The following is a 288358-nucleotide window of genomic DNA, read 5'->3' on the forward strand; positions in this document are numbered from 1 at the left end:
TTCTCTGGAAGTTGTGTTCACACGGAAAAGGTCACTACATTGCCACCGGACCATTATTTCACTTACTTTACACAGTAGTTAAAATGTATATTTTCTGCCTTTCCCTGACCGTTCATCTTCTATTGTCCAGGCAGCCAAAAAGGCAGAATAAATGAGGATTAACAGAAAGTTGTACAGTTTAAGACTTTCTATCTTTATGCAAAATCTATATCTTCATTAATCATGTTTTTTCTTAATGAATTTGGGGACTAGTGTTTCTGCTGCTAAGTACTCAAAGGAGTTATTAAATTTCTGGCTGTCTGGTTCCCCCATCTGTTTCCATAAAAATTTACTGCAATTAGTATTACAGCAAAATTTCTACAACCTGCCAGACTTCTTAAGAACCAGGAGCACTACTGGAAGTGTGAGAGGGAGCTTATCGTGTCCGAGTGGCAAAAAAATGATCTAAAATCCACATTAAACCAGTCTTTCTTGTAGTCTGCAGAGGGTTAAGACAGCAAAAGGGAGATTGACAAAATAAGGCTGGAAAAACTTCTGCCCAACCAGGTCCAGCTGTCCACTGCTGTCTAGATATTAGGATGATATTTAATTAATTTTATTTTTTCTGAAGGAGGCAGCTCCAGAAGCACATGCAGCAGCCAGGGAAGTGGGCAGAGACCTGCAAAACAGCTACTGAGTGTGCAGAGGGGCTACAGGGCACCAGGCAATGGGGTGAGTGCTGGGGGTACGTACTAGTCCTGGGGGGTATGTAGAGGCCATGGGACTCTGCCTCCTTGCGCAGGAGCCCCTGGCCACTTGGTGCCCTCTCAGATTTCACTGCGCTGAAGCTGTGGCCAAGAGGCATTGCTGCCCCATCCCTGGCAGAAATTAACTGCGCAATGTAAGCCCGTGCTTCTGCAAGGGTATGGCAAGAGCCCTCGCCTTAGCGTGTGCACGTTGGGTGTTTAAGGAGGCTGGTGACAACGCTGTCTCCTGCAGAAGGACCAGCGTCGCACCTTCCCGGTGCACAGAGCCACGCTGCTCTCCTATGCAGACGTGATCTCAGGGAAGGGATTTTGCTCGGCGCCGATTTCACAGTTCTGCAGCTGTTGGTCATAAAATGGGACAAACAAGATTTTGATGGCCAAAGGGTTATATTTTGTTCCTAATCTTTCAATTAACAGGCCCCCTCTGCCACGATGTGCTCCTGTGGTGCATTACAGCCTCTTGGGTGCCGTATGTGGCCATATCATTAAAATTCCCCCTTTAGATGGCCTCCCTGGCCCCGCTATATACCCTCTCAGTATCAAATTAAAAGAATCCCTGAGTCTTTATTCTCAGTATACTTATGCCAGGATAAATTTTTGCAGCTGATAAATTTCCATGTGCTGTTAAGAACAGTGGGACAGTCCTGGTTCCTCAGGAATGAAGAGTTGCAGGGTGTTGTCCAAGCTGAAGTAAAAAGGATGATCCAAGAAGGGCTGACTGACTGGAAGGGGTTGGCTCTGATGTGCCTGAATTGCCCAGGAGAAAGATAATAAACAGAATGAAGAGAGCAATTGCTTTAATAAATAAACTGGAACATGTGTGTGACTGATACCGCCAGGGGCTGATATACGCCAAGAATTCTGTTTTTAACATCTGCTCTTCAGCAGCCTTAATATGTTATGACCAGATCAATATATCTTCTGCTGCTGGTGTTAGACATCCTATAGCAGCTAGAGACTAGGGGAGGAAATACATGCAAATGAGTGTATAGACATACATACAGGCGTTTTTGTACGTGTGAATTGTTGTACCAGTGGAAGGGTTAAAAATGTGAAATCGATTCAAAATGGTGGGTTTTGTCAGTAGCCCTGACAAAGGACCCATCAGTGGCCGATACTTGTTCCCTATGATCTCTTTTTTTTTGCAGAATATAAGCTAGAGGATTGCTATGTTGTTGGCAGCAAATATCCCACTCAGTGCATCCATAGGTGCAATATGTTCTTTATTATACTGTAATTAAAAGTCTTTTCATCTCTTGCCAAGGCTTTTACATGCTGCAAAGGCTGAGGGAGGCCGGTGAGGTGTATAGGCATAATGGTTATTTTAAAAAGCACTCTTACTAGCCTGCAGCCATGGACAGGGAAGGGCAGAGAAAGAGGAGCAGGGAATGAAAAAGGAGATGAAAGGAGGGGCTGAGCAAAAACCTGGTGGCCACCAAGCTGCTCTGGCGCTGTCAGAGTCAGCGCAGGCACAACTGTCTATTCTTTCCTCTGCTACAGGGTATTGCAGCCGCATTGCCCAGGAAAAGCACCATGTGGTTGCTCCCCAGCCTCCCCAGCTTGCCTTCCAGCCCCCGAGCTCCAGCCACAGCTGAAATCACGCTTAGGAGAAGGTACAGGGCCATGAACGAGCTGAAAACAGCATTAAGCAAAGGTATGAGACCACAAATATCCATCATTTCGGTGTACTCAGGCACTTCCTTTGCCTGGGTGAGGTTTTTCTGCTCAGCCCATCTTCTTCACTTGAAGTGGAGATGCTGGGGAGCACCTGTGGCGTTTTTCCGCAAGGAAGAAAGGACACAAGAAAACAAATCTCTTTCTTCACTCAATTTACTCTGCAAGCTCAGGGGGAGTCCACTGAAGGACTTAGCACAAAGATTAATGTTTGGCCTGCGGCATTAAGCAGAACTTGTTCATTTAAGACAGACAGTGGGTTGGAAGAATAGAAGGTTGTGACCTCTCTGATGCAGCAGCAGTTCTTCTGACAGAAGGTGATAAATAAAAGAGTCACTGCCACAGAATGTATCTGAAAACTTTGCACTGAACAATGTGAAAAATTCTTGCTATGACCTCAAGAACATTTATATCAAGAGACCTCCTGGGCACCTGTGGGGAATAAGGTCTCGTTTTAAGTGCTGCCATCAGTGGGTTGTATGGGGCAGTAACTCTAAAAGCATGCTTCATTTACTGCAGATGTCTGATTTTTCCCTCAATATCGCTCCAAAGTACCTAATTTAATGACAGACGTAGACTTGGAAATTGAGGAACTTTCAGCTTTTGTGTTTATTTAGCCACTGAGCAGAACACCAGCTGGAAATGGTAGATTTCACATCATTTTTATTTCTGTCTAAATAGCAGGGTTCTTTCAGAAAGCCAGGTACTCTGCTGGGTGTTACTATAATAACTGTTCACAGTCCAGTCTTCGCTATATTACAGCTGAAATATGTAACTAGCTCTTGCTTCTTCCAGGAATTAGAATCAAAATTTTCAGGAATTAATTCCTGTGACAGCAAACTGGCCTGCCTTAGGCTTCATGCACATCCCGGGCTTTGAAGGAAGTGTGGTCACCAGCCATCCTGGGGACAGATGTGCTAGAAATGTGAAAGAAGTCCACTTATTTGATCATGTCCTGATATGAAACCAAGAAGTGATCCTCGATAAACACAACAAAATCTAAACTAAAACAAAGTACTGATAACCCACCAGATTATTGTAAAAATATTAAGTTAGGGCCAGAAAACCAAGGAGCTGCCTTAAAAATGAGAGGAGGTTGAGAAATATAATACATTCAGGTTTTTTTTTCTTTTTATTTTTTTTTTCTTTTTCCTGCAGAGCTTTGAGCTCTTCACTCAAATGAAAGTGAAGACTCAATGAAATGAGCACTAGTCTAACATCACCTGTCTCTGGGGACTGAGGCAGTTCATAAAAAAATCACAGCATTGCAGGAGAGCTGTAATAAATTTGCTGGAGTTGCCACCCCCACTTCGATGTCAATCTGCTGTGGTCAGATGTTACAGGACAGGACAGCATGGTGCTTTCCACATGCAAACACCCTCAGCAGTTTGATGAAGAGGAGCTGAGCTGCCTCAAGGTGGTTAAAGATCCTGAGAATGTGAGGCATCGTCACATCCTTGGCTGCTATGGCCAAGTCACCCCAAGCGATGTGCTTTGTACAAGGAAATGCTGAATTGAAGCCTGCTGATTTTCTGGTTCTGCATGAACTACAGTGCTCTCCAACATTTACCCCTTCCCCCTCCCATAGAATTTTATTTCCTGTAATTTCAAGCGTGGTTTCTTGCTGGGGGAGGATTATCTGAGGACTGTGTGCCAAAATCCTCTTTGAAACCTCTGAAACCATTGCAGATTTGAATGCCCTTTGTGGAGCAGGGGAAAGGCCTCTGCGAGACACAAAGGCAAAATACAAAACTGTTTCTGATGGGATGATGGGAGTCAAAACTGTCATTTTCCCTTCCAAGGAAAGTCAACAAACCTTCTGGGACCAGGCAGGAGAGATGACCCAGGCCAGGAGGCTTTAATTTCCCTGTGCATTGCTCAACCATCTGTCTGCAGGAACAACCCACAGAAAGCCTGTGCAGGATGGTGTCAGTAGGATCACACCTCAGGTATGAATTGAGGAAAAGCCCCAAGCAACTTCAGAAGCGTTTTACCCTCAAAATGCATTTTTTTTTATCTCTCCTGTGCGTCTAGGTTCGCTTTCTGACCGGATCCCAGCCCCAGCTGGATGGAACCATGGCTGCCACCAGCACCTCAGGAGCAAGGACACCAGGAAGCGCCTCTTTCCCTCCTTTTCTGGACCGGCACGGCTGCTGGCGCACAGGAAATCACCATTCACTAATAACTAATTAACGCCTAGTAATAACTGACGGGTGCTTTCGCCCTCACAGCGCGTACATGCCCACGGCCGGCGCAGGGCCGAGCGCCGCCCCCCGCCGCCTCCGCGCAGAGTTGAGGGCAGTGGCGTCGTTTCCCGCTGTGCGCATGCGCGGCGCCCGGACGCAGACGCAGTGGTGCCGCGATGCCGCCTGACCGCGTGTCGGGGGCAGCAAGATGGCTGCGCCCGTGTGAAGGCTCGGGGCACGGTTAGAGCGGGGGGTTTAGTCCCGTCCCGCGGTGCGGGGAGCCGGTCTGTGCCGCGCCCTGTCGCCACCCCGTGTCGCCACCCCTGGCATGGAGCCCCGGGAGTCCTGGGCGGCCTTGGCGGTGAGTTCGCGGGGCCGGGCCTGCCCGTTGCCACGGCGACGCGGTGGCCTGGGCTGCCGGCGCCGCGCTGAGGCGCGTTTCCTCCATGGCGTCGGGAATATCCAGTTCTCGCCCTGGGTTCTGTGGGGAAAGTCATGGACGTGGTGCCCAGGGCTAGCGTGAGGGGAGCTGCCGGCCTGCGCCTGCGGGGAGGGTTCAGTTCCCGGCCCCAAATTCTCCGGGGACAGTCCCGTTGCTACATCGCGGTTCAAAGCCATTCAATTATGGCCTGATTTGGTTTAGTCGTTTCGATGGAGTTAAGTTTAATGGCTATGTCCGACTCCTAGTAAAGGTTTTTTAGCTGTTCGACTTCTGTTACTGAAAGGTGGGGGAGAAGGTGCGTTTTAGTTGTGTTAATATCTGAAAATGATTACTGTTTTCTGCAGATAGCATAAGCACCTAGGTATCGTCACCCTCTGGCAGCTGCTATATCGGCTGCTTCATGAATTTAAATGATGTTTAAGATACAGAACTTTGAAAACTAAAGAAGCAATTGGTAGCTTCTGATTCATGTTCTAACAGATGGCTGGATTAGATCTGATTAAATCTCATCAATGCTACTTTGAGTAAATAAGGATTTTGATGAAAAAGAGTGAAGAAAGAATCAATGCATGCAAAATAGCCAGCTAGATTAAAAGAGTGATTAATTTATTGATTAAAACTTCAGTAGTAGATAGTGAACACCTCTCTGAATCCTCTCTTGGCCCTGAAAAAAAAAAATCAGAGTAACACCTGATTTATTTGCAGGCAGAGATAAAATCTGTGCATCTGTTTTTTGTGTACTGTTCTGCTCTATATGAGGTAGACTTCAAACTACGTTTTCTGTTCTGAATAACAGTGCATATAAATAATGTCTCGTATTGATATTTGTTCTATTTTCTTTTGAAATTAGTTTTTCTATTTATTTCAGTCTCCCGTTTTTCACAAGTAATTATTTTCTATAGATCAGCCATGTTCTGGGGAAGTTAAAAAAAAAAAAGTCATTTAGAAACACAGATAATGGGAAAAGATTGAGCTTTAGTTGAAACTGTTCTATTAGGGTTTGATTTTTAAGAATTGTTTTCGATAAAAATCTTCCCCTTTTCCTTATGACTTTGAAAACATCTTTATTATTTAATATGATTTTTTTTTTTCCTATAGGCTTTTGTCAGCCAAAGAAAATAGTTTTACTTTAAGCTTCCTTCAACAAAGGAAATAGGGGGGTAACACTTTAAATAAAGAAGTTTGCTAGACAAATATCAGTGTGCTTTCTATATATGACTGCAGGGGGAAGCAAAATTGCTTCTGTCTTTCCATGATTTTATCACATAACTTCCTAGAGGTGTTTGTCATTCTTTTGATGTGTTGTTTTGATAAGCTTTTATGTGTAGTGGGTAATTGTTGCATTGCTTTGCTTGTACTATTCAAAACATTGAGATTGTTTTGCAAATACCTTAAAAGTGGTTTACAAGTTAATAATATCTGTTTCTCTCTTTTGTTGAAGCTTTCTTGTTATAGCTATAGAAGCTACTGAGTTCTGTGTAGGACTGTCAGTTTATAATTTGACCTCAGAAAGGACATGGTCAGTAGTGCTTTGGTTTAGGCATGCCTCAGTTACAGAAGCACTACAGCTTCACCCCTATGAATAATAATGCACTTTATTCCATGGTTTTGTCTCAAAGGCTGGTGGAGTTGCTGGTGTCTGTGTTGACTTGATCCTTTTTCCACTGGATACTGTGAAAACAAGACTGCAGAGTCCTCAAGGATTTAGGAAGGCTGGTGGTTTTCGTGGTATTTATGCTGGTGTTCCTTCCACTGCTATAGGATCCTTTCCAAATGGTAAATTTTATTTGGATTATGCTTTGTCATCTTTAAGTGGAAATTTACATAGTATAGGACATTTGTGTCTGTAGCTTCCTCTCCTGCAAGTGACTGGATTCTGTGAGTCCGTGTCTAGCTGTGAAGAGCAGATTCTAGAGTTGTACAGTATTACTCAAACTCTTTGAGCAAGTCTGGAATGAAGGTTGTTGCATGTTTACCCTGAAAAGCCCAACCCTTACTCATTGGAAGCATTTCTGGATATGTTTTATAAGCCTGTCCTTACTTATAGGGGAACCCTACAACATTTTCAGATGCCAAAGAGGGCTAGAGTCTTGCTTGTCCTGGGCATTTCTGTCATGACCCACTATTTTGTGGCATTGAAAATGAATCAAAATTCAATGTGCTTGAGCACTGGAGATCTTTGAGCTAATTGCCCTGGGGATGCTATGTTGGTCTTTTTCTCCCTGGAAACAACTACAACACTTACGATGAGAACACATCATGAATACTTTTAAAATTGAAGACTTTAAAAAGTAAATGCTTGTAGTCCCTGCAGAGAAAAGGCATCTAAAATTCCTAATGCCTTTGTCCATTTTGTCTTTGTAGGGAGGGATGAAAAAAGCAGGGAGCTATGCTGTCAGTAGTAAATGTTAGAAGAACTTTGCTGACAAATCCACTGACACCTTCAGATGTTTGATGTCCTTCATAAGATGATATAAAAAAAAATTCAGTTCTTTATCTTGTCTGCGCTGTTATCTCCTTTTGAGGTGATAAGCATCTTTTGATTAGCAGAAGGCAATTCACATAGCCCTTCTTTACAATTAAAATCTGTTCCCCGGCAAGACATGTCAGTTTTCTCAGGATTTACATCTTCAAAATCTGAACTGTGGTTTTATCTTTCCAACATATGACTGAGAACTGAAATTATCTTTTGGAGAAGGAGTAACCCTTAAGGTGCAAGTGCCTTTGTAGTTGACTGTTGCAGCAAATAAACACAACTTATGTTACTACGCTCAGTTTAGTTTTGAATGTTTCTTGTTCACTGGACAGGACTTTTACAAGTGCTTCAGAAACTTGGAAGAATTTTTTTTATGGAGCTAAAGTGCAAAAATAGTACACTGATTATAGCTAGGAAGAAGTTATTAATAACTGCTCCTGAAATAGTTTTACACATTGCAGGGTAGAAGGCTTGTATTGAATACTCTGACTTTTAGGTTGTGTTGTGTTTTTTTTTTTTTCTTTTCTCTTCAGTTAATCAACTGATTTGTTTATTTGAGTTGTCTTGGTCTTTTTTTCCAAAAAATAAAGACCATCCATTCAGTTCAATCAAATTACCTCCGCTCTACCCTTCCTATCTATAAATATGGAAGATGCTCTTTTTTTCAAAACCTAATGGACATTCATGACTAATTAATACATCTTTCCTTATCTCATTACTAAATATGGTCTTAAGTCCCGACACCTTTTGATATTAATGTGAGGTATGCCAGTGATAGGCAAGAGCATGAATTTCTGAAGGATTGTGTTGATACTGTAGTATTTGTTTTGGGCAAAAATAACCTGTTTTGGGCAAAAATAGCCTATTTTCAACTTCAGTTGCAGAATAATGTGACAAAATCCACCTCAATGTTTTTGTGTTAATTCTGTGATGGAAGAACAGTTAAATGACTGCATGTATTTTTTAATTTCAGCTGCTGCATTTTTTATCACCTATGAGAATGTGAAATCCATGCTGCATCATGGCTCTTCATCTTACTTGACTCCAGCAACACACATGGTGGCTGCCTCCCTTGGGGAAGTGGTAAGAAAGAAGTTTGTATAGTTTTTGTCTGTAGGAGGAGAGGAAACTGTTCAATTATGAAAACTCAGATTTGGTGTTTTATCTTTTTTGAGTGATGACTGTCTTTATATTTGTGACAGTAAGCAAGGTTACTTTGGCTTAGCTGAATCAAATTTATTCTAGGTTCAGCAAAATCCTCTTTTCCCCAGATACTCCTCTTGTTTTTAACTGCAGAGTTGGCGCAGTGCCTGGTCAGTGTTCAGGTCTGGGTGTTCAGCTGTAAACAGTCCACTGCTGTTCCTGCCAGTGCTGCCCACCTCCTTTCTATTGCTTTTGTCACGCTTGGGTGTTTCCTGGCACTGCAGTGGTGAGATGGGGTGTGAATTACTGTGTCCACAAGTTTGGGGGAGGAAAATGGACTGTATAAAACTAGCTTTTCTGGCTCTTTTGCAACTTAAACTTAGCCCATGATATGGGACAGAAAAATATGTCATGTTTGTGGTTTCATATTCTGCTTTTATTACCTGAATTTTTAAATTTCTTGTGACACTGGCCTCTTTCTCTCCATTACAGGCAGCTGTGTGTTTATACTCCCCGTAGTGGCTTAGCTTACTCGTAGGTTGGTCCCAAGCTACCAGGAGTGCAGAGGGATCTGTGGTGTTTTGGTTTAGCATCACATGCCTTGCTATTACAGCAGCATAGCCTAGCTACTTCCCATGGGAAGCAGTTCAGCTCATCCAGCTCTCTGTGGGTTCAGCTTTTATTCCCAAGTAATTTATATTCTTCGATGGAAATGGCACTGATTAGATTGAATGGGACTTAGCCAGGGAACTTAATTTAACACACCAAGCCCATAAAGGTGGGTGAATGCAGCACCTACAATCGCTCTGGTAGTGGTTATAGGCAGGAGTTAGATGGAAGGTGATAGATTTGGGGCTGGGTGGGATATGTTTGTGTTGCTGCCTCTGGATTCTTTTTGGTCTTGACTACAGCCTGTGCTGTCAGGTTATGACTTCTGACTTCAGGCAATGCACTAATTTCCATGAAAATTCTATAAAGGCTGTTAGACATCAGCAAGAGGTTGTTCACCACTATGGCAATGCATAACCCTTAAGTTCCTTGTTTGCCTGATATCTCATGGAACAGCAGGTGCAAGAGGTGTTTTAAACTTCTAAGTGCTGTTTCAGAATCAAGCAAAATGACAGTTGGGCTCAGGAAGAGGTGCCAGTGTTGTGCCATAAAATCCACTGGAAAAAGTCTCCTCTTTCGCGAGTGGATTATTTATAGTATACTTCCTCTGCCTGTGAGGATTCTGTGAGGAAACTCTATCTGAGTAGTTTAGTCATCAGCAGCTCAAAAAGTTGGCTACAGATGACTCCTTGCATGACTACAGAACCTGTTGCCTGTTTTTTCCAAGGTGGTCTGTAGTCTTGTGACCCTTACAACTCAGGCACTTACTGCTTTAATTTTCAGGCTGACAAATGGAAATGCACCATAGTTAAGTGAGTTGCTCAGGGCTATCTCATGTGCTTGGCTCTTGCTACTCTAAGACCAGAGAAATATATAGTGATAGCCATTGAAATGGCAATCTGACCTTATGGTGTAGAAATGGCGATGTTGTAACAACTATTTTTCAGCTTACAAGATTCTGCTTTTTGCTAGCTTTTCTCCTCTTGGTGTGATGGGAGAACTAAGCTGTAAAATAATTGAGATAGGGATTTAGAGATTTGCTACAACAAACCTGTAATAAAAATAACACAAAGCAAGATCTTCTCACATTTGTTTTATATAAAGACTTAGCCGATCAATAGAAATATATAAACTATTCCAAATTGCATCAGGGTGAAAGTTATAATTATTGTTTTATTGATTAGACGTTAAGTTTTAATCAGGGCATAACCACTGGGACTATTATTTTGTCAGTAGGGTGTTTTTTTTAATATATACTTTTCTTCCTTTGTACACTTTAATAATTACTAAGATATAAATTGCTTTTAAATATGAAATAATAAGCCAAAGACTTGGTCATGTTAGGATTCCCAGGGTACCTCTTTGCCTTTCCAAACTGTTTTTTTACAAAACAAAGAAATTAAGATTGAGAGCAAGAAACTGATGTTGGATTTCTACGTTTGCTGCTCTTTCACTGGTGAGCATAAATGAGTCATCTACCTTCTTGTGACTCAATAAATCAGCTGCTTTTCTGTGTTGTTTACAGCCTGTGTAGGTTCATGGGAAATACAGTTGCCTGGAACTGGTTTGGTCCAATTTCCCAGTTCCAGTCTAGGAGGCACAAAACCAAGTAGTAAAAAGGCAATGGCTGTGGTGTGGATGGTTGGTTGTTTTGTTTTGTGGGTTTTGTTTGTTTGTTTGGTGGGGTTTTTGGTTGGTTGGTTGGTTGTTTTGGTTTTTTTCCCCTTTTAGACAGGAGAAATATAGACAGCTAATCTCATCTCCCAGAGTGAGATAAAGAAAATTACATATAAAATCTGACCCTGTTAAACATAATTATTTTTTTTATAACCGAATCTTGCTATATAGGGACTCTGAATATCCCATAATAAATGAAGAATTATTTGAAGACACAGCCAAAACTCTAGAGGGCAGATACATGGTATATCATCTCATCTCTTCAAGGAAGAAGAAGGTTGAAGAACACATGAGTTACAAAGGTGGGGAAAACCCTTATTATACCCCTTGTGTAACTGAAATTTGGAGATAGGAAACACGCTTACTGCATCCAGGGCTTTGGAATTTTTCATCTTGACTCTACATTGCCCTGTATGTTTAGTCTGCCTGTATCTTTACAGTGAGCTGCCAAATGCGCTTGGAAAACATGATGTCATAGGGAGTGGAAAGGAAAACCAGATGTTCTAAAATTTTACTTTTAATATTCTAAGGCAGTGTAAGTAAATTTGAGAAGGAGCAGTATTTTTAACCTCCTAGTGCCCATTTTAAATAGTAACCAGGTATATCTTGCAGATCCAGGGTTAATTGTACAGCTCCAGTTGGATTTGTACAGAATTTTTTATACCAGTTTAATACAACAGTGTATGCTGTTCATTGCAAGAAACTTTGATAAAGAGAAGGCTCCCTTTGGGCCTCCCCCACCAGCCTCCTGCGAACATGATTTTATGGGATGAGTTTAAGATTGTCCCAGTTTGACCGATGAGGTTTCCTTCGTGAGTGCCAAAGTAGTTGGATTCAGCACAGTTAATTTTACATCCTGCTGGCTTTTCCGTGGAGGTGAGAATAAAGTCGTTTGGATCATGTTCTAGAGAAGCTAGCTGACAACAGGCTTTTCCATCTAATATTTAGATATTGTTATGGTTACAATCTGAGCTTTGCAAGATATTTAGTGAAAGTGTGGGACTGTTCTTTGGAAATATCAGGTTTGCTTTTATCTTTCTGACCTTTTATTTTCGATTGGCTATGTTTGGTGACATCTCTTTGTTTTGTTTTTTCCCCCTACTCTGTAGGAAAGCAAGCTACCTTGACTTTAAATTCACGTGTGAGAGGACTGAGGACAGGGATGGGAGGTAGATGTCCTGTTCTCTTGGCAGCTGGGAGTAATGACCATGCTCTGGAAGTAGATTACCAGCTGAAATTACTGAGCTGGTTTGGTCCATGTGTATGTTTCCAGAGTACTTTAGGAGTACAGGGCTGGAGATGTGTTGACACTGTGCAGTGCGTCCCCAGGGCTACCAGACCTCAGGTTACTTGCACTGAAGTGGTGCATCTACAGAGCATGACGTAGCACCAAAGTAACTTAGATTCTGAAAGCTGCCTAGTCATGTTGGTGACGCTGTGCTTGCATTCATTTGTCCTGTTAAATTTTTAAGCTGATGTAGCCATGATACTTTAGGTTCCTCATCTGGCTTGTTTTCATTCTGCTTAAGTGTCTCTGCACTGTGGTCCCTTGAGTTGTGTAAATGCTGGACAAGGTCACGGGTCTAGAAAGGTGTTTCTGGTCTGGTTGCAAGAATGCTAAAACTTTGGCCAGCTACTAGGTGTTGGTGGAGCATGAACCTCATAGGAAAAGATGGAAACCTTGGCTGTGTTCTGAGACAGCTCTGAATGGTTGGGTAGGGACTGCTGTCTTCAGAGATGATAGGCTTCGCTCTTCTCAGCAAGAAGGATTTTGGCATAGCCTCACACTTAACTTTTTTTCCAAAATTTGAGAAAGTAGGGATGTTGAATCAATTTGAATTGAAACATCCAAGTTTGCCACTTCACTGGGGAAAGGGGATCATGTGGCTCCACAGGGCAAGGTGAGGACAGGTATTTCAAGGTGAAATTCCAAGCTCACTTGTGTATTTCAGTGTGTTGCCACTTAAGATACTTTTGTGATAAAAGCAAAGTGTGTGGTTCATATGTGATTAGCATCTGACCCTCAGTATTAATAACTTGGGAATTTTTTAATCTGCTGTTGGGATGTTTCAAATAGGAAAGCTTAATGCAGGAATTATCTTTCTGGGGAATTCAGCTAGCTATCTCTACTAGTCCTAACTTGTTTCTTAGAAGAAGCAAGTGCAAATGCAAGCAGTTTTACAGTTTACAAATCACGATTCTGTAGAATGACATTTTGAGTATGTTTTTAATTCAAATAAAGAAAGAAATTGAATGTTTTATATTAATCTAGGCTTGCTTTTTTTTTTTTTCCCGTGGGGGTGGGGAAGAGGGTGGAAAGGCATTTTAGACATGGTAGACAAAATGATGTTGTCTATCTCTGTCCACAAATCAGTCCTTTCTCTCTGCCCTGGCAGTATCTTTTGACACAGTTAACTAGTTTCAGTTTAATAGAAGAGCAGGAATCTATAAAAGTGTATTGGTATGAATTTCATGACAGTAACTGGCTAGGTCTGAGAAGAAAGTTGCTGTTAATGCCTGTTCTGGGGAGAGGGCAGAAGCATGAGTCAGACAAATCCATAGAGTAATATGAAAGCATCTCCAGCAGGATAATCGGTCAGGGCTTTACAGCATTGTAAGCCCTAGAAGATAAGTTTGCAGAAGCCCAATCTAACAGAGATGGAACAGCTGCTTACATCAGACACAGAGTTAAGGTTTTAGCTATTTGAAACTCCCATAACTTGCATGTTGGTAGATGTGGCTTTTCAGTTCAAGTTTGGATGCTCTAGGGAGAGGTGCCTCTAAATCAGCAGTCGTCTGCTGCAACAAACAAGTGATTTATTACTTATTGTGTCCAGGCTTTAGGCTAATTGCTTCCAATTTTTAACTGTCCCTTTTCTAAGAACTGAACTAATAAATGGACAAAACTGTTTAAAAACAAAAAGTCGTATTTTCTGCTTTGCATCCTACCTCCTCACAACCAGTGTAGTATGTGCTGGCAGAACATAGTATTTAAAAGAAGTATTCAAAGTCTAACAGCAGCTGAAGTTTGATGGGACCTCTTCCACAGTACTTAAGCTTTTTTTTGTTATTTTCATTGATCAGTGCCTGTCATTTTAGGTGTGACTCTGTCTTTTGTGCCATGCATATCTGGATGCACACAGGCATTGAGAAGGGGAATGTGCCGACCCTGGCAAGATGAGCAGTGGTGGGGAGTACAGCAATGTAGGTGGTCTTTTGAATTAATCATGGTGGATTTTGAAATATTCATAAATTTATCTAGGGGGGGTCAGGTCTTCAATACAGATGCTGCAGGATTTTGCCACACACAGGTGGTGTTTGGAAGATGGTTGTGAAGGTGAGACTGCTGCCATTAAGAGCTCATGTTGAAGGAGCATAGTTAGAGCAGATGGAAACTCAAATTAGAGCTGCAGCTGAAAATCAATTCTATATAAAGATGAATGGAGGCATGAATCCACAAATGCTGGCAACAAATTCATCATACAATTAAAGGCTGAAACAGCAAATTAAGAATTGTCAAACACCTAATGAGCCACCCACACTGATCTTCTCTTGTATCTTATCTTCTATGTTAACTGCATGTATTGCCTCTTTCTTCATCAGCCGCCCTTTCTAGATTGCTTTGTGTTACCTACTCAATTCATGGCTCTGAGGGCATGCTACTTTGCAGTAAAGAGTAGAAGCTGGATGGTTGTCATCTCTTTTCTTTCAATCCTAAGGCTAATACTTAGCTGATTTAGAAATATTTGTAGCTCAGAGTGTCCATAGAGGAAAGGTAATTTGGGATAAAGAGTGTAAGTGAGAAATAAATAATTTTAAAATATTTCCTGATGGATATCCTGGCTTGCAACGTATTTTGCCAGACAGCTTTGGAAATGTCTGAGATACTTTGGAGTAAACTTAGCTTAAACTAAGATTCTCTACAGGGTTTGTTGGGAATAACTATTTCTGAATAGCTCCATATGTGGACAAGCCTGTAATTTTTTTAAGTGAAAAGGCTGTAGGAAAGAGTAAGGAATCAGTTAAAGGAAAATACTTGATAAAATACAATGTAGTTGAAATTTCCGTGTTCTGGGCCAATGTAACCCCAAGAGACTGAGCAAATTGTAAAATACTAGTCATCTTTCAACAGGAGACTTAATGTGTTTTCAGAAAATATTGCCTGTGTTCTCTTGCCTGGAATCTCATTAACATTTGTCCTCCTGTAACACAGTCTGACCCCACTTGGCTCACTGGAAACAGTTTTATGCTGGATGGGATGCACCATGCTACTTTAGCTGAAAGAACAGTTTGGCTGGTGGATGTGATTAGCTTCTTAAGCCTTTTAAAATAAGTTTAACAGACTCTTAGTGGTGAAAGAGTTGCTGGGATAGATTGGATCACGCAGACAATTCTATAGGTTGAATAGAGGGTCTACTCTTCTTTGGCTTTAAGGCTTTCTGTGTTTAAATGTGGTAGCAATTTATGAATCAAGCATCAACCAGGTTGAGGAAGATTATTTTTTTAAAAAAAAAGCTATTCAGCTGTCTGATTTTTGCCACTTGAATTTAAACCAGTAGCTTGTGACTATACTCAGGAACTTCAAAATCTGTGGGACACTTCATTTGTGCTGGAGTGCGAAAAGATGTGCATAACAGCAGGCCACTTACATAAGTATTAGGTTCAGTTTTAAAAAGGAAACAAAACTCTACATTGATTAAACTTTGGAAGACCAATTTAGTTATTTTTGAAAGTTTCTATGATTTTGCATATCTGCTGTGAGAAGTATTTCTGTAAAGAAGTGTTCAGCATCAGACTTGCCAGCTTCACAAACTTTTCCAGTTCTTTGCCCATTAACTGATATAATTGGGGTAACAGTTCCTCCTTGCTGAGAAGAGAGCTCAGCACAAATTTCCACTGTTTGAGGACAAAAGTTTTCTGAAGAGTATCTGACATGGCTGAGGGAGAGGTGGGCAGGGAACCCACAGCAAGAGTTACAGGGCGTTTAGCTGTGCAATTGAAGAGCCACATGTAGGGAAGGAAATATGAGAAAGGGGCAGAAGCCCATGTTGAGAGGGCTACTGTGATGAACAAGGAGACAGCTGAGGATTTCAGAGGACTTCAGGCAGTTGGTGTGAAAAGGCCCAATCAGGACAGCCATTATGAAGGAAGAAGTGTGTGGTGGTGCAGATGATGCTCCGGAGCAGGAAGAAGGGAGCTCTGGAAAGCAATAATAAGGAGCTGACTTAGGTTTGACTGACAGGATGAAATAACATTCTGCAAAACAGCTCTGCAGATTCCAGGTGAAGTCATCTAAGGTGGAAACTTGGAGGAAGTTGAAAATGTTTGTACAGAAGCTCTGGTCTTCCAAATGCTTGTGACATTTGATCCCTGTGAATGGTCTCATCTTGAAATATAGTATGTTTTTAAGCTCTGGGAAGTGCTGAGATCTGAGGGATCTTGCTGGGTGAGATTGCTCTTTGAAGAAATGTTTCCTGCCAGCATACAGAGGAGCTGCAGTTAAATTAATGAAGGCTCTATTGTGTCAGTCAGAAGAAAAGATGGGACAAAGAGTTTGGCATTGTCTAAACTTTCCCATCCAGAGCCCATTAGTCAAAACTTGTTCTCTCTGTGGGGTTTAAATTAGGAGTGGAGTCACCTGTTCATGACCCCAGCAGCTTTGCACAGGTCTGAATTTAACTATGCTGGAAGGGCACAATCATGCTGTGCATGAGTGTGGAAGAGGAAAATAAGATTAGCATATTCTGAGGTTTTCTTTTGAAGATGAACGCTTTTTCTCTAAGGCTAGCACTTAAAGAAGAAACTGATAGTGGACAGTACATACATTGAGCAGTTTGTCATCTGTGGAGACAATTTCTTCATTAAAATGGGTGTTAATGCTTCAATTCCTCATTTCAATTGTGCCCTGGCAGGTAGCACAGCCTGCCGACAAGCACCTGTGGAAGGACTTCTTCACAACTTGAGTTCTGACCTACATCAAATTACAGACCATAAACACTTCATTTTTATTCTGTCTTGGTCAAAAGGGCAGCAGTTGTTTAGAAGAAGGTTTATTGGTGTTTTTGAACTATTATGGGTCTATGATAGCAACAGTTCAGGCTTCTCTGTTCAAAGAAAACATAAAACCAAATAACAAAATGCTTATTTCAGGTTTCTCTGCTTTTCTGTTAATTTTCCTGGTGGTGGAAAGGGTGAGGCAGTTCATCTTTTGTCTACAGATACCACTCATGCTCCTCACCTCCCCTGCTTTCAAACATGCCTAATCCAAGAATTGTGACCAGAGTTTAGAAACAGTTATTTGGAGGATGAAATACTTTTGCTAATCTCATAATATTGCATTGAAGAAGTTAATTTTTTCCCTTCTGTCAGAGAGGGGAATCCCAGTGAGATCTGAAGAGCCAAACATAAACTTAGAGTTTGGAGAGGCACTGAAAGCTGCAGAACTGAATTCAAGGTTTGTTGAGAGCCTCTGACCTGAACCAAGAAGGAAGTTTCTCCTTCTTTTTCAGGATCCAAAGGAAATCAGTGCAATTTAAGATCCCTTAATTTTAGCCTTATCAATTTTAATCATTCAATTATCTGAGGAATGAAAAAGGACATTTTTCATGTTTCAGATTAAAAATAGTAACCTCCTACTTAGAAGGGAGCATCTGACATAGAAATTGAGATGCCCAGATTGTCATATTTATTAACCTATTTCGGGTAGCAGCAGTTTTTTTATATAAAAAAAAAACCAAACAATAAACTATCAACAAGACAAACCTGAGCTATAAGGTGGCTTTTGTCTACAGGAATATGACGAGGGCTAATGCAAAGTACACTTCGAAAAAAAAAAAAAAAAAGGCAATAAACCAAACCCCAGTACACCAAAAACATCTTTATTGCTGCTTTTCTTTGAACAGGGTTTTAGAGTTGCTCTGTTTTTCTTGCTCTTTCTACATTATGTTGGAGCAGGCAATCCTTCTGACCTTCAAGAATGGGGTTAGAGATTAGGATTTTGTTACCAGATTGGCTACAGCCTAAGCATATGTACTTTGATAAGTCTTAGCCTCTTTGTTGTCATTTTTGTGCAGCAGCTTTTTCTCCCAAACAGGTTAGTGATTATCTTGCACAGGTATTGAGAGGTTTAGTTTAAAGCCTCTGCTCTCTGGACACAAAATTGTATGGTGTCATAAATTAGAGTTTTATTTGATTAAGAATAAATTTATGCAAATGACATTGAAATGTAACTCTACCTAGGTATGTTCCTTTAGTTCTGTGTTAAGTATTGTATGGTGAACATCAGTTAAAGCTTCCCAGTCTACTCAGATAAAGTCATTAAAACTAATCCCCTACTTGGAAAGTTGAAAATGAAAATCCTTTAGAAAGTGTTCTAAAGGGTTTAAAGCTGCAACACAGAAAAGTTTTTTTGGAGTTTACTGCGTGTTTCTGTACCTAATTTTCAAAGCAGGCTTAGCTATGCAAGCCAGAGATTTGCTCAGAGTCCCTGAGTGCAAGTTCCTAAATCACCAGCCACTAACATATTCCAGAACAGTTTTCTGGCCTCAGACTGCTCTTCTCCTGCCTTGCAGCAGAATGGCTGGCTAATTACTAAGTGGAAAAAATTTGGTCTTGATTCTCACCCAAGCCTGGGTAAGTGCAGGAGAGAGATCAACTTGTTAGCCAGGAGCACGTCAGGTGCCAGCATCTTAACAGAATGGGCTCTTAGTCTTTGTCCTTCAGTATCCTGTCTAAAGAGCATTGGTAATACCTGTCTGTTACTAAAGATAAGTGCTCAGACCGTATGGTTATGGGAGCTTTTAAGTGTGAGTCAGGTCATCAGTTGTGCAAGGTACATGCCAGGCTGCATAAGGAAATGCTTTCTCAAGCTGCAATCCTTAGAGGTACAAAGCTGATAATAGCATTGTACCAGCTGTGTCCCTGGTTCTGAGAAAAACCTGATGTGCATCAACCCAATTTAAATACCCAGCATAAGCCCTTAGTAGCAAGTGTGACACCTGCTCTGTCCAGTTTGGAATGTTTTTAGATACATCTCATGCACAGATCACATCTGCAAGGTTGGTTGTCATACTGTAGTACAGGTGCCCATAAACAAATGCACGTTACCAATGATTCTCTACTAAGTCCTACAAGCCAGTAATGTAGAGAATGGTTAGCCTGGAGCACGAAGGACGAAAGCAAAAGGCTGTTCATCTAAATGGGGTATGTTAATATTTGGATAATAATATAGCTCTGAAGACCAGGAGGAGTTATGCTCTTTTCTAAAAATGTTGTTACTGTTTTATGTTTGGGTTTGCTTAAAGAACATACTGGATAGAGGAGCAAGAACCTGCTAGTGAACTAGAAGTGGCGTCATGGTGGTTTGCCGATAAGTGCTTACTCTAGAATTTACAGTGGGAATGCGATGGGTCCTTTCTAGTCCAACCAGCTACTTGAGATGCTTTGTCATGTTAACCACAATCATTAAAAAAAACACTAATAAAAATCTTCTTTTGGTTGGGGGTTTTCTTGAGCCGTTTTCACAGCAGGCTGCGTTTGCTGCTGGTTTCCCTGAATGAGCAGTGAGCTGTGTATGTCTGGCAACTTTCACAGTTCTCTGGCTAGGTCTGGATGGCCTACTTGCACTGAACCCCCTTGTAAGCAGGGCTATTCCCTCTGTTCTTTCTTATTATGCGTCTTGTTTTACTATCTAGAGAAAAATGCTTGGTAGCCTTGTGCTGATGAGTTAGATGAGTACTGCCTAACTCTGAACGGCTACTCCAGCTCTGAGTAGGATTGGCCCCTATGCAGAAGTTAGTGCTTTAAGATAAGGTTTTCCCAATGAACCCAGGTGAGCCCATGCATAAGGCTTTGTGCAGGTTCCAGGTTATATTTGCAGCAGATCTTATTTTCTGTTAGCTACAGCCACATAGGAACAGGTTTTTGCCATACTGAATCAAACTTTTTAAATCGGTGTATTTATAAAGAGGCTTTGTGTTCTTCAAGGCACCTCTGAGACTTCAATTGCACTGGTCATTCTTCATCGGTCAGAACAAGCAGGAAAGTCTGGTTCCACCCAGGAGATGGCAGCATTGATGCATGCAAGGAGTGTCCAAAAGTTAAAATGCTTTTCCCTGAGCTGACAGTGGGAAAAAAATTACCTTCGTTTAATTGGAATATATGCTGTTCTAGCAATGCACAGGTAAATGTTAACAAAATAGACCTAATTTTAGGTTTTCCCTAACTAGCTAATTAAAAATGCACTTAGGTTTGCATCTAATTACTGGATTCACCCTTTGACCTGGTAATGATGTAAGACAAGGATTTTGAAATTCAGTGCTCTTTTGTTCAGAAGTGGTTATAGTATTAAAAGGTTAGAAAGATAATAGGTACTAATATTGTCATTTCTGCATACCTGCTTTGTAAACTAATAATAGCTTTGCTTGTAACTGTAAAATCGGGTTTTGTTAAAGCTTAAATCTAAATATCCTTGAGCCTTTTGTTTCAGTGTTATTGTCTTCCTGCCCTTATAGTATGTATACATCTGCACTGATATGGGGAAGAGAGTCTGAAGACTGGAAAACAGTATTACATGACCTGGTAAACAAGTAAGGAGCTTATAGGGCAGCATCCATTTTTCCCCTGAACTTGATCTGTAGGAGCTTGATTCTGTCTTTCTGCTTCTGTCAAAAGATGGGAATAACTCCTGGCTCCAGAGCTTGCTTGGAAAAATGAGCATGGTCCTATCAACAGTGTGTTGTTGTCTGATGCCTTAATGTTGGCAGGGGTAGCTGAAGGCCCACTGCTGTACCCTCTCCATCGCTGGCTATGCAGATGTTTGACAGAGAGCTAATTTGTCACAAAGTCATCCCCCAAATTAGCAGGATGCACCAGGAATGGTTTGGCAGGCTGTATTGTGCTCTTCTGTGACAAGCAACAGGCTACATCTGTGTGAACAGCCAAGAGATTAAAAAGCAATTTCTTCCTGGGATCCTGGTGATTAGGGAGGTGAATGGGCTCCCACTGTGAGAGGTGACATTATTGTCTGTCTTCCAAATCTATTTATCTAGGAGTCAATGCAGGTAACAGCACATACGTGGACAGTTACTGTGGAGCAGCTGCACAGCTTTATCTTTCACCATTGCTTTTGCCATTTGTATATAGCTTTCAGATGTCTGAAAATTTAAGTATGAATTCTCTTGGTGCAGTGTTATTATACTGGTGCTGCTTGAACATATTTAGCTAAGAAGGCAAATCATGGAGGTGTGTGCTGTGTTCTTTTAACTTTGGCAGTATTACCTGGAAGGTGCTGCAGTGATTGAGATCTGAGCATAATAGACTTGAGATCTTTCTGCACCTATCCCAGGTTGTTACTTTTTTTTTTTTTAACCTCGTGGGCTAATAAGATATGTGTGAACTTAATCTTGCATACTTCCCTTTAGAGACCCACGTTTGACATCAAAAGAGTGCTTGGATTTACTGGTTGTAAGGTACACATATAGGAATAAATAAGGTAACACATTGTAAGTTCAGGTGCACAGTGAAAATGTCACCATTCAGTGGGATGTTGGCAGTTGCAGATTGTGGCTTTTTTAGCAGCAGAAGTGCCCTATGGAGCCAATCTGACAGTGCAGCCTGGGTGACATGAGCCTTTATTTCCTTTCATAACAGCACAATGTAATCACTGTTTTTGTTCTTGTGCAGCCACGGACTCCCTTGTAAGTGCAAATTCAAATGGGAGAAACATCAAAGTTAATTTGAAATGAAATGCACCCCAAGTAGTCTGGGGGAAATGGAGACATTACTTTGTAGCCACCCTTCTCCTGCCAAAACTGCAGCACCCCAGATGTCAGGAAGCCACGCTGTGTTCTTTGTCTGGTCTTGATTGACTAGATTGTTTTCATCCGAGCCTTTTTGCAGCTTTCCTCCTGCTTCCATGTTTTTAAGGAATAAAAAGCTAATATAAGGACATGGAGTGTTATGAAGCATGAAGTTCTATAAATATTTATGCTGAACTATCAAAAAACTTGACAGTTCTTATTTTCTTGACAGATTGGGGTCACTTGTTATTTTTGACCCTGAGAATTGAAGAGCACATGGAGTTAGATCTGTTTGTAATGACTTTTGGATATTGTTGTCTGGTAAACTTGTAGGAATGCAACAGGATAACGCACTTTTTCTTGGTCTCTTTGTGAAAATGGAACTTAAACCTTGTACCGTGTGATCCACAACTGACCATTCAGGTTATTGTCTCTGTGCAGTGGGGCAGTGAATTCCGAAACTTTCTTTGGCACTTGCGGGTTTCTGAGTCAGCAGCTCGGTTGCTCTTGACTTGAAGTACTCAGCGATCGCCTTTATTCTAGCAACCGCAGTGTGTTCCTGAGTCTGGCACGTGATGGCACAGAGGAAGGCTTAAAATCTGGCAAAGGCCCATGGTGTCTCCAGTGTTTTGCCACCAGTCCCAGCACTGCATTAAGTATCCCTGGGGCCAACTGAAGACAAACGCTTCTTAAAAGTTTTAAGTGCTGATCAAGGGGCATTTTCTAGAGAGATGAGAGGTTAGTAACTCTCCGATGCTGTGGGATCCTCGTTCTTCAAAATTATGTGCACACCAGCTTAACTCCTACCTGAAGTTGAAATGGCAGATGAATGTTTTAAAGTCAGGTCTGGTTTTTGCTGAAATCTGGGGCTTTGTGGCAGCAGCCACACTATTACATTCAGCTGCAGGGGCTTTTCTTGCTTAGTAAATTAATTGTGTAGGAAAGAGTCAATCCAACGCTTCTCCCTGAATGAAATCCAGTGTAAGTTTTAAGGTAAACCGTGAGTGTATTTGGTGTATCTAAAGCTAACTGGAGTGTCTCTTGCTGTCAGTCACTAGAGGGCACAAAGGAACTACCTAGGAAAGAAGTTTGTTGTTCTTTAAGACCTGAATTTCCAGTTTAGATCTGTGAAAGTGGGGGGAGAAATTCCTGTGGCTGCCAAAAGACAGGATGGCTTCAAAATTTTGGTTTCATTGGTGATTTTTGCCACTCAAATCTACTTCTGTTTTGGAAGTTAAAAATTTCAAGGGTAATTCCATTTTTCTAGTAATACAATTTTGTGTTCAGAAAGTACATAGCTGTCAGACCAAATATATAACAGCTTTTAAGTTCAACTCACATAATTACTAAAATTATTTCCTCATTTCTCAGGTTTCTGTGCTTGGAACAATCTCCAAATGTGTCTGCTACATGGTGAGTAAGGCAGCAAAAGGAATTGCTCTCTGAATGTATGTTTCTTTTGCAGGTGGCATGCCTCATACGGGTTCCATCTGAGGTTGTCAAGCAAAGGGCCCAGGTTTCTCCTTCCTCGAGTACTCTCCGAATTCTCTCCCACACCTTGTATCAGGAGGTGAGTTCAGAGCAAAATTTCAAAGCCTTTGCTTCATTCTTCCCACTCAATACCATACAAGTCCAGAAGCATTTCTACAATTTCATTCCAGTTCTGTGCTTTCCCAGCACTTTTCCTAACTATCTTATGTTGTTAAAAGCAATGTTCATGTTATGTTTAAGGAAACCAAAGCCTTGCCTCTCCCCCATATGCATACACTTACATGCACACTCTGAACAACTCTCTTTCCTCCTCTTTTTATATGGGATACCTACATGTTAATAAAAAAAGGGAGGGGGGCGGGGATTTAACTTTACAATTTCCAAAGTTCTGCTTGTATTTATGCAAATAGTCCTTCCCTGGAACAACAGAAATCAAGTCTGTGTATCTAGAGTTTGCTGAATGGTTTCCAATTTTTGAAGCAGGCTCTGGAGGGGATGTTCTAAAGGCACAATTTCAGAGAGGATCTGTGGGAACACTGGAAGTGAGTGCTTATCCAGTATTGGTAACTTGTGAAAAATAAGGGCTTTTGTCATCTTTTCAGTAGTGACTCTGTTCCTTCCTATAAAAGCCTGTTTGCTACTGTTTTTACTGAGTCTCACAAGGGGTGTTTTTCAAGTTGTATTCCATAAGAGAAAGTGGCTCCTGAAAACACTGTGGGGAAAAACATCGTATGCATTTTGGTGTGTAAAAGCCAGGAAAAGGAAGACATAAATATGACCTTTAAATGATCCACTTGATTTTTATTTGCTGGTAAAGGAAAATTATTTTGATAACCCTGCACAAGAGTGTTGCTGGGACTTCATTCTGTGACTTGGTCATTCTGCTCTAAAAGCTGGTGCTCTCAAAACTATGTTTTTCCCCTTCTTTGTAGCTGGCCGGAGAGCCCTAAGACTTGCCAAACACTGGAATAAAGCATCCTGTAAGATATTAAACACAGTTTTATGTACACTTAAAAAAAAATTGTAATTGTTTTGAATGTTATCAGCTGGTTAAAAATACAAAATACTTGTCTTCATAAAAGATTGGAATCGAGACTTAAAGGTGGCCGTAAGAAGCTGTCACCCTATTGGTTCATTTTGCCTGGGCTATTTAAACAGAAGAGTAGTAGTATCCACCACCTCATAAATACTTTGAAACTTTTAGACCAAAATACTGGTCGAGTAGATTTTGAAGTAATGTGTTTCTGTGCCTTCTTGCCCTTTTAATTTTAACTGTATTTCCTTCTGTATAACTCAGTATTCTGAACAATGGTTAAGCGATCTTTGGAATGAACAGAAAACCCTCCGGCATTGTAAATCATGGAATACAGTATACAATTTTATAATCAATATAGTCAATTTGCAAGAAGTTCAGGTCTGACACTCAGTAAGGCTGCAATGCTTGCCTCATAATCACTGATAAATTGTGGTCTTTGGCAAACTAATTCCCTATAGCTGATGTGTTTTTTTTGTTGGTTTACAGGGTATTCAAGGACTTTATCGGGGTTATAAAAGCACGGTATTAAGAGAGGTAAAACACTTGTCTTTCTATTTTTTTTTTTAATTGATTTCTTTGCCTCACTTTGTTTTCTAGCAAGAGATACTAGTACAATTGAGATCAACTGTTCTAATCATAAGCTCTAAATTCCAGCATATTTCATTCTAGATAAGTCACTAGGCTGTAATTTAAATGGAGTGCTGATAATGTGCACTTAGAAAACCTGTGATACATGCAAAAAGTCATCTGCTGTCCTGTCTCAGTTCTGTTGCTGCTAAATCATAAAAGGATGGAAATGTATGTTAACATGATGAAAACTATAAAACTAAAGTACTGGAAATTTCCTCAAGTCTTGTGATTGCATCATGTGAAGTATGTATGCCAGCAATGGTGAACTAGTGACATTAGCCCAAGTTTGGCACAGACAGATTTAGGCTTTCTTTAAATATATTTGTCAGCAAATGCCAAGAGATTATCTGTCATCTGTATATAGGGAGGATTGTGCTTTTTTTTTTTTTTTTAAATGTGTGAAAGAAATGCATTTAGTCATCCAGTCTGTAGATGTGATATGGCATTACTTAAGTCTAAATCAGAAATACTTCACTGTTGGAAAAAAACTGGAACTAAAAATATTTTGGCCTGCTTGGCAGAAAATAGTTCCTAAACTAAAATCTCTTCATAATCGTATTTTGAATTACAGGATTAGTGTCATGGAAGTGTTTGATATGATGTGTGAACTGAAGGCAGATTATAAAGAAGTAGGAAAATATACTAATGAACCCCCAGTCTAAAACTGTTTTGAATCAGATCCCCAGAGGTCATCTTTTGACAAAGAAGTTGTACCATGGGTACCTCAAATAAAAAGATGAGGCTTGACTCCTACGAAAACATAACTGCTATTGTCCAGGAAGAGTTCTTTACTTACTGTGTTCAATGTGATATGTGTGCTTGTCTTTTTCTTATATAACTCAACTGAGTAAGCTAGGTGTGGATCTTTGCTTCTTTTGGTTTTTAAACACAGGATCAGATCTGTTGGCTGTGTTGCCATTGATAGTAAAGCCATATGCAGAGGCTTTTTTTAAGCCTTCATTCAATAGCTCCTCTTCTAAAAGCCTTTCTTCATACTGGAAACTGTTTTTAGGACACTTATGTTAGCCAGCTCTTGTTACAATTACAGAATAAAGATGGATATTACCTAAAATAAGAAATACCCAATTCAGTGTTCCTTAAATTGCTGGCAAATATTAAGGTACTGCAGTCTATTTTAGCAGTTTTTGAGTGTTTAAAAAATTAGTTATTTGTGCAGAGATGACACCTGCTTTTCTGAAATGTAACTCCCACCATAGCTTCATCCTGTACTTATTTTCTGGCTCAATAAACACATGTTATTCACTCAGATTTCATTTGGAGACGGGCAAAAAAGGCCAACGAATCATTTTGATTTCTCTAAGGGGTTCTGAATAAATGAATAAATTTAAATCCCATTGAATATAGATTTTGCATACTAACAGATAGCTAAAACACATGGTTACTACTGGATGCTATTCTCCTTAAAATTTGTTTTGACATATGTCAGGGTGGTAATTAATTTGCAGACCATATTCATGGCATAGTGTGTGACCCTGCTGAGATAACTTTGTTTACTCAAAATGGCAGCACTTTGTTGGAAATTTAATGGGGGTCCTCTCCATTATGTATATTCATAAAAGATCCTTCAGAACTGATTTCAGTTGAAGTATTGCTATTTGGGAGAATCTGTCCAATAGAATAAGAAATAAATGATTACCAAATGAAATGTGCTTTCTCTTCAAAGTGAAACAAATCATAGGTGATGTTTAAAAAAAAAATAAAAAATAACGTTGTATTTAACACTGTTAAGACCATTGCACTTTCCTGACACTAAATAGTGTAAAGCCATGTTCACTTGAGGAAGAATATCATATTGAACCTTTAGCTGGAACTGTTGTAAGCCTGACGTTTAATCCTGGTATTTTCCCTTCTCTTTAAGTACACTTCTTCCTTTAGGGAAAGTTTTTGTTTTCAGATAAAAATCTGTATTAATTCATTATTGGACACATCCAGGTAGCTGCATAGCATGTATAGACTGATATTTAATTCGAGCAGACTTGTATACTTACAGTGCTTGTTTATATGCTTTGGTTCTTGACTTACACAAAACCTTTTGTTTAGTTACAGTGGAGTGGGATTTTTGGATAGAGGGGCTTCAGTGCATGATTTTTCATTTAAAGAAAATAATTGGAAGAGGCTGGGAATATTGATGCTTTTCAGATGCTGATATTCTGGCACTGGCAAAATTCTTGAACCAGACTTTAAGAATTCAATTTAATTTTAGTTGTTGCATCGGGATAAAATTATGCATATTACATAAAGCAGATTTCAGTGCCTGGACAGAGATCTGCTTGCCAATTGCTTGGACTTAAGTGAAAATGAGTCTGGTTATAAAGGGTGTGCAATGTTGAAACCATGTCTTTTTGCTGTACCATAGTAGATCATTTCAAGGCAGCCTTATTCTGCTCCATGTAATCTGCATTAGCTGCTGTGCTGCTTCTATTCTGGTGTGAGGTAGTTGTTTCATCCTTCATTTTTGATTCTCTTTCATTTATCCCCTTTATTTTCTCATCAGAATAATTTCTGTAGAGATGCATATTAGAAGAGAGAGAAGGTGGCTAAATATGTAATGCTTTTGGAAATAAGTTTCTCTGAGTGAACCTCAATGCTTGGAAGTTTTGGCTATGACTCCTTCACTTGCCTCCTTTTTCGTGCCTCTTCTCTCACATCTCCATTACATTTCGGTCTTTACATCTTCCTTTGATGTAGTTACACTGAACTAATCTTAAAACCAAAAGGGAAATGAGGTACAGTGCATCATTCTGTTGGCAGTAGTAGCCTGAAAGACATCCGTGCACCGAGAGGAAAGCTTTTGTGATAAAGCATAAAGTGGGAGTATGGTTACTGGGTTGCTGAATGAGACTTTGAATAAATAGCAGAAATCGGAGGCTGCGAAACGATGTGGAATTCCCATGATGTCATTTCCAAAGGAAATCCAAGTGAGAATTGTCCTTTCCTATGGTTGTAGTGTACCAGTGTGCATTGGTGTGGAAAGTCAATCATGCTACTAAGAACAATCAATGAACAGGTAAATTTATTCATGTTTTCCACAACAGAGACAAGTTAATTTGTAAAATCTCCAAGCCATCTTATAACAAGGCAGGAGCAGACTATAAATCCACTGTAAATCCTCTAGAATTTCTTAATGGGAATGTAGTTCTGCTGCTGAGATTTTATACAAGCAAACAGAGCCAGATTTTTAATTCCTGCATAATTCATTTTATTAACTATGACCAAGTAGAACATCTGTTAAAATTCCATAATGTTCAGTTCATGGGAAAAAGAGAGAAACCCCTGAGTTCCTGTTGGAGCTTTTCCATTTCCATTAATGTTACAGGACTCTAGCAGATGTCTTAAAAGACATTATTATGAATGAGTGGACAACACAAAAGAAAAGGAGGTGCCTTATCCAGTTTCCATGTACAATAGCTCACTGTATAATGAGTTACTTCACCCTTTGTATGTCTGTGTGCAGGTTGCAGCTTTGCACAAGCAGTGCCACGGTTAACTGTAGTGTCCCTTCTGTCATGAGTTACCATCGTTTGAAAGAACTGAGTCCTGAGTGGGTGTTCTGTGTGTTTTTAATCTATTTTGTCACTTATAAAAATATTGCAGATGGACTGGGCCCTAGCCCAGAAGTAGATTCAAAAGGAGCTAAAATTAATATTAAGCTCTTCCTTAAAGACAAAGGGGATGGAGGATGACTGACTCTTTATAATTCACAGATGTCTTGAGACTGAGAATTGCTTTCAAATGTCGGTCTTTGCTGTGCAGGTAGCCCTGAGGAAGTGTGTCCTCTGTGTTGCTTCGTAGGCTTTTCGGAGACAACTCAGGCTCTCTGCTTGTGGAGGCCTTCATTCAGGTGAAGGTGGTAATGATGCTTTACTTCACAATGTTGTTTCAGAACTCATCTCAGAGCTCTGAATTTGAAAGAAATCTATCGATAAATCTGTACTCACTCTTGTGCAGCATGCTATTGATCTTGCTCACAGTGAGATAGCCTAGCCATCACTTCTGGGAGTCATAGCTTTTTAAGTTAGTACAGTTGTGGGTTGGTTTGATATGGTTTTGTTTGTCTTTTTTTCTCATCAGTGTATGCAAGTCAGAGCCCTAAGTGAATAAAAGCAGCTACTGCTGTCTTGGGAGGGAGAGAGTACTCCATGCTACATTAATTTTGGGGAGGAGCAGGACAGCTAGTTCAAAGTATGCTGTTGCATTAATGAGTGGCAGCAATGTGACAAACAGGCAACAAATTCAGGCTCTTCTCAACCTCGGAAAGTCAAGAAGTAATAATGTCTCCTGAGGAGGTACCGTTTGTTGTATGTATGCTACAGAACTATGTTCCATTATAATGTGTTTATCAGAAATGATATGGAGGATATACAGTGCAGCCAATGCAGATGAAGAAGGAGCTAACAGAAAAAAGATGGACAAAACTCCCCTTCTTCCGACCTGGGAGAGGGAATCTAAAGCAACTAGCAGCAAAATAGACCTTAAAGGCACACCTGCTGCATTTTCCAAAATTTAAAGGGTCAGTGAACAAAAGATGTTGAGAAGAGTTTGTATAAAAATGTGAAACCCAGCTGAGATATGTTGGCCCTGTTGACTGAGGGAGGGAGGGGATCTCTGAGGCCTGAGCTCGATAGGGAACAGTCTGCAAACAGGGAGCCTAGTTTGTTTATCCACAAAGGGCAGTTTTGCATGCTTTTCTTTTGTTAGGACATCTTTATATAAATATCCTGTTCTCCTAGCTGTTAGAGGCTTTTTTAAGTTTATCTCTGTTGCTGTAGGACAAAAAGAATGTTATTAATACATTCTTTTACTTCCACAATTAAAACTTCGATCTTCTATCATTATGTATTACAGAGCAGATGCCGATAGAAATAGGCAAACAGGACACTATCTTAGTACAATATTTGGGAAAAATAAACATTCTCCTTAATGAAATATGTGCAGTATCTGTCTTTTGTTACCTTCTGGAAAGTTGATCTGGTTTTATTTTATTTTGCGATACTAGATAGGATAGATTTAACCAGGAATTTGTCAGGCAGGATCTGTAACATTGGGTTTTTGACTTTTAGTGAGCAACCAGCATTTCTTTGACTTGAGTGTTTCCATATAGAACAACAGTCTCACGAAAGGGATAGGAGCTGTAAAATGGATTAACTAGCTAGTCTCTGCCATATGCAGAATTTGTGACATGATTAATGGGGAAAAAAGTTGAAAAATAAGTCCCTACTTTCCCCTCCCCGCCCTTAGCACTACTCTGTCTTGGAAAGCCGATCACTGGTGTTGTATCAGTTCTTGTATCACTTGCACACTTGTTTCTTTCTAGATATCTATATTCAAGGGATTTTCATTTTGAAAGGTGTATAAGGGTTAAAGGTAATTCTTGTGGAGTAAAAGCAGGCGACAAGTCTATGTTCTGGGATAAGAGCTCAGACACATCGTAGCTCGTGACCTGGAAAACTGATAAATGGACAAAAAGAATACCTGGGCTTCACTGTTGTAGGTTATGCTCATTATCTTCTCCCTGCAAGTGCTGGAATAGTACTTGGAAATGAAAACAAAGATCTCAAAAAGCACTTACAAATTACTTTAACAGAACAACAAAATAACCCTGTTTTTTCTAATTTACCAGTTTTGGGAAATAGGTTTTGTGACATGCCTGAGTATCAAACAAACTGGTCTGGGTGGACAGAGACCTCAGGCAAATTCCTTGAAGTTTTGAAGTTTGGGGGTGGAGCTGTCTTTTTTTTTTTTTGTTAGGCATGTGCACTGATCTCAGATTTTCCAGTTGAGTGCTTTCTCAGGCTAGGTGCAGTATCCATATATACTGGTTAGAAGCAGAATGCAGACATCCTTGCTGCCATCGATTTGCAGTTTACCAGTGGAGCATACAATTATTACATCTGTTCGACATCAGTGGGTATCTTCAGATTAAAAGAATATACGTAGAGTGTTTCTGTATTCTGAAAAATACAGCCCTGCATCTGATGTCTTTGAACAGAAAAAACACTTTGAAAATTGTGTGCTCTAAAAATGGCTTATGTGATTTGATGATGCAGATTCTTTCCATATGAATGTGTATGCAAGCAGCATCTTACAGGAAGTATATTCTACTGCATGCTTGAAACAGAGATACTATTTCCATACATTCTCTAAGCAGCTTACTAAAGCATTTTTGCAAGTGATGTTTTCTGCAGCATTCATGGTGTAGGAATGTGTTTTGTGGGTCAGTAGCAACACTGTGGGCAAGACCAAGTTGGGAAGAAGAAAATGCTTAGCTTTGTTCTGGTTTTCTTCATGTTGTGGTATTTTTGTTTTTGTTTGGGTTTTTGTTGTTGTTGGTTTTGTTTTTTTTTCTTTTTTAATAACCAAAGAACTGTATTCTTTACATTGGCTGCTTTTAATTTTTACATGTTTCACAATGGTTTGAAGGCCACACTTCACATGCTATCTCCAGTGGAGAATGTGAATTTCCCCAGTTTCCCCTCTAAACAAAATTATCTGTGACAAAGGATCGGGAAGTGGTTGCAAATCTCTCATGAAGGAAAACACATAAAAAGCATCGTAACAAGAGGGAGGGCAGGCACCAAGAGGTACGGTCCTTATTGTAAAAGGAAGAGAAAAGTCTTGAAATAGTAAAAGCAGTAAGTAGCAAATAAAAGTGATTATAAGGGGCATTTACAAAAAAAAAAAAAAAAAAATCTATCTGATGGTGTCATTGGATGAATATCATCTTTAACGCTTTCCAGGGAAAACTAAGGATATTAGAGTTACTGGAATAACTTTGACTCTTCTGTCATTGTAGCCTGATGGCATGACACTGAAGTCAGGGGAAGCCACTACACGTCTAGTGGGACTAGACAGTTGTGCCTACTTTGGCACAATTCAACTGGCCTTCACACTTGTGACTTTTTAAAAGCAAAAAAGAAAGTATCAAACAAATTGGTAAAATTCTTTGGCTGAGTGGTGGCTTTTAGTTTTAATTCCACAGTGACATTCCTGTGTGGGCAACTGTGTTTTGTCTGTCTAAATTCTTTCTGTAGTTCTCAGTAGGAGACAAGACTACTTCTTTTACTAAGTTGTAAAGTAATCCTGCCAATGGCTGAAGAGTTGCTGGGCTGTGTCTGATGAAGACGGCATTTCATTTGTGGATGGAGGAATTTCTGTATGTGCTGAATTGGTTAATTCTCTAACCCTAAAAAGATGTGTGTGTGTGGTGTATCTATTCATATAAAAATCTTTACAAAGAGACATGGATGCATGTACATGTAAAATACGGTATTGTTTTTAATAATACCTTGTCAAGGGTCTTGGACTCTCTGAAGCAACTAGTCCTATAAATGTGTGTGATTGGTCTGGAACAACAAGCAATTTAGCAATTTTTTAAATGTACAGGATTGTTTTTCAGGGGTGAAATACTTGCCTGAAGTAGACCAAAACATGATTTTTACAGTAGAAGACTTCCATCAGCAGAATCACGCTGCTGTCAGTATTAATAGCAATTACCTGGTTTTCATACTTGGGCTGCTATTGCCTAGTTTCTCTACATCTGCTAGAAATCAGAAGCACAGTTAAAAGAATCAGCAGTCCAAGATCAAAAGCTTTTTCCCCAGATTCCTTGTATGTTGTTACCTCAACCAGCCATTCTGTTTTAACACAAAGACCCCAGTGTCTGCTCTGGTCAAGAGAAGATGCACTTCAGGACCTGAGGGCATAGTGAGAGTTCTGGGGAGCAGTGCCGGTGTGGCACCAGGAGCTTGGGCTGTCTGCTTTCTGCTTGCCTTTGGACTTGGCAGTGACTGAGAGCCTTTAACACTTGCAAGTCTCCAGCCACTAATTGAGTGGTGGCTGATCTTGCTTCCTCTTTTATCAGAAAGATGTTTTGTTGCTTTCTCACTTTTGGAAAGGCAATGTTTTCATGTTCTGTAGCTTGTTGAAATAGTTCAGCAAGAGGAGGGTCTGAGGGTATTGACACACAAGCTCTAGTGATTTGTTTGGGAGGATCCCCTCCTTTCTGTTTAGGGGTTAGCACCTCTGTAGTTTAAGGTAGCAGGAAGCGTAGTGGGCTTTGAGCTGGAGGTCGAAGGGAGGGCTGGACATGTATACTAGCTGCTTTTAGTTCTGGTACAAGGTAAGGAACCTCTGGCAGTGGGGTGAGGCAGGCAGCTGCGGAAAATAACCCAGCACTGATGGTAAGATTCTGTCATCCATACCCTCAATATGAAAATTCAGATCTGCGTGTATCCATAATAACATGCTTGTAAGTGGTGCTGGTTTTGGTGGGAGCCTTAGAGTTTGAATTGCCGTTTGTGCAGATTTTTGAAGATGGCAGTGATCATGATCTTTCATCTATAGCTAAAACAGGAGATTTGAACAGATGTAGCTAAAGCATGCAGGAGAGAGAAGACTGAATTCAATCAACATTGCTGCTGCTGAAGCTATGCCTTCATTTGGCCATAAATAATTCCACCCAACCCTGACATATGCAAATATTAGGCATCTACTGAGAAATATGAACCTGAAAACTTGAATCTGAAACCCAAAGGTTGTGGTGAAGGTGTGAAAAAGAAACCAGATCTGTGGCAGAGAGCTTATGTAATTTATCACAGTTATGATAATAAGCATGGCGGGAGAGGCCCTTGTGAGAGTCTGCTATGAGAGCAGTTCTTCCAAGTGCTTAATACAGATCATACATCAGTTTTTTTGAGACTATCATATTATCTTGCAGGAAATAAGAATTGATTCCACTATTTCAAGTGAAGGAGAAGAGACCCCCAGAAAACAGAATACAGAAAGTCATAAATAGCTTCAGAATATTTTAAGGGCCAGATTTAGTTAGTTTTAGTGGATGGAATAGATGAAACAATTTTCTGAGCTTGTTAAAGGGGAATCTTGGGAGTGCACTAGTAATCAATCCATATAGTAAATATTTTGGACAGTTAAGGGAAATTAAGTTAATTTTGGGCATGGAAATTTTTGCTTCTTTTTAATTAAAAAAAAAAAAAATGGGAGCACAGTGACCTTCCTTGCTATGGGCATATTGACTTCAGTGCTACAAGCTGTCATGCACTAGAGGGCACACAATGCCTGTGCTTGCTGCAATACCAGCCCAAGGAAATGCCTATCGCAAGGGATCTAATCTAAGGGTGACCTGTGGATCTTGGAATTGACTTTGCTTTAATCTTGCCTCTCAACCCAGTTGCAAAGGAAACATAAAATTTGAAATGTTATTAATTTTATTTGACTCTGGGGACTAGTCCCATTGAATTTCCCGGGGCTAACTCATGTGAGTAAACGGAGTGAGATTTAGTTTGGAAATGATTTTATGGATTCCTATTTTTTACCTTTGACTAGGTTTTCATTTGATATAAAGTGATTGTGTAAGGTCTGTAGGTCTGTTGCTTTCCCCTTGTATTCTTGCTCAGTGGAATAACACCTATGTGATCATAAAGAAGAGAGAGGAGGTTGTACAATCATGACACATGGAAGCGTCCATGCTGAAACTTCATAGTTTATGTAGTAAGCTATTTTAAATTTTATTTTAGCATCAGTTTCTGCCAAGATTCTGCATTTCTTTAGCTTATCTGTTTTTAAGAAAAATACAATAATCTTTATAATATTTAGGGCAGTCCCCATGTGGTATGCACCTTATTTTGAGAATCCCTTGTCACGTCATATGTAGTTGGAAATGCACATCGGGGATGGAACAGGAGAGACGGGCGGCAACATGATTTTCATTATTTTTATAGAAATGTAGGCAAAGCAGGCCTGGTGTGTATACTGCAGATGGAAATAGTGTTATTAAATCAGGCTCTTATCTCACTTTTATTTTTCTGTTAATTTTATAGAAGCTAATAAAGTGTAAGCTCTGCAAATTTTCTTTTTATGCTGGTTCAATATGTGAAAATTGTATTCTTGCTTTTCAAAGCCAGCAGGTCGAGCTACAATAAAGTAGAGCTTGGCCTGAATGTTTTGGCATCAGGCTGCAGATACAGCAATGCTTGGGTCACTGTGCCAGATCTGGCTATCCCAGACTCAAGCGCTTCCCAGTTAAAGGCTGCTGGTGATGCACAATATGTGACATGGATGACCTTCTGTCATGAGTAAACTGAGGCATCCCAATGCTCTTTCAGGCACAATAACCCCCCCCCAAAGCCATAAATGTAGGCCAGGATACTACCCCTGCTTTCCCATGGGACAATATCTAGTACATTGTATTCTGTTTGCATTTGATGTTGTGCAGTCTCATAATGTAAAAGAGAAGAGCAAATAACAAAGTATCCATGCATATCAAAATAAATAATATGCTTGCACCTCAGTGGGAGGTTATCTGCATCATTCTTGCTTTTGCTGATATGAAATCCTGAAGTGCAATAAAACATTTTAGGAGTCTCATGAAATGCAAGATCATAAGGCACTTAACTGAATCTTGTCTTGCTCACTTTAATGTGCTGAATGCCAATTAAAGCAAAATTTGGCCCAGTATTAATTTTGCCACTGGCTACATACCTCACAGGTTTTGGGTGGATACTTTTTTCCCCTTTTTCTCCAACTCTCCCAGCATTTTGCCTTCTGGCCTGTACAGCTGTGCTGCTAGTATACTTTCTATTTCTGGAAATGACCCATGCAGTTAGGTCAGTTTGTTTTAGCCTTGCTCCTTGTTGCTGAAGTAGAATAGCACATTTCCCCTAACTGCATGAAAGCCAGGGTAGACAATCTTGATAAATATGATTAATGGGCCTCTTTGCTTTGCTCTGCAGCTGAAGGCTTCCTGAGATTCTGTGTCAGAGGGACTACAGCTCCCCAAACCAACCTTTATATAGGAAGTGTGTCTCAGGTTCAGTTAGGTTGTTGATGATATTTTTATTCACAGCTTCTGCTATAGGAAAGTCTTTGCAATTGAAATACGGTAATAAGAGTCAGAAGAGGTAGTATTGGCAGGAAAAATAATTCATAAATATTGGTGAGTTTGTATTTTTTCCCTCTGTCTTGTTACCTAGAAGTTTGCTGGTTATGTTTCCAGTGACTGAAGTTAAGTCTGGGGTTAGTGAGATGTTGAATCCCTTGCCCTGATCAGTAGGATAGTAACTATGATAGGAGATAGTAGCAAGTGATAGTAGCTTTGAGTCAGCTATAACTTGTCAGTACAGGGAATATATTTGTAGGTTACTGTTATGTTTATCTCCAGTAATATGACTTAAATAAATTAATGAAACTTGACAGAAAATATCTTTTTTGTTGTCACTTTTGTTAGAAGGAAAAACAAACGAGTATCTCATTATCTTGATGAAAAAATGTTATCTAGATACTCCAGCAGTTATGTGACTGCTCCTTCAGAAATGGAATTAAGGAATATAAAGGAAAAAATTCCCACACTGATGTGAGTGAGAATAAAATAAAATGTGAGATTGGCATCAAGGAACATTCCGCTTGCACCTCTATTAATTAGCAAACATTCAAATTCATGAGGGTACTCTGAACTGTCCTTAAAATTCAGAGGCCAGACTTTGGCCCTGCAGTGGGAATTGCTGGCTGCAGCACAGGCTGAATCCATCTAGCTTTCCTGGTGACTGCTATGCAATTGTAATTGCAGGAGCCCATCAGCATTCTCAATAATTGAGTACAAGTCTTAATAGCAAATAATCCTCTTGAAGTTGTTCCCCCCTCCACTGCAATCAAAGGAGAGCTTTGTTAAGGCATTAACTAACAAATTAGCTCCTAAATACTGGTAATAACCTATTTCCCATAGATTGCTTTTTAATTATAGCCTAAACTGCGTGATTCCTGAAATCACTTCTTTGGCAAACCAATGTTTGTGGTCATTTCCAGCCACTGTAACTAATTGGCAAACCAGTAATTTTTAAAGTCTTTACTGATATCAGAACACACTTTGCTTATATGTTCCTGCCTGCAGAAATATTTCATCAGTGTTTTTTTTCACTGTTATTAGTATTTTAATTTAAACATATTGGGCTGTGCTGTGAAATTGCTGTTTTAGTTTTACTTTCATGTACAATATATGTCCTTATTAGATTTTTAGATAGCATAGATATTTTTCCATTTAACTGTTACAAGAAACTATTCCTAGGAGGGAAGAGGAATTAACTACTTTATTTTTATATGTATTGGTTAATGCAGACTATTTATTTTGCTAATCTGTGTCGCAGCAACCATTTAGAAAACTAAATTATGTTTGTTTTTTGGAGGGATGGGGTATTTTTTGTATATTCATTGCTTTTCATCTTCAGATCTTAATAAAGGCCGAACGTCTTCCAATATATCATTCTGCTTCCCTTGAAACCTGACTTTTTTATAAGGGAGTACAGCCATCAAAATTGGCAAGCGTTAAGCCTGATAATTAGTTCAATATAGTGACCATTTCTGTGAATTACAAGTTCAAAGCAACATATGGACATGGATGAAATCAGATTTTGGCATTTCTCACTTAGATTGTTTCAGGACACTGCTGGAGCTTCTTTGATCTGTAAATAACAACTGCAGTTCAGTGCCTTACTTAAAATACATCAAACGCATTCATGACTTTTGCTTTTACATATAGACCTCACTTCCAGTTACAGTTTTGAAACAGACTAATAATGCTGTTAATGTTTTGAGATTGGTAGCTTTCTCTATGAAGGGCTAACTCTTTTTCCTTCATGTTTTAAGAGAAGCAGCAACCCTATCGCTGTCTTAATGTGCACCCCAGACTATATCAACAGATGCTTTATGAAGTCAAAAGCAGCTCTCTCCTGTCTTGCAGATCCTCTACAACCTGATGGCAATCGGCGTTTTCCTTTACTTGTTCAACAGTATAAAACCAGTGAACCAAAAGTTTATTTTCACTACACTGTGCAGTAACTTACTTCAGCAACTCCTTTCCCTGCTGTAGCCTGCACACAGCAGCCTTTTTCCTAGTTTTGAACTTCATGGTGTTTTTAACTGTGATGTGCCATCTAGCAGACAGTCCCTGGAGATAATCAGACAGGCTCTATTTGTTACTCCTTAAAGACACGCACAGGTGCTGACCTAGTTCAATAAGCAACACTGCCTTTCAATAGTTTGTTAAATTCACTACCTCTGGGCTTATCAGTTATGAAAGGGCCATATGATTTCTTGGTAGCACAGGAATGTGGGGAATTATGGCTTCTCAGTGTTTTACCATCAGCTTTCCAGCTGGGTAACTCCATTGCTTCTAATTTAATTCCCAGTGTTTTGCTTAGAAAAGTTCAGCATACAGCACTAGTGCGATGGGGTTTGTTCTGCTGCATAGTTAGTGTAATTACCTGAGTTCTACATAAACACTTATGAGTTGTTTTCACAGTGCTTTGGAGTCTGCTGAGATAAAGTTCTTGTTTTATACAACCCCTAATGTACAACTTTGTACTCAGTGAAAATTCACTGCAACCCTCTACCCCCCCAAAAAAAAACCCATAAGATTGGAACTTAGCTGAAAGACAAGCTTCTTTTCTAAGCAACCCTGTCCCTTTTCTGTTTATAGAGACTTGATAAGATGCCAGATACCTCACACTTGGAGCATTTAGTTCTGTGGGTGGCAGATGAGAAAACCCAGGAGGCCTGTTAGACTTTGCCTGATGGGATCAGACCCATGTTCTGTCCAGTCCAGTATCTTGTGTCTCCTTGGGGCCAGATGTGAAATCCTCAGGGAAGTTGGGAGGTAGGAGAGGTGCCCTGCTGTGTTTCAGGCTCACAGCTGGCAGTTGTTAAAAGTCAAGCATTCAACCTCCCTTCTGTGAGTCCTTGTTCCTACCAGCACCCCCAACACAAATGACTGTAGAAGTAGGTATTACAAATCCCAAACTTTTACATTAACCCTTTTAAATGGATGCAGCTGATCAGAGATTTCTTACCCCAATGATTGATATTTTTTTGGGGGGGGAGGGGGAACACAGCTTATATTTATTATCTGGGAAAACAAATGATCCTTTCTACTTATTCCTCATTGATCTTTCCCTTCAAGACTCTCCTTTAAAACGCCCTTATTTATTTCTGTATCCTGTCTTACAAAACATTATCTTAGAGAGGTAAACTTAATCTTTGTGGACCAAATAATGCTTCCATCAGTATTTCCCTGCTGACTTCCCTCTCGGCAGAATTGTGAGCCAACAAGTTGGGGCAAAGCCCAAGACCCCATGTCTCCCAGACCTGTGTGGCAGAAGCTTCTCCAGGGTGACTACGCGGTGGTCCCTCACCTTTGTTGCGAAGGTTTTTTTTTTAACGTTTCAGGTCATTGTCTGAAAAGTAATAACCCAGAAGAACAGCTAACAAAGCTCTGGACAGAGAAGATGTTTCAGAAAGAGAGATTCTCACTGTGAGAATTCTTGGCAGGTTTGGAACAACTTCACCCCACACCTGCTGTGCTTGACAGAGGATCCCACTTTGGTGTTGGGTGGGGGGAAAAAAGTTACACACACCTAAAGAACCCTGGAGTATGTATATATAGTGTGGTATGAAAGAGTTGGCATAAAAATTTACCTGGAGCTGTCACAAAAAAGGAAACAACAGCAGAGGAGAAGGAAAATCTGAGTAGCAGCGACAGAGAATATTGAGGTGCAGTGAGAATAATTGATGCTCTAAGTGTTGTGTAAGTTCTTGTGTTTAATTACAGACGTGGTCAAAACCTGACAATAGGAGGAAGAGTTTTCAACTGATTTTGTGCTTTATCTCCATTGATTTCCCTTTGGGAGCAATGCACTTGCTTATGGATGCCTCAGGGTTCTTGTCATGTGCTCTGGCTAGCTGTAAGGCCTCGTATTTTGCAGAGAGAATGCCCTGCAGAAAGGAAATGGGTTGCACACGTAATTTTCAACATGAGAAATATCTGTGGGTGCTTTCAGTGTGGTGTTCTTTCCCTTACCAGTTCTAAAGGTCTTTGGTTTCTGTACTGGCTTTTAAAAATGAAGAGAGAATGTCACTGTAGGTAGCGTCTGTGGTTTTAGTTCTTTCAGAAGTTTTGATAGACTCTGCATTTTCTAAGATAAATGATTCAGTGAAATTTTACTCTTTAGCTTGAGTGGTCTGTATCATTGAGCTACTTAATTTTTGGTTTGCTCAGCTAATTGTTCAAGCTGAAGATTCTGGCTTGACCAGTTGGGAAGAGAATGGGCTCACTGGTCTTGTAATTGATGAAGAGCAAAAGGGCAATGAGGGCTGTTCTGAGAGGGTAAAAAGGGTGCCTCAGTGAGGGCTTTGGGATTGAATCTCAGAAGGATTTATTTTGTAAATTAATAGCTGAAGCTTCTGGGATTTGGTAGAATTAGATTCTGTTGTCTGTAGTATTTGTATCAAAACTGTATCCCACAAGATTATATTTTATGCATTTTTTAGTTATGCTCTTTTTTCCCCAATTTATTTACCCTCTTTGGGGCTCTGAAATATATGCTTGTTTTTTATGAGTGCTAACACTTCATCTTAAAGTAATGAACGGGAATTTCATTTTGGATTCACAGCTCTGTCCCCAGTGCTCTCTATTGTTCTTTCACTTTGGTTGTAAGTCTAGATGTGTGTTTAATCTGTTCATTTTGAATTTTAGATGGTTGAGAGATGCTTATTCTGAATAGTTAATGGTACTAATCATTATTTTCAGGACATGTAGTTTCTGAAAGAATGCAATTATAAACTAAGCCCAGGAATTTTTGTATCGGGTCAGGCACTTCTGGACTCAACTGTTATTGACTGGAAGAAGAATAAAGCTCATGGTGCCTCTACAAATCACTGAAGTATTCCCTTTCCTGATGTTATGATACGTCATACACTCTGTTGAGAGACAATATGGATGTGCCTGGAGGATAAATGTTCTCTGCATAAACTTGGATGTTATTGTGTCTTCTCACTGTGCCTTTTATGATCCACATCTCTCAGGCTGATATGAATACAAAAATATGAACTGCTTTTAAAAAACAAAAGTGTGTGTATATATCTAACGACAGTAGAAAAAAATGTCTGAGAAGTCAACTAGATGCTATGGTGAAGTTTCAAACACCGGCTAACAAAAAGTCCCCAGTGTGTTTGTTTTCATTCCTGTACTTCTTTAGAGCGTATTTCATGATTGTTGATGCTTGATTCAGAATTTTAGGAGGGTGCTTGAAGAAGGCAGTGTGACTGTGTGTGATTTAATAGGCTGGTGAACTCCTGTTGCCTCCGTGCATGGTGAGTGAGAGTAAACTCACCCTGCCTAGATATTCCAGATGCCTGTGAGAGAAAATAAATGGGGGAGAAAGCAACAACAATTTGGGCAAGGAAGGAATACTTAAAAATAAATGTTTGGGGCTGGCAGACCATGGGGAGAGAATTCTGTGTGAAATCCTACAGGGCCATGGCTTGTTCAGAAAGGCAAGATGCAAAAGATCTTTAGTCCTTTGTTTTACTCTGAGTCAATATGTTGCACAGATCCACAGGTCAGGTGAACATAAATTGTGCTGTTGGAATTTATCCGGCCAGTAACTTAACCTCTGACTCACTCCGACAATGGTACAGCATTACAAATGTAGTCTTCAAGGAAGGATGAACAAATTTCTTAAGCCATTGGGCACAAACAAAACCTTTAAAATCAGTCAAGAATACCTCCTTGTTCCACTGCTCCATCACCCCTCATGCCCTGGAATGGATTTATTGCGGCTAATGCTAGGAAAATTCAATCTGTCCATTTGTGTTCTGTGCTCAGAGTGACTAAAAGTACCTTTCCTCATTTTGTCCAGCTCATGTTTAGTTCTGTGTCCTCTTAAAAACTTCCAGACCACCAAGTGTGATGACTCTCATCACAGACATGAATATCCATGGTTTGACAAACTAACCTCTTTTGATAATTTACTTCAACAGAAGGGAATGCAAAAGCAGAGTTTTCTTGAGAGTCCCCGCAGTTTAGGAATTAACTAATTCAGGCCACAGGAATCCTGTGTATTACTAAGGGACCTGGAAAGAATGTCTTCTCTCACCTGTGATGTCATTTTACCTTCATGCTCTCCCAAAAATCACCAGACATGCAGAGCTCCCACTGACAGTGGGGAAGGAGCTTAGTACTTCCAGAAACAAATAAGGCTGTTTAAGTGCTTAATTCTGGTTTAGCTCTCTAACTGTTAAGTATATGAGCTGGAAATGTCTCTTGTGTGTGTAAGGGAACTATTTCCATTGCTAAATTTCCTTTCTCTGGAATTTCCCCCCATTTTTAATTAAAAAAGGGAGCAGAGCTGGGTAATATTGGTAGGAAGAAACCGACACAAGGATCCAATATGAATTTTGTTCTAAGTAGGTAGCTGGAAGTTCCTTCCTGGGTTATGAGGCAGGTACTGAAACATAGGACCACTTGCTAAGATTGATACTTGATCTTTCAGTCCCCATGGAAATGATGATCTTGAAATGGGATGGCCTAGAACAATTTAAAGTATTTATTCCCAAGGCCTGTGAATTGCCAACACAGGGAGTACTTTTACTGTAACAAAATACTGTGTACTTAAAGAGAATTCCTTCTTTCTGAGGAGAAATGTGACCTTGATTAAATTATTTCTATTTTTAATCAACTTTAAGGTCCCTGGAACTTCTAAAGTTCTCAGCAGCTGTTCCTCAGATGTCTGCTGGCCTGTTGGCCTCACAGATTTCCCCATCTCCTCGGGAGGACTAAGGGCTCTGAACACATCCTAAACAGCCAGAGATAACATTTTGTGGCCAAGAAAGACTAAGTGGTGCTCTGAGCTTGGGAAAGGGCTCTGCAAATGGTCTCCAGAGCTTCCCCACAGAGGCTGTATGTTGGAGAACCCTGTTAAAGAGCACTTTGGCTTTAATAGTTGTACACTGATCCCCAAACACTAGATCTTCTTTCTGCTGCCAATCTTTCTTTTGTTCATTATGTTTCCTTTGAGAGCAGAATATAGGCAGAATCTCTTAGGCTCTTGCTTTACTCTAATCCAGCACCACAAACCAGAAATCCTTGGGGTTTAAGCAGCTTCACCATTTATTTACACAGGTCTGCAGTGGCTTTTTGTTTTCTTTCTTGTTTCGTCTGTGGTTTTCCCCCCGCTGTGTTTTGGATGGTTCTGTTTTGTGTAGGAAATTCTGAAAGGCTGTTTAGCTGCGTGCATACTGCATTCATGGTATGTTCACCTAGTCATCTCTGCACATGGTGCAACACATGACCAGCACATCCTGTTCTCAAGGCTACATAATACCTTTTCTTCACTGAAGTAGTTCTGTAAACAGCAGAACCACATTTTCCTATGGACCTCTAATCTACAGTGCCCCTGCTTTCCCTATTGTGATGACTCAAGCTCTCCTTTCAGGATCTCAAAACTTCCTCCTACAGCCCTGAGCAGTTGGTTGAGCAGGTGATAACAGATGCTGGGATGCTTCCCCAGGTCGCTGCGTGCTGGTTGCCAGCCTGCGTGTACCCACCGATTGCCTGGCCAGCAACCACAGATAACTACTGAGCTCCTTCTGCAGCCTTTTCTGCAAGGTGGGGTTACCGGATGGAGTCTCTGGGCTCAACCGAGATGCTTACAGTTGTGTTTGAAATGTTTATTTGATGTTCACAGAAGTTTTAGGAGCTTTGTCCTTACTTCTGTCTTCTTTGCCTAAAATCAGGTGATGAGTTCAAAAGGTAAGGAGAGGGACAAAGAGGGCAATTTCATGCACCACATCAATACTGAAGCAGTCTAAAAATGCACCTCTATACAGTCAGAGACAAGATGTCAGTAAATATCCTATTGAATGGCTCATGTTCTCTTACTTACTAGTGTAGCAGTGAAATAATTTTTTGGAGCCAGATGATAAACATATGGTGGAGATGGTAACCTTAGTACCGATTAAGTATTATTATCCAAGTGATTAACTGGAATTTTACCATCCAGAGATTGTGTAGTTGGAGCTGGTGTAAGGCAAAATCTAACAATGCCAGTGAAATTTGGACCAGGACTGTGTTATGGTATTAATAATTGTCCAATACACTGAGTTTTACTGGACTAACCAAATTTTGTCATTTATTATGTCTTGAGTACCATTGAAAATACACGGGCTAGAGGCTAAATATCTGTGGAGATTAACAAGTTGAAGGTTTAGTTCAGGACACTCCTGAAACCAGTCAGGTATTAAAAATGAGGAATATGTCTTGGTGCAAAACGTCCTCGAACTTCATCAGCTCACATGGCCTTTCAGTAGTTGTTATGGGTAGTCTGCAAGTAACCACACCATGACGTGGGTCTGAGGTACTACTTTCCTTTTCCTGGTAGCTTTGAGAGTGTTTAATTGAAGATTTAGTTATGGAATTTTCTCTCTATGAGTAGAATTCCATAGTTTATTATAGTGAAATTCCTGAAATAGCAAAAAAAAAGCTTATAAAGGAGGATCAGGGAGTTTTTAAAGCCAAGATATTAGAATTGCATGGTGGTGTATGTGCAATGGGTTGTAATGGCTCTTACTCATCATGAATCAGGCTTGCAAACATACAGCATTTGCAGAGGTGGAGTTTTGCTGTTGTTGGCTTATTTTCAATTAATTGTATCCATACTAGATAACTGTTGCAGGTACTTGAATTGGTTTAGAAATCTTTTTCTTTTGAGATGTCTGATACTTTGATGCTTTTAAGCTTTAGCACTGGTAGTCAGGTTTTATGTAAATATAGCAATGTTATTTCTACCACTGGTGATCTTATTTCTAACTACAAGCACTGCTATTTAATTCTGTCAGAGGTATTTCCGTAATTAAATTTATAGTGCAGCCTAATAACAGTTCAGAGAGCATAAAGCTCCCAATGTGTTTTAATTCTATTTGAAAATGGATATGCAGGCTACAGTTTGGATCAGAGACAGTAAAATTGGATATCATTTTGTGACCCTAAAGCTTTGCTGTTCAGTCACATCTTAAGAGACCACATTACTGGAATGGAAGAGATTTTTCTACAGGCATATTTTGAAGTATTTTAGTGCAGTAAAGAAAAATCACAATAAAATAGAACTGTTGGCATTTCTGTGTATTAAGAACTGTTCTGCTCTCCAAGCTTCTGTTGACTTCTTCAATAAGATGTTTGCAGGGGTCAGACTGATTCCAGGCGTCTAGATGGAAGATATCCTGGTTTCTTTACCTGATGAGACATGTTGAATTAACAGGAAATTACTAGTACCTTGTTTCTCTCCTTCTTGTATTTTTTCATGAGAATAATCAGGAGATAAAATAAGTTTGTTGCCTAACAGAGAAATGGTCAAATGGTCCTTTGACAGTAAAGAAATGACAACATTAGAAAATCTTATTGACCAGAAGTATTTTTCAGGTTTTGGAAACTGAGGTGTTATGAATATGGGCACAGTGCAGATGCCACAGCTTGAATAAACTTTCTCATCAAGAATACAGGTGTACCTTTGGACAAAAGAATGCAGAATTGAGCATTGCTCCCTTTTTAACATGAGCTTTACCCCAATATATCCTCTAATGCCTGTGCTTACTCTAACAGAAAACCGTCCGATTACTAGTGCCTATAAACAACAGATGGTATCTTCTGAATGTGTTATAATATGAGAAGGTATTGAGTATAGATTGAGACCATGCATATTTTAAATCAACTGTGTCTGTAAACTCAATTTCAGTGTTACCTGTGCTTTGAAGAACTTACGATATTTAATACGTCCACAGACATCCCATAAATTCTTACTCGCCCCACCTGCCTCCCTGTGCTAAGTTCCTGCTGTTACAAGTAGAGCTTTGATGAATATTTAGATTGCACTATAAAGTTTTTTCCTTCAGAGATATGGATTTTCCTCATGGAAAAAGCTTTGTTTCTGTTCAGAAACACACTGGAGAAAAGGATTGTCTTATGTCTGCAGCTCACGTGTTGCAAGGGGGGTGGGAATGAACAGTTCTTCCTAGAGCAGTACAGAGCAGCAAATATAGTTTCCTATTAATCCAAAAGCTTGGTCAAAAAGACAAGTTTAGTGTATACTTAGGATTTTTGGTACTAAAGCCTAGTTCTGAAATGACTGCAGTAATCATCTTGATGAATATTTTTCTGTGTTTGTTACATGCTTGTTAGTCTTGTGGCAGTCCCTCTCCTCTATCCTCCACCTTTCCAACCATCCATCAGAAGTATCAAAAGTCTTGGTTATAGGAACCTGGCTGGGCTTTCTTTGTTTTCCTTCTTCAGGAATCAGCTGTTTAATATGAATGAGATAGTGTTTTACATATGCAGCTGTCTGAAATTACAGCTCCATTTTCTGAAAAGGGATGTTTACTGCCTCATTAATACCAGTTAGAAGTCCTACTTTATAGCATTACATTTATAGGAGCAAGGTGGAAATGTTAGTGGAAGGCTGAGATCTGAGAATTTCATTAGTGTTTTTGAGTGTCATTACTGTCCTTTTATAGCTACAGATAAGCCAGTGTTTTTTGAGAAATGTGTGCCCCCCTAATCTGGCCAGATGGTTTATAGAGCTTTAGATTCATGATTTATCATCTTCCTTGTCTTTCTTCACAAGTGACTTCTTTGTGAAGCTTTCTAATAGACAGCTGTTTGATCAGAGCTGACTTTCAGAGGTCTCCCCTAGAATTTCCTGGAAAATTTCATTTAATGATTTAATTTTATCCTGGAGCATTTGGGTTCCATGGAAAATTTCCTGTATGTATGTACATGCACCCCTGTAAGAGGAAAGTCAAGATCTTGCAGCTACTAAAAATGTTTGTGTTACAGCGTCAGGATCTGGCCTTTTACAATCCTGATAGAGGGCTCAACAAGAAGCCTGGATCATGTACATGCTGCTTTACGATTCCAAGCAAAATTGGAGATCTGCGGACGTAATATGAATGTTCCTTGTGTTGCTGGGGAATAAGATCCACAGGTGAGATGTATTCTTATAGAAGATGCTCATCCAGAAGTTTTTCCCTTCAGGGAATTTATGCTTCTGAATGCAACAGTAATCATTAATGGAAAGAGGTTGTGTTGTCAGGTGGACTTCATATGTGTTATCATTGCACATCTGAACTGGCACATTATGCCTGGGTCCTTCAGCTGCTGCTGTAATATGAATAATCCATACAAACCTGATCAAAAGCAAAGCCTTACTGTTTTGCTGACTGTCCTCTTGGCGAAAGGTCATCTTTGAGCTGATGACCTTCTAGTCCAATGGACAAGATGAAGGGCTACCATTTTTTCCAGATGTCAGATCCAGAAAGATTGAGTGCTTTGCCTGAGGTTATGCTCCTGACTTCCTATGCAGTTGGGGGAATTCTCCTCATTGCCAGACCAGTTTCAGAAATGAAAGACAATCCTACTGCCTCACTTAAGGGTTTTTGTTGTGAACTAACAGTTGAGCACACATGTGGCATTTTGCAAGGCGCTGAGGGTTGAAACTGTCACACTGCCTGACTTTGGCTAACGACCTACTGAGAAATTCAGTGTACATATATGGTGACTTCTCTCCTGTTCACTTTTGGGCCTCAGAATAACAGTCCTGTAGCTCAAGCTTCTGCACCACAGCATGTCTCAGACTACACAAGCTTGCACAGACTCTTAGGTTTATACTTGTTTCCCACAATTTTCTGCGTGTTTGTCTCTAAACGAACCATGAAATGATTCAGTGCCCGCATGTGGTTTTAATAACAAGCGTATGTGGGCAAATGAGAAAATACAGAATGTTCGACTGGAAGTTTCCAGCATATGATACGGGTTAAAATCGAAGTAGGTTTGCAGTACAGTGTTTGTCAGAGTTGGTTAATTACTTTGGGGTTATATGACATTTTAGATGAGACTTCTCTCTATAACCTTGTAACAACTGTTGAGTGGTAGAAGGCTCCATACTTAATCAAGGGCAGATTTGGAGCAATAAGCTCCAGTTTGATCTTCACTGGGATCTGATTGTTTTTCTGGAAAGTTTGTGTGGTGTTGTTGGTTTTGGGGTTTTTTGTTTGGCTGCTGTTGTTGTTGGGGGTTTTGGGGGGTGTTTGTTTTTTGTTGTTTTTTTTTTTTTTTTTTTTTTTCAGAGAAAGTGCAGCAAGTAGCTTCCTGATCTTGTTTCAGCTGAGAGTTATGTCAAGGGCTACCACTTTTTTAATAGAAAGTCACACTAAGCATCCACATCTTGAAAACTACAACTGCTGTAGATGCATTCTGGCTTCAGGTGGTCTTTTCAGAGCCCAGTGCAATCCTTCCCTTTGCCACGTATCCTTAGGTTTGCAAAATGCTTCTGAAAAGACTTTGTGTCTTTTATTGTTATTTTGATAGAAAGCAATAAGTTCTCATATTTTCAAAATCTAGTGTTCTGTTATTTTCTCCCATCTCACACATGTTCAGCTCTGATGTTCCTTCTTCCATACATACTGAAGGGAGACTGTGACATTCTACTAGTCCGAAATCAGAAGAATAAATTTATTCCTGTTAGATGAGAGAATCTCTCTTAGACTATTCTGACTCTATATTTTATTTTGCTCCCAAACTTGAAGGGTTAATGTTGGTTTAGACTTCACCAGCTTTTACTGACAATCTGGCTTAAGCTTGCTGATGAAACACACAGAATTGCATTTGGCAGTCTTTGAGACTGATGTCCTTGTGCGTGAAAAGGAGGAAAAACATTGGAAAAGCCACGGGGAGGAAAAATAAAGACAAGTACTTAAAAATCTTCTGCAAAGGAGAAAAGAAAAATCTGTTCCTATGCCTGTGATGAGAAGGTGAAGAAGTAATGACTTAAATTGCTCCAGGGAACTATCCAACAAAGCAACACCTGAGCTGATCATCTGTGCGGTCCATCCATCAGAAGAGGTGGTTAAAATAGGTTAGACAAATATGTTGGGAACAGGCCTTGCTCTTGGTCAACGGCCTTAGGATGTCATTTTCTCCATAATACTGTAACTCCCAGGAAAGACAGGTGTAGTAGTAAGAGAAGGTGAACGAGAAATTCAAGACAGGAGAGCTTTTCTTGTGACAGCAGTGCCTTGGGTATTGTGTAGAGTAAGACACTTAAATAAAACAGGTGGATAAAGCCTGTAAAATTTGTTGAACTCTGTGTTTCTCCACTTGTGTTAATGGAAGGGTTTCTTTTCCATGGAAATGTTTTCAGTATCTAAATGATGTGTCAAGATGACGGTAGTGTGTAGAGGTACCTGAACTTGGTGCGTAGGTGTGTATAAGCTGTGCTGTGCTGCATTGGTTTCTTCTCGTTGCGACCTTTGGGCACCAAACTTGATTGCAAAGGGGAGTTACATGGCACATGTATAGAACTTTCTGCTGCACTGTGAAGAACACAGGTCTGCTGGAAACTCTGGTTAGTGTAGAGGCCTGAAATGACAGCAAGGAAACTGAAGTAAAATTTGCTGTTAATCCTGCCACCTCTGTAAATGACTTAGATAAAACTTACAAAAAATATTTTTGGCCCAGAAGTTTGAAACCAGTTGTATGTCATCCAGGCATATAAGCTAGAGAAGGGCAAGTGGTCTGTGTTTTGTGTGTGCAGAAGTTTTCAGGAGTGCACTGAGGTTGAGGGAAGAGCTATTCCCCATGGCTGTTCTTGCTTTCTGCCTCACTGTGGAAGTGGACCCAAACCCAGGCAGTTTATGGGACTTCTCACAAAGCAAGGGCAATAGCGTTGAGGCCAATATTTGCATGTTCTAGAGGGGAAATGCACTTCTCTGAAGCACAAACATCCCAAGGTGCTGTAGAAGATAACACCTGTATGCAGTTATTTTATCTCTGAGCTCATCAGGCTTTAGGAGTGGAGCCATATCTTAAAGGAGCTGTCACAGCAATCCTTGTTTGCCTCCAAGGTGTCTCCTGGAGTGCTCCTGCAGGTAATTAATCACCTAATAAAATACACTCTTTGACAGTAGGTGGAATTTGGAAATTAATTTGCACCCCTTAAATGAGGCTTCTAAAGCTATAATTATCGTGAAAGGAAGAAACGAGCTGTGTCAGGTGTATAAATGATTTATTTATCAAGAATAAACTGTCACCAAAGTGGCACTTAAGCTTGCAGCGTCTGTGCTGCATTTCTTTTAAGTGAATTAAGCAATGACATTTGTCTTCCTTCCCATATTTGCAGGTCCTGGGGCAAATCTTCAGTTGTTTGTGAAGTGTTTGGTACAAAACTGACCTGCACCTAAATTATAGCTGCTTTTTCCACATTCTATTTCTCTCTTGTGTGATCATTTCTTGCTGCCCCACCCTTCCCTGCTCAATGCCTTATCCCCAGAAGAGCCTCTGGCCTCCCCAGAGGATGCCACAGACCTTATGCAGCAGAGTTGGGTTTCTCATCATCTCTCCAAATGGTGGATTTTGAAAACTCCGTGTTTGTAGCATCAGGAAGTAGAAAGGGGAGGAGGTTTTAACTAGTTGACTAGACTGTATATGGTATAAGTTACCTGGAATAAGAGGAAATACAAGATATCTGGTTCTCTGATTTGTTTTGGGTTTTAAATGATACAGTTTTAAAGATGTCCAAGTGATCTATTTTTGAAGGTTGTGAGAGGGCAGCGTTGTTTGGTTTTTTTTTTTTAATCCAGAGAAATGGGAAAATAACAACATTTTTAATATGAATCATTTGCAAAAATATTTACCTTCAAAATCAAGCAAATACCCTGCTAAAAATGTGTTACCAAAGTGTCTGACCTGTGCATCCGAGCATCTGAAAACTTATTTCAGTTGTGTGGGTGACGTGGGCTTCACTGCAGCCTTCTCTATGAAATTGCCACTAACAGCTGTTCTAGTTGGTACATCTGAAATGTATTTGTTGCTGACAGTGTAATTTGCTGGCTTCAAAGTGCACATGGTGTGCCGATGCAGTATATGTAGTTTATGCGATATGCAAGAAAATTGTCTCATTATTACATATTAATCTTACGTTATTGGTGCATTAATTTCTGCGAAAGCCCATGAGGATTTATGTTCATTTGTGTCAGACTGACTTCTCTAATGCACAGCTTCTGGGAAGGGCCATGCCTGATTATTTCCTCCATACTTGTTTGCCTGAAGTTGACTTGAAAAGGGGACGAGAGTGCTCAGCACCACTGGTTTAATTCAAAAGTCTGTTGCAGACAGTGAGATGATTTCTTGAGTTAAAGCCCCTTGAGAAAAACTGGAGTCAGAGTAAAATCATTCACTGTGCCCTTTTTATTTACATTTTAGTAATGTCATCTCCTGCACCAGAATTGGCTTTTGCTGGAAAGCATCACAAGCAAAATAGGCTGCCATTCAAAAAACCCCACGTGATGCTGTTAGATTGGAAATGCCATATTTTAGTTACGGGAACTGACAGATTGCAAACAACTTGTGTGAGAAAAAATACTTGTGATTCTTACTTTTCACTTAAGAGTGTAGGTTGGAATAATGATATGCAAAATCCTTTCAATATAAATACCTTTCTTCTCCCTTCTCCAAAGTTTTACCACAAAATATTTTTACTGGATTGTAGAATTTTCTGGAAGTGTACTGGAAATATTTTTTGTGAAAACTGAGTGGCAAAAATTAAACACTCTGGAATGCAGCTGAAGGGGCAGTCCAACTACCCTGAGCATGTCCTGGTTTGCTTGAAATATGGTTGCCCTTTACAGGCACTCAATTAATCTTGAGGCCAATTTTAACAGTGCACAGTGCAGAAATGACTAACTGTTATGACATGCCCTGAACCAGCTCCAGTTCAGCTTGTGTAAATTCTACATGTGGGGTGCTTTTGGAGCTGACAGGTGGAATTTTATTGTGATTGTATTTAACTATTCCACCACAGTAAAGGCTTTTGTCATTTATCTTACTGAGTTGCTACGTGTTGCAAAGTGAAGGCATGAGTTCTTTACTTCTTTTTTTTCAACCAGCACATCTTGTAAAGGCTGTTGCTCAGGGCAGGATCCTTCCCAGTGTTCAGCTAGGCTTCCCAAATGGGTATTTACCAGTTGGTCTGTGGGCACTGGGCATCATGTCAGGGTCTTTCTGGGATGCCTGCTGCTGGGCACACCATGGCGGTGATGGAAATAGCTCATCCTTGGTTTAAGCCTGAGAGTGAAGTCAGCCAATATTGCCTGTTCCCTGGGCCATGCTCAGAGATCTTCTGGCTGCGCAGCCGGCCGAAGAGGTTACAGCCCTCCTTTGCTAGTTGCCATCTTTAATCTGGTTTATTTGGCTTGAAGTGGGAGTGGAACAGTTACGTGAGGAGCCAGACCAGCGCTTAGGGGGGACAGGGACGGTAATGTGTGGTGGGGATTGTGAATAAGCACTTAGGAGCAGGATGAAGTGGTAGCCGACCCCTCTATCCCCACAACTGCCACAGGAAGGGGAAGTGCAAGTAGACAGTAAAGCTAGAGCTAATTCTATCTCAGATTCTCTTTCTTAGTCTACTGGAAATTTCCCTCCAGCGTTACAGGCTGTTTTCACAATGTCTATCAGCATTTCAGTAGGAATTTAGGAACCTCCTTTCCACCCTAGATTAGTCCTAGGCCTAAGATACTGACGATACTCACTGCAGGACTTCCAAACTAAGTCAGAGCATTTACTGGCATCATGTCAGCTGAGCTTTTAAAATTACACATGTGAATGCAGAATCAGCACACTGTTCTGCAGGTTTCTTAACTATTTTCATGAACCCAAAGATCACTGCCAGCAGTTGGAGGTACTATTTAAAGAAAGGTGTTAATGGTATATCTTTTGATTGAAAGCCACGGTTGATTTTTTTGCTCTTGTCTGACTTCCACAGATTTTGGTTGTTTTGTCTGAAGTAATCAGTTAGTACTTGTGCTGAGATAAAAGTTGTGTTTTAAGTGAAGAAAGCATTCGGGCAAAAATTAGAAAATCCCAGGGGAGATAAAAGAAAAATGTAATTAAAATGACCTGAGGTTGAAGCATTATGGGAATTGTAATGTATAGCTTGCTAATCTCATTAGAAAAAATCCTGGTTTAAGTCACCTGGTTATATTATATGCTGCTAACACCAGTCTGTTCCTTCTCAGCCCAAAAGGTTACGAACATTACACTGGAAAAGGCATTTGCTTTGAGATCAGCTCATTCTTTGTATTAGGCAATAACATTGCTTTCTTTCCTTTTCTCTTTGGTCCTTAACTTGCTAATTCTTCTTTACTGCACTGTCTGTTGCACAGTTCTTTGAGTCCAGCTGTGTGCAGTACAACCTCAGGGACACCATGTCTTTCATCAGGATCAGTATTTTTTTCTTCAGATGGTTCACAATTTTATTGAACTACTTTGGAGAGGTACATCTCAGTCAGTCTCATGGTGGAAGGAGCAGTATGCATGAGTTACAGGGTCTGTGAGTGGCACCCAGAATAAGGAATCCAAATTTTGCAGAAACATTGGAGGCCTATCTAAGGGCACATTTCTCAAGCAGATACTAAAATATTGTCCACTGAAAAGGTAAAATTTGTGGACATTCCTCATGATTAGGGAATGTCTGGCTATTTCCTCAACCAACATTTTTGTGTTTGATTTTCTTTTCCCTCAAGTAATGCCTGTTAGTATGAAAATTATTTCATTGCTGATTTTCTGTTTCCCATCTGGAAAACAATTGGGAAGACTATGGTTCAAATCATATATATGTAAATCCCATCTACTGCTGTGTATCACAGACAAAAGCCCATACCAGGCAACACAACTTGAGCCATTGCACTGTGACTTTTATGAATCTACCTATGACAGCAGGGAATTGGCAAAACTACCACTTGGCTGTGATGGGCATTCGACATGGCTGTAAAACCAATGAGGAAAAGAAATCATCTCAGTGGAACCTTCTGGATGTGAAATGGCCTTTAAATGAATTAAAGCTGTGAGAGCAGCATTTCCCATCCCTTTCCCTCTAGAGGCCACAGTGCAGTGGGCGTGCAATTTGGCTTTCTCCTTTTGGTGTCAATGTTTTCCACAGAAGTATGTTTCTTAAAGGGACCATCAGTGCAACAGATGCTGTGCTCAGACCTGTTGCGTGAGAGAGGAGCATGCTGGAAATGGTGGGGTCTGTTCCCATTCCATAAGCACTTATGTTGACTTCTTGGATTTTTCTGCTGCTGGTTGTGATGCTAAAACCTCCTAGAGCTGCAGTTGTGTTGTAACCTTGGCTTATCCTCTGTTGAGTGTTTGAGGTCACTATGAGTTCCTTATTGTATATCTAAAGTAACCCACAGAAAAGTTTAGACTATTTTCTTTGGCTTTTCTCTTCATTCACCATGTTGGTTGCAGCCCCAGATTAGCAGAAAACTTTGTTTAGGCGTCAGTTCAACAAAATGCTTTGGCCAAGCTCCAACTCTGGAAGAGCTTTTAGATTAATGGCAAGCTGGGAGTGTAAAGAAGAGTATGCAGTCTAAGAACTTGTTTGGTTCTGGTCTTTAGTGTTTTTAAAGCATAATCTTATTCCTATTCAGCAACAGTGAAAGTTAAGCATGTGCTTAAGTTCTTTTCCAAGCATGGAGAAGATGATTTATTCTAGTAAAGTGGAAACTTAATAGGTCTACTTTGCTGATCACAGCTTTAGCCAGGATTCCATAAAGCAAGAGTTAGCTGCTGTAGTGCTCTGTAGTTTGGTTCCCATCAGGCTTTGAAGATAGACCAAACCCAAGAGCTGGGATGTGTGGAGAGCCCTGCAAGATGAGCAAATGAAGAAAGTAGGCATGAGTGTGTCTCTGGGATGTTCCAGTTGTTTAGTTTTGGCCCCACCAAAGCACCCTTGTTCCCCTGGATCCTGTTCCCATGCTCTTGTAATTTGGCACACTTTCCTCATGTCCAAGCTGGGTAACTCAGTGTGAGAAATTGTTTTGGTTTAGCTTTACGGTTTAACATTGTGGTTATGATAGATCCTCAAGGCAGACGGAAATGAGGTGGCTATATAGACATGCAAATGAATTCAGAGGCTTATGGTGAAAGCATCTTCTCCATAAATGAATTAAAACAAATCATTGAGAGCCATGGCTTTTATTTCCACAGGTCTTATAATGGTTGTGCTGCTGTGCAAGCAGGGTTAGGCTCCTTGGAGGAAGCCTGCAAGAGGTTCCTGAAAGCAAACTCTCCTTGCTCTCCACATGCTGGATTTGCATATGCAGCCAGCCTTGTCTAAAGTTTTTTCCCGGTTTGCTGACAGGCAGGAAGTTGGGGGATGCAGGCAGGGAGACGGCTTTCCCAGGGGCTCGGTTGCCAGGGACCAGTCTGCAAGTCCACACCTGGGAGGGCCGCGAGTCCCAGGTGGCCCTGCAGTGTCGGACCCGACAGCCTACAGCTGCTACCTTTGGGGGGGAGAAGAAATGCTCCATTAGGAACAGAGTAGCTCTCCAGCTGCATAGGCAGGGAGGTCTTCTGGGTCCAGGGGGCTTCCTGTTTAAATAGTTACAGAGTCTGCAGAATTGGTTAAACTGTCAAAATCAAAAAAATTATAGAGAGTAAAGAAAAAAAAAAATAAAGGAACCATCCTTCCTGTATGTGTATGTGCATTGTCTAACTGTTCACTTTGGTTTGGTCAAACGCTTATTACGATTTTTCAATTCACTTTAATGAGTTTTAGAGTAGGTCTTTTGTAATGTAGAATCAGATTAAAGTTTGTGGAACTGTAGCTGCAGTTCAGGAAAGCTCACTCTTTAATACATAAAATCTAGGAGAGATCATTGTCAGAAGCTAGTAGGTCCCCCGATGTAACGTAGGAAGTAATTTCTCTCAGTGACTTCTGCAAGACCATGTCTTGTGGTTCAGCTAAAGAAATGCAACTGTTTACTAAAAAAATGAAAGGTAGATGAGAGAGAGAAATTAGTCCAGTCTTACTTCAGGCACACAGGGTAGTCAGACTATTCAGTGCAGGATTTAAGGACATACTTAACCGCTTCTCTGTAAATGAGTGGGAAATTAGACACGTTTTAGTGCTTTGCAGAACCAACTTGTATTCAGCTAACACCAACGGAGATCACATGTGGTGAACGCTTTCAAGGAGTCTGTGAAGATCAGTCCTTTAACTCCACCTGAACTGACTTGCCATTTAGGGTGCTGTATGACGGACTGCTCACCCTGGTCTGCTGAAGCTTCCCCTGTGTTTCCCCTGAGCATTGTTTCATTGGCACCCACCGGAGCAGTGCCTGTGAGACTGCGAGCACCTTGTAAGACAAGGCTATTTCTTCTTTTACCTGTCGTATGTAATGCAGAGATGGCTCTTCCTAAATAGCTGAAAACAGCAGTCACAGAAGGAAGCTTGGCAATGCCCCATTTTGAGAGATACTAAAAAAATTTTGAATGTGTATGCCCATAAGTCTGTATACATGTGGGTAAAATAAGTAAAATCCTTACATGAATAGCATTTCCTAAATTTGATGTTAATCTGCATTTTTTCTCTCTGCCACATGATGGAGATAATGGTGTAAGATATATAAACAGCACTGCATGGGTCATGCACTTCAAATAAAGAAGTTTCAACTTGGTGGTTTATAGTAGTTGTTCTGTGAATGTTGATGTTGCACTAGTTTTGATGGAGTAATTTTCTCATAGTAACTTTGAGGTGCTTTGTTTGAAGCAACATTTGGTTACTCTTTCTGGGTTTTTTTGTTTGCTGTTTCTCTCCCCCTACCAGGGCAAATATGCAGGAATATCATTACTAAAAAATCAGGGCTATCAGTGCAGCAAAACACCAAAGTTTGTATTTGGTAAAACGTTCAAAATAATTTGATTAGCTTTCATTAGCGTTATTGGGACTTTAAATTGTACTTAAACATACACAATTTGAGCTCAAATACAGCTACTTGTAGGGCCGTTGTGTATGTTTCCATAAAAGCAGGGAATTTGCAGCAGTTCCTGCTTAACAAGTTAAAAAGAGCACATCCTAGATCCTGTTCTCACCGTGAGTCTGAGTCTGTGCATCCTGGGAAGGACAGGGTAGGATCTGAATTAGTTGGTCCTTGTGCTGTATGCTAGAATGCTTGCATCTGCTCTGTCTTCTTTTCTCCATCTTGAGTGTGGGTCCTGATCCAGAAGCTATGGAAGCCACATGTGCAAAATTCCCAATAATTTCAATGAACTTTGCATCAGGCACATAAGCAAAGGCAGAGATGGATTTTCCCATGGAAATTTTTTTTAGTGACATTCAGAAATCTCCTGGTGAGCGATGTATTTAATTTTTATGGTGAGAGCTGCAGTGTTATATTTGTAATCATAATGTAGTAACAAGGTATTTGTAACAAAACTGCTATAGGTTGAGATACATCCAGGAAGGGGGAAACACATGTTTCTTCCCAGTCTGTTAACTTTTTTTGTGGCTGTTACTCTGAGGACAAGAGTTCCTCTGCTGATGTTACTGCAATTACAGCTGCACTGCTGTCAAGTTTCTTTGATTAAATATTTGCTGGAAGAAGCAATACTCTCACTCTTCTCCATAGATCCACCTGCCTTCTGAATCAAACACGCTGCTTGTTTAATTCCTTGTGCTGAGGTCCTTATCTCCTGCAAAATTCTCACTGGAGGAACTGTTCAACTCTGTGATACTGCAAATCTGTCAGTCTAATGTCTGCCTCTACTTTTTTTTTTTTTTTTTTTTTTTTTATTACTAGAGTTTACAAGTTCGTGTTTAGAAGCTCTCCCTCGGTAGGTGCTTTTCATAAGGCATTTTTGTAATTACACCTACATTTAAAATGTTGCATGTATGTAAAATGTACATTAAAATGTCTTCAAAGCTGGCAAACTGATGTGCTGCCAGGACAGCAGCATATAACTGTGTGTGTGTGTGCACCCATGTATTGATGTAATAGTTTCTCCAAATGTTAGGGTTTTTCCTCAGAAGACTTTTTCCAGAAATGCCGCACTCCATGCTCTAGGGTTCTGCTCCTATGTTTTTTTCATGAGAACAAAGATTAGTCCTTCATGGTCCTAAACTCAATGCATGTGCATGACTTAAAGGCATTACCTACCAATAAATAGGAGATTAGCTGTGGCTTGTGTATTTCCTGATCAGTTCAGGTTTTTTCAGATGGCTCGTTGTTATCCCGTTTCCTTTAACGATGGGACACTTTAATGAGTTTGCCATCTGACATACATCTGCTTCCTGTTAAACAATACCTTCATTCTTCTAGAGCTGCTAAACTCATCTTTTTTTCCTACACGGTTTTTATCTGCACCTTGAAAGCAGCATGTCCAAATCGGTCAGCATATTCATTTTCTTGTTGAGGATTTTTTTGGTATGTTCTTTTTGTGACGGGCATCTCCTTTAGTGCTTGTTTGTTGGAGAATGGGACTGCATGGATATTAGTTGTCTAATTAAGAGCTGATCAGTCCAGCTCCTGTTTGAAGTACAGTAAGATCGACTTCTGTGGCCAATATTATATAGTTTCTAATAGTTATTCTGTCCTCCTAGTAAAGTAAGGGGCTGGTGCAAAAGGAAGGGATTTTGAAGTCTTTTAATATTGTTTCTTTGAGGAAGAGAGCCTTCGTTAGGTCAGTGATGGTCTGTCTCATGCGTGTGCAAAGTTAGTGCTCTGTAATCATCAGGCTCTCTTAAATCAATCCAGCCTGCACTGAGTTTGTGCATCTGCCTCAGTGCTTCTCTTTTTCCCATGTTTTGGGAACACGCAGTCATGCTGGATCTCTGACTGTGTCTTTCCCCTTCACTGATCAACATTGCCCCTCCAGAAAAACCCCGGTTTCTTTTTTTAAATTATAAAATCTTTCTCTAGTGAAGGGAAAAGTGGATAGAATTTTCCTTCTATTTATCTGTCTCTACGTAACATCCTTTATATGTTGCTTTTATAACAAGTGTGTCGTGCAGTTTAAAAGAAAATCCTGTTGCATGTGAAGTTCTGACACACAGGTCCAAAGGACAGCTGTGAGAATGGCTTGTAACCAAATTAAGCAACGCTGTAGGGCACATAATGTTTTGTCTCAGAAAGGGATTTACTTCCAAACTTTCACATATGTCAGGTGACAAGTGGAAACACTTTGGGTTTAGGGCTGGGGAAACAGAGGAAGCAAGGCTGGAATATTTATTTGAGGGTTAGTGGATGCTTGAATCAGAATAATTAGTATAATTCAGGAATTTTGTATTTCTACCCATTTATAGCTTGCGGTTGTCTCACAGCTCACACAGGGTTAATGTTATTTGCTTGAATATCAGGGAATTGTTGATTACTTCAGGTGGTTGCTGGTGCATGGTCTGAAACATTTATCTTAATGATACTCTTGGCACTGCTCAGACCAGTGTTTCTACCACCCTAAATGCCATTCCTTTGCCTCTGGCAGTGCTGCAGAGCCACACATTCAACACCAAGGAGTTGTAAAAAGCTGTTTGTTGCAAATGCAACGTGATGGTTTTACCTGTGATGGTCCAGCTCCTCATGGGGTTCCACCTCTCTTTGGCTTCATGCAGTCTTATAGGAAGGTGCTGTGTGTGAACCGTGTCCCTTAAGGAACAGAGCCAAAAGATGATCTTCTCTGGTCATTGCTATACCAGCATTGTCCTACTTGCCTAAAGAGTTTTGTTTCTAATTGCATCAGTGTTTGTTAACAAAGACGCCCATCATTTATTCAGCATATAAACATCCATTTTTTTACCACACTTGCACCTTTCATCTCTGAGCTGCAGGAACACAGCTGATGGTTTCGACAGTCCTTCATTCATGTTAAGATTACAAATTATCTTCCTAAGGTTCCTTGTGGAATCTGCAATTTATCAAAGAGAGTCTGGGAAGCAGTAGTAATTGAAGCTTTGCAAGAAAGTAAGTCTACTTTGTAAGCTTTGGGGTATAGCATCGATGATGGCTGTGCTGAGCTCCTCTACACCTTCACCTTCAGCCAGTACTGTGCAACGCTACAGATCTTCATAATGGTGTCTACTGCTGTGACCTCTGACATGGCCAGGGGAGAGGCTTGCCTCATTTCATGCTGTCCTTTCAGATCCCATGGTGGGGAAAGTATATTTATAGCTGGAACATCAGTTTATCGTAATGGGCAAGCATGTGAAGAATTTTAGGAGGACAAGACGCTGAACCAGATTTACTATGATGATTAAGGGAAATATTGTGGTGTTAACTCCAGTGGGCAGACAGGCTTGTTTTATTCTACTGTAACTTAAATGTATTTGAAAAGAACCATCTTTTATGAAGAAGCTGTTTTAAACAAAAAAGGAATGTAAAAGGGACTTAGGGAAAGGGAACATTGTTCTCCTGGAGCTTGTGGTTTATGTATCCTTGGAAAACAGTATATTTTTTGATACTCAGAAGTGGATTATTAGGCTTTTCTTTCTAATTACAACAGAGAAGGCACAGTTTGGCAGCTGCAGCTCAGGTGGAGGTAGAGTACTTGTAAATACAGACTTGAACAGTGAGAGCAGCACTATGAGCCTCGCCAAAGTGCGTGCAGGTGACAGGGTAGGTGCAAGTCTGAGAACTACTCTGTGATGACTGCACTGTGTTCTCCCTGAAGGGAACAGATGTTCTTGCTGTTGGCCTTTGTGATATTTGTACTGTCAAAATCCTCTTCATAACCGTTCCCTTTTCTCCCATTGCTGTTAATGTAGGGAACAGTGGAGGTATGGGTGAAAGCAGTTTCTGGGATGGAGGTACAGTTTCAGGGATGTTGAGAAAGATCTTACAAGGTGAGCCTGTTTCTTCCTCTGGTTGTTTACTCCAGTGTCTCCTTCAGTATTTACTCTAACATTTGTAAAAACAGATAGCTCTTTTGGAGAGCAAAGCCCGCTGAACTGGAGACAAGGGAAACCTGAATAAACAAACATGTGCCACAGATTAGTAAGAACATCTGTAGGTTTTATATTGTTTTGAGAACACATACCACATAGTTTTTCATTTCTTATGCTTTTCTAGTTTCTCCCTTTCTTTTTGTCTCTCTGTTTTCTTCTTTTTAAATATATTGCTAATAAAGGTTGGAGGTAGAAAGCACAGCTGGACTCTGCATGACATGCCACTGTTTAATTTCTAGCTCGGAGGATGAGAAGAAGAGTAGTTTTATTGTATCCTAGAAGAGAATAAAGCCACATGCAAATTCCAGCCATGGACATCTGTTTCCTCTTTGTGTGAAAGAATTCTCATATTTGGAAGGGAATCCCAGTTCTGAAGGGGCTGCTGAGGTGTTTTTTTTTTTGTTGTTGTTGTTGGGTGTTTTTTTTTGTTTGTTTGGTTTTTTATTTTTTTGGGGTGTTTTTGTTTTGTTTTGTTTTTTCTTTTGGTTCTTCCCCCCCTTCTTTGCCCGTCCTTTAGCATGCTCTCCTTGATCCCTGGCTGCTGTGTTTCCTTTGGACAATGTCAGCTTTCAATTTAGTATCAGATATTGAAGGGGTGAATTTTGAGTTACTTTAAAATGTTGTGTTGTAGTTACAGACAGTGTTACTAAGATCTCCCTTAAATTTCTTTTGATTCAACAGTATTTGGTGGGAGGACTTTTGCTTTGTCATCAGTCTTCAGTACTTGCACATTGGTATTTTTTGAGAAGTGGAGCTGTGTGTACCTGTTGCTCCGGCTCTGCAGTACAACTATTTCTAAAAGTAACTTACTACAAATAATATTTTAAAATCCTTCTATATCAGGGGAATTAAGTAGTCCTCTAGAAATAACAATCTGCAATATTCATTAAATTAAGTTAGACTTCAGGTGCTAAGGACTACAGGGACCAGAGTAAATGATAATTTCACTAACCTATAAAACATTTTAGAATAATGATTTACAGCTGTCTGGGGGCTTTAAACTTTTTTTTTTTTTTTTTTTTTTGGTGTAAGAGTTTACTCTGTTGAACAAACAGCACAGTTATATAACATTAAGCCAGACATGAGAACTGGTACTCTCTGTCTATTTTATATTAATGTCGAATGAGAGGTTGGTGGAGCTCGCCAGGGTTTCATATTTGCTGGCAGAAAGTTACCCACATGTGTGGACCACATTTTTATTGTTGCCTTAGCCTATTTCAGGCATAAATATCGCTGCCTGGCAGGGTGTGATTCTGTTCATTGCTGAAGAGCTTTTATTTTAAAAAGCAAAATATGAAAAGGAATGAAATGCTGTAAATCTTCAAATTGAGAAGTATCCCAAGACTGACATTTTGTCACATCTGTCGTGGTAGAGGGATAAAGGGCAATAAGCCATCTAAAGGCTTTTTCATTGTTGGATGAGCTACCCTTGCAGAGCTATTTCTTTTTGCATATATTAATCCTACTTCTGGGCGTGAGCTGTTTAGTCTGGTCTCTTAGGGAAACAAGGCTTATGCAAACAGGGTGTATGCACACATGAACGCGCAGCAGCCTGCGCAGCCCTTGAACATGCTGGCATGGAAATGCGGCGGAAAGGCACAGGCTGCAAAGATAAACAGAAGTTCCTCTAAGTTTCTTGAAAATACATGTGTGAGGGGAGAATAAAGGTGATTAAGGGGATTGAGGGAAGACTTGCAGCAGGAACTGAACTTTAAACATGCACTGTGGAAGAGATGTTGAGAGGAAACACGATGGAGGTCCCTGTCATGGGAAGATTGCCGAACCTGGCTTGGAAATTATTTGACTTCAGAGAATCTGATGACAAAAATGCAAATCCTCAGGAAGCCAGACTGCCTTTCATTCCTGTGCCAATGAAATTGCTTGTGTGGGTTTTGTTTTTAAGTCGGGATATTGTCAAACAGGCTCCAATGGATGACTGTAAGAAATGGAGACATCTCATTAGGATCTTCTTAGTGCAGGCAAAGGTGCTGCTCTGCTTGGTTTTGTTGGTGGTGCTTCCTAGTTTGTTTTTTTGCAAGTTTTCAAGCTCTATTAAAGTATGACTTACAGATGTTTAGGCCCTTCTCCTGCAGGCATCTTAGAGAGGAGGGAGCCCAGTGGCTCTGCAGATCCCGCTGACATGCATCCAAAATCTTCCCAGGCAGGTTAGAAGCCTGTGCATCTCAGCATCTCATGGGGCACACAGGGAAAAGTGAAATCGATAATCCCCATCCAGTTCTGGTCCCTGCTGGGCAGGACACTGAAAGCAAACACCGCTAACACCAAAAATGAAACAGCAGTCGTGAACAAATTTCCTCTTTGACTGAAATGCTCCTAGCTAGGAGATAAAAAGAGGTTTATGTCAAAAGCTTCCCTTGTTGTCTTATTAACGGCTGCATAATTTTACCACTCATTCACAAGCATAAAAAAGCAAAACTTGGAGACTATATTTGAAAGCTTGTTTTGTTTGGTGTGCAGCTGGATACAAAGCGTTTCCTTTTCTCTTTTTTAGCAAATTTGAAGCAAATGCAGTGGGTATTGTTTGCTGCTTTTTTTTTTTTTTTTTTGTTTCCCCCTATATTTTGGCCTAGATAATAGAAATTATGTTGCTTTTCATTTTACATTGCAAAGAAATGATGCCATTTAACTCCAATTCAACAATGATGCAGCAGCATGTGGATATATATCTTCTCATAAATATATTACCACACATTACTGTCAAATAGCTAGACTTTTTCACCCAGTATTAAAAATGAAATTTAATTGCTACACTGGAGTTTCAGGGCCCTGATAAATAAGAGCCATGTCTGACCTTTATTGTGGGGCTCTGAGATGCCACCAGGGATATTGCTCATTGTTCAAGATGACAAACTTCCTCTGAGATTTCAGTTTGTCAGCTCAGTGTACAGCAGTGACATTGATTTCTTCTCACTGCCATTTCCTGCCTGAATAGATAACAAATTTTCTGTGGCAGGTGTCTGTCAAGCTTAGTTTTGTCTGGCAGATTAACTTAATAGACTCATTTATTAATCATCAGCTGCAACACAGTGAAGCAGACAATACTCTTTAACTCTTGTGATGTTGAATGGATGTACCATTTCAGATTCCTTTGTGTAACTTGAATTTGGATTTAATAAGCTGTTTGTATCTCTGTAGTGAATGTTTTTAACCTGACATTACTCATGTTACAGAGAACAAAGATTTATGTATTAGTTGTGTGACCTGTTTTGAGTGTCTATTACTTTTCATGGCAAAAGGTGCATAAGTGCTTTCTAAGACTAATAAAACGATGCACAAACTGCAAAATCAGCCTAAATAAGGGGGAAAACTAACCCACCATACATTGTGTTTGGGGAAGGAAGGTAAGAGTAGGGGAAGAAAATAAACACTTGGAAGAAGATTTGAAACTGGGGCTGACTGACTGTCAAAGTAGAGGAGGTAACTGCAGAAGCATTTAGGAAGGGGCAAAGCAGACCTGCAGATACAGCTTTAGGGCAATTTAGCACCGGACAGTATTTTCATAAGGACCTTTTTCTCTGAGATGTCTTGAGATGGGTATTCAGGCTGGAGATAACAAATGCAGGGTTGGTACCAGAGGTGGATATTGGACAGGGCTTGTCAGAGTGGTGAAGGAGGAGGAAGAGCCAGAATAACTTAGTGGAGAGATTGGAGGAGGAAGAAACTATAAAGGAAGGCATAACCTTTGAAAGTGATGTCTCTTTTTGCAAAGAATCATTCTGTTCACTGTGAAAACTGACTTATTACACGTATTAGCCCGGCACAGCCTACAGAGCTGGCGGAGACGTATGTTTTCTTTTTTGCCCATGTGTTAAGAGAGTTGGTCACGAGGTGATTATCAGGGCAAAATTTGTAAAGGAGCTGGAAATGCACAGATACTGCTGGTGACACATGGCTGTGGGAATGAGCCTTGGTAGAGATACAGGCAGCTGCTGGACAGAAGAACCTCTCAATGTAGGTGGTGAGAAGAGAACCACCCTTGGGTTTTAGTTGGATTGTGGTAGCTCTTCACAACGTGCTTTTAATTCTCAAGGGAGCTTGTTAATGTGAGATCACTGGGAGATGGTCAAGAAAGTTTCTGCAGCTGATGCCCAACTGCAAAGCCCTTGTTGGAGCACCACTGTTTTCAGCTCAGTATTTGTGAGAGTGTATATTGCTGAAGATGATTTTTTGCCAAGCTGTGTTCCTGGCCTTGGGGACGTGTTTTCTGAACCATCCTTATGGCTTTCTTGGCTGAGCGTCAAACCAAGAATGTCCCTGCACTAGATCATTCTGCTTATTGCTCTTCTAGGCCACCCTGGTAACAATACATTAACCTCTCAACAGGGAATGCGATAAACAAAGTAAAACTATTTTAGTGAAACCAGTCATTTAATAGCAGCGTACATAAAGCGTCCGTAAAGATTTGTAAATGTAATAAGCTGCAGTTCACCGAGTGAACAATAACCGTTCCTAATTTAGCAAGCTGAGGAACATGCCAACCTGATTTGCTTTTGTAACATGTTGTTGGGTTTTTTTCTTTTCCCACCTCTCCAGATTCCTTTCTCTCTGGTACAATTTCCACTCTGGGAGTCCTTAAAGGTAAGTCCTCTTTAGTGATAGAAATAGAAGTTAAACATTTTGCAAAGGCTTTCCATGGACACTTATTTAACTTGGTCATCACAGTTATGGTTTAAGAATCAGTAAGTATGTACCAGCCTACCTGTGCATGTGAAGATCATTTGCCTGAATATCTGAAAAACAGCAAGGAATATCTAACCACTGATGTGTGACATGCAATCTAAATTTTACTCCCCATCATACCAGAAATCTTATCTTCTGTTCTAGCTTTTTTTTTTACTGATTAAAGAAGAGTGGAAACTGTCTTCTGTTGTGTGATATTTTTTTTTTGTTTGTTTATTTTGATTTTTTTAGCATTTCACTCTTCAAGGTAACAGAAAATTGCAAATGGTACAGAGGACACTGATTCAGCCTGGTTTTGTAGACAGGGAGAGACTCCGAGTGCATCACTGACAAGCTATTTTGATTGGTGCATATACTTTAGTCAAAGGTCATTTAAAAAAATGTGTTAATGGATGGTGTTTTAATAGTGCAGTCTTTCTGAATGATATGCTGTCCTCCCCCAGCTGGTTGCTTTGTTTATGGTGGACAGAGCCAGGGTCTAGATTTTTGAGCACAGGGTTGGATTTGAAGACATGTAATTTCTCCATCCCTCTGTTTTTCCTTTAACTCACCGCAAAAGATGAAGGAAAGGGGTTTTCGGGTGTTTTGAGATACTGGATTGGAAGCACAGAAAATTATTGCATATTGTTAAAAGCATTGTAGCGAAATATAATATTTATAAGAGAGGAGCTGGAGAGAGAGTAACTTTCTTCTTGTAAAGGATGCTGGACCTTGTGAGCAAGTCTGGCATTGAGACCCAAACTGGGCAGAGGTACTGGAAGAGTGGGAACTGGTGATGATCTTCCTTGCTGCTTCTGTTTAGGGAAATGGGCTTATGTGGTCCTTTGGCCTTGCATGCTGAGTTGGGACAATAGCTTGTCCTCTCGCTGTGTCAGTAGCTTGGGTTGTTCAGGGGGGACAAGCCCACAGTGTGAGTGTTTGCTTCTAGAGGCTTCAGGGAGACAAATATAAAAGGGATTCCACAGGCAGGAGGAGTGTGAAATACATCAAGAGCTTTCACAGAACTGAGCTGTTTTGTGAGGATTCTGTAGGTACTTCATGAACTCGGCCTGATGTGGTGTCTGGGTATCATCCCATTGCGCAGGGTAGCTTTGGCTGCCTTATTAGGAATCTGTTTCCCTGCCAGTCTCTAGGAATCTTTCTGTAAACTTTTCAGCAGTGTTACTGGTCTGACCTGCTAATTGTTAGTGCAGCAGCAATGTCTGGGAGCAAGAGGTGGCAAAGCTTAAAGAGAAAAAGTGCAGTGTTCTTGCCAAAACCACATAAAAGAAGCAACATCGCGTAGCTGTTTTCAGAATGTAAAGTTGTTTTAACTAATGTCCACATGGCTGTGACAATGTACTGTTTAGATTGCAGGCTTTAGAGAGGACAGTTTGAATTTAGCTAGCTACAGGAGTCACTTAGGATGAGACATCATGTTTAATCTAAAGAGGTCAATGCAGATCTGAAGAGAAACAAAGCCAGATCAGTTTGTTCCATGAACCTCTTTCAATATATTCTTCTGACTGTGGAACCAAGAGTAGAAAACTACAAAAATCAGTCTTGCATGCTCCAGTCACTTTGTCTCAGCACATGAAGAGAGCTCAAGGTTTGTCACATCAAAGCTAGTCAGTGAAAGCAGAATATATTTTGTTTATCTGAATGAGGCTCTTAAACAAAATTGCTCTGACAATATAACAAAGGACAAAAAACATTATGGTCCCGTCAACAGGCTGGATGTGGCCAGTAGCATCAATAAGAGTAGGATTCAGTTTAGGGCTTGTCACGGGTGCGTGAAGGGAGCATGAAGAGACAGTAATTAAGAAGAGGTAGGAGTGCAAAGGACAAGAGAAATGGCACAAAGCATGAACACAGAATTATTGAGATAATGTGTGAGGGACTATTCTGCACTGTATTAATGGGGTTACTTGTGAAACTAAATGTGGGAGCAGTTGTGTATGATGTACATGGATCATCTCACAGAGGAGAACAGAAGTGCTGTGGCAATGTCGTTTTAAAAACCTTTAGTACAAAGTTATGTAAGCTGATGGAAGATAGACTCAATCTTAAAATTCCCTGAACAAGCTAATCTCCATACACATGAGGAAAAATATCTTCTCACTGTAAAGGACAGTTATCAAGGCACATGGAAGAAGAAAAGTTTCCTTTTCCTTCACATATATACTGGCTGCAGCCAGCAACAGGGCGTTAAGCTTAAAGAACCCTAATAAAGGCTTGTCATAGGTAGCAAATCAGGTGTTTCTATATCCCATTTTCTCTATCTGCTTTGCTCCAAGCTGCTCAGGCTATTCTTTATGCTTCCAGCAGGCTTTAGCCACATAGATTACACACACAGTTTTCTTCTGTCTGTGAATGTAGGCCAGCTGTCCTATGTGAGAGTAAACTTGCATATCATGCACTAAACTAAGAAGAAGAAGAAGGAGCATTGTACAGATTACTGAACTATAAGGTTACATATGCTATGGGTGCTGGCAAAGGGGGCATTGCAGTAATTAGCAAGAAACAGATACTGCTTCAAATACAAGCCTTACTGCTCAGGTGAATACACAATTTAGAAACAGTCAATAGACTCCTTTCTTAGTTCACAGTGACTCAAGAAACAACAGTAAAGAAATTATGACGATGTTAATAAAAGAAAAAACACTCCTCTTTTTCTTTTAGATGTAGGTAGTATCTACTGGTATAATGCATACACATGTCCTTTCTCTTCCTAATTCTTCATTTTTCCATATTTTGTTTTAGGCACAGATTATTGATACAAAACAAAGGGGAGAAGGAAACTGTGCTGTGTTGTATCAGATTTCAGAACAGACATTGTAATTCTCTACTAGGGTGAGTTAGTGTAGCATTTCTCTGTCTTTTTAGTCCAAGCCCTACAGCTAAAACAATTTTTGAATTCTTCTTGGAGTTCAGGAAAAGAAGGGACATTTCAAATCTCTCTGCTATACCAGCCATCAGAGGAACACCATGGCTGATTACCACTGTGCCAGTTTGATCAGATTTAGCTTCTTTTAGGTGAGGCTAGTGCTTCTATCTCAAAGCCAGCTGGCCATAAAGAAAGGCCACGAACACAGATGTGGTGTGCTTCCCAAATGCCGGCCAAGCACACTGCCTTCCATATTAGTTCAAGTTTTGGAGTAACGTTGTAAGATATAGTCGCCTTGTATGCTGTCCTGGTATTTCCAAGGTGCCTCTGTAACTTGCTTTGGAAATAGTATATGCGTGTTCTTCATTGTGGGAATTTCAAATTTAGCATGAAATTGTTGTGGGTTACAGGGAGTCTAGCGCAGCTCTCTTGCTTTCACCCTGCTGCCAGGGGGGTGTAGTCTCCACTCAGATGACTAAAGCACTGTGGAGCTCACCCCCACTGTGTTATCTTCTATTCTGTTCAGGCATTTTATTCAGCACTTGTAATCATCGTATCTGAGTACCTACCAACAGCGCATAAATGATTTATCATTTGTTTCATGTTGCGTTTTAATGCATAATTTTTCTCTTTTAGACCTGAGAAAAAAGTCAACTTCAATTTCTGCTGTGGGGATATTGCAGAAATACAAGGCATTTATTTTTTTCCAACAAAACAGAGTTTAAAAAACCCTTAAAAAGCCTCTGGTTAGGTTTGAGTCCAGAAACATCTTGTCAAAAATGCCTTTTTCTTATGGCTGAGTGGAAATGATCAGCTCCCTTGGAGAACAGAGCTCTGTGTAAGATAAACCCGTCTCAGGTGAAACAAGACTCAGTCCTCCTGGGTTTTATATTTCTTCATGTTGGCTGCGCTTCAGAGCCTCTGAGAGTTACTCCAACGCAGCTGTATGTGGAGAATGCTCTCTTTATAGACCAAATGTATTGTATGTCTGGAGAAAAGGCCAGTGAGGAGGGAAGGAACAGGCGGGACAGGAGGACATAGGTCTCAGTAGGCATGAAAAACAAAGGTTTTGTTTGTTTGTTTGTTTTTGTTTGTACTCTCTGGGGAATCTGTTGTCTTTTTCATTAGGCAAGTCCGATTCTGAGATGAGACGTTTGGATGTTTGCTAAGACTGTGTACTGTCAGGGTCAGGCTGACTTCACTCTGCAGACTGTGTGCCAGCGAGTCCTGCTCTTGCACACACAGCCTCTCTGGGAGAACTGGCACAGACTGTGCTGCTCCACTGGCCCAGGACCTGCAAGGAAAGATAAAAATCTTGGACTGACCATGCTCAAGGTGGTGTTACAGCTCTTCTGGCAGTCGTTGGGGCCAGGATTTCTCTCTTTGTCTTGGTGCTGAGCAAAACCTAAAGCTCCTAGACTTTCTGCAGCTGTAGTAAGCCCATGTGGGTTTTAGTCACTGGCTTTAGCAATAAGATGTTTTCCTCAAATCTGTAAGTCTCAGAGGTGTTTTGCAAAGAGGTACTTGGTTGAACCTTCAGAGGCAATAGCTAGAGACAGGGAGCTGAGATACACAGGCAGGTCTCTCTTGTGGGAGTTTGTGATGACTGTGGTGGCATGTGCTAGTGCTGTAAGATGCTGAACAAGCAGAGGACTGCTCTGGTGGCTTCAGGAGAAGAGAATGGTTTGAAGAGTACACACAGGCCCATTTTCACACTCTGAAGTAAGCAGGGCATCATAGTAAAAAGAGTGGGGAGAGTCCAGCCATTCCTCTGTGAGGCTGAGCACTATCACAAGATTGGTTGGGTCAGAACAGAAGTTCCCCATATTGTTCCTAAACTGATTTCTGCCCACGCAATGGAGAGCAGGTTTGGGATTGGGTTTAGGCTTTCTTAGATCCCTTGTCTTCTGTCCAGGTTCATCTGTCACCTCAGGCGTAAGGAACTTGTGTTGAGAGGAACAGAGCTTGGGAAATCTGCTGGTGGACTGAACCGTAGATCTGCATGAAGGCGTTGGCACGTGCACTAGTTTGCTTGGTTTTCTTGGTCCCCGCTTCCAGAGAGCTTAACTTCTGGGGGCTGGTATAGGCTGTGAACAGGCCTGGTTTGAGGGTGGGCTCAGCCTAGCTTGTAGCTGTCAGTGCAGATACGCCTTTGATACATACCTTGAAGCATGATGTGCAAAGACTGCTTCGTGGGTTTCCAGGGAGAGTGAGGACTCTAATCTTGGTTAGAGCACATTGCACCTGATTTTTAAAGTTAATAAGAATGAAAAGTTTACAGAACGCTTCTACCCAGGCAGCTGGGGTTCTCAGCAGTAATACGTGTTTATAACTCCACCATTGAAACAATAAACCACATGCTATTTCCCTCCTAAAATTTACAATCAAATCTGTTGCTGTTTAACATGGTAAGTAGATAATAGAGGAATGGAGCCAAACCAGGCCTAAAATGGCTCTTTCCTTGCTCTATAGGTAGGTAACAGCTTTCCTTTTTTCCTGGAGCGGCAGTCTAGTATTTCTTTTCTGCTGTGCTCAGCTGCATATAAGTCAAGAGTAAATGAAAGCCAGGCCCAGCTTTAAACCCATTTCCTTGCAGGCAGTGTAGTAAGTGTTCTACCATACCTCGCTCCCTCTTTGAGTAATGATCGGGCTGATTTAGGGATTAAGCCCTAATTGTTAAATAACGCTAACGTGTCTGCCATTTGCTTAGGTGCTGTATCAGGAAAACAGATTTCCACGGCGGCATTTCAAGGCGTGATGTAACTTGTGGCCGATGCGGCGTGTGCATGCCATTAGCATAACGGCTGCATTTTTCTCACAAAAGAACAATGTACCCAACAGCTGTTCAGCAAACAGCCCTGGCTTTATTAGTGTCACAATAAGTGTCATTCACACAGCCTTGAAGCGCAGTCGAAGGAATGCTATATGCCATCTGCACCAAAGAGAAAGAAACAAATGCAATCTTTACTTACAGTACTGCAGACACGTTTGAGAAAGTCAGATGGTCTTGGATCATCAATGTGGCATTTAAAACAGCAGACGTAAAACAGACTCACGCAGTCTGTAGATACAGAGCCAGCTTGTGATGCTCTTGGTCTTGCCTAGACCACAAGCAGTTCTCTAGAAGTTGCTGAGCTTGCCAATGACATCTGGGGACGATTGGTAGAATATAGAAGTAATCTACGTGAAGGGCTCACCATTTGATTTGAACACTTGCTTCTTGCCGAAGACCCTTAAAAGACTCATGTAATTCTTACATGTAATTTATTCACATAATCCTGCATGAAGCGCAGATTTATTAGCAGGTAGTAGCAGTGCAGATGCTTGAGGAAAATCGTCCTAACTGTCCAAGTGATTTTTCAGAAGTGCGTTTTCCTCCCAGACGCATATATGGCCCTTTGTGCCATGGAAACTGCGTGTAGTTGGCATATTGCATTCTGTTTTGCCATGGGAACACTGTTTCGAAGACTTTTTCTTTAACCAGTCTTTTAGCACATCCATTTTGATTTACATCCAAATGGGTCACAGACATCAATGCAGTATTATATGGGGAGAAAAAGGGAATGAAATGCTTTTAACATGAAAAATATGCTGTTGCTTGTAGGCCAACTTTTGTTCTATTTCTCTCAATTTATCTAGGATTTGGGTGGGTTTAATTCTAGGGCCAAATCCAGTACTGGCATAAGTGAGCACAACTCCATTAGTGCAAGTGGAGTCTCAGCGTTTATATCAACAGTGAACTTAGATCACTGAATTTTTCCCATGTTTGGGCTTGCATGTTTCCTGCAAGATAATGTACACATATACTTGCACATATGCTGCACATATGCACATAAAAATTCACTGGGGAGGACATTTGGCTCTATGTTCTATGTTTGACTTTACATATAGAGACTGCAATCGGCTTATGAATTTTTTGCTTCTCCTGTAGCTAATGTGCCATGCATCTGTAAGGATCAGCCATGTAGAATGCCACGTTGCAAGTAAAATACCTAGTAGCAAAGACAAATGTGAAAATTTCTGTTCTTTCCTCAGTCTACAGGACTGCATATGCACACAAATCTGTGTGATTAATTCCGAGAGATTTTTGTCCCCTCTGTTATCATGAAGTTGAACACCGCCTTGAACAGAGGGGTACGCAGAAATACTACAGATGCTTATCATTGGAGTGAACTGTAATATTTACTCAGCTGCAGGCCTCGAGTTTAGTGTATTCCATGAGGTCTGCTTGCCTCTCAGTGCCTGAAGAATAGCAAGGCCAAGGCAGAGATGTCTCATTCTCTGTGATGCTTCCTGCAGCGTTTGGCGTGTTGGTCTGGTCATCAGATTTGAGAGTGACGCAAGTGCTGCACTTTCCCAGGATCACCATAGCTTAGGTGTCCTGAAGCCACTGAGACCCAACTCCATTGGGAGCACAAAGCTGACAGATGATTTCTGCCCCACACTTTTACCACAAACGTACGGCAGAGGTGACAGGCACGCACAGCTAAGGAGTTGTGTGAACTACGCGAAGGTTATTGGCCATCCGGAGGCCAGGTGTCCACAACACCTGAGGAGCCCACGTTTGTGGGCACCATATACTTCCCCCCTGCATTTAAAAATGCTAGTAATATTTTCTTTTTTTTTTTTGCTTGTTTGCTTTTTAGATTGAAAGGCCTCTGGTATATTCTAATAGTGACTTTTCCAATGTGCCTTCTGCCCAGCGAAATGGGGTGTCTTTGTATCCTCAGTATTAAAAGAGCTAAATAATGTTTGTGGTGAGAAGTAGAGAACTCTGGCCTATGGGACAGTATGAAATGGGATCATTAGGAAGGAAAGTAAGGCTCTGCCTACATATAAAACTTGACCCTTCTCTGTGAACATTATCCCTGTGAATAATTGAAAATCTGCATTCAGGCTTCCCACTGTGCCCCATCCCTTGAGGACACACCCGCTGTATTGCTTTACATGGTGCAGCAATGCACAGCGAGATTTACATATATATCACATAAAAGTGTTTACAAAAAAAATTAGCATGTGATTGAGCTGGGAAGCTGCAGAGGGCCCCAACTGTATGAGTTTCCATGCACTTCAGCCAGAAGATTTATTTCCAATTTGTTATTCATAAGGGAAGAGCGAGAGATTGGGATGGGGTCCTTTGAAGTGGAAAACAAAGTCTTCTATTCAGCCTTCAGCTTAATAGAATACACATGACACAGGCTTGGCATGGCGGCCCGCTTTCATGTAATGTGCTCCTTGTCATTTTGCTTTCCTAGGCTGTGAATACTAGTGGGAATGGTTATTGCCCTGGAAAAGTCTCGTTATCTCCTGCAGCCTTCTGCAGGAGGAGCACAGTGTAAGCAGGTAGGAGCCACTTGGTGGTGGGGAAACCAGGCTGATCCAGTTGTTACAGTTGTATTGTTTATGTTTCATATTGCAAGAGCAAGTGTAGAAAAAACAGAGTCGTTGCTGGGCTTCTTTAGACATTACATGGGTGTTTTGGCCCCGTCTGGAGGCCCTGAGCAGGGAGCTGTGACCCAGGGGCTCTGAGCCTGCCTCTGACACCCGGCTTCTGCGTGACCTGAGCTCTCACTGTTATCCCACTGAGTGGAGGGTTTTCTGAATTTCTGCAGCATCCAGGATGGCAGAGCGTGATCTAGGCACTGTATCACTGCAGATAGCCAGCAATTCTACCCAAAGTCAGTGTTTTTGGGAGATATGCATATGAATCCTGTATTTCTTTCCAGGAACAAGGTCCCGATTTTAGAGACATCTACAAACCTTTAATAGCTTCTGTGCTTTGCCCTATGTTATTAGTATTAAAAATGTGCTCAGTGCAGCACAAAGGCAAGTGTTTTTGAAGAACTTACAAGCCCAGCTTACCACAAAGCCCTGTCAATTAGTGTGTCCGTGGGCTTTGAGAGAAAACATGTGTGACCTTCAGCATGTCAGCTTGGCCCGTAGCGCAAGTGTGGTTAGAAGGAATTTGGACCAGAGTCCTGCTGGTCCTCTTGGCCCTGTGACACTTGTTCCTCTTGGCTTCCTCCAGGATGATATCCTCGCACCCTGCTTCTCTCTCGCTCTTCTGCATGTTCAGGTTTGGAGCTCTGGGTGAATCACTGAAATCAGAGATGGAAAGAAATGCATGAAGTCATCTCATCCTGCCCTTGCCAACGCAGGATTATTCCCTACAGTACAGTCTTGAGTGCCTTCTCCAGTCTATTTTTAAATGACTCAAAGGAGAGGGCTTTCCTCTCCTCCCTGGGGAGGCTGGCTCCGCTGTTCAGTAGACCTCACTGTTGGGGAATTTTCTTCCTGTTCTCCAGCCTCAATTCTCCTTTTCCCTAATTTAATTGAACTGTTCCTGGCTCCACCCTTCTAAACAATTTTCTGTATTGCATGACTGTTGCAAATACCTGTTGTCAATTTGCAGGTATAACAGATGGGAATTCATCACCATTTGCCTTGCTTGGCAAAGGCTCTTTGTGCAGAACTGTACTGGGAAGCCAGGCTTTACCAGAAACTGGATTTCAAAGCTACATGCCAATAAATAAGAATGACCTTTTTCCTACTTCTTCGGACAATGTCATTAACATAAAACCTCATCATAGCTGAGAATAGGCTGGGCTTCTGGCAAAGCCATGAATGTCTGTATTAATGTGCTGGTTTTCCTCTTAGTCCTCCAGCAGATCTTCCATAATGCTTTTTTGCATGACAGAAGTAACTGTTCTAAGTTCTTGGGCTTAGTTGTAGATGTATAGACATTTGGAGAACGTTTAATGAAAAAATACGGTAATTCTGTTCTTAACAATTGGCTCCAGCAGTTAAATTTCTAAACCCTGACTTTCAACTTGAGGTTTCTTAAGCACCTGAAGTGTTGTGAAAATGGGTTTTGAAGGTGGGATTTATGCTTTGGCAATACCTAGATGCTTTGGAAGGTAGCGCCTTTTGTCTTGAGGGGGTGCTGAGAGCGTGTGTCCTTCATCCAGCAGGACTGAGTTGCAAGAAAACTGTGTGTCCAGAGAGTGTAAGTTATTCCAGAAAAGCATCTTATGGGTTTGAAGAATTATGAATCCCTATTTATTTATTCATGAGATGAAAATCGGTTTCTGATGTGGGTGACAGAAGAATAGAAGCCCATACTGAAAACACCAGGAAAATAATGGCTAGCATTAAAGAGACTGAAATCCCTTTAGTGCTTTCGTACAGCAGAGCTGCAGCTATTTAGCTATGGCAGGATACCAAACAACATTGTGGCTGGCCATTGTTGCTTGAACAGTTTGATTTTTAAAACATTCAACTGAAATATAACTGCCAGCCAAGTTGGAAGAAGCAAGTCATAAGGACAGCGTGTTAAATGAAAAGTCAGCAAATGAAGGAAATGAGTTCTCGTGCCCCAGTGGAAAGCAGCTGTATTGCGGACCAGGAGCCTGAGAGCAGTATCTCAGCCTAGCACAGCTATCGGGTTGCTTTTAAGAAAGTTTTATAGTATATAAGTAACATGGCTTTAAAAAAAAAATGAGATAGTGCCACGGCTATAAAATAACATTACTGATTTCTCTGTGGTAGGCCTCAGAAGGGCCATGGATCCCATCCCTTTTTGCTCAGCACTGGTCCTCACATTACCAGAAACGTCTCCTCCAGAGATGTTCCAATGTTAGGCATTTCAGGAGATGGGAAAGGGGTGATGAAGCGGAGTGGAGGAGGAGAGAACAAAGTGAGTGTAGCTGGCATGATAAAAACCATCCCAGCACACGTTGGCCTTTGTTGCTGATACCAATCAGACTCATCAGACTGGCTGACGTGATTTTTGATGGGTGTTTTTCAGAAGGCACTGTTCTTGTTGGTGTTTTTAAATGTGCATGTTTAAATGATGCTGTGAGTTAATGGATTGGAGCATGGTGTGTGGGAGCAGTGGAGAGGAGAAGGGTGTGTGGTCCCTAAGGTCTCCAAGTGAAAAACAGACACACCTGCTTTGGGATATAATGGGAGTGATAAGAGTAATTTCTTAATGATGGGGTTTTTGGGGGAGTGCAAGGGGAAGGGTTGGTGTAAGAAATGTAGGGGAGCAAACAGGACTTCCAGCTCGCTGTGGTGGAGACTGAGACGGTTCATTTTAAATTGGAGTGTTTGGTACATCTGGGCTGAACTGATATTGGTTCTTGCATGCTGCCCCCCTGCACAGTGTTTTGCTTTGCACTCTTTTATCTGCCAAAAAGAAAATAAATTCACAAAATATTTGCAAAGTTGCATGGCCACAGGCTTAAATACATACATATGAGATCCCTGAAAGCAATTTGCTTCAAGCTCTTCTCAGTTCCAGACATCTTTCTCACTCCATCTGCTCGTTCAAGTACACAAGTTCCTTGGGAAAAATCACTTATTACATCACTGAAAAATGCCACAAAAATAGCTTTTCACTTAAGTTCCCATCCTCAGAGTTAACTCACATGGGGATCAGATAGATTCAAACATTTAATAACTTTTTATTTTCCTTTCTCTTTAAACACAGGATCTCTGGTCATGGAAGCAGGGTCACGTGGTGGATTCTTGGCAGTCAGCAGTCTGTGGAGCTTTTGCAGGTGCAAAGGATTATATGTTATACTGGGAAAGACTAAAGAAGAAAGGGAAAAATGTGCAAATCTATTAAGTATAGCAGAACAACATTCCTTTGTAATTCAAGTTTGTTTAGAAGAAAACGGATCCAGTTGTTGTTTGGAAATAGGAAAGTCACCAAAGGAAAGAGAAGGAAAAAAAAAAAAAGAGGACTCAAAGAGGGTGTCTGTTTGAAAGACAAGCAATTTGTTTTTGACAAATTTCTGTTATTTAAAAACCAGGGGCCTGTCACTCAGGCTTTGCGATTATTTCAAAGTTGATTTGTAAAATCCTCATCCAGGAGAAACTTTGCTTGGGTGGGGGTTTGTGCAGCTGTCTGCTCTGAGCACTTCCCCAGGGGTTGAAGTGATTGCAGTGAGAGGCCATGATTCACCATTCATGTGACAGCTCTGACAGCCATGTATTAACTAGAGTCAGGAGAGCAGAGGCTAGCACTGCACAGCCTGGAGGCAAAAGCCTTCCGCAGAAAAAGGAAAAAAAAGGAGGATGAAACATCTGGGCAATCTCCAGACACTAGAACAGGAATAAAGAGTGGCAGAATACAATACTGCACTATTTATTACCAAACAAGCCAGAAGTTAATTGAATTCTTCAGTAGGCTTCTTGCTTGAGTTTAGCCTACTGTAGTTGTTTCCAAAAAAAAAAAAAAAAAAAGGGGGGGGGAAGAAAAAAAAAATCAATTAATGACTCATCAGTATAGCTGACAAGTTTGAGGGAGGAGAGCCTCAACTGTCTTAATAGAAAAAACAGATTAGTAGTTAAGAGATGGATAGCCAGAGCTTTTCCCCAAGGAGCTAAAATACATTTTGAGATTCCAAACCAGTAACAGAATATGTGGAAAAAATAAATCCTGTTTAAAGAGAAATTACAGCATTTCTTGAAATAGAGAGTATCAAAAGCAAAGCTTGTTCTTTGATGACTTACAAAATCCGAACCATTACATCGTATGTATTTAAAAAAAAAAAAAAAAAAAAAAGTTCTGTTAGGGGAATTGAAGTATTAATAGCAGCAGAATTCCAGCAGAGACTGAGACTTCATTTTGATGGGCGCTGTAGCTGCATGACTGATAGAAGGTGGCATGGCTGTAGCTGCACACAGTTTAGTTGGTCAGGCATGGGAGCTGTGAGGGAATGGGTTAGGTAGGATTGATTCCATTTTGGGGCAGAGAACATATTTTAGATGATCTCTTGTGACCTTGTCCAGCTGTATTTTCTATGTTTATGTGATGGGAAGGGAGTTTTATTCTGTTTAAAATTTGGTCTACTGTTGGATATTACACTGGCTTCATCAAATCAGTGCAAACAAAATCAGAGCATTTGAAGCAGTTAATTTTTGTTTTGGAACAAAACAAGCTATCAGACTAAAAATGCTTTAAAATGCAATCTGTATGTCTGCAGGTGTGATAGGGGATCATTAATTTAGCTCTGTTGATTTCTTTACAGTCAGATTGATACAAAAACTGTGTTCAGGCACGTTCAGAGAGCTGGAAAGGTTATCTGATTTACCCAAGGCCTTGCGGAGTAATTTCCTGAAGTCCAATTTGGTGCCTCAACTGGAAATCTAGCCCGGTGCCTCCACTTCTTTCTCTGTATGTCTTGATTCTGACCTGTTGTGCTTGGACTTGCTACTATTTGATGGATGTTCAGTAGTGTCTGCTCGCTTTCTAGCAGAAATACTGCGGAAGGAGCTTCCAGAGGCACGGTGGTGCATGAACGCTTCACTGCCCCTTGGCAGACTCTGGGAAGACCTGACGCTTTGTGCTGGAGGAGACACCGGCTCCTGGAGCAGCACAAAGACTTCCAGGTCCGTGGTGCTGGTAGACGGGACAATTCAGCCTGTCTTCATGGGCTCTGTCCCCCAAGCACATATCTTTACAGAGCTGGGCTCCTATTTTGTAATCATGTTATAATCGGTGATGATTATTCTCTGGGTTATCCTTCCAGCTTCACATCCTCCAGCCTAGTTTTCCTTCTCTGTTCTTTGTTTCCCTATTCTTTCCTTTTCACTAGCAGTATTTTAAACTTCCTTTCTCATGTGTCCTTTGAGGACCTGCTTCAAAACTCATGAGGTTCAACTCTTTTTGGATCAGAACCTTCCCCTTCCGTCTCTATTGCCTCCCTCTGCAGACATGTAACAGGCAGGCCTGGTATTGATCTAATCTGGTACCGCATCCATTCTGAAAGTATTTAGCCTTCTTGCTGAATGGAGGCAGTGGAAAAATAATTTCCTGGTTGCTGAAGAATGGATTCCATGGTTAAAAATTATTAACTACCTACATATATCTTCAAACAAGGGAAGAAAAAACAGACCAAACTCGCTATCCCTTTCTTTCCATCCCAAAACAAAAAAATCAGAACGTCACCAGTACCCTGTGAATAAAATAAGATGGATGTGTGCATCCAAGTGATTTAAAATCATTGTTACAAACCTTAAAAGGAGAAGATTATCCAAAAAACAACCTTTAAACACAGAGATGCTTTCAAATGCCACCATGGTAGTAGTGGGATGGTGAGATCACACAGACATGCTTTTCTCCTGTGTCTTTTGCTCGAATTCAATACTTTCTAAAAATATACTAGAGGTCCTGAGGGGCAGGGTAATAAGCTGAAATAAACTGAAAGAGAAGTGCTGTTTGGCTTCCCTTTATGGCACAGATACACACATATATGTGTGTGTCTGTGTGATAGTTAGTTCCTAGCTAACTCATAATTGATTATTTGGTGAAGACAGAACAAAGAGCAACAATATATTGAATTCCATCTCCAGTGCCTGTGAAATAGCAGCAATTTCAGCCAAAGTGCTGTGAGAGTCCTGGCTCTTCCTTGTTGAGCACAAGTGTAAGATGTATGTATGCAATCCATGGGCTTTTTATAGAAATGTAATAGAAATGAGCATAAATATCAGAGATTTGGAATCCTCTCTGTCTCATCTGTTAATAATTTAATCCCTGGAGGCCTTGTCTAGCTTTATCCTCATCTCTGTTGTCTTAACTAGAGGAGATGTTTGGAGCGGTCGTAGAGTGAGAGAAGGTGATATCTGAGCAGCCTGTGGGGAGAAACCCAAGGGTAGAGATAGATGATATTTTAAGCCTGAGGTTGTGTTTGAACCAAACCTTCCTCATGTCCGAGCTGTTTGGACACCAGCCTGGATTTGGGCGCAGATTGGAGGCAGAGGAGGGGAGCGTGTCCCCATGCTGCGGGCAGGCCAGGCGGGATTGTGGTTGCATTCCATGCTCCAGTCTTCTCTGGGTTTAGGCTGCCTGGCTGCACCGTATCAGGGCAGGCTCTCCCAGAAATGTTTCTGGGTGGGTTTGGCGTGTCTGCCATGGAAGTGGCCCCAGAGCAAGGAAATCCTGCAATCAGGTGTTAGCTGTTGGGAAAGCAAAGTACTGCCCTGGAGCAGCAAGGTGATCTCCAGCTTGTCAAAGAACCTGAGTGTCCATTTAATGCATTTGAAAATTGCCTCCGTTAAAGATGCCTTCTTTCTCCCTTCTGTAAAAAGCAGAAGTGTGGCTCAACATCAATAATAAATGCTCTGTGGTGACAAACTCACCGAGAATGGAGGTGCAAGTCTAGTGAATAATAAAACATGAGAGCTTTTTTCGCGTTAACAGGGAAGACTTCCATCACTTGTGTTTTGATCTAATTGGCTCTGACAAGATTACACACTGTCTAAAAGCCTTCTTTATAGCTCTGAATAAATTTTTGAGTAGTTCTCAACATTTCTCTGCAGTGTCTGCTTGGAGCGTGCCTCTAACCCCCAACTGGTTAAATCGCTGGAGGAACAGTGCTTTGCCTCTCGGTATTTCTGATGAAATCTGAAGAGGGTCTTGGGTCACTTCGCTCTACCTTTGGCAGGTGGTATTCTCACAGTGATAAAGGACCTCTTAAAAAAGTTTAACACAATAGCAATAAAATAAAAATAAGAGTTGATTGAAGAGTTCTGAAAAAGAGCATTTGTGAACTTGGAAATGACTCAGTGTAAGTGGATGCTGTGAGGTTCAGTGTTGGACCTGTGTAACTCAGTTTTTCAGCCTGGATTTGGGATTCAATCCTGAATCAGTCCTGAGTAACCTTCACATGTCAGTACAGAAAATAGTAATGAAGACAGGCAATAATACAGCTCAGCCTGGACTTTTTTTCTTTTCCTAAGGTGAGCAAATTCAAACAAGGACATTAGTCAAGCACAAGTTCTTAGCTTTTGACACAAGCTTGACCTCCTGAACTGGGCTGGTGTTACAGGAGAGAGTGACAGGGGTCTGGCTAGATGACCGAAACACAGAATCGGGAGGAGCCCCTGTGATGGCCAGAAGAGTTCCCTGGACCCTTTAGAAAGGGTGAGGAGAAGTTAAAATGGTGCTGAAAAAAAAGATATGAGGACTGAAGAACTACTTGTCTTCCTCCCTTCATAGGGTCTTATTTGAGGAGTGTGTCAAAGAACCTGTGAAACATTTTCCTATAGCAGCAGCAGCAGCGAATTCTGCAGGCAGCCACTTTCCTGCAAGGGACCTAGGGTTATGTACTGTTCTCAGGTGAAGTGTTTCACTCTGTTCTGATGCTTCTCAATTTTTATTTGCTTATGGCAGCTAAAAAGTTTAGGAAATGCCAGAAGGAACCTAGAGAATATCTTAAGTCTTAAAGACTTTTTATTCTTATTGCCGAATAAAGGTAAATTATTCTTTGCAGATGTCTGTCACTAGCACTTCCATCAAGAAGTAGTCACTGGGAAAGTGTGAGTAGCAGAGGGATTTTCTGTTTAACACCCTGAGCTTGGTAAGTTCAGCTGTTCAGCTGAAGTGTGAATGAATATACAGTGTCCTTTGTAACTTCTTGGGAGACAGGTGATGAATTTTCCACTACTGCATGAAGTTTTATTTTCCCAGTAGAGGAGTTTGTCACTCTGCCAGAAGTATTAACAAACCAAGAGCCTTCTCCCATGTGAAACCCCATCTTTATGCCTACTTGCTGAGCCCGAGCCATCACCAGATCCTTCTAGGTCAAGGGCAAAAGGAGCCTTCTCCAGGAGTCACTTGGTGAGTCTATCTGGGCGCAGACTGCCCGCAAAGGTGCCGCCTTCTCAGTCAGCTCTGCAGAGAAGCCAGAATGATTAGGAGTGTAAGGCTGGATATGTCTGGGCCTTTTTTTGCCCACCTGATACTTTGATACCTGCTTTTCATGGTTGCTGACTAGTTGAGCAGACTCCAGCCTTATGTGGCAGCTCTTGGAGAATTCAGTGACAGCAGGACTAAACCAAAGGAGTGATTTAAAGATCTGTGGTTCTTTACTGTGTATTAGATAGTGCGGTGCCCAGCCCTTCTATTTTGAATGAGTAGGTTCTGACTATACTAGTCTGTATCTCTTGTATCCACGTGATGATTGGAAACAGTCATGTTTTAAGTTCCTTTACTCAGGTGGAATAGGTGGGACTGAGCAGTACCTCTCTAGTGCTGTAGCCTGTTCCTGTATACCTGTGTATTAATGTTGAAGAGGTTACTTTAAAATTACCTTGGACGTTTAGGGTTAAGGCTGGAGCAAATTAATTTTGTCAGACTTACTGCCTTTGATAAAATGCAGTTCCCAACAAATGCTAACTTTAATCTTGTGTTTTTGTCAAGCATATTCAAACTTGCATTTAATTTAGCCGCTATCCTGCTGCTTGTTGTGCTTATGAAGCATTTTATTGTTACTGTTGTCATTCTAAATTGATTGGTAAATCTGTACCAAATACTTCCCAGTGTTGGAAAAAGAAACACTGAAATGTTAATAACAAAAGAGTCTAAAAGATCTAGATGTTAGCTAGGGAAAAAATGAAAACCAATCAGCCTTGATTAAATCTTTCAGATAAGAACTTGGGAACATTGTTTCAGGATAAATTGTGTTTGTTCTGATAACTCTAACAGCCAGGATTGAAGCTTCTGCCGATAAGAAACTGTTAGGAAGAAATGCATTAAAAAATTACCAGGATCTGATGAGGGAAATAAGTTAGTCTAACTAAAGTGTTACCATCAGGTCTATAGCTGAGTAATAACATTGAGATATTTTTGCTGTATAAGGGCCTGACAGCCATGTGGTTCACTGTTTAATTTTATCTTGGTGGGCAAAGGAACGGCTTCTACATCCAAACTTGTAAAGCCACTATTTTCCATGGAGATTATTTTTATTGTTCTAAAAATACATTACTGACACGAGTACTAAAGTTTCTATCCAGACCATTCTCTCAAAGCCTTTGGGTCACTTACTCAAAAACTGGCTCACAATAAAAAGATTTTTGACCTTAAAGAAGGTCCAAGAATGAGCTGGAATTTAGTTTAATTTGCTCATAGTTTCTGCTTTGGCTTCTTGAATGCAACCCATTTTTCTGCTTTTTAGTGAGGTATCACTGCTAGAAAGCTTCCGGCAGACTGAACTGGATGGGCTGATCCTACAGGAGCAGAAGCTGCTCCTAAACCAGGCGTTTTGGGCTGTTCGCTCACTCCGCTTGCCTGCTATTCTTGTTTGAGATCCAGGGGACTGCACATGTGCCTTACTGCATTTCCTGAACTGTCATGGGACATTCCCTAATTAACTGCAAGAAGTCAACATAGGGTGCCAGCTGGCCCAGCCTCGTTTCTGACGTAAAGCGGGGTTTTAGTATGTTAAAGCTAACGTGGTTGAGAGAGAAAGATGCAGGTAAAAACATGAGCCAGCGGGGAAGATGGATTTTTTTCATTACTTTTCAGATTTTAGAAGAAATGCTTTTTCCCTCTCCCATCCCAAGAAAAGACAGATCAATTTTTCTACATTCCATAAAACTTGGAACAGAAAATAGATTATTTTTAACTTATTCCCTGGGTACTGTGTAGGCTTCAGTCTTTGGAGTCACTTTGTTCCCTGCTATAGCAGATACAGGATTTATACAAGCTCCAGAGAAAAAAACAGGAGGAAGAAGAAAGATTTCAGAACAAGTCTGTCTCTCTTTTCTTCCCCTCTCCTTTCCCCTTTCTTCACTTACTGCCAGGCTGCTCCTGCATTTTAAGTTTCCTTCACTTTAGCTCTTCCCCATCATGAACTACTTGCTTGAAATTTGAACAGAGGAGGGAGAGAGAGATTAGAGTTAATGTTAGGATGGGGAAATAAGGCAAAGGGAATAAGAACCGGGGAGGAAAAGCAGCAAAGCTGGCCCCTAGGTAGCACAAGAGGCCAGACTGTAGCCACAGGGTTAAAATATGGAGGCAGGGACACACGTTTGTGGGTGAGACATGCAGATGGATAAGCTGAAGATTTCTGGCTTTCAGGAGGAAAGCCACAGCTGAGCTGCCTGCTCCCAGTGAAAGTAATGAGCTCTAAGGGTGAACTTTGGGAGCGATTAGAGAGAATAAAAATGCCCATGAGGAGAAGACGGCACTTGTGGCAGCAGACTTCTGACATTTTCCAAAGAACATTGGGCAGCTGCACATTGTTGTTATCCAAAATGGAGCTGAATTCACGTGTTGGAGATGAGCCCCATCCCAAACACCAACTTGTCTTTTTTCTTTGAAACGGAGTCCCAGGTCTTACAGTTGAAGTCCAGATCCAGTCTGTCTGTATCTTGTGGATAGCTTTGCCCCTGAAGCATGTGTTTCAGATGCAGAGCATCTTTCCTCTCTTTCTATCTAGCACTTGAATGGTCAGGCTTTAATTCTCAAGGCAGAACACAGTGACAAGCTTATTTTTCCATCTCTGCAAAGGACTAAGCAGGTTCTTCCTTTCAAACTTGTCTGTAGGTGTTGGAAGTGGAATCCATTATCCTTACGACCTTCATATGTTCATATATGTACAGAGTCCAAAACAAAAGGACAGTAATCTCAATGAGGATGTTTGGATTTGCAGTTAACGAGTGTAGAGTTGTTTCCTTAAGTCAACACACAGGAATGAAACACTCTGTGTACAGACCTTCAACAAATGTACCTGAATTCTGATGTGAGGAAGCATGCCGTAGGCATGAATAACAGAGCAGTGTTGACCACATGGGGATTATAGGCAGTGTGACATTCCTATTCACCCAGCAATGTCTCACTTGTGTTTGGTATTTTAATTTGCTCAGGTGGATTTGCAGCTGCAGTCACCACACCTCTCGATGTAGCGAAGACGAGAATTATGTTGGCAAAGGTAAGAGTGAAGGAGGCCAGCAGATGTGCAGGTGAATGGCTTGGGTAGTTCCAGAGTTTATGGTCACTGCAGAATGAAATCCAGCACCTATTAATAATGATTTCTGCTCTTGTCCTTGAAGGCAGGGTTAAATGTGAACAGGTAGTGCATGCAGAACTAATGAAATTGTTTTCTTCCTTTCCTTGAATTGCTCTTCTGGTCCCTTCCCAAAGGAGCTGTTTGAGAAGGGTGTGTGCTTGTGCCAGACTTGCAGTGTCTCATGCAGCGTCTTTAGGAGAAAATCACAGAATCATAGAATGGTTTGGGTTGGAAGGGACCTTAAATTATCACTTAGTCCCAACCCCCCTGCCCCGGGCAGGGCCCCCTTCCCCCAGCCCAGGGGGCTCCCAGCCCCGTCCAACCTGGCCTTGAACCCTTCCAGGGAGGGGGCAGCCACAGCTGCTCTGGGCACCCTGGGCCAGCATCTCACCACCTGCACAGGGAACAATTTCTGCCTTAAATCCAACCTAAATCCATCCTCTCTCAGTTTATAACTGTTACCCCTTGTCCTACCCCCACCCCCTGATCAAGGGTCCCTCCCCCCCTTCCCTGCCCCCCCTTTAAGCCCTGGGAGGCCGCTCTCAGGGTCTCCCCGGACCCTTCTCTTCTCCAGGCTGAACCCCCCCAACTCTCTCAGCCCGGCCCCCCAGGGGAGCTGCTCCAGCCCCCCCAGCATCTCCGTGGCCTCCTCTGGCCCCGCTCGAGCAGCTCCGTGTCCTTCTCATGTTGGGGGCCCCCGAGCTGGCCCCAGCACTGCAGGGGGGTCTCCCCAGAGCGGAGCAGAGGGGGAGAATCCCCTCCCTGGCCCTGCTGCCCCCCCTGCTCTGGATACAGACCAAGACACGGGTGGTTTCTGGGCTGTGAGCGCACAGTGCTGGCTCACAGGCAGTTTTCCATCCACTAATACCCCCCAGTCCCTCTCTGCAGGGCTGCTCTCCATCCACTCAGATTGAGTGGTCATAGAGTCAGACACTTGAAGCTAAACTGCCCATCAGGGATTTATTCCTCTCTTGTTTTGATAATTGTTGGGCTTGAATGTGTGTGTTTTCTGAGGAGGGCTTGGCTCTGGATTCTCTGTTCTCAAAATTTAAGCTATAGGGATTGTGATGGCTTACATCTGCCAACCAGGGCAGAAGGAAGATCGCTTGCAAGATCAGTAAGTTTAGTAGGTAGTTAAGTTACTAGTAAGTCTAGTGTTTCCATCATCATCTCACTGACCCAGAGCAGAGTTAAGCAGCCACATAGCTAAAAGCCCTCAGCAGGTGGATATCCCTAAAGCCTTTCCCTGCCCTGAGAAGAGCTGTTGTGTTGGCAAAGGTCAGGCATCCTGTAGTTTCTGTGGATGGTTTTTACCCTATTGCTCATGTCCCTCAGTATGGGGGTGTTTTTTGTTGATGACATGCACCTCCCCAGCTGAGTCATGCACATCTGTGCTCACCGTGTTGCTATGTTGTGTATCTCTCGTTGCTGGGTATTGTACCTGCTGCAGCTTCTTTGCCTTAGGATAGTGCGGGTGATAAAACTGTAAGAACTGGGCTCCATTTATGTCTGCTGCTGTCCTGAGCAACCAGGTCAGCGTTGGCAAGGAATGATGGTGCTTTGGAGTGTTGAGAGAGCATTCAAACAGCATCTTCATATTAGTCATCTCACACTAACTAGATCACACATGTAATTTAATTGTCTGTAGTCCTGATGTTTGCCCTCTGTTTTGCACACAAGGCAATTTTCACATGCAGTACACTACTCATGTTGTGGGGTTTTTTTAAGTAAATCTCTAGGCTGCTGTCCTCTTGAACTGAGCAGCAAAGTCACTTGTTGGTGCTTTGGGAGTGTGTTTTTATTAACATCTTACTCCACTGTCAGTTACTGGACGTAGAGCTGAGTGTAATGCAGAAAGGACTGGATACCCAGTTCTGAACTAATCAGCTCTGTGATCTTGGAGTGATCATTTTGTTCTTCTGTGCCTCAGTTTCCCTTTGCCTCAATCCTGGAGACAAAGAGCTTTTGCCTCCTGCGGTAAGGAGATCATTAGGGTGTCTGTAATTCCTGTAGTATAGCACTAATCAGGAACAGGGAGCCCTGTTAATAACGAAACCTCTCTGCCAACAGTTTCTAATCTCTCTTTTTCTGTGGTGCAGGCTGGCTCCAGCAACGCTAGTGGGAATGTTCTGGCTGCCCTTGGTGGCATCTGGAGGACACAAGGCCTGTCGGGGTAAGGACGTGCTACATCTCAGGTGTTGTATCTCTGTGTGTGTCAGAGGGTGGGAGAGGACGGGTTGATCTGCTTATATTTATAAACTGTCATATAGAAAAGACTTTTGATTGCTATACACAGGTCAGGTAGCTAAGAACATGTCCCTCCAGGGAGGTCTAGTGTCCTCGCCTTAGCACTGGCTGGGAGCAATGCCCAGGGAAGAGCACAGAAAAGGAGCATTATTGGGAGTGTATCTGTGGTACAATCTCAACGCTTAGCTCCAGGCTTTGGAGGTGAGGGTGGCTTTGAGGTTAATAACCCACGATGGACTTTGCTGTGAATGTGTGCGTTTGTGTTTTGTATCCATTTAAACTTCAGGCATGCACATCTTGTGGCAGTGAGTAAGTACCACAGTTTCATCTTGAGGTGTGTGTCACCCCTCCTGAGATGTCAGCGAAGGCCAGCATAGGAGCCACGTGTCCCTTATGGACAGTCTTTTCTTCCTTCTGGCAATTTCCTACTGATTTGAAAACACCAGCAAGGTCTTATCTTCCTTTCTATTTGCTGTTGTTACTGCAAAGTGGGATGGGAGCAGGCGATGCCAGCGTGGTGCCAGCAGTAGGGACAAACTGAAGCAGAAGGAGGGAAGCTGTGTGCTCCCTGACTTGTCTTCTGAGCCCCCCGTCAGGTCTGGGCCTGAGCACATGTCTGCTTGGATTTCCCTGGTGAGGCAGGCGTCGCAAAAATGCAAGTTTTCTGAGACAAGCTCAAGTGCAGAGGAAGTCTGAGCAGCTGCAGAGCTGCTCGCCAACGGCTTTCTTGCTGTAGCCAGAGCACAGAAGTGTTCTGGGCTTTCTTCTGACCGGCTGTGGAAGTCTGGGGTGATGTCAATCCAGTCTCTTAACTGCCTTACTTTACCCAGTCCTGAGACGGAGAATTGTTCTTCTGACGTTGAAATGGTGTTGTGAACAAAAAGTCCTCTGCCAGTGTTTGTAGAACATTTTGAGTTGTTACAAGCTTATAAATTATTACTGATTTTTACAGATACCTGCTTCATTTACACTGCCTTGCAGCCTTTGAGCGCGTGACTCATACCAGTTATTGGCCACTTGCAAAGAATATATGTCTTAAACAACTCCTCCAGTCCATGAGGTTCAGCCTGTGCTTCCGTTGGTAGGGCTTGTGTCCCACCTGCCCTTGGCCTGGAAAAGAAACAGAGGTTTTTTTGGAAGCTTTACTTGGGGCTTTTCACTGTGATTTCCCATAGGTTCTTAATCCATTTGATGTGCCCAATACTTTCAGGATGCTGTTTTAACATTTGTAAACTGTTGCTTGAAGCAGCGTGCACATCGCAGCTTTGTGGGAGAGTTTTCTCTTAACATCTGATCTCTGCTCGCCCAACTAATAAAAGTTCAATCCTCTTTCTACACATGTGGGAAATAATTCAAAACAAATTGCAGGAAGTTCCTGAACACCGATTCCAGGAAGACATCCAGCTGTGCCTCCCGGCAGCGCTCAGAAATGGGTTGTCTCAGGTTTGCTCTTTCAGGTGATGAGGTGATGTGGCAGTGGATGAGTTTTGGGACCTACATGGCTTAGTGGACTCGAGGGTGTGTTTTGAAAGGGTCTGGGAGAGGTGAGGCCACGTCTGCTGCTGGTGGCAATTGAGCTCTGAAGGGTGTGAAGAGGCATGGATTTGGCTGGGGAAACCTCCCCCCCTTCCCCCAGCCAACAGCAGAAAATAAAAATGTATGTTTGTGTTCTTTTCAGGGTGTTTCAGCAGTGCCCTTTTCTAAACAACCCAGAATTAAACTCTGCCTAAAGATAGTACCCATGGACTAGGACCAAAGGGAACACAATTCAATTGAAATCAAAACAATAAGCGATCTGGAGAAAAAGTAACATGTAAGGAAGGCCAAGCTGCGTCAGCTGCAAGGAAAAGGAAGAAAGTCTTGGGAAAAATAAACGCAGAGGCTGCCATGCCTGCTGCCAATTATAAATCTATTAATCAAAAACAATAAAAATGTCGGGCTTTTTTGGCCAGTTGCAACATGAAATGATTTATGGGTCCTCTAATAAATCTTGTACTTGAAGAGGAGGAATTCTGAGGGCAGAAAGACGCACTGCTTATTGCCACCTTATTAAAACCAGAGAGCAGGGCTCAGCTTCCTGGTCTGCACCTAGTAAATCCCTCTGTTTCACGCCAAGGAATTTCACATCCCTTTCTGTCCAGGGAGAGCCAGGCCTGTGGCGAGAGGAAGGACAGGGATGGGGTGAGTGGATCCATGCGCCTCTTCGCTCTTGCCAGCGGGGTAGATGAGCCATTTGCATGAAGGCAGGTTTGCATGTTGTCTGATTGCTTTTAACAGAAGGAGGTGGTGGTGTTTGAAAGCCGTGGATGAAACTTCACAACTTATTGGTGAGAAAGACCAAGGTTATTTGACTGATAAATCTGGTGAGATGGCTTGTCCCAGCTTGCGTGTAGCTGGGGATGAAGCTGCTGGTTTGCCCCAGGCGTCCCATTCCTTGGATGATCTTCCCGGTTGGAGGGAAGTGGCACGGCGGGCACTCACCGCTCTCCAGAGCTGGATCTCGCTGATGCGAGGGGCAGGAGCAGCCCCTGTGCCCGGGGCTCTCTGCTTGGCAAAACACAAGCTGCCCACAGGAGTGAGCTCGGTGCAAAGCTGCAGTCAGACAGGAGCAGTGGTTTTTCTTGGCATGGCCAACGCTTTGGTCCGGAGCTTAATATGGAGGTTTTGTGGCCGAGCACACAGTGCCTTTTTCAGCGCTGGCCCCTCTGTGCTGTGTCCAGGCCCTGCAGTGCCTTTTCCAAAGGGGGTCCTGGTTAATCTCTACTGAGAAAGAATTCGCTTTGGGTTGCCGAGTTGTTGCTCAAAAAGTCACCTGTGCTGCTGGGAACATAGGACTAGGTGTACTGCCAGGCTGGGAACCCTGAAACAAAGCTGCACCCCGGAGGGCATGCACACGATTGGGGAGGGCACATGGTGAAGGTTTCACACCTGCAGCCAGGCACTTTGCCCAGAGATTTAAAGGTGATTCCTGGATTTGTGACTCCTGCCGAGCCGTTCCTCACACAGCTGGGGAGAGCGCAGTGTGTTGGTACCGGGAAGCCTGTGCTTGGTCTTCGCCAATCGCCCTCACGTTGTGTATTTACTGCAGCGGTTGGTGAAGGGGATGAAGGTGGGGGTGAAGCCCTCCAGCCCTTGGTGCTGGGTCTGACCAGTAACTGGGAATTTTGCTTAAGCAACAGGGAAAATCCAGGCAGGGAGTGGCAAGGTGCCGCGTGAAATCTGTGCAAACAGACAGCAAATACAAATAAGCTGCAGACCAGAACGGTTTCTGATGGGGCCAGCAGAAAAAAAAAAAACAAAAAAAAACAAAAAAAAAAAACCATTTTATCTCATCTGCTGATGAGGGCAGGTGTGGCCCAGTTTGGATCAAGCCTGCAGCAGAGCTCAGCTCTCCGGATTCAGGGCAGCCCCAGAGCCACTCAGCTCTGCCCTCCTGCAGAAGGGAGCCCACAGGGGAACTGTGGATCAGAGCGGGCACAGGTGGGAAAGGGAAACTGCGGGGAGCAGGGCCAGGATTCTTGGAAGTGATGGTTAGTAATGGAGGTTGCCAGGGATGCAGCTTCTGCTGTAACTAAGTTATCTGCCCCTGTCTAATAGCTGTGTCTCGAGTGGGCTGTTCTGTAAACGAATGTCTGCTGCTGCTCCTGAAATGAGGGCTGCCTAATTCGGCAGGAGAAGGATGCTGCGCATGTCGAGAGCGATGCTGCACCATAGGGTTTACCCTATCAGCGCTCTGTCCATACATGCCTCGTACAAATTACTCTGTTTTAAAGCTGTCATTATGGTAATAGACCCAATTGCTGTCTAGTAAAGCCATAAAATGTTTCCATCTGCCTGTGTGCTCCAGGCTCCTTAGCAAAGCTCATTACACCGAAAACCAGAGTTATTGCAGCCAGAGGTTTCCCCAGCGCAGCGTGAGTAGCCGGGCAGGGAGCGGGGAGCTCCTGAGCAGCCCTGGGCGTGCGTGCATCTCCTGCACAGCCGCGTCTCACCGGGATTTACACCTTGTCCCAGTGCAGACACACTCCTAGCAGGGGCCATGCAGCGTTTGGAAAAAGCCGAGGACAGCGTCCCCGCGGAGCTCAGGCAGATTGCGCTGCGAAGGGCTCCCGCCGTGCAGGCGATGGATCAGCGGGGGGATGCCAGACAGATTCAAGCCTAATGTTTAATCCTTGCGTGCAGCAAAGGAAGCCTGTAATCCTCTGGGAGGATACACTGGCCTATCCTGAAGTTGTTAAACCAACTATGAGCTTAGATGTGTCGAGCAGTTGGCTTTGCACGAGTTTCCTGTTAACTTTCATAGAACTATTAGGATCAGGCCCCTAAAAATCGCGGTGGCTGAACGCGCAGCCGTTCCTCCTCCCTCCCCGCTGCCCCTGTTACTGGGAATGAGCTGCTGCGGCGAGCAGGGCTGGCTCTGTGGTGGGGGCAGCTCCTGGCAGAGAGAGGGGGGGGTCCCTCAGCCATGCCTGGGGTGGGGCTGGCGGAGGATGGGACGCTTCCCATCTGTCTGCAGCCCTTCGTGGGGATGTGTCTGAGCTCCTCTTTCCACAGCACGGCCCATCGCCTCCTGCAGCTTTGCTTCTGCACCTGAGGGGTTAGAAATGACAAGGCTCGGGAGTGCTCTGTTAGGGAAGTCCAGACAGGCTCCTTCAGTGAGCAGTGTGGGGGGGATTTAAGAAAACAGCAAGAGAGAATTTTCCTTGGCTTGGTCTTCCGAAGCCCCTGCAGCCAGCCGTGCTCATCCTCTGAAACCGCCTTTCCTTCGCCTTCAGCTTGTTCGCAGGTGTTGTCCCACGGATGGCGGCCATCAGCCTGGGAGGCTTCATCTTCCTGGGGACGTACGAGAAGACTCGCCAGCTGCTGCTCTGGCCCGGCCCGGCCCGGCCGGCCGCTGGCCACCGAGGAGCTGGAGAAGCCACCGAGTTGGAGGAGGAGTCCGCCCGCAAGCGCAGCCTTCCTCCTGCCGCGCCCTCCCAGCAGCTGTTGGGCAGGCTGGGAGCCACTTTCACTGCTCAAGAAAAGTAAATCCCCCAATAATCCAATTTCCCAAAGATGACATTTTTCCTGCATGGGAAGCGAGTGAGGTCATTGTGAGAGCCGTGCCAAAAAAGTAACGTTTGGGGGGGTAAACAGCTAATTACAGTGGCTGAGGAAGGCGTTACTAGAACTCCCGCAGGGGAAATGTTTTGCAAACCTCCAGATCGTGGGCTGAGCGGGGAGGCTGAAATAAAGCGAGTTTTCATAATTCAGTGGCACCTGCCTCGTGACGCGGGGAGGGTTTTACTGATCGGGGAGGGGGCTGATAGAGTTACAGCCTGCTGCTCTTCAACAGCACTGAACGTATTCCAGGTTGGGAGAGCTCTCTGTAAAAGACAATAATCCATTTGTTTCTGATTTGAGCCGTATTTGTGGAAGTTTATATTCCTGTTTATACCTACAGGTGCTCAGCAAGCATTCCTGTGTGGTAGCCAGTGCAGCTTTATTAATTAGACTCACATTTCTCCACTAAAAGCACGGGCTTGTATTATTTTGCAGCTGTGCTTGTGCAAAGACATGCAGCTCGGCCTTCTTTTGGTCTTCCTCCCTCAGCAGCTGAAGGAGCAGGAGGTTGGAAATGCTGAAGCCCGGGAAGGCAAGGCAGGGGGAAGGCGCAAGTTCTCCTGCAGGTGTACAGCGGGTCCCCTCAGGAGCAAACCTCTGCTGTTGCTTACGTGGTAGGAGACGGGAGGTGTAGCAGCCAAAATGGTGCTGGGACGAGCTCTGTGAAGAGGTCTCCCTGAAATTACTCAAAATTATCACCTGAGTCTGGGGTGAGGGCCCCAAGTTTACCCCAACAAGTGGTGAAGTGGTGCTTGAAATGGTGTTTAGAGGTGGAGGGGTGTTTGTGTGGGGGGGCAAAGCCCCCTCCTCAGAGGGGCTGGCTCAGGCAGCGGGTCACACGCTGGCCCTGGGCTCGGCCCCTCTGCTCGGGGGGCTCCTCGGGCGCAGGGGTGAGGCGGGGGGTGCCGGGGCTGGGCGGGGTGGGCTGAGCTGTGCCAGGCCTCGCAGCGCTGCCGCCCCAGGTAAGGGTCATCCCCGGGTGCTGGACTGTAACTTGGCGGTGGTTCTCCCCAGGAGGAAGACGTAGGGGGGAGGAAGGACAGACGCCGAGCCAGGTTAGTGCGTGAGCGGGGCAGGGGGGCACGTGCGAAGCCTGAGCCCCCACCCTGAGCCCGGGCTGCTGCTGGGGCGCAAACACGGGCCAGGCTTACTAAGGCTGGATGTTTTATGACTCTGTCATCCCACGACATAGTAATAGGACTTTTTTTGAGGCCAAAACTTAGAAAATAATTGGCAAACAAGTAAAACATACGGAACAAAGGACATAATTCTTAAAAATAATCTTCAATTAAAAGGGGAGATTTCAGCCAAGTCCCATATTGGCTGGTTAATTCTACCCATTTCCATGGCACGGTGTAGCGGTGCTTCCTGCCACTTTTAAGGTTGTCTCTTTTATTAAGTTTATATATAGCAGAACCAATTTTAGGGGCATTTGGGGTGGGGAGATTTATTACTCTGTATTAAAAGTGAAGTTACGTTTTCTGTTAAAGCTCTTTAAGCACCACGAGCGGGTTAGCACTACAGTTGGTGCATTTAATTACTTGAGCTGAAAATAATCACGCCTCCTAGTCTTTGGGTCCAAATGCTGGATTTTTGTTGTTTTTACTTAATATTTGCATAATCAGTTTTTGTCATCACTGCTTTTTATTTAAAAAAAAAAAAAAAAAACAAAACCAAAAACCCAACCAACCAGGCAAATTGTTTTAGCCAATCTAATGGCAGGGGGAGAGATGGACCCCAAACGCTTCCCCTTCCCTTCCCCTCCCCTCCCGGAGGACGGGGTCACCCGGGGGTGGCACCACCCAAGCCCGGAGGGTTCTGCACACCCTGACTTGTCTAATCCCACTGAACGTGACAGTCAGTTTTGGGACTATAGCAAAGACCTAAAACCATGTTTGGTTTTCCCCTAGTGCCTGTTTGCCTTGAGTTTTAGGAAATGTTTTATTTCAAGTTTACCAAAACTTGAAAAATTCATTTTAGCCCATTGCTGGGATAATGTGGAATAACGCCACTTTAATCTCAGACCAGGCAGCAGCTTCTTAAAGGTTTGCTCTTCTCCCTTTAAAAAAATGTTGTTAATGTGTTAAGGGACTTATCAGTGTAGTCTCAGAAAATCTGCTTGATACCCAAAGTTATAATTTGGAGGAGGAAATACTTTGAAATACTTTTCTTTTTTTTTTTTTAAATAGACAGAAGCTGAATTGAGATTTTTTTTTAGTTAAAGCAAGAATTCAAGCTTATCTCCAAAGCTGCCTCTGAAATTTCCATACAGGGTGGGGTTTGGGAAAGCCAGAGGTGCTCACAGCTGCAGCTGAGCCTGGTGCTATCCTGGCCCCATTTTTCTTATGTACTGACACCCCCCCTCTGTCCTGTTTCCAGTGCCAAGGTAAGGGTACTTGCCAGGTACTTGAGCAAGTTGATGTATAAGAAATGTGTTTGTTATGAGTTCTTTATTGTATCTTTCAATAGAGCCCCCACATTCCAGCCCATCCGCAAGTCAGGCTGCCAGGGTCTCACGCTGATCTACAGGATCTCGTGTTGAAGTTGGGGGTCTCATTTCACATGTGGGTATTTTGGCAGTTCATCTGTGGTTTTGTCAGAGAAAGACAGAAAAAAGTATAGGAATGGGTTAGAATTTTATTTAATTTTGAACTGAAACTCCCAAAAGCTCACTCTCAACAAAACAGCTGTAATATTATAAATGAACCTTTATTAAAGACACTTCAATGCCATTTGTTAGACACTTCAATATCTTACATGTTTTTCAATGTACAACATTGTACCAAATTTTCTAATAAATAAATAACTTTGTACACAAAAGTAATACTTCCTCTTTCACATTGCCTCTTAGAAGCAGCAAATTCACATATTTAGTGGAAGTCATAACATTAGGCAGTTAACTTTATTCAGAAACATTATTTTCAAATGTTAATGTGGCAAATATGCTTTGTATCTGCAATGGTGATGACTTTCCGCCAGCAAAATGAGTCAATTAAATCATTCCCCTCTTCCCCGGGTCGTGTCCCCGGTTCCACTGTTTTCACCTTGCGAGTCGGGGCTGCAGCAGACTTCTCCCTTCGGTAAAGGGAAAGCTACGCTCGGTTTATAATTTTCTAACATCCATTTCCTTTGCTTTAGAATCAACTTGGCACTCAACATAATTAGCCACCTGTCTCAAAGTGCAAACGTGTCAATAGTCAGGAACTGATACAGACAGGTACCTGGCTGAATTATGCCTCTCTTCCTCAGGTTTGGCGGGGCAGCAGCGAGGTCCCTCCCTGAGGGGCAGCAGCGGCTCCTCAAGGTCAGGCTGGGCAGGAGCCAGTCGCTAACACAACACACAGGCAGCACAGAACTGCTCCCCGAACCCCCCAAGTGAGGTACCAGCACGGAAGATTAAACGTTTCTGCCCGTATCTCTGCTGCTTGTTTTGAGCCACAGTGCTAGCAAAGGGGCATTCCCACCAGACTCGGCTTCAGTGGAACTGGCATTGGAGTTGCTCCTAAGGAAAAAAGTAACAAACCCCCCTAATAAACCTTCCCCCGAAGTAGTCATCACCAGAGTTAGCAACCTTATGTTAGCAGAACTCAAATTACAAGTAACTGGAAGGGAGTCCTCCATCCACAGGTACCAACACCAACAGAAAGCAGCCTTTCTATAAATAAAAAGCGTCATAGTGAAGTTCGAAGTGACAAAGATCTGTCTGACCAATGTGTGGGTATTTCTTTTCCCCCCCCCCCCCCCATTCATGGATGAATTTAAAAGACCGCATAAAAATACTTGGGGCATTTCCACTTTGAACAGAGTACTTTCAACCATAAATACACAGTTTCCCTTCTAAATGAGTATATTTCTGAACAACTACACAAGGCAGCATAATTAATTTGAAGCAGATATTTTCAATATGAAGAGTCTGGCTGCAGATGGGGGTAATGACGTTCAAAAAGAAAGCATTAAAATTGTGTTGCAGCAAAAAAAAAAAAAAAAAAAGTATCAGATGAATTAACAGTACAGCTGTCAGCTTAGGAGTGCGATTTTAGTTTTGTTGTCAAAACAAACAGCTCTATGGTTTCAAACCCCGCTCCACAACAGATGTGGGGTTTTTTTGGGGGGTGTGAAAATGCATTATACTGGCAGGGGTTATTCCTTCTACACAGGGCTAGGCTGTGTGTCTTTATACGCACCTTACGCAGAGGTGAAGCCGCATCCAGCGCAGAGGGGACGTGTCTGCTCTTGGCTCTGTAGCCCCCGGGGGCGGGTAACGCCTGCTGCTGGGCTGGTTTTGAACGGTGCAATAAACCACCCCGCATTTACTGCCCGGGTTAGGGATTTTGGTAATGACTGCTCACTGATCACCACAGCCTTTCTGGCTGGTTGGTTTGGGGCTCTGCACTGTTGCTGAATTAGCCAGTGCCTCTTGTGTGGTCCGCTCTTAACGTATCACACAGTCACAGTTCAAATACTAATTTCTACGCGGTTTTGAAAGGCAGTGGAATTTAAGTTCTTCCACCAACAGGAAAAAAATCAGGTTGCTATGTAATTTCTCACTGCATGGGTTATTCCCTATAAACTTCATCTGAAACAGTTGAATATCTCTGTTTAAATGTGTTAAGTGCAATAAATTTCAAAGGGGAAGGAAATTTGTGCTAAGTAACCCAATTGATACTTAAAGGAACTTCCATTGAAAAGAGGACAATCCCTTTGGAACAGTCTGGCTTTTTAAAGTTCTGCTTATGTATTTAAGGCACCAGAATTATTTCTCTCACAGAGTTTAACAGCAACCTGATACTGAAAACAATATTGCCAAAATTGTAAAATTTCACTCAGTTTTCCATGCACTAAAGATTAAAATAGCCTCTGTAAAAGATATATATATATATATATTTTATATATATATATTTATATATGAAAACTCTTATGTACAATTGTATCAAATACTTTTCTCTTTACACAATAATCCCTTGCATTTATGTGCTTCATATGCAAGTCAACTTTTGAACGCTTCATACTTCTCAGGGAAGTTTTAAACTATGTACAAACAGATGACGCTCGAACAGGAGTTTGTTCCCCATACAAGCTTGTTTCTCATACCTCAGTTGTTTGCCTTTGACAGGTCATCAGTTCAAGATTTGAGGTAGAAGTAAGTAGCCTATATACTCTGTGCAAAAAAAAACCAAAAAAAAACAAAAAAACAAAAAAATAATAGCGTGTTTGTTAATTTGCACATGGCAGTCTGTCCTCTCAGTCCAGCGATCTGTTCGGTGGCTTCAGCTGATGAAGGGGGTCGCACGGCTTGGGCGCGCAGCCGTTGGCCAGGAGAGCCTGTTTCACTTCTGCTTCGCTCTGCAAATCCAGTAGTGTTGGGGAAATTTCAGGAAGCACATTCAGTTGTTTCAATGACCCTCCTGCTGGTGAAGCTCTCACCAAATTAAGGTTGTTCAGCTCTGAAGGCTTTGCTACTGCTTGCGAAGAGCCTGCAAAAACCGAAAGAACCAGGGTGGTTAGTGGCTGCTCAGCGCTCTTCATCCCACCAAACCCTGCCACTACCATCCATGCCCTCCAGCCAGTTAAAAATGCTGATGGGAGGAAAACAAGGGCTCTGGGGTAACCCAGACGGAGTTATATTGCATTTGGGCAGAAAAAGACGTCCGCTAGGAACCACGTACCCTGTTTGTCTGCGAGCAGCGGGCTGGCTGTGCTCACAGGTCTTATTCTGTCGTGGTTGCTGGGGTAGAGGGTCCCGTCTGTTTCCAGCCTCTTGCTGCTGGCAATCCCGTTGCACGGCTGAGGATGAAGAAGGCTGGTGCCTGCACCCCGCTTCCTATTCCGTTCCTTGCTGCTCAGGGCGTTTGGGTAGGTATTATCCACAGTCTTAAGGCTCTCAGAGTAGTACTCCAACTCCTTGGGGTAAATGTGGACGTTCATGCTGTCCGTGCTGCCGCTGCAGTCCGTGCACACAACTGGCAGGCCATAGCCTTGGAGGGAGGAAGGGAAAACGGCAACAAACCCAGGTTAACCAGCTGGAAGTTGTCAGCACTGAAGCACACAATTTGCGGAAGGAAAAGGCAGCTCTGTTTAGTTCATCTGTCCCTCGGCGCTGGGGGAATCTCTCACTAAATAACACGGATATTTCTTAGTTTTATACAGGACTATTGAACACCCATGCTTTTCAGAACTCTGTACCTGTCACTAGAGGTAGTTCCAATTAATAGGTTTAGCTGGCTGGGGTTTTTTCACTTCAAGTAAGTTGCGACTTTTTTTTGTTTGTTTGTTTTTTGTTTAAATAAAATAAACGGCATTTATTTCCTTTTCCAGACTTTCCAGTCAAGGAAGAAATAAAAAGTGGAACTTTCCTGTACCTGCTTTAAAATACCAGGTTGCCTTTCTTATTTTTGTGCTGCTGCTTTACAGGGATCACTGTCAACTCATATTGTTATCTCAAGATGTGTTATTACTGTTAGTGGTAATAACAGATGAGCAGAATTCAAAGCGGCAAGTAGGAAGGAGTTTCTAAATGTTGAAAGTTAATTTCCTTAGTGCACTCAACAACTTTCCATTATTAAACTTTATAGTTTCTCCTGGAAAGAAAATTTGTTTCACTGGCAATTTTTCTGTGAACGTTAAAATACAGCATGAGAACAGAAAACACATCCTCGAAACAGAAAAGCAGGACTGTAAGACCCAGGAAATTAGCAAAGAGCAGAGGCAAGTGCAGTGCCCAAAACAAGCTTTACGTTTGAAAATAAAAAAAAGAGCTGAGCTTTGAAGTTGACAGCCCTTTTAAAGAGCATGAAAAATTTTAACACCTTCGGTTTGAAAGTGCTCTCACATTTTAGGAATAGCTCAAATCAAAATACCAATCACCCAGCTGCAAGGAATGGTGATGGTGAGTTTCAGTCTGCCTCTTTCTGACAGTTCCTCGAATTCAAACTTATCCACGCTTGATAGAGGATCAAAGCAAGCAGGAGAAAGTACATTTGCTGTGCTCACACCTGAGAATCATTCTGGCCTTTTTTTTTCTGAAGGTAACAACTTCTTGTCTTAATGCTGTCTGACTTGGAGGGCTTTCTGATCTGTACAAACACAAAATACCTTTCCAGATTAATGGGTTTTGTACCTGTCTTATCTGGAACAAGCATTCCATCAGCCATGTCTTCAGTTTTCCAAGTGTCTTTATTATAGCCGATACACAGCTTTGGCTGTCTACAGCCTGCAGTGGGAGCTTCAACATCTGGACACCTTCCAGCATCAGTCTGACACATACCTGTAACAAACGAACCATCTGGCTAAAGACCACAACCATCTGCTCTCAGTTAAATGACTTGTTAGTCTTATTTCTACTGTAAAAGCTGCAAAAGGGAAAAAACAATAAAACTGGAGATAATAGATAATTTTTAAGCTAATGTTTAACAGAATAAACGCTGTACAATCTCTGGAGAATCTTAGTTCAAAACGCTTAACTTTTCCTTCCTAATGTGCTGTGTTTAAATACTGTAAAATCCCAACATTTAATTTCTAAGCCTGAAGGCAGGGACAGGCCATGCTAATGTATTTTCTAGTAGAGCTTAAGTATGGGTAACTCTGGTGCCAAAAACCTAATCCAAAATTAGCAAAAAAATAGTCCTTAGGGCCTGACTGAGCAGTTTCTGAAGCAGCCTGCTTGTAGGAACAGTTATTACTGGGAGAGGATAGCTTTGTGAAATGAAAGACAGATCCTTGTTCTGCATAAATGCAGTGGCGAGAGAATTACATTATGAAGATCTTTCAGATAACTCATAACAAGCACAGAAGTACTTTGTACTGTGAGTTCTACCTCCTCGTATCAAGTTCAGATACAGCATTACAGAAAAAATAATTAAACAGGTTCTCACCGTTGCTGTCTATGTGCCCGTTAGGCTGTTGGTTATCTGCTCTGGCGACCGCTTCCTGCCGGTCAGAAAGAGTCCCTTGTGAGGACAAGTAGCTCGGCACGTCAGGAGGCACAATAGTCTCATCTAGAGCAAGGGGAGCAGAGAAATGTCAGCTCCTACACTAAGATATAGAGGCTTCTGTTTTCAAAGGCATGTAAAAATCACATTTTCAAGAGGGATTTGGGACCAGATCTGTAACTGGTATTTTCTGTAGGTGCAGTGGAAACTGAACTGCTTAAATACTCCATTCCCCCGAGAAGCCTCACTCCTGATTTTTCAAAGCTGAAAGCTGTGAGATACAGTGCTGATAAAGCCATTTGGAGTGTTTGGCACGGTCCGTACAAGGTAGGTGGAGGTGGAACTGACTCTTCAGAACAATTAAATCCTTCCTTTTCCCCTGAAATTCACAGTACCTCATCTGACCGAAGTCCTCTGTCTCCCAGAGTCATAAGTAAAACACTTCTGGAGAACAGGGTCTTCGATTCACTTAAGCAGGCAAGTAAGTCTAAGCCCCTTATCTATCCCCAGGCTTTCTCCATTTTTTTATCAGGCAATTTCAGTTTCCCTTGTCACACAAACCCAAGTGAAACTCAATTATGCTAGGCCAGAAGCCCTAGGTTTTCAGGACTAGGCAAAAAGGGGTGAGGGGCAAAATCCTACTGACACACAGGTCACACAGTATCCAAGACTATCCTAGCCTGGGTCTTTAAAATCCTGTGTTGTAGTGTATCTAAAGCTAAGAGTAATATAGGAAGTCTTAGTCTGGTTCTTCCATACTTCTGTTCAAAGGCTGCAGAACATTGAGGGCAGGAGAGTTTAATCTCACTGCAACACTTATTTCAGCACGAAATTATCCCCTTTAACTATCTGGAGGAAACAATAAGCACTCCTTCCTCCCTTAAAAAGTGAGGGATACCCCTCCTCAGCTGGCTACAACAGGCAATGTGGAAAAAGGGATACCAGCTTCAAAGTCTAGTTTTTCAAGTTTTGAATACAAACTTTGAAAATACAAAATCCCAAGAAGACAGACAGGTTCCCAGCATCGTGGACATAATCCAGACTGTCTCAAGAGTTATCACTTATGGTCATGAAAAATCAAAGTAGCAAAGCAACAGCTGAAACTACTGCCAAGTGGAAAAGACCTGTCTGAAAAGCAAGCCAAGAGGAGAAATGCAGCTCTGAACATGCTTCGAGAGCAAGTGAAAGCTGGTTCCAGCTTTGTGAGCAAAGGGAACCACTGAGGGAAGCCAACGGCTCTTCTGGTGTGATTGTGTGGCTGCCTGACGTGCCGATTCAGCCTCAGTGGGAAATCTGACAGCACAAAGGGTTAGAGAAGCCTCCGCAGGACACTCGAGCTACCTGTGTTGGTGACGCTGTACTCTTCACTCTTCTTCCTGGTTTGGTAGATGATGCAGACCCACACCAGAGATGTCAGCACGATGCTACACACCACAGCAATGGTGATGATCCCCACCGTGGTACGGTCCTTCCTACAGCCGAGAGACTGCAAGATGCTCACGTGGCTGTGTGCGCGCTCTGTCCCCACGGTGTTGGACATTTCGCAGGTGTATTTCCCGGCATCCTCCAAGACAACGTTCCTAACGATCAGCAGCTGGTTGCCAGAGGTGAAGTGATGCCTTTCTGTCACCGTCAGGGGCTGGTCACCTTTCAGCCAGGTAATGCGGGGAGGCGGGCTCCCGGTGGCTTTGCACTGAAGAGCCACAGTCTCGCCGACAGACACTACGTGGTCTTCCAGCGGATGAATCAAAGATGGTGTCTCTGCAGGAGAATAAACACAGAAATTAATTCTTGGGGACAACGTACGAACAGATTTCTTTTAACAGTATTGAACGTAACTGATGTCCCTGCAGACAAATACACAGCCACGTGCGCCCAGGAGCATGGCAGCTCCAAACCACAACAGATCTAACAGTCCCAACCAAGGCCTTCCCGTAGCCAGTTGGTGTTCGACTTCCCAACAAAGAAACCCCCGAGGACAAGGGGCAATGGCTGTACTCATGAGTTATTTCATAGGGTAAAAGAGATGAAGTGCAATTTCCTTTTGAAGTAATTTTCCCAGTTGGTGGGACTTCCTTGGCACAGGAGGAAATGTGACTTAGTGGCTCCTCCTCTTAATTAGCAGGGTATTTTTCATTAGTTAACTACAGTGTAGAAGAATGAAACGAGACTAATGCAGAGCACTGCCTCTTTGTCCCTTTTCTGTATCTGCAACCGCTGAAGAGCTTGAACAGCAATCCCTTCCAGCTCCCGCCTCCAGACCACTTGGTCTCTTGGGGCTCTAACGCATCTTACCCAGTACAGTCAGGGTGGCATTTGCAAGCACAGACCCCGCGGAGTTCTGTGCCGTGCAGCTGTAGGCACCCTGGTCTTCTATCTTCACATCTGTAATGAAGAAGACATCGTCGTCGGGCATGACGTGCATGCGGCGCTCTCGGGCCGCCGGGAAATCCGTGCCCCCGTCCTTCTGCCAGGCAATCTGTGGGGTGGGGTGTCCTTCAGCTGCACACTCCAGCCGCACCGTTGTCCCCGTCCGGCTGGTGATGTTATGGGGAGTTTTGATAAACGAGGGCAACACTGATAAAGAAAAAAAAAACAACCAACCAAACAAAAACAACAAAAAAACCCAAAACAACAACAACAAAAAAAAAACCACAAACAAACAAACAAACAAAAAAAAAAAAAAAAACAAAAAAAAAATTGGGATGAGCAATTCCATCGGGAAACCACCATCTTCTGGGCAGTTCTGTCTTCCTCCTTTAGCAGGAGATTAATATGATAATTACCCATAGGCAAGAGGGTGGCAAACTGCTTTTGCAGGATATATCTAAACTGCTGGAGACTAACCCTGTGTTTCTACAGCACATACCTGTCTGCAGTGTCCCAAAACCTCCCACTTGAGATCATTAGAGCTGAGATCAAAGCTAGTTTTCTTCTGTGATTAACCCGGAAAGAAACCCCATCATCTCTCCTACAGAGAACTTTCAAGCACTACAGTCCCTCTTCTTTGCATCCTTTTGCATTTTCGTTTTAATTTGCTCATTTCGTTGGGCAAAGACTCTACTGGAACAGCTACCCAGAGGCAGCTAAAGCCATTAAGATCGTGCTGAAGTGCCTGGCTGGATGGCAGCCATCACACGCCGGGCACATGCTCCTCACGTGGCATTTCTCAGCATCCCCCTGAGACACAGGCAGCTGGTGTGAAGAGGTTAAGAGCTCCTCACCATCAGGAATGGACCCCCAGAGTAACTGCCTGCCAAAAGCGGGTCGCAGAGAATTGTATCAGCTCGGGCTGAGGAGAGGAACGAGAAAGCAGCTTCCTACTCACCATTAACGGTGAGTCGGGCCTTGCTGGAGTAGGTAGAGCCGAAGTGGTTGGTGATGATACACTGGTAACGCCCTTCGTGAGCGAAGGTGACGTGCCGGAGGTGCAGAATGGTGGTGTACTCCATCACCTCGCCGTCCTTCGCCCGCACGTGGGCGAAGTTCTCAATCTCAGCATTGTGCAGCATCTCGTTGTCTTTCTTCCACGCAAACATCATGGGGGAGCTGCTACTGCTGGCGGCCGAGCAAGTGAAGCGGATGTCCTTCCCAAGGACAGCCACTGTTGTCTCGGGCTGGATGATGATCTGCGGCTTGGGGAAATCATCTACAAGAAAACAGCAGGCACAGTTAGTTCTGGACTATGAGGGAAGATTGGAGCAAGCAAAGAGATGCAGTGAGAAATGAGAAGCGCCTAAGTGAAAGACATTATTGCACGTCTGCTTTTACATCCACTGTTGTCTACAGCAGAGAAGCAGCTTGCTCTGGCAAAGCACTCCACCACCGAGACTGGCTCTGCAACGCGGATGTGCCACGCACAACCCCACTGCCTGGCTGGCCTAAGCCAGGACTCCCCTTCCTCTGGTTCCTTCTGGAATCACTGGACTGAGGTGGTCGCTGAGTGGCCTCAAACACCTACAAGACGCCTAAGCTCTCTTCACCAGTGCAGCTGAACCTCACAAAGATACTACGGCCTAAAGAAAATATCCTTCCTTGTACAACCCACGCACAGAGAGCAATACTGAACTTAAAATTTCACCTCCAGGCCTGCATTAGCATGAAGTGGGAGGGGAGAGCAGGAAGACACTTAAAGGGCTGCAAATGCCACCTCTAGGGACAAACGCTCCCGAGCAAGGTGACTGCAGCACGCACTGTCAAAGCAGAAGCAGCTGTATTTGCCTGTCACCCGTCTGGGGTGGAAAGCTTTGCACACTCTCTCTGCCCTGAAGATTGTTGGTTTTAGCAAGGTTCCAAGCAGATTCATTTATTAGATTTCTACAAATGGTGTAATTTAATATTTGACTAAGGTTTAATTAAACAGCCAGGCCTCTGGAACCAGGAGTACTAGTGCCTGGAGGACTTGGCAGGCACCGGAGAAGCAAAGCTGTCTTCGCTTTGTGATGTGGGGATGGAGCCTTCATGATCTCCTCTTCAGACGAACACAGCAAGCCTCCCAGACTCGCTCAGAGGCCACCTAGGCAGAGCCCTACCACTCTGGGATCGAGAGGGACATGGGACAGCAGCTGGAGCAAAGCTTTTGCTCTGTGTTCAATGCAAGCTGTGCGTTCAACTTAGTTAAACAGTGTTTTTCAACAGCTCATTTTTCCTTCATCAAACAGCCATGTGCAGCTCCACCCAGGATCCACATTGGTTTGCTCCACTGCACAGGGTTTGCCTCACCAAACCGGGCCTTTCTTTTGCCCGAAAGCCAGATGCATGAGCAGCACCCCTTTGGCCTCCTCTGATCATTTACATTTCTTTTCTTGACAAGAGAGGCAATAGTTGTTTGTGTGTGCTGGGTATTAAGTAAAGCTGCTTTGCAACCACAGCTCAGGTGCAGAGTCAACTGTGATGTTCGGGAGGGAGAACAGCAGTAGATGCTGTTTAGAAGCAAAAACAACCGTAGGATTAAAAAAAAAAAATATTGTAACGCAACTGTTATCCATTGGTTGGTTCATGTTGCAATGCCTTATGGCCCCAAAAAAAGAGCTGTGATGGATAGATTTTCCTCTGCTTTGTTTCTTTAACCCTTTGTTGTTTCCAGAAGGGGAAAAAAAGTGAGCAGAGAACACAAAGCCACAGAAGACGCTCAGAACACTGCAGAGTGAAAAAAATTACAGCTGCAGTCTTGGTAGTAACAAACCGAGAGGACCGGGGAAATCTCTGTGCAGCCCCATCTGGAACTGGAACAAGCATGAGTCCCTTTTGATTTAATACTCAGGGAGCCCCGTAAGGAATACACTAGATGCAAGCAATGCGCTGTGTGGTTTTGGTGGGAAATAAATTGTAGCCAATGACAAATTTTTAAAATGCAGGCTTGAGCTTCCTTTGATCCCATTGAATAACAAAACAAAACAGAAACCCTCTCATAATAACATGTTAGTAGTCAAAGAAAATGTTTCCCAAGTGAGTCCTACTCTTCATACAACCTCAAAACACACAGGCAAAGACTTACCACACACAAAACTTTCTGGCAGGATGGCAAAAATGCTCTTGCTTTTTAGTGACTCAGGATGGGCGCAGGTGGCCACCACAAAGGATTGCAGCTCTTTCTCAACTAACCACTGGGGCAACCATTTCAGCTGGCAATCGCAGAGGAAGCTGTCGCTGTTTATGTGGCTGCAGGGAAACAAAACCAACACGAGCCTGCTGTGAGTCCCGCATGGAGAGAAGGCTGGAAAGGCTCACAGCCCTTTCATGTTAGTCACATTCCTCCTTCCCTCCCAGCATGGGTGGTAGGGAAAAAAAAAAAAAGGACTGCAGGGTTGTCCTCGAGGCACTAATGATGTTAAATACATAACATATTTAAACAGCATTTCATCTCCACATAGAGCAACCCAACTTATACTTATTAACCAACTTCCAGAGTGATCCCCAGGAGCAGATGAGCAATGCCATCCCTGGCTTAAGTGAGGGAAACCAAGGCAGATCATCTACAAAGGAGACACGCAGCAGAGTACACATCTACAAAGGAGACACGCAGTCAAGAGTACAGCCCGTCCTGCTCCCATTTCTCCTATCTAATTACCACGAAAGCTTCTTCTCTGCCTCTGTGGTTTGAGCATCCGGGGCGGGGGGGGCTGAATTCAGGATTTAATTACTGAACAGTGAGGGAAAGCCAAGTTCCCATCATAAGATCTTTAATTCCCTCAGTGGCTAACACCAGAGGAGTAAGTGGAGAGGCCCTGCCTGCTCACCAATATCACGGGGGGTAAGAGGTGTAGCTGATGTTTACTGATTAACAGAAGCGGTGGAAGAGAAATGACCAGACATTTGTGTAAACCCAATAAAAACAGTGGCTAGTTTGGAAAGTAAAACACAAAAACATTTTTCAGCATTCTAACAGTAATTTAGCAACTTCTATTAAGAAAAGAGCTGTGAAAAAGGTGCAAATAAAAGGGGAGCTTCAGGATTATTTTTTTTAAATGTTCTGGGCCAAACTGCGGCTCAGCATAGCTCTGAGGCCAGCGAAGAACTGCACATTTACACCAACAGGAATTCAGTCTTTGGTCTGGTTTGGTCCAAGATCATCGCAAAACCAGGTCTGATGCTTCAAATGGAATATGAGGATGCCTCAGAGACTGGGAAAATGGCCCCGACAGAGAAGTCCTGTCCTGCAATACTGCAAGTTGGGCAAGGGTATCAAGAGCACAGCAGAATCCCAACTGCAGCACTACGTTGCAAGAAGATGTGAATCTCCTCCCATTTTTCTAACTGATAACCCCAGGAAATCCTAAAGTCTGAAACTAGCCAGGAAAGGGGAAAAAGAAAGAAATGGACTGGAGAGGCAGGGAATGATGGAACACAGGGATCTGATTTTCCAAAGCTGTCCCCTTTGCTGTCCTAGAAAGATGTGTAGACCCCAATACCTGTGATGGCATAAACACTGCTGGCTAGCTGGGACAGGTCAGACACACCCTTAGTATTTAAGACTTCAGTACAACACATTTGACATGTATTTGTCCCCTGTCTGAAAGCCACCTTTCTCCACGGTATAAAGGTTCCTTCACAGTATCTCAGATCCCACAAGCTCTTCTCTAATAAGATCAATCTTTTGCCTTGGTTTTGTTTCATGAGCCAGTGCAAAAGACAAGGTAGTTAAACAAACAATGGGCACACCATGTTTATCTTCTTCATTCCCCAGTCACTTCTCCTAAAAGGCATTGCTAACAGTAACCATCCAATTCCCATTTCCAACGTCAGGAAGAAGAATCTGAACCTGCCCAAATACCAAATACGTGATTTCTCGTTCCACAGACATTGCGCTACTCCAGAGTGTAGCAATGCACTGACAGTGGATTAAATATTTATGGAGAAGAGGAGAAAAGGAAACCAGGCAAGACTGGAAACAGTGTCTGATAACAGTGCAGAGCCCCAGCCTGGAGCACAAGCAGCAGCTCTGATAACACATCCGTATTTTTACACCAGAAAGCTGGATGACAAGTGGATCCAGTTCAAACGGTGCTTATCGCTGAAATGTCGGTACTGTGTGTGAACCCTACACACAGGTACAGCAAAGGAGCAGATGAGCCACTGGGAATTAAATCAGTGGCGGCGTGAGAAGGAAAGGTGGCCAACAGGACCAGGGCTGGACTTCCTGAGCGGAGATGAATAATTGCAGATGCGAACCTGCTGGAAGAACCTGTTCCGATGATCTAATTTCACTCGCTATTAAATGCAAGATGTTCCCTTGACATCTACTCATGTGTAAAAATACCCTGCAGAGGAGGACAGGAGGGAAGGAGGAAATAAATGAGTGGTAACGTGGATAACACCCCACTGGAAACAACGTGCTACTTCACACGTCCAGGGCAAGAAGAATCCCTGCCTCCTTAACGGTGTGTACAGTCCAATTACTTACAGCTGCTGCAGGCTCTTCATCTTAGCAAAAGTGTCTGCTTGAATTGAGCGGATGGCGTTATCCCCAAGGTTCCTGCGGAACACAACCAAAGGCAACATGATCAAAAGGGACGCTAGGGCTGTGACAAGGTCTCTCCACATTTAAGCAACGTAGCAGGTGATTTGGAAGCTCCTTGTTATGGTGATAGGCACTTGTAGCTCACAGAAATGGTTTTCCACAAAACATTTTAATATTGAGTAAGTACTGCTGAACAATAGTCAAACAACAAAAATGACATGAATAAATCACTAAGTTAGTCCATACCCCATCTTCCCACTACACTTTCTCAGTCTCGGCTACCTCCATCATCCACAGCTCAGAAATTCCTCCGCCCCCTAGATAACCAAAGATAGTCAGGAATGTCATATCCCAGGCTAGACCTTCAGCAAACATCAAGAAAGCAAATACTTGGGCTAAACAGCATCTGAAAAGTTATTTGAAAGTGACTTTGTGAGGGTACTATTGTGTTCGAAAAACACCACAATGTTTCCAGAAGAAGGTATTCTTAAAAGCTTCCTTCACAACCATTGCTAATTAAAAAATTCACTTGTCCTCTGAAAAAGGATAGTGTCAGATTTAGGGCTTAAGTTTACTAAGTGAAGTAGTGAAGTGTAGGACAGATGAGCAGTGTTTGCAGAGGAAAATCTCCGTAGAGCATTAATAAGGGAACCTTTATCTGGGAAGGTACCCCCACAGTCAGGCAGCCCGAACCCTTCAGTGTGCTCTCAATGGTCATAACACTTCATACAATCAACAGCCAGTAAAACATCTAGAGCAAAATCACATATACTTTAATTTGTCTTAATTCAGAAAGGAAGTTATTCATGAATCACTGCTGGAGTCATCAGCTTTGGAACACAGGAAAAAAATTACACAGCAGCAGCCAAAATTTACTTCTTGCAAATCACTCTAAGGCAGTTGTGCTGAATGGGGATGTTCGGTGCCTGCATCATAAGCAGTCATTTGCAACATGTGTCCCTGCCAGAGTCTGGATTTAGGAGGAAGCTGGGGCAAGGGAGGAGGAGGAGGAGAGAGGGCTACGTCTGAAATAGCGTATTTTCATTGCTAACAGCTTGCAAAGAAGCAATGTGCAAGTCAAAGCGATATTTATCCAAGAACAAATCAAAAAATTAAGAGCATGCAGATTTGCCATATGTTCTATAACTTTGTTCCTGGCACAAAAAAAGGCCAAAGTTGAGGCGGACTTATAATGAGAAGGAAGCAGGTGGCCCCCACAAATGGACTGGCTTCTCAGTTTACAAAGACACTATTAAATTGCTAGCAGATCTCTCAAGCAGCTACTTTTGGCAGACCCCCCTTCTCAAACTCTGAGGCATGGTGGGTTACTCACAGGTGCTCCAGGGCCTCCAACCCTGAGAATGCTTTCTTGGCCACCGACTTGATCTTGTTTCCAAACAGAGTTCTGCAGTTTCCAAACATCCAGTGCCAGATAAACAGAAAGAAAATGGGGCGAGGGGGGCAGAAAAAGAAGGAACACAATTAGCGTGGCTTTATCTGATATACGCGCTCAGTGTAAGTCCCGGGAAATCTGAACTGCACGGAGATTAAGAGGGCTGAAGTACACTTGCTTTCCCGCTCCTGAAATTAAACCCTTTTATCTGTATTCGAATTTAATAGTGATGACAGCACAAAAGGGAATGTGCCATATCACGTAAAAAGGCAGGTTTGCTCCAGTGCTTGGAAACCAGCTTGCTGAGTAACAGAAGGTCCCCTCTGTTCTTTTCAGGCTAGCTGTGGACAGGATTAAGTGCAATGACAGTTTAACAAGATTTTGGTTTCTCCCTGCAACACTTTTCATTTCGGACTTCTTCCCAGATAGTAAAAGAGTGGTAATTTATTCACTGCTGCTTGGCCTGAGCAGACATCCACACACAAGGGCCGAGGGCTGTCTCTTGGCTGCAGGTCTATACAGCAGCTAACTGAAGTGACTGCCAATTTCCTTCCTTGGTTTATTATAAATACAACAGCAAAGTAATATAATGTAAAGAAAGTAATAAATGATAGCGGAGTGGTAACTTCAAGGGGCAAAAGGCAGAAGAGAAAAGGTAACGTAGGGAGCTGAGGAGAGTGCTTGCTTGTGTCTGTGACCAGAGAGCACTCCTGCGAATCAACAGACAGTGCTACGCAGCGGCAAGAGGGGGACTATCAGCAGGCAACAGCCAGCTGGAGCAATCACAGCCCAGCTGCTATCTGCAAAGTAACAGTTCTCTATAAATATGGACCAGTGGTGACCCATCAAGGGCAGGGTTCATGCAGAACGGAAAGTCTCCTCACCTGTTTTAATAAAACATCAACCAATGCCATTAATTAGGAAATGCTTTCCTTCCGCAGGTTCTCTCTGTCTAAGGTTTATCTTCCAGGTGCATCTTCTATCACCGCTTGCTTCACATGGTGTCCTATCCAAGTCATCACTAACACCTCAGGTAAAAAACTGGCACACCTGGTGCTGCATTTGATTTGAGTCTTCCCTCAAGATTTTTTCCTTAAATATAGGGTGCAACCTATACCTGCACCCTAAAAGGCTCTAAAACTACAGCGTTCCCACTGCTTGCTACCGGCTGGGGAAAGGAGGCTGGGGTACAAGATGGAGCATGTGCAACCATTACACAAGCAAATACATTTGCAGGAACTTGTTAGGGCTTTCCATGAAGCACCCTTCAAACGTCAGGATAATTTGGTGTCTCGGCACTGGCGCCCAGAAAGCCCAGTTTCTGTGTGGATGAAATGTGGGTGCTGCAACAGGTAGGAAGGAAAATTGGGGCTCATCACGCTGTTACGACAGTGAGGACTGAGACTGTATCACAATTTGTCCTTGCAGCCTGTTGTCTTTGGAGGGAATTTGGATGCCTGCCACCGGACAACACTATGACCCCTGAGTAGGTCCCTCACAAAACCAATCACTCTGGCGGAGGTATGGCCAGATGAGCCACCACTCTAATTCTGGAGTCAAGAGGAAAGGCCAGTTACTCCTAGCTCCATACAAAAAGTCTGTGGCCCTAGACTCACAAATTTTACCATTCTAGAGCAAAACACAAACAAAAGCTTCAGTTTCAGGCAAAGCCATGTCTCAGCCTCCACGGTGAGGCACACGCTTGAAGCCCTTTCTTAGAGGCAGACTTAACTTGGTACAAAACCACCGCTGAATTTTCAGAGCTGTGTCCCTTCATTAATTGATTTGAGGTGAGACTAGAGACAGCTATCATAGGCATGTTGGCTGATTAAAGGCTCCAGATAGCTGCAACCTGCTTTATCAACAGTATCATTCTAAATATCTACAGTGAGCTTTCCTGACCCCCGTGTTACAGCACCCAAACCAGGGTGTCAGAGGTCCTATTTACTACATGAGAGTGCGTGTGGCTTTCTGCTCTGGTGAAACACCCCAAGCACCAAAGGATGTGTGCAATCATGTGTACCATCATTTGGCAAGAGGGATGTTGTATTAATGAAGGCTTTGAAAAATCCATTAGAATGATTAATATAGTAAATAATTTACTATATGCAAACTCTGGTCATATGGCTGCGTCGCTACACACTGATTTCTGGAGCCGTATTTCTCAATGTTAGATGTTATGCTGAGTTTGGGCTTGATAACTGGAGAATTCTATTTATTGTTTACAGTGGATTGTGGGCTTTGAAAATTAGAGATACCGATTATATCTGTTTACTTATCTGTGCAGAGATAAGCAGTACATCTGAGGATGTGAATACACAATGCATACACCACTTGTATAGGTGCATACAATTTTATGGCTATATACATGAGAAAAACATAACAGACGGGTAACCAAGCCATGCCCTAGTAAACTCATCATTACGCCTTTCAAGTGTCAACTAACCACTTCTCCAATTCTGAAAGGGTTTGAACCCAGCAGCCCCCTTCAAAGGCTGTGGCACGCTGGAATGCCAAGGCGGCGGCGTGCAGCTCCACAATTAGCTCGCCCGCTCCGGCGCTGCCGGCAGAGCTGGGGCAAGCATGCTCTCCCGGTGATTGCGTCAGTGTAATTACATGCCAGGCACGCAATTCATTAGAAAGCGGCATTTTCTCCTCTAGCCAGTTTTGCACCTGCAGGAAGATCTCAGTCACTGAGTGAGCCATCAAAGAACCGGTTACATTTAGCAGCTTGAATAATTAGGAAACTCGTTGTTCCCCGGCGATTCCACTGATGCTTTTTATGCTTCAGTGCTTCTCGGCTCCTGCTTTCTTGAAGCAACATTTTAATTTAGGCCTGTGCTCTCCATCCTGGAGAGCTTCATATATAATTCAGAAAAGGCTAAAGTGACTGGCCTCCCCACCTCTCAGTTTAACACCTTCATTTCGGGCGAACAACCCTCTCGGTGCTAAATCCTTTCAGAGGCTAATCTGTGCCAGATCAAAGGGCTTTTAAGGCAATCTCCACAGAGCTGAGGTGATTATTAATTCATTGGAAGGTCTCCTCTGAAGTGCCCATTTATTTTTTGTATGCTAATGCATTTAAAGCTAGTTGACAGTTTAAACACAGGCCCTAAATCACACAGTGAAATGTTTGCTGTAAAGGCTGGTATTTTCTTTTATTTACAAAAAAAAAAAAAAAAAACAACCTGCCAGCAAGAACCATACTAACTTCAGCCTCGGATGAAATTTGAAGTTTTGGCTTTACGTGCTGATGAGCTAAAACAGACATGAGCAGATCCCTTTAAAAGCAACCACTCCCACGTGTCCCCAAAACACCTCAAGAAATGTAATGAAGTAGTCTCATATTCTGAGTATTTTTCTAGTCTTGTACTCTGGCTGACAACGAACAATCCCAGCAAACCTGTCTGTCTCACAGCAGGTTCACTGTTAGGTAATCGAACCACTCCTGTCTGCCTGAGACCAACCTGATCCACATGCTCTTCCAGGGTATAAAATCTGCTGCATTCCCCCACAAACCACAGACTCATGTCCTTCCCTGCATTCAACTTGACTCAGAACTGGTCCAAGTCCACGTGCAACATAGACAGAGATCAACAATGTGAAAAAAGATGCAAACCCGACTTCTTCAGACTTGCACGAGCCCTTGACACATCCTTTGCTACTGGGCGACAACCTGGCCATCTTTTGAAGCCGTTCCTTGTGCTGGATGATAAACATCAGATCAGGCCACGGCTATTTCACAGGGGAGCGATAGCTGCTCTGCCTAGAACTCCAAACACACAATCTGCACAACCCTGCAGGCTGCCTCTGCTCCCTTCCTTCCTCCTCTCGCTCCTTGCCATCCCTCCTGGCCTCTGCCTGACCCCCACAACTCATCAGTGCTCACTTCTCCCGCTTGCTGAGTCAATCCTTTTGCTGAACTCCTTCCTTCAATGCTGTCTCCTCCGGCTTTTTCACCTCCCTCCCGTTACCTGCACTCAGCATTTCTAGTATATCCCAATCACTTGGGACCTCCACTTTTGCTCCCATGCCACTGGCCACGTTGGAGGGATGCCCTAGGGATGCCACCAGGAGAGCTCGCTCGCTCTCCGTTCCTTTCCTCCACGTTTTCTCCCTTGTCAAAGCAGCACTACAGACTCACAATCCTACAGCCTGCAAATCCCTCTGGACAAAGCCTCTGCTCCCACTACCCTTCTAGCAGCTCACATGATTTCACTGGTTTCTTCAGACAAACCAAAAACTTCAGCAACAGCAGCCAAGGACTCTCTCACCCACCACATCTGCTCCTCTGCCTTTTTTCTATCAACTCGTGGGAAGAATTCCTGATTCCACGTGCACAGTGGTTCCTACTGGCCTCCCTCCCACACTTCTTTCTACCTCCCTGCCTGACTCCCCCTGTCCTTAAATCCTTCCCTGCCTTATTTTATTCACAGCTACAACCTGGTTCCCCTCTCCTTGGATTCATTGACTCTCCTCAACAATGAGCAAATGCCATCTCTGTCTATGACTTCAAATTCTTCTTCTCTAAGCATTACGTCCCCACAAACCCTGCCATGGCTCTTCCCACTCCCCCAGGAGTCTCTAATGAGAGCGTGACAATATACTGCCTGCCAGGATTCATTCTAGCCATCTGCTATCCATCGAGGTACTTTTACTGCACCTCTGGCTGTGCCATCTCAGCATCAGAGACAGCGTGATGGGGGGGTGCTGAGAACTTAAACAAAGGCAAGAGGTAATGATTAGAAAGAGTCTTGATTTGTCACAAGCCATCAGAGACTTCTCTGACAGGGCTGATTTATAGAGCCGATTTCAAATGGGATACGAACAAGTACAGAGCAATGTGAAAATACTTGCGAAGGCCAAGCAAGCTATGAACATTTGCAAGGCGCATGCTTGCCTTGGGTTTCTTTTTATCTCTTTAAGAGCCTATGCCCCATGGTGCCTTTTATTGTCACTGCACATGGAAGTGAGCCCAAAAGATCACTCTCAGACAGAGTATCCCACAGAAACGAATCCTGTTTCAATCCTCTGCTGTAACAGGAAATGGGGTGATTTTTCTCCTCTGTTTATTGTTATTCGCCGCATCAATCAGTGCTTCGCTGAAGATCGCAAGGGGTCTTTTTTGTTGCTATTTGCTTTTAGAAGCAAGGAACAGTTGTGCTGAATCTTACAGATGAGAACAACTGAAGTTTCTCTCTCCCGTGTCTCTGAACTACAGTATGGGGCACCGTCAGTTCATCACTTTAAAAGGACTACACAGCTCCCTCATATCTGCTCAGAAACACAAGTGCTTGATAACCACATTTGCACTCTCGCAGTGAGCCTGCAAAACTGCTACATCTCAGATTTTCTGTTGATTTTTATCTTGTTCCAAAGGGAGGATGGCTGTGTCAGAGGGGAGAGACCCACCCCCACGCAGGCACACAACACAACTGCTTTGCAGAACTTCAAACCCAGGGATACTCACAGCTTGCTTAGGTTTTCTAGGCCTGTGAAGGCTCCGTTGGTATCTTCAATTGTGCCCGAGATGTCGTTGTGGTCCAGTTCCCTGGGGAGAGGACAAGAGAGAGCTCATAATCAGTGGCTTAGTCCTAGGCTCATCGTTCAAAACAAATGGAAACAAGTTTGAGAACATCATACGAAGAGCTTCCCATTTTCTCCTGACAGTTACCAGAAAAAGCAGAGTCCTGCAGCAAAGCAGCACTAATCACTCTTCCTGCACTGACCCATGCTGAGATGGTGCATTCCAAAAGGAGCTCTGGCTTTTTCCTAGCTGAGACCCTCTTTTTCTGAGACAGCAGCAGTAGCAGACAGTTACTTTTTAACAAGTAGGTTTCAGCCCTTTTCTAATTCTGTGCAACCAAACAAAAGGAAGAAAAAGAAAATAAAGTCCCCAAACTAAACTGAAACTGCTGTCCTTCAATGCTACTATCATGAATTAAGATAACTTTGGCTATTCAAACATCTATATGTATTTGTCTATAGCTATATCTCAGGAAGATGATTTGGTATATTTTCTACAAAGCTGTATTTTTTTCTGGCAATGAACTTGAAAGCTCAACAAAGGAAAGCACCATCATCCCTTCACAAGCCTAACTCTCTGTATAACGACTTTTTTTTAAAAAAATGAGTAAGAATTCCTTTTTCAGAGTTAGCTTCTTTTAGCTTTCAAATTGGTCATCAATTACAAGAGTCAAAGAGGTCTGAAGAAAAACAAGCACACAGAACAAACAGAGAGATCCACAAAAGCTGTTTAAACAGTCTGTTTAAAAATCCTTCCCTCCTAGCTTTAATTCCAGCTAGCAATGAATACCCAGAAACACAGACAGAAATTTATCATTTCTAATGTTAAGTAAAAAGAAAAAATAAATAGGCTTTGTTGGTTTTGTTACATTACTCTGATTTAAAACCTAGCAAAACCCAACAACAAAGCAAACTTAACCATCCAGATAACCCCTCGAACCCTCAGGTACTCCCTTTCACACTTTTTGAAGATTATTATCAGAACATTTCCAATTTAAAAATATTAAGGACAAAAAAGAAAAAACAAAGCCACCTTTTGTATTCGTTTTGTAACATTCCAGACATGGGCATCATAGTGTAGCTTCTGGGCTATGCAGCACAAATCCACAATAACCCACAAGAAGAGAACAAAAATTTTTAAAAATCCATTTTATTGGCATGGTATTCCTCAAGCAGAGATGGGGCTGAGACTTTTGGTCTCAGTACCTAAGCTGGCTGCAGTCTTTGATTGTTTCTCAGCTTTAGTGTGTGAACTGAAGATGTGAAGGGAGGTGGCCAAAAGCCACAATTCTTGTTTCTCAGCTGGCTTCAGCATGAGACCTGAGTCTCCTGTCCCTGGGGAACCATGGCCTTAGCCAGCATCACTGGGGGTGTCAGGATGATCTCTGGGCCTGTTTATGCCAAAGGGATGGATAAAAGCTCAACATCCCCGCGGGGTGTGGGCGCACATAATGCTGTGGTGGCATAAGAGACAAGTCCAGGAGAGATGCTTTGATGCACTGACATCTTCAGCTCCATCTGAGTGGGGCAGGAGCAAATGCATCCTCCTGGAGCTAAGTTTCTACATTTCCCATATCGTTGCCAAGCCGATGCCCCTTGTTCCGTTTGGTTTTTAAGGGCAAATCCTTTCTCAGACATTTCTTCTCTTCAGTTCCACCACAGGCTACTGGTCTTTGGACCAGCAAACCCTTTCCCATGGCAGACACAGACAAGTGGGAACAGCCTTTTAGGAGCTCTCTGACACACGCTTTTATTAATTGACTGCCACACATTGTTTTTTCTTGAAAAAGGAAAAGAAAATGGTATTGCTTGTTCATCCAGAGGCAACTCAAAGGTTTAGTGTTAGAAAGGAGGAATAAAAACCTTTTTAACTAATGAGTGAAAATAGAGAGAAAAAAAAAAAGAGTGGGATATTTTGGCCTAGCTCTCTTTGTATTCAAACTCCTCTCCCAGCCCCTGTTGCCAATTTCCTATTCTTTCTGGCTGGCTGAGCTTGAATGCTCGCAGCCTTGTTAATCATTGTGCTCCGAGGTCTCTGGGCCTGACCTCTATTTGAATAGCTCCACATTTCAGCAGTTTCACACCCACCAAAGGCTCCCCAACAATAGACCATAATTAAAGCATGCTCGGGTCTTTTTCACCAGGTGCAGGACCCAATAGGCTTTTCTCTTTATTAAATTAGAGCTCGCTCACACACCCCCTCTCCGCCTCCCCCTCTCTCTGTCCTAGACATAAAAGAGGCTCCACATTCACTGCAGAGCAAAGAACTACCAGCTCCCCTTCCCCTCCATTTTTCTTTGGAAACCTTTAGTTCCGGTCTTGACAGCTGCCTCAGAGAGGTCCCTTTCTGAATGCCCAGTGGCTGAAAGACTTTGGCTTAAATTTAAAAAAAGGAAAAAAGCAAACAAAACTCAAACTCACTTTCCAGTCACTTCCTTCAATGTGAACTTCAATAAAGGAAAGAGTAAGATGGAAAAAGTACTGTAAAGAGGGGAGATCTCTCTGTTCCCATTTCCTTTTAATTACTCAGGCCACAATGGGCTTCAGAAGAGGAACAAAAGTATCAAAGTGTGTTATTTTCTTTTGAAAGAAGAATTAAATCAGCCTGCTGAACTCAACCAGCCTGGGAGCATGGACAGCGCTGTAAGACACACTGTGAGAACTTCATGGTGTGCCAGATGAAGGTGCTGAGCCCGCAGCCCCCAGAGAGAGGGGAGCAGCCAGCAGCTCTACAGGTACAATGAGGGAGACAGAGGCAGCACAGCTGCAGGAATGGACAATTATTAGAACTGGGTTCCCTATCTTCTGATGTTTTTAAGGCAAGCACAAATGTACTTCAATCTAATGTAGATCTTGGGTTTAACAGCACATAGGAGTACAATTCTACAGCTGGCATCCCAGAGAAGGTCAGATTGATGTGTTTAATGATCTCTACTAGCCCTAAAATCTAAGAAGTTGGTATCTGGACAAGCAAGCTCACTACCAGTGCCACAAGTCCAGATATTATATTCTGTCAGTGACTTTTATTTTAAAGTCTCTGGTAAATGGCCATAGTCACCACTCGATAGGTCATTTTGCAATTCAATATTAGGGCACATGAAACTTTTCTCTTGATAGCATGGCAACTTTTTTGTTGTTCAGGGGTTACTGTGAAAATCAGAGCAACAGAACATCCCATGGCCCAAGTGAGCCCATTTCCGCATTAAAGAGAAAGACTTATGGTTATGCACATGATACCTGAAGCAGCTTCTTGCTGGGTGAAGCTCTGTGTGTTCTTATACTTCTTGTACAATTGGATCCCAAGCCCAACTTCTGAATTTGTTTTGACATACTTTTTTTCTTCTTAACATCATTCCCTACTCCTCCCAAGTACAGAATGATCCAACGGAAATTGTCCTTTTCTAAGAATTTCAATTCAAGTCAGTAAGACAGCAAGAGAAATTCTGCTTTTATCTGAAGGACTGAAACCTCAAGGATTTTTGCTCAGCTGGGCTAAATTCAGAGTCCTATCCTACATTCCTATAATTTTACTCTAGAGCCCTCTACTCTGAAAGCAAATTGAAACACTAAGCAGTCCAACTCCAATTCTTGTAACTACTCAATTAAAAAACACAAGTTCACTTAAGTTGAATAATGAAGTAAACACAACAGCTGCTGAAGACAACAGAGCAGCGTGTAGGGGAGTTTGATGCTGAGGACACAGGCACCCAAAGCAACTGCAAATCAGAGGAGTCTGCTAGAACAGAAACTGTGGAGGGAAGATGGGTGTTAGCTGACAAACACTGGGAGCAACTTACAAGACACGTAGGTTTTTCAGTCCCTTGAAAGCACCTTCTGCAATATGATTGATGTAATTGTGGCTCAGCCGTAGTACGTGAAGTCCCCCAAGGTCTGCCAAGCTTCCCTCATCCAGCCTGGTTAGGTTGTTGTAAGAGAGTATTCTGAGGAAAAAAAGTAACAGCCCTTGTCAATCCAACCAGTATCTTCCATGCTTCTCTGTGTCAACCAGTACCAGCCTCCCACAACCACCTTACGGGGAGTGATGCGTACTAGGTGGATACATGAGAGCTTGAGTAGGAAATAAGACTGCAGTCTGCAGATATTCCCACAAGATACCCATGGGGCAGCCTGGGTGACCGTAAGGGAGCAGGAGGCATTTGGCACCCAGCTACAGGGAAGCCTTATGTACAGACCACAGAGAGAGGCTCCTCCAGAAATGAATGAGAGCAATAATCTAACACACATGCTGTCAGTTATGGCAGGGATGAGCTACTTTCTCCTGTATGGCTAGGTCAGGGTCTGGGAGCACTGGGAGACTGGATCTCAGTCCCCAGACGTATAGGTAATGCTCAGATATCAGTCCTGGTTGGATTCAGTGATCGCTCCCATTTGGACTCCCTCTGATGCTTACAGGATAAAGCAGCCCCCTCCTTCCCCCACGCCCTGCAAGGTGGAGAGTGACGTCAGATGGATCTTGAAGTTCACACACGCTCTTGGCAGGGTCCAGACTTCTGTATTTAGGAGGTGCCTTATCGTTCTGCACTTGTGCACAGCAAGCCCCGGGCGTCTGGGTGTGGGTGTCTCCACAGCCTGCTCCACCCCAGTCGAGAGCCAAAAGCATTTCACCACAAGGCAATTGAATGCTTCCTTTCATGCACAGGAAGGAGGTATCTGTTCTAAACCAGCCGCCTTCCCTCCTGCTCCCCTTTGTCAAGGAGTGTACAGTCTGCTTGAAATCTTCTCCACTTACAACTGACTAATATTGAAGTTGTTTTTCCCTAGTTTTCCCATCCATCTCTTTTCCCTTGCCTGTATAATCTCTGCGTTTGGATTTTTTATTTTTTTTTTTTTTTTATGCAATACTCCTGTTGCAGTTTGGAAGCTGTTAGGAAGAAAGCTGTTTTTCAATCCCAGCCAGGGAACAGATGAGGCTTCTGAGATTTGACACCGAGGCCAGGCCACGGGACACTACAGGGCACTGCAGACACCTCACACACTATGCAACCACCTTCCACGCAAGCAGTAAAACCACAGAGTTGCTGATGCCGAACATCAGCTTGGCTCATCAAATGAGGGACCTCCTGGGGTAGCAGCAGGCAGTCACTGATCAGTGATCTTCAGCCTGAAGCATTCGCCCACAGCTTGTTGCTCTGAGTATATTCCTCCTGATCTCTGGATGTCCCTGCAGCTGGGTAAGCCCTGCAGGGCTACTGGCAGGTGAACGTGACCAGCAATAGCCTCAGCTTTAAGCTGCCTGCACACTGATACGCGGGGTATAAAAAGTGGCATTCAGCTACATGCTACCACTCGTATTTTCCCTTATCCCTTTAGAAAGGGCAGTTGCGTAGGAGTTTTGAAAATACCTTAGTGACCCGGGAGCACAAGTCACTTCAAAAGATAAAATGGTTTGGCCTGCTGAACTTTTCAAAAAGCGGAGTTATACAGCTTAGAACAAGCACTGAAATCCTTCACTGTACAGACAACAAGGAAAAAAAAAAAAAATCTCACTGAGTTCCAAACCTCCAAATTCCTCTTCTAGTGCTGCCTGTTAACGAGTCTGCTTAAAAATCCATCTAGAGCTTGCATGAAAGTGACTGCAAAGCCAAAACCTAAGTCAAAACAGACACATACTCCGAAGCACTGAGAGTGTCATTTACTTGGCAAATGAGCTGTCTATCTTTTAGCTGTGTAAGTGGGCAGAGGGCAAGCTTTGGAAAAAATTCAGCAGAGATTAATGAGTTTGAAGAAGGTATGGGATAACATACTTTCATTCCTAAAGAGGTTGTAGCATTAGTTATGAAAAACTGGCATTCGGTCAAAATTATGTCCTCACCTGCGATTAAAGAATTTGGCTTTACAAAAAAAAAAAAAGTGTTCAAAAGTAATCCTAAACCTGGCTGAGAAAAAAACATCATTCCTTTTGATTCTACGCAGAAGAGTTCCTGCCACAACTGGTGAAGGCATGTTCCCTCCTTCATTCTGACGTCACCTCAAGACGGACGGACAGCAGCAGCATTATTTAGAAGACTCTCTCAATGGCTGCAACCATATGGAAGGTTTCAGGAGCTAATGCACCTGGCAGGGACTTCCTTCAACAAGGGCTCTGCTTCCTGCCAATGGGACAGACCACTTTGCAAAACAGCATGTTTCCCTTCTTGGCAGTTTGGATTATCTGGGTTGAGAGAAGTCAGCAGGTCTCTGCTGCTTCCCTCGACTTTGTCATCTTCTACCAGTGAGAAATCACTGGAACGAACAAGTGGAAATGTTTGTCCACACAGGCCTTTTGGCCTGGTGAGAAAGTGGATGAACAGCACACAGAGCAGCATGCCACAAGTGATCCATAAAGGGGTTAACCAGGAACCTGTTGTGCAGCTGGGGCTCTTGCTGCCAGCCAGTTCTGGACCAAGTAAATCTAACACATTTAATTCTCGTTGACCAAACTATAAGCAAAAAAGTGAAAAGAAAGTCCCAGCAGCCAAGTCATCATTTGCCTCTGATGAAATCCTATGCTCCCACTGTGGATTTTTCCATGATGTTCATGCCTTAGCACCTGATTGGTGAATACAATCAACCCTTTCTCATGCCCATAGCAAGACAAGAGCTCTCTTTCCTTGTTAGCTTTTACAGGACACAGCCTTAGAGTCACGCTTTCGCTGAACAACTGAAGGAAAGACAACTCATCCTTCAGGTGACCACCTCCTTCCTTAGCAGAGATAAGCAGGGGTTTGGCCACCTCTCTAGGGTCAAGGACTTTGAAATTCATCCCCTGTTCAACCACAGTGTTTTCGGATAACTGAAACCCAGCAGATTTAGCAATAGGGGAGGTGAGCAAGGATCTTTTAATAAGGAATGAAATGTAAACATTCAAAGAAGTGCACAGAGGCACTCTAGATGTATTGATGTACCTAGTGTGCTTCCTTTCCTCACCCTTCAATTTCAGAGCAGACCTCTCCTACAAGTACTCTTTGGCTGTGGGAGTTTCAGTTAGGAGTATCTGATGGTTCCCTGCAGCAGCCTTACCCTAAAGGCAACACCTGCAAGAGCTTGTAATATTTTGCAGAGATGTGTGCTAACACCCACATAATCGCCTTTTGAATCTCAGCTAACGTCGTCTCTGGCCTCACACTCTAGCACAATCCTGTTTGTCAGGCCGAGCACACCCCAGTGGCTCCTACCACCTCACACCACCAGGCACTTTCCAAATCTACCCCATTCTGCACCAGGGCAAGCGCATCCTGCACTGGGATTCTGCAGACGATGGCCTCTGAGCCAGGTCAGCTCACTGTCAGCACTACTGGTTGGCAAGAAATCCCGACCCATATCTGATAAATAAAGGACTCAGCACAATGTGCAACCTCCAATCTAAACCTTGAGGGTTTTCAAAGAGAGTGTCGGGCAGAAAAGACAAGCATAGTTCTCCCTAAAAGAGTTCTGACATTAGCTCTTCAAGATGTAGACGGAGCTAACCCATCCCGTCTGAACCCAGGCTGAAATAAAGCTCCAAACACAGGCACCAGATATTGGGTCCCTGAGAGCAGACAGCTCCCAGAGCTGTGCTACTAACACGGTGCAGCGATCTGAATTTGGGTATTCCAGGGATCCAACTGTGAGTGCCTTGGAAAGAGAAGACTCCCCTTCTTTCATGGTTCAGATTTAAGCAGACCACAGGCAGAGCACAATGACAATTCTGATCTGTCAACCTTAAAGATTTCCCCATTGACACTGCCTTCACCTAGTAAAGCATCACTTGAGGATCTGTGTAAGAAGGAACTGTAGCTGTCTACAGCACTGCGCCAAGCAAAGGAGCCCTTTAGGCATGGGCAGTTTCACAGCAATTTGAAAAATTAGGTAACAAACAATCACATATGTATTTAACTAAAACAAAAAATAAAATATTTCCTTGTGCCCCCCCCCCATAATCCACATCTGAGTAATCTGGGTTCAACAGAAGTTCACAACTGGTCACTAGGTAACATATTAATTCTAGAGCTTCTAAACTTAAAGGAATGACATGTGTCATGTCCACTGATCTCTCAATACACATCCCAAAACAATAGGGACTCACACCTGGGTAGGCAGATACCAACCTTTAGTAGGGGTCGAGAGTGAGGCCTCTGAAAGTATGAAGCTGCTTTACCATACTGATTTTTGGTGGATAGGAGAATCCCTAACAATGTTTAACAAGAGATTTCCAAGCACCGAGCAGAATGAATCACAGTTCCACTAACCACATGTGTCAAGTTCTTCAAAGAAAAAAGTGAATCTTTCCACAGTCCCACCCAGGGGATGACAGCTACTTCTGTAAATACTGCACAAGCATTCATGTGTGTCTCTTCAAAAAGGCATTAAGCAGTGCCACAGACCCAAAAGACACCCTTATGAGGCTGTCCTCAGCAGCAAGGCTTTGTTTCATTTATCAAAGAGACTGTATTCACAGCTGGAAATCTCAGGAGTGCAAAGTCAATGTATTTACTTTTCAACAACTGAGCCCTACAGGAAGGGTAAAGTGTAAACAGGAGAAACAAGGAGAACTGCCTTTAAAGGGCCAAATCTCTGCTGGTTAAAAACTCAATTGTTCTTTGTAAATACACAGTATAAAGCAAAGGTTCCTTCAGGCTGTACAGTCATATGGCAAGCTGTGCATGCCTTGTAACGAGGTAGCTAAAAGGCTTTGGCAAGCCGCAGATTACAAACTCTCCAGGTCTTCTGGCGCTGTATACTTTTAGTGGGTTCTAGTCTTTGTTTCTGGTGCAAACGTATTTTAATCAGGTGCTCTGAAGGTCATAACATCATGAATAACAAGGGCATCGCTTAGGAGGCTGCAGTTCCTGCATTTCTACATGTTGACAGAGCAGAAGCTATAAGCTATGTAACTCCCCTTTCCTGACAATGTTACATCAGCATCAAATCCTGCCCAACCAACCACAAGACAAACCAACTTACAGCTCATGCAGCTTCTGACAGAAGCTCCAGCCATCGGGATTGATGCGAGATATGGAGTTGTTACTGAGGTGAAGCTGGTGCAGAGATGAAAGGCCGTAGAGAGAACCACTGTTTACTTCTGTCAGGCTGTTATACTCCAGGTGGCTGTGGAGAAAAATCACAAGAATTGACAGATAAGCAGCACTGGTCAAATGCTGAAGAACTTCCAGCAACGATTGGGATTTTAGACATTCCTACACATCTTTCTACATACCCATGTAGATACGTGCATGTGTGGGCATTTCTTGTGCAAGTGAAGGATAGAATTTAAAGAACAACACAACGGAAATGCCCAGAATGAGCTGTGACTGCAGAGGTAGGCTCCACCACAAGTAAACTGGGATTAAAGCATCCCACTCAAGTTTGTATTTGCACAGTCTCAGTTGTGCGACAGCAGCATCCAGAAGCATGCTGCTTTGATCACCTGTGACCTTGCAAATGCACCTCAAAGCCAATCATGTTGCAAGTTTCAAGCATTTCTCTGCAGTGACTATTCAATTTGTTCTCTCGTATGGAAAGAACACATCACTGAGACCAGACTGGTTTCTGGGTATCCCAAGAGGCAGAATAATCAGGTCAGCAACAGAGTTTGCATGTGTCAGTCAAAAATCTGCAGAAGCCAGATGATCTTTTATTGAAAGACCAATTGAGACCTTACTGAATGCTCAAATTGTCGGACTTTCAAAAGGAATAGCGCCACAGCTTGAAAAACAGGACTTTTTAAATGGAACGTGTGGTAAAGCAATGAGCTTTAGTAAACTGTGGGTCAACTAAACAGAAGCTGCTGTAGCATGGCAGAGCTCTGTGCATGCAGGACATAGAAAGCAGCATGAGGACTGGCACAGGTGCCTACACGTATCTAACTGAAGTCCTTGCTAAAATGCAGAGGACATGACAGCATGTGAAATCTAGGCTGTTTAAGGGAAAAGAGCCCATCTCTCCAACTTACAGAACTTGCATCTTGGCTAGACCCCAGAAAGCCCCATCAGTCAATTTGCTTATGTTGTTGCGCTGGAGTTTCAGGACTTCCAAGCTGTCCAGTCCCTGGAACGTCAGGCCTTCAATCAGGCGGATGCGATTCCGGTTCAGCTCCCTAAAATCACCAAGGCCATGCAAGTTTATTAAAACCCAGTCCTTTCTCACGAAATCATCTGTGCAGCGTACAATGGGAACAGCAATGCCAACAACTCCTCTGTCAACGGTTCCCAGGAGACAGCAGAAGCGCACCGGAAACTTTCAATCCCAGAGCTAGCCAGGGATGTCAGCTGGGTGTGATCGCTTAAATAAACTCACCCTGGGACAGACTTTCACTACAGAGAAATAACAGACACTGCGGCAATTCCTCTTCATCCTTCCTCTCTCTGCATTTCTTTTAAGTCATTTATCCTTTTCATCAATTTTCACACTTCATCTTCTCTCAAGCAGAGACACCATTTGAACCCATACAGTTAAACATCAGCATTATTTCCCTTACAACCCATTGTTTTTACAGGACTTGTAATCGCCCAGTAAAAATGTGCTCTGAAACAAGCGGATGCCATAAGAACTGTGAACCCAAGAGGAAATTTTACAGCTACGCTTCAAAGGAAAGCTTTCAGTTCCCCTGATAAACGGCACGTTTTTTCCTATTATAAGAAACTAATAAAGAGCGAAACAAGTTGTTTCCAATAACAAGCAGGTCTTAGTATTTTGTGTATACAAAGATGTCTGACTTGGTTCATTCAAAATTTCTTTTTCTTGTTAGTTTTCCCCCTGGGTGGGGAGGGACTCCTAAATTTTGGGCATGCCTGTTTCCTGAATAGCAATAGGAACATCATCACAGAACGCTTTACCAACCCATATCAAAGTCCTACTGATTGCTAGACTCAGACATACCAAGTGAAACCACAATTCCCTAAAGTCAGTGGAAAACTTCATCAACGCAATGCACTAAAGCTGAAGACAGACTTTTTTTTTTTTCTTAATGGATGTATTTCTGCACATACAAGACTAACCTAAGGGTAGTTCCCTATTCAGCGTTCATAATGAAGAAAATGGAGGAGGTTACATCAGAACTTTTGGAAAAGAGGAGGAAGCCACAGAAACTTTAAGCTTACTTTTTAACTGCCTAAAAACCAATGTTGAACTTGCACTCAAGATAAGTGTAATTAAAGTCAAGTAAGCAATTAAAAAGTTTGCAGGCCTAAAGACTCTTGCCTTACTGTACTTCCTCTGCTATTAGTGAACTATGCTTTGCCACAAAAAGAACTGTACACAAATTCTACAACACATCAAGTCTGTATAACTTGCAATTCATTCACGTTTATCTATAGGGTTAAACAACCAGCTGTGAGACTGACTTTAAGAGTACTAATTACTCCAACTTTCAGTGAAAACTGTGCTCCTAAACAGGTTGAGTTGACCCTTGTTTTTATTAGTTCTGCATATAATGCAGATGAACACAGTGGATTACAAGCTCTCAGTCAATGGACAGAAACTTCCAACGGAGAAGTAACAGACTTAAGATGCATGTGCTATTGTGTCACACTGTTCAATTACAAACTGGTTATAAATCCTACATGTATGCAAGCACAAATGCACACCCATTCCTTAGACACATCTAGGCTTAAGGATTTGTGTCTCAATCAAGAGGTTGCCATTTAGAGGTGTGAGTTCCAACAGCTTTAGTGGACTTTATTTTAACAGACAAAGGTTGACCTTTTGCCTATCAAATTTGATGGAAAGATTGCAATGGGCCTTAGGCTGGTCCCATTTCTCCAGCAGAAGGGAAAAACTAAACCATTAGTGCTACTATTTTACACATAACACATATTTATAGCTGCAGATGTCTTTGTGTCCCCATGCAGCTCCTGCCATACGGATGGCAGGCAGGACATGGACAACGTGTGCATGTAGAGTGCTATTTTCTCTGCCCAAATATCACTGCACAGTTTAACAACCTTCCGTCATTGCTTTTTTATTGCCACATAAAGATACCTGTGTGGTCTTGAAAAACTAACACTGTTGCTGAGGTGTCACTCACTACAGAAACATCTTCCAAACCTTTCCTGTGCCACAGACACCAGCAGCTTTCAAGGGTACGGATTTGTCTTATGCTGTCAAGTGCACAAGATGCTGATGTCTGCTGTGGCATCCCTCCCTTCCCACCTGATCAGAACAGCCTGAAAAGCCAACAGTTACAAGACAAAAAGGACTCTCTCCCAGTGTGTTTTACTAGGTGCTGGCAAAGGACTACTGCATAATGTGTTCTACGTTTTATAGATAGCAGGTGAGGAAGGGTGACATTTGGTGTGTATATCCTCAGGGACATTTTGTCTCCATAAAGTGTGGCTGAACTTAATTAAAATACACATTTCTACTCACAGTTGTATTAGCCTGGGTAGCCTGAATGCCTTGACAGGAAGCTGAGTGATCCTGTTTTTACTCAGACGAAGTGTTAGCAGGGACCGTGACAGACTATCAAAAGCACCAGGCTCCAGGGTGCTGATTCTGTTGCTCCCCAGGTAACTGCAATAAATCACAGCAGAAAATGAACAGCTCTGTCAGAAATCTCCTTTTATCAGTATTTGGTTGGTCTCCAGACAGGCTGGTGAAATTACAGAGGTGGCTTCAAATCAGCTGGATTTCTGGCTGCACAGAGAGCACAGTGCCTTTCCCAGAGCCGTGTGACAAACGTGGAGAAGTGCTGAACACTTCCCAAGAGCTCCCTGCTACCCTCCCACCTCAGCAAGGCAATCAGGAGTGGAAGCCAGAAACTGCAGAATATTCCAGCGCAGGATGACTTTACTCATTCCCCGTTTTTCCCACAGCATCTGTCCCAGGGATCTTTCTTACTTGTACCCTAGTCTTAGCCACAGAGGTTGGTTTTACAGGCCAACAGGCAAACATCAGTCACACCACCACTCTCTTATATTCTCTTACAAACAGGGGCAGAAACTTAGGTGCAAACATCAGTGCAAGCAGATTATCTGTCTGCACCTCTTCAAAGATACGTAAACCACAGATTATTTTATGTTTCTCTGAACAGGCAAACATCTCTACTGGGAGGCTGTCACCCTGCTTAACCCCAGGTTTTCTTCAAATAGCCAGCCAGAGATTCCTGTTTTTAACCTTCAGTAGCCACTTAAATGATGCATTAGTCATTCCCCCTCCCCTCTTCCAGGTGCACATGGGGAAACGGCATATACACTTCCCACTGGGGAAGGGACACAGGTCTGCGGCAGACAGTTCTTCTGGCTTCTAGGTTTCCAGCTATAAAGACACCCACAACCGAAGGAAGCAGGATACCTTTTCTCTGTTACAACATTCCCATGCAACACAATTAATAATAATCTGCATTCTTTACAGATACATCAGAAAGACAGAACTCAAAAAATAACCTGATAGTAGGGACAATTCACTGCCTTCTAATTCTCTTATGCATACTTTACGTCTATTCCCTCTCCTTTTTTTGAAGAAGGTTTGAGGCCCTTTTCCCTCCTGTAGTAACTCAACAAAAGCTGTTCCCAAGAAGAAGAACTCACAGCTCCTTTATGTGAAGTCCCTGCGGAAAGCAGCCGTTTCGGATTTCCGTGATGTCATTGAAACTCAGGTCCAACGTTTCCAGGGTAACGTAGGGCTTCAGTTGACTTGCTTCAATGCTGTGGATCCTGTTATGATGCCTGAAAGAGTCAGGAGAAATGGAGACAATTTAGTTCTCTTCGAAAAAACAGAAGGAATATCTGAGGCCACAGCAGGCCCACAAGCTGGCTCCTGAGTTCATACGCTTCGATTTACAGCGCTTCTTCAGCAGCTGTCCAAGGAGAAACCCACACCAGAGAGACCTTCCCTAACCCCCATGCTGTTCCTATGGCTAGAGAGACAAGCTCACAGATACTTGTATTCCTGGCACTGTTTCTGGTATGGTACAAGACTTTTCCCTTCTACAGAACCACTGACTCCATCCATTTTTCTTCCAGTAATTTGGGGTTGGTCTCCTACAAGTAATTTGGGCTCTGGTCTTCCTTCAGAATGGATTTGTTACATGCAAGGACTGCAGGTCTAGATTTTAATCCCGCAGGCAAGGAGTGCTGATCAATGGATTAAGCAACCAGACTGTTTTACACAGAGGACAGGATTTTCAGAGCAGGGAACAGGTAAGTAAATATTATCTCAGCAAAAGTTACAAAACACTGTTTCCTTAATTCCTAAGGATTTTTACAAAAACTCCCAGCTCCGGACTATATTACAATGATTTGTAATGCACAGGAACATTGTAAGAGGACTTGCAAATGTTCGTGGCAAACGTTCCCTCATCTTTTGCTACCTTTATCCCACTGTGCAATTAGGACAACTCTGCTGTGCCAGTGCTCTGCCCAAGCACCAACTGCAGGATCAGACCCTGCAACGATTATCTGTTTGCTGCCTTACCAGTACCAGCCTGAAAGATTCAATCTAATGTTTTTCTTCAGAAAAGGTACTACAAGCTGTCCTCAGTTTCCACAACCATCAAACAGTTAAATACCTCTAGACCTCATCTGTACTCAACAAGGTCTAATTAAAAATCCCCTAAATCCTTTCTTCTGAGTCCTATTCTGGCCTGAATCAGTAGAGAGAACAGTAATCAATTAAAAAAATACATTGCGCATTAGTCACAAGAAGTAGAGCACATGCCTGATGTGAATTTAGACCAGTCAGTGATATTACTGGCAAGGCTGCGAGTGAGGCACTCCAAACAGAGACACTCACCAGACACTTGAGAACTTGCTGAATAATAAGAGATAGTAGAGAGGGTTCAGACAAGTACTGTGCCTTAATCCAGCCAGCTACCCACTGAGTAACCAGAAGAGGAGACAGCAGCCAGTGAAAGCACAACTGAATGCAAACCAGGACGTCCCAGCTCTCCCGACAAAGCATCAGCTCAAAAAAAAAAAAAACAAGAAACAAAAAAAAACAAAAAAAAAACCACAAACCACCAAAAACCTGACTGATGAGCCAACCACAGCCTCCCAGGCACCGACCCTGATGGGTGTCTAGGAGCCAGCCTTCTCCAGCCTCACCTCCATTTCAGGCTCTCCCAGGGTTTCAGACAAGCCCCTTTCAAAGAAAACCTCTCCCTCCAGAAGAAAATACCAATAGCACATGGCAAGGGACCTGCTCCCTGCACTGTGATCTGCTCCTTTACCCTCCCCGTTATTAAAACCAGATTGTTTCACCACCACATTTGCTGGTGTCTGTAACAGGAAGAGGGTAAAAACTGCATTCCCAGAACAATCTGCTTTCTGGAGACTCACCCTTTAAACAGCCACCATGTGACCCTCACTAATACTGGGGAAACATTTGCAGAAATGCTGCTTTAACTAAAGAGTTTAAATGCTACTTAATTAATTCAGTGCAGGCTCACAAAACATTAGGGGCAAATTTTACACCACTACAGCAGTGTGCTGCTAATGCGATGCAAAAAAAGGTCAAGAAAATCAAAGGATATTTGTAACATGTCCCCTGAACTGGGTATTCCACGGGTTAGAAGCACACAGGTCTCTACAACCACAAACTGTATAAAAGGCAATGATATGGCTACTATCCAAGTGACCAATATTCTTTCACAGCTAGGAAAAAAACCTGAATTTCCACATCCATACACACAATGGAACAGAGGTCCAGTGAATTTATAAAATAGTGAGACTAAAATACAGAAAAATTCACTATACCCAGAATTTTGTGACCTCCATAAACTGAACACATGGGTGAGCGGGATTTCTTTTCCCTAAGGACTAGTTTCTTTGGCAATGAACTCAATTAGTAGAACCAGCAAGTTCAAAAATTTCAATCTTTTTTCCTCCTTAAAAGAGAGTTCATTAAATGTGTGTGTGACCCTGATTCAGGAAAGTACCTCACCACAGACCTAAGTGAAAGCAAACCCCAAGCACGTTTTCTGGAGCTCTCTTGAAGCAGAGGCTGTGAGTTCAGCTCTGATCTCATCTTAGGCTGCTATGGCTGAGATGAATCTGGCTGTAAATTAACAGGAAATGAAGGCTTGTACAAATGAACGCGGCGAATCTATAAATTACCTGACAATCCCTGAACAGGGCAGCTAAGTCTGCAAGGGACCGAGAGCACAGAGTGAATTTGGACATAAAGTGCTCTTCAGAAGCCAACGTTATTTTTTAAGAGTATTAATATTTCTGTGCTTTAGTTGCTCAATGTATATTCAATCTGCCTGCCAGATCTCCCAGCCCATCCCAGAAGACAGACTTTAAGAAGGGAAGAAAAGGACAAGGAAAGAACTGTTTTGCTTGAGCCATGTTCGCAGTTTCCAGGTGACTTCCGTCCATTTGCCTCTCGCTTTTCATGTGCTACAGCTGGCAGATTAGATGGATGCGTTATTTCACACAGGAAAAAAACAGGCTCCTTTCTCTCCCTCTCTCTGTCTCCTTCCAACATGGGCTGACTCCAAATGTAACTCTCAGCTCCAAACACCATCCCTGGCCAGTCCCAGCTGGGGAATGTCAGACAGTTCGCTGCAAAGCACTGCACCCTCTCAAAGCACTGCACTTCAAACAAAACCAGCCCGGCTGACTTTTCCTATACACAGCATGCGATATGAATGCAACTTCGTCCAAACCTTTTACTAGCTTGATTACATTTTATTTTTCATTCTTTCAGTAAGAGCTGAAATGTGATTTAACCCTTCCTGTTATTACTTGGATCTTTTCAGCTCGTCTGCCTTTGTTCCTGATCTCATTGCAAGGGTGTTTTACAGAAAAAAAAGACCAGCGATGTTATGATTTTGCCTCTCCCCTTTAGCAGTGACTGGAAAAGGGCTGGATTTTTCCCAACTTGCTCTTTCGTTTACACTTTTTTGGCTTCAAAGGTGACAGATCAAATTTTAGTACAAATAGTTGAAACCAGGCTTTAAAGCACAAATTACTGGTGCTTCCACAACCAATTTGCCTCCAGGTGTCTTTTCCTAGCCCCACTCCTTCACTAACACAGCCTGGAAACAGCTTTCTCTGTCTCACTTCAGCCAGTGTCACCTCAGAAGTGTAGGATGACAGGGCTTCAATGTGTGATTGTGCAACCAGAGCCTGGAGCAGGAGCCAAGTCTTAGTTTCTATTCCCAGCTCTGGCATTGACTCATCTGCCTTGGGCAAGTTTCTTAACCCCTCTCTACCTCTGGTTTACCAATGTGTATGGGAACATACTACCGGACTAGGATGATGCAGGTCTGCCTTCACTGAGTACTAAGAATCTGGTGTGAGAGCAGCTCAAGGGAAAAAGAAATCACAGGAACTAAGGAGCCATACAAGTCCATTTGGGTTTGCTCATGAATATGGAAGGATCCAGCTAAAACAGTTGAACTTCCCAGTTCATACCCAACTTCATTCCCAGAGCCACTTCATTTGCTGCTAACGCAGATCTTGAACTGTAACATCTTGGTGCCAAACTAAGGTAACTCAAAATCAGCAGTGGATTACTTTCACACTTGGAGCTGTGCACATATGGCACTTGTTCAGGAACTGCTTTGCCCTCAGGTCAGCACCAGCTACAGCTGCAAAGGGAGAGAGGAGAGCTGAGGGAAGCTACCCTCCAGCCACCACCGCTTAACAAACCCGCACCCCAGTTCCACACCCCCAGGAATCACAGCCTCTTAGCCCTTGCACCACTCCTGAACAGACCCCTCAGGATTCCAGGAGATCCAGATTAACCTCAGCCCGCTCTCTGCTGAACCGAGCCCGTGAGGACCGTGTCAGGGAGCGAATGCGTGCTCTGTGCTCCTCCGGGCTGCTGCGAGACAGAAAAACAAGCAAAATGTTCCAGCAAAGCCAAAGCGTGTTTGGGTTTGCTCTAAGTCAAGAGGGAGCCGAAGGGGGTGGCAGGAAAACAACAGGTGGCACAAAGTCAAAAGCTTGCAGCATTTCCAGGAATCTCAGCTTGTATTTTAGAGGTAAAGTTACACTTTAATCCCAGTGGGTTTCCTAGTTCGAAGTGCCTTTGTGAATATTTATTTGATAAACAGGCTGTAAAACATTTTCCACTAAACCTAATAGGAGAAGAATTCACCTTCCTCTTCACAGCAAGCCTGTCCTTTGGAGAACACTAATCAGTTTAATTTAGACTGTGGCTTCAAACTACTTGTGTGAAATCGATGCAGAGAGCAGCGCAAACACGCTCCTTTGCTGTTGGAGCCACATTCACTTCCCCTCAGCAGCTGCCCATTAGAAAGCTGACAGTGGAAAAATCAAAGCAGACCCTCAGATGGGAATGGAGCAGGGGCTTTGGTTGGTTCGATTTAAATACAAATCGGCACAAAACCCCCTGGTTTAGAGAAAGCTTGAATTAAGGCTGCTGAGAGTCTGCAGCGCAAATATTTGGTGTGAAGTGAGGCTAAAGGCAGGGAGAAGTCACATGCTTGGCCTTCATGTAGTGTCAGCTTACAGAGCTGGCTAGGCTCACAAAAAAAAAAAAAAGTAAGCCATAATACAGCAAACCTATTAAACCAACACCTGTTATAGGCATCAAAAATAAAATCGAGCTTCAAAAGAGAGGCTCCGCACCTCGGGTTGGGTTCTATTAATATGCCAGCACATTTTCAAAATTAGCATACGAGGGAGATCACAAGACTAGAAACAGAGATTAAAAAGTTCAGGGTTTGGTTAATATTTCCGTACGGGGAAAGTATTTAAGAAACTAAATGCTGGAGCCAGAAGGACTTACGGGGTTTGTTACTGAAGGACAGGCAAGGTTTGGTGTCGGAGACAGGCCATGCAAAGAGAGCTAGATCAAAGGCACCGTGACAGGAGACGGATCACATATACTGTGACTAACCAATGCCTGGAATTACCTGCCCTCCTCTTCCTCCACCTTCTCAATTCAAAGAAGGCAGAGATTTAACACTGATCCTCCTAGAAACACTAATGAAGATCCAAGACATGGGTTCCTTAACTCTCACCTCAGATGATCTGTCATCTGATTTTAGCCTATCACTCACTACACACCAAAAAAATAAATAAAAAAAAAAACACACCCACACCGTTTCAGAGTAGAATGCAATGCCCAAGAAATTCTCCTGACAGGGATGAAGGGGAACAAATAATCTGGAAGATGTGTTTGTGTTTACAACAACAGCAACATAAATATTTGTTTGTTCTGGTCACCTTATTACAATCAATAATTGAAGATCTGTCCCAAGTGATTCTTATTAATGTATGGAAAGAAGGGAAGACGACACTGTCATTGGGACCTGGACATCAGCTTTAAGTCAAAGTTTGTACATTTTATCAATACAGAACTTCTTACATAACATTTTACTTGCATTTTTTTTTTTTTCCCCTTTCAAAGACTTTTATTCCAGAAAAATTCCTCTTCTGTACTGTAACTTGTGAAAGATCTGCCTTGGAGTAGTGAAGCTATCTCTGAAGCAGAAGATGAAGTAAACACGCAGGTGACATGCTGGAAGTCTGTGGCACACCATCTGAGACCTTCCATGAAGGACTGAACTGCCAGAAGTACATAAACCCTCATGCTTCCCGACTGCTCCAGGAAAGCCCCACTGGCTGGCTGACACCTCACACTGTCATGTCAGCCTTGCCAGGACAATACATGAGGCTCAAGATTTCAATTCATTACAAGAATGTACATTTTTATCCAACACAACATGTGCTGTATTTGCTTATGGGAACAGCCCCACTGTCCTGTCAGAGTAAGGCTGCACGGGTTATCGCCCAGGCAGGAAGCAAGGATGCATGGAAGCAGCCCCCACTTTTCTCAGATGCTCTGAATCACTCCTTCCCCGAGGAATCCTGGCAGAGTCCCAGGCTGCCGCAGATACAGCTCTGTTTGTTCAGGTGCTGGCTGCACACACAGCAAGAGCAGAGCAGAGGCAGGCCAAGCAGCCACTGCATTTTCAGGTCAGCCACACAAAAAAACACCCCGCCACCCAACATACCACCAAAAAACCCCTTGTAGTTTTTACATGTATGCTAACTTTCCCTTAAAGGTTTACATGCTCTGCCGGAGGTTTTATACCAGGATCTTCCCTCTCCCTAGCATTCCTTCAGAGAAAAGGTCTAAGATGCAGCTAACAAAATCTGTGACCATTTTACACTGTTTTTTACTTAAAACGATCATATATAAGCATAGCACAAGGATAGGCTGAGAGAGCTAGTCCAACCAGATCAAACTATGGCAGAAAGTCTAAAGACATTTCCTCATCTGCTGGTGCACCAGCTTCAAAACAGGTATGTTTCAGGGAGATTTTATGCATCAGGTTCTTGCCCCCATGTTGGTGGTTTACAATGGACAAGCATAAAGCAAACTACACAGAGCTATATACTGGCTGGGAAAGACAGGGAGTTCAAAATCAACATGTTTGATGGTATGGGTTTTTCTTGTTGTCGTTTTTTTGGAGGAGGGGAGGGGAGGAAAAAAATGCAACCTTTCAGCAAAGTGACTACATCTCTGTTCCAGGTCATGGATGCTTAGTCAGAAAGCAGTCTGGGAGATGAGATTTGCAAATTCATCCCTTTGGATCTGGAAGCAGCAGCCACCTGCAAGTCAACTCAGTGATACTGCAAAGGGATGTGTTATGAACTTCTTAATCCCACAAGCAAACTATTACTCAATGCAAATAGTTCCACTGCAGTCAACAGGACTATTCATGTGAGACCAGCATGACTCAAGGGCTATGTTTTCACCACCTATTAAGGGCTACTCTGTGGCCACCCACAGGACCAGACGTCATCTGCTTCTCACACTGATGGACCGCAACCATTGACTCTGGTGCAGTCCAAGGGTGGCCTCAGAGCATCCTTGGGCCCCGGGTACCTGATCATGGGCAGATGTTATCCTCCTGCCAGGCATGCTCTCATAGCTCTTTCATAAGGCAGCTACATGGATAAGAGTTAGGCAGAGATCAAGCATCATACTCTTTAGAAGCAGAATTTCCCAGCAGCTGGGCATAAGCAAGGGCCTGAATTTTATGAACATTCATTATGGTCTTTTGTTAGGTTCAGTATGAATTGCATGAAGGAAAGACTTTAATGTAACAAAAAAAACCACTACATCCCATAAGATACATATTCTCTTAGGATATTTTTGCACCAGCAAAGTTTATGCAAGCTTTCTGACTTGTTACATGATCTTATGCTGTGTGTTAGATCCAGTGAGGTAAGTGATGTAATTTTTGAAAGCTCTCTCCCTTTGATCTGCATTTACTCTCATTAGACTTTTTTGTCTTGCCATCATACGATTTTGGATATTTTTTGCAATACACAACTTCCTAAGCCTTTGCCATTTGACTCCATTAACAAAACAAAATGAGTGGGACAGGCAGGATTAGAAGTTAGTCATCTTTAAAACAGAGGCTGTTTTACCTCTTCAGCAGATTACACCACCTGTTGTAACATCAAAGCAAATTAAGATTCCTGAAGACAGGAGTGTGTTATGGGCATGGTCCCCTTATCAGTAACAGGGTGGTTCCAAGAGGACCAGAGTTTCTGCTCTCTTCGGGTTACACTGGATGTTTCATGAAGATTGTACTCTGCAGAAACTCTTTAAATGATGCATTCACAAAGGGCATAGATCCATTAAAAAGGCTGTGCAAAGCATCTTTCACTGTCACAAGTTCTCTGTAAGGAGCTTTCCTAAACCTCTACCAACTCAGTACCAGAGCACAACTTTCATCTCCCTATGGGTAGCTCTACTTCAAAACATCTCACCGATTATCTTTGGAATCACTGTGTGCATCCCTCAAAGGGATGATGCAGCTGCTAGTGTTGGGGCTGGGGACCTTCAGCAGGGGCTGCTCAACTTATTATACAGTTTGGGCAGTTCTCTGGCACAAGAGAAGGAGAGGACATTTAAGTCACTAAGCATAATCAATGCTGGCTTTGAAACAGCCAGTTTGTGAATGAACACCCATAGCTATGCTAGCCTCTTCACCCTCTTCTCCTCCAGTTCTCAGTCCTAACCATTGCTCACCACTCTCCATCTTCTCACCTTCCCCGACCTCAGTCTGGAGCAAGAACTGAGAAAGGCTGCAAAGGAGAGGAGAGGCCCTGCTGAGTGCTGAACTCTACAGAGGATGAGAATGGTCCCACAGGAATTGAAGGAAGAGAGTCATATAAGGTAACTGGTGGTTCTCATACAAAATTTCAAGAAACCATATGGCTCTGCACCAGCTGTCTGAATGGGGTCGTGGGGATCAAAGCCTCTTTGAAGGAAGGGCTACATCAGTATCTGAAAGGGGTCATTCAGTTGCTGGCAGATGACAGTCAGGTCAGTGTTTCTGTGTTCTGTATCTTACATCTTTGGTCTGCTACTCTCTTGCTCTGCCATTGGCTTTTCCTCTTGCACTTTTACCTTGAGGGCTTCTCCAGCTGATACATGCTAGCCAAACTCAATTTTCAATCACAAATTAAACGCATAAGCCAGTCTTGAAGCCAAGGAAGAGCCCAGTTCACCCCCACCAGTTTGCTGCTGAGTTCCTGCTCTCTACATCCTCACACTTGCACAGCACCCAGCACGAGGAGCCACTCAATATCAGTGCTCCTGCCTAGTCCCCCGCCACGTGCTTACCACTGGCCTCAAAGATGAGTCAGGTTTGTGACAAGGAAGAACAGACACTAAGAATCAGTTTCAGCCCAGATGTCAACTTAACTATCCCAGAGCAGAGGCTGCTACTCTGCCCCACTCTCAGAGACAGCAGCCTGTCTTCATTTTCATCACAGGCAAGTTTTGTGCTTCTAATCAACGAGGGCAGCATTTTCATTTGAAAGCCAGTAAGATCCAGGATCACAGGGCATGTAGGCACTTTTATCCTTAAATCCTGATGCTGATTTTAGTTTCTCTTTGTGTAATAAATGATCAAAGTAAAGAAGATCCACCACAGCCTAGTGAGTGCATGTGTTTTGTGGGTGGCTTTGTTTTGCTTTAGTCTCTCCGCAGGAGTGAGGAGGGGAAAATACACAAGTGGAGAAGCAATTTAAGTGCAAACCAAATGTAATGACTCTGCCCATGATGCTGCGACATTAATCCAAACTGTAATTGCAAGCAGACTTCTTGACAGCATGCACTGTTTGTGCCTGAAAGACATGATATGGAGCAGGTTTTTCCCACCTTTGACAGGAGCACAATGAAAACAGGTGGATTTAACTGCACAAGAGTTCTGGGACCCTGATGCTAAGGGCAGGTAAATAAAGGACACCACACTTGAATACATCTATTCTCCAGATGATCAAACTCTCCAAGTCTCATGGAACTTGCAGCAAAACTTGATAAAAGACTCGCCACTTGAAGAAAGCAGCAGTTGGAGAAACATTTTTGACTGACCAGTCAAACTCCTGTTAACACTTTAGAGATGTAGATAGGCTGGCTGGTTAGTCTGTTCCAACATGACACACACTTGTGCTCTGTTGAAAGGGCTTATCTGTCTTGTCAGCAAGGTCGACAGAACAGGGATAGCCTCTGGGCAGACTTGACTGTGAGCTCTGCTCAGCTGAGACTGTTCAGCCTGCAAGAAGGAATAGCTCCTATGTGGAAAAGCAATGGTCAAGTTAGCAAGGAAAATAGCTCTTTTTCACAAGTTGAGGCACCCTGTTATTAATAAATCGTGTCGAGTAGAAAGAATGGCTTCAGTAAACTGCAGAACAAGGTGTCAAAAGATCCAGGAAACAGAAAATTTGAGCTCTGAAGTAGAGCTCCTACTGTGCTAAGCCAGGCTGGTCTAAAACAGTATCTGTTCAAGCTTCTCCAGAGAAGATCTTGTAAAATCAGCGGTATTTACTACCACTTAGCCAGTAAGTTCTTCAAGCTTCTTTAATGAGATCATTTACTACTTCATTCCTGTTATTTTGGAAAAAACAACAGCTGTGTCAAGAACATAATCTGGAAGGAAAAAAAAAAAAAAAAAAAGTCTTGAATAAAACCACCAAAAGGTGTTGTTTTTCCAAACCTGAAAAATTACAGAAAAGCCAATCCCCTTCCCTCATTGTTTATGCTAATACCCCCTCCATTCAGCAACTGCTTCCACACAGCATGTGATCTGCAGTATATAGATAGGACAGAAGACGACATTTTAAGTCTAAAAACTTTAAGTCTAAAAACAGTGAACTATTTATAGATTCCTCCTTTCACCATCAAATCTTAATTCTTCCCCTCTCCCCAACTTATTTTTCTCTATTCAGATCTGACCACTAAAACAGCTGTCTCTTCACTGGTACGCCCCTGCACTCCTGTTTCATTTTCCAGCTGCCTTTCCTACTTTCCCTAATGTGCAATTGAACATTAAATGGTTTGACAAGCAGAACATGTACTCACTCAACCACTTATTCCCAATCAATATTCACATGGAAATCCTGTTAACAAGCAAGAGCTATGCAGACACTTGAAAGGGACAGTGGCCTCTTAAGTGATCATATCATCTAAAGGTATGAGACTGATCACTTTCTCATATACTTTAACCAACCACCAGATTTTGCACCCTGCATACCCACAAGCAGGACTATTTTTGCAAGAGTAAGGTAACTTTTGACATTATCTCTATTGTTCATCTCTTCAATTAATCGGGGAATATAATATGGGTTAAAAATAACAGAATATCCAGCATATAGCCAGCTTTTATTCAGTTAAAAATGAAATTTCTAGAGATTCTTTTGCTAATCTTTTCCAACCTAGACATGGCAGGATCACATTTTAGCGAACACTGTTTACACTAGTGTTTCTTTACCTTGAATTACACACTATTCCTAACAGTGCCAGTGGAAGCAATGATGGAAGTGCTAAGCATCATACGGAGCAGAGGGTAAATGGCAAAACTGATGTTTTACTCACTGGGCTTTGAACCACACGGGCAGGATTTGTTTTCTAACACCTCTGCTGAAACAGTTTTAGCTTTGTTATATATAGAGGAACTAAAAGACACTGCCTGTTCTCAAGTCTTCTAGGGTACTTGAAGGTTAACAAAATGGGGATATTTTGAAAGTGCTTTATGGCAGCATACCTTAAAAACCAAAAATAATCACAATTCTACTTCCACCCTGTTCTTACTCCTTGCTAGGCATTTATTTGATGCTTTGAGCAAGCACCACTGGTCTAACTAGGATAAACCCACAACTGACGAGGACTAACTGGGTATCTTGGTAAGGAAGAAAGCACAGAAACAGTATCACATACTGTTTTCTGGTTGTGTAATTTTACAAAACTGAATCAGACAAGCTTTCGGAGAAAAAAAAGCGAGTAGAGAATCCTACCCAGAAATAATTTAACTTGCTTTTATTGCAGCTGCAACTCTGCTTTTACTCACCTCTGAGCAAACTAAATTGCTATTACTAGCAGTTTTTAGGCAGGAAACTCCAATATGCTAAAAAAACCTTTCAACTCAAGTTCTTTATGTTTGAAATCTCCACAGCCTGTGAAGACTAACAAAAGAATTGTGTTTGTAGACATGTGCTTTATTTGCCCTATGCCATTAAACGAGACAGTCGCTCTACCACAGATATTAATAGTAGCAAGTTTGGGCTATTCTAAGGCTCAAATATGAGGCTATTTTTCATACTGACCATAACAAAAGATCATGGTCACAAGTGACCCTTACTAACCTAATCTAGGCTTGATCTGCAGAGGGACAGAACACAGAAACCATCTTATGCATTGCAAATGACATGCACCTGCCCTCACATAACACACCAGAAGGTGCTTTACATTAATGAGTTACATCTGCCCTGAGGCAATACCTGCTCTTCAGCTCAGAGGAAGCAGGCCTGCCCAAACAATTTCCTTGGTCTTGGGGTGTAATGAATGTGTGGGACACACAGAAAGGATACTGTTCCAGTATTCCAACTCCTAACCTTGTGCTCCATCTGGCAAGACCACTTGTGTCCTCTCCTTCCTCCAGAACAAATACTAACCTAGCACGGCCTGCTGGGCAGCACTCAGCTGGCAGAACTCACCTAGCCCAGCTCAAAGAAATTCTCTACTCCCAGAAGCAGCTGCCACAGCTGCACAAACCAGTTATCCTCACTAGTAAATACATAATAAACTAGCCTCACAGGGTAACTGGTATTCTGTGAGTTGCCACCAACTTTCATTATCTTTCCTCTGGTCAATTTTTACACTGCTCTATACATGCCCAGATTGCTTTCTGATGCTCTTTTGTTGAGTCTAAGGACTATGTGCTTTACTGCTGTTGCTCTTCTAGAATAAACGATTACTCATTTCCCTGAAAGAGCCTCAGATCCTTTGCCATTTCCATGTGCTCACATCATATCTGAAAGCTCGAAGAGGACATGCAAATAATTAGAACAGTTCCAGCAGCCCAAAAAAGTCAAAACAGCGTCTCTGCTGGTGCTTGGGAGCACATGATTAATGAGAATTTCCTCCACTGGGAAAGGCTCTTGCAGTGTTTGGCCTCAAAAAATAGCAGACTTTACGCACCAGAGCCTTACTATGAACTCTGAGCAAAACAAATAGGAGAGGTGGATTTTACAATATCCAATGCCTGCATGTTACTTGCATACCGAACAGCCTGACTGCCAGCATTCTTTCTATTCACCTTTCCGCATCAACATATCCACATTCAAAAGTAGAAGCCAAGTAATGTAGCCTGTAGTGTGGGCCAAATCATCGGAAAGCAACTCTCCAGACTGAAGGGAATTGCCGGAGTAAGCACTAGAGCATTGGTCTGTGCAGACATTACACCTCATAAGAACTGATGCAAGCAGGGGCTGGGGGTGAATTGGCTCCCACTGATGGATCTACACCTGTACATATCACTTTGCCTTACTTCCCAGAGAAAGTTTTCTTTGTGCAAGTAATTATGCAGCATGGCAGGCAGCGCGGCTTTCTGAGCTTCCCAAGACACGTCCTGCACACAAGCAGAGCCTGCTGACTTCAACCGGACCCCGCACACGGCTCCATCTGAGTCATCTGGATTTTATGCTTATGAGTACAAAACCACTTGCTGTGACCCAGATGGAATTAACAGAGTATTCTCCTTATTTCTAATTGTTAGATCATCCTTTTTTAACTCCAGCAAAGATGACTTGCAGACTAAGTCTCTTGGGGGTCAAGGCAGTTGTTTTGTTTGTACAGCAATTAGCACAGCAGGATCCCAGGCCACAAATGGCCTCCAAGGCTGCATCTTTCTATCATGTTTGCTCAAACCTCAATTCTTCATTTAAGCCCAAACTTCCTAACTGTCAAGACCACCACACTGGCCTAGTCAGGAACATGAAATGAGTTCACATCTCATGTAGAGACCAGCTCAGGCTTGAGCTCTGCTCTATAAACAGCACAGATGCAGCAGTTTTGAGCTCTTTCCTCTAACAGGAGTTACCCTGAGAGGCTGCCATGGGCAGGAACAGAAGCTGCAGTTCTCCTGATACTCAGCTGAGTCTTCACCATCTTAACTTGAAAAACAAAGACAAACTGGAGTCACACATCTCAACATCACCACCTCAGCTCCTGGAATAAAGGTTGTGGAGAGAAAGGTGTGTTTGCTAGATCACACTTGGATCAGAGTACAGTACTGCTAACATTGGTTCAGCTAACACAGCAAGACCCATTTGTCTTGGGTAAAAGCACAACAGCAGCTCCAACAATCTAATGGACCACATGGGTCTTTAGAAAGAGGGTCTACAAACCCCATTTGACAACACTAGTGCTGTTTTCACTGCTTCACTAGAGCAACAGTTGCTTTCCCAAGCCTTCACTAAGAAAGCATGAAGCAACAGCTCCAGGAAAAAGATCGATAGTACGATCCCAATTCTGCCACATTAGGGATCTCCAAGACCAGTCAACTCTAATTCAGTACAAAAGTCTAATGAAATAAAACGAAAATTAAAACCAAAGTCAGACAAGAAACAAGGGTCACATTACTAACAATATGACTAGTTTAACCAGAATTATTATGAAATTCCCAACACTTAGAGGAAAAGTTCTCCAAGAAACCATGCAATTCAAATGGAAACTTTATTCCTGATGCAGAAATTACTGGCTGCAGTCTTTGACCTGTCTTACCCCCAATGTCCAGATAGACTACTAGACCGTCCTCCCTTTTATGAGGACCATACTGCCCCAATCCACATCTGAACTCACCAGTCCTTTCAAGCAGACCTAGCATGTTCCCTGTTACTCCCAGTTTCCAATACTCCATATGTTTAATTTTCAAATTTTATGTAATATATTTTGCCTGTGGCATAGTATATCACTTGCCTTTCTCCTATTAGCCTTCTCTGTTTAATTACAGTTTAATGTGAATTGATCTTTACATTAATGAGCCTCTAAAGAAGATTGATTTTCTTCAAGAGACTTTTATGCTCAGTTTGGCAGCAAAGCAGTCCTATTGATTTCGCCTTCCCCAGTAAATACGCAGAAGAGTGTCATCTCATCCTCTGTGAATCAGCTAATCCTATTTCACACTCCTTTGCTCTAAAAATCCCTATTCTGACTTCCTTGTTATCTGTGCTTATTCAGAGCAAGATCATGGGGCCAAAGCATCTCAAACAGCTTTGCCTGTTGCTAACATACAGCTGACTGCCATGGGTCACTATCCCCTTTGTTCCTAAACGGTTGGGGGCTTAAAAGACTTACAGTGAAAGAAATGAAAGTTATTTTTAAGTGTTTAATCTGTTCACTTCCTTAATTCCTAGCCAGCTAAGGACATGGCACAGAGCGTGCTCTGTTTACCACGCTTGCTTCCACAGTCTGGCTAGCAGGCTCTCCGATGAGCTCTACAGATGTGTAACAGCCTGTACAGGCACCAGCATCGGTGGATGCTGACTGAATCAGGCTGGCCACCTTGGAGCCAAGGGAGAAGCTAAGGACCCACCTCCATCATCCCACATGGACATCCCCAAAGGCCCCCAGGATGCATTTACCCACATGCAGGTAGATGAAGCAGTGGCAGACAGGCCCCAGAGTAAGGGCTGAGCTTGCACCTGCATTGGGGTTTGTGAGAAACCCATAGTAACAGACCAATGCAGAGCTGACTGCAGCTCAGGTCTGACCCTTACCTGGCATGTAGCGAGGCTAAGAGACTCTCCACACAAGTTAGTGAGGAAGCTGCATACAAACAGGCTCAGTTCTGCTGCAAATAAATGGTTTCTTCCATCCTCCCCTTCCCCACCAGATCAGGTAACAGAGTCTTCTCAAGAGCCTACATAGTTAACACACTTGCTTTACAGCAGAACATTGGGAAGGGAAATCCTCAGCCAAGAGCATGTCAGTGAAAACATCCTGCCATCAACTCCCAAATGGCCAAATCTAGGAACTGTAGCTAAATTACAAATGCTGTGGGAATTTCAGGCAAGATTCTCCTCTCAACTACTCCGATGTAATTTCAGAATGAATCCAGATTCAGTCTCTCCCCCTCCCAGATGAATTTCCTGGCTTTTGTTTGCACTAACAGATGTTTGCATTTAACGTCTGTTTTTATTTGGTAACCCATACACAGATTATTTTTCCCTTCTGTTCTATTAAAAGCCTTATCAAGTCCCTTATGTTTGCTCTTGTTGAGATGAACGACTTTGGCAGTATTTTCAACGTGCAAGACAAACAAACTGACTCTTCAAGGAATAATTAAATTGAACTAAACTTCATGGCAGTATATTAGGGTATAGCATGTTTGATACATATGTTATGCCTGCATCCATGTACAGTCTGAAACATCCAAAGATTTGCAGAAAGCCTTGAGAAATCTCTCTCCAACAGATTCCCACATGCTTACATACCTACATTACTGGCCTGTGGTCCACACACATGTGGGGTGAAGCAGGTTTTGGGTGATGGAGACAGGTATGGGAAATGCAACAACTGGGAATGCAAAGCAATCATGCCCACTAAAAAACCTTTATGGGAAATTTGAGTTCAGCAGTACAGCAGATCTCCTTTTCCCAGCACCAAAAGGAAAAAAAGTCTCTTCTCCAGTTTAAGAAGAGTAGGAGATGAAGTAACTCATTCAAAAGGGCTGTTTTGAGTGACAAATATACAAGTCTTGCTTTTATGATACATTCACAGCCCTTTGGAAATACTTAACCACACGCAATATACAAAACCTATTTCAGAGGTCTGTGAGGTAAACACACTTCACACATTTCTAAACACTGAAAAAAAAAAAAGGAAGTGTATTTATTTTTCTTTAGCAGTAAGAATACACTGTAACACTATATACTTAAACATAAACTAGTTTCTCAGTACACAGTCTTCATTACAAATCTTTCACCCTGGGTTTGGTTTGGCAGCCTCACCAATTATTACTTCACAGATTGGAAGGCCAGAAGAAACCAGTATGAACATATAATGCAATTCCTTACATCACACAAGGCCAAAGAACTTTACCCAACAATTTGCGTATCAAGCCCATTAACCTAGAGTTGAACTAAAGGACCATCTTTTAGGAAGCCATCCAATTGATTTAAAGACTCCCAAGGATGGAGAAAGCTTCACTTCCTCAGCAAATCATTCCAATGTGAGTTAGTCAGCAACATTGATTAAAGCAGGTACTTTAAAACATCTTTCAGATTATTTTTACCTCTGATAAAAATTAAAAGGAAATACAAGGGGAAAGAAGTGGCTTTCTCTGAAACAAGCTAAACAAAGAGATCCTTCTTGCAGAGGTATGACAGCAGCATTACAAATCCCACTATCAGAGTTATTTATGTGTAGCAGCTGAGGAAAGCAATACAGATTTCTGGAAAGCGATACTAAGCAGGTCTGTTTAGAATACCGTCCTTTTATCATTTGGCTTTGTAACTTCCCCTTACTTCTGCACCACTCTGAAATTCCGGAGGAGCTGTAAATCTACTGCCTTCTACCAGTCAATATTCCACCTTTCCAAACTGCTTATTTCATTTCAGGAATAAAAAAAACACAAAGCTCTAGCAATTTGGTCCTTTGCCAACGGCTAAATTAATAGCAAAAATAATAACAGGGGCTTGTGAAACTCAGATCATTTATAGACTTTGTGAGAAAGAAAAGCTGATTTGGGAGGCCTAGAACTATATGCTGGATGGTAAACTGTACGCAAGCTTTCCACCCATAAATCAGACTTCTGGAGGTTTTTGGATCCCAATGCATAACACGCTGTGGCAGCCTGGTAAGCTCAGTTCAAGAGCAGGCAGATGGCCTTTCATGTCAGGGGATCACGCCTCAAACAGGGGACCCTGCTCGGAGGAGTTACCACCCTGCTGTGTGGCCAGCAACCCCCAGATCACGCATCCAGGCTTCACACATGGTCATGCAAGAGGGGAGATGCTGCAGCAGAAGGGAGAAATCAAACAAGATGGTTTCACACCAACAGTATGACACATCTGACAGGTCTGATAACTTCTAAGACACAAGCCACCCCTCCACCCAGGAGGTGAAGTGGTTAGTTATGCATTTAACAGACACTTGCTAGATCCAGCATTGATGACAGAAGAGGAGCACTCTCACTCTTCATAAGCTCTGCAGGAACACAGTATACCCAAGAACCAGATCAAAGACACTATCTCAAACAAAAGCTAAACTCATTTCACGTCAGGAGTAAGATATGGACATCAATTTGAAGCGAAGATCCTTAAACTGAATCAAAACAGTGAGGGAGTTTGCATATTTTAACACTGCCTAATGGAATAGCAGTAACAGTGCTAGTTCATTTCACTCAATTCTGAAGTAATAGGAATGTACTTCTAGTCAGCAGATCAAGACTGACCCAGAGGTAAGTCAGAGCCTTTTGATCATGAGAGGCTAATCACCTGGTGGTATGGACAGACATTTTCCACTACAAGGAGAAGCAAATCTGTGGCAAATATGGACACCTGCCCGTGGGTGTATGCTGCAAGGCCATGCGTGCTGAAGTCATGGCTTGAACTGCTCAAGCACTTTTCTGGAGTCCATATTAGCTATAACCACTTCCCCTTCCCAGGAACCTGGGAGGTATCATGCATACCTCAGCAAAATTCCTTCTTGGTGTGCATTACAAGCAGACACATGCAAAAATCATTTTAGAAATCCACACTCTTAAGGTACAAAGACGTTTGATATTATAATGTCTTTATTCCCTTCAACAGCGTCCTCAACCCAAGATCCACAGTGGCAGATATACAAGGGCTGTCAGCTGTCTGACACTTCTGCGGGCACCTAAAGTACCAAAGTTAGGAACTTCAAAGGTTCTGCAAATATAGCCTTAGAATCACCAATCATTCTCAAAAAAAAAAAAAAAAAAAGGAAGTTGAAAGAGATCATAAAAACAAGTCTGGAATGAGTTCCCTGAAAGATTAAGATGTGAATAGTTTCTGGCTTTAAGGTAAAAGAAGTGATCTGAACAGGGCCAGGGAAAATAAAAAAGAACAATAAAAGAAGGTAAAATTATATACTCCTTTAATAGCACAAATACAACAGTGGTTGAAACCCAAAGGCAGATGAGGAAAAAAGTTTTACTCAATATGTAACTAACCTGTGGAGTTTACTGACTTAAGTTACCACTGACCACAAGCACATTAGTTGAGCTCAACCTTGCACAAATCACAGGACTCCAGATGTTTCTTAAGGTGCCAACAAGCCTGATAATGAAATCTGAAGAGTCAGAAGTGGGTGTGACACACACAAAACTGTCTGTAGCAGCTAAATCTACCCCACCAACAGCCAAAAGTCAAGAGGCAGCAGTGACTTACAGATAGAGGGAGCGGATGCTGGAAGCAGCGTGTCCCAGGGAGGGAATGGTGGTCAGCTCATTGTTGTTCAGTCGCCTGCAACATAAATTAATTGTTGAAGTAAGCAGACTACAACCAAGTATGAAGGAATAGTGAACAGCCACAGCATTTCCTTACCCAACCCCCCTGACCCTCCAGGAACACTGACATTTTGGCAGAGGCCTCCATCTCAAGGGGTTTTGTCTGGGTGTCCCTGACAGTCCCACCTTATCTTCCCAACCCAACCCTTTAAGAAGTGAGAGTCACCATAACTGGTCCCACAGTTATTTTCTTTGTAAAAGCAAGGCTTTTTTCCCCTTCCACACACTCCCTTGAGCAAAGTCAAGTGCCACCAAGGAAGGCACTGTGCCACAGCCCACCATCAGCCTGAGCTTCCACAGTCATCACAGAGCTGAGCCTCAGACAGGACACTGTTTGCACCCACGACCATGAGGCAGCCGGGTCCCACTGCCTTGGGACAATGAATTTAATTCCAACCCCAAGCAACAACCCCTTCATGCCAGGCCAGGGCACGGGGGCCCAGCAGACTGCCATGGCAGCGGGGACCAGCAGCCTCAGGCCTCCTCTCCGCAGCAGGCCAAGCTCTGGAAATCCCGTGAGGGCTGCCCACTAAGCCACCAACACACACACAAAAAAAAAAAAAACACAAAAACAAAACAAAAAAAAAAAAACAACACACAAAACAAAAAAAAAAACAAAAAAAAAAAAAAAAAAAAAAAAACAAAAAAAAAAACACAACAAAAAACAAACCACACAACCACTCCAGAGCTGCACACAGTAATGCCACCAAGAACAGGTAACACGCTCCAGCCAGCCCAGGAGCACCATACAACCCCCTCCGGGGCTAATGGCAATTGCAGACAGGGCCCTGCTCCTGGAAATGCTGGTACAAAAACGTCCCCTTCAGTGGTCTAATGCTTGAAGTGTTTTTCTCACTGAAAACAGATCCTTGCCATGTGACCCGCTCTTCCTTGGTTTAAAGAGCCCTTGTTTGTATGGTGAATTAGCCAATTAATTACTCTAACAGTCCCTTGTCTGGCTCCTTGAAAATTACCTAATTTTTTAGCCATCTTGCTCACTCCCCCACCCGCCGCATGCTGAAGCAATTAAAGCCGAACCCCTGCCAGGCAGAGTGGACAGCACACAGCAGCTCCCCAGGACCTCCAGCCACCTCCAATCAGCTATTATTTGGGGCAGAGCCTTGCTGGGTCTCTTGTCACTTCACCGCCTTTAAACTGTTCCCCTTCTCCAGGGGATCCACAAAGGGGATCTTGAAAAAGATCACAATTCGGGTGTGAGGAACAGGGCATCCTGTAGCAGGCAGGGGAGCGCAGCACAGTCAAAATGTGCTAAGCCATGGGCATAAGTTGGGGCAATCCTGAATTACGTGGGTTTTTTCCTTTTCTTCTTCCCTTTAAAACTATTTTTGGCAGGTGGGAGAGGGCAGCGGTACATCCATCCCAGAACTTCCTTCTGACTCCTCCGAGAGCAGGCAAGATATTTGATTTCGTGAGGAGTTCCAGGCACTGCTGGGATAAAAGCTTTCCTCATCCTCGGCTCTGCCTCTGACATTATACCCGTACCTTAGAACGTAAGGGAAAAAAGCCAGATGCATTGCGATTCAGCAAGGAGCTCCACTTTGCAACTAAAAATCTCATTGTTGTTCATATTATACCAAAGCCTAGAGCTCTCAAAGGTACAAAGCAAACTGGAAAGAGCATTCATATACTTATGTTTGTGCCATATTTTCATTAACACCCAACTGGGCATCTTCTGGAAAGGCACAGGAGAAAGAATTAGGTCCATCCTCTGCTAGCCTGTGTCAGCTCTGGTTAAGCAGTTCCGACACCAACCAGTGTCTAACTGGTCAAACCCTCCTCTGACGTAAGTGTGATTTTCATATATCAGACTCCTGTCAGGTCAGAAGTAGTTTTCCCACCTCATTTTCTCTCTTGGCTCACAGACACCAGTTGCTGATGCAGAGGAGACAGCCAAGCTCAGTATTTGCCTGGGATTTCCCTCTTATCCTCCCCTTCCCCCATGTGAAAAATCCAAGAAAAATAGCAAAAAACCCCAAAATGGAACAGTCAGGCTCAACAAATTAAAACTTCCAGTCTCCTTTCTCCTCTCCAGCCCTCCACTTTGATGACACAAACCTGCTGCCTCTGGATGCTGAAGCAGAGGAGGAGGGGGGCCACCCATATTAAATATTTACGGTCCAGTTGCCAGGCTTGTGTCAAGCTGAAATGGAGCCCGCTCAAAAATAGCACAGCTCTCCAGAGCTTTCAGTGAAAGGCACTTTAGAAAATAAAAGGTGAGTTGTTTGGAAAGGAATTTTAGCAGTTACTACTTCGTTACAAATGAGCTTGGAAAACCTGAGAGCCATGCAAACATCACTTTCATGAATCCCATGATCCATATGACCTGAGGAAACCCCAGAAAGAACCACAGGGCCTACCTCACTGCAGCACCCTCCATCCCACCCTTTCAACCATGGGACAGGAATGGATGGACCCCAGGGAACTATCATTAGAGGAAGCCACACAGGGGATGATAGAAAGTGTAGTAGGTGTCCTGAAGGAAAGTCTTGTCCCACTCCAGCCCCTAACACCTGAGCCTCCATCGGCACAAAGCTACTTATTTCAGAGCATGGGGGAATCACAGGGTTTCATATCACTTTGAGCCACTGAATTTCATCTGACGTAGACTAACTTTTAACAATAAAATGCTTCTCAAACAAGAAACCCAAAACAAACAACTGCCCAAACCTAGCAAAAAGGAAATGCGTAAGGTAAATACAGCTATTTCTTTATTACAATCTCAGCAAAGCAAAACAGAGCATCCAAGATAAGCTATGCCATTTAAATCTTTTAGTTTGCAGACGTTTTCTTCAAGGTAAAACAAAAGTGTTTCAAAATATATCATACTAATTATTCACACAGACACACACGCAGAGCTTTGAGCCTCGTCTGTAATGCTCAGGAACCACAGGCACCGTGTTTGAAGCATCATGGGAGGTTTCAGGTCTTATCAATGCATCTATTATTTGGGGCAATCTCTTTCCCTGAGGGGGACTTGATTTGCCCAGCACAGCACACACAGCAAAACACTGACTTGCTCTCAAGACATGCCACAGCATGATGCTTATTTCATGAATGTTTGTAAAGTGCTTAAAAAAAAACCTCAGAAAGGAGATGCTCTGGCAGCACAGATGTGGTTCTCTGAGATGCAGTTTATTTCAGTGGTCTGTGGTTTAGCTGTTATTCAAAAGCAACCAAGATTGGTAGATAGGGCTTTTAATAGAGCTTCTCCCTCACACTTTCCAGAGCCTGCCTTCCAGGCTCCACTCCAGACCTCTGCATCCCTTCCAGTCTCTCATTTCTGACTGCTCCCTTTCCCTCCTACTTACTCCTCTGTTCTCTCCCCCTTTTCCCTAACCCTGCCTTTCTGACACCGCGAACAGCTCTTATCTGCACCATTACTTTGCAGGCTGCATTACTTACCTCCCCCTAACTCTGACAACTGTTTTTTTTAGCAGCTGCCTGTCCAGTGCAGGGCTTGTCCTGCTCTTGACACACGCAGCACTTTGCACAAGGGAGCTCCCTACCTAAGGAATCACAAGCCATACACATTTCCCAGACCCACGCTCCCTGAAGTCACATGCCTTCAGGCACTTCCACAAATAAAAGCTATTGCTAAGCCACAATCGTGTTAAGATAATTCCAAAGTCTCATGGGATCAGGACTGCAATTCTCTTCCTTAAGCAGAGTAATTTAAGGCTTTCCAGTTTAAAGAGAAGCTAAGGAAACACATCCTATAGGCAGCATTTTGCTGACCTGCATCACCACCTCTCCCCTCTCTGACTGCTCTTTAGGATGATCATGGTTAACTGATTTCAGAGCACTGCAGTCACTCCTGATGCATATTCCTCACTTAATCATGATCCCTACAGCAAGTCCCTACTATTTGTGTAAACAAGGGAGACAGGGACAATCAGACTGGGCTAGAGATGCTACATTAATCCCCCCATGATCCAGCCCTGCAGGAAGTCATCAGGCAGACTCCCACTGTAGTAAACCCTTCTGCCTATTTAAGAATCACAGGATCTGGCCCCTCCACAAGCCCCAGAGCCAACAACTTAATGAAAACAGACAGAGGACAAGAGAAAATGCGCAATATACACAGAGCACATTATTGTTTCTGAAAGGAAATGTTTTTTTGTTTGGTTTTTTTCCCCCCCCGTTTCCCATGAGGCATCAGTAGCTCTTCAAACAGAGCCCAAACCTCAAGTATGCCAGCGATTCAACATTCAAATGTGAGCTCATTACCTCAACCCACTGCTAGCAATTTTAGCTACTTTCATTTTTCAAAACCCAAAATCAGAGCTCCAGGAATCACTGTGAATAGCTGACAAGCACAGCTCCTCTGCAAGTGTAACTGCTGAGCGTTTACACAGATCATGATCTAGGCAATCCTGCAATCCCCTCAACAAAATTTCTTTCACCAGCAAGAGGTGTCTGGCACAGCTACTCAGGCCTTCATCAGCTCCTCCTCTTCCCCACCAAAGCAGAAGATAGCTCTGCTGTTTTAGCCTCTCCTCACAGGCTTCAAACAGAACTTGCTCTGGTTCCAAAAGGAGCACAAATGTCAGAGAGGAGGAGACACAGTTAAGTGCTTTGTTATCCACTACACTACACCTTTGTTTCCTGGGAGATTTGGGTTAGGTTGGCATCAGGTATCACCATCCGGGCCGTTCTGCCTTGCTTCAGGGTTATCCTTTCAGCAAGGAGCTCTGTGTGTATGTTCAGGTGTGTTAGCTGAACTGCTCCTTCAGAACATTGCACAACACTGAGGTAGGCAAACTCCAATGATTTCCAATAACAGCTATGCTGTTTTAATTGGAATGTTGTGTTCTACTAATTGATTAGTTTAAAAACATCACAGTACAGGTACAATATGGAAAAAAAAAAAAAAACGCCACAACAAGTCAGATCTGCTCATTCAAGTTAAAGAAAGGTACCATCTTAGAAAACTATATACAGTTTCCTCCCTGCCCACAAACCACCTTGGCAAAATACAATTAAAACTTTTGAAAGAATACTTACATTTCTTGCAGGTTCAACATCTCTGCAAAGGCAGAAGGATCAATCTCTGTCAACTTGTTGTAGCTCAGGTTTCTGTTAAAATAAAAGACGGTGGGATCAGCATACTACAATTATCATGCTCAGCAAAACAGTCATCTTAATTATTCTGGATTGCACTGGGAGGGTGGGTTTGTTGTTGAGATTTTTTTTTTTTTAAACAAGAGGACTTAAACATGGCAGAACAGCACTTTTCTGCTGAATATGTAAGTTTAACTCTGTGACCAGTCTTATCTAGCTCTAAGCTTTTTCCTTTTGCATTAGTGTGGTTTTAATTTGTCCTTATATTACATAATTACATTTATTATTCTTCTATTGGTTATTCACAACCACAAAACTAATCACAGATGAATAGAATATTTCCTGACAAATTAAAGTCTGAACTGAAACAATCAACAAACCTTCTAAATATTTTAACAGCTACATTCACATGGAGTATTTTTATATACCACTGTGTTACATATAAAATACACACACATAGGGATGTACACTTACCATGTGTAAACATAAAATATAGTCTGCATTTTCTAGCAAGATAATATTAGTATATCAATTTTTTTTTTTTTATTTGCAATTACAGCTTTCAGCCAGTCACATAGTAGTACGCGCTTTGGTCTTCAACAACCCCAACCAACACTTTATAACTACAAGACAGGGCAAATCTAGACCATATTATAGCGTTTCACTGACAGATGGCAAATAGGTTGTGCTGTATTATCTGAAAACAGCCTGGTAGGAAAGCAGACATGCCTTGCAGGACATGCCTGTTTGGAAATATAGCCAGAGCTCACTGTGTTTCTGGAAGGAACACACTGTGAGGACTGCTAGGGACAGCAAACAGATAAAATAATGCAAATTAACTACCACCTCTGAAAACCACAAGCAAGAGCTTTGCCATACTCTGCTGTAGCATCATACGGTGTGACAGGAAAGTGTCCCCTCCAAGATATGTGCTATCAGCACACCACAGGCGACAGGTCAAACCTGCAGCTAAGGCCTTACCAGGGGAGCACAGATCAATTAAGACCAAGTGACTAATGATGCAGAAATTAACAAATGGCCTAATTAACATGATGTATGCAGTGTTAGCATGTTCCTCTGTGTGTAATCTAAAGAAGGAGGCGGCAAATTGATGGGTGGTAGCAGAAAAGCAACCACAGTAAGTTGTAAGGAAATTGTGAGGGGGACCTGCTTTAATTTTACCCTGCTCCACACCCTGCTCTAGGATATTATCCTGGGTAAAATTCAACCCTCCCATCTCCTTCGCAAGGAGGTTACACCCTCTTACTGCACCTCTGAACATGACCCAAAAGATTCATGGCTTGATTTTAGATAAGCCCTCAAACATTCAGCTTCTTATTCAAACCACCAAGCCAGTCTGACTAGAAAACTGGCCAATCTTCCCTGGTTTGTATATTTTCTTTGTTTTAAAGCTGAGCCCACAGAACCCAAGCAGGTCTGGAGCCTAAATACGTAAACAGGACTTAAGTCACCAAGGCACCTATTGAACTTTTACCCGTGCTGCACAACCCCAAGGCTGAGGGACACAAGAAGAGGGCAGCTGCCAGAAGAGCACAGACAGAGACCTCCTGTTTGAATTACTAGGGCTCACCCACTGCACTTTGTGGTAATGCAAAGAGAAATCTAGGTGCACAGTGACCTTACAAATACCAAGACTTTAAAGGCTACAAAGCTTACCAATTTTGCACAATTAGCAGGAAGTGATAAACACCTCTTTTGAGCTAAAAAAGCAGTTATTGATCACCTGCCCTCCTACAATGCATTTATGAGAGGTCCTCAAAGCATTCCCCTGCACACGGGAACCATTTGACAGTTCTCACACACACACGTTCCCCATCATTTTAGAGCAGCCAGCTCTGACAACGGCTCCTTGCATCTTGCCTGAAGTGTTCAACTTTTTGCCAATACCTGCTGTTAAAGAAGGCTCTACAAATCAACACAGGCTGGCTCTTAAAAGAATCTAGACCTGAAGCTACACAGGAGTGTAAAACCTAACCAAGCATCTAGTTTTAAAATATGCTGTCCTGTAAGCCCCTACTGTATTTTAAAACACTCAAGAGACCTTTAAATCAATACCAGCCTACAGCAGATATCCATTTCACTATGAACTCAAAGGCATTTATCTAAATAAAAGTCAAACTGCAGTTTAAACTCAGAGTGCGTTTGAAAGCCAAGTCCATATTCATAGCACAATTACGAATTAAAGTGCAATTTGCCCACAGATTACATTACTACTTTTTTTTTTTTTTTTTTTAAAACCACACAGCAAGATCAGGTTGGAGCTTGTCCCTGCCCAATGTACAGGCAAAAAGAGAAAATACAACAGGTAATGTCCTATAGGCTCAACACAATAAAGATAAAGCTGACACAGAAATACTAGTAACAAACTGTAAGGGGAAAATACTACCGCAGTCATGACCAAGCATGACTCCATCTGTTTTCATGTATTTTTATGCCTTTTATTGCTGCAAACCTTTGCATTTCTTAAGGTAATGTAATTATCCTCAAAACATTCCCCTCCAGTAGGCTAAGAGGTTATTTTATGAATCAAGCACTGAGAATCACAGGCACCAAACTGATTATCCCTATGCTTACCAAGAGGACCAGATCCCTGTTTTAGCCAGTGCTCAAGCACTGAGCAATGCTGACATGAACCTCAGAATTTCTCAAGTTGGAAAAACAAAGGTCTTTGTAAAGTTAAAGATTTCACTGCCAGAGTTTAACATCATCCAAAGCAACTTTCTGATTATTGCTGCTGCCATTCAAGAAGTTTGAACATCAAAGTCACTGCAGAAGTAGCTGGCTTGTCAGATACTGCAGCTGCATCTTGCCTACTCCAGCAGACACTTTCCAACAGTCACTGCAGAAATACAGGGGAACTCCACCTTCTTGTATGCCCAAATTTTCAATTTCCCCCACATCACCCACTCCATTTTACCAATATCCTCACTAAACATACAACACACAGTATTTCTAGCTTTCATTTCCCAACTGATTTTGGAACAGAGTTAGAGCAAAAAAAAAACCAGGAGACTCGAAAATTAATAGATACACCAAAACAAACAGTTTACTCAATTTCTGAGACTAGCTACATAAACTTACATTAAAATGCCCAAGAATTTCTAGCCTGCAGCACTAGCAAAGGATGTGTTTCCCAGAACTCAGATCCCCTCACTAGACAGTATTTGGCATGCCAGTCACCATTCAAATGGGAGAAAGAATTCACGTCCTCCAATAGATACATCATTGGGACCAGGAGTCAGGAAACCTCCATCTATTCTTGGCTCTCTTAATCTCCTGCTGGGTGACCGGGTCATGTCACATCACCTCTCCAGAGCTTTTGTTTCCACAGCCACCCTTTGTCTATCTTGTCTACTTAGACTGTAAATAAAATTGAGGTAGGTATTGTCTCAGTTTGCTCGATGCTGATGAAATACAGCCTCAATCTTGGTTGGGCTCCAGTAATGCAAATAAAGAGGAGAACTCAAAACTTGAGGTCATGGGTGCATACAATGCTCCCCCCACCACTGAACATGGGTCCCAAACGTACAGCAGTGCATGAAGCGTTGCAGGGGCTGTAACATCCCCATCAATTCAGCCTCTCCAAGCTGAGCAGACCAGAAATGCAGGCTGGTTGGAGATGCCAAACTTGGAGGCACAGCTGCTCCATCACTGAAAACTGTCACATTTCTGCTGTCCCATAGCGCAGAACGCATTCCTTCTCAAGAAGCCCCTTGGTCTGATGCCATGCAGTAGTGCAATGGCTCACCGAGCAAATGTTTCTGCCATAGTATTTTAAAATGTCATCTTCACAAAAAAAAGTCCTCAAACCTCAAGCCAAAATCCTGTCCCTTTCCAAAAATCAGCACTCCTCCAAACCATCTGATACATCTCAGGTGCTGGGCATCTCTTCAAAGTGGCAGTTTATAAACTACTATCTACAGTGGTTTAGGCCAGTCCCAAGAGACCACCTCTTTGGTGCCTGGTCAGCCCATTCCCTGGCACCTGCATCTACATATGGGGTTAGCCAAGCCCAAGTGTGGGCATACCCATGAGGAAAGCAGAACGCCCAGTGTCCTGCCTGCTTCTCTACACAGGTACATGTTTCTGTTAAATTACTCATGGAAGGATACTTTGGTCCTTCCAAGGCAACTGTGTAAAGAAAACAGAATTCAGACAACCAACGTAAAACTTGGACAAGAGCCTGGGCTGTAAGTTCAGGGAAGCATTCTACAAAGGTCAAAAGCCTCTACAGATGGCAGAGATGACAGAATAGCCACCAACTTGAGTGGCCCCTAATGTTCAGATTATTTTTTCCCCTGTTGAATAGAAACTGATCTGAAGTTTGTAGGGTTTTTTTAAACTTTGAATTAATGGCATGAGAAGTGCTCTGCACATTATTTATCCATTACATGCTTAAAATCTTCCTTGTAGTAGCTAATCCAACAGTGTAGGGTTTTTCCACTCATGTATCTCAGGTGCCCAAGATCAGGAACTGAGAACCTGTTAAATCAGTATGGGACGGGCTCTGTTTTCTTTATTCATCCATTCTAGTCTCTAAATAAGAAAGCTATGTTTGTCTTCAGTTTGCACTGTGAAAATGGCACTGTGGATCACTGAACATTGCAGAGACTAAAAGGAAAGCCTTGTTAAATAACCAGGTATGTAGCCTTCCTTGAAACCACCTCCCAAAAGTAATAATGTTGTCACAAAGAGTTATGCTTGCCAGCGAAGAGGGATCAGTCAGCTCTTTGAATCACGAGATGCCAATCCTGACTCTGAGCAATGCACAGGGTAGACCAGGAGTTCATATACAAGTTTCGGCTCCAGTTTGGGACCTTGACCAGTGCAGAGAAAAGCCACCTCTTAAAAACAGAGGTGCCTGGCTGGCTCACCAGACAAAGGAATAGACACATATGCGGCTCCTAGTCTCTGCTCACCATGATGATAGCTGAATTTTGTTCAGTGAGGTGAAGGTTTCCGACCCTTACGTCAAAACCATTTATCTGTCAGTGCAGAAGATTATGTCAAAAGCGTTTCTGCACCTTTTGATGACAGGCATTGGAGAAAAGGAGGATGGCTCAAAGTTCTGCCACTGCCAACTGTGGCTTTCATTAAACACTTTGTCAACCATTGTCATAACACAACTTTTCACTGCTCCAGCACAAAAGGGAGCTGAAGACCCAGAACAATTGAGCACTGCAATAGAAATTCCTCTGGCTAATCTGTCGAAAGATATCTGCCTAGTCCATAGTTTACTGAATAGGCACCATCCTCTTCCCACATGTTTGTAGATGGCTTCACATCACTGGAATGGAGGCCCCATGCACACTTGATTGGGTATGAAAAGCATGGCTGCCGCTGAATTAGCTTGGGGATGGGGGCCAGGGGAGCAAGAGAGGGAACACACCGGCCATGCTAAAAGCACACAGCACAGCTGTGCAGGGAAGAAAGCACACTCTAATTTCTCTTAAACAAGGTTGTGAGCTCCCAGGGAGATGGCAGAATCCTTGCAAGCAGTGACATGAGAGGCTTAACACTGAAGCACAAAGCAATTAAACAGACTGCAAGGACTCAGGTGGTCATATGGACTATAAGGACAAAAAGAAGCAGCTTTAGTCTGTTTTTTCTTCTTGAGCACAGGACAAGTCTAAAATCTACTCCCATGAGACAAGAGCAGCCAAACAGCTACTGCACCTAGTGCCAGCTACCCAGAGCTGCACTGCACAGTCACACCTTCCCTTAAATGGGAGTTTTTTCAGTGCCCCCTAAAACAAATGGTCATTTAATGGAGTTCCATGAGCCACCACAGTGATGAATCAGAAGAAGCTTTCACATACTCAACATGCAGTCCTTAACTACCTTCTGGACGATCATAGAATGGTTTGGGTTGGAAGGGACCTTAAAGATAATAGAGTTCCAAACCCCCTGCCATGGCAGCGACACCTTCCCCCAGCCCAGGGTCCTCCCAGCCCCGTCCAACCTGGCCTTGAACCCTTCCAGGGAGGCGGCAGCCACAGCTGCTCTGGGCACCCTGTTCAATATCTCACTACCCTCACATTAAAGAATTTCTTCCTTGTATCTCATATAAACCTCCCCTCTTTCAGTTTAAAACTGTTACCACCTTGTCCTATCCCTACACCCCTGATCAAGAGTCCCTCTCCAGATTTCCTGTAGCTCTCTTTCACTCTAAGGTCTCCCCAGAGCCTTCTCTTCTCCAGGCTCAACACCCTCAACTCTCTGAGCTTTGCCTCACAGGCAGTTTCTCCAGCCCCCTGATCATCTTTGTGTCCCTCCTCTGGACCCACTCGAGCAGCTCCGTGTCCTTCTGATGTTGGGGGCCCCAGAGCTGGACCCAGCACTGCAAGGGGGTCTCCCCAGAGTGGAGTAGGTGGGGAGAAATCCCCCTGTTCAACCTGCTGGCCACAGTTCTCTTGATGCAGCCCAAGACACGGGCAGTGTTCTGGGCTGTGAGCGCACGGTGCTGGCTCACAGGCAGTTTTCCATCCACTAATACCCCCTAGTCCTTCTCTGCAGGGCTGCTCTCCATCCACTCCTCGCCCAGCCTGGATCTGTGCTTGGGATTGCCCTGACCCTTGCACTTGGCCTTGTTGAACTTCATGAGGTTTGCATGATCCCACCTCTCCAGCCTGTCCAGGTCCCTCTGGATGACATCCCTGCCCTCCCACATGTCACCGCACAGCTCTGTCAGTCAGCTGCAAACTTGCTGAGGGTGCACTCAATCCTACTGTCTGAAGATGTTAAACAGCACTGGTCCCAGTATCAACCCCTGAGGAACACCGCTTGTCACTGCTCTCTACTTGGACACTGAGCCATTCACCACAACTCTGAACGTGACCAGGATTTCTTGCCGATTCCTTTGAAGTAGCTGATGCACTGCCAGAAGTCAAAGCCTAGACTCTGTGAAATCATTCACAGAGCCACCACAGCCATTCTTGGGTTTCCTTCCCACTAAACTGACAGAAAAATCACAGATTCTTATACTCGCTCGGTTCCCTCATCACCATTCCACTGCTCCCAAACTCAGTATAACAGGCCCATGGTCAGGAAGGACAGAGAACAGAGATCTATCTTTACTGAAGGGTGCACTACAGGGCTCTGCACCCACGCTGTGCCTTGCAGCTCAGCCAGCCTCAAGCATGAGCTCCCACACTGCTGAGCAATACTTGGGACTGACCAGGCTGCACAGCCTCTGGGATGCTCATGTTTCTGGTGTGCCCATGCCTGCAACAAGCTGAACCCCTTGTGATTTCTTTTGTGTACCCCAGGGAGCTCTGCCTGCCTGTGCAAAGCACCCAGCTTCCGAGAGGAAGGACACTGCTGGGGCACAGAAATATCCCCCACCAAGCATCAGCAAGAGTTACCTTCTAAAAGAAGGTAAGAGCAAAGAAACACAGGTCACCAGAGGTGAACGTCCCAGCTTGCTGCTGTAAATGCTTTGCAGAGAGGGGAACTCTGCAGGACACGGGAAGGACAAGCAGCACCCACGTGGGTGAAGCTCTGCCCCATCACTGAGAGGTCCTGTTAGCAGCTAAGCAAGTGTGCTCACTCAGGCTTTACTTATGCCCTAGCTCAAATTAGCAGCAGCAGCATCATATTAGCTTGGGTTAATAGCCTGCTCATATAAGGGGCTTTATGTGCAGAAGGGAGTCAACTTAAGGGCAACCCTCAAGCCATAATATGAGCTAATTTGACAGTGAAGACAAACTTTGAGAGGTCATCCAGACACCAAGAAAACTGCACCATGAATCACTCTCAGTCATGACCAACAATACCGTCTAAAGGAAATTCCTGTAGCATGATCACCAAAGAATCAATACCACGCCAATTCCAGCAGATGCATGCAGTCATTAATGCAAAGAATACTAATTAAAACCACATCACTGAGAAGCATTGTGCTGGACCACAATTTAATTCGGCATGTGGTTGATATGGTTCAAGGAATTAGGGAATTATCTTCTTATCTTCAAGTAACTTTCAGGGACACATTTTCAGCCCTGGCCTTTCTTCCTGCACTGCCACTCTGTGCTCACAACAGTTTCTGCTCACAAGCACGCAGAGACCACGTATTTGGCATGAAAAGTCTCCTGAGCATACAAGCCTGGTAAGCAACCACCAAAGCTGGTCTGCTCACACGAGGCTGTAAACATAGATATCTCCATCACTGTCAGCTACCCGGCTCCAACAGGCAGCACAGGAGAGCAACTGTGATCTCAGGGGCTGAGCAAGGGCAGAGAAGTCTTTTCCAGGAGCGCTGGGTCAGACTACGCTGCTGCTGGGGCTTCTACATCTCCTACAGCAAGGTACTCTCCTTACAGGCTTATTTGTCTCTCTAAAAAGGGCAGTGTCAGGTTATATTAGGCCCTGTTCAATTTATACAAATGTGTTTTGACAAAACTTAGGATCCCATTTCCTTCTATTTTCAACACCTTAGCAAAACTAAATTGCAGCAGTTTTTTTTTTATTATTATTTTGCTTGCAAGAGCATCTGCTCCAAACACCCCAAATGTTTTAATTTTTTTTTTAAAGATATATTAGCTTCAGCTTAATCTACATAGTTACACACATATGCAAGTGCACCACAATATATGTGCAAAGCACTTGGGTAACTTGGGTGCTTATGGATCTCTTGCTATGCCTTTGCAGTATCAGGAGACACAGGAGGATACTCATTTCACAAGGGCTTGATCCTGGTCCACTCAAGAGTTTTCTCAGCATTTCAACTGCTCCGTGCTCCAAAAAAAAAGTAAAGTGAGAATTCAGAAGTGAAGTAATTTGAAAACCACCCAACGGCCTCAATGGCAGAGGGAGGACTGTGAGCCCCTGTCTCCGGGCAGGGCCACCCAAGCCCTGGCAGCGCTGGTGGCTGGGGACATGCACAGCCCTTCCTGGCAGCCAGCAGGGATCCAAACAACAGAAAGTGGTAGGACAAAGCAAGCCTGAACGACAAGGTATTCAATACTTTCTCTGCTGCTGAAAAAAAAAAAAATACTATCTGCAGCCACACAGCCTGCAGTTACTCAGACTACAAACCCTCCCATTAGGATTGCATGTTCCTCTGCTCCTAGTAAGACAGCCCAGTCAAAGGCAGTATTGTATGCAGGGAACAGGGGATGCTGCAAGGGTTAGAGCAGGCAGTATTTAATTGCAGCAATTTTTCACCTTATTTGCTGCTTCTATTAAGCTGCACTGCCTGAAGGAGACGGATCCTCTCCAAAATGCACTGAACCATCAGCTGCAAGGATTGCCTCAAAGCAAAAACACATTTCAAAGAGGGCATAGACATCTACATAAAAATTACCGTATTTAATTTAACATAAAGCAATCCTGGTTTGCCACCTGTGGCAGGTAAGAAGTTGGAAAGAAAAGCTGGATGTGGAAATTAGTTAACCCACAAGTAAAACTCCACCCTTCACCTGCCCAGACATCCATAGGGTTTGTTCTGGGTTTATTGTTTAATTGAAGTGCTACCTACTGTCATGAGAAAGACATCACCTAAAACCAAAATCCTGCAAGTTTGTTGCTCCACTGTGTAAGAGTAAACTCACCTTTTTCTAATTTGATGGCAAATTTCTATCAGCAGTTTTGCCTCCACAAGGCAAAGCACACTGTCTTAAACCACTGAAGGGCTGGAGGCCTAGCTCATAAACAAAATACTCGTGAAACAAATTGCTCCTGCTTCCATCACCACTGTGTTTCTTCAGTAAATCAATAAAGGCCATGACTTCTTTACTAACATTTTCAATTAAGGTTCCCCACTGTGTATTCAACATACTAAACCAATTTATTGAGGATTAACAACTATATAATTTACTATACATGTCTACCCTAGAACAACTGCTAAGCCTCCATTAACTGATAACAAGAGCTACATTGATAGTTCAGCATTAAGTGCTATTTACAGTTTCAAAAATTGCTACTTCTGCAAAGTAAATATTTTTGTGAAAGTTGTGCAATCTTTCACAAGTACTCAAAGCAGATAAACCATGTTAAACCTTTGGCTTTTTCAGATGCTTGGAAAGACCCACAGCAATACGTTCAACTGCTGGCAACCTAACCCTTCCCACCACATGACTTTGCAAAATCCAGCTGTGGGTTACAAGTCAAGTGCAGATGGAAAAGAGAGATAATTCAGAAACTCCCTGAACACTGTTCAGAAGTTTCCACGATTTAAGAAAACATGCAAGGTCAATCATTCAGTTATATCCAATAACCCATATTTTAAGACACATTTTCTCCTAACACACAGAATTGTAACATGCTCTGCTCTCTTTGGGGATGCAAGTGGTTTCAATCATATCCACAAGCATTTCTGGTAAGCTCAGAGCGCTTTGCTAGCAGAGAATACTTTTTCCACTGCTCCCAACACCACAGTTTATCAGAAATATTAATTCAGTAAATACATCACCAGGCACAGCTCTCACCATGCCGCTAAGCAGCAGCACCGTGTTTGCATATGCTGCATGCCGGGAAGGGAGAGCACCAGACCCTGATGCTGAGGTTTCGGCACGCATCCAGCATCACCCCTTTGAGGAGCCCACGGTGAGCAGGGCTCGGCCGTGACCAGTCCAGCAGCAACTCAGGGCACAGCACCATCCAGCCACGTTGAAGCAGGACCCGGTCAATCATTAATGGTGGGAAGAGGGCAGGCAACCTGCTCCCGTGGTGTTTGCTCAGCGCTTCATTCTCTTGGTGGTGGTTCTTATTAATAGTTAATCATGAAGGACCCATCTCCCCCAAAAAACACACTCACTTGGAAGCGGCACAAAGGAATATTTGTGCACTGGTTAAAACTAGTCAGGCAGAGTTGGGGGAGGGGGGGGAAACTCTTAAAAAAACAGCATGAAGATTTTTCTTCTTGCAGCTTGGACATGGGGGCTCACTAGTTTGCTCTTGCCTCTCTGCACCTGACACTGCTTTTTAATACCACTGAGAGGGGCTGTGCCACCTCCTGCCCACAGCCAGCAGAACGGTGCAAGAACAAAGAGGCATTTCCCAGAAAAAGCCGCTGCTCATCTGTTCTGCACTGGCCCAGGCTGGCCATGCTACACTGCTGTTTCACCAGAGGCTGCTCATCAGCCACTCAGCGCATCTGCACTTTCATCTAAGAAAAAAATCTCAGCAGATACATTGACTTGAAGCCCTGCCTCATTAGATGTGCTGCAGCTCAACAAGCTGATCAGAGTCAAAGCAGCCAACTCGGTTGTACCTGGCAGGGCAGAGGCAGTGGTCATCCCTCCCAGCTCCCCTCTTCTCACCTGGTGACAATAACTCCTGCCTCACAAAACACCCAGACAACTCTGCAGCTTCCTACAGTGGAAATAAATCCTTTTCTGATCCTAGCAGTAGCCCAATTGGAATTACAACACTGGACTCCTTGTTATGCCCACCACTAATTTATTCAGTTTAAAATCCACCCAAGCAAGGACATTTCCCACACTTTTCAAAGCCATGGGCTGAAATTGAGAGGTTGACCAATCTTGTGCATGGAAAGGAATGTATATAACCTCAAAGCATCAGCTAAAGGACTAGTTACCTATGGGGCAGTCAATGGCTGGCAGCACTGCACACTGCAGGGCCAGCTCTAATCCCCCAGAGGTGTGAAAAACACAGCAGACAGGTCCCCATTTTCAGTTTAAAAATACTTCTTCTTTGTAATAAAACCCCAGCATTTTAAAGGCTAAGCATCCACATTTTAAGCTAAAAAAACCTAAGCTGGCCATCCCAGCTGGAGGTGTGTGGTTTACACAGGCACCCACCCTCTCTCCTTTTGAGTAATCAATGTCCAATCATAATGCACTTCCATTCCAAGCACTTCTGCATTGCCAATAAAGCACCAAGCAATTTAACGGATTTCTAACCCCAAATTGGAAGCTGTACTGCATCCAACTGATTCAATTTGTTCAGTCTTAGAGGAAGCCCTGGAACAAAATGCTAGAAATAAAACCACATGCACTGATAACACTACAGAAATAGATACACTAAGAAGCAAATGTTCTGTCCCTTTTATTTTATCTGACCTCCAACCTGTTTTAACTGACCTTCAAGATGGAAAGGCTGCATTTAAAAGAAGCCATTTCCACCTAGACCAAGAGAAATAAAAGCCAAGCTATATATATAATGCATTTGCTGCAAAACGAGGCAAATAAATCTACCATAGAAATACCCTCCACTTCACAATGAAAAGCCAGAAGAGACTTTCAAGTTAATTTACTCCACATTTTAGGTCCTAAGCAAAGCTCTTTTCCTTGATAAACTTTCTTCTCTGCACATGGCCTGAAAACAGCAGAGATGGCCTCCTCTAGGCTCACCTTATCATAATGTACAGCACTTGATGGCAGACAGCTGCATTATCACCTTTGGCAAGCAATGGGCTGAAGAAGCAGATAAGAGGCAATGGTGTGATGCAGCAGTTTCCAAATGGTGGTCTTTTGCCCGCAGGAGAAAGCCAGCAGGTCAGCCATGGTAGACACTTTCCTTACACTGATTCAACATTTAAGTGGTCACTGTAATTGCAGTAAGTATTACCTAGAATATGACATTCCTCCAGAAGATATTATTTATTTTACAAGGCGCTATACAAAGCTATATTCATGCCTCAGTGTTAAGAGCAGGGCTATCAATCAGAACAAGCATTCATATTTTTTTGGCGTAACTCCTGTATTGGTGTTTACCACTGAGATAGCAGAATACCAGCAAGGATTTCAAAGCAGATGAAGCTGGTGCTTAAGTCTCTGCCCAAAGAATGCCACAAAGAAGTCAAGGGGATGGTTAAATCTACCACTGCTTTCCATTACATTCTTCACATTCCTTATATGGAGTACGATGTCACAAATAAGCTTATATTCTTTTTTAAGTAACTTGCACATGTACATGACTGTTTCACTATGTGAATTTACAGACAACACATGCAACTACAAACAAATACGTGCACATCTATGAATGTGCATGAGGCAATGCATCTATAGTGATGTATACAGATAGAAAGGCTTTATCAGTAGAGTTTGGGACAGCTGTACAGCTTATGACCAAGTTGTGAAGAGCACTAGTAAAAAAAAAAAAATATTTATTATACTCTGTCCCAGCATATATTGCCACATCTCTTACAGAAGCACTGTTTTTAAAATATTTGAGAGCTTTACAGTTTTTATTGGTGCTATTTTTCAACTCCTTTCACTTACAAAGCCAGACTTCTTTATTAGTGCAACTCAAACTGCAGAAGACTCAAAGAAAAGTGATAGCAAATAAAATTTTAGAAAAGTTCTTCCAATGAGCTTGCTCTTCCCAAATCTGGTACCTAAGGACTTCCAGGATTAAAATACATCCCCTTTTTCCAGCTTTTTGCTCTTCAGGTCTCTTAACCTTTGAGGAGTTCTGGGCAAATGGGACTCTGGACAAAACAAAGGTGAAGCAGCCTGTTCATGAGCCCACCCTTGCTCCTGCTCTCCACACTCCTTGGTGGGGCACTTGAGCTAAACTCAAACCCTACATTAACATCAGTCAGGCGCCAGAGCCGAATGCACATTTTGCCTTCAGATCAAGAAGGTATTTTTTCATCTACTTCAAAGGGCTATAATGTACTTCACTGGATGGATGCCTTGATTTATTATTCAATGAACTCCCTCAGATTTGTGCAATTTCTCAGCTAAAAGCATCACAGCTAATTCACAGGGAGGGTAGATGTTAAGGTTGAATCAAAGAACAAACTTTTTCTGTAGATTTTTATCCTTCCCATGTTGTAGAGGGACACAAAAAAAACACTTCCTTATTCTTTTGCTACAGGAAGCAATTAAGGACCGAGTATCTTACAAAACTGCTAGATTCAGAAGTTATCTGGATAAGCTCATTTCATCTTCTTTTAACTAATATTACTGGAATCATACTGCTCCACTTGGCATTTGAGATCAGAATTTTTTTGTTATCGCTATCTTAGTTTCTGCTGACCAGAAGGTGTGCATATGCCGGTGGAGGCTCCAGCTCCCAGCTTCAAGCACAGGGAACCCCTTCAACCTGAAATAAGGCCACATCAACCAATTCTGCAGGGAGATGTTAAAAGGGAGATAAATCCTTTCCTCTTGCTTTAAGCCCATCTCATTCAGCCATACTCCAAAGTAAATGCCATCTTAAAACAGCTTGATAGCCTCTGAAAAATAAAAGTCCCATAACAAAACTCCACGTGTGTGGCTGCCTTGCTGTGTTGAAAACAGAAAAGCTAACACTACAATTAGGCCAAGAACGGAAATACCCTTTTGCTCTGAGTGGTCCTTGCAAGCCCAGGCCCCGTGCCAAGGAGCTCACCATTCACTGCTCACACTGCACCTCTCATGGGGCAAAAGGCACCTTGGCTTTGCACCAAGGCTTCACACTCCAAAAAGCAATTATTTGCAAAACATGAATGCAGAAGGTGCTCCCAAGGGTTGTTATTGCATGGGGAGAGCCACAGGTGTATTCACTGCTTGGAGAACTCAAACTATGTCCTTCTGAGAGTAGATGAATTAATCTCTGAAGAGAATAAGGAGAAGAAATGTCACCATTTCCTGGTAATCAGAAAAAGAGAATCCTTAGGGCTCATGGAAATCATTGCTACTCTAAGCACAGATGGCAATGGAAAAGTAGTGCAGCACTTCAGGTGTAGAAGATGAAGAAATCCCAAGACGAACCATGATGGAAAACCCAAGGCACCGCACAAGCAGCGTCATGGAAGAGATGAAGGAAGACAAGTCCAAGGAGACTGGAGGGGAACAGCACATCACGCAGCTGAAAAACCAGGAGAAACACCCATACAACTCTACTATACTTGTGAAGCCACCAAGAGGAGATAACTTTTTCTCCTCCAGGCAGGTCACAACTTGGCTGTTAACTGCACAGTTTTCTCACTCCTTCCTAAAACCAGGCATTGTCAGAAGCAGGACCCTGGGCTAGACAGGCCACCAACTCGTGGCAGTGGGGGGCTATGCGCTAATGTAGACTGGGTATTCCAAACCTGGCTCAACTACAGCAACGCCACATTACAAAAAAAAAACAAAAAAAAAAACAAAAAAAAAAAAAACACCAACAACAAAAAAACACCACACAACACAACCACACAACACATTTTCCTCAATTTGTCACAGCAAGCAAAGTATGAAATAAAAAACTTTCCAAATCTTCCAAGCACACTGGCTCCCCCCCCAAAGCCTTCCGCAAACCAATGAAAATTGTGTAAAAATACGTTGTAGTGCATTTTATAGGGGAAAAATAACTCTACTGCAGCTAGAAACACATAATCTAGCTTTTCTCTAACAAAACCTACAGGAAATGGCTCTGCAAAAGTTAACTAAGTGATACTGAACTTTCTCCAGAGTGTTGTATAGGAAATAACACTGCAGAAATGACTGCTTGATTTAACCTTTTGTCCAGACTATGCTACAAAGCCATACTACAGAGGTATCTGGCTGATGTTAACAATCCTCTGGTGTATTCCCTAGAACTGCAGCAGAGAAAGCAGGTTATCTCACACATGCTCAGCAAAACACTGTTGTCACTGCACAGAGCCCAAGCAGCCAACTGCTGATGGAAAACAGAATTTTACAATTTTCCTTTTCTGTGCCTAGCAGTTGGGTTTTATTTTGTTTTTTAAAGATGTGAAAAAGTAACAGCTGTCGGGCAGTGCAAAGAGCAGAGCAGACACATGCATCCCCTGCATTCAGACCTGTGCCAGACTGGCAGTGCAGACATACCAAGGTGTCCCATCTCTCTGCCATTTGTCAAACCGTCCATCCATTTGTTAGAGACCTCATAACATGATACCATGGTATTTCTGGGTGAAACCCCCTTTCGCATCATGTTTCTCAGCTCCCCCACTAACACTCACTGATCTTCTCCCCCTTTACTCACCACCTCTGCCATCCCAAGAAAGGCTGCTTCATGCAACAGCAAGCGCCAGTGAATGATCTTTTACTCCCAAGGCATCTCAGGAACGGCATGTCTGCCAGGAAATCTGGTGTCAATATTTGCCTGGAGCTCTGCAATCACAATTACACAAACTGAGACAGGCTGCCCTCCATCCTTGCTTCCTCACCATCCACATGCTCCAGTGTGGGGAAGGTATTGCTGCAGAAACCTGAAACAAGTCTGGTTTTCAGCCTTCAATTCTTTTAGTGAAAAAGGAAGAGCTACACCTTACACATATATTCTGTCTACTGAATCACCAGCCTTCACCTTCTAGGAGATACTTACCTTTTTCTTCCCCATACAGTGTAAAAGAAGCCAAGGCTTTCCCACATTCCCACAAAGCTTGGGTTCCTATGTAATTGCTTTAACAAGGACAGAGCTTCTCAAGAGCTGCAGGACACGTTTACTGCTTGATCAGGTTAGCCAGCAGGAAACCATTTTATGGAGGTTTTTTTCTCAGCAAATTTGACACCACCAAAGTTGCTCCAAGACAAAAAAAAAAAAATCCACATAAGGGCAAGAGCCAAAAAGTAATCTGTGTAGAGCAAGGACATAGCCCTCTCTTCAGGAAGCTCACAATAAAATGTCTCCCATAGAACAACACTGATTTCAATATACCAAATCAGCCTCCGGGAGGGAAGCCAATACACAGCAATACTGCAATCAGCCTTGGGAATTAGCTCTAGTAGTTTTGTTTTTTTTTTTCCCTGCAGACCCACACTTACGTCAAGTCACGTGAATACAATTACATAAACTGTACCTTTTCCATGAACACCTTTTCTGGGATAAAGGTTCTCATTTTACTCCACATAAAAAACACTCTCCACAGGTTTATAAGCTTTAATTGCTATGTGAACACATAAAAAAGTGCTCAAATAAGTCTATTTAATGGTTACACATTAACTATCATACACCTCCAGGCTTGTGTTATCCACCTATTTGCTAGATCAATAAACTGCTTGTAAGCAAACTTTTTTAAAATGTTGCTGCTGCTGAAAATGTTCTGCTCCTGTTTACTAATAACTTTATGAAATTAATTGGAAACTCCTACCTACATATGAAATTTCCTGCTTAGCTCTGCTAGGGAAAGAAGCAAGCTGGTTTTCAGCACAAAGAATCAAAAACATACCTTCTCCGTGCTCAGAATCGGACATTGGCCCACAAGGTAATACAAGAGTAGTGCAACTCTGGGCTGGGAAGGACTTGGGTGAAGAAAAACATGTCCATGTGTGTGCCTGCAAAGACAGAGCTCCTCAAAACCGGAGAAAAGGTCTCTAGGGAACAGCTTAAGCCTGGACAGCCAGGAGCAGGGAAGCTGTCTGCATGAGGAGGACAAACAGGAACCATCAGCAAGAGGCTTTAGGAAAGCATACACACACAATTGGCAATTAAAATTGAGGGCATCGTCCTCAGTGAATCCACTCCTCTGCCATTCACCTGACACTGTCCTACCCTCACCCCAAGGGGCTCTGACAGGCAAATCTGACCAACGGAGCAGCAGGTAAGGAGGTGGCTACCTGCAGCTGAAGTATGCAACAGCAACGGATGGGACAGTATCAAATAAAACCTTACTACAAGGCACCCTTGCCCACTAAACAGCACCTGAGCAAGCCACTTAGGAAAAGCTCTGCAAGGCTGTCCATAAAAGCAAGCCTTCTGCAATGCTCCACACGTCTCCACGGCTGAGGGCAGAAAGCATTTCACTTACTGTCCTATACCTAAAGGGGCATCAGCAACCTGGTACAGCACGACTGCTTTTTTGTTATGGCAAGAGCATGCTAAACACCTACTAAACTTTACCTTGGCTATTTACAGATGTCTTCACGTGCCTTCAGCCCACCTGAGAGGCACATGCAGTCAGCAGCAGGAGCACAAGGCCGACTCCTGCACCACCCCTCCCTCCTCCTGGATGGGGGAGAGTACCAGCCAGGCTGAGCCAAACAGCCCAAGAGTGATTAAGTGCTGATCAAATCCAACTATTTAATAAGTTTCTGGTATGCCCAACCAGCTTCAATGGTGTCTGCACTTTGCTGTGAAATCCCTCTGATATTTGTGAGAAATCTGCAAATGGCTCCGCCACTTTTTTTTATTTTTCCTTCTTAATAAGTAAAAGGCAGAATCTGAAACTCCAAAGATGCACTTTGCCATCCCAATCCTCCTCCCCAAGCACCGAGTGCTCTCTCATCACGGGCAATGGCACCAAAGCCCCCCAACTCACGATTTCCATCCTTCCAGAGATGGGTAACACTGCCTTCTTCCTAAGCAGCTCCTCTTTCCCCATGGCAAGGAAACATCCCTTCTCCCGCGCTGCCCTCCTGACTGCTTGCTTCCCTGCCTTCCTGCGGACCCACTTCCACAGGGGGCAGCCGGACAGCAAGCACTTCGCACCTCCCCACCATAAACCTGCCCAGAGCAATTACCCAGCCCCGCTCCAGCTGGGAACACATTGCTGCCTCGTTTATAACAGAAGAGCTACAAGGGCAGCAGCAGGCAGCTGGCCCCAGGGCCAGGGTATGCACGGAGAGAAGCTGAAACCCCATGACAGCAGAGGAAATACAAAGACGGGGGGGGGGGCTCATGCTGCCTGCTCCCCCTGCCTGCCCACCCCCTGCCTGTGCCCATTAAAAAAATTAATCCCAACCGTAAAACCTGGAGCACAGCCTGTATTTCAGGCCAAATAATAAGGGGAGGCCTTTATAAATAAGGAATCACTTACTATTCAGAGGGAGGGGGATTATCAAGGTGATTTAAATTAAAAACAAACTGCACAAACAAATAAACCTCGCTGTCCTCCCCCCCCAGCCGCTGCAGCCCAAGCCCCATGCCGGCTGCCTGTTTTGCACATGTTATCTGCAAACCGCAGGCGAAGCGATTCCCCACTCCGTGCTGTTTCACAATCTGCTTGCTCTGAACCTTGCACTACGTCAGGAATTAAACAAACATTTCCTCCTTCTTCTTCGGGGTTTCCCCCCTCCTCCTCTTTCAGAGCTCAGCTCCAAAGTCCAGCTGGGCAGCAGGCGTGAGGCTGAGGCGTAACTGCCAGCTCAGAGCGCTCAGCACGCTCCGCACCACCTCCAACAGCCCCCCAAAAGCATCCATGGGGGTAGCTGGTGGTGGTGACGGGGCACACCAACCCCATCACACTGGGAGAAGCAAAAGGAAAGCTGGAAGGCAGGTGTCTGCTGCTGCAGCATTCCAAAAAAACAGCCCAGAAAAATGGGAGAGGGGCTCTGCAAAACGCTGAGCATCTCTCCCACTGGTCCACTAAGAGAGAAGTGCACCAAAGGCACCAAATCGGCTTATGCAAAAATGAGGAACGGGGGGAAACTTGTCCGCAGCCTTGCTCCCAACAAAGACAAGGCTGCAGATGCGTGTCCTCATCCCAAATAATCTAAAACTGGGATGAGACCAGAGGGGTGGGAAGGGCAAGACAGCTCCTGCCAGGCTCCAGAACCAGGGACAGGCAGGGAGGGAGAGGCCTTGGCTTGGGATCGCCTGGGCTCATTGCTACGGTAAACAGGCAGCCCCACGCAGTCCCAAAACACACCACGGACAGCTGTGGTGGGGAAGGAGGGCAATACTAAAACACAGTGCAGAGATAACAGGAACACCCTGCAGAAGTCAATTAGTCAGCCCTGGGGGCAGAAATCCTGAGGAAACCAGACTTTATGTGCCTGTTTCCATGCAGATTACTGGTGATTGTTAGTAACTGCACCAAAAAAAAAAATTGATGAAAAGACTTCTCTGAATCTGTCCATACTTCCAAACAGGTTTATGTTACAAGTTTGGGGTTTATCTTCCTTGGAACACTGCAAGGGCCATAGGGAGGAACCAGCAAAATGAGAGCGTGAGATAAACTGAGGGGCTGAGCATCAGAGAACCAAGTCAGGTTGGCTGAATTTCTGTGTGGTTGCTGCTATTTAATGGCAATGCCTCATTAAAATTTGGGATAAAGAAAGCTTTTGTTAAAGACCCGCTCTTTCCCTCCCTCCTGTACCTTCCCTCAGGGTTTTGAGATCACATAAAAAAAACACATCCCAGGCTCCTCAAGGGATTTTTTTTTTTCCCCAGCAAAGCCAAGACTGACAAGACTTGACATTCCTGAAATGTTTAAATGGGGGGAGAGGGAGAAACAACAACATTTTTTCAAACCCACTTTATGCATCAGAGACAAGCAAAAATTGGCCCATGGCCAATTAAAAAAAAATTTTTTTAAAAATATTTGCGAGATCATCTTAAATACTCCCAATGTTCCCGATGGAAAAGTCTCCGGCTGCACAGCGAACGCAAGCCCCCGCGCCAAATACTGCACATTCCTGGAGGGAGCTGTGGAGCAGAAAGACATAATCGAGGCGATTGACAAACCAAACCACTGCACACGAGTGGTCTGTCCATCCCCGGCTGCCCTGTGGGGACATGCCACCACCAGCACTCACCCACTGTGGGTCTCAGGCTCTGCAGCAAAGCCTCTGCTGGAGGCTGGCAGGGAGCAGCTTCCCCCTCCAAGCAAGCAGGGAGCCCTTAAAAAAAAATCCCAGGGACTTGGTAATGAGCTCAGGATTAAGAAACCTGTCTAATGAAGAGGCAGGAGCCAAGATATCCAATTTCTGCCAAACACCAGGAAAAGTATACCACTATCAGTAGCCATTATATTTATTAAAACATACACCAACCCATTTTGTAGCTTTTTCCAGACTGGGATTTCACTTCCCCAGTGCTACAGGACGGAACTGGGCAAGGAGAAGGGTGCAGATGGATCGCTACAGCTTGAAATAAAACCCACTGAAGGGGATACAAACCAGATGTGGATGGTAGCTCCATGCGCTCTGAGAGGCCTTACAGCTTCATATGCCAGCCACAGCACGCTGAACACTCGGGAGCAAGCACCCATACTGCCAAAACACACTTAAAGAGTGGGTAGCATTTCAGGGGGTGCAGAACAGGTTAATGGGAACCCACCAAGCTCCACAGGCCAATTATTCTTCCTCAGTTTACTAGCACAGCAATTCGGGCAAAGAGGACCTCAGTGTTCCACTTGTGCAATAAACTCCTTTCACCAACATCACTTCACACTTTCTGGAGTGCAAAGTTCGCGCCGATATTGTTGGCTTTCTCACTCACTGCTTTTTGGCACCATCCCGCCTGCTTGGCTGTTCATTAATATTCAATCAGTACATTAAAGGCTTCATTCCACAATCCCAGCTAGCCTGCAACAGCCTTTTCCAGCAAGTGCTGTCTTGTGGGGGACAGAAGTGCAAATGTGTTTAGGTGCTCCTAAATACTCAAAATTAGAAACCCTAAACCCTATATTCTTACCAATCGGGTTCTGCAGAAAAAGGGATTATCGCCATCACTGCAAACAGTGTCCAGAGAAAACTTGGAAACTATAATGAATTTACTCTCATCGTGCTTTACTCCTTTATGCACCAGTTACACTACTAAGTTTTTGCACAATTTACAGACTGATTAAATCATAGCTACATGGCAAAGGCTGCTTAAATGCACTGGTGATGAGAAAGTTTCCACTGTTTTTGTTTGAATGGCTAGCTGGGATGCTGTGAACAGCCTCCCAAAAAATCCCACCTGTTTTTTCCAGCTACCCTGTAATCTCCCACATTGGAGAAGGGAGCAGAACAGCCCTGCCTCATTTACTGCCACTGCAGTTGCATGGAAAACCATGTCACCATAGCTCAAAATAATTTCTGCTCTTTCAGGAACACTTTCTGAACAGCTCTGCCCCTCACACGCCTCACTCCTAGGCCATCAGTTTGCACTACTCATTCCAACCAGGTTAAAAAACTCAGCTAAAGTCCCCTGTTCTCTACAGAAATCATCAGCTGTTGGCTAACAAGCTCCTCAAACACACTGTATTTACTTCACAGCCTCTTCTCCTGCCCCTGGGCTTGCCATTTCAGCCTTTGATCCAGCCTGTCCCCTCTTGGCCCATCCAGCTTCACCTCCTGCCCTGCTTTCCAAACAGGCACAGAAAACTCACCCCAGTCTCCCTCATTATATTATTAAATCCCCTCTTATTTTTCTTCCCTGGGAGACTAAACATAGGCTGTTAGTTCAATATAAAACTAAGTACACAGTCAAAAGACAGAACAAACAGTTTAATTGTAAGTAGTACTAAAAAAAGCACTCCAGTTGTTTCAGGTCATTTTAAGCCATATTAATAAGATTCTGTCCCAATTTTTCATGAGTTGCTTATGATGGAGATGAGCCCAACTGGAAAACCAAAATCAAGAATCCCTGAACTCTGAAGGAAGGTTTATCTAAGTTTGGGCCCATATCTGTGCTGAATGCAACACAGCCAAATAACATTTTTCCACTATTTTTTATCACTATTGCTTTGTGTTCTCCCACATGAGCACAAGGTCACATCAAAACTTCTCCAGGTGGCCTCCAGTCCCATGAACTGTTAGAGATCTGGATTTATATCAGTGTGATTACATGAGATCAGCCAAATGTGCACATGCTGGAGGGAGCGGGGACAACACACCACTTTAAAACTGGAGAGTATTTTTCATTTATAAATAGTTTACATTTTTTGGATCCAGTGGCAGACAACCCGCTCAGTCTGTACTGAAACCAAAGAAATATCATGTGTGAGCACTAACCACAGTGTAACAGAGATAATAAACAACAGACAGTCAGACATGTGCAACAACACTAGTGCTTTTGGTAGGGGAGGCAAATTAAAAGGAAAAGAAACACCAAATGCGGCAAACTTCATGCAGCTAAAGGACCTATTAAATTTCAGAGAGACCTTTTTCTTCAAGGTAGGCTACAGGAGTAACCTCTGTAAGGAAGGCAGCCCTGTGCACTCTGGTGTGCTTCCCTGCTCTTGGATGTACTAATGGCTTTAGCATCTCAGACATCACCCCAGCACTAAGGAGGGCCCAATCCAGGTACCTGCAGCAAGGAGGGACAAAGTGACATCCATGAAGTGAGGTCATATGAAGCACATGCATTAACACTGAGTATGGGGTGGCATCCGAGTCCCAGGGCAATACCCTGGGTTAACGTGGACAGGAGCAGTTCAAATTCTGATTCAAGACAGACTCGGTGCATCCTTCTAAATTATGTATGGGAAAATATCTACAAGAAACAGGAACCTAAAACACACTGTGCCCCTTGCGACCACATCTGATGTTTTCACACCCCGTGAGATTACATTTACAAACAGCTCATACTCAGCATCAGGCAAGTTAAAGCTCCTACACGCAAAGCACCTGAAGTCTGCTGGGCTCCTTCCGAAGCCTCCAGCCTCATGGACTTCAAGAGAACTAACCAAACTGGATTACAAACCTCCTACACCAACCTCCACTTTCACACCAAATAAAACCAAAATAAATGCTGACATCTGTCTTATCCATGCTTTTACAAATGTTTTTGACATTATGTCAAACAATATCCTACATCCCACAGAAAAGTCTTAAAAGGCAGCAGGGCAACTCTGTGCTTGACAAGCAGAGGAACCTGGACTTGGAACATCTCTATGGAAATCAGTCTGCCAATACCAATTTTATGCATTTTATTACTGCCAGGAATTCCACAAATATGCTGGTAACTTTTGAGCGTCAGTCAGTGTGGGTCTCTAGGTAGGAAAAACAACTCCTTAAAATACACACTTTCCAGATTTTGCAAACATTGACCAGATGTAAGACAATTCACAGACAATCTATCTGCCATGACAAGTGAATAGACACCAAATCTGGCAGAAGAGGCTGAGCACCCATCTCTTGTGAGTGAAAGCCTACAGCCAGATATGCCTGGCTGAACAAGGTTTGTTTTCAATTATATTTCAGATTCTTCTAACAATAACTGCATGGCGTCTGGCACCCACACATCTGAGCCTTTGAAGTGGTTCTTGACTCCAGCGGGAAGAGGGGGAGGACAAAAAAAGGGAATCAATCAGCAATGTCAGACCAAGTCAGACCTCTTCTCTGAGGAGAAAATGTTAATACCACAGTCCCCTAGCACACCAGAAACGTGCTAGCAAAAACAAAAAACCCAAAACACTCATATTTGGGTCAAGGTAGCGATGCGTCTGCACTGGGGGTTGCTGCTTTCACCTTCAGAAACACTGAGAGATACTCAGATTGACAGTCCCAGACACAGGAGCCTTCCTGCCTCCCAACACCTCCCCACGGCTGCCTCGGGTGGTGACACTGCACACCCCTGTCCCAGTCACTCATCTTCACACCTGTAATAAAACGCTCATGGGAGAAGTCATCTAATACCTAAACCCCAACCCCATCAACCAGCAAAAGCACAGTTAAATCAGAACCGGAAGGCAGCGAGCAAAGCTTGCTGTTATGCTCCCCATTCAAAATGCCATTGCTGGCCACGCAGCCCCAGGGAAAAGACAGAGCTTCCCTATTTCTGGGCAAAAGCAGCCCACAACCGAGCTCTTCCACAAAAAACTCATCATGAATGTAAATTTGGAGCATCCGTGGCAGACCAGGACAGCAACACACAAGTGCTACGGGGTATAAACTGTGGGGGTGCTGGTGACCACAAGACTGAATCACCTCCAGATTTGCTCAGAACATCCCCAGGAGGCTTAAGCAGGTTTGCAGTGCCTGCAGGTACATGAGCTGACATACACCCTTACTTCCCTTTCACTCAAGCCCATCTTCAAGTACCTAAACCCCTTTTCAGATCTAGCCTTAAATGACATCGCTACGGTCACTAGGGAAGTCCATGCAAAAGCAGGGCAAACCTCAGTTTTAAAATGCATATCTTCTTTGGTTTGTTCAAGTAAGCACAGCTGTGGTTTAACAGCAACAAGGTAGCAGCACAACAGTTCCCAAGACTGGGGATGGTGGTTTTAAACAGAATGACGTTCATTTAAAGAGGAATAAAAATGCCTTATTCATTTTCCCCCAAGCTGTGTCCAAATCCTACCAGCTCATTTTGTTAGGTCAGGCAGTTTCTGGAAACATCTTCTGGCTCAAAACATTTGCAGAATTTCAAGAATCTGCTCCACAAATCTTGAGGCTGCTTTCTTCAGGAATGCTGACATGTGGGCAAAGGGGAAACCAAAGCGTTCCCTTGAATGCTGCAGAAAACTTTAAAGTCTGCCAGGATGAAAAATGCAAGAGTCAGAACTCTGAAGGAAGCATGGGTTTTCTGCTGCATTTCAAATATCATCCCAAACATACTCTTCCAGCACAGAAACATGGCTGTGCCAGTACAGCCTGCGTGCCTAGCATGGCTGAAGGCCTTCATGTGCTCCCTCTCAAAGCAGGGCTCGAGTTAGGAATGAATAAATAAAACAGACTTTCAGATCAAATTTTCTTGGCCTTTACAGAGATGATCATGCTGAGAAAAAGCTCTGGGCAGAGTCTCTTCTCCCCAGACAGGATCCACCCGCTTCCCAATACCTCCCCCATCCACAAGCACCAAAGGGCAAGCATGCACTTGGTCCTCAGCTTGCATGACTCCTGGGACAATACTTGAGTTATCCTCTGGAAATATCCATTGCATTCCACAAAATTGTGAAAACTAGACCTCCAGATTATCCATAAAGCCTAATATTTATAGGCTTACGTTAGGTGAGACATCTTCACTGCTTTAATTACAGGACCATTTTCAGGCTGAGGAGTTTTGCCCAAGCCAGTAGTCTGCTGGTGGCTGCCAAAACAAGGCCCAGCTCCTGCTGCAACAATGCTGCTGCCCCATCAGCTCGTCATTTATTTCTGCCCTGCTCCCCAACAAGTCCCACCTGCAAGATGCCAGCTGGACAGATGCTTTTGACTCCCAGTTGCCAGGCTGTGGGACACCATCATCACAGCACGGGGCCAAATGCAGACCAAGGGTAGAAAACCATTGCAGAAGGCTGGGCATGGGTGAAACAGCCACATATTGCCCCCAAAACACCATCAATTATTACACACACACAGACAAGATATAGCTGGTTACTTTGGTTTGAAAGCCCTCAGTGGAGGTGGCCACAGAGAATAGTGAAGGAGCCAGCAGCTGAAGGCCTGGCAGAGGAAGCCACACTGGTGGGCTCCTTCCTGGCTTCTCCTCTGCCTTTGCTCTCTGCCGGACCCAGACCTAAACATGCATCCTTCAATCTTCCTTCCCACACCGTGGGAATGCAAGGAGAAGGACCAGCTCTGCTCCTCTGGGACAGGCATGGCCAGGTGGCTCCAAAGCCACCCAAACAAGCCAAGAGGGACTTTGCATTTTAAGCATAAAAGCCGTCAAAAGGCATTTCAGCTGCGACAGACCATAACCTCCCTGAAACATTTCGGGGCACATTTTCAATCCACTCCCTATCCCACCCCAGTCCCACAAGGGCTGTTGCTGTTACTGTCTATCACACAGCAGGGTCAGAAAACTGCCTTCCCCAGGGTCAGAAATTTTCCTGCCACCATCTGCAAACAGCACAAGGAGCCTGAAGGGAGGGGATGGAGCTGCCCAGAGAGACAGTGGGCCAAAGGGAGATTCGAGGGATGATACATCCTGCAACAGCAAGGCAGACTGTTTTATAACCAGCCATCAGAATTACTCAGGAAACCATAGAGGAAGCAATTGGAAATTGTTGAACAGGGAAACTTCCTCATTTTGTTTCCAAATGTGCAAGCCCATAGGTCTGCACTGATTTCCTCTTTTTAGTCATGTGTCACAAACAGCAACATCAACACACAGCACCAAAGGTGTTCAACTGCCACCTCCTCCTCCCCCAAAAAAATGTGGATTTGTAGTGTTTTGACTTAAATATGACAGGCCTGAACAGCTTAATCACACACAGCCTGTTCCCCAGCAAGCCCCACACTGGCATTACAACTTGTACAGAGGGTGCTTGAAAACCTTGCCTTTGTGCTGACTCAAGTATTTGCAGCTGGAGAGTGAAGAAAAAGTAAACAGCTGTAACCAGATCCCAACCTGCAGACACCACCAACTCAGCAGCAGCACCAGGGCTGCCCAAAAGGACCATCACCTGAGGACAGGGCAGGCAGGGGGGTGTGCAGGGAAGGTGTCAGAAAATAGCCTGTGCAGTCTGTACAAAAGGCAGGCTTGCTCCAGCTCCCAGGCTTAAGAGACACACAGAGGGATGTGGCACAGTCCCAGTGCCCCCACCAGCTGGAAGGACAGCTTGTCAGGCTCTTGTTAAGCAGACCACAAAGTGGTAGCACTTGAGACACAAGTGCTAGAAACCACGAGAGAGAAATGCTGTAGTAAACAGCCTGGGCTGCTATTTGGCATCTCCCAAGGATGCCACCCAGCTGTGTGGCTCTGTCTTCCCCCCACGTCTGCTATAAAGCCCAGATCCCTTGAGCAGCCCCTGCCCTGCCACAGTGCTGCTGGGGCACAGGGAGATGCAAACGCCCAGGGCCACTGCTTCCCACCCACAGCCGATTGCTCAATGCCCATCAGACCACAAATACATCTTCCTGGAAGCTCTGCTCCAAGAGAGGAGCAGAGAGTCACCAAAAAGGATTCCCAGCTGTGGCCATGGCAGTCACAAGGGCTTGCTGCTTTGGCCGAGGCACTCCCCCACTGCATGGGTGGCACCACTTTATACAGAGAGAAACGACCATGCCCGTCCCCAAAGAGGCCAGGATTCACATGCTGCCTCCACAGCATCCGCTGCTCACAGGAACGATGCACAGCCTAACCCAGAACCAAACCCCCTGCCCCTACCTAGGGATATTAACTAATGTCTGCACCATCCCAGCAAGACTCTGAATCCTTCCTTCACCCACCTCCTAGATAAGCACAGTGCTCAGCAGAGCTTGTGTCTCAGCTGGGTCTCTGTTATTCACTTTTCCTGCAGGGATGGTTTAACAGCACTATTCTCCCCCACACAGATTCTCTGTCTCACACAGGGAAATCTCACACTGCTTCCTTCCCCTCAGTGGGGATACAGCCACTCTCCCCAGCCTACTGCCTATGACAGAGGCAGGCATTTCAAATTTGAGTTCACTCAAAGTGAAGTTGGCCAATAGCATCAAAAGCTCTGGGGGAGACAGACACATGCCCTATCGCAGAGCCTCCTTTGTCAGGAAACCTGGGTAAAAAGCAGTACCTGCCTGTGAGAGATTATTACACCAAGGAGGAGCAAAGCCAACCGCTGTTTTAAGTAGACAATATAAGCCAAACATCTTGTCAGATCTGTATGACTTTCTGTCCGTGAATATTAACTCCGAGACCAGTACATGTCTCTGCTGGTAAAGTCAGTAAGAATTAAACCAGAGTTCCTGGAAGGGGTTCAGCTCACCAAGAAGTCAAAACCCAAGCAACTTCACTGGTGAGCTGGACTCAGCCCCACAGGGATAAACAGATGCATTTACTAAGACTGCAGGAGCTGAAGTGAAGTCCCACATGCATCCCTGCAGACTGGAGAGACAGGCTGCCAGGTCTGTGTTCCACAGGCAAACCAAGTGACACCGCTTGAGACAAAAACACTCAGAAGCCAGGGGTGAAGCTTCAGCTCTGCAGACCTCCTCCCAAACCAGAAAACTTCTGCTGTGAGTGAGCAAGGAGAGGTGGATCTTGCCTACATATCATTTTATTATATTCTGTTTGCTAACCTACTGTAACAGGAACAGTTAGATCATCCATTCTTAAGAACAGAATCATCCAAACCCCTTAACTTCAGTTTCAACAGCTTTTAGGTGGTCACCACCTCATAGCATAGGTTGGAAAGCAGGAAGGAAGATATACAAGAGGTTTACAGCCATGTGAAGCAATAAAAACAGCACAACTCCCACAAATGGTTCCAAATCAGAGGTCTAAAAATACACACTATCATATTTACTGATTTAATGCAGAATGGGTGCCCTACTCTAGAAATAATCCGAAGCTGCTTCAATGTCAAGAATTCTGCCTTAGAAGACTTGTTTGAGGAAAAAGGAGGAACAGTTGTTTATTAATGTACATAGGTACAGCACAAAAATATGCTTAGCAAAGGAGAAGTGGGAAGTATTATGACATTTTTCAAAATAAAACATCATACGGTTTGTTTAAGTCTCCTAAAACAGGACAAGTCTCCCTGTTTTGCCAAAACAAATGAAATACAAGCACAGATGCAACTCTTCCCCTGATTCAGAAGACAAAAAGTTTATAGTGAGTTACACAGACAAGCAGATTATGGGATGCTCTCCTGGCTCACCAGCAAGGCCAGGCCACAGGCAGCAAAGAGACAAGCACCAGCCAACCACCTCGTGTCAGCAATGCTTGGCACTTCTACATTGCCCATGCCATTGCCAAACCAGTGTGGGAATGAAGTAACTGGGCATGCGAAGAAGGTGATGAACATCCAGATGCCGCCTGTATCAAAAGATCCCTCCTCACCCTTTGCAAATGACAGAGGGGTCACTGCTAACACGTGCCACGTGCACTCCTGCCATATTCCTCATCCCCACGGGGCTGCAAAGCCCCATAAGAAAGGAAGAAATCTCATGGCTCCATGCACCTTCCAGCTCCAACTCAAAGCAACCACCTTGTGCTGGGGAAGAGCCAAATTTGGGTTGCCTGCTCATGGAATGGGCTGCTGCAGGAACAGCCTGTGCTGTCCAGACTGCTAGAGAATATTTTTTTAGGTCTGTGCTAAAGAAAGGCTTCTGGTGGTTTTTTACAGCTCCTGAACCTGGGTGGACTGCAGCTGACAGACACGGCAAAAAGCAAGCAAAGGCTACTCGGGGCTGCTCCCCAGGCAGTGGTGATGGAGAGCTAGCTCCAGCCTCCCCACACACACACTGTGGAGGAAGGAGAGGCACCAGTGTTTGGACAACTGGAACACATTTAGGGGGCAATTTTTCACAGGACCTCCAGCCAGGCTGTTTCCTATGATAGCTGTTTTATTACCCACGATACAACCCCCAGACCAGCAGCTCCCCATCCACAAGGTCTCCCACCACCCCCAACTCCTATGGGGGCATGGCCTACATCAAGCCCCAGAAATGGGGAACCTACACACCCGGGACACCTCCAGCATCACATCCTCCAATGCAACCAGAAGAAAACGCCCAGTAAACCTGCCATCTCCATCTGAATTCTCTTCCAAAGCCCTGGCACATCCAGTTGAACACCTCCAACACCAGTACCCATCTGTACTGGCTATCAAACAGCGCTAGCTGAGCGCTGCCATGCACTCTGCAAGCACCAGCCCACTGGCCAGCTGTCATTTTTTGTAAGTATTTTTTAGATGATAGATAACATAGAAAACTTGTGTTTATATTGGCACACAGTAGGCTAAAACAGACTTTAAGTGCCATTATAAAACAGCCTGGACAAAATGTGTTTTGAACTGGCAGGGCAATAGTTGGAGAGGCTCAGTTGGTAGGTGGTGTTGGCAGTAAACTCTCCAGGGCAGAGGAGTATTCACAGCACCAAAAGACAACGGGGTTTGGGAGTATTCACAGCAATCTTTGGGCAACCAGGGAGAGACAGGTCAGTGGTGAGGATGAATCCATGTCCCTGTGTGTGGGGAAGTACAGCCCCAATTTGCTTTTTGCATCCCTCATTTCCTTCTTGCACTCAAGAGACTGTCCTGCCTTTCTGCAGGGAGCAAAAAGCTGCCAGCTAGAGTAGGTGGTCTAGGAAAAAAGCATCTTATTTCAAGATTTCACAGCCAAATTTCCACTGAAGAGGTGTGTTTTCTAATATGAAAGGATTCATCTAATAAAAACAGATGCCTTCAACAAAAGGGAAACATTTTCAATACACATAGGTGAGTAGGGTGTACCATAAATGCGCTTAAGACTACAACTCTGCAGATTGCCATAATTAATGAGATTGCCCCAGGGGGTCCAAAAAAGGACACCAAAGATAAATTCACAAACGTAAGTTACTGCCTCATTATAAGCAGCAATATCAAGACTACCTAACACACACAGGCCCAACACCCCCCCCTCCCCCCCCCAAAATGACAAATTCTCCGCACACAAAACTTTAGCTTCAGAACAAAGCTTTACACAGGTAATTAATTTTTAAATGCAACTTGTGTATGACACTGGAGCATACATTTTATAAATCTCTAGCTCTGTGTAAAGCTGTTTGACTGTAAAAGGCCTATGATACTTTTCCTGCTGAAACCCACACAAAGCCACTGCAGTAAACTACAAAACTGCCCAAAGTGCAAATAACCAACCATCCTGCTGGCACATCCAGCACAATTAGCACTGATAAAAACTAGGCACATGTCTACAGTTTGAGACCCATCCTTCAATTCTTACTCAAACTGAAAATGCAACCACGCAGAAGTGAACCATGCTCCTGGAACTGGATGAGACATGTCACTGTCATCAGGTCTTGAAAAGTGCCCCCAAAATAGCAGGACCTGCTTGTAGATTCCTCCAAAATTATATGGTTGCAGCTTGAGAGACAGCATGCTGAAAATATAATGAGGGAGCATAACATACTACACGTGTTGTAGTCCTGCTCTGAAGCTGGAAGTGGCTGGGGTTGAAGGGCTTGGGCTGCAGTGCAGGACCTGGTTAACTATTAATGCATGACTCAGCTACAGTAATAGTAGGTATTTTGTGTTGTGCCCTAGCACAACGGCATCCTGATCCTTGATTTGGGCCCCTATGCAGAGTAGAAAAAAATTACCTTGCAGCACATCATTTAATAGCTGCACATACCAGGAAATAGGAAAGAGGGGTTATTTACCCTTTGTTTCTTCCTGCAGCCTCACACACTGCTCCTTCCTTCATGTGCCACTAAAAACCAGCAACGGACCTCAGGGGAGAGCTGTTGGTGGGTGCCCAGGCTCCCAGGCCTGCATGAAACCACAACCAAAGAGCTATATTTATTCAAAGACATGCTCTATGTTAAATCACTCCCCTTGCCCTGAAGGAGGTGCTAATTTCTGCCCAACCCTGAAGAGTTGATGAACCCGAAGCCTAGATTTTCTGCAGATGGCTCTTCCCAGCAGCATTAGCTGAAATTATCTCTACTCCATTCATCCACATGATCCCATCCAGCTCCACATTGCAAAACAAGGGAGTCACACTGGGCAATTAGGTTAGCAGCACAAAATGATTATGTTAAAAGCTGATGAGCTGAGCTAACTCAATCCAAGGTGTCTTGCAGGGCAGCCAACAAGATCAATTAAAAGCCCTGTAGCCCTAATTGAGTTTCTGGGTGGGGTTGACATACATGTCAGGGACAATACACAAGTTCTCATCAGAGCTGGCTACTGAGGAATGAAAGCCATCATCCCATTTTGCAGCCACTCGAACTTCAAGACACAACTTTAACCCCCCTTCAAGAGATCAAAGCAACGAGAAACCAAAGGCAGGCACTGCTTGGGTATGGCCAGGGACTCCTGGCACTCGGCAATTCCCAGCTGCCCTGCAGAGTCAGTGGGAGCTGCATTCATATACAGATATATATATATACATATATATTCATGAGCCCAGGTGTATGCCCAGAGTCAGGAAGGTGCTTCCCCAGCACCCGGGGGAGTGCCTCAACACTAAGCCACCTCGAACCCTTCCAGCGTGCTCTGCTAAAGCTGCACACTGGGGAGCATCCTTCCAGAGCTCCAGGAGTTGCCTGCACCAGGTGGGGCTCACACCAACTAAAGCCCCATCTCAAAGTGCTTCTGCAACTGCCCAAATCCCCCTCAGAGACAAGACTCCAGCACCAGTTTAACTTTTTAGCAGGTAAGTGAAATCTCACCCATGGTCAAGGAAGCATTTAAGTACCTGAAGTGCTCGTTGAAGTGTCTGGGCTCCCAAACATATCAGTTTACCACCTCTAGCCTCCAGATGCCATGAAGTGAAAGGAGAAGACAATCAACCTCACATTTGCTCCTTCATCCCTTTAACTCCGATTAGGAACACCCCCGCAAGGCACAGCCACCCCCAAACCTTACATCCACAGAACTGTAGAGCAGTTTGCACAAGCAAAGGAAAAAAAAATAATTAAGCTGTATCTAACACATAATAATGGTTGATTTTCCTAGAGAACAATTGATGGTGTGTTCGTTTTTTCGGCTGCCTACTGAGATGCTCGCTCCCCTGCCCTGGGAATTTTCCCTCTGCAGCTCCTCCTCCCCCAGCTCCCAGACCATCCATTCTCCCCTTTTCAAACTGCACCCATTGTAAATGGCACTGAATATTAACACAGCCCATTGAGCACTTGCTCCTTTTGTATGGGACCCCTGCGTTTCAAATTGCAGTCACTGCAGAGAGGAAAAGCCTCAAAGTGATTAAATGCCATGAAGTTTCTCAAAAGGAGAGAGGAATATGCAGAGGAGGCTGAGGGGGTCCTAGAGCCTTTCACTTGAAGCCAGGGGTTTCTGAAAGAACCAGAAAGACTTCTTGCTAGGGATACTTCATCCCATTCAGGCTTCATTATGAATCTCCCATGTATTTCTAATCCTAGTCTGATTGAGATAATTTCTGCCCCAATTGTGGCATAGTCAGGGATTAAGACAAGAAGATCAGACAGCAGTTGCAAAGGGTTTGCTGTTAATTGCTGTTCTCCAGTATGCACCAATAAATATCACGGCATGATGAGGGTGGTCAGCAAATCCACCAACACATGTTCACACAGGAAGGGTACATTTATTTGCAAACACATGTATCTATTTGTGAATAAACAGCAGGCCTAGAGAGGCACTACTTTGGAAGGAGAGATTTTGCCGTTACCCCACCTGGCTCAAGCTCCAGAGCAGCAACTGCAGAGCAAACCTGCAGGTCAGGGGCTGGAGACTTTTTCCAAGCAAGACCAACTGCTGAGGACGATGCTCCAGGAAGCAAACCTAAAAAAAGTGTGTCATTGCAAGCTGAGCAGGATTTCTTTTGCAAGCACCACCAGCTCCCAGCACTGTCCTGCTTGAGCGGGAAACCTTCCTTGGACCACCACCACCCAAGGAGGGAGCTGCTGGCTTTACAGAATTTCTTTGTGTTTGCACTCCTTTTCCCCAGGAGAAGAGAGGAGGACTGGCCACCTCCACCAACCCACACCCCCCTCTCCCAAATCATCCTTCCCAGCCCAGCCGGCACACAGCAAGTGCTCTGCAGCTGCCCAGGGCCAGGCGCCCTGAGCCCAGGGTGATGATTACTTAATTTTTGTTCCATTATTTCAGCAGGGCTGGAAGCAGGACATGCAGGGGAAGAACTGCCAGCAGCACTCCCCCTGCTCCCGGCACTGTCAGCAGGAGAGTCCCCCCCTCCGCCTTCTCTTCCAGCATCTGCAGAGGAGCACATATTACTCCAGAGCCTGAGAACAACTAATGTCCCTCGACAGAGAGCACCAGGCACATAGGCAGTAGCGGCACAGCAAGTTTTCTGCAGAGCCCCACTCCACCAAACAAGCAAAGAACCTACCCTAACATGCAAGAGCAGAGCAGCAAGATTTGACACATTAAAACCTCGGTTTAGCAAGAAATTTAATTCAGTAGGTGAATTTGAGCGCAAACATTCAGTTTTGTTGCCTCCAACAAAATCTTTGTGCGCATATGCTTGAGCACAGCAAGAGTCTGCTCCTGACTCCTAGTCCAAATGCACTTCTAGGCCCTAAAATCACTGACAGGCACCCACAGGATTTTCAGAAGCATCCAGCCACTTTTCCCAGCTCTCTGGAGAGCAGCAGCACTGTGCAGACAGCCAACATCCACACAGCTGGTGCCTCAGGGCAGCTCATCAATACAGCCAAACCCCAGAGCAGCTCATAGCCCAGCTCTCCTGGGCACTGGAGAGCTCCGCCTTGTTCCCAGACATGCCAGGCACACACTGACCCATCCCCGCACAGATGTACAGTACCCCAAAAAGCTTCCCCTGGTCATTTGTGTCAAAAACCACACAACACATGTTTAAAATAAAAGCTTTCATTCCACCACATCTTATCAGCAATGAATTAGTCATCCAACTGCACTTCCACAGCCCCAAAGCCTTCTCACCATTACAATTTGTACCCAAAATACTATTGCTCTATCACTAAAAAAGGAGAAACACCCCCTCTCTGTACATGAGCCCTAGAAGAAATAAATCACTCCTCAAAAATTAAGATACATAGAGAGACATAAGCAGAGGATGCAAAGGATGTGCCATGTCACCAACATCGTTGGAGCCCCAAACTTGGCTCTTCTGATCACAAAGCACTTCATACTTAAGTTTGGCCCTAAAGTTTATGCTATGTATTACACTCTAATGTAAAAAAAGAAAGCTTCAGACTTAAACACTAAAAAAAAACACAAAGTATCTCCAGCAGCTTTGAAGCCAAACACTGCAAATAAATCCTGCACATCAGTTCAATTCTCTGGCATCCCTCACGGACCAGGGACTTCTCCTGGGTGCTGCTGCTCCTGCAAGGATGGTACAGGACACTACGCAGGGCTGCTCAGGCAGCAAGTCCTACACACATACAACTGGCACGCAGTCTTGAGCTGCCTGCTGCTTTTAAGAAAAAAAACAACCAAACACCACGCACATCTGTGCCACACTGCATTAACTGTGAGCAACTGCAGCGCACCAGCCCTTCTGCATATCAGTTATGCCTTCTGAAAGCTCGGGAGAAAAATTACAGCTCCATCTCTACTGCCAACAGAGAAATAACAATAGTTTCAAAAGATCCCAATGCTTTTCCTCAGTACTGATAGTCCTGTTGACAAAATATGCGGTGCGATTAAGTGTGTTCCAGAACCCTCCCCAGTGGCCGAGCCACATTTCCAACCCTACAAACAAAAGCTCTATCTCCAACACACTGAAAACTGACTCCAGGCACCACTTCAGTATTGTGGCACTCATTAGGAATAAAAGATAAACTGCTAAGGAGGGATTTTTCAATAGCACTCTCATGAAGCTAAAGCACAGCCACAAGTCACTGAAAACAGGATTTATCTTGTCTCCTGTTAGCTATCAAACGTGCCCAAGCTTATCAACCCAGGGAAGCAGAATCCTTCAGCAGCAGATGCAGCCTACCCAGAAGTGATGGAGATGTGGGATGCACGGGGCCGGGGGGACACAACACGACACCCGCACCCCCAGGCTGCGCTCCTACATCACCCTGGGTCCACTGCAAACCTTCCTGTTTGTCTTCTGTTTCTTTAAAAAGGCATATTAAAAAGAGGCAAAAAACCGAGATTGCTGCATAGAGATAACTTCTCTCCAGCACATGGTGCTTTTCTAGAAGACATTGAACAACTACTGAAAAAATGAGTTAGCAACTCTCTGCACCAGAAATTAGCATTTGTGATCCTACCAACCACAGAAAAATGCTTCCACTTTGTATCCCTAAACTGAAGTAAGTAATTTAAGTGATTTTTAGGATTAGAAACAATATTACTTTAAAAACAAAAGTATTTGCAATAGCTTATATGTCTGCTTTTTGTATTAGCTATAGAAAAAGAAAAAAGCCCTTAATTTCACATTATCAGATGGAAAGCTATCTCAAATTCCCACTTTAACTAATTCTTTGGTTAGTTTAGAATTTACAAAGCTACAAACCATATTGTAAGTCGTTAAAAGATCAACAGCCCACAGGTCCATAGCAACAGATTTATACATGCTATTACTTCACCAATAAAATTTAAACTGAACTCAAGACACTAAAAAATCTGTTCCATATGAAGAAGACGCTCTTGGGTATTAACACTCCCAAAAAAACACAACAAATTTGTTCAGACTGGGCTATTAATGCATTTCTCCGTATGAACAAAGATATGCTGCCATATTTTAGGAGGCGCATGGGGATGCTGGAATTGTGCTGAGAAGACTTAAAACTTGCTCTGAAAGGTGCCCAAAGCCAAAAGAAGGATCCTTCAGCGCACACCACCACAGGTGAGCAGGATGAGTCAGGGTTTTAGTGCCGAGGCCACACATTCCTCTCGGTATGACACCTGATAATTTCATGTAAAACAAGGCACTTCTGCAGCCAAAAGTGAATAATACCAGGAGAACCTGACAAACCTCTAATAATTCTTCTTAATAAGGAGCTGGACGATCTCCAGCAACACTTCAGTGACCATTCTCTCTCCTGGCAGAGCTGAGGAGTATCCATTACAACCAGGGGTTTTATAGATTCAATAATCTATAAATCTGTTCAACCAACAAAAAGGCTCAGCAACAGAAGCACCGAGACACCTTTCCTCTCCCTTTTTGGATCCTTATTTCCCCAAGGTTAGTTAATAGCTGAGGACACTTAGTTTTAGAAGTTTGAGTACATACACACACACTCTCAGTGCTCCTGCACTGTCACTATGAAATGAATTGAGCTGTCAAAGCCAAGCACACTCCCCCCCCCCCAATCTCCTGTGCTTTTTGAGCCTGATGCTGTATTTCAGATCTTGCCCTGTCAGTGCAGCGGTTGCACAACTGGAGCAGACCCGCTGCACCTTACGGGAAATGGCAATCACCCCGTCCTGCACTTGGGCATGTACCTGAACACTTCAAAAACACCCTTCTAGGGGAGGAAAAAAAAAAAAAAAAAAAAAAAGCCACAATACTGTACTAATCACTAGGTGCTGTATAAACTCAGCTGCCAGCCAGGACACATGATACAGGCTAATAACTTTAAGAGACAGACAAGTACCGAGGGAATCGCAGCCAGCCACGCAGCTTTTATGGCCAAACAACACCTGGTTTTCCCTGAAACACCCCAACAGCACCGCAAGAGCCCGCGACTGTTTCGACCCGCACTCGCTGCCTCACCAGCTTCCACAGGCCGGCAGGTCGGGGTGTGGGAAGGGTCCCCACTCGGGAACGGGGCTGGGGTACGCCCCGGTTTTAGGATGAATGTCCCAAGAAGGATTCGGGAGCCCAGACCGGCCGTTACCTCCATTAAGGACCAAACCCTCTCCCAGCTTTTTTTTTTTTTTTTTTAATCTTCCGCGACACCCGTACAGCGCGACCAGCATCGCACCCGCCGCGGGTGGGAGTCAGAGGAGACACCCGACCGCGAGGGAAGTTTTGCACAGCTCAGCGGCTACAAGGCGGTGGAAATCACTTCGCTTTCAAAAAATAATTTTGAATTTTGGTGTTTGTTTGGGGGTTTTATTTATTTATTTAGAGGAGGATTTTTTTATGTTGTTTGACAAGCGCCCCCCCCCCCCCCCTCCCCTCCCCCGCCCGGCGCAGCGGGACCACCCAAACCCCCGTTTCACCCCGCCAGCCCCGGGTTCCCACCCCCCCCGCGCAGCCCCCCCCCCCCCCCCCCCCCGGTACTCACACGTGTCGCGGCCAGCGGGGCAGGTCCCGGGGCACGGCGGGCAGCGCCAGCCCGCCGCAACTCAGCAGCTCCCCGCCGCAGGCGCAGCCGGCGGGGCAGCCGGCGGCGGCCGAGCCCAGCACCAGCACCAGCAGCGCCGCCGCCGCCGCCGCTCCGCCGCCCGCCCGTGACGGCACCGCCATTTTGTATCCGGCACCGGAGAAGGTCCGAGGCGGGAGGAGGCGGCAGGAGCGGCCCCGGCGCGGAGCGCAGCGGTCACGCCGCGGGGCCCCGCGAAGCCTCAGCGCCGCTCCGCCACCCGCGGCATCGCCTCGGCCGCCGGCGGCGCGGCCCCGCGGGGCGGTCACGGCACCGGCATCCACCCGCCGCCGGGGCGGGCGGGCACCGCCGGGCGGGTCGGGTCCGCGTCCCCGCTTCGGGAAGCGCCTCCTCCTTCACGCCGCACGGCTCCGGCTCGGCGACCGCTGGAACTACTTCTTCTTCTTCTTCCCCCCCTCCCTCCTTTCCTCCCTCCTCTTCCTCGGTGCGCTCCCGCGGGGCTGAGCAGCCGCCGCCGCCGTTCCCCGCCCGCCCGAGCGCCGCTCACCGCGGACCCACGTTGGCGACACCGCAACATGTAGCCGCGCCGCCCCCCGCGCGCCCGCCCATTGGCTGGCGGGACTCCGCCAGCGGGCCCGCGCGCGCCGCCATTGGCCGGGATCTCCCCCCCCCCTCCCCCGCCGCGGCGCCGCGGCGCCCCATTGATGCGGGAGGCCCGTCAATCAGGGGCGCCGGGCCCCGCCCCCCTTTCCCACTCCAGGTGTGAACGCGGGCGGCCACCGCCCCCCCCCCCCCGCCCTCCGCGCTGCCCCTCTTAAAGGGACCGCGCCCGCCGCTCCACCACGGGGAAAGCGGCTTAAAAATATCTTCCTCCCGTAGATGTGAACGATCTGCTGCCACGCCAGGGCCGGGGGGCTCCCCACCAAAACCCGATGTGCCCTTCCCCGGACGCTACGAAGCGGCTACAGGGCCCCACTCCCAAGGGACACGCGTGTCCTGCCATGAGCCAGTCATAGAACCGGATTAATTACCCACACTTGTTTCAGACCAAACCTAATCAAGCAGGTTCAGCTACCCAGATTTACCCCTATTTTTGAAAGCCCGTCACACACCCGATGTAAGGGAGCACACAGTCCAAGACAGGTCGAAGCATGACTCATTAGATAGCTGCAGCGAGATCATTATGGGCAAAATTAATCTCAGAGCATCGATGCACTCTAAAGACTGAATTTAGAGGCTGCTTCTGAGCTCTGTGGAGAGCATCCAAGTGGCTTTGGTTAAGTTTGGATGTAGTCCACTCAGCATTTAGGAGAGGAAGGTCTGTCTGGAAATCCTGAGGGAGGAAGATTTCGCTTTGGAAGGTGACACAGTATGAAATGTAGAAACTGTCTTTATTGACGGGGCAAGATCTTGCTCCAGGATGAAGAGTTTATGATTTCAGCACCCCCGCCTGAAAGCTCGAGCGTACACCGCAAGAAGCAGTGTTAGCTATTACCGGCGTAGCATTTCCCTGCTCATCTTTATTTACCCCTGACAGTCCACCTGTGCAGCAGCTATTTGGCCTTTGGGACAGCTTTGAACGGATCAGATTGCAGAGATTAATGATAAACAGAAAACTCAGCCTCTGCAAAGGCTTCTCCCCGCTCGGCAACGGGGTGACCAGGACTTTCAGGCATCCCGTCCCACCTTCCCGGGGACCCAACGCCCGGGGGATGCTCACGGGTGTCGGAGCCCTCGGCAGCGTGGCCGGGACCACCACGCTCCCCCAGCCACGCACAGCCTTGCGCTGGGTCCCCGGGGACAAGCACACCCCTCAGCACACGCACTGCAGGCACCGCGTCATGGGCCAGCCCTAAACCTTTCCGGGAAAAATCAATAGGCTTTATTTATAGACAGGGGATTTCACCAGGTACGACTTGGGGTTTGGGCTTTTGTTATGCCAAGAGGGGAAAAAAAAAAAAAAATTAAAAAGTTCACGTTACTGTGGCTTGGGGTCTTATTTCAGCTTTCAAGAACTGGAGAAAACGGGAGAATGGCTTACGTTTAGTCCCCTAATTTATTTGAAAGCTGTTTGCAAACTAAAAGCAAGAGCTCCCATCCCTGGGGAGAAAACCTGGGACAGGAAGGGTAGATGCATTACAGAAAATAGTTCGCTTTTATATAAATGCATAGGCAATTTAAAAATATGTCTTTAGTTCCTCAATGTGGGAAACCCAAAGTTTAAGGTACTTTTATGGAGCAGATTTCTCTTGCCCATTAGCAAAGGCATCATGAAAATAAAAAACTTTTTGCTCTTTTACAGTTCTTTCAAATTTGACACTTAAGCTTTTTAATTACTTTTAATAATTAATTTTAATATTTTTTAATGATTCTTGCAACCCCTGACCTCAAACCCTGCTGATTGCACCTCATGCTTTCGATGCAGGACTCCCACACCGCACCACGCGACTGCCATCGCAGCGCCCAGCCCCAGAGCCCCTCCACTGTTCCCCTGCCCTGTGACAAGGACAAGAGGCTGGCCATGGGGTTTCCCATGGAGACAGAGATTCAAAAGCCTTAGATAACCTTTTTAGAAAAGATATCTAAAAGAAGCTCTCCAGGATACCGGTTTGAATTGCCTCATTTGCACTACACACTGAAAATAACTCAGCAAGGGGAGTTGATAGGAAATTAAGACTACTCTTACAGTTGCGCTCTTCCCTCCTACCCAAGTCCATGCCTTTGCTAGAGAAGAGTCTGTGTACAGCATGGAGGATGTTTCTTCCTCGAACCTCATTAAATCTAATTAAATAGCTTACAAAAGTATTTATGAAAACAAATTTTAAAATGGCCAAGGCATGCCAACAAGGAAGATATTTCTAATTCTGCTGGTGTCTTTTTGTGGATTTGGAGTCAGTTCAGAAGTGCACACTTGGAAGGTAATTGCTGACAGCATGCAGAATCCATCAAGCTATAATTAACACTCTACTATTATTCTAATTGCCTCACTCAAGCTTCTGTGTTTTTTAATTGTAGAACAATTTGCCAATAGAGAATTTAATTGCAATACATATTTTATACATTTTGGGACAAAGTAGCATTATTTCCACTTCAGCAAAAATGTTCCTCACTTTTTAATAGCTCTCTTTATTCTTTTCTAGGATTTTTTTTTTTTTTACCCAATAAAGGAATTTGATTGCAGCCTCTTGTGAAATTAGTAATGATATAATATACAGGAGTGCCTGGAGGCTTCAGTTTGGATCATGACTCTATTAAGCTAGGAACTGTACATACATGTAGCAAGACACAGCCCTGAGGAGCTTGAAATCTAAACAGAGAAGACAAACTGAGGTGAGAACAGTACTATTCCTATTTTACAGCTGGGGAACCAGAGCCCCAGATGACTCACCTTAGGCGACCCTGCGCACCTGGGGTGCAGCCAGGAACTCACACGAGCCCTGAACGCAGGGCACCCTTCGTCTTCAACACGAACTTATTTTCTAACTCCTGGTCCCTTCAAAAGTGTACCTCTGTAATCTGATTTGCAGGCAAGACCTTCTAAATAACTTCTAGCCGTCTTGGATCTACAGTCACTTTTCCTGAATGCCTCGGCTTTCAGAGCAAGACCCAGCGTTGAGCAGGAGCCCTGGTGAGGCTGCGGAGTACCCCAGCAGATGAGACATGTGGGATGGAGGACAATAGGAATGCTGTCAGGCTCTGTGAGGGATGTGATTGACTTCTCCTGGGGCAGGCAGAAAGTTGGAGGCAGTGAAATAGAAAAGCTCTTATTGAGCTCTTAGCGTATGTTGACCGTGCTCGCATTTGACGATTGTTCTTCACTCCATCTTGGTGCTTCTATCTGCAGGGCCACAAATATCACTTTAACAACATTTATCTTCTTCTAATAACGCTCATAATGGCTTTCTACCTGACACTGATGGTGCTGAGTTTTGCAAAATGTCCGATACCCATGGCTACAATCCCTTATGTTGTCACCCTGGTGCCTTGATGTGTCAGTCAATATTATTATGGTGACAGATGCTTAAAAAGGTTACAGGAGGTGTGTTGTGGGGACAGTGTACAAGACCGCAGTGATTATTCAGCACAGCAGCAGTGACATTTATACCTAGCTAACAGTGGTCTTTGGTATTAGCTGCTCATGGCAAACTGCATGGTTTGGCTCCAAGCGTCCAGGTTGCAAGAGATGGTTTCTCTGGTATGACCAGATCAACGAAAGCATCAGCATTCCAGCGGTTTATTAGTTGATCTGGTTACACCAGATCTGCAAGGACAATTTTATGGCATCTTGCCACCCAAACCTGGTCTCTGTCTCTCCTGGATCCCAACCCTGCTCCTCAGAGCTCGTTTTGTTGGAACAACCTGCAAGATATATGACGTGATCCAAAAGCGCCTAGCAGCAATGACTAGCGATAACATCACTTCATGCTGCTATAATGGGTGAAGCCAATTCAGCTGAGCAGGAGGCAGCATATGACAGTGAGAATTAAAGGAGGAGATGATCAAGTCAAGCTTCAGTATAGGGTCACCAACAGTGCTGACATGAATGTTTAGCTTGGGCTCATACTCTGAAGATTTTGCCTTGCAATGACACATTAGCTTTTTCTTCTCTTAAAATTTGAGACTGGTGCTTGAACTCTGGTCCTCCAAGAACATAAAGTCTTTGATCAAGATCATGCTTCGCTAATGTGAAAGTTCACTCAAGTAGCTGCTGTCATTTCATTTTTCACAGGCAATGAGTTAAATTGCTTTCCCAGTCTGGGACTGGCACAGGCAGTTAGGGAAAGATGGTGCAAATAACTATATCCAATTAACTAAATCCATGTTCTGTCACAACGTTGCCACCTCTGATCCTTTTTTTCCCGTCAACCCCCCGAAGGACTTGTTATAAAACTTTTGTATAAATGTATGTGATTTATCTCATCTTTTTAAAAGCAGACTCTCAGAAAAGCATGACAATTTACTGCCCAGACAGAAGGTGGAGAGAAAGAGGGCTGTTAGCATTAGAATAGTGCCTGCCATTTGGATGATCAAAATGCATGGTAAGAGTGAGAGTTTGAATGTAAACCTGTGGCATGCAAACCTGGAGCTTACACTCAATTGCTTGAAAGCATGTTTTTGTAGACAAGGCCATGGACTAACTCCAAGTGTGAAGAAAACTGGTAGACCTGAACTCTGAACACTGTCTGTCTGCTTGGATCACACATTTCAGCACGACATTACTCTAATCATGCTCAAGATCCAAAATCAGAAGTTTCCCCAAGCCCAGGGAGAGATTTGGCCCCATGCACGAGCTGGAAGGTATCAGGGTTTGCTCTTCAGATCTGGGCTTGGACTCAGATCTGTGCCAAGCCTCCAACAACAAGAGCAGAGCTGGAGACACAGCTATTCCCGACAGTGACTAGCACTAATAGTGTTTATGCTATGAAGAGCTCTATTAACTGGCATAATAACTATAATTATATGGTGTAACTTCTTTTTGTTGCTTTCACCTCTAGGCTGAGATGGAAGCATGAAGTTCTTGCAGCCCCAGAGGAATGTGTTAGATGAAATCGTGCAAGTGGAGCAAAGAAGCTGGAATACAGCTATAGGTAGAATAGGAGTCACCTGCTCAGAGAGTAATAGAAAAAGATTTAGAAATATTAGAGGAGTAGTAATTTAACTTCTGTTTCAGATAGTCTCAATTTAAAACATCCCCATTTCTTCACTCTGGACAAGCCTCCTCTAGAAAGGGCAAGAGGCTTCAGGTACATCTGAAAAATAGTGAACGCTTTACTGCAAACCACAATGTAAGTGGGAGAATGAGCCACCAGCTCACTTAATAAAAGTGACAGGCTCCAAAGCATTTCCAGAGTAAAGCTTGTATTTCCTTGCTGATGGCTGTTGACTTCCAGTGACTTTCACAGCAAATGAAGGTAACTCACACCTCCCCAAAACAACCTGCACCTCTGTGGTCTCAGAATGTTGATAAGGAAAAACCCAAGTGGAGTAGGTGCAGGGTGCCCTCTCAAAAAGCAGTCAAACTGAGTGTCTATTTAATAGCTCACCATCAAGATTTCATACTACAGATTAAGTGTGCTATCAGCAAGGCTGGTCTCCGCATGGCAACGTTTTCAAGGCAAGTTTAGCTGAATGTTGCACAAGTTATGGCTGTTCTCAAAGGTCCAGATACCATACAACAATTAAAGGAAGACGATTGCAGAACAACCACAGCAGCCAAACTTTGGAAGGATCTGCCAAGCAGGCACTGCCTTGCAGGTAAGAGCTAGCTTTTTTCCAGCTGTTGTACTTGATCTTTATTCATACTGGAAATAGGGCAAGATACCTTGTGACAACTTCTATTGGTACTCAGTTACTGCCTCTGTGATTACCATGAGCTGTTACTACAAAACCGCCTCATGTTTCTTCATCTGGCTGGAAGATATTAGGATTTGTCTGCTGCTTCATCATACTTTGATCCCTTGTTTAGAAAAGAAATCTGTTTCCTTGCTCTTGAGTGCCTTATTCTTGGCTAGGGACTGAAATGCAGGCTGATATTTCTGTTTGGCCCTTGAAGCCAACTATTAACCACACTTCTTGTCCTGCTGGTACCACCCAGGAGTGCATCAATAGTGCAATACAAATGGCACAACGTCATTATATGAAGAACAAAATATGTGGCAGGGCCCTGCTGTGGCTTAGAGGCTCTGAGAAGAATCTCTCAAAATATCTTAGACATCTGCCATGTGTAAAATCTCATGATTGTTCTTCAAATTCTTCTGTGGATACATCAGCCTCTCCTTTGCTTCTCTCCCTGTCTCCCTCTGTTAACACATGTGCTTCTTACCAGCAATGTGTGACACAAGGGTTGTTTTCCTCCACAGTTATTCTATTTATTCAATACCTGAGGTCATTATCCTCTGGTTTGAGACATCCTAAATCAATTCCATAGTGCACAGTTGGGATGACATGAAGGATTGTGACTTCATGTGGGAATAAGGAAGAGCAGACGAAGACTTAATAGACACAGATCCTGTTTTATGCCAATGCCATAACTAATTAGAAACAGGGGGGGAAACAAGTAGATGGGAACTGTCACAAACTTCTCTCAAAGTTCGCCATGGCATATGAATGAGTCTCTAGCATCATCATGCCAGAATTGCAGTAGTTGGACAACTTTGTCCACAGATGCAGTGGTAGATGTTTGGGATTTGTATAAGCCCTGTGTGTCTCCAGTGACACCCATTTCTCACAGGCCTTCTCCATCTCCCAGAAGATGCGAGTGACCACGGGAAGTTGCAGGGATGCATAATGACTGTTTCTGTTATATCCCAGGAGGATTATATTCCTTTTGCCTTTGAGATGAGGTTTCCATCAGCTTGGCAGTAAGGCACACTGTAATGTAAGAGCTCAGGCAGAAGTAATGAGCTTGAATCTGTTAACAACTTGTGATCCAGAAGCAGCCCTGTTTGAAGAGGTATAAGATGCCTCATGCCCCCTGCTACCCAACATTTAGAAAGAAAAAAACACCCCAGTATGATGTAATTTGTCTCTTGGATTAGAAGAAACTACATAGAGCTTTTAGTCTCACAACTGTGCTGCTCCAGAGAGGAGACATACTCAGCCAGGATTTCTTTTTGCTGTTTAGCTTCCATATTTCTCTCCCAGAGGGCTGCACTACTCCCCTTCCACCCCACTTAGCCAGAACATCTTTGTTCTGGTTATGCTGGCAAATAACATTATCTATTCTGATTTAGAGGATCCATAACCAGGCACCTTGAAGATAAGGTCATATCAACAGCCATCTCTGCCTCCTCACCTAGCCAGGGCAACATCATCTACTCCCTGGACACGGAGAGTGGGTTCTTGTTGAGGCCAGCTTAGAGAACAGGCAGTGCCCAACAGAAGCCCCAAGGTAGAAGAAGAAAGGAAAAAAAAAAACACCACTCTTTCCTACTGCTTAACTCACTGTCTTGAAGAGGCTTCTGCAGTCACTGAATCCAGCTGGCAGCAATGCAGTAAATAGCCACATCCCCTGTGCACAGGCTCACTGACATGCATGAGCACAGGCCTGCAGAGAGGAGGAAGAGGAGCTGAACTCCTTCCCTTCTGCCCCATCAGCACCATCTAATGACACACAAGACCTTAGCTGTTCAACCCTTCCCTTCAAAGCAGGGTTGCCTGCAGCAGAGGTAAAGTCTGCTCCCCCCAGCATTTATGGGGTGTACGGGTGTCTGGATGCTGCAGGTCCCTGGCTGGGCCTGTCCAGATGGGCTCCACCTGTGGGAAGAAAATCAGCTGCGAGTTATCAACTGCCAATCTCACACCCCAGGCACCAGTACACTGCCCCAAGCTTTTATCTTTCAAGGGATCCTTAGGGGTGAAATAGCACATAATGGATGCTATTTTTTCACGTGGTGACCTTGCTGGCTGTTTTGCCAGAAATATGAGAGCTTCAGATGGCTCCTTGTCCCTGGCTGTAGGACTTCCCCTTGTTTCAGGCAGAAAGGAATGCCTCTGGGGTGCGCTGGTTGTTCCTAAGTGCATGGTGGAGCCTTGTGAAATTTGGAGTGTCTGTGGTGGCCCTAAAGTACAACATGAGGGGTAAGTGAATGAAGTGAATGAGAATTGCTTCTCCTGTTAAATAATATTTTATCAAGTGGTATCTCTTTTTTTTTTTTTTTTTTTGTTCACCTCTAGTTGTGACTAGTAATGTCTGGGTAACTCTAACTGAGACACAGCCTTGTTTGAACTGGTACCCCTGTGTGAGATATTTCCTTGGGACTTCGGATACCTTCTCTACTTCTGCTCACAGCCCAGGCTTGGGTGTGTTCAGGAGAATTGCTGGTTCCACCGCCCAGAGCATTTTCAGATCAGTCCATAAGGACTGATCATTTCCCTTGGCTCTTTGGCTGATGGCTTTGAGACTGGGGCAGTAGTTCTCCTAATTGTCTTCCTTTGGCAGCTGGGCAGAAGACAAACAGGCAGAATGCAATATAAACAGGAGGTCTATATGTACCACAATGCATATAGGTAGTGTAAAGCTTAGACCTGCTTGTCTCTGAGATACCCAGACTGCATAGGCTTCAACAGCTTCTTTACATATGGCAGTTTGCAGGTGATTAGAACCCTCTAATAGATCATCCATAATTTAATAAAAGTTAGCTCGCCATATTAATGTAAGGCAACACGTTGGAAAGAAGTCATTAATCATAGCAAGTCTTGATGGCTGCTGAGTCCACACCTGCGAAGCTGGAGCCTTGGGAAATAGTATTTTGAGCAATCTGCATGGCTTTGACAGAATGCCTGTAAGTTTTTCCCATTACATCATTACTGGGGCCAAAACAAAGGCTATCTGGGTTGCTCAAGGAAGTGTATTGTGGAAAACAATCCTACTTTGATGACTGATCCAGGCATTTATTTAGGCAAAGCAGAAGCAGTTGCATTGGCTCATTTGATCTGTGCTGTTAATAGGAGACAGCTCAGTGCATGCTTTTGTTATACTTGCTCTTGCTTGCATAAGTTCTTGAGATTTTATTTTTTTTAATGAACAAAACTGTCTATCCCTTCACGTGGCAATCATGCCAGTGTCACAATCTTAATTATCACTCAAATTTTCCAGATGGGATTTTTTCCAAAATCTAGCTCAGAAGTATGTGCCCAGGTTTAAGAAAGTCGTTCGGTATAATGCTGAAGAACTAAAAAGGTATATGTATACAGCAAGAACAACAACAAAAAAAGATGGGATGCAGTCTGTGCGGGCATGGCATAAAAATAAAACAGCTACTTGATTTCTAGTTGCATGTGTTGCTTTCATACCAGGAATGTAGCCCTCTGTATCCTTTTGCAGCAAGGATGCAAAAAGTTATTGGTTCCCTGAAAGGGAAGGAAATCTGTTACACGAATCACAGGGATCTCTGGGGCTGCAGTTGGAGCACCTTGCAAAGCATTTACTTTTTTTTAACGTTCATTCTCTGTTAATATTTCTCATATGTTAGTGCCTGTTATTAAAGGCTTGATAAATTGTTTGAATGAAAGACTTGCAGAAATGGCCAATTCACCTCTTTGGTATCAGGCTTTGAAACTTTGTGTGCTCTTTATCTAAATATTAATTAAATAAGGATAAACTGACCTTCTGAAAAAGAATGAGTGGGGCTTTCAACAATGTAATATCTGACAATAAAAGGTGAAACTTGGTGGGGGAAGTTGACAAACAGGGTTATATTCTTCTCAGGCCTATGTAATGTGATAAAACATGGTGTCACTGAAGAATTCTTTTGCTTCATAGCAGTTTTATCCTGTTTTAGATCTCTTTGAAGGGTTAATATTTGTCACCCCCAAAGCTGTGGGAGAGGAATGGGTTTTCAGCTGTACCCTGCTGGCAAGAAAGGCCACAGTAACTTGCAGGGCATCGCTGATAGGAATTGCAAGAACCTACAATGAGGAGAAATCTGCTTCACTCTCTGCTAAGGTAAAGCCACTGGCAATAAATCTTTCCTCCTAATCTGATCTTTGAAAGACTCAGCAAGACTTGGCCATAAAATTTTCTTGCAGAAAAGGTAGTAAACTGGATGTCCAACTTGACACTCAGGTATACCAGCACCCCTGGGGCAGCTCCGATGGGAGCTGGCTCTGTTACTTCTCTTCCTGTAACAGGTCAAACAAGCAGTGGGCACTGAGGTCTTTCAGGGAAAGTTTCCAAAAACCAGGAGGGCAGACCCTCAGCACACCTTCCCAGAGCATAGCTTCAGCCATGACAGCCAACATGCTCTTTTCATGCCTCTTCTCCTAAAGCATTGCAAACTGTAACGAGGAGGACCATAAAACTGGTGTCTGGACAGCTGGAACTCATGTCTTGCGGGATAATGGAGCGTGCAGATGTGGATTTGATCCAAACTGACTGTCTAGCTTTCAAGGATGCTGAAACAGCCCATGGGGGGAGTCCCCCCCACCTCAGCATCCTTCAGCAGAAGAGTCTTTTCCATCCGCTGCCCTTAGCTGCTAGATCATTTATCTGCTTCATGGCCTCTGGTTTTGGATAGGAATGGCACATCACCATCTCTTCCTAGTTTTTGGAATTAGTTTTCTACAAACATTATAGGGTGTGTCTATTTTTTTTTTCTTTTCCAGAAGAGGTTTTTAACTAGCTTTAAAGTGACCTTAAAAGCCTGCTTCGGTATGAAGCAGGAGGAAGGCAGAGCTGCGTGCGTGCCCGCGTATTGCCTGCACGCACCAGACCCTGCAGCTACTCATTCCTTCTTGCGCAGGCAGCTCTGTGAGAGAGCGTGACAATAGCATTTGGATATCATCCCATTTCCTCCCCCCTTAAACCTGAGCGTTGTCTTCCAGGTGTTACAGACGTTTTTGAAGTCAAAACACTTGCCAACTCCAATTAAACTTGTGGTTTGCAGACAAATTGGGAGCCGGCCGGAGAGGAAGCTGGCAGGAGAATAGCTTTGTGTGTGTACCGGGCTCCAGGACAGCTAGGTTTCCATAGGTTTTGTGCAAATAGCCAGCAGGGCAGAGAAGAGACTGTCAGTGCTGTGCCTCTGGTAAAGAAGGCATAAATGCACAGCTGCATTGTGTCTGCAGTGAAGGACTCCACAAGAGCAGGGATGTGTTTTGGTTCGGTAGGGTGAGCTCCTGATGGAGATTGCAAAACCGGAGAACTCAGATTTTATTTGCCCAGCTTGTGGTCCAAAAGCACAGCCTGAATGCCACCTCTCTGGGTGTCCTGCCTTCTGGGGCACAAGTGGTTGGCTGTGGTGGGCTGGAACGAGGCTTTGCATGAGCACTATCTGCTTATCTTCTGCGATACCTCCATGTTCTTCTTCCTTCCTTCTCTATTTTGGCTGCTTCAGTCACTGATCCTTCCTTCTCCCTGATCCAGTCCTGTGCTCCTACCTTATTCTTTGCAGGACCTGGTCAGAAGAGGGCTCATTTACTCTTACCTCTTTGCAAATTATTTCTGGACATTTCAGTCTCCTTTCATGCAAAGTATTTCATCAGTCTAAGAGGTAGCTTGAGGCAATTTCTAATGCATTTCTTTAAAATGGAGTGGGAAATAGTTTTCCCATACTGAGAATATTTGAGACCTTTGAACAATGTGATTCTTAGATTGCATAGTGACCAAGTTCAAACACTTGAGGTCTTTGCGGAGGTAAAGGAGGATGTTATTTTGATCCTTTTTCTACTTGCAACTTTGGGAACAGATGCATTTTGATCAACAACATAAAAAAGGACCTTCAATTTTGGCACTTGCCTGGAATGCACTTCACCTGGATTTAAAGAATGGATCAAAATGGCCTCAAAACCAAACATTTCCTGCAAAAAAGTTTGTTTTGACTTTTTTTTTTTTTTTTTCCTTCTGTGGGAAAATATGATATAGTGAGGAAACTGCTCATCAGTTCTAGCATTTGATACTATTGGAGAGGTCTTTTATAGCTTAAAAAAAAATATTGCCTTTTTTTTTTTTTTTTTTTTTTTGGCATCTTCTCTGCCAGCCAAGATGTAATCTGAGAGCAAAGTCCTACACAAAACCAGGAGGAAACAGAGCTTATTAGATTGGGGGTGACTTTTGCAGTGCATCTCACTGTCCTGTTTTAGTGATCTTCCCAACCTGGCTGTCTGCATTGCAAACACATCCACAGATAACCTGTCCCTGGCGTTGCAATGGTGTTTCTCCCCAGAATCCTGGCAGTTCAGCTCCAGGGGATTTCCAGCCCTCTTGCTGAAATTATTTGCTGTTCATTGCCTGAAGGCACTGCAACCATCTCCCAAAATGTCTGTGTGCCCTTGCCATGGCCTTGTGCCATACCCTTTTAGATTTTGCTTGCTGCACCGTCTGCCAGGCATCGTTTTCATTTACTGCCCCTAATACGCCCATAAAAGCTCCACACTGGTATCTCTGAAAGTCCTAGAATAAGCTGTGCTGTGGTAGAAGAGAAGCACTTGATTGCTGTTGTGAACGTGAGCATAAAGAGGATTGCGGAATAGTGCCAAATTACCTTTTTAAAAATTCTACACCTGCAGTAGAAAGTATCTTGTGTGTCCCTTGTAGGAAGTGTCTTTTGGTCCAGGCATCACTGGGCCATTTTGGGTGGCAGACCTGGGGAGCTGGAGACCCCCAGGGAGGCCTGTGGCTCTTTGATGGCTGGAAACGAGCCCATGTCTATCATCCTTCCCACCAGTGAGACTTTTGCTTAGCCATTCCCAGTGTTGGTGGCCACGTGGTGTCCCTCGTGACCAGGCAGCATCCAAGTTTCCAAAATCAGCTGCTTTGAGTGGCCCCCAGCCCCTAGTCCTGTGAGAAAGAGCTGTGCCTTGCTGTTTGCCTGCCACCTTAAGAAGGACCTGTATGTCTCAGACTTTTGCCTCCTGGAAACGTCTCTCCTGCAGCCTTCTTCCTGACCACATTTCTGTTTTTCCTCTTGACTGTTTCTCCATCCTCCACCTCCCCCCCCCACCTCCATCTGGTTTCTATCTGGACTAAACAGATGTTTTTCCACTTCTTAAATGTCCTGTACGCTCACCTCGCTGACGTCTAACAGTGATTGTTCATTCTTCTTTTCCCAGGTGTAAAACTTGAAAAACTGGAGGGGCTGGGGGAGAACCAGCTTCTCGTAATACCTTGGTGTGCATTTAGTGCTGGATGGAGGGATTAGGGAAACCTTTCCAATTATTCACCTTGCAGCCTAGAACCCTGTTACTCCTTCCAGGTCCCCTTTCCATTGCCAGTGTATACAGAAGATCAGACCTGTGATTTATGCCAGGGCAGTGTGTATAATATTCTCACTTTCATGTTATAAATGTTTAACAAATCCATAAGGTATCAGAAGAACTCACGGAGGAGATTTGCTAAGAAGGGCTTGTGGATAAACCTCTCGGACTTGGCTGGAAAGCAGACATACACAGTTTATTGCTTCCCCCTGCCGCGGAGTGACAATAGGTTAATTGTAGATTTTTCCTTAAAATAAAAAGTTCTTCGCTTGGCAATTCAATCAAGTGGTATCTGTCATGCGGAGGTCTTGTGAAGGATTTATTTCCATTTTAAGTAATGTTTCGGAGGTGCACGCTCCATATGGAATACATTAGATAGGCAGCAGCAAGGTTTGCTGGCATGTTTGTGGGGCTGGGGAAGGTATGTGTCCTGTGGGCACTGGGGTTCAGCAGCGGGGATCTTCCGCAGTTCAGCAGGGATCTGGTTTCCCCTTGCTCTCTTTCTCTCCTTTTCCCCTTACATGGCTCTGAAGGTCTTTGAGGGAGGGTTTTCCCAGTCTCCCCCATGGAGGGACTGGGAGCATCGTGGCAGAGGGGCCTCTGCCCATCACCAGGTGCCTGGCAGGAGAAAGACTCCATGTCCTTGTCCACTGGAGCAGGAAGCCAGAGGCTCTCCCGGTGACCACGGGGCAGAAATCCCGGTGCAGATCCCAGCTCGGGTCCCTGGGGCAGCGTTGGCTCAGCCGTCCTCAGTCCTTGCAGGGCTTCCTGGGGTAGCAGAATTGCTCTGAGCCACTTTGGGTCCCAGAGCTGGTGGCAGCCACTGCCGGTGGCTCTTTCTGGCCATGGCAGTGCCCAGTTTCTGGGCAGGGGGGACTGAGGATGGGCCTGAGGTGAACAACTGCTTCTTCCCTGAAAAAAAAAAAAAAACAAAAAACAATTGCCTTCTGTGATGGGAACTGAATGACCAAGTAAAATAATGTCATTTGGAAGCTGCTCTCTGCTTGGCTTTTGTATTTATTTATTTTTTTAGTTGGCTGGACTCTTTCTCCAGTAAAAACAGCAACCAAAGATGGGATAAGAGAGCAAAATGCTTGCAGGGCAAATGCCTGCCAGGTTTGGACGTGGGTTTCGCAGCCCTCGAGCTGCCGGCTGATCAAGAGGTGTGTGCTGGCCCCGGGGCTTTGGGGCAGCCCCTCCTGCTTTGCTTTGGGTTATGGAAACTGTCCTCCTTAGAGACCATATCTGCGAGCACTGGCATTTTCCACGCTGCCTGCCAAGGGGAGCTGTGCAGTGTGGATTAGCGATCGAGCGTGCGTGTTTTCTCGCACCGGGCTGCAGCACTCGCTGGAGCACAGCCTGCTCTCCCAGGGGATTTGGCTTTCGTCATGCACTGGCTGCCGAGGCTGGAGCACCCACATTATTGCTCTGCAGGTGTCCAGCTGCAAAGGGCGCTTTGCTCTGCTGCAAACGAGTTGGGGAAAGTCCCCGCGGCGTGCTCAGGCACTGGCGTGGAGGAGCGGGGAGCAGGAATTGGTTTTACTGTGAATTTGCTCTCGTTCGTGCCCTCTGTAACATCCAGAGTCAAATGAATGCACCCTCTCCAAGCAGGTGTGAGCGCAGTCCCGCACCATTAGAGGGGCTTAGAGACATAAAACAATGAACTGCATGGAGTAAACAAACCCCAACCAACCAAAAAGCAACAACCTGAAAACTTGAGGCCATTTTAATCTAGGTCTCTCTGTTAATACAGCCGTAGCTTTGCAGCATTCTGCACTTCGCCATACTGTGTCTGGTCATGAAGTCTGCAGGTTCCCCACTCCCCAGGGCTGTGGGCAATAGGGCACCTTCCTGCTAGTCCCAGAAAGAGCAAAAATATCCCTGTGTGTCTCAGCGGAAGCCCCATAACGTGAGGGCAGAGGAAAGAGAGCTAAAAGTAGGGTTTCAGTTGCTTGTAGGAAAGTACATTGTAATGACAGAGGAAAACCCAGTTCCTTTGGCCAGGAGGAGGTGGGTCTCTGTTTGGGCATCTCAGCATCACACTCATTTAAGGTCATTTTGGAGATGGGACATTTCTCTGCGTGAAGCTGGTGGCCCTCCGCAGCAATGCTGATGCCGTGTGACACTAGCACCATCGATAGCAGAAAAGTTTAGTTTTTCACAAAACATATTTCCCTTAAACTTTCTGACCTTGAAGTTTTCGGCTGGAGCTTTGGTATTTCATGTTCCCTAACCCAGTGAAAGATGAAACTCGGTGCGGAGCGGATGGCTTGCAGCAGGCGCGTTACTAATGGGATGTGGAAGTGCCATATGGTCCTGAAAAATCACTGTCAGCGAGACAACGTGGAGGAGCCCCCCCTTGGAGGGGAAGGGGGGGGGAAGAGGCAATTAATCATCTTCACCTCATAATAAGTATGTGAGCTCTCATACCAACCAGTCCTCTTGTTGGAGGAGCAAAACTTCAAAGCGTGCGCTGCCCTGTAGCCCAGCAGATGCACGGGGTGTTGCTGAGCAGAGGCTGCATCCTGCTGGGTTACAGTATGTGCATCTGAAAGCGCCGAGAACCGGTGACTAACATGACGGGGGCGGCTGTAAATGCTCCCTTGGGACGGGGACATTGTGTTTTACAGGGCTTCACCCGGAGTGTGCAGCTCACAGCAGCCCCGGCTCATCCTGACACTGGTCTCTCTGTCTGTGGGCTACCGGGGGAAGTGTGCTCCTGGGGGTTTCCAGCTGGAGAGCTTTAATTTCTCTTTAAATGTTTGAGGGGTCTGCAAAGCAAGGAAGGTTTAAATCCCATGAGCATTTGACTCTGTTAGCCTCGTGGGGCCCGAGTTCCCGTTAGATCAGTCGTGCGAGTGAGATGCTTAATAAACACGTTCCTGAAGCCACTGGTTGATTTTCCACCGATGGAAAATCAGCAGCTCCTTGTTCTTTTATCTTTAAGCTCTGGCTGGATGAAGCTGAAAGTGGTATTGGGGAAAAAACTGTTTATTCAGGCTTTCCTTACTTTAACAGACTTCCCTTTGTCCTAAGCACCTCTATTTCACACATTTCCCTTTGCGGTGGAGTCTGCAGTACCGTCCTCTGGCCACAGACAGGCTCATACAACCCTTTCCACTGTTTTAATTGTAAACTTGGTGTTATGCTGGAAAAGACTCAAGCAAATAGTGTTTCAGCTCGTCCCTAGTTCCATTGTCCATGGATAAAATAATACTTCCAAACCTCATAGCACTTCATAAATATTGCTGCCTATGTAGAGAGCAGTAGGCGCTTTCCAGACCCCTGTTTGCCAGGCCACAGAGATTTTGAATATTTATTGGGAAGGTGCAGCTGGATCTGTCCCTGCCTGCAGTGCCGGCAGTTGCGCTTTGCTGGGAGCGGGAGGCAGGGCAGTGACTTGCTCGGGGCAAGCCTGCAACTTCCAGAGGAATTTGTGCATCCAAGTCCATTATCTCTGGAGCAGAGGGATTTGTCCCTCACTGGTACCACTAGCAAGGAGGCAGACAGCAGGGTGCAGGTGATGCTGGTGCTGTAGGTAGATGGGCAGCTCCTCTACAAATGCAACTGAGTGAGGAGCAGCAGCACTGGGAAGAAGACACTGGAGCAATAAGCCCTTCATATGCCTCAGGGAGTTTTTTTTTCTGCTTTCTGCTGAGACTGCATCTCTGAGAAGGGCCTTAGGGAGCAGCTTCCAGTTTGTCCTTCTCCCGTCTGTGCCAACCACAGCTCTCTGTGATGGGATTGTCCCAGCACCGACACAACTGCTGCAGCCTCTCCGTGCTACTGTGAGAGCCACAGCACTTCATGTGGCGTATCCAGAATAAAGGAAGTCAAACCAAGCTGTCCTTGGCTCATGTTTAGCTCTGGTTAAACGAACAGGATTTGCAAATTCTATGCTCTGAACAAGCTTACACTTGTATTTCCACATGCTTCATCGTCCTGAGCTGTAACATAAAGCAGATCCCCCAGCGGCTTGTGTGTGGAAAGACCTCTGCCCAGGCAGAGATCAGCCACCAGCATCCTCCTCACGTTGTCTGGGCACAAAATGCCTTTTCAGAATAGCGTGGTAGAGATCTGGAGGTGAACAAGTGTGGCATGTTGCTTAACCATAAAACCTTGATACCCAGCCTGGGGTATGAGTTTTGCTGGGATTTTTTCAGATGTCTGAGCCTGACAGTGTGTGTGTGTGAGCATGTTTTTTCTCCCTCTTTTCCACTGTCAGCCCCAAAAGGCAATTTCCTTTTTCCACAAACTCTGTCTTTCTCCTGTGCCCAGGAAGGCAGCGCCGCTCCTCCAGCAGCGCTGCAAAATCGGTGGCTTTGATTTCCTATACCCACCCCGGTGTATCTGTGGGGAAAAAAACATCTGTCTGATGAGCACAGTCATGTCGTCAGTCACAGGGAGGGCCCAAGAGCAGCCAAGCTGGAAACAACTGATGCTCTGAATGGGTACTGGAGACCTCCCGCTCGCTGCAGAGAGGGACACGCGGGACTTGGCTGAGCGCGCAGGGTTTCAGTTGGGACCAAGCAGCGGCAGTTATATATCCAGTAATCTCTGGCAATTCACCGTATCCTTAAAATGTTGTTTCATTAAAGCTACTTTCTGAAGCAGTTCTTACGTCCCAGTGAGGGGAGGTAGGCCACTGAACCAGCTGTGGGTTTTTTGTTTTTTTTTTTTTTTTGCTAGTTTGCTATACTGGAGTTTTAAACTCTGCTGCTCAGTTCGCCAACTGCTGTTCTTTCTGATGCTACCCAGTTGTTTTGCATGGCCTTGAAGTGGTTTCCCAGCTATGTGAACTCCCTAAATGACAATGCTTCATTATTGTCTGACGAAGAAGTGGAATCTTCTGTTTATATGTAAAGGTTCCCCTCCTTCCCCCCCTACCTCCCTCAACATATGCAAAGGCACTGCAGAAACTGGAACTAGATAAAAAGAAGAAAACAGGCTTTTAAAGCAAGTTCTGAAGTGTAAAGATGTGAAGGCCACTTAGAAATCATTGCCTTGCGCTTTCTCCCACACTGTGATTCATTTGGTCCAGTCCATCATTGATTCAACATGCTCATCCGCCAGAGCCTTCAAAGACAACTGTGCATCTGCTTTAGCCATTCATCAAGGAGGAGCACAAAAGAGAAGGGCAAAGGAAAATGTATTGCCAGCTCCCTTTGGTGCTGTTTAATGGGTGTGAAGAAAGGACAGTGGAGAAGCTTGGTTAATGAAAGCCAGGATAGCCAAGGAAGTGCCCCTGGGACATATATTTTTTCAGCCCAGGTACGGACCTTGCTAAATTTGATTCTGCAGAGGAACTTCAAACGCTGAGAAGGAGAGCCAAAATGAGGTCAACATGCAAAAGAGTAATCCAGTGCAGGTGGATGCTCTTCCCCAAATGTGGCCCCCTGGCCTCATGTGGACACCAAGGGGAGAGAGGCTGTGGACCACGCAGCCCTGTTGTGTCTCTGTTTTCCCTGATAAGCAACAAAATATTTTCAAGGAGATGATGCTCTGCTGCTCCAGAGAGCTCCCACAGCCCAATCCCTAAAGAGATCACCTCATGTACATTTTCTCCAATTAAAAAAAAAATCAAGCAGCAAAATTCTAAGAAGGGCCTTGCTTTTGGGGGCTGCTGCATCAGCTGTGGTCCTGCCTACAAGTCACTTATCTTGCACATCTGCTGAGAGGCGAGTCCCCACAGCACAGTCCTGTGCTACCCGGGGGTCGGCGGACCCAGCCCAGCTGTGTTGACTCAGATGTCAGGCTGTTTGCACACAGCCCCGCTGCACGGACCTGCCGCCAGTGCCTGGGGTACCTGGACTCGCTGGCTCCGTCCTAGCACAGGCGTCTGCTTTCCACTCTTCTCTGCAGGGCAGATGTACGGCCGAGAACAGCACCACCGCCTCTGACCGACCCAACGTGGTGGTAAACCCAAGTTCGTGATGGGCTCCGGGGGAAGTCTCTTGTCTTAACACAACCCGGAAGGTATTTAGTTGAGGTTGCTGGGCTTGTTCCTCATGTCATCTGTGACCCTGCTGAGCTGTCTAGTGATGAAGTGAAGGATGTTTCACCTCATGTGTTTCTATTTATTTTCTTCCCTTCTCACATTGTCTTTTTCCTGGCCCTTCTTCACCCCCTATGGTCTTCCCTCATTCTCTCTGTCCCTCCTTCTCACGCACCCTTCCCCATGTGTGGGGAAGAGAAAGAAAGAGATGGCTGTTTTTAGGAACAGGTTTGGCACTTGTTTATTCACCTTAAACTGAGAATGTTGAAGGGGAAATATTATTTTTGCAATTTTCTAAGCCTGTAGGAAAAAATAAAAGGAAAAAATAGGTAATTACATGTGAAAGTATCATGCCACCTGACTGCACAGCCCCATGACTCTCCAAACACACGTTTAAATGATGCCAGTGGACAGCACTAAGCAGGACAACAGAAGAGACATGGTCTCCACCTCTCCTCTTGCCCAAGCAGTCACACCTGCACAGGTGGGAGGTGGCGGGTGCTCAGGAGGGCCTTGACATTTCTGGTGCTGAAGCCAGGGTGCCACTAAACTGCACAAGGAGGGCAAATTCGCAGATGACCTGAGTTGTCCTTGTGTAACATCTCCTTTCCCAAAGTGAGTTAGATACTTGAGATGTGACTGCTCTCCTTGGTAAGGACAGGAGTTAATATTGGCAGGACAATTTTTTTTTTTTTTCTGGGCACCCTTGAAGCTCACCTCAAATTCCAGACAACTCTCTGTTAACAGAGAGCAATTATTTGTCCTTCTTTAGTGTGAGTTTATCTTGGTGGAGGAAGATTATTATGAGCTGCACAGAGGAAGGACACTGTATGATACCACAAGGAAGAATCTTGGGCAACTTACTGGCTGGTATGGAGCAGCAAGTGATAGAACATGTCTTGCAGTTAATTATCTCACTTTGGGGGGAGGATGAGGCCTCCTCCTGTGTTCTCATGTGATATTATTTATCACTGATATTATGTTCTTTTCAATCAAAGATGCTTAGCCTGAAGTTTTGTGAAGACTGCTTCCAAGTAGTTGAGCAACAATTTGTTCTCGGAATAAACCAATTTGCAGCTGGGGCCTGAAATGCTTTGAAGAAGATGAGTTTATACTTGCAGGCATTCTGCTTTATGCTTATCTTGATTTCGCCTTGCAGATCTTAGTCCAGATTTATAGCTGAGTGCAGATTTAGCTTCAGCTTCAGGATGGGGAGGGAAAGCACTGTGCATCCCAACATCATGTGAATGGGTGAGCTCTTGTCCAAAATTTTCCCCTGTGATTTAAATAGAGTTTCTGGACCTGTGTAATGTGCTGGCCAGTGTGTGCTCATTTCTGTCCTTTCCATACTGCAGGATATAGATGGAAGCTGGTATGAATTATTAATCTTTGTGCTTCAGTTCTGTAAAATAAGAGAGTTGGAAGTTACAACCTCCTTTGGAAAAGCTTGGAAACTTTGGACAAGAAGCTTTTTTCATTTTAGTGCATCTATCACTGCAGCTCTGCTATATCTATATTTATGTGGTTTGTCTTTCAGGCCAACTGTATAGATTTTCTTTTTTTGGTCTGTATGCTGCAGGTTGGGATTTGATTTTCCTGTCTGTCTCCCCTTCAGCTTCCCTTATTAATGCCCTTACTTTAATTTTTTGCTCTTGAATTCCCTTGGTTTCAGTCAATTCTGGAACCTTAAAACTAAGGTCTGAGAGGACTCCGCTCCTTTACTTGCAGCTCAAGTCAAATACAGCAACCCCCTTTCCACAAGTTCATCATTGTTACAGCAATATAAATAATTCTTGTGAGGTTCAAGTTTGCTAATGAACAAAGCAGGACAATGTATGCCGCTAAATGAGCGTACTCATATTAAAGGCACTTGATGGGAATCTGGGGCAATGAAGTCACATAGCCCTACTCTGGGTGCGGTCAAAATTGTGAATAAACATCGGGTTTAGATAAAACAATGTTCTAGCATTAGTATGCTTTTATAGAAAGTTAGTAGCATGGATGTTGACCTTATGTTTGGCAAAAGTAGACTACCCAAAACATGTATGCAAGGCAGATGGGGAATGCGATTTAATTAAAAAAGAAAATATTATGATATTCTGAGAACAAAGTGGTAAAATCTTCTGGCTGTGCAGGAATTTCTTTTGAGAAATGGAAGGCACTGAAAGGCTGGACCGGGAGGGGATGGGGTCTCAAACATCCTTCCCCAGTGGGGAGGGAGAAGGAAGATCCCGGGGTATCTGGCTGGCAGGAGGGTTATCAGTTACTCTCTGGAGCAGCGATGGCTGGAGAGCTTCCAAGCACATTTTTCCATAGGAGTGTGCCAGCTTGTTGGAGCTGAGGTGCTTCGAAGAGGATTTGATTCCAGCATGATACCGGTGATGGCTCCCTGCCTGCCAGAGCCGGCTGCTGCTGGCACCCCCCGGCCCCACCTGCACTGCCCACCTGTGCCTGCATTTGCCCCGGGGCTCCCCCCGACCCCCCGGATGCTCTGCCAGAAGCCTTGCACAGACTCAACCTCAAGGCACCAGGTGATGCGGTGGGGAGGTGGGAGCCGAGCTCGGTAAACAGGAAAGTCTTTCACCCATCAGCGTTCCCGTGCATCCGGGCTCTTCATCCCTCAGGGACATTTAATAAAGACCTGGAGCCTGGGATCGCTGGCTCCCGGCTCCTCTGCTCTTCGCCAGGCAGGCGGTGTGGAGTGGAGCCCTTTGAAGCGCTGCTGCAGCGAGGCAGGTTTCTGGGACCAGGGAAGCCCCGCGGGAGCACAGCTGTGGAGTCCTCTCCCGGTGGGAACGACGTGACCCTGGGTTCCTGTGGGGTGGGATAGGGCAACAGAAACCTCAGCTTGTTCCCCCGATGTCTTGCAGCCACGCTCTGCTCGCTGCCGTACATCTGCTCCTTCCCACCTTCACCCCGTCCAGAGATGAGCCCACAGCGGCTCCCCAGCCCCACGTGAGAAGGGGGGGAGCCAGCAAAGGGGTCTGTGTGGGGCAGCTGCAGACCATGCCGGGCAAATAAACAAACAGGGGCTTTCCTGAAGGGAGGGATTGCAGCCGCGGGGTCTCGCTCCACCACGGACCCTCTACTCACGATTGATGCCTCTCCGGGGACTCGAGCAGATTGATGAGTGGGCAGGGGTTCTGGAAAGTGGGTGATTTAAGGGCCTTTTGTGTGGATCTAAGAGCCTCCAGGTAGGCACCTCCTTCTGAAAATATATGCCAAGGCCACCAATGGGGAAAGGACGTGGGAAAGTATCTGCAAAGTGGAGTCGGTCTCGAGCTGCTGGAGCAGAGTGGAGACCCTAAGTTAGAGGGATCTGGAGAGGGGACAGTCCTGGGTGCAGGTCCAAGGGTGGCCTCCTTGCTCAGGAGAGAGGGTCTCTGTTGGGTGACAGAGAGATGGCTCAGCTCAGGGAGGTCCCCCCTCTCCACGGGGCTGCTCATGTAAAGACATCAGCTCCGCTCACAGCATTGGCCTCTGGACAGCAGGGTGGCTTCTGCCACAGGCTCAGCCCTTCAGGGAAAGATCTCCTAACGTTTGGAGACCTGGTAATCATCACCCACCTCTTGAATGACTATGGAGAGGGCAGTACAGCCTACAACCCTGATCCTTCAGTCCTATCCCCATGCAAAACCTGCAAACCTTCTGCCCCGGGACTGGGAGTCTGTGGGGACTGGGGCAAGCAGGTTGAGCTGCAGCCTCCAGGCCTTCATTTGTAAATAAGCACCTAGATGCTATGGTAATGCTTATTTAATTTCAGCTAAGTATTTCTACAGCTGTTCTGGGGGAATCATGCTGTTTTATGCTAAATGTTAATTCTTGGCTGCTCACAGCTGCAGAAATGTATTGGTCAGGCGCAGTCCTAGGGACAGGTTCTGCTGTGTGGTGAGGCACAGCCGTGCAGGCTGTCCCTGCTTTGGGGTTCACAAAAAATACCAGTTGCTCTCCAAGTCCACTGGCATGCAGTTTACACAAGACAGCGACCAGTACCCATCTGTGCTAGCAAAGCAGATCATAAGTTGTAGATTAACTAAGGCATTTTTAAAGAAAAAGGATGGTAATCCACTTCTTGGATATAGATGTCTTAATTTACCTGCTCTCTGCTCAGTCACATCATGTCAGAATGCATGATGAGATTTCCTGATGTGATTATATAGTGCTAAATTTATCCTTGTTTCTTATTTGGGCTTTTAATGACCAGGGTGGGTCAAGGCATAGAAACCAAGGGGACAGACACCAAGCACGTGGCACAGGCACCGATGAGCCCAGGGGTTGTGTGCTGTCAGTGGAGGCAAGCAGGTGTCAGTGGAGTGCTGGGGATGGTCCTTGCCTTGGAGCAACCGTCAGGGCAGAGCTACCTCAAAGCTGATCATGGGAGCCCTGTGCAGTCCACCTCGTGCTCCATCGCTGCCCAGTTCCTCTTCCTTGGAGGTGTGGGGACACACTGACCATCCACAAAGACCCTACAGATCTCCCTGCCCCACTCTGCAGTGCACCTGAGTTATATTAGTCCCTCCACAGATGAAACCTCTCCCAGCCATGGGATCGATAGACTCCAAGGCTGAAATGCTGCCAAACCATCCTGCTGTAGCAGGTGGGCCCCGCTGGCGGGGAGGAGATGCAACGAGCGCTCCCGGCTCCCAGCCCTGGCTCCTCTGGTGCTGAGAGCAGCTGGGAAGCTGCTGCTGTTGGCCAAGTGTGATAAAAGTCTACCTCCAACCTCCCCTGGGCTCGAGTGGGTTGGAAAGCCCGGCTTAGCTTGCACTGGGGCTGAAGACATTCTCTGCAAAAGGCAGATTTTAGGACATGCTGGTCTGCAGTCAACTTGCTGTTGAGGATGGTGTTTTGGGGCAGGCTTGGGGGAGCAGAGGGGTGCTCTGCAGCTGGCAGCCTAGCCATGGTCCCAAGCATGCCATGGACCCAGCATCGTCTCAGGTGGTGCAAAGCTTGGGGACACAGCTGAGATGACACTGGGTCCAAGCGTGCTATGGATCTGAGATGATACTGGTTCCAACCATGCTATGGACCCAGCAGCTCTGCAAAATTTGCACCACCTGAGATGATGCTGGGTCTGAGGCACACTCGGGACCTGGACCACCATCTGGGCTTATTTTAGCATGCCACTTTGACAGGAGCCTTTGCGTGAGCTATCATGCAATCTGTTTATAGCTTGGGATTGTCTTTGACTTTTAAACAGTGCAGCGAGGAGTAAACGCAGTGAGCCCAATGTGGGCTTTGTTATGACATTTTGTTGCAGGCAGGAGGCAAGCTCCGGCTCCAATAACAAACACCCAGTGTTATGACACTTTTACCTTTCCAACTATTTATGTAAGCACAAATATTTTATTTTAAGGTTTGAGACACACTGTTAACATAAAGCAGTCTCATTCCTTTCAATACAACCTGGTTTTCACTTGGGGAGCTGTTGTTTAATGAAAAGGTTAATTGTGTTTTATAGGGTTGTATTGCCTGCCTACCAGTTTGTGGCCTGGAAGGAGGCAAGGTGCGGCTGCTGTTACTTGTGCCAAGTTACGGGCCGTGAATACAGGCAGTTCCTAGGAAGAAAACAAAATGCATGATAAAAAGTAGCTCAGAAATCAAGGTTTTCCATGGTGCAAATCTATTTAGGGGCTGTGAAATTAAGTTCAAGTGAAATGATTTCCAAGAAGGCTACCCCATGACAACACTGTGTGTAGTGGAAGATGAGAAGGGAATTTCAAAGAAGAGGAACTCTTCTCTGCTCAGCAGTAAACATGCTCAGCCTCTCCCTTGCGTAGCTGCGCCATGATAAAGAAATCCTGCATGTATTTTCTTCTCCTGAGATTGAATTAATTAACTTGAAATTTCTTCTTAACAGCACATAATGACTGGGGAGAGCAGAAGGAACTGAAAGTTTAATCTTGACTTGTCAGCAAATTCCTCCTCCGGCAGCCAGAGGAGAAGCATCCATGCACTTGCATAATGCCCGAGTGCGGCCGCCGGACTGTTTTGATTAAATGGATTCTGGGGGTTTAGGAAAACTACAAATTTTATAGCTATGGTGTTCTTTGCAAAAGTGATGTAAAACATCATAAAGCTGCCAAACCACCACTGTGGTGCAGGGATTCATGCTGGCCTCCTCTGCAGCAGTGACTGTCAGCCCCAGAAAATGCTGTTAAGAAAATATCTGAGATGGAGTTGGCGGGGTGGTGTGGGGGGGACGTTTGCACATTGCAAACTTTCCCTCCTTCTTTCTGAACGTTTAATGTCTCTTGATCCGTGCCCCTGAGAAGTCACATCTGAATTTGGCCCAGTGTTTTAATTAGATGCTTTTAAGCCAAGAGTTTCTCTGCAGTGGCATCACTCATGACATCAGTAATGATACCATACCTGATCTTTCCTTCTTCAGTTTCTAAAGAGATTTAACACCGGCCTTGTATCAGGGTACTATTTCTGCCTTCAGATTTCATTGAAGATGGATCCAGGGGGAAGTTACTATCTTAGCAGCACGGTTTCAGAGCAACTCTTTGAAGGTGTTCGTGGCCCCAAACTTCATGTAGAGAGTTGTCCCCTGCCCTGTATCTGCCCCATGTTGCCACATGGCTGCCCCAAGCAGCTGTACCCAGCCCCAGCTGCCCCTGAAGAATGAACTGGGGGTCTCCATCTGGGTGCCAAACACACCATGGTCCCAGCTCAGTCCGTGTCCCCTCACATCTAACTAGAGGGGACAGACCACGCTTCATTTATTCGCTCGTGAGTGGGGCTATGACCTGGTGCCCTGTGATATTAACAAGCTGGAACATATAGTCACAGTGGTGTCTGGCTGTTGGCTTTTGTCAGCTCCTGCTGTTGGAAAACCTGACAGGCTCTGGGCTGGATGGAGGTGGCAGGAACGGAGCACCCTCCACCAGAAGGGACAGTCCATCTCCCAGCGTTTAGGGAATGCTCCCTCTTTTGGCAAATTTTGGTATCTGTTCCTATGGATTATGGAGATGAAATGCAGCTCAGGGTTTCTTAGATACATTAAAAGCTGAATTCCTGAAATCAAATTGATTGCATTAGGATTACAGCCACTCTTTCTTGAGTCCAGTTCCAGATGGGTGGGCTGTGTACAACCAATGATTTTAATGGCTGAGACCTGAGCATTTCAATATGCCAGGCCCTGAAGAAGAGTCAAATTCAGAGCAGAGGGGAGAAAATTGAGCCCTGTTCACTGACAAACGGCAGCAGGGAGGATGGGTGTACTCAGAAACAGTGTTCTTGTCAGCACCACCACCAAACCATTCATTTGACTCTTTCCATCTTTTTTATTCCCACCCCCCTTTTTTTTTTTGTGTTCCCCCTTCTTTTTGTTTTCCTCCTCCTTTGTTTTTTTTTTTTTTTTTGTTGTTGTTTTTTTTTTTTTCCCTTCTTTTCATTGGAGCAAACTGTGCTGCCAACAGCATCAGGGCAAAGTGTTTATCAGAGTTAAATAAGACTCACTGCACAACTGAGCTGACGAAGTGTTGTGTGGTGAGGGGTAAACAGATCCATAGCAGGGCACGTGGCATGGACCTGTGGTTATGTGCTCTGCATCTGGCAGCTCAGCTCTGGCCCCAAGCGTGCTGCTGGACCCAGAATCATCTCGGGTCCATGGCACACTTGGACCCAGCATCATCTCAGATGGGGATGGGACTCACGCGCAGGAAAGTTGTGCTCTGAATAAAACCTCTGCTTGAAGCTGGTGGAAAAAATTTAGAATCAAAATAATGTTAAATGCCTCTAACGTATAAATGTAAGTTCTCTAAACATGAAGGTTTAATTGATATTTTTTCTTCAAATAACTGACTAAAGTTGAGTAATTTAAGCCATTTAACAGCAAAGGCAATTGAATAATTGCTAATGGCTTTCAGCTGAACGTATTTAAAGTCAGGTCACAAATCTGAGCTGAGTTAAAGACCTAGGGGCATTCCTTTCTCTTGAAAAAGAATTAGATAACAATGGTAATTACAAGATGGGATTCAAAGGAAAATTGAGATTTGAGTTTAAGTCTTGGCAGAACAAGAGCAAAAGAACTTGACCTGGTGAAGAAAAATGGTAACCAACTATCCTGTGGAGTGCTTGAAGGGAGCAAACCAAGAAAACAGAGAGCTTCACATTAGAAATTTGAATTATGTTAATGTGTATTAAAGAGTGAAAAGGGAAGGTTTTTTTAGCTGGGTGTCACAATGTGGAGGTTAGGCTGGTGCAAGATTTCCTGGGCTGTGGCTGCAACTTGCAGCCATTCATAGGCTGGAAAATGATCTGGCTGTGGGATGATGGGCACCTTGTCTGGAAGATCCCGGGGGGACGTTGTGGTATGCAGAACGGTGCAGACTGGCAGGGGAGCACTGCTGTGGGCTTAGTGCCTAGGGACGGCGGCAAGGCGAAGTCTTAATATAACTCCAAAGCCAAGGAGAAATCCATGCCCCGAATTTTTGTGTGGGTGTTCTCAGAGCAGATAAACCTCATGCTCTTCTGAAAAACAATTTATTGATACTTCAGACAAGCTGGGACTCCTGTCCCAAGTTGATGTTGGGGCAAGTCATTGTTGTATTTGTTTGTTTTCTTGCTGCTGGCTCAGGAATTATTTGGCTTTGGGAGCTGGCAGGTGTCTGTCCTCACATTGCTGCATGTGTGTCACTGAGGCAGCATTAAACCATAGCGGTGGGTGCTGCCCGCTCTGCCGGCGCTGCTGCCTGTCCTTGCCTCTGCGATGGGGGACTCATCCTGCTGCTGGGGGTAACTGTGGACCAGGAAGAAAAGTTGTCACTTCTCTAGCACATTACCCTTTCTCCAAAGTGGAAATTGGGGGATCTACTTTAGAGGAAGGCACCAAAACTTTTCAGCTTGCAAATCTGTGCATGGTATCTCTAAAACTGCTAGATGTAATAATTCCAAGACACAGCATGTGTGCCCAGCCTGGGGCCTGAGTGATAATTCAGGGTATTCATACTCATCTCATTTACAGTTGTTTCCTGGTGCTAGTGGGGGCTTCAGTTTCAGTAATATCTGATGATAGTGTCCCCCACGTCCCAGTGATGAAGTTGCAGGAAACTGCCTTTTGCTGCCCTCTAGACTAGTCTTGCTCTGACAGTTCTAGAGTCATGGGAGAAGGAAAAGAGAAATTCCTCCTCAGCTTTCTTCAAATAATAGAAAGTGGATTCCTCTATATCCTCCTTTTTTGCTTCCTTTTAAGGTAACTTGTACTGGCTCTTTAGAGAAGTCTTTTCTTGCCTCAGTGTTTGCTCAACTTCTCTGAACTCCTTGCCTTGCACCCTCCAGCAGTGGAGTGTCCTGTAGCAGAGTGGCACATCCCTGCTTATCTCTGTATTGCTCTCCATCATGGAGTTTCGTCATGCCTGTATGTTCAGCTGAGGTCTCCCCTGTCCCTTCTGATTTAATGCCGTCAGTACCTTTCTGCCCTGTGCAGTGATGCAAGCACCTTCCAGCATGTACAGCTTTGCCTCTATCAGCACTGAACTTTGATTGCTATTGCTCTGTTTGCATAAGGCAATAGTCCTGCCTCTGGAGCATGGCTGTTTGGGTGTTTTTACACATCATGGCCTGCCTTTGGCTGTAATTTATCTCTTTCCTTCTGCCAGCCACCACATGTGGCATGTGGAGGTATGATCTAGTAACACAAAACTGCATTGAACTTTAAGTCAGAATTACCTGGGATGTGCTGTGGGTAGATTTGCTGTGACTTGCAGGCCTATGACTTCTCTTTGGCAGTTCAGTAGTGCTAATGAAGCATTCTTGCAGCCCTTCATCACAATTCTCATGGGCTTTCTTCAGGCTCCCGGCAGATCCTCCTCACTGGATCCCATGTGTTCAGTGTCCTCAGCTGAGGCATCCTTCATTAAGGCCTTGTTCCTTGCAGATTCCCTTCTGGATGCTCCTGTTCTCCATCAGATTTTGGCAGTCTTCGTCTTGATGTCATCGGAGCACCTCCTCATCTGAAGTTATGGCTCCTCTTCATTTTCTTTCCCTTGCCCTGTTACTTGCTCCCCAGGACTCTCAAGGCGTGAGTTAAGGAGAAACCGAAGAGCAAACAAAGCTGCCAGTTGAGTTTTTATATCCCGATGCCTTGGGAAAGGTGCTGGGTCTTGCACTTTACTATTTTCTTTGCTATCACCCAACTTTCTACCATACTCTAACATGGGAACAGTTAAGCAAAGTAAATAGCAAACAGGTTCACATGCCTAAGCACTTCCAGATGCCTGGGCAGGTAATGCTTTGAAATGTCTTTTAAATGAGTGCTGAGTTTTGACCTGCAGGATAAATGCTGACTGGCATGACACAAATAATACCGATCTTGAAAATTATCCCAAATTATCTCCACCAGTCGTAATGGTGGTAACAGCTCTGAGACCTGCACCTTAATGAAGCCATTTCCTGCCAGGATACTGTAGAGCCCTGCAGTTACTGTCACTGACTTGTGCCTTGGATTGCCATGTCTTTGATAATTGTCCATGCTTCCTCATCTAGGTCTAAACACAAACCTCTTGTTTTTAATTTACTATCTGTTCATACATCCATGTTCTAGCTGTGTCCCATCTCTGCATCCTCTCGCACTGGACCTAAGGAGCCAAGTGCTGTATGTTCAGCATCACTCATGCAGAGCTTTTTCCTTTGGTACGCTTTCATCATGCAGGGATTTTGCAGCTGGTCTCTGCAGGATAGGAGTGTCTGTTTTCCCCCCTCTCCCTCTGATTACAAATCTTCGTTTGAGGAGAATGATGCTTGTCTTATTGCAAGAGTAGCACTACCAAAGGAGTAATACATTTAGTTCACTGGTACTTAGATATCTCTGTTACAACTGTAGGCTCCTGCTGTCCAAACCATTTAAATGGCCCCAGTACACTTACAAAAATAATTAGGATAGGGTGGGTTTTTTCTCCTTTCAGGAAGAAAATTCTTTGGAACCCGCTCACACTTGAATATAGCCTGTAGATCAGAGCAGATCAAATTGGCACCAGTGTGGGGATGTTCATTATGGGGGAGAAGTGGTGGTGAAAGCCTGAATCCTACTTCTGGATCCTTTGGGAGGACTTCTTGTCCTTTAGAAATCTTGACATCAAACCCTGCCTCCTTCCAAATCCAATGAGCTCATGCGAGACAATTTCTACAGAAATTTTCATTATCTCTATGCTCCAAAAATTCCTCTGTGTGTTTCTTTCGGTGTTTTGCTGCTGAGAATGAATATTGCATCTTCCACAGGGGAGAAATTAATAGTCAAAAAACCTGAGGTCTGTGTGTGGGATAAACCAGTGAGCTGGACCATACACTGTAGTATCGCACAGCATGATCAAATCGTATTTCTAGTAACTGTTTATAAATGCTTGCTCCTTGGAAAATGTCTTCTATATGCAGGCAAGGAATTAAATTACTATCTTAAAATTATTATGAGAGATCACTTTTCTTTGAGCTGAGTGATAACAAACATCCAAGATAATTTTAGAGCCCTCCCTTCCTCTGGCTGTTAATATTTAAAGTTTAATACTAAATAGAATGTTAGAGGAATTATTCTCCCTTTACTGAATTCTGTCTGCTCCCACTTTCTTCTCCAATAGCTGTAGGAGACCTTCCCTAATCTTTCCAATTAACTCGGTATTTCCTGTAAGGCTAACACTGAAGAGGGTAAGAAAGGAGTGTAAAGCGAGGAAAGACATCTGTCAACTATTGGAAATACTTTCCGTGTTAGAAATTGAAGGGAGCCCACACTGAAGCCAGATGATCCGACGAGAAGAACAATTGCAGCGTTGGCTTGAAAAGAATGTGGGTGATTTGTTATAGCTGTCCTCACAGTAGGCACCCGGTTGTCATGTTCATATGAGAATACCTTGGAGATATGCTAAACACATATCCTGTTCCCATCAGGAGTGCTGAAGGGCCAGAACAGGCAAGGTTTGACTTGCATTTTCTGGAAGACATAAATTATCATTTGTTCCTAAATCTCCATCTTTTCAAATCCTTCTCATTCCTCTCTGCTGTCCCACGACTAATTTAAAGCAAGCTATGAAGAGTCTGTGTGTTGTGTAGGCAACTGGAAGTTTGCATTTTACCAACTATTGAAACTCCTGACTGACCCTGTTTGAGAGTGAGGCTGTATGCAGAAAGTTTGTAATGGTTTGGTTCGGACTATGAGCTTTATATAATAAGCCAGTGGAGACCCAGTTTGGTAACACTGCAGTAAAAATATGAAACACTTTCTGGGGAGGAGAGACCCAGCATTTCGGCTGATCTGACACATAAGCTATTGGATTGTTGTTTGCTTGTTTTACTTTTCGGTTTATTCTGAAGTTTGAAAATGTCTCTAGTGTAGCCCAAAAACAAGCTGGAACAACAGTTCAGCTTTGCAAGCCAGGACATGTTTTAACAGTAGAATGGGTCTGCAGCTTTCCAGGGCTGTCCCACTTCTCCACTCCTCCTCGCCCGACCCGAAGTAAATTAATTCTAGATGCAGAGAGAAGAACCAGCTTCATCCTCCTAAAAGGCAGAAAACGTGATTTCACTGCGATAATTTCTACACCACTTGGTGTCCTCCTCCCTTCCCTCGTCTGATCAAAACCCAGCTTTTCAGCAGTCCCTCGCCAACCCCATCTGCCAAAAGAGACCTATGAATTAGTTGAGTCAAGACGTGGCCCTACCAGTTTGACATTATCCCCTTGTATTTGCCTGCACTTCATCTCCCTCATTGTTCCAGGCTCCAGGAAGCCAGAAGAAACTTCTGTGAACAGCTGGACTAGTCTTAAGGGCAGAGAGTATCACAAGATCGACAACTGGGAGTTTACATTTCATGAATCATTGGATTTACCCAGTCACCCTGGCAATAGCCCAATAATTCTTATTCTATAATGGCCTGCCAGTGAAGATGTCAAGGGATGGTGACTGTGTTAGTAGCTCCTTTGTTATCTTTGTGCTTAGTCATGATGCTCGAATTTGGCTACGTTCATTTCTAACACTAATTCGTGCCAGTCCTTCCTCCCTGAATTTTGGCAGTGAATGTTACTGTGGGGCGAGAAGAGGAAAACCATGATGGTCATTGCTGCATGTTTAGGTCCCTCAGAGCAGCTTGTGCTCTGGATCTCATGGAAAAAGAGCAGCCTTGCCCAGGGGAGCCCAGTAGTGCCCAATGCCATCCAGTTTGAGAGTCTGAACCAATCCAGGATTACGCCTGAAAGCATCACATCTCTGTAGCTGTGGCCTCCCCAGCTGGCTTAAGCACAGAGGGAGCTATTTGAAATAGAAACCTTTTATGAAAACTGTTCAATATGTTCTCTTTCAAAGGGTCAAACCTGTGTCATCTTCTAGGCTTTTCTCCTCTCGCGTTGTGTCTCTCATTCTGGTATTTAATAGAGATGGACCCAGCAAGGACAGGAATTGGTGCAAGGCTTAACACATGCTGGGTTTTCCTGCTCAAGTCCATGCCCAGAGAAAGCACTGTGTCCATCATGAGCAATAGACCTGTCAAACTGCATCGTTTGTCCTATAAAAGTTTCACCTCTTCCTATGAAGGTTGTCTTCTTTCAGCCCATTGACCGCTGCTGGTTATGCTGATCTGTGCTGTTTGGTGGGACATCCTGGCCATGACCATTTCCAGCCCCTCTCTCCATCCTTGGGATTTAAACTCCTCCCTGCCTTGCACGTCTCCCAAGTCCAGCCTCATGACATATGTTCTATTTGCAGAAAATGTTTGTCAAGACCAGGTGGTTGAAAGTAAAAATGCCAACAGATCTGCCTTTTGTAACTGTGCAAGCAGCTTGTTAAAATTAGTCACAGGCTGAGCTGCAGTACATCTGTGCTGTCAGCCGTCCAGAGAGCCATCGATACCGCCCGCTCCCGCTGCGCCAGCCCCAGATGGGAGCTGTGCTGCTAACCCGATCTTCAGGTCTGCGCTAGCACAGGCTGAAGTCATTCCCAGTGCCTTTTCCTCCTTCTCCAGTTCACAAACCTTTGCCCAAATTTAGCCACGAACCTCCTTCTAAATGCATAAACATTTGTGTGTCCTGAGTTTCAGATGCCCCTGGACAGAGCATCCTGAAACAAAACCTGGGAAATCTAGACATTGGCGTTCGCTTTAGAAGAATTTGTACTTGGCTGTTCTAAATAGGTTTGGTTTTTTTTTTTTTTTTTTGCACTTAATTGAGCAAGGGCTGTGATTTCCAAGGCCTTTTGGGGAGTGAGGTACCTAGCTGCCAGTGGACATTTTATTAAATTTGGGACAAACTCCCATTTTCTGCCTGAAAAACTGCAAAGCAAAATTCCTATCTGGCTCTCTGCTGTTGTATAGCCATCTATCGGAAAGCACCAAGTCATCTGGTGATTAATATCTGTTCCCAGTGTCCAGCAAGAGTCATCTGTTCCTGCTTTCTGTGCGGCACCCAGCACCAAGAGCCTTTGGGGACAGCACCCCAGCGAGTGTGACACGTGTGGCCGAGGTGGCCGAGGCATGCTGGCAGGGCAGCGCCGTGCCTCAAACTTTCTGCTTCCCCCTCGGGAGATGCCTTTGATGCACATCCAAAAAAATGGCTTGATTTGGCTTCTTCAAATCCATAGCACTTAACTGCTCTATCAACATGCCCCATTGGACGAATGCATAAGCATTTTGCACGCCTGTCCTCGAGCCAAGGGACTCGTATTTCTTCTCATCCTACCTCCAGTGACTTCTCCTGACATGCTGTTACCAATGCCTGCGCTCACCCTGCCCCACATCCCCGCTCCCATCAGCGGGCACGTGGCCCCAGCCTGCTCAGCTTGGGAATTGCTGTTCCTTCTCCTGCAGCACAGAAACCTGAGGGCTTTATTCTCCCACCCTTAAAAGAGGGATTCTCATGAGTTCGACCAAGTTTTATGGCACCACCACCAGCAATGGACCTAACAGTCCATGCTTGGGTGAGAAAGGGGAGAACATTGCTCTGGCTTTGCCCATTTCAGGGTACATTTGGTGCTGACTTCCAGGCATTTTGCACATAACTCCTTGCCTGTGTGAAAGCCCAACATTGTGCCGGGAGGACATGAACACAGAACCTTTGTGCTCAGGGTATTATGCTTTCCCCGCGCACATGCTCGCTGCTCACACATGCTGTCTGGCCAGCCCTTGTAGCTGGGTCTCTTGCATACCACGCTTTCCTATGGAATTTGGATTCAAATGTGAAAATTCTCCACCACACAATAAAAGTGGCATTTCCATGCCCTTTAGCACATCAGTCTTTTCTTGTGAATAGAGCCCTGAGTTCTTTGGCTTTTGCCGTATGGAACAATTGATCCCTTCAGTTCACTTGCCAACAGTAATCGGTTTCTTCTAGCCATAAATTTTAACCTTTTTTTTTTTTTTTTTCCCTGTTTTGGGGGGCATGAAGGGGAATAAAGTAATAAAAAGAGACAGCCATAAAGTAGGCAGCTGTTACAAGTCAGATCTTGGTCTGGGAAAGAAGCAAGGCAAATACCAGCCTGACTTTTACCTGTTGCTGTCTGCTGACATTTAACTATTGGGACAGGTTGCTCTATGATGGGTCCCACTGCCAATGTTCCTGCTTTCTCAGTAATGACTGGCCATGTGGAATCTTGCTGTATTTAAACTAAAGGAATAACTAATTTTAAACACCCTGTAAGCTTTAGTGGTTGTTGGAGAAAGTCAGGTAGGAGAGTCTAAATGAGCAAGCCATTAGTGAGACAATAGTTTTGTCACAATGAGATTTTTGGATACACTATTTTTCTGTTTGGTGTCGTTATTTGTTTGCCTGTTCTTTGACTTGCATTGACAGACCGCTTGCATATTTTGCCAAGGCTTTCCTCTCCTGTACATTGCAGTATCTATTTTTAAAGGAGGACCTCGGTGATCTTTGCTCTGGTTGATTGCAGTGAGCTGCTGGTTTCATGCTGGGCAGCGCTGGAGAGGGTCTCCAGAGCACCATGACATCCTAACACCACCACCAGACTGCAAACTCTCCCTCTCTTCTCTCCACTGCCATCTTGGGGACCATGTGTATATTTTGCTTTCCTCCTGTCTGTAGCTGAGGCAAAAAGGGATGGGAAATGGCAAGGAAAACAATTCTCCCTTCCCCTCCAAAAATGAGTGCCACAGAGCTTGCTTTATGGACCTGCTTTCTCCTAAACCTAGATTGTGTCATGAGGATGGGTTTATTTGAAATATGTTTGTCCTGGAGGGAGATTTTCTATCCATATGGCCCAGTACAGTAAGAGTTGCTGCACATTTCTCTTGTAGTTGGTTTATAGTATACTGTGAGCATCTGCCTCTTCTGGGCTCGGGAAGGGTAGAGCAGCTTTGAAACTACTGATCGAATTCTCTTGCAAAACAATTTTATCTCACTCAGTTTCCTTCCTCCGCCTGCTCACTGCCCCATGATACTGGTATCAGAGGAGGAGGGTGGGGGCCTCCGTAATGAGCAGTTCATTAGAGGAAACATGGCAGATTTAGGGTCTGATCACTTGGAATTACAAAAGAAAACCTCCTGCGGCTCTGGAAGGGAGGAACTGTGGCCAGCAGGTTGAGGGAGGGGATTCTCTCTCTCTGGTCTCGTGAGACCCCGCTGCAGTAGTGTCCAGCTCTGGGGCCCCCAACATCAGAACCACAGTGTTCCCAGAGAAGCTGTGGCTGCCCCCTCCCTGGAAGGGTTCAAGGCCAGGTTGGACGGGGCTTTGAGCGCCCTGGGCTGGTGGAAGGTGCAGGGGGGGTGGAACCGGATGATCTTTAAGGTCCCTTCCAACCCACACCTTTCTATGACTCTATGAATGTCTTGATTGGGACCAGCCTGGACCTCTGCAGCTGCTGCTGCAGCTCTGGTGACAAACAGGAGGCATTAAATGAGTATCTGATGGGGTCTGGGCATGCTGAGTGGCTTGCAGAGTCACCAGAAAACCCTCATGCAGAAAGCATTTCTCCTTCCCCTGCAGTTGCAGATCTGCAGACATTTGCTTTCTTCCCAGCAGGATTTTGATTCCTACGAAGTTCTTCCAAAACTGATGTCATCTGGGCAGAGACCTGCCAGATTTTCTGACCTTTTTGTCATGGTCCCAATATCCACATCCCCTGGGGACTCTGTGAGATGACGCACACCGTGGCCAAAGGCCATGGGGCTGCTGGACCTCAAGCAGGGCCCTCAGCTCACAGGCTGTCCTGGGAGACCCAGCCCCCAAATCCATACTTCAGCTCCCCCACCATGCCTGGCCAAATCCCTCCCACTGAAACCACTTCATTTTCCTAATAACACTCTACAACTACATTTTGATTTTGGAGAGGGCATAAGTTCGTTTCCACCATTCCCTCTGAGGATCAGAAATATGTGTGTTTTAAACCCCCTAGATTTGGTGGAACCAGCCCTTTCCAGCACTGTCCCTGCCCATTGGATTTATGCATCATGTGCCAACATCCACTTGCAGTACAGCTACAGTATCACCCTGTTTCCATCAGTTCAGTATGAGGCATGAAAATGTGTTTTTTTTAATCTTGGATAAACTAGGACCACCAAAGAGGGCTGTAGTCATGAGATACATCATCAGATGCTTTCTCTTGAGGAAATATCCATTTCAGTGCCTTGTGTAACCGTGAGAATTATCTTGCACTTTAAATACTGCCCTGGTGTTTGCAGTAAGGTTGCATGTCCCCCAAAGTCACCCTTGGAGGACAACATGCATCACCAGCCACAATTAGGAGAGGAAGAAGGTTCTTGAACACAAGTGTGAAGCAACTGGACCAGCCAGTGCAAGGGGTGAGTCTGAAAAGCATTACCTAAGGCTGGACACATCTCTAAGGCATTGCAATTGCCAAAAAAGGTTGGATTTTTGTGTGGACATTTCATGCGAAAAAGCAGAATTTGAGATCCTGTTTCAGAATCCTGTTCCAGATCTTGACAGGTTGGAGACACCCTGACTGAGTGATGGCTTTCCACCTTCAGATGCACAAAGCTTGGAGCATGTTTTTGAAGTGAGATGGGCTAATTGTTTTTGTCCATACCAGGCATCTGCATGTGCATGAGGCTGCAGAGGCTGCCTTCTGACCATGTTTGTGCAAAGTCTGGTTTGAGAAGGGACGCCCTTAGATGGATCTCCAAAATGCTACTGACACCCAGAGAAGATTAACAAACTCAGGGGAAGGCCAGAAATAATATATACGGCCTCTACTCACATTCTTGTCATGATCAGTTAAAAAAAATAAATACACATAACTGTCAGTCTACCACAACTGAACACAGTTGTATTATCTGTTCCACTTTCTGATTTATTTGTTAAAGTATAGCAGAGCACTTATGCTCTATACAGCTAATAGTTGCTCTTTCACAAGCAGCAGAAATGCTTACGCATTCCAGTAGTTAAATGATGCAATATCCAGGTGGATATTTAATGGCCCATGACAAATCTGGAATGACATAGCAGACACCATAAATATCTTCACTTGAACAGATAGAACAAAACCTTTCTATGAAATGCATTTCCAATTTTTTTCCACGTGCTGGCCATATTTTTAAAATACTCTTTAAAAACAGGCTGGGGAGTTTTCCCTGTCCTCTCTGAAAGCCCAGTCCTTTCTGAGCTCTTCAGGATGTAGAGCCCATGGTATTTCAAGCAACGGAGCTCTTTCCTATCAAACAGATACTTCTTGGCGTTTCTTTGACGATCATGGAAAAAATTGCAGAAGTTCATTCATGCGAATATGACCAATTTTTTCAGTGAAACTTTACAGGCCTATGAGCATTTATGTCTTTTGCATAATGCTGGGGGAATTTTTAAGCATGTGCTTATAGGTAAGTGCTGCCTTGCTTAGGGCAAGCTGTTGCAGGATGTCACTCATGGCACTGCTGTGGGTGCTCCCATGCCAGCAGTGTCCTTCAGCGAGAAAGTGTTCTCCTGCAGACACGAGACAGATCTGAACAGTGCCCACATGGATGTGCCTGAGCATCTTCTCGGAGACTTGCTGTCATCTTGTTACATATAACATGCTGCAAAGGGGCAGGTGAATCACTGAAGGACACGTTTGTTTTAAAATAAGGGTTTGGAAGGTCTGGAGCTCCTGTGAACTGAGACTGAACTTGTTGGATCTTTAATTTTTCTACTAAAGCTTTTTAAAAATCCTCATTCTTCATTTTGTCATCCATCAGATTTGAGTGTATTTTAGGCCATCACTAAAATGAAATTTCAAAACCAGATTTTTTTTAAAAAAAACAAGTCTGAGTAACCCAAAAGCGAAGCAGACTATTTTATTTTGAATCAAGAAAAATCATTTTATATGTTGAAGACTTTATTTGAAATTTTTTTAAAGAGTAGGGAGGAAAGGTGAGTGTTTTTCTGAAACATTCCTTTTGGTTTAAGATTAATAGGCATTTTTAAGTTATTTTATTTAGTTACTCATTGACTTAAGTCTTGATTTTCTTGGCTCCATTACTAAAACCAGTGGTGTGGCATCCTCAGTTTGATATTTAGCTTACGGAGATGTTATTTCCAAGTATCCCCCCAACACTAGTGCAAACAGACAAACATCGGGTCATTATCAAGAACATCTGAAAATTCTGATCTTAAAAAGGCAAAGAAGTGGGTGAAGGGCAGAGCAGGGTGGAAGGTTGGAGTGAGCAGATCCAGCTGGCCATAGTCACCAGGGCAGTGCTGTTATGGTCCCAGGGACACCGCTAAAGGGATGGAGGTTTGTCCATCCCACAAACACACCTTGAACGCTGGGATCCCAAGGACCAAATGAAGGTTTTGGCATTGCTTTGTGTAGGTTTTGGTCCATCTGTGGAGTGCATGACAGACCCCATATGCAACTGATCCCAAACAGTCTATAAAGATTCAGAAGAATGTATCTACTGCTACTGTCCTTGTTTATGGGCCTTTTTTGTGTACTTTATTCCAAAACATTTAGAAAGCAGTAGGATTTCCTTACTGATACATGTGTGCCTTGGAGGCAGCTACTGCGTCTAGTAGAAACATTATTTTCTCTTAAAGAGTGTTTTAGACAATAAGGTATTAACTAATCCCTTAGATTTAAAAACGAGGTACCTTGGAGCCATTTTTCAAGATAGACAAGCCTAAAATGCAGCATGCTCAGCTTAATGGACTATACACAACTATACTCCTGCCCACACCTCCCCCTTCTAAAAATGCTCTTTATTCTTTTAAATACATCCTTTATTCATAAACAGTAAAGAACTTGTCAATTTGTCATGGTGTCTGTATCTCCTTCTCCTCCCTCTAGTTAAATCCTTATTGTAGGCTAACATAACTGATTTTTATCTGTTCTTAACCACTTACACTTTCTGGTATTTTGCAGTCACTTTTACTGATACTCATGTGTTTATTTCTGTTTAATCTCTAGTGTCAAAGCACTAGAAATCTCTCTCAGCCTTGAGTTATAGGATACTTGTCTCTACCACAAATTAATGAATGATGTAATCACAGCTGCATCTTGAACTAGCCTGCCTGAAAATACCTCCACAGCACTCTCCAGACATGACCATGTTGCATTTGCCCTGCGAAAGCCCATGCTTAGGCCAAGCATCAGTGAGAGAGCCTTGCAGATGCACATGTGGATATGTGCAACTGCTCCATCCAGCAAGTGGTTGCTCCAAGGAGAACACGTCCCGGGTGGGTTTGTCCCAGGACCACGTCTGTATGATGGCAGATCTCCATTTGGAGCAATGGGGAAAACATCCTGGCCGCCACTCAGCCTTTCCAGCAGCGATACTTTCCTTCTTATGGCTTTGAACTTGTAAATGCCTCTCTCCTCCAGCAAACTTGAATGTTTCACTCTATTGTATGGAAATGCTATGTTGCTCTTCAAAACAGTGAGGATTATTTTTTTTTTTTTTCTTAAATGTAGACAAAACAACCCTGTTTTCCATGAGCTCATTCTATGAAACACGAGACATATTTCAAGTGATGTTTTCCCCCCAAAATATAGACTGAAGCAGATGCTCACTTGGAAAATTTAAGACCCAATAGTTGAATTTTGGCAACAGTAACTGAAAAAGCAGTGTCTTGTCATGGAAAGCATCTGACAACTGTAACCATTGAAAAACACTACATAAAATACACCTGGGGAAATCATTTAGTATGCAGAGGAGGCTGTACAAATGAATGAATGGGGAAGGATATCTTCAGGCATGTGGTTTTCTCCTTGCTTTTGGACTGTATACAGTCTCCTATTGGCCAGTGGGGCTGGGAGCCACTGGGGCAGCCCTGAGGCAACCAAGCCATACTCTTCTTATCTGGGGAAGCATTGGCGGAGATTACAACAGCACACAGCCCCAGCTTTAACTTGGCTAGCATCCCATTTGCTCCATCTCCGCTGTGGTTAGCAGCCACTCACTTCTCATCTCCCTTAAAAATGTAATTTCCCATAAAATCATCCAGGAGTGCAGATGTGAAGTCATCCGCACGCGGGGTCTGCTGCAAGGGCAGGCTGACCCCAGCTGGGAGAGCCCCTTCTGAGTGTGGATCGGTACCGACCTGCCTTATTTAAGCACATTTAGGAAGGATGCTCAGATTTCCCAGGGCCCTCTGGACCAGCGCAAAGGAACAAGGAGAGTGGCCAGACTTAATATAAGAGATTTTTGTTGTTGTTGTTCCCTCAGCTTCACTGATGACTTCCTTTGCTCGTCTTTTTGTTTTCCTGCTCTCCCTCTTCCCCATTAGTAACAGTGTGGCCCCTTCCCAGAGCACGTCTGTCTAGCTGGGAAGACTTGAATTTCCATTACTAATGTCCATCACATGTTTGTCACGTCCCATACACAATTCCCCCTTTGTATCCCCAAAGTGTTAAATTGCATTTATTATACAGGACACCAAGAGAAAAATGGCTAAACAGTTGATGGGTAATTGTATTTCTTATATTTTCCCTTTTCCTCGTGTAGAAGATATTTGCTCTGTGAAAAGACCGCTGCAATTTTATCCAGTTTTCCTCCTGCTGTGACAGAGCTGTGCTCTCATTACTCATTGAATTTTTATCTTTTATGGCAATGAATTTAGGGGGTTTTTGGCCATGAACTCATTTGTTCTGCCTTTGCCATGATTAGCTCACATTTGCTTTTCCTTCACTTCCTGCAAGAACATCTTTTCCTAGAAAAACCCCATGCGTTTATCTTTAAGACATCTATTTGTAAATCCCCACCAGGCCTTTGTACTTAATCCAAAGGCAAAACCCCCAGTATCTCCAGGAGATATTTGCAGTCCAACCACAAAATGGAGCCCCGTATGTGATGAGTGTTTGCATGTATGTTAGGACCATTTCTCTGGGTCAGACCAAAGTGTAGCCCTGCCTTGTGTTGGGACCATGGAGCAGATGCTGAGAGAAAAAGTCTAAGGGCAAAGCAAGATTGCCCTGATAACACCCTCAACATCATTTTGATTCATGGCCATTGATGGCTTGGGGTCTTCTTACGTTAGAGATTGTGTTGCCTCTTGTTATTTAATGTTCGTGTCTAATCCCAGTTTAAACACTCTGCTTAGTAACATTTGTCTACGTGGTGGCTCACAAAGCCTTCTGTAAGTGGCTTTATTTTTGTTAGCAAAATATTTTTGGGTTCCATAAAACGTTTTCCTTAAAAAACCAAACAGAATACATTTTGGTAATCTATCAAATTTTGCTCTGTAAAAATAATAGCAATTCCTAAGTCAACCCCATTGTCTTGGGCTCTGCTCAGATTCTTTGACAGCTTCTCTGAGCAATCCTGGGGTGCAGGGATCTCCAGGGGGGAACCATGCATGTCCCAAGCTGGTGACTTTTCCATGCAGGAGTGAGTCTACATGTGCAAAACCTCCCCAGGGTGGAGTCACTTCACCAGCACTTTCCTGGAATTTTTCCAATAAAAATGATTTTTCCAGGTGCTCTTCCTTGAAGATGCTGCCATTCACAGCGTTCTGGGTGTTCCTTGCATGACTGTGCTGCTCACCACACAGTCTAGGGACCAGTTTGCTCAAGGGCTTGTCCGTGTGTTTGTACAGACCATCGCTGCATCCTGACGCTCACATCTTCTCTTTGTGCTGTAGAGGAAAGAGCTGACCCAAGGGGAGATGGTGTCTGCCGCTCTGTACCTCCCGGTGTCTCCTGGATGGGGATGTTCTTAGGGGAAGATAAAACCCTTTTCTGGTGCACGTACACCCCAGACTGCTTTTTATAGCAGCTCTTCATCCTAAGGACTTTTTTTCCGGGCAGGGATTAATTTCTCCTTAATGCATCAGGTTGTATTTCTCTCCCAAGCAAAATGTCACCTTCTGGTTTTGACTCTTCCCCCTGCATCTTTTTGCTCCCTTAAAGCAAGTTTGTTTCCAAGGTGAGTTGTTGGAGTGGCTTCTCTGCTGATTTAATTTCTCTACTAATAACATTGAATAAACCTGACCCTTGCCACCGCCAAAATCTCTGCACACCTTCTCTACCTTTCCCCATGGCTCTGCATACTTGGCACCGCCTTTCCTATGGCTGTAGGTCTGTGGTCTCCATCTGAGTGACTGGTTGGCCTTGTCCCGGGAATCGGGGTGTGAGCGGGATGCAGCTCTGCTTATCTGGCTGAGCCCAATGGGATTTGAGGTTGCTCAGGCATCCTCTGCATCCATCTGTCCATCTGCAGCCGGGAGGTTGGCTCTGCCAGGGCTCGGCTACGGTGTGGAGCCGGAAAAACTCTGCTCCGAGTGCTTGGGCAAGAGCCTGTTTTAGAAAGTTGCCTGGGTGCCTTGGCAGCGGCGGTTGTTTTGCAACCCGAAGCAAACCATCAGGGCAACAGATGATGTTTACTTCATGTGACATAATACTCAAGTCAAATATTATTTAATAGTGCTTTCTTTCATGTCCTGACAACTCTGAAAGTGCCTCTGTATGACAAAAAGCTGTCGAACAACTTTTTGAAGCTTTGTCTTGTTTTGTGTGTGGAGTGAATATTTGTCTTTTCTTTGGCCAACTCAGGCTGATCCCAAAAGAGCTACATCAGGTCAGACTGAAGCCATTTGTGTTCGGTTTTACTAGCACAAGATTATCACATCCCACAGAGGAGACTGGAAAAAGTCTGTGGTGGTTTTTGTTCCGAATTTAAGGTCAACTAGAGCACTCAGTGAAGTCAGAAGTGGATGTCAGGAAATAAAGCTCAGATTATGACTCCCAAAAGTGTCGGTGCTTCCTAGTTGCGTTCAGGTATTTGGGCTCAGGCCCCTGCTCCTACCGACATCCTTCGCTGGGCACTGCTGCCCTCATGCCAGTTTGGGACTATGCAAACCTCTGGTGCAGATGAGCACTGCTGACACCTCATACCCGGGAAGGGTCACAGATTCCTTCGCTGTGCCCAGCTTTGAACTGGCCGATGACTGGTGAGGATTTCAGAGGCTGCCTGAGCCTTTTCTCTCTTTGCTTTGTCCTTGAGCAAAGGGGAGTCTGCCCGGTGGGTTTCTGCCTTTTTGTTTCTGTGGAAAAACACAATAAAACTTTTGTAGGTCTGCATAAGACCTATCAAGCTCCAAACCAGAGCTGTGGTAATTATAACTGAGCACTGTCTTTGGAACCAATCTCAAACAGTGTCCTCACATCCACATAGGATAACATGGAGATGGTGGTGTCCAGAGACACCATCACTTTCTTGCAGCAGTGGCTAGTTTACTGATGTCCTGTAAGCCAAATTTTCACAAGGAAATGACACATTTTAGGGACAAGGCCTGGCGTCTTGCAGTATCACAAACTGACTGAATTTTAAGAGCTTTTCCTGCCAAACCTTTGTGGATCCAACAAACCAAATGCCCTGGAAGTGTAGTAGATGTGATGCAACAGACATATTATTTCATTTTTATAGTGTGCTTAGATGTATTTTACTGTCATATTCACTGCAGAAAGTAAATACTGTCTGTCTTGATGAAGATGTTTCTTTGGAGATGGTATTTCAGGTGACTGAAGCTGACAGAGGGATACGTGTCTATTCTTTGCCCACAACAGTTTTTCTGAGTCAGCAAGGCTCCCATGAATAAAGGAGAAATATCCAAAGATTTTGTTAAAACTTTTGTTGATGAAAGAAAATATTATTAGTGGCATGCCTTCTAACAGCACCCAGAGGACCTGGCTGAACTCAGGCTCTCTGCCCTCTGCCAGGTGCTCTCCAAACCCAAGGTGGTTTTGCAGAGGTAAAACCTCTGTGAGAAATGTGGTTGCCCCACTTGCCATTTGATCTTTATCAGAGGATCTGAAATTATTTGGAGCGGTTGGTGTTTGCCCCGTGTTTTGAGACTGCATGGGTAAAGCAGATCAAGAGTAACTGGAGGGCATGTCTTGGATTGAGGGTTGTGCTTAGGATGTTTACAGGCTGTGCTAAGTGTTGCAAAGCATTTGGAGTAAATTTGTGTGGTTCTTAATTTAGCAGCAAAGGGTTGATAACTCCTGTGTGAAGAGTGAAGCTTTTCCTCTTCCCCACAACTGGCTGCCATACTGATGGGAGAAGTCCAAAATACTGATGATGGCTGAATGCCACAAAAATGTCATGAATATTCATTGAGATTTTTACATTAATTTGCCTGAGTTGTGATCACACCCTTTGTATCCACTTTTCGCTGATACTCAGTCCATAACGACAGCAGCATGCAATCATGGAAGCCAGGATGTCATTGGCATGAACGTTTGTAGAAATTGAGCTTTACAATCCCATGCAGGGAAAAAGAAAAATAGGCAGAAGGAAAAAAAAAAAAAAAAGTGTGATGGGAAATAGGTCATTGTTTCAGAACAGCTATCAGGAAAATTGGGCCATTGGAGTTGAAGCTGACTTCATTATGGGCTTGGATGCTGGGGTGCGAGTAGAAAAAGGGCAATAGCCACACAGACTAGGTAATATTTAGTTCAGCCTTTGCAAAGCAGCATCACTGTGCTTGGTTGTCTCTGTGTTTTAATTACCCACATAAAACTTTCCTCTGGATATCCTAAGCACAATCCTCTGAGCAACTTCTCAGAATTAAAAGCATCCAGGAGCATTACATATGTGCAAACATTAAATCAGTTTTAAAGTTCGGAAGAATTATCTGTGTGCTCTTGAGTCCCATGAAGTCCCCTCTGTTTTCTTCAGTGATGACTGTGTGTGGTAGTCCAGGAAAATAAACTCCAGCCCATTAGAGTAGCCTTTGCTAAGAGTATTGGACCGATAGAGCATACTTCATCATAATAAAGTCGCACTTACAGCCGATACAGATCTGAAGTCAGTAATGCTGATGTGTTTGGAAGCAAGATGTTTGGTCTGTTTTATGGGTTTTATTGTTTTAAGATGATTGATTTTGCAAAAGGCTTTATCATGCTGTCAGCGATAAATGGAGAAAGGACACAACACATCCAGAGTCATGGAGCTGGTAGCTCAGTCTGGGTCTCCTGACTTGCAGCTGCACGCCTCCTCTGCTCGGCCACCCTGTCTTCTCCAAAATACCGGACTATCGTCAAATGCTCTGCTGTATCCCAGCTCAGCAGCGGGCCAAAAGCCTGCAGGAAGAAGAGGGATGTCTATCAGCAACTCTGGTGGGCTCTGCTTTAAGAGCTTCTAACCTTGTGGGATTTTCAAACAGAGTATTTTCAAACCCAGACAGTATCCCAGGCTTCACTTGGGGCTTCTGCAGACACGTTGTAGCTGATTTGACTTAACGTTTAGATTGGACACAGACGGCGCAGTTTAATCCAGAAAAGATGGAGACAGAAGCTTTTAAAAAAGGACTGTTTATTAAAGCTCCCTCTCCGCTTTTCATGTCAGGAGGGGTATTTTAAGAAGACAGAAGGTTGGGTATCTCTCACTGCTCCTCCCTCCCATCATTCACAACAGGGTGCAAATCACCCTCCCAGCTGCACACCCACAGGACGTGGTGCCTGCTGCTCCAGTTCCCCAGGAGCCTGGTTTAGCAGAGCCAGCCCTGCTGCCCTGGCATGCAAGCCCCAGTGTCCAGCAGCTGTGAGGGGCATCTCCTGCTTTACTTGCTCCCTGCTTGCTTTTATAGGGCAGCATTTTTCTGCCACTTTTGGCTGAGAGACAAGCTTTGTCTGAACAAGCAGGAGGGAGTCTTTTTTGGCAGCTCTCGGTCTCCTCTCTTGTTTCCCCTGGTGTTTTGGCTCTTTCTCCCCTCTCTGTTTATTCCCTCAGGAGCCCAGACACTAGCAGAGCTGTTGAGACTCCGATGAGGGTGCAGCAGTCACAAACATGCAATCACATTTCACTTTGCAGTGAGAGAAAAAGAACAGATGCCGGGAGCAGGGAGCTGCCCTGGGGATAGTGTTATTGGTACAGATATGGAGTCAGACCTGTGTTGGCATCTTTTGGCCCACAACTCAGGTTGCTTTAGATGCCACCAGCAGTGGAGAGCACTGTGTCAACCACTCACACAACCAGCCAGGACAGGCCAGGCTGGTGGGATGAAGTTCAGCAACAAACTGCAGTCATCTCCTTTGGAAAACTTCAGGGCTAGTGTGGGAGCAAGTCTGCCCTGCAAGGGAGCATTTGTAAAGTGTCTTTAATCCCCGTGTTGTCTCTGAGTGCTTTTCCTTTTAGGAATTCAGATTTTGCATGCTCAAAGGAGAAGAAGGGGTCTGGATGTTAACAGATATGGCTAGTTCAAGCAAGGGTTTTGAATCCTCATCCTGAATAATCAGAAACTGGAGGTGTAGAGGTGTATTACTGACTCTTCCCTGACATAGCCGGAGATGAAGATGTTTACTTCTCCACTATTCACCCTCAAATCTTGAGACAGTTCTTTGGCTGACACAAGCCATCCCCAGGAGCAAGAGCTGTTTGTTGGCTTACCCCAGCCCAGAATCTTCCTGTCTCACTTTCTTTTGGAGCTTCTGAAATACTTACTTTTCTCCTTAACATGAGTACCCCTAAAACACTGCAGTGAAACTCCTAAATTTCCTGAAGGAGTTTTCCAAGCAATAGGGATCACTACGACCCTGACTGCATTTGTCTTTCCCTGCCCTAAGCAGGGGCATCTGGGGCCTGCAAAGGAAGGGGGATGCTTCTGGGCCGAGCCCTGCCTTCAGAAACCTTCCTCTCCTACAATCCTGGGATAAATAATGACAGCTAAAATCCTCTGGTTTTCTAAAAGGAGCTTTTTTGACTTTTGAAGGAGATTTTATGAGCTCCTTTGTGATGGTAGGACACTGGATTTAGAGGTCTTTTTCAGTTCTCCATCCTTAAATCCTAAGGTTGTAACTTAAGCATTAATTTTACGCAGTGTCCTGTTAAAAAGAAGACCCAAATCAGTAATGACAATAGTCTTTTCTCACCTTAGCATCTCCCCTTGGGGGAATGGGGCCAACATGACTGTCTGATCTATCCCCACCAAGAGCACCTGTGGCAGTGCTGATGTGATGGGGCCAGCAGCCTCCACAGGGGACCATGACACTCTTGGTGACACCCCGGCAGGACAGATCTGAACCTAAAGCCTCCTCACCAGGCATGTGAGAGCCCATATCCAGCCCTGATGGCTCTGCCATCCATCAATGCATCACAGGGATGGCTTTGAACCTTGGTTTTATCTGCCAGAGCTGCTGGCTTGCCTGGCACAGGGGCCTCCGTGGTCCTCCACAGGGAGCATTTGTTACAGAGCCAAGTCGACGTGGATGTCCAACCCCACATCTGGCAGGATGAGTGATGGCTCCCCTTCCCCATGCCTTTCCCAAGTGAGGCAGAAAGTGCACAGAGCAGCTTTCAGCGTGGTCCAGCTCCTCGTGGGATGGCCAGCGGGGAGGTTTGTCTTCTCGACAAACCACCTACAAGCATTTCCTACGCACCGCATGGGTCTGGGCTTGAATCTCCATGCTTTGAAGAGCAGGACCACACAGAAAGTCCAGCCGTCCAACGAGGGATGCTGCTAATTGTCTGTGTCTGCTCGGGTGTCTGGCTACCACTTGGCAGGAGCCACCCGTGCACGATGAGCAAGGTGGACGGCAAAAACACAAACCAGGCATCTGCAGGACGGCAGCAAGGGAAAACGTGCTGTTTGCGGCAACTCATGCTGTAAATTGCTCTATAAATAGCTGAGGAATTACCTTTCTATTTCTTCTAGGAAGATGCGCTTAACTAAACAGAGATCAGCACAGAGGGGTTGCTTTGTTTGTTGATACACTTGGTCTCCATGCAGTATGCAGGCTCTGCCAGGTTGGAAACCCTATCAATATTTTGGTGACATGGAGTTACTAAGCTACTGTCAAACTTCACTGAAAAGCAAGCATATTACCTCTGAGAATACACCACGTTTTCTTAACTTGCAGCTCTCGTCAATTCGAGCCCAGTTTTACATTTTATGGTAGCATTGTGCAAAGTTGTTATCTAGTCCTCCTTAGCTTCAGAGACAGTTGAAATCAGGGTGCTCTTCCCTTCCTCCTGGAGATGCTGAGCTGATAACCCTCCTCCCTACAACGCCCACAGTGGGAGGTAGGACCAGGATGTTGGAGGAGGCTTTTCTTTATGAAACCCCTCCCTGGCCTGACCCAGCTCCCCATTCCGACTGTGGTCATCCCAACTGGGGTGGCTTTGCACGAGGCAGACGAGCCAGGCTTGGCCGAGGGTTGTTTTGTTTGTTCTCCTCTCCATGCTTTGACTCGGAGCCTTGGCAATCCCTGTGAAAATGCCTTGGGGTTAGAAAAGTCTGAAAATGTGTTTGTTTCAAATACTTGGCTGGGCTTTTTTTAGGCAAGGTTCCCAGCACAGGTGTGAACTTTTCTGGGTGCTGGTTGTAATGCAAACAGTAGAGGAAGCGCTCCCATATTCTGCCTGCATTTCATAACGCTCTAGCTTGCTTTGGATTTTTTTTGACTTGTGGCCTTTGGCAAAGTTTGTTTTATTCCTTATTTATTCATTTATTACTTAAAAAACACCCTTCTTCCCCTCCCTCCTTCCCAGCCCCAAGCCACATTTGGATGCAGACAGGGAGGTAGGAGAAGCTGTGTTCCCTCGGTGGCTTTGTCCCTTTGTGGGGGCTCTTTCCCTAGGGGCTCTCTTGCTCTGGAGCTCTTTGGCCAGGTCTGGCCCTATACAGGACTACAGCAACTCATACAAGAAGGGTTTTTTTTTTTCAGCTCTGCTGAAAAAAGGTGATAATTCACTGAATTCCCAGGTTGGCCTTTTGCCTGAATCAACGCTGGGTGCATGGGGTGGATTTCTCTTTTAAAGACGGGGCAAAAGTGTACTTTGTTTGCTTTACCTTTTTTTTTCCTCCCCCCAGATTGATGGAACAATTGAAGGGCTTGTTGAAATAGGCCTTTAAAAGTCAGACAAGCATTTTCTTGACATGCAAGGAGTCTGTGGTGTTTCTGTCAAAACATGGCTCAAGTGAGGGGACATGGTGCTTGGAGTTAACTTCATGTTTCTTTAGAAAATAATAACGTAAAAAAATCCCTAATACGAGTTTTGGCAGCAGAGCAAATGGACATAAACAAGCAGAAAATGAGAAGGCTTGCAATCCTTAAAGGATCAAGTCTGCTGGGGTTGCTGCAGGAGAGGAGACCAAAGCAGGTGGGATGGTTTGAGGGGAGCTTGTGATGCTGTTGAGAAAGCACCTGTGTGGTATATGGACTGGTGATATAAGGACATGTAAGGTGCTCAGGCGGGCAAGATGTCTTGTATCTTATTTCTTAACAAGAATATTTTAATAATCAAACAGTCTGGTGAGAGCAGCAGTGAGTCCCAAGTTTTTCCCAACCATAATTAATATTGCAATCTCGTTTGCTCGGTTGCTTCCTCAGTTCACAGTGGTAGAAGCACCTGAGCAAACCCAGTGGCCCAGGGAGATTGGCAGCTTGCTTTCCCCTGCAGCGTCAGTTATTCAGGCACCATTTCAACAAAGCATTTGGTCTTGTGAGCAGCTTCGTTGCCTGGAGGAAGTTTTTGCTGGTTCAGTGGGAGTGTTCTCCCACCTTAAGGCTGGAATTATCTCTGAGAGCTCTCCTGATGAGGGGCTTGGTTACATTAGGCTGTAATTTTTGCCACAGAAATTAATGAGGTTAAAGCAAACCAGCCAAACCAATCAAGCTACCTCAGGGCTACCATTTTTTCAATGTGAGGATAAAATCCAAAAGCTCCATATTAACTCAAAATGCCAATATGTATTTCTACTGATCTTTGCACGGGTGAGGTCTCAGACAAGAGCCTGGCTCTGCTCCTGCGGGCAGAACTGTCCCTTTAAAAGAGTTGTATGAAAAAGGTCATTTTCTTGGCAAAATTTTGATCCTCATCTTGTCCTGATTCATTTAGTCCAATTTGAAATATTGGAAAAAACCCCAAACCCTCAAAGCTTGAAAAACATCCCTGTGTCCACTAAGCCACACATCTCTAGCTGTTGGCTTTTGTCTTCTTAGTTTGCTTTTCAAAGGAGGCCTGGTTTTCTAAGGCACTGCCCAATGACACCAGTAGATATTTTGACTTGACAATAAAAATTTCTCAAATTTTAATAAAATAAGTGAAAGTGAGCATTTGGGGATGCTGCAACCCTCGGTGTATCACAGGTAATGTGCAATGGGAAAAGAAGATTAAATTAGCAAAAGCACCAGCCCTCTCACCCCAAAACTCCTCCTGATTGCTCCAGGATTTGAGGGCTACAGAGGGTCTGTGCCCAGCACTGTGGGGTGAGGTAGGAGGGTGGAGAGTCACCTGCTAATCTGCTGGAAAGGAGATTTCCTGGAAAATCTGTAATGCAATCAACGTGCCAATACAATGCAGGGCAGGGATCATGATGGGAACAATGTCCTTTGTTGAAATTGTCAGGGAGAGTAATGCAATATAGTGGCTGCTGTGCCAAGCCCCTTCAGCCTCACCCAGGAACAGAGTGTCTGCTGAGAGGAAGGTATGTGGCCAGGGTCAGGATCAACGTGCCACAGGATCCTTTAAATCCTCAAAAGTGGATCATGCTTTACTTTCTGCAGCTGTGTGCAGGGTCTGCCGGTGCCTTCCAGTGTCTTGCTTTGACCCAGCCCCAAAGCTGCTGGGAGTGTTAGCCCTTTATATAGATTTAAGAAACTGAGGCAGCACTAGAAAAATGGCTCAGGTGGGGAAAGCCAGTCCCTGATGTGCACTCCCTCATCTCGCTGCCTTCTGCTGGTCTTTGGGGATGAGCTGTAGGACTCCTTCTTTCTAAAAATATTTTGAATTTAAAGGCTGCTTTGAAAGAAAACCAACGATAGCTCTTAGCATCATTTCCTTGCTCAAGCGTGACCTAGAAGTTGCAAGCACTCACATTTGCTATCTGTACTTCATTTCAACTTCAATAATAATTTCTGCTTTTAATTTGATGTTGATTGATCATGAAACTGCGTGTAAGCCATATGGTGCTATGTTTACAGTTTTACACCATTCCCATTTTCCAGCAGTCACATCGAACGATTTACATAGCTCCAGACATGCTTAAGGGACAGCCAAAGAGTGGTATTTGTTTTGATTATCTTATTAATGCTTTATTCAATCAAGAGAAATCACAGCGAATGCGTAGCAGACCAAATGTGTACAAACAAGACCGCCCAAACTCACACGAGGGCCAGCAGGCGGGCTGGGAGGAGGAGTGTTTGGTAGGGTTTACACATCTGCTTTCCAAAAAACCAAATGTTATCTTTGTCAACAAGGCCTGAGAAACTCTTACTGAAGGCAAAAGTCTTAATTTGCTTTGACTTGCCCTTTTCTGGGTTTTTCTGAACATGGTGAGTGCAGCTGGTGAGCGCGATGGGTTGTGCGGGTCAGTGCCGCAGCGGGCTGGGGTCCACCTCGGGGACGCGGGAGGAGCGTAGGGACGGGGGGGGGGATGGAGGAGTCCCAAATTTCTGCCTCACCAGCCTTCAGCCAAGCTGTAGCTCAGAGCCTTCCTGACCCAGAGGCTGTGGCCTCGTGTCAGACCGAGGTGCTGGGTGGGTGTCACTTGGGCTCGGGCTGTGAGCGGGGACGTGTGTAGCATCCCCAAGCGCAGGGGTGCTGAGCCTGGGAGCTGCTGTGTGGACCAGGCTGCAATTCCTGCTGGGCACAGACCAGTGCTGCCAGCTGCTCATTGCCCTGGCTTTCACTGCAATGCATGGGTTTGCAACGCTAGGCAAACCAGGCTGTAATCTCAAAACTGGGAGGATGCATTTTGGCCGGCTGCGCGCAAAGTCAGGAATTCCAAGTTTCCTCAAAATTTGACAAAGGAGAGAGTCATTTCCCACTGAACAGATGGAAACAGCTACTCCCATAGCTATGGGCTGGGTGTGTAACCGGGCACTTCTAAAATAAAGTTTGCCGTTTTTCTTCCCAGTGTGCCTGTGAAGATACAAGCCACAGGTGCTTAATATGCATGGCCTAAATTATTCAAGTTTGAAACATCAAATAAACTGGCAAAGAGGCAGACAGATCATGACAAATACCAATATTCATTGTAATCTCATTCCTGGCAGTGTCTGGAGCCTTTTATGATAGCCAGGCATCTGAGAAAACCAATTCATATTTAAAAGATTAATTTCTTAAAGGTAAACTGCACATTCAAAATGAAAACCGGATTAAGGGGAGAAATCTGGGCTGGATGTCTCACTCAGACTGGGGTCAAGGCATATGAATATTGTTTCAGTCTGAGGTTTGTGAAGATGTTTTAGGGATATAGTGCTCGTGCTCATCTATCAATTTCAAAAGCTGTTGATCACTCACATCCCACATGTAGCATTTTCCTTTTTGCATAAATGCTGTTTGAGTTAGCTAATTATACAAAAATCATTTTCATTCATAAAGAGCTCCAGGCAGGTAAAAAAGAGAATATATTGCATTTTAATAACTGAAACATCAGTTGTTTACTTCACTTAATATTCAGCTTAAAATCTACTAAATTTTAAAGAAAAAAAAAAAACCTATCAGTTTCATAATTTTCCCAGTAAAAACTTACACTGCTTTGCCAATTCATTTGTGAATTTACAATTGCTAGCTTAAAGTGGGAGCAAACAATTACATCACTAGTAAAAGAGCACCAATCTGCTACAAACAATGGATTAGAAGTGTCTTCTGCCACACTGGGAAATGAATAGGTACCAACTGTCTTGACCTGAAAATTGCTTCCTCCCTAACACTCTTCTACCTGATAGCAAACGTAAAATGGATTATATGAAAATTCAGCATTTTTCATTATCATCTGCACTGTTTCCTTCTAAAGCCCTACAGTTAAAAGGCAGAAAGCAAAACCAAAACATTGAATTTTCCAGAAGTGCCTTTGCATCTGGACTTTACTCAGGGCAACTTCCAGTTGTGCAGCAGTGGGTAGTATTTGATCTGCAGGATGTGTTACAGTCCTTCTAGGAGGCTTTTAAAATAAAAAAGCCTCCCAAAACAGTAAGGCCTTCTGAGCTGAAAGATCGTGATGCCCAGACACGGCGATGCTGCAGGGAGACCTGTGAGCACCAAGCATACGGACATCAACTGACAATGAGGATTTATCTTGAAACAAGCAACTGCACTTATAATAAAGCACATGTACATGCTGCTGTCAGTGGGCCCTTCTCCCGGTCGGTTGTCTGTCACCACAGGCAGGTCCAGGTTTTGCTGAAGGCAGTGTTTCCCTGTAACCCTTTGCTTCGTGCACGGTTAATTATTTGCAATGCCAGGAGCGACTCCTCTCCCGTGCAGCGGCACGGACGGGTGACCCCTCCCTCCCTGCTCACTGTTATTTTCCTTTAAGACAAAGCAAAAGCCCAAGCAGGGAGTTCAGAGAATGTTTTTTTCTTCCAACTAAGGAAATTTCAGGGGCTTCTTCTAAAACACTGGTGAGTGCCCTGGGCCTGGCTGCAATGTGCAGCATTTCGCACCAGCTCAGCCCCATCGCTGGAAAATGTGCCACAGCCTCTCAGGCAGCAGCTGGGGAGCAGTTGGGTGCTGGGCTGGGCCAGCACCGGCCACCCTCCGCACTGGGGTGAGGCGCAGAGCCAAAGCGAAAAGCAAAGGACCTTTTCTATATAGGCGAGGGGTTTTCTTGGATGCATATAGAAGGTAAACTTCAGGCTTGTGTGTCCCTTTTCCTGCAAGGATGCTCATGGGCAGAGTTGTTGCTCCTCCAGCCCATATCCCTGAACAAAAAGGGTTTGGACGGACACGTAGCCACACAGTCGGTGTTGTAATGAGGCAAGGCATCGCTTTGCCGGGGGCGATGGCTTGGCCTGTGTTGGAGAACAGCTCTTGGCACTGGGCTGCTGGGCTGATGCTCTGCCCTGTCCCCTCGTCACTCGAAGCAGTCACTGGAGGCAAGCCTGATATTTTCTGCTGGGTTTTACCCAAACACTGCCTGCCTTTTTCACAGACGCGTTGCTCTGAGCGGAGCGTTAGTTTGGTTTTCACGTGCAGTGATCAGGAATGGGTGCGGTGTCTCCTGACTGTCACCACATCTCTGGGTTTCTCCCTGGGTGGCCCCGCAGCTCCTGCTGCAGCTTCGCTCCTGGGGTAGCCTGAGCCACCTGGGAGAAATACAGGGAGTATCAGCTAAAATGGTCCAGGGGCTGGTTCTGAACCTCTGACCCTGCCTGTTTAATTTATTTATGGAAAATAAATTTCTCCTCTTTCTGCAAGAAAATCCAGTGTTTCTATATGACATTTGGACTGATTTTATGAGTACCAAAGCTGAAGTCCCCCAACATAATGATAGTGGATTTTTAGCACAGTGTAAATGTGCAGTAATTTATTTGACTTTAGCCACATGAAACTCAGCAGAATTTAGCTTCTATATAGATTTTTTTTTTTTTTTGCCATATTAGAGAAGTACAGAAATAGATTTTAATTATTTTTTAAAGGAGAAACGGTTAAAATCAGAATTGACTGAAGTACTTGCTTTCTGGTAGGATCAAGGAGTCTTTTGAGGTCTCTTAGGCGAGCTTCAAAAACACCTAAAGTTGCATGATCGAAGATTTGTTTTCAATTATTCATTTGTTTTCAATATCTGAAGGTCATACAACAGGCTGGGATGGGGAATGCAGCTGTCATTAAAAATTTACTTACTTTTTGTACTCCAATTAAACTTACAGATAATAGCAGATAAAAACAACCATGCAATTGCTTTCCTGATGAAGGCACTGATTTATTGATACTGAACTTGGCTTCAATGTACTTACACCAGGGATGAGTTTGTTTGCAAAGGTTTGCTTCCATTTTTGGAAGAAAAGAATTGACAGCTGTAAAAACAGCAGGATGTGATACTGTCCTTGATGAGGATTTTTCTTGGCAGCATAGCATACACGTCTTGCAAGACCATAACATGCCCCATTCCCTCCGAAGACACTGTCAGCTAATGCTAGTATGTTAAATTAGGGATTCAGTCCTCTCCACTCCCTCTGCAGTCAATGAAAAAGGGAGGAGAGATGGATCTGTGATGGGGATAGGGATGGGGATGGAGAACCTGCCTTTAGAATCCAAGCACTAGACCTCTCATGCATTTCACAGGATCTGTGAATTTTGCTACATTAAAAGCAAGATCTTTCCTGAGAAATCACCTCCTGTTCAGTTTGCTAGACCTGCAGGTTGCTGTTTCAACAGCTCATTGGGGTATTAGTAGGAACAAACTTATTGAAATAGTAAGTGCTTTTGGAAATCCAGTCACGTAACTTTGGCATTTGAACAAAACCTCCTTTTACAGAAGGAAGAGGAGATGCTGCAGTAAATCGATATATCCTGTGTGTATCTTGGACATATTGACCTATGGGCCAATAGTACCTAGAACAACTGCAGAAGTAATTAGAATATGCAGCAGTAATGCAACCTTTTGTTATATGTGATCTAAAAAAGAAATGGGACCCAGCCTCATACACTGGCTTCTCCTGTCTGAGTCAGGGCTTGATTTCCAGTGTATGTACTCACCTACAGCCATCTCATATAGTCTTTGACAGAGAAAACTGGGTGGCTACACCAAAGCAAACATTCTAGTAGTGACTCATCCCTAATCACTGGAGATTAAACCTGAATTATACTCAATATATTTGCAAAGATCTATGGACATATTAAAAATGTTTCTAATGTGGACGAATAGAAAAAACAAACAAGCAAACAAACAAACAAACAATACCACTAAAGCTTGCATATGTAAGTTACTGTAAAAGCAGAAGACGTCATGATTTATGAAAAAGGATCAAGAGGAGAGAGCTGTGTATAAAAATGAAAGAAGGAATTCATTTTTATATCGATGTCTCAAGGGTCAGGACTTCCCAGAAAACCAGAGCAATTTTAAACGGATATGGATCAGACCAAAGATAGTTGCACTCTTATCCCTAAGGCTCTCTTATTCTATGTGGCTCCCCATCTCTTGTGTTTTTGTTTGTTTTGTCCCTCTCAAAACTGTATCTAAGTTTATCAGTAATATTAGGGATTGATCTTGAGCACTGGGTCAAAGGGATCATTTTACTGTGAGATTTCTTTCTAGTGAGCTTAGACCTCTGCACAGCAGTTACCTCCCCACCTACACCCTCTGCTCTGAAAGGGAATTCATCACCCGTGTGGGGTAAAAAATTCAGAAACACTAAATAATTGGTAAGTGATTCACTATATAGTGGGTGTCTATTTTGGTTAAGAATGTGACTGATGCAAAATCTACTTAGGAATGGTCACAGGATGTGCTTAATTTTTGCCCCTTATTCTTGCTATGAGAAGAACTGTCTTGAATATCCCACAGGCTTTGGTGGGAATTTTAGAAAGACTGTTAGTAACAGTAAAGATAAGAGTATGCCATTACTTGTTTACTTTTTCACGAGCAGGTTTGCTGACACAATAAGCAAAATATGCTATGCAACATGTTACTGTTGGAGGCCTGAAGACAGGCAGATTATGATAGGAATTGTACAGATAACAAGGTCCCATGAGTTCAGTGGGTTGTGTCGTTCTTACTGGGCTAAACTTTCATCCTCTTTTTTAATGCTACTCCAATATGCTCTCTGGAAGCTTTGAATTTCATGAAACATCAAAGAAGCTATCTTCAGGGTGCTTTCAGAAAGACTGATGGTACAGGCTTGCTGTCATCACATTGTCATCTTGGCCAAAGTGGCTGAATTGCAATAAATTAAAGCTCTAGTTTGACTGAGGAAAGGCTTGTATGTACACTTCTAAGGACAAACTCCTTCTATAAGCCTGTAAAATGACTAAGATGGATGAGGAGGGCTTAGGTTTGAACCAATCTTTAGGTCCTCCTCATGCCTTTAAGTCTGACTGATATGACTATGTGCAATGAGTAAGAACATTGGTTCTAAATTATGAAAACAGCTGCAGCAGAAGATGGTTCTTAAATCTTCCCTGGATGTCTGCATGTATGTATGTGTGTATCAATCAGCTCTGTCTTCCTGATCAGCATCCAGCTAGTCCTTCTAGGCAAAGCTTAGTGAACTATTTTCAGCAAATTTGAGTGGAATTTGATGAGTAGTTTCAGCTGAGGTATTGTATAAGGTGAATTTTATAAGGATTTTAAGTGCCTGCTAATAAGTTCTTAACCAAGAAATTTCACTTTATTTGCTATTTTTCAACAGTGTGTGAAGGACTGAGTGGCGTAATGGGCCATTCTGACTCTTCATTTTAATATATCTTGGATATTAAGAAGCAGCATGAGATCCAGATGCTTACCAGTTTAGATAAAAATGTGAGCCATTTTGGTTTCCCACCACTAGATTTTAGTGAGGTGAAAAGTTAAAAACTGCCTTTAAGGAAGGAAAGTTATAGAAGAGGGAAGGCTACAAGCATAAGTGCTAGAAGCTAATTGAATGGATAAAATTACATTTTAAAAACCCCTTTATCATATTGAAATGTTAACATTAGTGTAATTTTTTTCCCTTTCTGGGAGGCAATGTCACACAAAGCTGATATCGGTATGATTAGATAAAAGTTACTCTTACATGTATACCGCCTTAGTGGCTTGTGTGTGTACATTTTTAATGACTGAGTTCTCTTTCCTATTAGAAAATATCCTTTTACACTTTAGCTAATGTAAAAGGACACAGAAAGAGTATCCTATGCTTGGGAAATACAGTTAAAGGTATTTGGAAAGTAAGAATTTATCAGAATGAGCAGGTCTAAATGGATAGTGTAGCTGGTGTGAGGAGAACCCCTTTCTCATAGAAAAATGGAAAAAGGTTCTGCTAGAAAAAAATTCAGCAAACGTATCTTGTTTTCAGTTAGTCAACTGTAAACTTCCTAGAGTTTCTGGGTGGTATCAGATTTCAATTTTTTGGCCTCAATATTTTAAGTATGTATGACTTGTCTCACAGAAGCAGCCTCCTCAAGTTCAGCAGCAGCAGATCTACTGCAGAGAGGATCCTTTCCTGGTGGTCATGCATGGGATCACTATCTAAACCCAAAGGAATCGGATCCAAGTCACTTGTACATAGGTACAGGATAGTGCCAGGAGGTGAACATTATTAAACCAAGCAGCAAAATTTCTTCTTCCAATCCTTCCCCACCTATTCCCTGCCCATGCATTCAAAATAACTCTGTTCTCACATGAAAGAGAACAGAAATCTGGGAAGCTGATACCAAGTTTCAAAGTCTTTTTTGCTGCTATTGTGGTTGTCTAGTTACTGTTTCAACAGGAAGGTGTTTAATCAACTCAAGGCAAAAGGCAGAGAAACGAGTTGGTGATTTCCAGAAGGAGAAAATGTCAGCCTGATTAGAGTGTTTCTTTCTCAGGATGGAGTAGACAATACACAGCGTGTGATAACATGCTCAAGATATGCCTCAGATCCCCACCAGCAGCCCTGTGAATGAATGGCACATTTCCTATCACAGCTTTCACAGTCCGAGGCTGATAAGAAATGTCTAGTGCAGCAGAGCGTGTTTGTGCGAGATCCTTGAATACACCTTTGGAAAACCTCAATCTTCTCAGGCAACAAAAACATAAGAAGTTCATTGAGAGGAAGCAGTTCACTCTGAATTTTTAGCTTGTAAACTTGCTGGTTTATTTAATTTTATTTTTCATATTAGATAATTGTTTTCTCCAGCTCATGTGATGACAGGAGGACAGGAAGAAAGAAGAAATTTCCCGTAGGTTTTGATCTGGAGAACTAAAATGGTTGCTCTCCAAGTGGGTACAATGTCTTTTTTGTGCTTTAAAATTTGATTGACACTAGCAAAAGGGGCATATTATGCACATAGCACATGTAGCCCTTCATATCCTGCTCGATGCGTGAGCTGAAGTCGTTAATCTCACCCATTTCCTATGCTCAGCACTGTGTGCCAAGATGTTCAGAAACAGCTAGGGATTTGGGATGCCTTAGCTATTGGGTGTCCAGCTAAAGAAACTTCTAAAGGTCTTGGTTTTCAGGAAGCTTTGAATAGCTGTACTCTGAAAACTGGGCTTATAAAATGTCTGTTGGCAAGGGACTGGACTCAGTCCTTGGAGGTCTTTGTGGAATAGACATTTTCACAGTTGCAAGTTGAGCTTGGTGGAGCCTCACTGGCATCCTAAAATGGTCTCTCAGAGTCATGTTGCCATGAAGGCAGCAGGGTGGGACTTCAACTGTTACCCACTGTGTTGTGCTGCTTTAGTTTTCCTCAGACTTGTGCTTGTCTGGCATGAGAAAAGGGCAGATTTTCCCCTTGGCATAAAATCTGTGATCTTTTAAATGTAAAACAAGGAAAAGAGAAGTAACTTCCTGAGGTATCCCAATATTATGTTCAGTGGGATTCAAAACAGGTATGCCAAAGCTGTGATTGACTTCATGCTATACATTTTAGAGACAGAGAAGTGATGCCTCTGCTGTGTATTAAATTTGAAAACATTGAGTTTAATAGAAATGGCAAATTCATCTTGCTCTAACTGGTGTTGCCCAACACCTGTTCCTATCCTATCCCATCCTATTCTTATCCTTATCTTTACAACCTCACAGCAGCTTCTAGAAGTGCTGCTTGGACACGTTTCATAAATGAACTCTAAGGTCAAAACACCAGAAAATAAACAATACATGGAACAGAACCAGCAGGTACCAGCTTGTCTTAGTGGTACAAAGCTGAATAATACCTGGGTAAACACAGCAGAAGTAGCTATTGACAAATCAGCCACACAAGAACCCAGTGACCTCTGAAATGCTGGAGGCCTGCCAAAGTCCAACAATGGCAAAGAATATGATGAACCACATATGTTTGAGAGTGAAGACGTGGGGAGAGATATAAATTACATCCTGGATGTTGTAATGTCCTACAGCTAACACCTCTGTTATCTACAGTGGTGTGTATATAGCATACAATTACACATACTTAATCTGAGGGATAAATATGTCAAGGGAAAGCCAGTTTTCATCTCTGCTTTCAAAGCTTCGTTTATTCTTTTAAAAATAATATAATGCAAAGCAACAATAATAAAATCTGCTCTTCAGGATAACTGCAGCCAGTTTGGCAGGTTCAAAAGATAATCCTTCACACCTTTTGGCTTTAAATAAATCACTTTTTGTGTAGAGAAGAAAAGCAGCCTAGACTCTTTTTCTTCCCTTTGAGGAACCAACCCTGTGCCATAACTTCCAGCTATGTAAATGGGTCATCATGTAAACACATTTTGCAGTTGGGCAGGTGGCTAACATTTTTTTCTTCCATCTCAAGGACTGCAGGAATAGGGTTTGTCTGTTCTGCATGATTTGAAGTAGCCAGTCTATTAATCCTTTGCAAACTCTTTGTAAGGGCAGAGAAAGGATGCTTGTTCATGCAAATAAGCACTGTTGGTTTTGCTTACAGAGGTATGCAGCTCGCCTTAATGATCTCATGTAACACGGAGGCCTTGAATTTTTCCTTTCCATATTCTGTTTCCAGACTTTCCACTGTCCTCCTCCCCCCTGAAAGCTGTCTCGCAGGTAGGGTTACTCATGAAAGTTAGGGGTGCTCGTTAGCTCCCGTCTTTGAAGGGCTCGCAGGATGGTGATGCACAGTTGGTAGCAATCACTCCTGTGAATATTGAACACCTGCAACATGAGCTGGGGCCTGGGCCCCGCTGGAGAGCCTGGAGTCCTCTCCTCCCAGTGGCGATGGATAGGGGGAACAACCTAAAAAGTTAGAAGATGCAGAGGTCTTACATGCCTTTCTCAGGGAACAATACCTCTTGGGTTTTTTTAAATCTCTATCACTGACTTCAGTGGGAAAAAGCAAGATGCTTCTGTATTCCAAACAGGGAATTTTTGGTCCTGGAAAGATGCATGGCATGATGATGACAGTACTGGTTATGAATAAGGTTCTTGGTAGGGAGAACTATGAAAACGGGAGGAGACTCTGCCTTGGTCCAGCTGGGGTTTCTGAAAGATGATTTCATGACCTCCCCTGTGCCAAGACCAGATGAAAGAACAAGTCATGCTTACGCTTTATGCAGACCATATGCCACCATTTTTTTTCTCTGAAACACAGCCAAAATCTTTCACTAGTTTGATGGAAGTGCGTGGATAACGCATATTACCAATACTGATACTTCATGTCTAGAGCAAAACATAGATACTATTTAAAGCAACTCCTTTAAAGATTTATTAAACACCTGCTCTTACTCCCTGCTTGGTCTTTGTCTCAGGCCTGCACTGAATAACAATTGATTCTGCTTTTAAGCACAATATCAGATATTTTTTAAAAACTTAGTCCTCCACCAAAATGAAAAAAATCTTTTCCTTTTAAAACCCGAGATATTTATTCTCCTGCTTTTGCACGAATGTGTGTCTGCTTCTTTCCATATCCTCACTTCTGCCCAGCTGCAGTTCACTTTCTCTGCTGAAATGGGGTGGAAGAGTGGCTCTTCAGTGAGACCTTTTTTAACAGTGGTTTGCAAGCCCACTGCTAAAAGCTTGCCTTCCTCCCACTGCCATGTGTCCTGTGGAGCCTTGTGTCCTCTTTCACAGTTTAGCTGTGGCTGCATGGCTGCTAATCTCATCTTCTCACCCGCCTGGGGGGCTAAACCATTTGACCTGTGACCTTCAGCTGATCTGAAACCTCCATCAATTCTTCTGAAAAGTTTTACTGGAATCAGGGCTTCCAAATGACCCTTTGCATAGTTCCTAAAAGGAAAAGAAAAAACCGAACAACCCACTCAAAAAACCCCAGCCCTGTGCTGTTTTCTGTTGTTTTAGCAGAAACCAAACATAACTCATAAAAACACAGGCAAGAAAAATAGAGCACACTGGTTGCCAGAAAAACAAATCGTAACAGAACATAGAGGGGCCTCTCACAGGGAGGAGGCAGGGAAGAAACACCTGTGATTTCCATTGAAAATCCCCTGATATCCACATTCCCCCTGTTCTGCTCCAATAAAAGTTCTTATGTGCTCTATCTCTGACCCTGGGGCAAGGTCTTGATGTGATGAGATCCCTCCTTGTTGGACCGCTTGGCCGCAGCCCCGAGTGCTGGACCAGTGAATTACAGCACGCAGCTGAGGAGCACAGAGCGTGCCTGCCAATTGTCCTCATGTCATTGCTATGGTTATCTTAAAGGGCTCTGCAGATGTTTGCCTGCTTAAAAAACAAAAGACAAGAAAAAAGAAGCAAAGAGAGAGGAAGATAAAAACAAAGCTTTAAATTCCCCCCCCCCCCCCCCCACGACTGTTACACCACAACTGCTAAAAACCTTGGATGAACACAGAGCTGTTGTTGCCGATTGGGTTTTGGACTGTGATGGTCCCTAGGGGCTCTGGTCGAGAGAAGATGCCCAGATGGCCCTGCCCTGCCCACAGGGACCTACTGAGCACCTCCAGTGACAAGGGATCAGGGATGGTGTCCAGGACACGTGCACAGCATTTGGATGGGCTGGCTACTGCTTTGGCCCTTCCCAGAGCAGAGGGACTTTCACAGGAGCAGTGTTCAGCTATGTAACATCCTCTCCATGCTAGCTGACAAACGTTTCTGCATATAGTTTTTTTTTAAAACTCCTTTATTACAGTGTGAACTTTGGACATTGGAATCAGTTAGGCACAGGTGACTGAAATAGGTACCTCTGCACCACGTCATGCACACAAATCCTCCTGGAAGCTCTCAAAAACCAAGCTTCAGGATTAGGAAGTATAACTGCACCAGAATAGCTCCTCATTGGATAAATTGCTAATGCAGCTGCACTGCTTCCAGGACCCCTCATAGGACTGTTGTGCAGTGTAGACATGCCCATTGGGGTAATCACAGCACTGAGCTTTAGCACACAGCTCAAATATCCAGTTTTCAGCTCTGAGTCACGTAACCCCACCTGCAGGTGCTTTTACAAACACCGTCTCTTAGTGGCCTGGTAACGTCTCACGTTCATGACTATTCCTCACCAAATGCTCATTGACCAAAATGCACAGGATCAGTGCAACTTGAAGAAGAGATCTGAGACTTAACATGAACCCGAATGTGGCTTTTAAACAATTGTTGTGGTTGTTTTACAACTTTTCCAGACTTGGTGTTTATAGCAGGCAGGGAAGGCAAATGATGGGAGAGATAAGTGCTGTGGATGTAATTTGGATGACTGGGTAGATTTATCAAACAGGTCCTTAAGGAACTGCTTCACATTACAACTGCTGCAGCAGTTGCAAGGATACACCCAAATGCCATGCAGGGATGTTATGAGTGTCCAGCTCTCCTGGAATCAACAGGAGCTTTTTACATCAACTTATGTGAGCCCTGAATCATGTTAGAAATGAGTGTGCATGTCCTCAGCACCAGCACCAGCACACCAGGCTTGAGCGTAATACAGCAGGTCAAGATCCACTGGCCATTTGGTGAAGAGGCTGTCCTTAAATCACACAGAAAGAGAAACCGCCTGGGGAGAAAGCTCCCTCTGCTATTTCATGGGTGGTAGGTTCAAGTGCAGTGTTTTCAAGCACATTTTGTGAGGCTGGGGTGGCTAAATGTAGTTTCAAAATAATAAAATTTCCTTTGCAAAATGGGGTGAAAAATCCTTATTAGGAAAGCAGAGCCCAACTCAGAGTTGAATAGAAAATAGTCTTGCTATAAAAAGCATCATTGCCTCTCTCTGGAACATAAGCCCCTTCACATAAAGAGCTCAATTCAGCAATACATGCAATGCTTCGCTGACCTGGGGTCTCCAAATTGTTTGCCTTGCTGTAGGACAGGAAGAGAGGCACGGCTTGAAACTATTTGACAAGCCCTTTCTTTGGAGCTGCCTGATTTACCTTCCAAAGGGCAAAAGAGGGAGCTAATGCTACAAGAAGAAGACAAACCATGTAATAGATAAGACTTTCTTCTCAAGACAAGGAAGATCCCAAGAGCTTTGCCACATGAAACTTCCCTGGTCTGGTCAGAGCTACATGAGCATCTCCACAGCTGAGGGGGGTTTCCTTCGAAGCAAAGTTCTTTTAACAACAAAGGTGTGTGAAAAAAATATCAATTTTATTAGTTCTTGGTTTGGGGTAGTCTTTGAGGTTTATCAGCTCACTGAAGATGCTCGCTAGTATTTTTTTTTCCTCCTTTCCTTCTTTTATCCTTCTCCCCCTACATGAAAAACAACAACAAACACCAACCTGGTTGACAGAAAGAAATGGGCTTCAGGCAAGAGGATAAATCAGGAAACATTTTGGAAAGTACTTCAGTAAACATTGGTTAAAACGCTGAGGAAGTGGGTTTCTTTGCATGCTGAAGTGGAGGAACTCCCTCTGATACACACTACTAAATGATTTCTCATTTTTTGCACATGCCATATCTTTCTCCCATTTTAATTGGAGCTGTGGCTTTGCAAACAAGTGCCAGGCATGTGTTGAGCTGGTCCTTTTCCCCCAGTGTTGGAATGCCCCATGTGCAGTGCCTGGCCATGCTCCCTCCCAGGCATCACACAGCCTCAGCTGTGGCACAGGCATGTGCCAGGGACACCTCTCCTGGGTGGCACCGCAACCAGGGTACTTGCCCCATTTCCACATTCACTCCTGATTTCTTTTTGAGGTTTTGATCAGCGCTACAGGGTGTGACATCTTCAGGCTGTGTCCGAGACAGACCAGATTAAAAATGACCCTGTACAGATTTAAAAAGAGTAAAAAAACTTGAATCCACACCAAAAAAAATGCATGTCCTGGTAACATTCTTGGTAAATGATGTGTGTAAGAGAGCGGCTGTGTGGTCAGTGCAATACTTGTGCTGCCCCAGAGTCAGGCAGCACAGCCTGTCTCTGAAGCTTGCAGAGATGTGCGGCCAGAGCTCCCCAGCTTGTGCTTCTGCATTCGAGCTAATGTTACCACTAGCTAGTCGTTTCGGTTTGGTTCTCCATCTGAGGAGATCACGGCCCAACAAGGGATAAAGGGTTCCTTTCTTCTGGGTAACATCTGAAATCACAGCCTGGGATTTGGTAACAGGATACTGGTGGCTTCAGTTCTTCCGATAAGGGGGAATGCTTCTCTTCCTTGTTGTTAATCCTGGGAGTAGAGATCAGTTGCAGTGCAGGTGTCTGATTTTCATTAAAATTGCAAATTGGACTGGATGCTTGATCAGATAACAAAGACATCATTGAAACCATGTGTCTTCCTTCAGCAGCAGAACAGGGGACAAGACAAAGAATTTCCCAGTGTGTGTCCACTTGTGCATATTTACTACAGAGAGTGAGTCTTAATACTTTGGTCATGGGTGAATAAATAGCTTCTAAGAAATGGCAACCCTATCAAACTTGCTGCAGCTTTGGAACAGCTTTTGAGTTGAATAGGAGAACTACAGTATTAGCCCTTTGGGGAAAATACGGACTGTTCTCAAAGGAAATCAATTAACTGTAGCATCTCTTTGGTCCCAATTCAGCGGATCTTCCCTTTTTATCAAAGCACTTAAATATTTTCTTAGCTTTAAGCATATGCTTAAGTACTTTGATGAACAAGCATGGGCTTTCATACATGCTGCTGTCTTCTCCAGAATCAAGACCATGTGTTTTTTATTATGGGAAAGAGAATGAGTTAGACAGAGAGGTCCAACCAATTGTTTGGAAATCGTATGCAAAAAGATCACCTGGAGTAGGAAAGAGTGAGAGTTGATGGCATGATACATGATGCTTGGAAAGGAAGTTCCTCATTCAGTGTCCTCTTGGAAACTAAACAAAGTGATTTTGAAGCAAGCAAACACAAAAACATTGCTTTTTCCTAAGACATCTTCTGACAGATGTTACTGCTTTTATATGTCTTAATTATGTATTTTTTCAAATTGTTGTCCTCTCCTCCTCTTCTTTGTATCAAAATACCTCTGAATTTCCTTTAGTAATGTTGAAGGCTGCAGCTAAACGAAGTTTAATCCGACCCAAACTATTACCTAGCAGGTATATGGGATAGGTTCATCTTAATTATTTAAACACTCCAGAAACGATGATCAATGAGAAAGGTGTTGAGTGGTATCTACACATAGATGTGCATTTCTGTCTAAACTCTTTGAGGCAAGGAGTTTTCAGCTGTGATCTGTTTGGCTGGTGTTCGCAGAGCTTTTGAAGAGGATGTCTTTAAAATGGCACATGTTATATGGGTACTTGGCATTAGAGGAAGCCTGAATGAGCTTATCTGGGCTGTTGGTAGTGTCAGATGGAGTCACGACATAATGCTTACCCATTTAGGGGTGAAAGAAACTCTGTTCCTCGTGCAGGGGAGCAAGGATTACCCATGTTAAAAATGTCTTATTTGGAGGCTCTTTACCAAGTTCTCTCTGCTCCATGGTAAATGTTGCAGGAGGAATTCCTCAGGGAGTTTAGACAGGTCATAGCTTGGGAGGGAAAATAATTCTTGACTTTTACAGTTGGACAGTAATGAGAAGTTCATCGTGCTCTGCACATACAGTAAGCAACTCATCTTTTTTTTTTTTTCTTCTTTAAAGTATAGTTTGCTGTTCTGGTGTCCTTGAGTAAAACCTTCTCAGCCATGGCTGTCTCTAACACAAGACCCATCTCATCTGAGAGGCAGCTTGGGCACAATATGGATGGTGCTTGTCCCTGTGGCTGTGGCCAGGGGCAGATGGCTGTGATGTGCTGAGTCAGCTGTGCATTGGGATGCCCGGGGTGTGCACTCTGAATGCTGGTAAAATGGGCAAATTCAGATAAACTGTGCAACTCTGAGAAAGAGATGAACTTCTTACCCCCAACATTCTGTGAAAAGCCTATGAAAAACTTTGTAATATTTTGTTTTCCAAGGAGGAGGCATTATTTGAATACTACAGAAATATGTAAGGAATTTCTTTGGGACTAAGACACACAATATAGACATACAAACTGATTGCTCTGACAGCTTCCCATGCAATAAGCACTCCCCATTTACTGTCCACTTTCATCCCTTGGTAAATGGGAGGTAATTTGAAGATATTTTCATTCCTCTCAGAGCATCACTTGGGATATCTGTCGAATCACTCAGTGTCACGATTCCAAGAAATCTGCCAGGATTGTGTTCTGAAGTTTGCTTTGGATAAAAAAGGACTCAAAAGGTCATAGATTATCCCAGGACATATCAAAACATGCATTAAAAATTTCCATGTTGTTGAACTCATGGTAAAAGTCAGCCACATTCACTCAGTTTTGTTCAAGTTTAAACTCAAGAGACTTTATCTCTGCTTGCCAGGGTGTCAGTGCCTTGAGAAGGGAGGTAGAAACTGCTTGCTGGACTCCGTCCGTGTCCCATCGGAAGGGAAGCAAGTGCCAGAACAGGCGGGGGGAGCGTTTGGTCTATGAAGCATGGGAAACCTCTGGCCCAAAATAGGCCTGTGTAGAGCTACAGCATTAATTAGGGGAGAGGAGCAGCTATTTGGGCACCATTTATAACCTTCTCTTATGGCAGTGGAAATCTGGCAGGAAATTTCTTTGTCCGTGGATAAGTCAGATGTGCCGCGAGCCCCAGTCCAGGGGAGCAGGTGGTTTTCAAGGACAGCAGTCATCCAGGAGCTGAGCTTTGGGAAGCAGCTGCCATCGTCACTGTGGGGAAAACACAGCTTGCTCCCGCGCCGCTTTGCGAATCACCGAACGGGATGAACATTGCAGTGGAGCTGACATCACCACCCTTGCCTTTTGCTTTAATTTAACAGGATTTCCAGGCTCTTCAACGTGCAACAGATCACCAAAGGGCATTGCTGGTTTCCTCGCTGCCATCTCCTCTTACTAGCTCTTATATTGGCAATAATCTCTTTTCACCAGTAAGGTGAAGGTGATGCACAGTGGCATGCTGTGGCATGAAGACACTCCTGCTGTACCTACCAAGGTGGTGTCAGAGGACCCTGGCATAGAAATAGATGTTGCAGCACGCTGTGTGCTGACCACTCATTTAATTGCATCTGTAAACACCGTCCACCCCTCTGTTTCAGACATGTTGTCAGAGGATCATTTCTAATCACAGAAGAATGGTGTCAATAGGAAGATGAAATCATCACTGGGCAGGAGTTTACAAACAACAGTGACAAGATCAGTCGAAGCCCCTTGGCTAAAACTATCTAATAAAGAGAAGTGGGCCAGAACGCCAACATTGGTGAGCCTGAGATTGTTTTGTTTTTTATCAGCTTAAATAATCTTATCTGGCAACTCTACTCTAAACAAAAGCAGGGTTTTCATGGCCATCCTCAATGCTTTTGCCTGTGCTACAGTGGCAAGTCATGTTTCAGAGGGTCAGTAATGGAAAACAGATGTTTAAATGTGTACAAGAAGCAAAAAAGCAAATACTGCAAGCACAAAGTCTGACACGAGAAGGAGGGTATCTCTGAATTGTAATAATAAAAGACCCATGTTCATGAAACACAGGATTAGATAAACTGCTATTTTTTAATTGTTGTGCGCATCTGCTTTCACGGCTATAAAATCTCAGTCCTTGTAATATATCTGAATCAGAACCTTATTTTAGCACAGCCTGCTCCTTGTTCATACAGGGACAAACTACTGCACCAGTAGTGTTGCAGGAAAGTGCTATGCTGCCAAAAAGACAATGCAAGATTAATTATTTGACCAGCACACTGCTGCCAGACTATGAAAAATGCTTCTATGTATTCTTTTAATTAAGACGAGATACTTGTACTGAGTAATGAAGAGACTTACTTTGAAATCGGAGAGATTCCAATATTTCAAAATTAGTTTTCATTCCAAGTTGCATTTCTAAAACATGTCTATTCAGAAATATTTTTAGTAGTGTCAAAACATTATGCAATTCAAAATAGGTATCTCTTCAATATTTAAACAACTGATGAACTTCTAGAAAGCATTGCCATGAAAAAGAATCCAAGTGAATAATGTTTCTTCTTCTCCTTTAAACATCAATACACATTCCTGAAGTACAGTATTTTGGACATGCTTAATTTTTGTATAGAAAACTGGGGTTTGTTTTGTTTTGTTTTGTTTTTTATACCAACAGTAGCAATATCTATATGAGTTTCAATTTTATTTCTCCTCATCAAAGGAACATGATATGAGACGTGAAAATAAGCGATTTCATAAAATTGCTTTTATGGGATGCATATAAACATGAAGAACTACAGCAAGACGGTTAAAAGAAATATTGGAATCGCTCTATTTGAAATGATAAAGATCATCTTGTTCTTCTTCAGCCTGTCTCCCTGCTATTCTTGGATGGGGAATAAACAGTTTCAAAGTAAATGTTGCATTGAAATCCATTGAGAAAAAAAATTAAACTTTTATATTATTTACTGGGAAAAATGATGATTCTGCGAGCTGACGTTAAGGGACAGATTTTCAACATTATTCACCCATTGAAAATAGCTCCTATTGTTCCCAAGTTCAAAAGCCTCTCTGGTTATTGCAACTTTGTCCTAAATATGTAGCTGAACAGTTGGGCTCAGACTCTTAAAACACAGTTGCAAAAACATGTGACTTGCCCATGCAGTTACCGCCCAGCGCATGCAGGGATGCTGCTCGCACCCTCCAGCCATGCCGCAGACACTGGCTTTGTACTTGCATTTAACAGGCCCATGGTTTTGGCTGCTGCAAGAGCACGGAGAGATTATATGAACCCTCTTTTCTTCACCCAAATCCGCACCGTGGTATTTTACCATATTTCTGATGAGTGCACTGAAAGAAATGTAGCTGCTTTGTCAGATCAGTCAGTGGTAGATGTACTTGTTGCTTTGGGGTTTACCAGGAGACTAAAGGTCTCCTTCTAGGTTGAGTGATGCTCTGTAGCTTGGACACTGGGTCTTCCTGCTAGGATTTGTTGGAGGGCTCCTTCCCACCAGACCACGTCTTATCTCCTCACTCTGTGTCAGCGTTAGGTCAGGCGACGGGGTTTTGTCTTGGAGGAACTGCTCTGGGATTGCAGCCTTCATTCAGACAGCACAAACTGTGATCACCCAAGAGGCCGTGTCCCCAAACAGGAGCCAACCCGCTCCCCAGTGTGGGGCTGGAGGGCTGGGAGAGCCCCCGACCCGCCTCGAGGGATGTGCGGAAGGCAGCTGTGGCCAGCGACCGTCAGACCCTGGTGAAATTTCACACACGATTTCTCTGTGAAACTGAAGCAAGATAAACAAGATTTGGTATGAATTTAAACATAACACTGGGTTATATTATTTGGGAACAAAACAGTTGCATAACCCTGTGGAAAACAGCACAGCTGTTCACGCCGGACAGGCACGCCAAGAGCCGTGTCCTGCCCTGCCAGAGGTACGCGCCTGCAGTTAGGTTTCCTTTCCCTGTCCTGCACGATGACACTCGCTCCCTGCTCTGGGGGTCCTGAGCAAATCTGCTAGCCCCCCTCCTCTCTGGTATCCACAAATAAATGCTTAGAAGACATTAAATGGATCCCCTCTGCTGCAGAGCCCCTGCTCGTTGAACTGAACCGAGGAGGCTGGGTCTGCGCCGCCCCTTGCCTCCCTTCTCGCTCTTGGCCTCCGATAAATGCGCACAGCATGAAAATCCGATTTGCTGTGAGATTAGGGGAGCATAATCTCATTAACGATGACAAGCTCCACTGGCCCGCTCTGCCGCCCACTACATATCCCTGCACAGCAAGCGGGAGCTTTGATTAACAGCTTGCTGCAAAGATAATGATCCCGCTAGCTGTGTTGGCACTGCAGGGAGATGCGCCTTGGCCGGAGCCTTAGGAGCTGGGCATCAGTGTGATCCCACGGGGAGCCAGGGCTACCTGTGTGTGGTGTGATGGTTGATTTAAGACTAGATTTGGTCCAGGCCTCTAGACCCCATCTCCCCATATGTGGTAGAGGGCTCTGAAGGACGGGTCACTGGTTAATCCCCATCCTGGGGGGTGCTTATGGTCAGTTTTCCTCTGAAGGGACTCCAGTTTGCACTGATCAAAGCTGCTCTGCAACGTGACAGCCTGCAAGGGAAGGAGGAGTGATTGGGGACCATCCCAGTCCTACCAACACTGCCAAACCTCTCCAGCTCGTTTATCTCAAAGGGGACTTTCTACCATTAATGCTAGCTGGCATGCTTGTGTCTCTATGTGCAGATCACTCTCCAAAATATCCCATAGCGTTTTCCTATTATTTTCCTTCCATTTTTATGTGCTAAAATTAAAATCTGGAAGGCAAATAGCTCTGATTTGCATATGCGAAAAGAAGACTAACATGCTAATGATAACATACTAATGGTGCAGGCACTGATTTTTATAGGAATACTTTGGAAGGAAAGCTAGGACCCAAACCATGCAGCAAGTATTACAGGCAAACAACTCTCTCAGTGACAACAAAAAGAGAAAGCTAATCCTGCAGGTTTTCTGAGAGCCCAATTTTATTCACATTCCTTCCCTCAGCATTAGATGGAAATCCTTCTTTAATTAAAAACTGCTCCCAGTCCCCCAGTGCAGCAAGTGCTGAGCTGGGCCATGCTAGGCTGTGCTGGGCTGCGTGCTTGTGCCATGTGCTGGGCTGTGCATCCCACTGTGTGCAGTGGTGCCCATCCTCCTATTTCCACGGGTCCCACTATTTTCGCCTCAGGTACCAGCATCACGCAGCCATTTCAAGACAGGTCATGGATCCCTGCCATGTAGACAAGAAAAAAGGCAAACAGCACAGTTTCCAAGGTGAAGGCACGATCCCCGAGCCGCTGAGGGTGCCTCTGCACAAGGCTGCGGTGTCCGCGCTCCGATGCTCTGCGTTATTTCTTCTCAGAAAAGTCACTCAAATACTTCCCTGAAATGCAAAATATTTTGGAAGCTAAAGATAGTTCAGGCGGAAAGGCAGACATCTAACTGACACTGAGCAAATAAATACAAATTATGAAGAATTCTTAGTGAAAATAAAACCCTGGAAGAATGGAGCTCATTACTGAAAACAGGGTGGGAGGCTGGGATGATGGCAAGCTCCACTGCTAACTGTTGGCTGCATCCACAGGATCCATTTTGAGTCTGGGGAGCATCCACAGTTAATGCCACTAAAACATGCTGCAGGTGAAGGAAATTACAATGCTGTCATATGTCGCAAGGTACCTGGTCTTGGCGTAACTTGTGAGCAACTCTGATGGCTTGCAGCCAGCAGTGTGCATGGTCCATGGTCTGCAGTAGTACCCCGAATGGGGTGAACAAGAGTTTTGCATTCAATTCCCTCCCAGTCGAGCATTTTTGGCTGCAGATGGAGCTCAAGTTTCCTTCACAGTCAAGACAAGCTGTGGGGCACATCTTCTCAGGACATCCTTGGGGTCACTTTTTGGACAGGTTGCTCATAAAGCCTGGCCCAGCCCTTAGGAGTGTTGCTGCAGTTAAACGCACTTGTGCTGTTGCTTTTCCGCACAGAACCAGCCTTTAGGCACTGCCTTTGGGCATCGAAACTCCTGGGCTTCCTGGGAGAAAGCAAGGGGGAGAAAATGTACTCTACCCAAGGAATGCATTTATCCAGTATCTTTCCTGGCTTGCTTTGTTCTCTGGATTTCAGTGACTGGAAGCGCTAGGAACAGGGACTGATGTCCTTTCTTTAAGCTGTACTGCTGTGAGTGAGGATGTTACAGAATTAGGTGAAATTTCAGGAAAAAAAATAGTTTGCAGAAATTACCTTTCTTTTAAACATACAAGCTGGTGTGTGTATGTGTGTGTGTGCCATTACTTCTAACAAAGACTGCATTGGATTGCTGCTGTTGTTGCCTGTTGATGGTGGTAGGACATTGGTGCTAAGCAGAAGTTACTGCTAGAGATAGTTTTATTGGGGTTTATGTGTTTAAGAAAACTGTTGTTAAGAGTGATTTTCAAGGGATACAAAGCAGAAACTTCAGAAGAGGCACTGAATTATTGGCTGAATCGCCTTCAACATCTTCATTTTCCAGGAAAATGTCAGGCCTTGCTGCTATTTGACATGAAGACTGTAGTTGGGTGTGTAAATACAGTATCAGATAAAGCGACCAGAAGAGGACTGAGAAAAGATACTAAAGGCTGAGGAGTGGTTTTGCAGTATTGGCATCCTCTTGTCTGATGTTTCAATCATGAGGCAGTTTGGTCTCATGGGTTGAAGCCTCATTCTTTCACGAGATCACTGTTCAGTTCCCTGCCATGAGGCTGATTTCCTTGCCTCAAGGGCGTTGAAAGCACTGGCTGTTGCTTGCAGGGATAAATTCATTGTAGTGTCAAGCTAAAAGCCGGCTTCCACCAACAGTGCAGTCAAGGCACTGTTTTCCATCAAGTTTCCCATCACCCGATGCCGGGGCGTTGTGCTGAGCCCAGGGTGAACGGCTGCTGCCCTGGGATGGAGAGGCTGCCCCAGCACACCCAGCCTCTTCTGTTTTAGGGAACAAGGAAGGGCTCCTTTTTACAAAGAGCTGATGAAATTATGTAAAAGACTGACACAACAAGAGAAGAAAAATTCTCAGCTACTTAACAGAGCTGATACTTGTCATTGTTTCTATATCCCGGGGCTGAACCAGGGCTATGTTGCAGAGAGTGGGAGTAAATCCCATCTTGAAATACCACAATGAATATTAGCTATTAGAAATGCCTTGATAGAAATACTAGATATAGCCACAGCAATCAAGAGGAATATGCCAGAGATGATTTCACTGCTCCAGAAGCTAATAAGTTTGTTAGAGGAGGACACTATTATTAGCTCCTGCAGATACTTTTAGCCTGCCTTGTTCAATAAACTCCTGCTCATGAGGCTTGGTTTCCAGCGTGGTTTATTGCAAAGCACAGGGCCTGCATGGATCCCAGCCCATGACACCAACCTGCAAAGCCCGGGCTGGAGCTCTGGGGGATGTCAGCTGTGACGTGAGCCGTGCTGCAGGCTCCCCAGACACCTTCATGCACCTACTTAATCTCCTTGGGCTTCATCCTTCTGCATCTTTCACCTGGTACTACAGGGGCTGGGAGTTATGTTCACCTACTTCCCTGTGAGATGTTAAGAAAAAACCTACTGCAGTGGTTTAATTCCCTGGGCAATCCTGGGCTCCTGTTTAACAGGGCTGTGGCCCCAGCTGTTAATCCAGCCTTTGCAGACCCCACAGCTTTCTCACTTTATGTTGTGGTGAGTAAGAAGTGAGTCCTATGGCCGTGCTGAAGTCATGTTGGTGATTTGCAGTTCGGAGAAGTCCGTACGAGCGAGCAGCATCATAGGAGGGACAAGCTCACTTGGCAGGCACTGCAGGGTGACGGGTCCTTCTGCAATCTTTGACCACTTTTGATTTCAGGGGGTGATGTATATAATGGCTCAGATCGACTTGAAAGCCCCTGGATGCAAAATCGTTAGCCTCTCGTTTGGACAAGGTAGGTTCGTTTTCCTTAATGTGGGCAGCGTTGCTGGGCAGGGCAGCCAGGGAAATGAGATCAAAGTTTGCTGGATGCCTTTCAAAGCTAAGCGGCCTATCTTCTGATTGGGCTCTTAAATAAAAGCCACACAGCCACCCTTTGAAAGTGCACGGACCTGAGTTTAAGCCTTGCATTATGCATGGAAAACACGGAGAACAAATGCTTTTATCAGTGAGAGTGATCAGGGCTGGCTATTAGTTTATCGAAGCACTAAGAGGACAAAAATTGTGCCTGCATGATGCCATTGAGAGAGGTTACCAGGTGTAATGAATTTTCCTCTTGGAGGAGCAAGACTGGAGCAGGAATACAGGCAGCCTTCTTCATGGGCAGCAGAGGTGAAATGGGATCTCCAAAGATGACCGGGATGCACAGCCTGGTTGGTGTGGCTCAGTTATCCCCAGCACCTTCAGGGCACACACAGCCTAAGGCTGCTGCTGCCTCATTTCTGCAAGCAGCTTCCAAAGCAAATACATGGTGCTCACACCAGCCTGGCAAGAGTCACCCTGTGCCTTAATACAGCCAATATGGCAAACCCTGAGCACCTCCGTATGTAATAGAGGATGCTTTCAGCCTTTCGCATGTCAAATACTTTGTGTGAAACGGTTTGGCAGCAAAGTTGCTCCAGCAGATCTTGAGGTTACAGGAACCAGGAGAGAAGGCTGAGAAGTTGGGGTGAAATTGTGGACCTCTGGAGGCTCTCCTTGGCCTGCTACAGACTTTCTGTGTGACATCAGCTCTACTTTTTTTACTGAAGCAATGATTTTCATTTGCTAAACATGGGGCCCTTCATCTTTTCTGGTCTGGGTTTTCTCTTGGTAGATTGGAAACAATTCCTTTTCTCTAAGGGGCTCTCAGGACGCATGCCTGTTCTCACCACTGAGGTGCTCACAGACTGAGGTGATGAGAAACCTATAAAAACAAATCAAGCTCTCTCAGAACTGAAGAAAATGAAATGGGAAACAAATGTTCGCCCCAGATTAGAATAAGCAAAGAGAGATTGCTCGCTGTGTTGAAAAAAAAAAAAAAAAAAAAGAGTAATTCTACATATTTTGGTCTCCATTTGGTGTCAAACTGCACAGCTGTGAGTACTCCAGGGTGAAATGACAACCCATCCCCGAGGTCACTCTTACGAATAGTGCGCTTTCAGAAAGAGGACAGTTTTAAACAATTTGTTCCTAATTGAAAGAGGTCACATGAGACTGACTTTACAAAGTTTACATAACAAAGAGTAATTCTGTTAAGTAAAATGATTAATTCCTGTCATTGCACATCAAACGGTGCAGTTACAAAACAGTATTGTCTATGTTCTCATTGCATTGAAAGCCATTTTTTCTCCAGTTTCCCTTCCCATAACGCAACCTTTGACAAAGCCTTAACTCTTTGGTGTTATTCAGTGGAGGAATTTGTGAATGGGAAGCGAGTAGGCTGCCATGGATGTGTGAGATATGTTACGCTGGTGTGGTGGCAGGCAAAAGACAACAGCTCTTTAGAGTGGACCCAGCTTACCCAGGGACAGAGTGCGATGAGAAATGCTTGCCAGTACAATGCGTTGGTTGTCGCCCTTCCTCAGCACAATGAGGCATTGAGGAGAATCACAACCCCAAAATGGCAGATTTTTCCTTTGAAATTCTTCCACGGTGTGTTGCACAGGCATGTCAAAGACCCAGAACAGCAAACGGCTGAGTAATTTGGTGCTTGGATAGCCTGGGAGAACATGGGTACCATCACATCCATCACACTGTGTGTGCTTACAAGTCCATGGGCCAGCATGCTGACTGTTCAGAGAGACTGAAATACCTGGTGTGATATGTGCAGATCTGATGGAAGAAGAATCTTTGGCTTTGGAGCAGATCCCTGTTACTGCTGCAGGGCCAGACCCAGTTTTGGAGGGGAGGCTGTACATCCATGTGGCTGCAGGGAGACCAGAGGCACTACCCTGTGCATGGGCATAAAGATTCTTTGTTGTCCTCAGGACTAATTTGCATCTGTGGGTGCTGGAAGACACCTTCCCAACTCACTAGGCAAGGGGGGTGGCCTTTGCCCCTGCTGCTGCTGCAAAGCATAGGCAGACTGGGGAAAGGTTGGGATGCACTGGGGTGCACAGGTTTGTTGAAGAACCGTGCTCACATCTTGGGCTGGCATTAAAGCCCACTGCTGGATCTTAATATGATGTCTCACACACCCCATGAACTTTTGTGGCACACCCTTTCTTGCCTGCTTGTCCCTCTGTTCACCTTTTTTATCCCTAAGATAGTGTCTTTCTTGCTTGGTAAGGGCCACAGAGAAAGCAGGTGCTGAGAGTGGTGAGGGTGTAAGAGACATGGAACACAAATTTGTGCTTAATCAATCTATAACTCTGCAGCTCCTGAAATTCCTTGTTTGTTCAAATAGTTTGGGATTTGCTTTCGTGTAAATCTACCTTTGCCCAGCCTGTGAGGTATAAGTGACTTTCCTGTAAGAACTTATTCATGCTCGCTTATTCAATGTAGAGTGCTTACTTGCTCCCTTTGCATTTTTTCTCATTATAGTCCCTTTCCTTCCCTTTCTCCAGCCTCCCCTTGGGTCTCTCCTTCCTTGCCTGCATTTCAATTCAAAGCCCTGTTGGAGTTTTCCATTCTCTTCTAGAGCTGAGTCACTGACTTTTGTCAGCCTCCCACCATGGATGGCAAAGGGGAGGGGAATGAGAAAGAAGAAACAGACAGAAATTGCTTCAACACCAGCCAAAAGCTGCATAAAAAGGCCCAAATGTTATGGCATCTGAAATAAAATCAAGCACAAGTAAGGCCTGCCAAATCTCCCTTGAAATGCTGGAAATCTGGAAGTGTTCAGCGCAGCTAAAGAGCAGCTTTCTAGTTTAAATGTCAGTGGAGGGGTCGGGGCACATATCCTGCTTTGCAGGTGGGATGTCCGTATTCTTGGTCCTTTCCAGGCACAGCCAGGCTCTGCATCCCTTCCATGTTGTGAGGGAATTTGCTCTGCAGAGACATGATTCCATGACTCTTGCTGCAGTTTGGTGGCCTGATAGCCAACACGCAGCAGAGCTTGAGTTAATCTCCCGATGAGCAGGCAGTGGAGCAGTGCTAAGGATGGATGCCAGCCCCGTCCTGCCCTGGCACCCTGCTGGAGCCAAAGGAAGAAAAGGTTGGGCTACACCTTAGTGCCGTCTTCAGCCTTGATCATGCAAAGGCTGAGCTTTGGACTCTGATTTTCATAGAGTGCTCCCAACCTGTGCCCAGGCTGCAAGGCATGCCATACAACTACATCCCCTATACAAATCATCCAGTCCTTCTTTTTTTTTTCCCCACATTTTCATGGCAACTGATTTCGTTTCCAATTACTGAGAAATCTTCCAAGCCTAATTAATCTGTCTGAGATGATGGCAAATTTCCCCATGTTGAAATCAGACTCCTTTTTTCTAGTAGAAAGCCCTGCATGTCACCCAGAATCCCAGAGTCATTCCCCTGGCCGTGTGCAGCTCTGCACCTCACTGAGCAACTCAGCTGTGGGTGCAAGGAGTGCTCAGGCTTTGAAATCTGCACCCATAGAGCACCTGAAACTCCTGCAGCGAGACCATTGCTTTCCCTGTTCAGTTAGAAATGATGGAGCAAAAATTCTTCTTCTTCTGTGTCTACAGTGACAAGACTCACCTCTTTCAGGTCTTTGCCTGGGGAGAGGAAGGGTTGACAGTTGCTCCACAAGGACATTTGAAGTAGATTTTGTCCCTGCCTTTGATTATCTTCTGGAAAAGCCTGTTTTTCTCCACTCACTATATGAGTACTCATCTTCTCACCATCACACCTCCTAAATTAAACACCAACCCCCTCTGCACCCTCCACCTTGCAATGTCTTTTCAAGGCCCCATGACAAGAGCAAGGTTTGCTCTCTTGGCACTCAGCTCTGAAAGCTTGCAGAGTAGGTGAAGGTTCATTTCGATATATGTCCACTAAAATCTACATTTGCCATAAAAGGATGGGTAAGTCCCAGGGATTTTCTACACCTCTTGCTATAAATCTAAGCAGTTTTAACTGTATTTACCTATTTATTTGTGCCACCAGCTAATCTGGTCTGTTGGGAAAGCAGATTTTGTATTGTTTGTCATTTCAGAGACATTTTTCCATCTCTTTCATGTGCTAAATCGCAAGCTCTCTAATGTTGCAATCCATTTTTCTCCATAAAAGTGTTTAATAATGATAGATTAGATTGGCCCTTCTGACAGATTAGATAGGTTTTTAGTTTTGGCCTTTGATGAAATTACAAGGGAGAGCACGAGGCAAGTAGTAAAAAATGTCCTCGTAGTGAAAGGTTTGACTTCTTATCTTCATAGATTAGCACCCTGCCTCTGCAAACAGCTTCAAGAAAGCTTAATGAGTCTGTGGGGACTGGCTGTTATCGAGAATAGTTGCTCTCCGGGGACTTGAAGGGCAAGGAGCAGCCACTTTGATTTAATGAGTAAAAATACACTGTGCTGCCCACCGCAAGGGCCATTAAACAAAGGAGGCCATGGGCTTTCTTACTGCAGCACGTATATTGTCTTCTCTCTCTGTCTCTTGTGTACACTTATTTTAGAACATTTTGAGAAATCTCAGTACAGCCAGTGTAATCAGGAAGGATAAAGGCTGGCGGTATAAGTACTCAGTTCTGTCCATGGCTGGGTCCAACCAGCAACAAAAGGGACAACAAGTCCTGGAGTCTGGAATAAGACATGAATTGGCAAACCAGTGTGATTTCCATCTAATAAAGACAAGTTTGAGGACATCATCTATCCATCTGCACCTCTCCCATGATATATATTCATGGCAGATCAACACGGGCTCTCTCTGCTTGTCTCCATGAGCTGGGTAGAAATTTCAGGAGCTGGCAGATGAACACAACCAAGAGCACCCTACTGTCATAGCCATGCCTGTCATGAGCTGTGGTCCGTAGCTGTCACTAGTATGAAAAGAGATGGCACCAGGAGGATATCAAGTGGATGAGAAAGATGGAAACGAAAGCCTTAATGTCCTTTTCAGTTGCAAATACGTTGGAAGGGACTTAGAGAAAAAGTTCTTGCAAAGCGTCTGTGATGCACAAAATATGCTCTGGGAATGATGCAAGTGTTTCCAGGAGGAGCAGGGATGTATGGATTGAGCTTGTAGAAGCTGTGCGTGAGGCAGAATCTAGAGCAGTGTGTATGATTTTGGTCACCCATGTTCAAAGACTTGTAGCTGAAATGGGTGTACAGGAAGGCTGCATGATGGTGAGTCTGTCAGAGAAGAAGCTAAACCAGCTTGTTTAGACTGGCAAAGATGAAGGGTGAGAGGGTGGTCTCTATAAATGCACATTTGCAAAGCAAGGCTCCATATTTATTTATTTTTTCATTAGATCAGTTTAAAAATGGGAAACCTCATTTTGCTTTTTGAAAAATAAATGCAGCAGAGTTCACAGTCATTTCCACATCTCAGTATCCAGAAATTGCTCTGTTTTACAGAAATTTTCAAGTGTTCCCACTTCACTTTTAACTTATTTTCCAGATGGCTAATTTCACAGGTAGCGGGAGGTGGTGGAGGGACTGGAGAGGTGGGTCCTGCCAAGGAGGACCTGGACCTACAGAAGATGTGTGGGAAGACATATGGTCTCCAGGTGCAGCCTACGTATCTTGTGCTTCATGGCTGTGTTTGCTGCTTGATAGCTATGTGGCCCAGCGAGCTCATCTCCATGAGGCCAAAATTCCTGAGGCAGCCTCAGCCCAGGCAGAGAAGGGGCTGGATGTTTGGTCACTCATGGGCATCTGGCCATTTCCAGGCCAGAAGAGGATGCTATCTCTCTGTGTGGACTTTTCTGATCCCCAAATCTGCCCATTGCTTCCTCCTGCAGCAAGAGCATCACAGGGAATATCTCACGGTAGTCCCAGCACAGACTATTGCTTTTATTTTTAATTAATTCAGAATGTTCTCTTTTCAACGAATTGAAGCCAAAATGACATCCCGGGCCTTTGCATTGTGGCTTGGTGCCTTAAGGAACAGCCCTGTCTTGGAGGGGCTGCAGGACTCTGTTCCCTATAGGGGAGGGGCCCAATTTTCATCTGGCTGTGGGGTGCAGTGCCCTATAGAAGTGTTATAGCCCCGGGGACATTATATAGGGGCTGAGCTGGGCACAGAGCTGCAAAACCCATGGGGGAGCTTTATAGGGAAGCACCGGGATGTCAAAAGGACTCTCACAAAGCACAGTAGGTGACTTTGATGAGCGAGGATGCCATCTCCCCATCTCAGGAATGCCAGCATTTCTTATTTTTGACAAAAAGAAAGAAAAGATGAGCGTGAAGGATGTTCAGATTTCCGAAGCTGCTCTGGCCCTGCAGCTCCCACCCGTGGAAATGTGGATGGGATGTCAAGGCAGCATCGTTCCCCTGTGAGGGAAAAGGAAATGTGCCCTGCTGCAGCAAGGCCCTTGTACCTCCCCAGAAAAGGCAGATTCGGCCACCTCTGTACAGAAGTACCTTCCTTTTGGAGGCGGCTGCTGTGCTGCATCCCTGACCCCAATTTCAGCAAAATGGCTAGCTAATTGATAAGCTGATTGGTGAAAAAAGTAGCTTAACACCATCCCTAAGTCCTTCTCCTCTGAAACAAGTCAGCCTCCGGACTGCAGGCTCAGTTTCATGCCCTGGCACCAGCCCCCACAGTGTGCGAGCACGCTGAGAATCACGGTTGCAAAGAGGGATCTATGCCTTTCCCTCACTTTCCTGGATTAATTAAAAAAGGCTTCAAACTTCCCAAACACAATGATTTCCCTGCAATTTTTTCAAAGAAGCAATTTATTTTAGAAATAACACCTCAGTCTCGGGGACCTGTTATCTATGAAACTATTTTTTATTAACTGCAGAGCAGGAATCCTAGGGGGTGAAAACATGAGGTTGCGGAAGATTGTAATACACTGCTAATTTGTATTTATTTATTTATTTTACAAAAGGCATGAAAATTGAAAGGCGTCCCAAGGATTATTTTAATCTCCTTGCCATACTCTGGGTATTGTTTGCATTCTGGATAGATCACTTGAAATTTCAGCGCCGTCTTCTCGTACAAAGGATATGTTATTAACATGCATATTCTTTGGCAGCAGTTCCACGTGTTTTTTGAACCAGGAAGGCATTTTTTATCTTGCTTGCATTTGAAAGGTGGAAAAGCTGTTTTTCCATTAGGGCAGATCATCAAGGGAAATACTTCAGGCTGGAAGAAATCAGTCACGGGAGTGTCAATTCAGCTGCACAGGGCCTCAGAGGAAAGCTCAGAGGAGTTTGGCTCTGTCTGGACTTTATCTAACACGGAAAACTGTTCAGCCCTGATGGCTTTTTGGTGCAGAGGGTGATATCCAGGGATCCTGTGAGGATCAGTGGTACCCAGTGTAAGGTGAGGCTGGTACAACTGGGCTTGGCATGGAGGAAGAAAGGCCGAAATGCCAGCTGGTAGGGATTTTTAACTCATTACATGTACCAGCCAAGCCAGGCAGCAGAACCCTGGCTCCTCCTGGGCTGCGTGAGATGCCTTTGGCAAAGGAAGGGGATCAGTTCCCCTGTCATTTGTAGCCTGGGCTGATATGATCTCCCTGTAACCCATGCCAGCCCCACAGAGGTCTACTCTGCTTGGAAGGCTTTAGCTCACACAGTTTGGGTTAATCTGAATTAATTCAGCTGTTGTCTCCAGACATGAGTCCATGGGCTTTTCCGCTGCAGCAGGAGGACGAGCGAGGGTGGAGGAGCCATTTTCCCTGGTGTGACTGGATCCAGAAGGGAATTTCTATCCACAGGAGGGGTTTGGAGCAGAGATGTAGCAGTGAGGTCCCCCCAGCGCGGCCAGGCACAGCTCCTGCAGGCACCCCAGGGAGGGCTCTGGCAGGGCTCTGCTTCCCTGTGCTGCTGGACAACCCACAGCATGATTTCATCTGTTGGCGGAGAAATGCGTGCAGTTGTTTCACTGCTTGCTTTGTGCCTGTAACAAACATGCCCGGTAACGCCTCACTTTGGTTTTCCCAAAATGGTTTGTTAGGAGTGATCTTGTACATCAACTTGTACTACCAACCTTATTTGCAGCCAACAAAATTAATAGCCCCAGCTGGCTCCACTTCTTTCCCTGCAGAAAGGGGACAGGTGAGAAGGGAAAGTGCCAGCGAACAGCCAAAATTGGGTGTCCCTGCAGACCCGCTGGAGATGCTTCCCCCTTTTCTCACGGTGTGCAGGCAGTGCCCTCTAGTGCTGCTGCCTTTGGACATCGCTGGAAATATTAAAGAGAAAAACTGTGAAAGCAAAGCCCCTGTCTGAGCTGGCTTGGTGGCACAGACTGAGGGACACAAATCCCTGAGCCATGGGGTGGCTGTGGTTGCTCTTCTTCCTGGAAGAGTTGTATGAGTGGTGGCCAGTGGTGAGGAGAAACTGGGGCCACCATGGAGAGGGCAGACACAGAGGAAAACCCATTCGACACTGGGATTTCTGCCTGGAGTCACAGGAAGAACTGGGATGTGTGGATGATCAATGATGGCTCTGCAGGGATGTCCTCTCCCAGTGGTGCTTCATGTCTTCAATGTGGTGGCCAGGATCCCTGAAAGTTTGTAGTATATTTATGTTGGGAAGTTCCCACACAACCCATCACACTCTGCTGCCACTAAACCAGCATGTTTCAACCAACAGGTGATGCCCAACACATACAGTTGAACTCCTGATGAAACAAGTGCCATTGGCGTAAATGGGGAGAAAAGTTAAATCTGTTTTGAATTAAGAAAATAGCAGTGTTAATTTAGATCAGGGTCTTCTTTTGTATTTTTCTTCCTTTCCTTTTTTTCCTCTAAGAAATGTTTTTTACTGTCTTGCAAGTGCTAAACATTTTATTGCTTCATTCTCATTTCTTGATTGCACTTTGTTTGCTGTTGGCTCCCAGATCGAATCAGCTCCTCTTTCCAGAAGGGAAAAATGGCTTTTTTTTTTTTTTTTTTGGATGTATATCTGTTTAATGAAAAAAAAAGCTGAAAAACCCCATCCTACCTCTGGTTTGAAGGAAATTTTCACTGGTACCCTCGGGAGCAGGCGAAAAGCTTTTCTATTAAAATACAACGAGAGAGGAAATTTGATCCATATGATTCACCGCATAGCCTCTTCCTTCTTATTTCTGGCAGCACCCTCAGAGGATGTCTTTTATCTTCATATCATCTTGGCTGACACTAGCCACAATCCATGTACCGCTCTCAACATACTTGAGCACAATCTTGTTGTTGAAAATGCTTCCCATTTCTCAGTAAGGAAGATGTCATTTATTACTTCCACCTCATTAGTCTCTGGGGACTGAGCAAAGAGCAAGTTTCATTTGCGTTAGTCACTGTAAATATGCACAATTAAAAAATTGCCCTCTACTTCTTACAGATGGAGACAAATGGGAATGGACAGCAATCCCTTGGGGGTAGAATTGGGACCAGATGAGGTGCTAGCAGCAGTGCTGTGCCATGGAGAAACTACCTCTTCTCTGCTCGTCTCAGCTATGGGCACCGTGAAGGCCACAGCTCCAGCAAACGGCCCTTCCACCCATACCCACACAGGTCCACGCAGCCATCTTTGGTGCCAGCAGTGAGATGTCACAGGTGGGGCTGGTGGGCCCCAGAGATGTTCTTCTTGGAAAAGTCATGTTCTGAGATGTGCCTTAATTCTTCTGAGTTAGTGCAATCTCAATAATCAAGTTTGTCTTCTTTGAGTTACAGCTGACTAAATCGCTGCCACTGAGACATCCTTTTTGACCAAGAAAACTAGATGACTGTTCAGTGGACACATAAATATCCTGGCCTGATATCAGAAGACCAAGAATCAGGGTATCTCTCCCTGGGACACAGTGAAAATCTGGGCACAGGTGCTTTGTGAATTCCTGCTGCAATTGATACTCTGATACTTGATCCCCGCTGTAGACAGTACCTCATTAACAGAAGAGTTTTAAGAGAGCCACATCCACATGCCAGCATCTTCCTTGAACAGCCAGAAAGTAACTCTCCCTCCTTTCAGTGAGCTGAAGTTCTTAGTTAAGACTCCTTTTTCCTTAAATGATATTTCACTGCTACAGTAAATGATCAATTTCTGTTCCTGGTAGCCAAGGTCAGGTGTGAGAGAATAATAGTCTCCTACCCTAGCCTTGCACGCTGTGTAGAAATGATTTATTGCATTTCTAAAAGAGATGCTTGACATTTTGAAAATGCAATGTAGTCCAACAGTAATTAAGCAAAAAGTAGACTGCTGAACAATTGATTGCCACTGTCAGCAAAGCCTGATTAACTCAGAAGCTTGAAGAACTGTTTTTGCCACCTATGAATTAAAGGTTAGTAATTAAATTTATGGGCCATCGCCACTGTCTCTGAATGGTACTTCACTTATAAGGGTCCCAACGAAGAATAATCAGATGGAAAAAATGTAGGTTGTTAACTTAAAGGTTTTTTATTGAGAGACAGAGTGAAAAGTTCCTGAGGACTGTGCCAGCCTACACATAGTGTGATGTAGCGGTATCAGCCTTCGGATGACTTGCCTGAGGTGGCTAGAAAAGGCATGTCTGGCAGGACTAATGTCCTGATGGGGTGACGGAGCCATGTTCAAACTGAGAAGTAGAAGCTTGGCTTGAACAGGAATTTTAATCTGAAGGGATGAGTATTAGTAACTTCTCTCCAACTTAGAGCCTTCAGGGTCAGTTCCTGATCCACCAGCCCGACAGCACAATGTTAAGCTTGATGCAGAAGTCACTGGTTGAGTTCTCCCAGTGATGGAAGAGGCCAGAGGGTGATCGCAGGAGCCCTTCTGCAACAGAAGCTGGTTATAATCACAGCTAGTAACAGGGAGTTTATTTTTGGACCCACCTGGCCAATGTTCAAAACAGATGACAGACAGCAGCTGCCATGAAAAATTGCTGAACTGTAAAGACAAGGATCATCTCAATGTTATCATGGTCCCATATTTCAGGTCCTCCCTTGTGCAGGCTGAGCAATGTGAAGGGCTTATGGGAATTTCCCATCCTTTCAGAAACCCAAATTTAGGTCTTAGGTGTTTAGGGTTTCAGGCCCCGCTTCAGGCTGGGGCTGCCTCACCTGGGACCCACTGACACCAGGGTAGCCAAAAGGCAGAGTTTGTATCCAACCACTGGATTTTACTGCGAAGTGACAAACATTTCTGTGAAACAAGTTTGGGCTTTGGTGAAGCCATCAGTTTTGTACTAGACTCATGAAAGCCATGCCTTCGCCATGCAGGTTTATTGTGAGCCTGTTGAGGTTAAGCCTTCCTATTTAGATAAAGATGATAGAACTGTGGTTGACAGATACTGACTCTTATGCACCTTTGGGTTCCCTCCATCACCTCTCATCACTGGAGCCTGAAGCATACCTGTGGTCCAAGGCACTGAGAGTTGGTCACCAAAACAGGGAGCCTGCAAACAATTTAGTGCAGTGAAAATTAAAAAGTAAACTCATTTACATGTGGATGTCAGCAGGATGAGCTTGTGGCACAAATCCACTGTCGGCAACAGAGAGCAAAAGGCACTTCTGGAACTGGTTGCTTTGAAGGGGTTTGGGGGGTCTGTGCTGGAGGAGGAGGAGGGTGCTCCAGCCATGCCAGTGGTGCCACTGAGCCACGCTGGTGCTGGAGGTCATGGAGGTTCTCCACCTGCCCCAGCACAATGCAGAGCACCTCAGGCACACCCCATGTACCAGAGCATCCAGGGACAGGGGACACAGACAACTGAGTCTATTTTCACATTTGAGTGCAGATATCCAAATTCTGCCCTTCCATGCACTCCAAGGAGCCTACGTGAGCGTGCAAAAAGTACAGCAAAACACCTGATGGGCAAAACCTGAACCTGGTTTGTGCCCAAATCAGCCATCCTCCTGCTACCCTCCATCTGCATGGCATTGCAAAAGCTGATAATTTAAGGAGGTTTTGGGAGGGGCCTGAAGTTTTGTTCCTGAGCAGAGGTTAACGGGTGTTATTTGATTGCTTTGACAGTCTCGAGCATTGTTTTTGCAGCTTTTTTTCCCACCACTGGGCTGTCATTCTTCATGAAAGCAACCTGAATTTAATTGCAAGGCTATGTCGGACTCCTGCAGAAGCGCTTTTTAGACTTATTTTGACATTATGATAAAATAACAGAAAAAAAATCAATGAATAATAATTTCTGCAATCTGACATCTTCCCTGGTCAAACTCATCCATAACAAACTAAATAACAGTAAAAAACCACCGCTTCTATGAAGACCCAACTGTGTTCATTGCACATTTAAGATTTCTGCAACCTTTTCCACCCTTCCTTCCAATCTTGACAGATACATTTAAAATCCTTTCACTTCGCTGAGAGCAAATGCCTCCTAGTTTCAGCAGCTGGAAGAGCACAGCATGATCGAGCTCATGCTGCACCTTTACTATTATTTTCCCTTGTGAACACAGACCTGAAAACCTTCCTGTGCATTCCGAGGGAGTGTTTCTCAATATGATTAGGATTCACAGTCCCTTGCTGACGCAACCACCCAGGATCTAAACATGCCCATTGTCACCAGGTTTGTTCTAGTATGAGTTACTAATTGCATCTCTGTAGCTACCAGTGCTGTCTCTCAGCATGGCTCCCAGCAGCTGAGACACGAAGCATTTATGCTGTTTGCAGGATTTTGGTTGTGTTTGCCCAGTGGCAAATACCAGTTATTTGTGAAGGAGCTGAGCTCATTCCTGTGTGAGCAGGTCTTTGCTGACATGCTTCTACCTGGTTGAAAATCCAGAGTGGCCAAAACTGGAACCCAGAACTAATTTTTTTCCTGAATTTCAAAGAGGATAAGTGCATTAAAAGTCCTGCCCAAAACCCAGAGTACAAATTTTTGTGCACCTAGACAGCAGAACTGCTTAATGGAATTTTCTTGGATCCAAACCAGCAGAAATCTCATGGGATTTTTGACGATTTGGGGTTAAACTTATTAGGATGGTTGGGAATTTCATACTGCTGGCTTTCAGACTTTGTCCTTGGCCTCTTCCTGAAACCTTCACTGAACTCATCTTTCTTCTGCATCTAATCAAGGGGCTGAACCAGTCTGCATTTTAAAAAATGGTGCTTTATTGAAAGGGACAGAAAAGCGACAAGAAGACTTGCCACCGTTAACTGAACATGGGATGACTGGCTGCACCCTAGTAAGTCTAAGCAGTAAGGATGGTTATTACACAAATAGGTAGGATAGTAAACACTCCTTCAAGTTTCTTCCTCTTTAAAATATATTTGGGCATCCCAGGAAAGTGAGATGACATGACTTGGATCAGGGGGTTCACAGCTATAGGCTGGTTGTGGTCCAATTTATGGCACCTCCAGGACCACTCTGCCTGGTGGTATTGCTGATGGAGCTTGATGATGAGCACACACAGCACTCCTCTCACACCACAAGAATGTGAAAGCGTCCCCATGGGGTGGACTGGGGTGGCCAGGGACATGTGGCCAGGGCAGCTGCATTCATTTACACAGCCTGAATGGGATAAATAGGCAGCGATTCATAATTCCATGGATTCGTACACATTCACACAGCCATAGTGAAAGGAGAAGAAAGAGTTATTTATGATGTGTTCTGAAATATAAATTATATCAAAGTCAAAGCTCAGGGTAATTGCTACTGAAGTAGATCCAAAGGTTGGCATTATGATTAAATAGTGCTGCTGCCTTTTAGGGGAAATCTAGTTACAGACAAACAACATGGAGGTCAGCAACAAAATATAATTCAATTCTTAGCTATGAATTAATGAATGTGTTTTAGATTAATTTAAATCCACAAAGAGACTTTGTGTTGCAGAAATATTCATTAGTAAGTTTACCAGATTATTCCTCTGGCAGGGGTTCAGCTTTCTGTGCTCCTCCAGGTGAACCTGCTTCTCCCAAAGCACAAGCAATGTGCCAGCTTTCCTTACAAAATGCATCTGTTTTGGTTCTCCAATGCTTTTCCTCCTTTCCAGCTGACCTGTGCAATGCCTGCTGCTGCCTGTTGTGCTCTGAATAGGATGTTGCAATGTGCACCAGCAGGATGGGAGACGGAGGGTTGTTTAAGCTCAGCTTGATTTGGTAGCAATGAAATAATGGTGAAATGGAACAAAAAGAAAAAAAAAAAAAAAAAAAGGCTGGAAATACCATCCATGGACCAGGTGATATCTTTCCACCTTTTGCTTTGGCAGTGTGGCCTCTCTGCAGGAGAACACAGGCTTTGGTGGGGCTTAAGTGTGTCCTTGAATGTTTTCTGGAATAATGAAGCTCTTCCCAACCAGTGCTTATGGGGGTGTGTGCTGGAAATCTTTTATTTTTGAGGTTATTTGGAACCTCTTCTATGTGATGATAGTCTCTGGCCGCCTTCCTAACCGTGCAAGGAGAAGAGCTGATACAGCCAATGACCATCCAAGGGAGGAAAAGAAAATGCTTTCAGTGGTCACAAGAGGGGATGGAGTAGGGACAAGTCACACCGGTAGGTTCACAGCCCTGCTAAGGGGTGCTGAGCCCCAGTCCTGCCTCCAGGAATAGTGCTGGAGGGGGAAGGGCCCCTTGACCCACCACCCACCCCTTCCTCGGAGGGAGCTGGGGCTGTGGGGGCCGTGCTGGCAGGACATGAAAGCAGCTCTGACACCGTCTCGGCTTCACCGTCCCTGTTATGGTGGTGGAGGAGGAAGGGATGGCCAGGCCAGAAGGCCACCTGCTTCCTTCCACCTCCTGTGAACTTATTTTGCTTCTTCCCAGTGCTGGAGGGATTTATGATGTGCCTTTACAGGGCCAGAAGGCTGCACATGAAACAAGATGGACAGATCCCTCTGTCCTCACTCAGAGCTTCTATGGCTTTGGACTGCAAACCAAGTCACAGAGAGTATATAGGGCACAGGAGAAGAACAGATAGCACCTCCCTAGAGTGAAATATTTGGATGTTGAGAGCCAGGCCAGCTCACCCCCAAAAACAAGCTGCTCTGAACTTGCTGCTACCAGCCGCAGAGGTGCAGCTGACAGAGATGGGCTGCCTTCACTCAGCCCCCAGCAGCTGCTTGTGGTGCTCACGAGGGACTTTGAGGGCTGCTCTGGGGGTTTGGTTAACTGGATGGAGCTGGAGCTTCCTCCTCCTCCCACCCAGCCCTGCAGAGAGATGCTCAAAGGCGAGGTGTGGGGGCCTGTGGCTGTCCTGTCCCCTCCAGGTCCCTGCATGCCGACCACGCTGCTGCACTCCTGAGAGAGCAAGGCGGGCAGCGTGGGCCTGCGCGTTCATCTCGCAGGGCTCCTCCGGAGTGGGTTAGAGCAGCTGGATTAGGAAGCGCTCACAGGCAGTGCCAGCTCCCAGAGGTGCTGGTGCAGCGGGGTTGGCTCCCGCCTGGACAGCCCCAGCCGGGGACCACTGTCCTCCAGAGCTGGGCGTCACCGGTGGACTTCTTCACGTTAACCTCTGGGCACTCAAATTCTCCTGCTTGCTACTTTCCTTCCTACGATGGAAGTGATATGAGAGGTGAAGGTGCTCTGACACCCTCCCTCACGGTTCCTTCTTATTCACCAGCAAAAGAACAGCCAATTTCATTTTCTCCAGTCCTCAAATAAGTGAGACTTATTGTCAGATTAAGACATTTTTGACAAATCTAAATTTATAAATCCTACTCTGGATATTTCTCACTCTGGGGAAATGGTATTCACCTTTTTCTCTGCTTCCTCAACAGCTCCTTCCACTGCATTTGCAGCATTGACAGCCGTTCTCCCTCAGCTGTAATCTGGTGTTTGAACGACTTTGCTTTTTAACTCAAGTACAAGCTGTCTGAGCAATTTGCTCTTTGATTTCAGATTAGCTGTTCTTGACAGAAGTGCTTTGCTTTTGCTGTGCTCCTTGGTTTGTAAAATGTTAGTGGCTGAGGCTATGTGTATGTGTATTTTTTGAACATCTGGCTTTTTATGACTTGGCATCCTGCTCTCTAATTAACAACGACGTAATATAGCCTGTGCAGAAGCCTCCAACAAGGGCAACTACTGGCCAGAATGGCCACTACCTGCTCTTGCTTGTGACGTTTACTGGTGTCCCCAAAGCACTGCAGGCAAAGCCTGCTTCCACCTATTTACTAAGATGAAACACTTTGTTCCATGTCCTGAGAGTGTTGCTTTTTCTCTTTGTTTGTGGGGGGTTGTTTGGTTGGTTGTTTTTTTGGTTTGCTTGTTTTCTTTTTTTTTTTTTTTTTTTTAAACAGAACAACTTTTTTCTTTTCCTGTGGATTTATATGGTTTGTTTCAGAAAGCTGCCCTAGCCTTGGGTAGCTTCACCCTTCCCAGTCTTCTGGTCCAGATACTTTCGCTTTCCTGCTACAGCAAGATCTTTGGTCACAGAGGCCAGCAAGTAATAATTCATCAGCTGTTTTTGGCTTCTTTTAGCTCACAATCAGGAACCAGGGTGGAAATGCATTAATTATGGACAAGTTTTAGCCATTAAACTTGGACTTCGCCTTCCAAGCACTGCGGTAACTTCTCACCCCTAAGTTCTTCTCTTTGTTCCTGGTAGGGAATCAGCTGTAGCAGTTTCGGATGCTCAGGATGTGGCTTCCTTCACCCTTGTGCACGTTCAGGCCTCAGGGAGCAGGGGGAGGTTCTTCCACACTCATAAAGTTTGATTTCCAGTGATCACCAATTCAGTCCTGGGGTTTCTAAAGGTTCTCACTTGGTTGAATATGGGCTTTTTTTCCAGACACCCTTTACACCACCCCGGGGTCCCTGTGCAGAGGTCACAGGATGAAAACTCCTGTCCTGGTGTAAAGAATCAGGTGGACTAGGGCATGTATTTCTTTCTTGTACGACAGCTCTGATAGCTGGAGTTTGAGAACAAGACTCATTGCTGGCATGAAATGGTATAGCTCAAATGAACTCAGATAATATCTGCTTGAAATGAGATGCTAATAGTTTCCAAGCAGCAGGAAAAGCAGCTGAAGTTGCTCAGCTGAAGTCTTTTTGAGTACTAAGAAAGCAGCAGAAAGAGGATCAGTCACAAGTCCCACCCTCACTCTTTCTGGGTGATAGGAAATTATTTGTCCGTAAGCTTTTTATCAGATTTCCTTTCCTAACCTAAATGCCATGATAGCACTTGAACTGTGCACCTGTTCCCAGGAGAAGCATTTCACTCTACTTCCTAAACAATAATTTAATATACTCACAGTCCCCAGGATAAGTGTGTGTGTTCCTGTTATCAGCATGTATCTACTATCTATTACCTACATATGTTAAAGGGTCAACATGATATTTGTAACCCTGTCCTATAATGGGCCCCACACTGGAAGGAAGGGCCTGTCTTTATAGTGTTGCTGATGACTGAACCAGGTGCTTGATTCAAACTGAAGTTTATTAAAAGACTTCTATAATTTTGAAGGATTTGGGACTAGACCCATACTAAGCAATAGAAGAAATCTGTAACTAAAGCTGAAACCACAGTGAGAGGAAACACAAGTGTAAATATTTGAAATAAGCGGCACACAACAATAAGTTCAGGAAATAGATGTTTTGGGCTCATGGAGAGTCCTCAAAATCTATAAAATTAATTGAGCCAGGAATGACACTAGTGACTCCAAGGAAAAGATGCAGCAGAGAACTCTTGACTACTTAGCTGTTGGTACAAAACTCCAGCCCGCTTTCTCTTCCCATTCCCATCCCTCTCTGGAGGACAATCTCTTGGTGTCACTGTGTGTCCCCTACAGCATGAAGGCCACTGTTACCGTTACCAAGCATTGGATGTTGGACTCTTGCAAGTCAATTAACTGGGAGGTGAAGAAGGAAGCAGGATGCCTGTCCAATAGAAAATGTGTCACTTTGAGATGTCTCACCTGCGACCAAAGAATTCCCAAAGCATTTAGTGCTTTTCTCTTCAAGGAACTTGGCACTTGAAGACCCTGGGTGAGATTTTCACTTCCACTGCTGTCAGCCCTAGTAGGACTGCACGCTGAAATTTTATAGCCTGGTTCCTGCAGGTTTCCATGAGAAATTTTTATCTTGGAGATAACCAGTTGAATGGATGGGAAAGGGTGAAGCAGCTGGTGGTTCAGGGAGCACATCTGGAAGGCTTGCTAGGCTCTCATCTCCTGCCAGCTCTCCCTGGATCAGGCCATGCTGATGCCTTGGTCATCTCGCACTGACTATGCGACCAGCCTCTGGTACCAGGGGACAATGGCTCCCATTTCTGGAGCTTCAAACTGTCAAATACTTATTTTCATAAAATACAATAGTTTTATTGCCAGATCTGGAGATTGTGGACTCTGTGTGTGTGTCCACTGACCTCTCCTGGCCAGACCCAGGATGCTCGGCTGGGCTGCACCAGGCATCTCGCAGGAAACCAGGCGCCCTGAACGCCTGCCCGGGGAAGCATTCCCGCCAGGCAAGCAGCGATAGGACTTAACTTCCAGTTAAAAGGCAAAAAAAAAGAGGCAAGGCAGCCTTTTGGGGAAATGCAGGCAATCTTCAGTGATATCTTTAACAAAATAAATGTGTCTGTGACTGCAAGTCACAGCGTGCAAGTAGTTATTAATGCAGTAATACACCACAGTGTAAGACCCCCCTGGGAACTCTGGAAGCATCCAAACATCCATCCCAATCCTGCAATCTTTACTGGGGAAAAATTAGGAGTGAAATTGAGGGCTGCAAAACCATGCCCGTCAGGAAACTTGTCAACCTTGGAAATATTAAAGAAATAACTAGAAGGAGGAAAGGAGACATTTCAAGAAGGTATCACATGTATTGGAAGGGCATTGTCTGGCAAAGAAATGTGGTAAATCTCTTAGCTGCACAGTGTGGGAGATTTGTAAGCTGTATGAAAATGATTGTTATTGTGTAGTAGTAGTTATTGTGTAGTAGTAGTAAGAGTTCAAATAAGCAGCAGTAATTTTCCTGACAAGATAAAACCAAAATCTCCCTGTTCTTATGGATTTCCCACAAATTCCTCGTATTTGTATAACCACCTCAAAATACCACATTCAACTGATATTTCTCGGCTAAACGTCTCAACAACTGCCACCTTGCAGGCAGAGTACCATTGCTGCAAGCCCACGTTTGCTTTCAAGAAGAGGCTGATGATGAAGTGGTGCCTCTCAGGTGACTCCAGCAGCCCCAGCACTCGCCCCTCTCCAGCTCCCTTGCAAACCAGTGCTCTGGGCCCAAACAGACCCAGACCTCCCCTCCCAGTCTGATTTCCATTTTTAATTTTTTTTCCTGCTGGAAAACAAGGAGGATCAGCTAGGCCTAGAGCTTAAATTTTATAATTAATCGGTGCTTTTTGATTTTTTTTTTTATACGCCTTCTGATGTTATGTTAAAAGTGGGTTTTCTTTGTGTGAGAAAGCCTTTGTTTGCCTGGAAAACAGTTTTTTTCCCACCCCTGCATAAATGCCACTTTGAAAAATTGCATCACAAAACCCAAAGCATTGGGCTTTTAGAAAGAGAGCCTGAACGGCTTGAAACTTCACATAGCTCCGCAGCAAGGAGAGCATGGCTTTCATCTGACAGGCTGTTTAAGGATGGTTTGACCTCTCTCTTCCTTTAGATGCTGGGAGTTAACTTCTCCTGTAAATGTCCAGCATAAATTCTTTTAATGCAAATTTCCTTGTCAAAACTACAAACAGACATTTGATCAAAGGTCAGCTCTCCTTTGTGTTCTTGTTTGATATAGAAATTTCTATTTCATCTTTGACTGTCATGGTCATTTAAAGGAGCTGTAGCCTGATGGGAAATTACTGATGCATTTCATGTCCTGTTTCCAACGAGGCTTTTTTCCCCCTTTCATATCTTATGGGTGTTTTAATTTGGGTACGTTTTCATTTTTTTATGGAATAGTTAAATTAGCTTTGAAAATATAGCGGTATGACACTGAAAATTGTCTGCTTTTTAAACTGAAGCTCAATTGACTGCTATTTGATAGCCTGGGAGCTGATCAAATAATTATTATTCCCTTACTGCTGGCTTTATTTCATGCTTAACTTGTGGATCTTTTTTTATGGGGCAGTGCCTGAAGAACAGGAATTGCAGAAAAATGGAAATTTTTGGAAAATTTTAGATTTATTTATTGGGGTTCCTTGGCTCTGCTGGATCCAAGAGAGCATGGGAACCCCTGTGACTGCAGCACTGGAACCCACCTGGACCCCTGAGCTGGGGATGCTGCAGGGAACTGGTCACAATGAGATTTGGGATGATGCAGAAAGTAGCTGGTGAATGAATGCAGAGCCCCATTTCTATCCACACTGACTCTCCCAGGAGATTATTTTCTTCTTTTCTAGAAGCAGCTCCATGGTTAAACTAGTCTGCACTAGGTTGTCCAGGCTATTTGCCTTTCCAGCGGCCCCAAGCCCATCTGCCTCTTGATTTATGGTCCCCCTGGCACCATTAGCTTTGCACCTGAATCCCAAAATGAGATTTAACACGAGGGCACCTTTGGAAGGCAGGGGAATTTCATTTTACTGCTGTGACCCTCGGGTTAAAACTCCAAGGATGTACAAGAGTGACTCCAATGAGGCTCTGGGGCAGTGGTCCTATGTGATTTGCTCAAAACAGCAAAGGAAGCTTTTGCCAAAACAGGGAAATGAACACAGTTCTTCCCACAACCCTGGCCAACATCCTAATCCCCATCTATCATCTTCTCACAATTTTTTTGAGGTCTTCAGAGTGTGTTAAGTCAAGCCCATATCTAAGTCCTTGTAGGATTAAACCACTGCTACTGCATCCCTTCATTTTTGTCTACGCAAATGCACAGATGTGTCTGTCAGGCTACGGGGCTGATAAAACCCTGGGGACAAGTGAGATTTGAGGGCCAAAACCCAGATTATGATTACCGCACAGCTGTCCAAACCTAGAGCCACTCTGGGGGATCCTGCCTGTCAACCACTTATGAAACCCAGCCCCTTTGGGGTTTTTGCCAACAAGCACCATGATTGCTAGTTAAAGAAAGAACTGGAGCCGTAACCATATCTAATGAGTAGGGTGGCGTAATTGGATATCACTGTGCCTCTGAGAAAAATGGCTGTAAAGCAGATCTCTGCTGCAAGGGCTGAGATGGACAACAGCCCCAACAACTGCCCTGGGACTTTCATCTGTTAAGCTGCCCAGACCAACTGCTGGGCCACGCAAAGGCTGTGAGGTAAACGTGCATCACTGCTGAGAAGAATGCAAGGCCTGGGAGCCGGCAGAAAAAGTGGGCATTCAGGAGAATAGCATTTAGGAATTAGCCTTAAACTTAGCTTTATCACTACCCCTCAGGAGAGATCCTGAAGCATCTCTCCCGCTTCAAATCTGTGCCCTGGATCTGCAATTGCTGGTGAATTGATTCAGCTGCTTGTGTGCTGTGCAGTTCAGCAAGAAGCTGTGGCTTTCCAACCTGTAAATAGCAAAAGAGACCATGACGAGTGAGTCCTTCCACTGCCATCACTTAAAGAACTGATGCCTGGGTTTGTTGGCTTTATTCCCTACTGAGTATAATTGTCTCCTGAGGGAACAGGAGGCCATGGGGATGTCACCTGGGTCTTGCAGCATCCAGGAACCATGTCCATTCAACAACTAGCCCACATCAAGAGAGATTGTCCTTTGCAGTGACAAGAGGCACAAACATCACTGATCTCTTTGAAATAAATCACTGCTTTGTGTACCAGAAACACTTCTTATAAATCAGAAACGCATCACCCTTGCTAGCCTGGCTCTTGCCAGGGTTTAGCTCTCAGGAGCACCCAAGGCTTAATGAACCCATCAGCCAGTGGGCTCCGGGGCTATGGAGGAGAGGGGTCCCTCGTGGACCCAGACCCATGTTGGTACACAAGGGGTAACTCCCATGGAGAAATGCACACATGGCTCCAGGACACAGCCCTGCAAGCTCTCACGCTGATGGCAAATGCAAAGGAGCCTTTTCCCAGATTGCCACTATTCTTGTTTTCCTGGGAGTTAGGCTGATGAAAATACACACCTCCTTCTCCCCACGTGGCTCCAGTTCGAGCTCCCAGAGACCCGAACTTCCCCCTCCGCTCTGTAGCTTTGCGAGCCTCCCCCTTCCACGAGCATTTCCCCGTGGCTCTGCTGGAGCAGGATGACCACAGCTGCTGATCCATAACGCACACTAACTCACACTGCTAGATTGTGTTTCCTCTCAGAAAAAAGCCTTTTAAGCA

General features: G+C 44.2%; 2 protein-coding genes across 6 annotated transcripts; one reads left to right on the forward strand and one right to left on the reverse strand.

Moving 5' to 3' along the window:
- Window positions 1-4789: 4789 nt before the first annotated feature.
- Window positions 4790-92400, forward strand: SLC25A26 (solute carrier family 25 member 26). Of its 5 annotated transcripts, XM_042799895.1 has the most exons (12): window positions 4790-4967; window positions 6147-6208; window positions 6668-6824; window positions 8498-8607; window positions 23218-23322; window positions 24766-24813; window positions 65094-65138; window positions 76598-76667; window positions 84763-84827; window positions 87005-87078; window positions 89294-89333; window positions 91928-92400. In XM_042799895.1, exons 4-12 carry the CDS (start codon window positions 8536-8538, stop codon window positions 92267-92269), a joined length of 861 nt encoding a protein of 286 aa, XP_042655829.1. In that variant the 5' UTR covers window positions 4790-4967; window positions 6147-6208; window positions 6668-6824; window positions 8498-8535; the 3' UTR covers window positions 92270-92400. The 5 variants fall into 5 exon arrangements, with proteins under 5 accessions (XP_042655829.1, XP_042655825.1, XP_042655827.1 ...); XM_042799891.1 differs by lacking the exon at window positions 6147-6208; XM_042799894.1 differs by lacking the exons at window positions 4790-4967; window positions 6147-6208 and adding an exon at window positions 5064-5343.
- Window positions 92401-94945: 2545 nt separating this feature from the next.
- On the reverse strand, window positions 94946-168791 carry LRIG1 (leucine rich repeats and immunoglobulin like domains 1). The gene is made up of 19 exons (XM_032985772.2): window positions 168773-168791; window positions 152819-152890; window positions 147675-147749; window positions 128568-128705; window positions 127408-127551; window positions 124994-125137; window positions 124006-124149; window positions 118860-119003; window positions 115007-115087; window positions 109477-109548; window positions 108087-108158; window positions 105681-105844; window positions 103512-103832; window positions 102479-102760; window positions 101525-101944; window positions 100127-100249; window positions 99373-99519; window positions 97922-98230; window positions 94946-97729 (listed from the first exon to the last, which is right to left on the reverse strand). The coding sequence occupies exons 2-19, from the start codon at window positions 152836-152838 to the stop codon at window positions 97497-97499; spliced, it is 3033 nt and encodes a 1010-aa protein (XP_032841663.2). The 5' UTR covers window positions 152839-152890; window positions 168773-168791; the 3' UTR covers window positions 94946-97496.
- Window positions 168792-288358: the final 119567 nt, after the last annotated feature.

Source organism: Tyto alba, unplaced genomic scaffold (assembly GCF_018691265.1).
Source record: "Tyto alba isolate M040663 unplaced genomic scaffold, T.alba_DEE_v4.0 Super-Scaffold_3, whole genome shotgun sequence".
In the NCBI taxonomy this organism is placed as follows: Eukaryota; Metazoa; Chordata; class Aves; order Strigiformes; family Tytonidae; genus Tyto; species Tyto alba.

Coding starts and splice junctions, on each gene's coding strand:
- SLC25A26 (XM_042799891.1), top strand. CDS start 4,935: ATGGAGCCCCGGGAGTCCTGGGCGGCCTTGGCG. Junction 8,608..23,217: donor CTGCCTCCCTTGGGGAAGTG/GTAAGAAAGAAG, acceptor TTTCTTTTGCAG/GTGGCATGCCTCATACGGGT. Junction 24,814..65,093: donor AAAGCACGGTATTAAGAGAG/GTAAAACACTTG, acceptor CCACCTCTCCAG/ATTCCTTTCTCTCTGGTACA.
- LRIG1 (XM_032985772.2), bottom strand. CDS start 152,838: ATGTTGAACCTGCAAGAAAT. Junction 115,088..118,859: donor CTGAAAAACCTACGTGTCTT/GTAAGTTGCTCC, acceptor TCCTCTCCCCAG/GGAACTGGACCACAACGACA. Junction 100,250..101,524: donor GTACAGCGTCACCAACACAG/GTAGCTCGAGTG, acceptor CCCTTGCTCTAG/ATGAGACTATTGTGCCTCCT.